Consider the following 288,358-nt stretch of genomic DNA (forward strand, 5'->3'; position numbering starts at 1 on the left):
GTGCTCTTGGCTGGAACCCTTGCAGAGAAACCTGAGGTAGTTTGCACATCTTGCCCCTGGAGCTGTTCAGAGACCACGTGGCCCATGCCCATGCCAAGATGTCAGGCTCCATAGAGCACAAGGTCTGTCCACTGTTGTCTGGTTCAGCTCTCCCCTTCATTAGAACCACACTACTTATGAATCTGTCACATTTCTGCCCTCTTTCATGGGAATCGCCTTACTGCTGACAAGTGGCATTCAACAGCTCAGTTGTTGGACACAGGTAGCAATCCTCCTACTCAGCCCCTTCCAATGCTTTCTGTTGGTATGAAGTTGCCCAGAATCAGACTGGGAGGCTGAATCAGGTGAAGGGTTCTTACAGGCTAGAAGCAGAAATGAATGGTAGGCAGGCTAGCCCTTCTGATGGTCTTCTGCCCTGAGTGGCCTCCTCAGGCAGCTGATGTTCACAGAACAAGAAGAAGGTATGAAGGGAAGGCTCACTGGTATTCCTCTTTGGAAGGACAGGGAAATTGGAAAGATCCACAGGACATGGAGGAGGTTGAACCCTTGGAGGCCAGGCTTCCCCTAGACCATGCAGCCTGCCCCCTGGCTTTTCTGGTGCCAGAGAATCAGGAACATAATCATGGCCATATTGAACTTCCTCTTAGCCAGAGATACCCAGGTCTTATGTGGATCATAACCCATATCAAACAGGATTGTCATTATTTTCAGGTCTGGGTGTTTGGGGAGCTCCTCAGTACAACAATGGGGTAAATACTGCTCACCCTGCATCAGCCATGGGTGCTGAAGGATTTGTTTGGCTGTGGGTCACTTCCTGGGGTCCAGGTCAGTATTTGGTGAATGAACCTTCATGCTTCTACAAGAACATGGTGAAGGACACTGTATATTGCAAGCACAATCTGTTTCATCAATTCCTGAATGGTGGATCCCATAAATGGGCACCTTCCTGTCAACATAAAATAGAGAATGACGCCCATGCTCCAGAAGTCCACTAGGGGGCCCTCTTGCACTTGCCTCGGGACTAATTCAGAGACAAGGTGTGAGAGTGCCCCAGAAGTCTTCGTGATTGTGCCCAGATGTAAACGCAATACTTGTGCCCTAGACTTCTTTCCCCTTCCTCTACTCTCTGAACTTCCTTAAGCTTGTTCTCTCACTTTTCCACTATAGGAGAGAGAACCCAGTGTTACTGAGCATTTCCTATGTGACAGGTGCTTCCACACATTCTTGCAGTTCTCACAGAAAACCTTAAAAAAAAAAAAGTCTTAGCATCATCACTTTTTTTGTTTGTTTGTCTGTTTTTTACAAGCCATGAAATACCCTAGGTCACATTACAGGGGACAAAAGTCGCTGAACTCACAATGGTCCCTGAAGACTGCCTTCTTTCAGGAGAAGGGCCCCTGCAACACTACACTAGTTGACTACTCTGGCTATACATCTTAAGAAGGAACACCAACTAAGGATGTTACCTGAAAAATACATAAATAAATAGCAGAACCAGACAACAAATCAAAAACAAGACAAAACAAAAAACCTAAATCAAAGAACCAATATCTGAAGACCACAGCCACCAATTACCAATCACCAAACATGCTATTTGGAAGTCCGAAAGGTCACCACCAAGAATTTTTTGTACTTGTGGACAAAAACCCAGCTGCAGCCACCCTCTCACATACTGCTCTTTCAAATTTTCTTCCAATGGCTCCTTGGGGCATCAGAGTAAGTAATGTCTGGCCGTAACCCCCAGTGGTCATCTCCCTTTTGGGCCTCCACAATTTTGTCTATTTTCAGAATAGAAACAAGGAAGGACTCAGATTTATTTATTTGTTTATTTTTAATTTTTTTTTTTACTTTTGTGGGTCATGGAGACTCATATTTACTTGTTTAAAAATTAAAATTTATATGGAACTTCAACATACTTCTCATTTTCAGTCTAAAATTCTATAATAACTTTTTGCTTTGAAAGACTACAACGTGTCTATAACCAAAGTGTTCAACTTCTTTTTATTCCAACTTTGAATAATTGGTGTCAAAAGGATGACAGCATTTCACTAACGTGCTGGTACTCTAAAAAAATCCCTCTAATCCCTAAGACACCATATAGCATGGTAATAATACCTGTGGGTATAGAGGCATTCTACCTCTTTTGTTAGATTAATTCCCAGGATTTCTATTTCTTTGGATGCTATTGTGAATTCAATAGTTTTTCTAATTTCCCTTTCAGCTGATTCATCATTGTTGTATAGGAATATAAATGAGTTATGGGTGCTAAATTTATATCCTGTTGCTTTGTTTAATTCATTTATAATTTTTTATTGGTTATTCAAAACGTTACAAAACTCTTGACATATCATATTTCATACATTCAATTCAAGTGGGTTATGAAGTCCCACTTTTTACCCCAAATACAGATTGCAGACTCACATCGATTACACATCCACATTTTTACATAATGCCCTATTAGTAACTGTTGTATTCTGCTACCTTTCCTATCCTCTACAATCCCACCTCCCCTCCCCTCCCATCTTCTCTCTCTACCCCATCTGTTGTAATTTAATTCTTTCCCTTGTTTTTTTTTTCCCCTTCCTCCTCACAACCTCTTATATGTAATTTTGTATAACAATGAGGGTCTCCTTCCATTTCCATGCAATTTGCCTTTTCTCTCCCTTTCCCTCCCACCTCATGTCTCTGTTTAAAGTTGATCTTTTCCTCCTGCTCTTCCTCCCTGCTCTGTTCTTAGTTGCTCTCATTATATCAAAGAAGACATTTGGCATTTGTTTTTTAGGGATTGGTTAGCTTCACTTAGCATAATCTGCTCTAATGCCATCCATTTCCCTGAAAATTCCATGATTTTGTCATTTTTTAGTGCATAGTAATACTCCATTGTGTATAAATGCCACATTTTTTTTATCCATTCATCTATTGAAGGGCATCTGGGTTGGTTCCACAGTCTAGCTATTGTGAATTGTGCTGCTATGAGCATCTGTGTGGCAGTATCCCTGTAGTACGCTCTTTTGAGGTCTTCAGGGAATAGTCCGAGAAGGACAATAGCTGGGTCAAATGGTGGTTCCATTCCCAGCTTTCCAAGGAATCTCCATACTGCTTTCCATATTGGCCACACCAATTTGCAGTCCCACCAGCAATGTACAAGAGTACCCTTTTCCCCACATCCTCGCCAGCACTTGTTGTTGTTTGCCTTCATAATGGCTGCTAATCTTACTGGAGTGAGATGGTATCTTAGCTTGGTTTTAATTTGCATTTCTCTGACTGCTAGAGATGGTGAGCATTTTTTCTTTTTTTTTTTTTTTATTTTTTCATCTTCCATACATTTGATTTAAATGAGTTATGCATTTCCATTTTTACCCCAAATACAGATTGCAGAATCATATCAGTTACACATTCACAATGTTTACATAATACCATATTAGTGACTGTTGTATTCTGCTAACTTTCCTATCCCCTACTATCCCCCCTCCCCTCCCCTCTCATCTTCCCTCTCTATCTCATCTGTTGTTGTTCCATTCTCTCCCTTCCCCCCCTTTCCCCTCACAATCTTGTATATGTGATTTCATATACAAATGAGGGTGTCCTTCCGTTTCCATGCACTTTCCCTTCTCTCTCCCTTTCCCTCCTATCACTCGTCTCAGTTTAATGTTAATATTTTCCTCATGCTCTTTTCCTCTGTTCAGTTCTTAGTTGCTCTCCTTAAATCAAAGAAGACATTTGGCATTTGTTTTTTAAGGATTGGCTAGCTTCACTTAGTATAATCTGCTCTAATGCCATCCACTTCCCTGAAAATTCAATGATTTTGTCATTTTTTATTGCTGCATAATACTCCATTGTGTATAGATGCCACATTTTTTTTATCCATTCATCTATTGAAGGGCATCTGGGTTGGTTCCACAGTCTGGCTATTGTGAATTGTGCTGCTATGAACATGGATGTGGCAGTATCCCTATAGCATGCTCTTTTAAGGTCCTCAGGGAATAGTCCGAGGAGGGCGATAGCTGGGTCAAATGGTGGTTCCATTCCCAGCTTTCCCAGGAATCTCCATACTGCTTTCCATATTGGCTGCACCCTTTTGCAGTCCCACCAGCAATGTACAAGTGTACCCTTTTCCCCACATCCTCGCCAGCACTTATTGTTGTTTGACTTCCTAATGGCTGCCAATCTTACTGGAGTGAGATGGTATCTTAGGGTGGTTTTGATTTGCATTTCTCTGACTGCTAGAGAAGGTGAGCATTTTTTCATGTACTTATTAATTGACTGTATGTCTTCTGAGAAGTGTCTGTTCAGGTCCTTGGCCCATTTGTTGATTGGGTTATTTGTTATCTTATTGTTTAATTTTTTGAGTTCTTTGTATATTCTGGAAATTAGGGCTCTATCTGAAGTGTGAGGAGTAAAGATTTGTTCCCAGGATGTAGGCTCCCTATTTACTTCTTTTATTGTTTCTCTTGCTGAGAAAAAACTTTTTAGTTTAAGTAAGTCCCATTTGTTTATTCTTGTTATTAACTCTTGGGCTATGGGCGTCCTATTAAGGAATTTGGATCCTGATCCCACAATATGTAGATCGGAGCCAACTTTTTCTTCTATCAGGTGCAGGGTCTCTGCTTTGATATCAAGCTCCTTGATCCATTTTGAGTTAACTTTTGTGCATGGCGAGAGAAAGGGATTCAGTTTCATTTTGTTGCATATGGATTTCCAATTTTCCCAGCACCATTTGTTGAAGATGCTATCCTTCCTCCATTGCATGTTTTTAGCCCCTTTATCAAATATAAGAAATTTGTAATTTTGTGGATTGGTTTCTGTGTCCTCTATTCTGTACCATTGATCCACCTGCCTGTTTTGGTACCAGTACCATGCTGTTTTTGTTACTATTGCTTTGTAGTACAGTTTGAACTCTGGTATCGCTATACCTCCAGATTCGCACTTCCTGCTTAGTATTGTTTTTGCTATTCTGGGTCTTTTGTTATTCCATATGAATTTCATGATTGCTTTATCTATTTCTACAAGAAATGCCATTGGGATTTTGATTGACATCGCATTAAACCTGTAGAGAAGTTTGGGTAATATCGCCATTTTGATAATGTTAGTTCTGCCTATCCATGAACAGGGTACATTTTTCCATCTTCTAAGATCTTCTTCTATCTCTCTCTTTAGGGTTCTGTAGTTTTCATTGTATAAATCTTTCACCTCTTTTGTTAGGTTGATTCCCAAGTATCTTATTTTCTTTGGGGATATTGTGAATGGGGTGGTTTTCCTCATTTCCATTTCAGAAGTTTTGATGCTGATATACAGGAATGCCTTTGATTTATGCGTATTGATTTTATATCCTGCCACTTTGCTGAATTCATTTATTAACTCTAGCAGTTTCTTTGTAGACCCTTTTGGGTCTGTTAAGTATATTATCATGTCATCCACAAATAGCGATAATTTAAGTTCTTCTTTTCCTATTTTTATGCCTTTAATTTCTTTTGTCTGTCTAATTGCTCTGGCTAGTATTTCAAGAACTAAGTTGAATAGAAGTGGTGAAAGAGGGCATCCCTGTCTAGTTCCAGATTTTAGAGGGAATGCCTTCAGTTTTTCTCCATTTAGAATGATGTTAGCCTGAGGCTTAGCATAGATAGCTTTTACAATGTTGAGGTAAGTTCCTGTTATCCCTAGTTTTTCTAGTGTTTTGAACATAAAGGGATGCTGTACTTTGTCAAATGCTTTTTCTGCATCTATCGAGATGATCATATGGTTCTTATCTTTAAGTCTATTGATGTGGTGAATAACATTTATTGATTTCCGTATATTGAACCAGCCTTGCATCCCAGGGATGAATCCTACTTGATCATGGTGCACAATTTTTTTGATATGCTTTTGCATTCGATTCACCAGGATTTTATTGAGAATTTTTGCATCTAAGTTCATTAGAGATATTGGTCTATAGTTTTCTTTCTTTGAAGTGTCTTTGTCTGGTTTTGGGATCAGGGTTATGTTGGCCTCGTAGAATGAATTTGGAAGAGCTCCTTCTTTTTCTATTTCTTGAAATAGCTTGAAAAGTATTGGTATTAATTCTTCTTTGAAGGTTTTGTAAAATTCTGCTGTATACCCATCCGGTCCTGGGCTTTTCTTAGTTGGTAGTCTTTTGATGGCCTCTTCAATTTCTTCTTTTGTTATTGGTCTGTTTAAATCGTGTGTGTCTTCCTGACTCAATCTGGGCAGATCATATGACTTAAGAAATTTATCGATATCTTCACTATCTTCTATTTTATTGGAATATAGAGTTTCAAAATACTTTTTAATTATCTTCTGTATTTCTGTAGTGTCTGTTGTGATATTGCCTTTTTCATCCCGTATGTTAGTAATTTGCGTTCTCTCTCTTCTTCTCTTCGTTAGCGTGGCTAAGGGTCTGTCGATCTTATTTATTTTTTCAAAGAACCAACTTTTAGTTTTATCAATTTTTTCAATGGTTTTTTTTGTTTCAATTTCGTTGATTTCCGCTCTGATTTTAATTATTTCTTGTCTTCTGCTATATTTGCTGTTGTTTTGCTCTTCCTTTTCTAAGGTTTTAAGATGTAGTGTGAGTTCATTTATTTGTTGGTTGTTTCTTTTTTTGAGGAATGAACTCCAGGAAATGAATTTCCCTCTTAAAACTGCTTTCATTGTGTCCCATAGATTCCGGTATGTTGTGTCTGTATTGTCGTTTATCTCTAGGAATTTTTTGATTTCCTCCTTTATATCTTCTGTAACCCATTGATCATTCAGTACCATATTGTTCATTTTCCAGGTGATGCAGGATTTTTCCTTCCTTCTTTTATCATTAATTTCCAGCTTCATTCCATTATGGTCAGATATGGTGCATGGTATTATCTCCACACCTTTATATTTACTGAGAGTCGCCCTATGGCATAATATATGGTCTATCTTTGAGTAGGATCCATGTGCTGCTGAGAAGAATGTGTATCCACTTGATGATGGTTGATATATTCTATATATGTCTATTAAGTCTAGGTTATTGATTACGTTATTAAGTTTTATAGTTTCTTTGTTCAGCTTTTGTCTAGAGGATCTGTCCAATGGCGAGAGTGGTGTGTTGAAGTCCCCCATAATTACTGTGTTGTGGTCTATTTGACTCTTGAACTTGAGGAGAGTTTGTTTTATGAATGTTGCAGCACCATTGTTTGGTGCATATAAATTGATAATTGTTATGTCTTGTTGGTGGATGGTTCCTTTTAACAGTATATAGTGTCCTTCTTTATCCCTTTTGATTACCTTAGGTTTGAAGTTGACTTTATTCGATATGAGAATGGCCACTCCTGCTTGTTTCTGATGGCCATATGAGTGGTATGATTTTTCCCAACCTTTCACCTTCAGTCTGTGAATGTCTTTTTCTATCATATGCGTCTCCTGAAGGCAGCATATTGTTGGATTTGTTTTTTTAATCCAGGTTACTAGCCTATGTCTCTTGATTGGTGAATTTAAGCCATTAACATTTAAGGTTACAATTGAAATATGGTTTGTACTTCCAGTCATGTTTATTTATTTATTTATTTTAGATTGGTTAGTTTTCCCTCTTTGGTTATTTTTCTTCCCCTTTACTGAGATACCTCCCACTGTTAGTTTTGGGCGCTATTTTTCAGTTCCTCTTCTTGTAATATTTTGGTCAAAATGTTTTGCAGTGCTGGTTTTCTGGCTGCAAATTCTTTTAGCTTTTGTTTATCGTGAAATATTTTAATTTCATTGTCAAATCTGAAGCTTAGTTTTGCTGGATACAGTATTCTTGGTTGGAATCCATTATTTTTCAGTGTTTGAAATACGTTGTTCCAGGATCTTCTCGCTTTCAAAGTCTGTGATGAAAAATCAGTCGTTAACCTAATTAGTTTACCCCTAAATGTAATCTGCTTCTTTTCTCTTGTAGCTTTTAGTATTCTCTCCTTGTCCTGTATGTTAGCTATCTTCATGATTATGTGTCTTGGGGTTGGTCTATTATGGTTTTGGATGTTTGGGGTCCTGTAAGCTTCCAGGATTTGGCAATCCATTCCATCTTTCATCTCTGGGAAGTTTTCTAGTATTATCTCCTTTAGTAAGCCATCCATTCCTTTGGACTGATTCTCTGTGCCTTCTTCTATCCCAATGACTCTCAAATTTGGTTTTTTGATAAGATCCCATATCTCTTGGATAGATTGCTCGTGAGATTTCAGCATCTTTTCTGTGTTAACTATATTCTTTTCAAGTTGATAAACTTTGTCTTCATTATCTGATGTTCTGACTTCTACTTGATCTAGTCTGTTTGTAATATTCTCATTAGCGCTTTTAATCTGATTTACGGATTCTTGCATTTCTATGATTACAACTTGATTTTTTTTTAACACCTCTATCTCCTGATAAAGCTCATTCTTTACTGATTGAATTTGTGTGGTTAGTTCCTCTTCAAAATATACTTTCAATGCTTGGATTTGCTGTCTCATGTCTTCTCTAATATTCCGTTCCATCTGAATTAGGTATGCCCTGATTTCTTTCCCTGTCCAAGTTTCTGTTTCTGCTATGTCCTCTTGTACATTTAGATTGTCCTGCATTGTTTGTAACCCTTTTTTCCCTTGTTTTTTCATATTGTTCACGTTGCTATCCAGCTCTGTTTGACTGCTTTGTAACTGCTTTCTCCTATACATTTGTTTTGGCTTTGTATATCTCTGTTGTCTCTCTTTTGTGTTGGGAGATTATGCCTAGAAATGTTGGGCTTTGTTGTGCTTTAAAGCAGATTCATTCAATTCATATAAGGCTTCTAGGTTCTGTATGCATATAATGTTTTGCTGTTTGTTCTTAGGTCTATACGTTTAGGTTAGGTGCTCTGGTGGTACGATGGTTAGTATGTCTTGGCTACTTTAGAAGATTGCTCCACTGAAGGTGGATACTACCAGGCAATTGGATCAGGGTGTTGTTAGTAGCTAGGTATTTGGGAGTCTTATAGACAGCCTCGAGATATTCACCTATTTGCATTTAGACAATTACACGCAATGGAAGATGTAATGCTTGGGATGAGAGTTGGGGGGTAAGGGGATGAAGGTGCTGTTAAAAAGATAAAAGGATGGAGGGAGAGATAGATTAGAGGGGAATGAAAAGAACAATAAAACTTGAAATGGGATAGAAAGAGAGAAAGAGTAGTGGGGAAAGGATCAGGGAGAGAATAAGGTGAGAGAAAAAAAAATATATCGGCAGCATCAACCACAACAACAACAACAACAAAAAAAAAAAAATTAAAAAAATAAAAATAAAAATAAAAATAAAAAATAAATTAAAGTCTTGGAGATCCTCCTTCTTCTCTTCCAGTAGGTGGAGCTGTGCCCTCCAAGCGGAGCGTCTGCTCTGTACCTGCCGAGAGCTATCTCTGTAGGGCGTCTCCTGGGAGTCTCTCAGACTTGTCAGTCCCGAGCCATTTCAATTCTCCAGCTCTTCACCCCCTTCCTCCTGTCAGCCTGCCAGCCAGGTCCTGTTCCCCAGAAGTGATTCTCCAGAGATCTAGTTACACTTGCAGCCCCACCGTGTGTCCCTTTTAAGCCCCAGTGCTGTGGTAAACTGGCGGCTAAGACCCTGGCGGTCACAGCTGGTGATATGGGGGCCTTGGGGTCTGGGATCCCCTCTGCTTCCCTACGGACACGACCCCTGAGAAGTCAATGATGTTTCCTGGCTGCCTGTATCAGTATGGGAAGTCACGCACCTGCTAAAGTGGATTCTGCTGGGAAGGAATTCCGCCGGCCGAACTCCGATGATGTCACCTCTCTGCTATGGCGGGCCCCAGGCTCCTTGCCGGAGTGTCCGAGGGGAGGGGTGGAACTGGTCCGGCCCGGTTCGCCTCAGCTCCTGCGTCGTGGGGGCTTGGCTAAAGACTTCTTCCTGCCAAGCTGTGTCTCGGCATCTAGCGGGACCCAGTCACTTTTGCTGCGGGCGGGTGGACTGATCTGCAGCTGTGCCCGTGGTTCGCGGACTGTGGAAGGTGAATCTGGTACTCCGCGTCTAGCGGCAGGGTCCCGCTCGTCCGGGTCACATAGACGTTTTTTTAAAAAATCCTAGTAGCTCCCGGGCGGTCTCTCTTCAATGGAATTTTGCTAGGAGAATCTCCGTTGGAAGGATCCAAGAGTTATCCTTGCAACTTTATGCCCCCATCACTGGGAGTACAGTGAAAGTGCAGCCTCTCTGCCCGCCGCCATGTTGGATCCCGTGATCAGCATTTTTTCATGTACTTGTTGATTGATTGATTGTCTTCCTCTGAGAAGTGTCTGTTCAGGTCTTTGGCCCATGTGTTGATTGGGTTATTTGTTATCTTACTGTTTAATTTTTTGAGTTCTTTGTATACTCTGGATATTAGGGCTCTACCTGAAGTGTGAGGAGTAAAAATTTGTTCCCAGGATGTAGGCTCCCTATTTACCTCTCTTATTGTTTCTCTTGCTGAGAAAAAACTTTTTAGTTTGAGTAAGTCCCATTTGTTGATTCTAGTTATTAACTCTTGTGCTATGGGCGTCCTATTAAGGAATTTGCAGCCCGACCCCACAATATGTAGATCGGAGCCAACTTTTTCTTCTATCAGACACAGAGTCTCTGATTTGATATCAAGTTCTTTGATCCATTTTGAGTTAACTTTTGTGCATGGCGAGAGAAAGGGATTCAGTTTCATTTTGTTGCATATGGATTTCCAGTTTTCCCAACACCATTTGTTGAAGATGCTATCCTTCCTCCATTGCATGCTTTTAGCCCCTTTATCAAATATAAGAAAGTTGTAATTTTGTGGATTGGTCTCTATGTCCTCTATTCTATACCATTGGTCCACCTGCCTGTTTTGGTACCAGTACCATGCTGTTTTTGTTACTATTGCTCTGTAGTGCAGTTTGAAATCTGGTATCACTATACCTCCTGATTCACACTTCCTGCTTAGAATTGCTTTTGCTATTCTGGGCCTTTTGTTTTTCCATATGAATTTCATGATTGCTTTATCTATTTCTACAAGAAATGCCGTTGTGATTTTGATTGGCATCGCATTAAACCTATAGAGAACTTTGGGTAAAATCGCCATTTTGATGATGTTAGTTCTGCCTATCCATGAACAGGGTATATTTTTCCATCTTCTAAGGTCTTCTTCTATTTCTTTCTTTAGGGTTCTGTAGTTTTCATTGTATAAATCTTTCACCTCTTTTGTTAGGTTGATTCCCAAGTATTTTTTTTTTTTTTTGAGGATATTGTGAATGGGGTGGTTGTCCTCATTTCCATTTCAGAAGATTTGTCGCTGATATACAGGAATGCCTTTCATTTATGTGTGTTGATTTTATATCCTGCCACTTTGCTAAATTCACTTATTAGCCCTAGTAGTTTCTTTGTAGACCCTTTTGGGTCTGTTAGATATAGTATCATATCATCCACAAATAGTGATAATTTAAGTTCTTCTTTTCCTATTTTTATGCCTTTAATTTTTTTAGTCTGTCTAATTTCTCTGGCTATTATTTCGAGGACTAAATTGAATAGTAGTGGTGAGAGAGGGCATCCCTGTCTTGTTCCAGATTTTAGAGGGAATGCCTTCAGTTTTTCTCCATTCAGAATGATGCTAGCCTGAGGCTTAGCATATATAACTTTTACAATGTTGAGTTACATTCCTGTTATCCCTAGTTTTTCTAGTGTTTTGAACATAAAGGGATGCTGAACTTTATCGAATGCTTTTTCTGCATCTATCGAGATGATAATGTGGTTCTTATGGTTAAGTCTATTGATGTAGTGAATAACATTTATTGATTTCCACATATTGAACCATCCTTGCATCCCAGGGATGAATCCTACTTGATCATGGTGCACAATATTTTGATATGCTTTTGTATTCAATTCGCCAGGATTTTATTGAGGATTTTTGCATCTAAGTTCATTAGAGATATTGGTCTGTGGTTTTCTTTCTTTGAAGTGTCTTTGTCTGGTTTTGGGATCAGGGTGATGTTGGCCTCATAGAATGAATTTGGAAGAGCTCCTTCTTTTTCTATTTCTTGAAATAACTTGAAAAGTATTGGTATTAATTCTTCTTTGAAGGTTTTGTAAAACTCTGCTGTATATCCATCCGGTCCAGGGCTTTTCTTGTTGGTGGGCTTTTCTTGGTTGGTAGTCTTTTTATGGCTTCTTCTATTTCCTCCTTTGTTATTGGTTTGTTTAAATTGTGTGTGTCTTCCTGACTCAGTCTGGGCAAATCATATGACTTAAGAAATTTATCGATATCTTCGCTATCTTCTATTTTATTGGAATATAGGGTTTCAAAATAATTTCTAATTATCTTCTGTATTTCTGTAGTGTCCGTTGTGATATTGCCTTTTTCATCCTGTGTGTTAGTAATTTGAGCTCTCTCTCTTCTCTTCATTAGCATGGTTAAGGGTCTGTCGATCTTATTTATTTTTTCAAAGAACCAACTTTTAGTTTTATCAATTTTTTCAATGTTTTTTGTTTGTTTGTTTGTTTCAATTTTGTTGATTTCCGCTCTGATTTTAATTATTTCTTGCCTTCTACTACATTTGCTGTTGTTTTGCTCTTCCTTTTCTAGGGTTTTGAGATGAAGTGTGAGTTCATTTACTTGTTGGTTTTTTTCTTTTTTTGAGGAATGACCTCCAGGCAATGAATTTCCCTCTTAAAACTGCTTTCATTGTGTCCCATAGATTCCGATATGTTGTGTCTGTATTTTCATTTATCTCCAAGAATTTTTTTATTTCCTCCTTTATGTCTTCTGTAACCCATTGATCATTCAGTAACATATTGTTCATTTTCCAGGTGATGTAGGATTTTTCCTTCCTTCTTTTATCATTGATTTCCAGTTTCATTCCATTATGATCAGATAAGATGCTTGATATTATCTCCACACCTTTATATTTACTAAGAGTTGCCCTATGGCATAATATATGGTCTATCTTTGAGAAGGATCCATGTGCTGCTGAGAATAACGTGTATCCACTTGATGATGGTTGATATATTCTATATATGTCAGTTAAGTCTACGTTATTGATTGTGTTATTGAGTTCTATAGTTTTCTTATTCAGCTTTTGTCTAGAGGATCTTTCTAATGGTGACAGCAGTGTGTTGAAGTCCCCCACAATTATTGTGTTGTGGTCTATTTGACTCTTGAACTTGAGGAGAGTTTGTTTTATGAACATTGCAGCACCATTGTTTAGTGCATACATATTGATAATTGTTATGTCTTGTTTGTGGATGGTTCCTTTTAACAGTATATAGTGTCCTTCTTTGTCCCTTTTGATTAACTTAGGTTTGAAGTTGATTTTATTAGATATTAGTATGGCCTCTTCTGCTTGCTTCCGAGGACCATGAGAGTGGTATGATTTTTCCTAACCTTTCACCTTCAGCCTGTGTATGTCTTTTCCTATCATATGAGTCTCCTGAAGGCAGCATATTGTTGGATTTGTTTTTTTAATCCAGGTTACTAGCCTATGTCTCTTGATTGGTGAATTTAAGCCATTAAGGTTTAAGGTTACTATTGATATATGGTTAGTACTTCCCATCATGCTTGTTTATTTATTTATTTTAATATGGCTAGTTTTTCCTTTTTCGTCATTTATTTTTTCTTCCCTTTACTGAGTTACCTCCCACTGTTAGTTTTGGGTGCTGTTTTTCAATTCCTCTTCTTGTAGTATTTTCCTCAAGATGCCTTGCAGTTCTGGTTTTCTGGCTGCAAATTCTTTTAACTTTTGTTTGTCATGAAATATTTTAATTTCATTGTCAAATCTGAAGCTTAACTTTGCTGGATACAGTATTCTTGGTTGGAATCCATTATTTTTTAGCGTTTGAAATACGTTGTTCCAGGATCTTCTTGCTTTCAACGTCTGTGATGAAAAATCAGCCGTTAACCTAATTGGTTTACTCCTGAATGTAATCTGTCTCCTTTCTCGTAGCTTTTAATATTCTCTCCTTGTTCTGTATGTTGGATATCTTCATAATTATGTGTCTTGGAGTTGGTCTATTACGGTTTTGAATGTTTGGGGGTCCTGTAGGCTTCCAGGATTTGGCAATCCATTCCATCTGTCATATCTGGGAGGTTTTCTAGGATTATTTCATTCAATAGATTGTTCATTCCTTTGGTTTGAACCTCTATGCCTTCTTCTATCCCAATGACTCTCAAGTTTGGTTTTTTTATGACATCCCATATCTCTTGGATAGATTGCTCATGAATTTTAAGCATCCTTTCTGTGTTGACTATATTCTTTTCAAGTTGATAAACTTTGTCTTCATTATCTGATGTTCTGGCTTCTACTTGATCTAGTCTATTTGTAATATTCTCCTTTGAGTTTTTAATTTGGTTTATGGTTTCCTGCATTTCTAGGATTACTGTTTGATTTTTTTCTAAATCTCTATTTCCTGGTAGAGCTCATTCTTTGCCATTTGAATTTGCTTATTTAATTCGTTTTCAAAATATATTTTCATTGTTTGAACTTGCTGTCTAATGTCTTTTCTAAGATTCCGTTCCAGGTCTGAGTTAGGTATGCCTTGAGTTCTTTCTCTGTCCATTTTTCTGATGCCTCTACGTTCTCCTGTGTATTTAAGTTGTCCTGCATTGTTTGTAATCCTTTTTTCCCTTGTTTTTTCATGGTGTTCAAGTTACTTTCCAACTCTGTTTGACTGCTGTGTTTCTGTTTTCTCCTTTAAATTTGTTTTGGTTTTTAGAGTTCCACTATCTCTCCTTTGTGTTAGGAAACAATGTTTAGAGATGTTGGATTTAATTGTGATTTAAGGTAAATTCATTAGTTTCATTAAAGGCCTTCAGATTTTGATGGCATATAGAGAATTGAGGTTTGGACTTAGGATTTTATGTTAAGGTCGGGCGATTTGATGGTATGGAGGTTAGTATATGTTAGCTTCTTTGGGGGGTTGCTCAAATGCAGGTGGATATTAACAAGAGAATAGACAGAAGTACTTGGGTGTAGTTAAGGGCTTAGGTGGACTATAGACCTATTTATAGTATTCATTTATTTGCATTTAGTAAGTTATATGTAATCTGGCTGTTCATGCTTAAGAGGAAATATGGAGAAAAGATAAGGACACAAACCAAGAAAGAGAGAGGGCGAGAAGAAAGAAAGAGAAAAGAAAAGAAATGATAAAGAATAATAATAATAATAATAATATGCAGTAAAATAAAAATTACAATTCAAAAAAATTACAATTGAAAGAAAAAATAATTAATAAAAAAATTTAAAATTAAAAAATTAAAGAATTTTTAAAAATGAGAAAAAAAAGAAAAAGAAAAAAAGGCACTGTTAGGCTTCTATTTTCTTTGCTTCCAGTAGGTGGTGCTGTGCCTTCTGGGCCAAGATTTTACCCTCTGGCTGTAGGATACAGTCCGTGTGAGGCCGCTTCTTTCTCCCCCCCCGCGCCCCCCCCCCCCCCCCCCCCGTGTCTCTCAAAAACCTGTTAGCTTAGGTTTATTCCTGGCCTCTCATCCCCTGGCTTCTCCTGCTAACCAGGCCTTCCCCAGTGTGATGCCTCTCGGCAGTTCAAACTATACTGTGGGCCTGTAGTTTGCTGGGTGTGGAGTGGCTATTGGGTACCAGCACCTTATTGTTTTGATTTCTTCCACTTGCCCCTCCCCCAGAGCTGGCAAGACAGGTTTCGTTTTCACCGCTGATGGGAGGGGGAATTAGATTTCAGGTGCCTTTACCTTTCCCCACATCTTTATTCAGGCTCGTTCTGATAATCCCTCCCCCGGAAAGCCAGAGAGAGATTTTATGCGAATTCCCCGCTGTATGGGAGATGGGCTGAATAACACACACCTGTTCTATTGCTGCAATCCGTGGGAAACTGGCAATGGTGATGTTAGCTCTCCAAGATGGTGGCCACTGGGTTCCTTGGTGGACTGTCCGGTGTGGGGATAGAACTGGACTGCTTCCTTCTCCATCTCAAACCCTGAACTCAGCTTGGAGCTCAGTGACGGCACAGCTGGCAGGACTCCACAGAATCTGCAGCGCCGTTTCTCTCTGCGTTGCTGGCCACTTCGGCACCCCGCCGTCTCTAGCCGTGGGGCGGGCTGCGGATCAATCAGCCTGGATCTCCGGTCGCACAGTTCACTCGCGTTTGAGACCCAGTAACCGGTCCTCAGTGATGGAAATCCTTCATCTAGGTTTCAGTGCACCCCAATTTTGCTGGAAATTCCTAACAAGATAGCTTTTAGTCGTTCTAACTCGTTATTCACCTGCGCAGTGACTCGGTACATGGGGGTGATGCACTCTGTTCACCTCCATCTTCCCAACTCCTCATTTATGATTTATAGAAGTTTTCTAGTAGAGTTTTTGGGTCTTCTAAATATAGAATCATGTCTTCAGCAAATAGGGATAGATTTTTTGTTTTACTATTCATATGCCTTTAATTTCTTGCTTTTGTTAATTGCTCTGGTTATAGTTCCAGGACTATCTTGAATAGAAACGGTGAAATAAGGCATCCCTGCTTTGTTCCAGTTTTTAGAGAGGAATATTTTCAATTTTTCTTCATTTAGAATGATGTTGACCTCGGATTTAACACATATAGCTTTTACAAGGTTGAGATGTTCCTACTATCCCTAGTTTTTCTAGTATTTTGAACATAAATGGATGCTATCATTTGTCAAGTGTTATTTCTACATCTATTAAGATAATCATGTGGGGCTGGGGATGTGGCTCAAGCCGTAACGCACTCGCCTGGCATGCGTGCAGCCCAGGTTCGATCCTCAGCACCACATACAAACAAAGATGTTGTATCCGCCAATAACTAAAAATAAATAAATAAATAAATAAATATTAAAAATTCTCTCTCTCTCTCTCTCTCTCCTCTCTCACTCTCTCTTTTAAAAAAAAGATAATCATGTGATTCTTTGAATTTATAGATGTAATTAATTATGTCCATTTGTTTCTGTATGTTGAACCAATCTTGCATCCCTGGAATGAAACCCACCTGAGCATGGTACACTATCTTTTAAATATGTTTTTGTTTGCAATTTGCCAGCATTTTATTTGGATTTTTTGCATCTATGTCCATTGAGTATATAGGTCTGAAATTTTCTTTCATTGATATGTCTGTGTCTGGTTTTGGTATCAGGGTTATACCAGCTTCATAGAATGAGTTTGGAATAGTTCCCCACTTAAAAATATCTATATCTATATCTATATAGAGAGAGTCATTTTTAATACTTTTATCTTATTTATGTATTTATTTTTATGTAGTCCTGGGGATCAAACCCAGTGCCTCATACGTGCTAGGCAAACATTCTACCACTGAGACACAACCCCAACCCCCCTAATTTTCTATTGCATGAAATAATTTGAGGAGGATTGGTGTTAGTTCTTCTTTGAGGGTCTGGTAGAACTTGCCTGAGAATTCATCTATTCTGGGATTTTCCTTGTTGTTTAGCTTTTTATGTTATCTCCAATTTCATTCCTTGAAATTTATCTGTTTATGTTTTCTATGTCCTCCTGATTCAATTTGTGTAGGTCATCTGTCTCTACAAATGTGTTGATGTCTTCAAGATTTTCTATTTTATAAGTATAAATTTTCAAAATAGTTTCTCATTATTGTATTTCAGCAGTGTGCCTCATGATATTTCCTTTTGCATCATGAATTTATTGAGTTTTCTCTTTCTCTTCATTAGTGCAGATAAGGGTTTATCGATTTTATTTATTTTTTCAAAGAAACAACTTTTTGTTTTGTTGATTATTTGAATTTTCAATTCAATTTCATTGATTTTGGATTTGATTTTGATTTTATCCTCTCTTCTACTGCTTTTGATGTTGATTTTTTTTCCTTCTTTTTCTAAGGTTTTAAGATGTAAGGTTATTTACTTGGTGATTTTCTATTCTTTTAATAAGTGAGCTCAATGGAACTGCTTTCCTATTATCCCAGAGATTTTGATGTTATATTGCTATTCTCATTTACCTCTAAGTATTTTTTTTTAATTTCACCCCTGATTTCTTCAGCTATCCATTTTCATTCAATAGTGGATTATTTAATCTCTATCCCATTAATTTTAGGAGAACACAAACATTTGGATCATAGCATTTTCCATATCTAAAACATTTTACTTTCTCTGGATTTCATTTTTTAAATACATTTTTATTTTTAACTGACACATAGTTATTGTACATATTTATAGGTTAAGTGTGAACTTTCATGTAATGGGTGTGATGATTAGATCAAGATTATTAGCATGTCTATCATCTTAGACATTTATTATTTCTTTGTATTGGGAACATCCAAAATCCTCCCTACTAGCTATTTTGAAATGTTCAGTTAACTATTGTCAATCACAGTTTTCATGCTGTGCTATAGAACATTACAATTTATTTTTCCTAACCAAGTGCACTACTTGTACCCATCCACCATCCTCTCTCCATTCCCCCCAACTCCCTTCCCAGGCATTGGGACCCACTATTCTACTCTCAACTTTTATGAGTTCATATTTTTAGTTTCCCATGTGAGAGAGAACATGTGGTATTTGTCTTTCTGTGTATGATTTATTTCACTTAACATAATGTCTTCCAATTCCATCCAAAGGACAGAATTCCATTCTATTCTATGGCTGGATAATATTCCATTGTGTATGCTTACTATATTTTCTTTACCAATTCATCAGTAGTTGGAAAGCAAGGTTGATTCCATCACTTGGCTATTGTGCTGCATAAATATGTGAGTGCATAGGTCTTTCTACATACTGATTTCAGTTTCTTTGGATACCCACCCAGTAGTGGAATTGTTAGATCATATGGTAGTTCAATTTCTAGGTTTTTGAGGAACACTCATACTGTTTTCCACTGTGACCATACTAAACTGCAATCCTTCTAACTGTATATGAGGGTTCTCCTTTCTCTGCATCCTCAACAGCAGTGGTGAGGCCAGAGTGATAAGAAAGGCATTTTAGCATACCAGTCCCATTTTTCCTAGTAAATTATTTACTTTCTCTAAATTTGTTACTACATGAAATTAAGACTTCTCATGTTGCAGATTTGTAAAGAGGCCTTTATCCACCTCTATAGCCTCAGGCCCCATCCTCTCCTGTAAAGCAAGCAAGGTACTAACCTCTGTGGACCTATTTCAGCTTCTACACCTCAGCTGCCCTATGACTCTTAGGTTTTTCATGTACCCATAAAGACAGTCCATGACAGTCTCTATGGCCCCAGGAATTGTCATCGTTTCTCTAGGTTCACACAGCATTCTGTAGTCTTCTCTGTTACTTGGCCAGGACTCAGAAGTAAGAATAAGCTGAAGGATTTGTCAATTTACAAGGAAACAGAAGCAGTGTGGGATCTCAGGAATGCAGGCCTCTCTGCCACAAGTGTCAAGGTCATTGTACTGTCATGTGTAACTAATTAAAACAAATTAAAAATTTTTAAAAATATGGGGGAGTTTTTAGCTGTCAAAATAATTAGTGTGGGTGAGAGATTTACCAGCAATTAGTGGGTGGAGCCCAGAGGTGCCAAACTCACACCAGACAGACCTACACAGGGAAGAATAGGTTTACCTGAAGCTGGGCACAGTGGTGCACACCTATAATCTCAGCAGCTCAGGAGGCTGAGGCAGGAAGATCACAAGTTCAAAGCCAGCCAGCCCCAGCAAAAGTGAGATGCTAAGCAACTCAGTGAGATCCTGACTCTAAATAAAATACAAAAGGGCTGGGGATGTTGCTCAGTGGTTGAGTGCCCTGAGTTCAATGCCCAGTACTGATAGATAAATAAATAAATAAATAAATAAATAAATAAAGTCAAAGGAAGAATTGACTTACCCCAAAGTTAAAATGCCAAGTTTCACTTCCCTAATCTGCTCCCATTCATAGGACACACATGGCAACTGGGGGTTGGGATTTATAGCTGTACATAAAATTTTTAAAGGAGAACTTTTATTGTCAACATTTTGATCTCTGAAATTGTAAAGTTCCCTCACTCACAATCTTTCTGACTGAAACAAAGGTAGTTGTTTAAACCTATTTTTTTCTTTTACATAACAGGAGTATTCTCAGAAAGAAAACTAACATTCTCTTTTAGTGGAGAAGACAGTAAAAGATAAGGTACTTCTCACTACCTGACCTGTTAAAGATTCCCCTAACATGAAGTGGGCTTTGCTGAACTCATTATTTTTCACCTCCATTTTAGGCAACATTTCTATTCAAAATAAAACCATGCTGTGCAAGAGGGAACTGTTGTCCAATTTATGCTTCTTTAAGATGTTATTAAAAAAAATCTGGAGGTATCTTTATCTGGAAGCAAAATATTCTTTAATTTAGAATAAATTTAGTTTAGAATACATAATGTCTCTTAGCACTTTGCTGAAGAAAAGTCATTGATTGTATATTTTGAAAGCAAAACTGTCTTTTCTCTGGATACTTCCAAGACTTTCTTGTGATTTTTGTATTTTCATTTTACAGTTTTATACTGGGAATTGAATGCAAGGGTGCTTTGCCACTGAGCCATATCCCCAACCTATTTCATTTTGAGACGGGGCCTCCTGAGTTACTGAGGTTGGCCTTGGAATTTTAATCTTCTGCCTCAGCCCCCTGAGCCACTGAGATTACAGGAATGGGCCACCATGCTCAGGTTTTCTCATAATTCTTAATTACTTTATCCTGCAATTTCACTATGTGTCTAAGAATAGCTTTGTTCTTATTTATCACAGTCAGAAAGATTCTTGTAAGTTCCTCTTCTCTAAGAGTTATCTTTCCTAAAGGTAATCACCTGGGATATGGAGGTTTCTGTTAGAAGTGGTTTCCCAAAGCCTTTATTAAGTTCTGAATTAACTATGTGTTCTTTTAGTTTGAGATTTCTGCATCCTGTGGATAGTGTAAACTAGGTGCTATCACCTCAGCACAAATTTTACCCTTCCATGTGGATCATTTCCTCCACATCTGCAGACAGATCATTGTCTCTGGTTTTATTTAAATGTATTGGCCTTGTGGTGGGAAATTCTTGGCTTTTCACTTTAGTTGGGGTGTTAGTTCTTGCTGTGTACAGGTTCCCTACAAAGTGTGAAAGTTCCAACTAGGGTACCCAGGGACCTGTGGGCACTAAAGCTTTAATTCATTTTTGCTCTTAGACTCACTGGGCTTAGCTCTATACTATTAAAATAATTTAAAATATTCTACCAAGGTTTCTATGCTTTTTGTTAGAGTTGTAAGGAGGTTTTCTTCTGCTCTCCCTACCATCTTAAACGGAAGTCATTCCAGGATTTTTATATCTTTACCACAAGTATTTGTTACTCTGGTTCATATTAGAAATGGCTGTAGAATTGTTGTATAGTTCAAGTATACATTATATTTTGGCAAAGTTGAACCTGGTGTAAGAAGCTTGAAAGAAACTTCATGAAATACATAGAGTGAGAATAAAGTTATTTTTGGTGGTATTTCTAAACATTACAGCTTTTTTAGATGGACACATATCTTTTTTTATTTATTTCTATATGGTACTGAGGATCAAATCCAGTACCTCAGGCAAGCACTTCCTTGGCAAGCACACTACCACTAAGCCACAACCCAAGCCCCCTGTTTATAGCTTTTATAGTGGATTTTTTTCCCTCTTTTTCATTATGTAGTTGCCTGATAGGGTTATATAAGAAATTGATTACGTATATTGTTGAAGAATGATGCAAAGAAAAGACAGCTGACTCCAATTTTAAATCAAATTAAAGCAAGCTTGTACTGTGTTCACAAGAGCTGGCCAGGACTGTCTCTCCCAAACCCAGGGTAGAGATCAGCACCCCAGCTCTCCAGGAAAAAGGTTTCATAGCACAAAAAGTTGCCAAGGGTGTTGTCTTGAGAACTTACAACCAGCAGGGTTCTGGCAAACATAATACAAGGCCAGATAGCAGATTAATGATCTACATGGCATGCTAGTTCAAAGTAGGGAGTAAATTCAGATCCCAATATCAGAATTTATGAGGCACAGCTGAGGTTTCAGAGTGTCCTTATGTGGTCAGGGGGAGCCAGGATTTATGAGGTGCCACTAAGGTTTTAGAGAGGGTTGTTATCTGGTCAAGGAGAGCCAGGCATGGGTGAGTTCTGAGAATGGGCAGGAATTCCAAACAAGTTTAGAAATCTCAGTAATTTATAGTAAAACAGAAATTAACTTTTCATGACTTTGTAACAAGAGGGCTCCCAATCTTAAGATGTAATTAGTCTGGGTTCATCATATATCTCTGTAATTAAGTAAAAGGGTCTTGGACTTCGATCTCAGCAGATTCTGGGTCTAAATTCCCACTCGGACACATTCAAATGTTCAAGTCACATAGTGGCCACTCGGTAATGTTGAATGAGTGAATGACCTTTCCAAATCACAGTTCCTCCCATGTAAAATGTGCATAATCACAGCCACCATCTCACAGGTCTTTGAGAATTAAATGAACTCATCATTTAAAGAGAGAATTGTTTTTTAGTTTTTAGTTTTTGGTGGACACAACATCTTTATTTTTTTTATTTTTATGTGGTGCTGAGGATCAAACCCAGCTCCCCGTGCATGCCAGGCAAACGCACTGAGCCACATCCCCAGCCCAAACTCATCCCTATTAAAAAAAAAAAAAAAAAAAAAAAAAAAAAAATCCATCATCATGTCTAGCATAGAGTAAAAGCTCAATAAATATTTACTGTTATTACTATTGTTACATAGAGTAACTTGAAATGCATATCTAATAGTCTTCAAATAATTATACATCCCTTCACTTTTTCTTTTATTTCCTTCATCAATTCCATTATTTTGATCTTCTTTTGAAATGTGTCTGCTCTTTATATAGTCTTGCTCATAGCTGGTACTAAGAACTCAATTTGAACTCATTACTGTGACTTACCTCCATAGTAAATTTCTGAGGAGGAAAAAAAGTTCTGATACTTTGTATTTATTAGTAACAATGAAATGGTTTTTCTCCATGTAAGTCTCGCATCTCTGAAACAGTGGAAATATCAAGTCATATTATTCTAAAGAAGAGAAGGTTTCCCTGATTTAGTACAGATCAAAAACAAGGAAAACATGAAAATGTAATTTTCCTGAGCTCATTCTGATTTTTCACTTATTACTTTTTTAAAGGAAGTCAAAAATTCTTTTAAAAATGAGATTATCATATATTTTTGTGTTAATATAATCCCTTTAATATTCAACTACAATTTACATGAGAACTATAAATTTTAGAATTCTACTGAATGTCCCTGCTTGATAATAAATTCAGAAACTTATAGTGCCATCTTGTGAATATACTGTCAAACTGCATGACATGTTGAATAAGTTGAAATATAGTGTAGAAAGGAATACAGAACTAAAAATTGTGCATAATGAAAATTAATCAGCATACTCCTGTTAACTTAGCTAGACTTAAAGTTAAAAGACAGATTCTAGATGTGCTTCTCACCCTCCCAGATATTTCTGTAGCATGGATGTGTAAGAATAGAAAGTCTGGTGGTTCATTTTCAGAATACAGTCTTCAGCCTTAATTGGACACAATTGCAGCCACTTTAATCCTGTCCCTTCCCTTTTGCCTACCCTAATTTTAGAATTAGTCAATTGCTACATTGTACCCCTAAGTCCTCCAATCAGGGCAAATGGCAGCACAGTGCTAGCTATTTAAGCAGTGGGTAGACTGCCCACCCAGGTGAGTCTGCTAAGCGGGTTCTGTAGCTTGCCCTTGTCAGAAGTAAATGCCTTGCCCACCTACTTTAGAGCATGCTTTTGACTTCTTGTGGCACCTCCTATTTCTAACAACCAGAAAGAAAAGATTAATATATTTTGTTGAAACTGCAAGGGAAATTATCAAATTTCAGGGCATTTTGATTCCAAAGACAAGAAGGAAAGGAGGAGAAAATTAGCCCTGATGTTCTGAATTGTATGGCTGTGTACATGATTGAAACACAATGTTGCTAAAATAATTAAGAGTGAACTTTTCCCAACACTGGGTAAACACCTGTACATAAACTCATCAGAGCCACAGGAGGCAGGGATACTCTCTAGTTGCCAAAGAAAGAGAATCTGGAGAGCTGGCTAATGTCATTGTAACTTACAGAAAAGATCTGTGCCTTATTAATAAAAGTAATTCCTATAGATATAGGAATTTGCTATAAGAAGATGTAAGAAACTTTTTTTTTAGGCTCAATGCAAAGCACATTATAGGTAAATTCAAGGCCCTTTGAATGATCTAATGAAATAGAAAAAAGAAAGAAAGAAAAAAAAAAACTTCTACTTTCCAACTGATCCAGAAGCCTTGAGCCTTGACTGCTTATCCTATTAGAATACCCATACACATGTTAGTTGAAAACAGCTGTACATACCCATCAGAATAGTACAGAGATCTAGCAAAGACACTAATGTAAGAAATGAATTTGTATTTAAGGTTTTATGGGGAGGGGAGGCAAACAGAAAACAAAAAAAAGATTGTTTTGACATACACACACACACACACACACACACACACACACACACACCAGGTCTCAATGGTCTATTTCTTCCTTCCCAGGATCCTTTCACTCCAATTCTTAATCACTGTTCTTTCCTCTTTCAGTGAGATACTTCTACCTGCAGGCCAAAGCAGATGATTTTTCTTAGTTATTGTAATCATTGGAAAAGTTTAACTGTACATGGAGGCCTTGGTTTTGGATTGATTTTTTTTTTTTCCATCTCCACTGGAGCTCCATTGGTGGCCTTCAGGAGCTCAACTTAATCCATTCAATAAACTTTAATTGAGCATTGACTAAGTGTCAGGCACCATGCTAAAAGCTTAAACCCTATGAAAGTGACACTTCTCAAACTGTGAAATGTATAGAAAACACCTGGCCATCTAGTTAAGAATACAGATGTGAATGCAGATGCAGACAGGGTGAGGTGTGAGATTCTGCATTTCTATAAGACTCCCGAGGGAGGCCCAAGCAACTAATCCTAGAACCACACTTTGAATAGCAATTGAGGAAGACGGGAATGTAGGAGATTGAGTTCAGTTAAATAGGAAGTTACAGAGGGCTGGGGATGTGGCTCAAGCAGCATGTGCGGAGCGCTGGGTTCGATCCTCAGCACCACATAAAATAAAGATGTTGTGTCCACCAAAAACTGAAAAATAAATATTAAAAAATTATCTTTCTCTCTTAAAAAAAAATAAAGGAAGTTACAGATGCTATGTGAAAATGGAATTGAAGATGGGAGTGTCTCCCAAATCTCAGGTCATCTCATTCCTCAGTAACCTCCTCTGGCTGCTCCCTCTTGCTTCATTTCAGTATCTCCAGCCCTATTGTAAACCTCATGGCAGTACAATACACCAAGTTCTTCCAGATTATTCCTCCATTCCACACTGAGGAAAACTGAGTGTGACAAGGGGAAAGGGTGGTGAGGGCAAGCAATCCCACCAGTTTCTGGGGGAGGTGGGTTAGTTATCAGGAAGGTCTGTTTAGAGAATTGCCTTAAGGAAGTGAAATAGAAAAGACCTCTATCCATTCCCCCTGGACCATATTTTAAGAAAAACATAAAAATTATCACTTAAAAAAGTAACAATCCTTACACCTGCCTTTGGAGTTTACCCTAACTCACTGGATATGCTAACTAACAATGACTTTGAAGTATCCATTAAAATATAAATTCAAAATATTCATTTTCTAGGCTTCTTTAAAAAAAAAAAATATATATATATATATATATATATATATATATATATATATATATATATATTATTATATAGTTTTTAAATGCATATATACCTGTGTTTTAATATAGCTTTGAAAAGATAGAATCACCTTTCATTTTTTCTCATTACATATAATCTACCTATAATTCTTATATAACTGTTGTGGTTTAGATGTGAGGTAGTTCCCCAAAAGCTCATGTGTGAGACAATGCAAGAAAATTTAGAGGTGAAACGATTGGCTTATGAGAGTTTAACCAGTTCATTAATCTTCTGATAGGGATTACCTGGGTGGTAATTGTATACAGGTGGGATGGGACTGGAGGTGGTGGGTCCCCGGGGCCTGTATATATTTTGACCCTGTTGAACAGAGCTTGGCTCTCTCCCTCTCCCACCCCGGCTCTGCTTCTTGTGGCCCTATCTTGACCTGCTTTCCTCCACCACTGTTATTCTGCAATGATGTTCTGCCTCCTCTTGAGCCCTGAGTAATGAAGCCATCTCTCTATGAACTGAGACCTCTTAAACCATGAACTTGAACCCCCAAATAAACTTTTCCTCTTTCAATTGTTCTTCTCAGGTCTTTGGTCATAGCAGAAGAAAAACCTGACTATAACAATAACCTTTCTTCACAATCTAATCTTACTTTTACAATTCTGAAGTGGCCACCTAATTCAGGGACTCATTACCTGGTGCCTGATACAGTCTTCTAACTAGGAATGCAGTATCATGATTGGAAAGTGGAGGCAGGTGGAACTGGTCTTGACTTTCTGTTCCCTCCCTGTAACCTAAATTACTAAGTTTTTCTGTTTCAGCTTCTTTATCATAAAATGGCCACTACCGGTGCATTTTTCTCATAGAATTATTACACAGAAGTAAGATAATGCTTGTGTGTAAATTAAACATATACCAAATGTTAGGAGCACAAGTTCTAAAGCCAGACTACTTGGTTAAATATTCTGTTATCTGCTAGCCCTGTGTTCTTGGGAAAATTTTATCACCTATCCATGACTGTTACCTGGCACTTAGTCAATGCTCAATAAAAGTTTATTGAATGAATTAAGTTGAGCTCCTGAAGGCCACCATTATATATATTTAAAAAAGAAGAAGAAGAAGCCTAGAAAATGAATATTGATAGTATTTACCTCATACAAGTTTTGTGAGGAATAAGATGAGCAACATTTTTCACACAAAGCGCTGTATATTAGTTTTAATCTAACAACTTGCATTCAATAATTTTTTTAAGTATCGCAAATTTACTATTTTAAAATAAATCTCAAATACCTATTTACAGTATAGTAAGAGGGACATGTGCAAACAACAGAAAGGGGAGAAGTCAGTCCTGCTGTGGGAGGTCCGCATTTCAAGGTGGTGGGGTGAAGTTCACAGGCACCACCGGTGCACTGAGCTATGGTGGCAACAAGAGGACCTTCAGCTAATATTGGACTTGGTTCACCTTTGACCCCTGCAGAGACAGAGGAGGGGAGGCGGGGTTTCTGGCTGGGGATCCCTGTGTTTGGAAACAAGAAGGCCAAAGGGATGAGCCCTCAGGAGAGGCCCAATGTGGAAGGAGGGCTCATTTCACAAGGCAGCAGGCCTCTAGCTCGCTGATTCAGGTGTGCATTTGGAGGTGACCTTTCCAGATCTCCTACAGAGGGGAGCGAAGGAACCAGGCTGGAGGGCCACTGGACTGCCCACAGCAGGCAGCCAACGCTGCTTCCCCGTCAGTCACCTAGCACCAACCAGGTCAGCCACCAGGAAGCACGAGGTCAGAGACAGCCAGGGGTGTGCTTGGGTTCCCGAGGCTAGCACCTTTCCTTACCTAAGCGCCCTGCACCCTGCACCGAGACAAAGGAGAGAGAGGACCGTTCTGGGGCGGAGATGCAGCCGCGTCTGGGACCTTTCACCCGCAGCGTCGAGGCCCCCACAGCTGCGCTGGCCTAGGCGCAACCTTCTGGGTGCGAGCCTCTGGAGCGCGCGGGGCAACCTAGGCGCTAGCCCGCCACCAGCGAGCGTGCGCCTCGGACCTGCGACATCCAGTAGGTCTGGGGCCAGAGGCGCGGCAGCTCCTCTCACTCCATCACGTCTCCCTCGGCGGGCTCTGATCAATTCAAGCTGGTGTTCCTGAAAGAGCGGAACGTTGGGAAAACATCCTTTATCACCAGAGTCATATATAGCAGTTTTGACAACACTTATCAGGCAACAATTGGCGTGGACTTTTTATCAAAAACAATGTTCTTTGAAGTATGTAACAATCAGGCTGCAGCTGTGGCACACTGCGACGTTTTCGTAGCCTCATTCCCAGTTACAGCTGTGACTGCTGCAACTGTAGTTTATGATAACACAAATGTTAACTCATTCTAGCAAACCACAAAATGGATTGATGTCAGAACCGGAGGAAATGATGTTATCATCATGTTAAAAAATAAAATAGATCTTGCTAACAAGAGCCAAGTATCCATTGAGGAGGAAGAGAGGAAGGCCAAAGAGCTGAAAGTTATATTTATTTCAACTAATGCAAAAGCAGGATACAATGTAAAGCAGCAGCTTTGCCTGGAATGGAAAGCACACAGGACAGAAGCAGAGAAGATATGATTGACATAAAACTGGCAAAGCCCCAAGGAAGGAGGCTGTTCCTGCTAATCTCTCATGGCATCTTCAACCCTCTTGTGGATATTGGCTTGAACCTGTTCCTTTCAGTAATAACATATTACGTTCAGCATTGCTGCTTGTCTAGTGGTGAGGATCATTTAGCCTCAGAAGCACAAAGAAAAGTCAGTGTCTTTATTATTTATATTTTACAAAAAGCCAAAAGATTGCAGCATGTCCAAATGTTAAATGATAGGAAAATATATTTAATGGTCAAAGATTTCTTTTTTTAGCGTTGTGATACTCTACTTTAAAATGATGGAAATCTCAACAGTGTGAGCATGGTTTGGTTAAGGAGCAGTATGTTCACAGCAGTGTTTGCCTACCTACTTGATCTCTCCCTGTTTTTCTCACCTCACTCTTACCTGAATTCCTTATTCCCCTCCCACAAAACAAACAAGAGATGGCAAAGCAGTCAAACCCATTGGAATGTCCTTCAGTTTTGCAGATAGTCACTTGCTCTAGATTGTGGACCAATGTGGTCCAAAATTATTCTTGAGCATTGATATAAATTACTCAAACCTTTGAGATCAGAACTCAACTTATCGTGGTGGCTGTGCTTGAATGAGGAAAGTGCTCTGCTGTATCATCAAAAGGAGTCCTAGTGAACATACTGAGTACTTCAATTAAAGGAACATAAATTTATTTCTGACTAAAACAAAATGATGCTTTCACGTGTGCTTTATTAGACTCCAGGAGAAATAAGTAACCAAGTGCTGCAGAATAGTTTTTTTTTTTTTTTCATCTGTTCTTTTCAGTTATACATGACAGTGTAATGTATTTTGACATATCATACATATTTGGAGTATAACTTCCCATTTTTATGGTTGTACATGATATGGAGTTTCACTGTTCGTGTGTTCATATATGAACACAGGAAAGTTATATATGATTCATTCTGGTTTTTGTCAGTTTGATGAAGGTAGCTGAGGAACAAAGCTCCAAGAGCCCCAGAGAGAGGGGGGGTGGGGCACCAATCAGGTGCTAACAGAACTGCCTGTCAATCAGCGGGGTCTTCTGGCCAATCCTGGATCTTAGACAGCTCCCACCACCACCAACCCCAGTAGGACAAGGGACTCTAGAACCCCCTTTTCTGGTCCCAAGTCCTCGCTTCCTGCCCTAAGCCCAATAAAAATTCACCATCTGGTCCAGCCCCTGAAGGCTTTTCTTCAGACCCACACTGTTGGTCTGAGGGTCTCCCTGGGAGTGAAATCTCAATAAAGCCTTGTTCAGCAGCCTTTATTAAATCTTCCTCCTTTTGGTCCCTGTTGCCTGACCATCATTTTTCCCATTCCCGTCCCACTCCTTTCCCTTTATTCCCCTTTAGAAGATATTTTTTTTTTAAGAGAGAGAGAGAGAGAGAGAGAGAATTTTTTAATATTTATTTTTCAGTTTTCAGTGGACACAACATCTTTATTTTATTTTATGTGTGCTGAGGATCGAACCCAGTGCCCTGTGCATGCCAGGGGAGCACCTTACCGCTTGAGCCACATCCCCAGCCCTAGAATAGACTTTTAATGTTAAGTTACTCATGGTAAAATCATACAGTACCAACTTACTCTTTCTACCAAGGTTTTTAAAGTTGTTTAAAAAAGTTATTGATTGTTTAAAAACTACACATCCTTTTAAGCAATAAATTTTGCTTGAGTTTTCTTTTTTTAAAATGCTATGCAAGCAAGGCATTGTAAAAGTCGGATTCCTTTAAGAAGAAACAGTGGAAGAATTTAAACTTGATGACATGGTAAAAACTATAATAGAAATAATGATATGTAAAGCTTACTTGTCAAGAGCTGCCATGGAAGCAGACATCTTTAAGTTTGATGCCCAGACACTGACCAATTATTTCCTTCAGTCTGGATAGTGCCAAGGAACCTCCCTTGGTGTGTGCCCTATATAAGAATAAAGAATTCCATTGGCTCTCTCTCTTTCCACAGACACTTAAGGTCACAGAGCCCTCTCCAGAATATTGAAAAGTTACTTATGTATGTTTTCATGTTTCTTTGTTGTTTTCTTAAGTTATTAGAATAATCAGATTTTATGAACCCAGCATTAGGTCGCCAGCTAGGATAGGTGGTGATACTTACCAACAAAAGAACCCTCTCAGAATAGCAAATACTTGACTCTGGACACTTGAGGTCACATTGAAAATGAAAGTAATTTTCTTATAAACTTCTAGAGGCAGATAAGAATATTGAAAATGGAAAGGATAGAATGGAAATATTATAAGAGCTGGGGATGTGGCTAAAGGTAGCATGCTCGCCTGGCATGCGCGGGGCAACTGGGTTCAATCCTCAACACCACATAAAAATAAAATAAAGATATTTTTTAAAAAGTCAATATTATGCATACATATGCCTTATTTGTTAGCATTTTTTTAAGTCTTGGGTCTTTCAAGCAGGTCTTGCTTTTTATTAAATCTATATTGTTTGGGTAATGAACTAGTGATTTAAGATACAGTTAATCTCTTTTTTGGTTATAATTATTTCTTTGCCTCTTTAAGGTTTTTAAATTTTTAGATGTTTTGGTGACTCTTTTTAGAGGTTCATCACAATGGCATTATATATTTTCCTTAAAATACTGAAAGCAAATATATTAGGAGTGCCCCTTTTACTCTTTACTATTTATTTATTGTGAGATTGCTGTGTGAGTTAATAAATATATTTGTAAATATATTATTCACAGGGAGAAAATATTTCTGAGTCACAGCTCAGAAATAGCTTGTTGAATTTGTGTTGTAAGTAAGCATTACTTTTGATACAGAATAAAAATGAAAAGACAGCAAAAATAACTTCATATTTCCTCATCTTCTTATTGCTACAAAATCCTTAACTGGAAAATCCTTTTTCCCCTCTAGTCCTCTTCCTCCTCCACTTCTCACTTGCCACCTTTTAATATTCATAGAGCATATGGATTATGGATCTGAATAGAGAACTACTTTCAGATGATCATTAGTCAACTTACCTGTAATTTATACTCAAGGATGGGATGAAATTATAAAATACTTTTGTAATACAACATTATTGTTAAAAGCAAGAATTGACTCTTGTTTTATTTTGACATGGCATGGTATATTTATCAATTCAATATGAATAGCAAAAAAAAAAAAAGAATCCCAATAGAAGTGCCATTCTCTCCCCTACTAGATGACAAATCAGCCATCAATTAAAACAAGCAAACTTAAGTGAACTCTCATGCGGGTACAGCCAACTAGATCCCCACCAACACAGTAAAGTGCAGTTTTCTGCTTCTGATCAATGCATCAATACTACTTCACCAGGAAACCAGGTGTAGCAGGAAGGTGCAAGGAGGAGTCCATTCCTGGGTGGCCTTGTAGTTCAACTCCTTGTTGGGCACAAATTTGTGCAGCTCACTTTTTGCAGCAGGAGTCATAATGGTAGGCACTGACACAGGCATCACAGGAAACTTTTGAACTCTGGGTGAAAATGTTCATAGCACGTGGGCAATTGCAGAAGTCACAGTGGGAGGTGGCAATAGGTGGAGGAGTTGGGCTTCAAGGTGGGCATCATTTCAATGAGGCATACATCCAGCTGCAGAGCATCCTGCCTGTAGGACTGGCTCTGGGTTCTGAATCATCTACAGATCCATGTCTTCCTGAGTGGAAAGTATGTGCTGGGCAGCAGGGGTGGAGCCATTGTTGGAGGAAGTTACTGCAAGGTCATCTGGGGAAGTGGACAAGGTTAGGGGTGAGGGGAAAGAGTGGATGATCTCATCCTTCAGGTCATTCCACCAAGTATGTGGCCACTGCCTCCTTTCATAAGCTCAATGAGGCCTTTTAGGATAGCTTCCTATTCTCTTAGTAGTCTTACAGCCATCCACTGACCTGGAGAGCTTGGCGACATGAAGCTAGTAGTAGTCCTTAGCTACCCAATCACTGGCAGAATTCTGGAGTACAACACAGGTCATTGACATGATCAGGAGCTTCCTGCCCTCAGCCACCACAGCCCATCTGAACAGTCCTGCATGTCCTCTGTGCTGCTCAAGTATATAACTCAACTTCCAGCTCCGAGGAGCCTTTGCTCTTGGTTTGAGAGTGGATTTGCAACTGCTGACTCTCAACCTTGACCAGAAAGAGCTCAAAGGAGACCACCTTCTCCTAGTGGGTCTCTCCACCAGCTCCTTGAGCTTATGCATAGTCCCCAACTCAGGTACTTAGCCCGGGTAATTCAGGATGGCTCCAATGTCTTCTTGCAGTAATCAACTTGATGTGGTAAACAAAAGGGGCTGTGTAGGTTTAGATGCTTCAGAATTCCTTCTTGTGAATGTAGAGGAAGAGATTGATGGCCACTCTCTCCAGCATGCTGTATGTGCAGTACAGAGCCCGCAGGATGGAGGAGCTGGATGATCTGGATCAGCTGGAATCAATAAAAAGGATCATCCTGTACTGGCATATCACTGCCAGGCTTCTTCTTATGTAGGGTGGCGTCTGCTTTGCTCGCATGCAAATAAGTTATCCTTGTATTTTGTATCCATTGAACTGTGCTTCCCCATCTGATTGAGGAGCTAACTTATCTCTTCCCTGTTTTCTGGGATGGAGGTAAGGACATCACTGAAAACACTGGCCTGTTGCCCGCTTGGACCAGGGAGTACTCCTTGAGTGCAGCTGAAGGATGCTGTGAAGGCTGCAGGGAACCCAATAATATTTTTAATTTATTTAATCCATTGCTATTGATGCCTTACAAACCTTCTTGAAACATCTTTCTCAGCATTAGTTAGAAGTTAGTATCCACAAGTAACAGAAAACATGACCAATTGAGACTTCGATTATAATGTATCTACCTTTTATTTAGCCATCCAGAGTAGGTGGACCCAGAATTGATTGAACAGTTCGATTATCAAAAATCCAGTCTTCCTGGGTTTTTGATAATTGAACTGTTTTTCTTAGCACAATGTTTGAAAACATGGGATTTGAATTTTAATTCAAAGGAAGTCATTAATCTACCCTTCCTGAATCTTCCTAGTTAGTCATTCTCTGTGCGTGAATGAGATAGATGTGTCCTTGTGGAGCCAAGATTTCTGGCAAGGCTCTCGTGTATCCCCATCTGTATACAACAGAATCCACAGATGAGTTCAGCAAGGCAAAACAGATGGAGAAGGAAGTAGAAAGATGATTTTCGACTTGTATCTTTCTCTTTTAAACACCTCCACTCAAGCACACAGTAGACTTCTCTTACAGCTCATTGCTAAGACTTGTGCTACATTGTCAGAATTGATGGTCATCATCTATTAAAGTTATGAAATCAGAGAAGGAATGACTGCCGGGGAGATAGTTAATAGTGCCTGCTCTACTTTCGTCATCTCACTATCTTGCTCTGCTTCAAAACCCTTTCACTGCACCTCATTGCCTGTCCCAAAGGCTATATAGCCTTCCTTATTGAGACCTTCCTTCGTGGGTTAGTCTTCCACTTTCCCTGTCTCATCTCCCTGGACCTCCTCAGTAAATCTATAGTGGTGCCAAACCATGCTATTAGTCATAATCTAAACATGATTTATACTCTCCTGTTGCTATGGTCTGAATATGTCACACAAAATTCATAGACTGAAACTTAATTGCCAGTGGAATATTAAGAGGTGAGGCCTTTGGAAAGTTATTAAATCATGAAGGCACAGTTCTCATAATTGGAATTTAAAAAAGAGATTGAAAGATTCACCTAATGCCCTTTTCAGCTTTATGTTCTTTCTGACACATAAGGAAACAGTGTTCCTCCCCTCTGTGGGAGGCAGCATTCAGAGCCATCTTGGAAGAGAGATTGAATGCTCAGCAGATCCTGAAATTGCCAGTACCTTGATCTTGGACTTCCAAGTCTTCAGAATGATGAGAAATAAATTTCTACTATTTGTAAATTACCCTGTGTTTGTTATTTTGTTATAGCAGCAGAAATTGACTAAGACACATGCCCTCCTTTCCCCATGTTTTGAAGCTTATGATCCAATTCTCTTCTCTCCCACTTGTAGACACCATGGCACCAATGCTTCCTGCTCATCTCTACATGTAGAATTCAACCTTTCCTCAAGGGTCTACAGAAAATGTCTTTTCTTCTGAAACACAGTCTGATCCTCTAAGCAGAAAGTCTTTCATTCCTTCATATTCCTAAGGTATTTGGTATTACTTAAATGTTCTTTAGTTACAGGAAAAGGCTATATATTTTTCACCTTTATGTTCCATTTCTTTCAACTATGTTTAATAATAATAGCAATAATAATAATTCTAAGACTATTGTTTAACATTGCTAGGCATAAATATGTTGAACATTTTATATGCATTACCTCATTTTTGTATCACAGTAACCAATAAAGTTGAAAATCCTTGCACTTTTACAAATGACTTAGTCAAGGGTAGATTAGACTTCCTTTAAATTAAAATTCAAATCTCATGTTTTCAAACATTATGCTGTTTCTTCTCAGGGGCAAGCAGTTTCACTTACCCCCAAGCTTCAGGCGTTCCCCATGCAGGCCACCAAATGCCGCAGTCTGGCTGGGCACAAATAACCGGGAGGTCAAGCCACTTGTAGATTCAAGCAGGAATGAACTTTATTTTCGAACTCACTGGAACGCCACCCACCCGACCCTCCAGGAACTCTGCGTGAGCTCAACCGGAACTCAACCAACCCACGTGAACTCTCCAGGAACTCTGCACGAGCTTAACTGGAACTCAAGGGGAACTCCACGAGAACTCAAAAATAGCGGGCACCTGAGGCAGCAGGAAACGCCCCTTCTGGCAAAATACCAGGCACCATCTTGACCTGGCCATGGCTCTCAACAAAACACTTTGTAAAGTAGTAAGTCTTCATTACTGTGTGTGTGTGTGTGTGTGTGTGTGTGTATGTGTGTGTGTGATACTGGATTTAAACCCAGGCCTGGCAAGAACACATGGTAGGGTAACTGTTCTGCACCTGAGCTATATCCCTATCCCTTTTTATTTTATTTTAAGACAAGTTCTTACTAAGCTCCCAAGGTTGGCCTCGAACTTGTGATCCTCCTGCCTTAAGTAGTTTGAGACTTCAGATATGTGCCACCACAATTAGTTCATTATCTGCTACAGTCTGGCTGGGCACAAATCACGAGCCACTTGAAGATTCAAGCAGGAATGAACTTTATTTTTAGAACCCATGCCGCAGGCCGCCCACAGGAACTCTCCAGGAACTCCCCGAGAGCTCCACCGGAACTTCGGGAACTTTGCGAGCACTCAACCGGAACTCAACCCGCCAACTCCACCCACATGAACTCTCTAGGAACTCCTCGAGAGCCCAACCAGAACTCAACCAACCCACATGAACTCTCTAGGAACTCCACGAGAGCTCAAAAATAGCGGGCACAGGAGGCAGCAGGAACCGCTCCTTCTGGCAAAATGCCAGGCACCATCTTGACCCTGCTGTGGCTCTCAACATCTCCCCCCTTTTGTTTAATTAAACAACAAGTATGTGGCTCAGGGACCGTGCCTGTCTTAGGTTGTCCAATACTACATATGGACCTTACCCATCATCGGATGAGCTGACCTCAAGGCGTCAGCCTCCTGTCTTAGGTTGGTACCATTGCAATTGGATCTTACCCGTCATTGACTACTGGCCCAGCATTTAGCCACACTTAAGGATAGTGGTTTTTACACAAACACCATGAACAACCTGCTACAAGTAGAAAGGGGAGGATACAAAATGCCATGACACCACGCCAATTGACGGCCCCTTTTGGAAAAATTGTACCACCGATGACATCATCAGCAAAGATACCCTGGAACTACTACAATTCACTGCACCAACAGATAGTTCACAATGCATACAAGTGATACATAGTCCAGGCAAATTTTGCAAGCATTTCAAAGCAAAGGAATCCATTAATATGTCCTTTTCCTCCCAAAGTAAATCAATTCCTTGATTGAGCATCACTTGTTGAGTTACATTATTCATTGATGCAGCAGTTTATACAGTTTGTTGCGATAGCTATCGCAGAAGCTGTAGTTTGGTTTAATCTCTTTCTTCACCAGCACTGGGATGAAAATAGGAATTCTGGCAGTTATGGTTAAAAAAAATTATGTAACATTCCAGCAGGCACTAAAAAAAAGCAATTTTCTAAACAATTTAGTATCCTGAATAGAATTAGGTATAATGAAAAGGAAAGGTGAAAGTAAACAAAGAGATCTATTAACCTCCTTTTTTGTTCACATTTTAAAACAATCCTCAACAGCTGTTTACCCATTTTAAATTAAACCATTTACAGACATGCAACACAAAACACAAGTGTGCACACATAACACAATACATACAACACATAACATAATAGTAAAGGACTTGTGGCTTTTTACAGGTGAAATCCCCATTGCAATGCTCAAAAACTCCACAGTCAAAAAATAAAACTGATCAGAAAAACATTAACCTAGGTCTGTATGAGCTCAAAAAATAAAACAAAACTTCATGATGTGGGAAAGGGCAATAATAAAATAGATATTAAAAAAAGCATCCTGGTTATCACCTGGGTTTGACTTCTCTTTTGATATCCCATCCTTTTTCCTGTAACTTGCATATAGTTCTGAAGGTATTCCCACAAGCAAGCCCCAAGGTTTCTTACATTTGAAATAGGCCTTAATGGTGTTCATTATTCATTAGCCTCCTGGTGTGGGAAAACCACTGTCGCAGATGTAAGGATAGCCAAACTGGAGTTCTGGATATCAGCTGTTATGGATTTGAGCCAAATTATCTTCTTGTTGGTCTGTAGAAATCGCTTTAGTTAGTCTCTCTGGAATCCAAATTGGCTGCTGTTTTCCCTGTGGAAACACACAAACAGACCCCCGACTCCAGACAATCACTGGGTCAGGACCGTTCTATTGTCCTGTTAGAATATCCTTCAAAGTACCTTGGGCTTATGTACATTTTTTGGACACATGTGCCTTTCCATAGCACTAAGCCCTGATGAATCCAAATTTTAAAAGTTTAGAGTAAAAAGGATTATTTTAAGTTTATCTTTGGGGGATATATACCCCTTCGCAATTCCTTCTTTTTGCTTTAATATGTACATTTTAATAGTTTGATGAGCTCTTTCAACTATGCCTTGTCCCTGTGGATTGTATGGGATTCATGTTATATGAGTAATGCCAAATGATGAGCAAAATTGTTTAAAAGAGTTAGAGGTATAGCCAGGGGCATTATCTGTTTTTAAATGTTTTGGAATGCCCACAGTGGCAAAATTTTGTAAGCAATGAGCTATAATATCTTTAGTTTTTTCTCCAGCATGAAGGGAGCCCATCAAAAATCCAGAAGAAGTATCAAGTGTAAATGCAGATATTTTAATTTTCCAAATTCTGGCAAGTGTGTGACATCCATCTGCCAAATGTGGTTAGGTATCAGTCCTCTAGGAGTGACTCCAAGATTAACTTGTGATAAAAAGGTCACACAATTTTGACATTGTTTTATTATTTGTCTAGCTTTTTTCTTAGTTATTTTTAAATGCTTTTTAAACGTATTTGCATTGACATGGAAGGATTTAGGAAAATTTGTAGCTTCTTCTAGTGTAGAAAATATATGTATGTCATGTGTAGTTTTATCTGCTAAATCATTGCCCAAACTAAGGGCTCCAGGCAATCCTGTATGTGCCCTGATATGTCCTATAAAGAATGGATTTTTTCTGTCTCAGATTAGATTTTTGTATAGTGGAAAACAAAGAGAAAACAGTAGAGGAAGGGGAAATCCTACCAGTATCTTCAAGGGATACTATAGCATTAACTATATACTGACTATCAGAATATAAATTAAATACAGAATCTTTAAACAACACAAAAGCTTACAATACTGCAATAAGCTCTACCTTTTCAACTGATTGTTTGGGTACTAAAAATGTAAAAGTTTGATCAGGGGTAAATATTGCTGCTGTACCATTATTTGACCCATCAGTGAATATATTTGGAGCATTCATGATAGGTGTTTTTCTTGTCATTTTTGGAAAAACTACAGGATGCAAAGACCAAAAAGATAACAAAGGATTAGATGGTAAGTGATTATCAAATGAAACATTAGATTTGCACATGATTATTGCCCAAGTATTTAACTCATTAGCTAACTCATCAATTTGATCCATAGTATATGGAGTAATAATTTTATTGGGAGAAATTCCAAAGACTCCCTTTGATGCTTTTATTCCTTTGAGTATTAATTGTCCTACAGCCTCAAGATACCTAGTAAAAATAGTGTTAGGAGAATAAGATAAATGTATCCACAATAATGGACCTTCTTGCCAAAATACTCCTGTAGGAATATTTTTTGTTGGTAATACAATAAATAATAAAGGCAAACTTATATCAATTCTATCCAAATGCATATTTTCCATATATGTTTCAATGAGTTTTAATGTCTTTCTTGATTCAGGCATTAATATGCTGGGTGAATTTGGATCTGATGGACCTTTTAGGATATCAAATAAAGGTCCCAACTATCCTGTTGGTATGCCTAGATAAGGCCTTATCCAATTTATGTCTCCTGATAACTTTTGAAAGTCCTTAAGTGATTTGAGCTGATCTACTCGTATTTGAATTTTTGGTGGACAGATCATTGTCGAGGATAATAGAACTCCTAAATAATTAATTGGAAAATTTAATTGTACTTTATCTATTGCTATCTCTAGATTATAATTTTTTAATAAATTTGTAAGTGTGTGGCATAACATTCTAGCAATGTGCTTTTATCTTTGTGTGCTAATAATACATTGTCCATATAGTGAAATATTGGTAGTTCAGGATTTTGATTTCTAAGTGGCTGGATTGCTTTGTTAACATAAATTTGACACATAGTTGGGCTGTTAGCCATCCCTTGAGGGAGTACTTTCCATTAATATCTCTGATCAGGACCTTCATGATTCAGCGCAGGGATAGTAAATGCAAAACGTGGACAACCTCAGGATGAATTGGAATTGAAAAAAAAAACAATCTTTAATATCTATAACTAAAACAAACCAGGTTTTTGGCAAAGCAGACAATTGGGGAATCCCCGATTGAGCAGGTCCCATAATAACCATCTCATTATTAATGGCTCTTAAATCTTGCAATAATCTCCATTTACCAGATTTCTTTTTGATGACAAAAATGGGAGTATTATGGGGAGATACAGAAGGTTGTATATGTCCCTCCGCTAATTGTTGTTTGACCAGGTCATGGGCTGTTTGTATCTTTTCTTTAGTCAGGGGCCACTGAGGAACCCATACTGGCCTTTCTGATTTCCAAGTAATTTTTATTGTCTCAATGACCTCTCCTGAAAACCCAATCCATGTCTATCTGGTTTTTGATCTATTTGTATTGGTGCCACTATACCTTGTCCTTGTTCTCCTACTAATCTTTTTTCTTTCTTAAACCTTGTCTAGCCATAATAGTGGGTGCATTTGAATTGATGTTATTTGTTAATGTTAGACCTAATTGATCTAAAAAAATCTCATCCCCATAAATTTATAGAAAGATAATCCAATACATATGGCTGTATAGTTCCTTCACATCCTTCAGGATCCTTTCAATCTAATACCATTGCACTTCTATGGGGATTAGTTGCCACTCCTAGGCCTCAAAGCATTTGAGTGGCTTGTTGTAATGGCCAATGTTTTGGCCATTCTTGACAAGAGATAATGTGTCCAGCAGCCCATTAAATTCATGTCCTTGAATATTTAGTTTTAGCATTGGGAGAGAATCTAAATTTAAAATTTAAAGAAAGTATAGCCCAATCTACACCTATGGAGCCTAATCCCCTGGAACCTCTTTCCATAGTACAACTGGAAAATTTATCATGTAGGCTGAGTATTATTAATAACTGTGCTATTCTATCTCCTGGTAAAATTACTGATATACCCCTTGGAGAACTGGCTATAATTTTTATTTCACCTTCATAATCGGGATCAATTACCTCAGGACTTATGATAAGTCCTTTTAGAGTAGAAGAGCTGCGTCCCAATAATAAGCCTACTGTTCCTTTGGGAAGAGGTCCTTTTACCCCTGTGGGAATGATTTGAACTCCCATCTCTGGAGTTAGTACTGCTCTGACCGAGGCGCAGTTGTCCAATCCTGCACTCCCTCTGGTTTGTCTAGTGAGGGATCTAATGGATAATGTGTCCTGGGCACTACCCTGATGGTTTTGCTGGGTTCCTCCAGTGCCCCGTATATTTGTGGTCATGGGCCCTGGAGCATGGGGCCCCCCTGTCCGTTTTTTGGCAATGGAGCCCAATGTTTTTCTCCACGATATCATGGGTAAACACCTGGTCCTTGTCCATTTTTTGATAACGGAGTACCCTCTATAGTGGTTTGAGAACAGCATTCATTAGCCCAATGTCTCCCTCTATGGCATCGTGGGCAAATACCTGGTATTCTACCCCTTTGATACCTAGTTTTGTTAAACCCTCCTCCTATGGGGCAACTCCTTTTAAAATGTCCTGTTTTTTCACAATTATAGCATGTTTTTGGCCTGGCACCTAAAGCCTGTTGTACTGTAGCTGCCAAGACTTGCCCTTGTTCATTAATGTCTCTACATAATTTAATATATGTGTTTAAATCTCCATGTTTCCATGGTCTAATGGCCTCCCTGCACCATCTATTTGCTTGTTTGTAGGCTAGTTGTTTTATTAATGGCATCGTTTGTTCTATATCCCCAAAGATTCTGGTAGCTGTTTGTATAAGCCTATCTACAAATTCAGCGTAAGTTTCATTAGCTCCTTGTATTACCTTAGACAATTGAATTTGTAAATCTCCATGTCCTTGTAAAGTCTTCCATCCCTAACCGCATCTGCAGCAATTTGTGAGTATATGGCAGGATCATATCCAATTTGTTGCTGCTGACCCCCATAAGGTCCCTTTCCTAACAACATATCTAGATTTCTCTGAGGATAATCGGCCGCTGCATTTTGCCTAGCCATCTCCATGCAAAATTCCTGATTGGCAACCTTCCATAACAGATATTGTCCTCCATTTAGCACAGCTTTGCACATACTAGCCCAATCTGCTGGTGTCATGTTCAGTTTGGTAATGGATTCAACCATACTTACAGTGAAGGGTGCTTGAGGACCATAGGTTGTTACAGCCTCTTTCAGCTGCTTTGCTGTTTTGAAATCTAAAGCATGGTGAATTCGCTGCCCTCCTGCTGTCTCAAATACAGGGCATGCTAATCTTTGAAGTCCTGTCTCAGGATCCCATCTATCAACTATGGGGGTTGAGGGCCACTCAGCATATGTTGTCTCCATAGGCGGAGCCGTTGGTTGGACACTCACGCCCCCCAGTGATAGAAAGGGGTTAGTAGCAACCTCCCATTGTTATTTCTCCCCTGATAGCCCTTCCTCCTCTAAACATTTTTCCTTTGTCTGACTAACTCGAGAGACTTCCTCTTTTACTTGATGTAAGATGTCTTCTCCTAGACTAAGCAAACAAGATTGTACCAACGTCCATAATGGTAAAGTGCCAACTGGCAGAGTTCCTGGGCTTTCCTTTTGTATCTTTTTTAAATCTTCACCATGATGGTTCCATTGTGATATATTTAACAACCCCTCTTTAATGAACCATGGGCTACACCTTTGTATTGTCTTAACGTATGCCCTGTTCTTGATTTTACTGAGATGCCTCCTTCCTCTAGCACTTTAATGCCCTTTCAGTTTGGTTCTTATTAATTTTTAATTCCATATTTCCGTGACGAAGATACCCCTCACTAAGATAATGCAAAAAAAAAAGAGAGACAAAATGAAACAAAAATGAAACAAAAATTTATTATATCAGCCTTTCTATCTTCCTGAAATGTCCATCCATCCTTTCTCCCTATCTTTTCCTCAGCGGCAAATAGTTTTTCCTCAGATGTGAGTGGTTTTTCTTCAGTCCCACCCATCTCCAGGGACAGGCAACTTAAAACAAAAGTGAAACAAAACGAAAGAAGAATCTTTAAATGGTTACTCATCCTCTCGCAGTGCCCTCAGGGGCAAGCAGTTTACCTTGTCACTTACCCTCAGACGTTCCCCCAGCGGGCCACCATATGCTGCAGTCTGGCTGGGCACAAATCATGAGCCACTTGAAGATTCAAGCAGGAACTCCAGGAAGAGAGCTCCACAGGAACTTCGGGAACTTTGCAAGCACTCAACTGGAACTCCACCCATTCAAACTCTCTAGGAAGTCCTCGAGAGCCCAACCGGAACTCAACCAACCCACGTGAACTCTCTAGGAACTCCGCAAGAGCTCAAAAATAGCGGGCACCGAGGCAGCAGGAACCACTCCTTCTGGCAAAATGCCAGGCACCATCTTGACCCGGCTGTGGCTCTCAACAATTATCTTTTTGTTTAAAAGAATGAAAGAGTATTTGTATAATTTGGCTAATAAAGATGGCCAGTCTGTATAATATATGCCCTGCACTCACTTTTTTCCTCCTGTTTCTTTCTTCCCCATCCCTTTGTAAATTTAACAAAAACAAAATTGTGTTGGTTAAAGTACCTGAATCGCTAACTCGACCTTTCCCATTTTATCTTAGCTATGCATTCTTCTGTCATTAAAAAATGAAAAATACCAGAATTAATTGATTACATACTGCCAGTATGTGTCAAGCTGTATGCTAAGTCACACGCTGGGCTGCATCTAACCAAGTCCACAGAAAGTTGTTTAATATATTTTTTAAATATATTTTTAGAAGTTGATAAACCTTTATTTTATTCATTTATTTATATGCAGTGTTGAAAATCAAAACCAGTACCTCACACATGCTAGGCAAGTACTCTACCACTGAGCCATGATCCCAGCCCTGAGAAAGTAGTTTAAATATCTAGTGTTTTTTTTTTTTGTTTGTTTTTTTTTTTTTTTTTTTGTTCCCTTGGCAATTGGTAGGCCATCAATAAGTGAGATAAGGTCTCAGAACTGGGTTCTCTGCAATTCTCTGGATCTTTCCCTCATGGCTGCAATGTGGCTGTTGCAACTCCACACAATTTACCCTCAGACAAACATGTTTTGAGGTGGAAAGCAGGGAAATGCAGGCCTAATTTTCTTCTCACCATGTCTTTATCACAGGGAATAAAAACTCTCCCAGAAGATTTTCCAGATTTTTGGATGTATCTCAATGTCCAGAATTGTATCACATGCCTGTTCCTGATTCACTAGCCCCATCTTCCTTCAGATTAATAATCTTCTGATATTGCAACTAAATTGGGATTCTGCTAGTAAGGAAAAAGGCAAGGGAAATGGGTTCAAGTCAACTACAAAAAGGTCTCCCACATGGTTTTATACATACTTGGGAAAAACAGGATGTGGTTCCTTCCCAGATGAAATTCCCTCCTAGCAAAGGAAACAGCTATTGAATCTTTTAAAGTTTATACATTGTGATGAGCAATAAAACAAGAAGCAAACAAGGATCTGTGAAGTAGACTGATGTCTGCTCGAGGTAGGGCGCTTCTGGAGTGGTATCTCTGTGAAGTTGACATTTTTAACTGATACCAAAGAACAAGAATGAATCGGCCATCAGCAGGGGGAAAAATGCACAGAACTAAGTGCGAGACACTTGGTGAATGCTGGAGAAAATAAGAGAAAGCAAGTGTGACTACTTAGTTGTTAGAACAGAATTGGAGAGGGATCAAAACTTCTTGCAGGCCACAAAATTCTATTCTCTTCTTTCATACCTCTAGAATGTGGCCAGGTCAATGGAGGCCAACTATGTTATATTTTCTGGGGACTCTTCCTGTCAGAGGAGCAAACAGAATGTTAGTGGCAGTGATTTTTATATTTTGGGGGCTGGTGTCTCAGACAATGGATGTAGCTTCCTTATGCTCTCTTGCCCTCCATTTCTACTCGCTGCTCTCCCTTTGTGGCTAAGACACAGCTTCAGCCATTCATTTGAAGACAGTGTTGCCACAGCACCAGTGAGCGTCACCCAGAAAGAAACATGTTAGAAATATAGACTCTGGAGCCCCTACCCAGACCTACTGAATCAGAAACTCTGAGGATGGGGTCTAGCACAAGCAACATGTGTTTTTACAAGCCCTTCAAGTGATTTTGATGCATGCTGAAGTTTGAGAATCACTGTATTAGAAGAAAGAAACCTAAGTGCCTGAATGTCCATGTGAAACAAAGCTGGATATATGATTGTGGAGCTTAGAAAAATGTTTTGGTGGGAAATGGTCAACTTGTTGTGATACTTAAAGTGATAGGAATGAGTAAGTTAGCCTAGAGGCTAGAGGGAGGGATAGAAAAAGAAAGGAAAAAGAGAACCTAAAATTGAGGCATGGGAAACTCCATTCTTTAGAGGGAGGGAAGAGGAGAAGCAAAGCAGCCTGCAAAGGACTATGAGAAGTGGTAGCTAGAGAAGTTCAAGGCAAAGAGTGCATTGTTTTAGAAGTTAAGAGCATTAATTTCAGGGAGGAAGTTAAGGCACCCTCTGTTGAATGCAGAAATTCTCCCCTTCTCATTGAGTAACACCAGTGCATTTTTGGAGAACTGACCCTAACTCAAGAGTGGGTCTCATGGACTAAAAAATAGTCCCTTCTTGCCAATATTTGGTTCCACAATGAATATGTGCCCAATTTCAGCCAATTAGATGTAAAGGGAAATATATTAAAGGCTTTTGTGACAATTATTTTTTTAAATAGAGACCAGTAAGAGGCCTGTTTCCATCTATCCCATTGGATGTAAATAATATAGCACTAAATATAGTAAGTCCCTCCTTATCAATGGGGATATAACCAAGATCCCCAGAAAATCTGTGAAATTACAGATAGTAAATTGAGCCCCCCCACCACACACACAGGCACATTATAATGTGTTTTTTTTTCTATATGTGCATACCTATGATAAACTTTAATTTATCAATTAGGCATAGTAAGAGTTTAACAGCAATAATAAAATGTAACAATTATAACAATAACTATAATAAATTTAGGTGAATGTAGTCTCTCAAAATATCTTTCTGTATTGTATTCACACTTCTTGTGAAAAAACGTGATAATGCAATGTTTATGTGATGAGATGAAATGAGGTGAATGACATATTGTGATATAACCTCAGGTCACCTCCATAAGGGTTATTTGAACTTACATACCACAATAGGACAATTGACCTCATAAACAAGATGGGGATTATGTGATCAATGGGTGGGTAGTATATACAGCATGGATTTAGGAGATAAAGGGATAATTTGTGTCCCTAATAGGACACTGAGAGACTATGTGAGATTTTATAACATTACTCATAATGGTCCCCGTTTAAAACTTGTGAATGGTTTATTTCTGGAATTTTTTATTTAATATTTTCAGACTACATTTGACTCTGGGTTACTGAAACTATGGAAAACAATTACAGATAAGAAAGGCTATTGTACTACTGGCAATCTTTTGTGAGCATGCGGGCACCATTTTAAGATCATAAATTTCCTCACTTGTAAAATGGAGATAATATAAGTATCTACCTCAAGAAAGATGGCAATGCCACTTTGGACACCAATGCAGAGAGATTGAAGGAACTAAAATCCTTGAGGACATGGTTGAGATGCCAAATCTATCAAACCAAACTTGCTGTTGTGTGTATCAATACATTTTCTTGTTGCTTAGTCATTTTGATTTAGGATTTCTGTTAACTTGTAGCTGGAAGCAGCTTATCTGATAACATATACTTTATATACTTTAGTTTTTAATCATGAGAGAGTCACCAACTTATTTCAAATTCTTAAGAAAAATTATTTGTATGAAAGTTTGTTCAACTAGTGTTGTAAAGTACTTTTCTAATAAAATGGAATCAGCAACCTAATCATTTTAGGAATAAGCATTTTACTTATCTGAGAATGAATATATATATTTCCCATTAATGTATTCTACAATTCAAATTATATTTTAATATTAAAATCTCACTAAAACTAATTGTTTGAATTCTCATTTGTCATAAAAGATGTGAATATTGAAAGTCTATGTTTTATTCTTTTCTTCAATATGAGTAATTGGAGGGATTGAAAATTAGGTCTATGGAAAGAACATCTTGAGTGTTAAATATGCAAAATACTATAAAAATAAAGCATAATCTCAAAGTTGTCAAAGGACAGTTCAAGACCCATAATTCAGTCACTACTCTGAACAAAATACTGTTAACGATTTCTCTGGAAATAAATGCAACATCTGCTGGCCCAAGAATTGTAAGGTTAGAATTCCATTTTGCTGCTAATAGCTTATTAATCAGAATTTCTTCTGCATCTTAGGGTTGAACAGTCAGTCACAGCTGGATGCAAGCTTTCTCTATAAAGTCAGTAAGATGTTTTGCAATAATCCCAGATTCTCATTACTAAATTACAACATTTTTTCACCTGTAACATACATTAGTTCTGTAGAAGGGCTTGTTGGCTGGGTTATGTTACATGCCCTCTTACTAGACCAATATTTGCATCCTGGAGGGTGTAGTACTACAGTTAGCCTGCCCTGAGACTCATGTCCTTTTATGTGGCTAAAACTGAGAGTCCCTGTTGTAGTAATTAGTGTTGCTCACCAAATATTTCCACTGTCCTTCCAGGCACATGGAAAAATTGTACTTCCCTGTCCCATTAGAGTAACATGTAGCCGTGTGACTTCAACCAATGAAAGTGAACAGAAATAATAGGTGTAATAATAGCCTTAAAAAAAAAAAAAGGCTGTATTGAGCTATAATTTACATGCCATAAAATCCACCTCTTAAATCATATGATTCAGTAAAGATTCAGTAAACAATCACACAGTTATGCAGCTATCATTGCTAGTTCCAGAACATTTTTATTTCCCCAAGGAAATCCCATACTCATGGCAGTCACTAGCCATATCTCCTTCTTATCATTCCCTGGCCATTACTAATCTATTTTCTGTATGAGTTTACCTGTTCTTGATGATTTTTATGACATGTGGAGTTTTTTTGCTACTGTTAGGTCGGTGGTGGCGACTTAAGAACAAAGCAGGGAGGGGGGGCGGGGAGGGTGGAGGAACATCAATCGCCTGTCAATCAGCAGGACCCCTGGCAAATCTTGGAGTTCAGCCAACTCCTCTGACAAACTCCAACGGGACAAGGGACCCTAAAAACACCTTTTCCTGTTCCAAGCCCTTCCCTTCCTGCTGTAAGCCCCATAAAAATCCAGTCCAATCAAGCTTCCACAGGGTTTCTCCTCAGACCCTTCTCCTTTCCATTCTGTGGATCTGATGGAGTTCTGCCTGGGAGTGATATCTCAAATAAAGCATCAATTGTCGGCCCTTTTTAAATCTGCCTCCTTTGGTCACTACCTGCCCCGCCTGATCTGACAGTTACTAGCTTCTTTCATGTTTCAAGATTCATCTATGTTTTATCATGTGTCAGTATTTCATGTCTTTCTATGATTAAACAACCTTCCAACATATGGATGCACTACATTGGGTTAATCTCCTCATCAATTCATTCATGGACATTTGGATTGTTTCTACTTAAGAGTTTGTTCTAATGAATACTGCTATAAACATTTATAAAGAGGTTTTTGTATGGTCACATATTTTTCAATTCTCTTCTTTATATCCCAGGGATATAATTGGTGGGTCATGTGAAATAGCAGTTTTTCTTAAGTAACTGGTAAGATTCTAGGCTCATTTGAGAAAACTGCCAATGAAGCATTTTCCAAAGCACTTATATCATTTTTTGTCTCCACCAGCAATATTTAAGGGATCCCTCTTCTCCATCAGCACTACTTGTTTTCTGTCTTTTAAATTTAGCTATATTTTTGTGTCTCATTGTGATGTTGATTTGCATTTCCCTAATGATGACTGATGTTGAACATCTTTTTACCTCCTTATTGGCCGTTTGTATATTTTATTATTGATTTGTAAGCATTCTTTATATATTCTGGATTTGACTTTTTTGTCAGATAATAAGATAATTTCTTTGGTTACCTTACATTTTTTTTTTTCTGGTGCTGGGGATTGAACCCAGTGCCTTCTGCATCCTAGGCCAGTGCTCTACCACTAAATGTCTTATTTTTTGATAGTGTCCTTTGACTCAAAGTATTTTTTTAATGACATCCAATTTACTTTTTATTTTGTTGTTCATATCACATGTAAAAAAACCTGAGGTCATAAAGATTTATTCCCCTGTTAAGAGTTTTATAATGTTAATTTTTACATTTAGCTTTTAAAAACTAGGCCTGTAATCCATTTTGAGTTAATATTTGCATATGATGTGAAGTAGTGGTTTAAATTCATTCTTTCTTTTTTTAAACATAACTATCTAGTTATCCCAACATCAATTGATGGAAAGATTTCTTTCCTTACTAAACTATCTTAGCCCCCTTTTCAAAAATCAATTGACCAGTGATATAAAAGTTTACTTCTAGGCTCACAATTGTATTTCATTGATGGTCTTTCTGCCAGTACATATGTGCCTCTTCCATGGGAAAGAGTTAAGAGCTAGGGCTGGAGATGTAACTCAGTGTTAGAGTGCTTGCCTAACATACATTAGGCCTTGGGTTCACAGAACCACAAAAGAAGAGAGAAAGAAAAAAAAGGGGGTGAGGGTGAGGGGAGAGTTTTAAGAGCTAATGAATGATTTTTCCACACCTTACTCCTTTGCCTCTTCACTAACAATTCTCTGAAAAAAAGCTACAATCTTAGTCTGGGCTCCAGAGTGGTGGTAAGATGGAGAAGAGCTCTGAGTGAAAACATGCTGGGTATACAGTTTGAGCCAGGTTAGATTTTTGTTGGAATTTTCTATTATCTGAAGGTTGCGTACTGGCCCATCTTGTCAAATATTGCACTATAATTGACAATTCCACAAAGAGTAGGTATGGATTCTACAAAAAAAAAAAAAAAAAAAAAAAAAAATCAGGAGAAGGGAGAAGAGAAAGCGTGTTGGACAAATGAAACCTTAGATATAATTCTAAATCCTCAGGGCTTTGAGCTAGCTATTATTTTGTATTCTATTTCTAGAGGACGCCTAGGAAAATTGGTTAACTTCCAATATTAACACATAGGACTACTATGTCCTGGATACTGGGGTGCTAATAATTCGGTGTATGAAATAGCATCTCTGCCTTCAAAATTTTGCACTTTAATTAGAAAGAATGTATACATGGAAAATAAAGAACAGTACAAGCTAACATGTAATAAGAGATGCTAAAAAGATTTAAGGGAGAAGAAATGAAAGCTAGTAGGATAGCTAAGGAGGACTTCATCGTACTGTGATTTAGGTTACATCTGAAGAGAAAATAAGGACTTAGATAATCCAAAGAGGCAAGGAAGATGCATTGGTACATGTGAACAGAGAGGTCCCATCTTGCTTAAGAGACAACAAATAAATAGACTAGTTGATCTGGACAAGAAGAAAATCTTTTGAGAAGTAATTTAAGAAGAATTTGGGGGCTAAGTTGAAGAAGTCTGTGAGTGATGAGTCTTAACTAATATTTTTCAAGGAGTACAAAAATATTGAAAATTTTATGCAAGGAAAATGATGCTTTTGTGAAATTAATTTTATGTCAGTAACATCAGAAGAAATAAAGGCAATAAGGCAGTTCTCATTCCTCACATATGAAATGACCACTAATGGTAGCTCTTTTGTGTATCAGATTTGCCTTAGCTCACCACTACAATCTTAGAGACCTGACAGTGCCAATTACAGAAGGCCCTCTCTATCTTCAGGTTCCACATTTGTGAATTCAACCAACTGAATCAAAAATATTTTAAAAATATTATCCATACTGAACATGTACAGATAATTTTCTTGTCATTTCCCCCTAAATGATATAATATAATAATTATTTACATAGCAAGTACAATATAAAAGATACTTTAAGTAAGGTTGAGATGATTTAAAGTAAATGGGAAAAGATGTCTAGGTTGTATACAAACAATACACCATTTTATAGAAGGGATTTAAGAATTCATAGATTTTGGAATCTGTGATGCAATCAGGAATCAATCCTTCACAGAACCATTGAACGACTCTATGTTACTACTGTCATTTTCTAAATTACAGGCAAACTACGTGAATATTGAAGTTTTCTGTGTTGGGTATTATAGTGGCAGTATGTTCAATAATGTAAGGTATTAAAATGGTCAAAAATATACAGAATGTGAGCTTTAAACTTTTGGATGCTTCAGTCTTACAAACAGATTACAGAGACAAATGGTAGAAATTAATAGTGAAGGCATTGAAGAATCAATCATCTGAATGTGGCTATTATAAACTGTTCTGAGGGAGAGTTAGCAAATATTTTCCCAACTGCCAATCCTAAGAAATATGCAAATAGAATCCATGTAAGTGAATGCAGCAGTGAACCTGTGTCTCTGTTAATCCACAGAGAAATGAAATAAGCTTATTTTAAATTTCTGAAGGAGTCTTAAACCACCTGCTAAGTTGTAGAATTTAATTTGTAAGATGAATACTTGGCAATGTGATACTTCTTTCATAGCTTCACTTGCTGTTTTAATAAATGTTCACAAAGCTTTGGTTCCATTTTTTGAAGTGGAAATAGCTAACTGTTACTCAAACAACAAAAAATACAACTTTCTAAAAAAACTATATCTAATGCCACCAAAATGTAAAAATGTATTTATAAATTTTAAACTTTTGCATTGTTTCTAAAAAAATGTTATAGTAATTACATCATGGTCTTAACATATAAATAATTTATGCAAAAATTGTAAATTTAAAGTATTCCTCTAGACTCCAAATGTGAACAAATGCTTTCAATGTTATCATGACCATGAATCTTATTGCAGCAGGCTACATATTTTCATTATAACAGTTTTCAAGCAAATATTTGGTTATTTTTATAAGCCACAAATCTGGCTGAAGGAGAAAATGATTATAATAAGAAAAACTGTGCAGGGGCTGGGGATGTGGCTCAAGCGGTGGCGCGCTCGCCTGCCATGCGTGCGGGTTTGATCCTCAGCACCACATACAAACAAAGATGTTGTGTCCGCCAATAACTAAAAAAAATAAATATTAAAAAAATTCTCTCTCTCTCTCCTCTCTCACTCTCTCTTTAAAAAAAAGAAAAAAGAAAAACTGTGCAAACCACAAAGTATATTTATTGCTACCTTTCCAGATTGGAGATAACAATAAACTATTGGATGAAACTTTCCCTAATTTGTTGATTGAATTTACATAGAATTTTTTTTCCTCTGAATAAGTCAATATTTTAAAATAACTTTCAATAAGCACTAATTAGTGTTAAGTACCTTATCAATATGTAATAGGCGAGATCTGTGTTTGAGTCAAGTGCAACCTCAGTAGATATTACTTCAAAGAAAGGCAATGAGGGATGAGACACAGAGATGAGAACAACATGTAGAAAAAAGAAAGAAGAACCTTTTCAGCTCCCGTCCCATAGGATAATCTCAGAAAATAGAATTTGCTGTCCTGCCTTGAGGTACTGGGAAAAACTGAACTGGAAGAGCTTGAAGGCTGACAGTGACACAGGAGGAGGTCTTAGAAGGCCCTGTTGTCTTTCCCATGTAGTCAAAACTCTACTTTTCCTGCAGAATGCTATCATCTCACCTTGTGATTCAATCTAGTTTTTGATTCCGGATGTCATGGCTTTATATCAGTTTAGTGAGTAATGCATGTTAAGTGTCTTTGAATATTTGAGTTTAAACCTAGGTCCCTTAAAGGTAAAGAAACTAGCCGGGCACTATGATACATGCTGTGATCCCAGCAACTCTGGAGACTTGAGACAGGACAATAACCAAATCAAAGTCACTCACACCAAATTAGCAAGACTCTGTCTCACCCACATCAGGCTCCCTGGGGTAAGTTCCCCACAATGTACAGATGCCACCTTCCTGCTTAAAGCCCTCCTGTGGTCTCCACCATACTCAGAGTAAAACCCCAATTCTAAGCCAGGCTGCGATGGCTGTCTGGGACCCCAGTTACTTGGGACGCTGAAGTCAGGGGATCACAAGTTTGAGAACAGCCTGGGATGAGGCCATGTCTCAAAAAAAAAAAAAAAAAAAAAAAGGGCTAGGGGGTGCAGTTCAGCGTTAGAGTACCTCTAGCATGCACAAGGCCCTGGGGGTAATCTACAGTGTCATCCCCCTCTCCCCAGCAGGGAAAAAATAAATAAACAGGAAAAAGAAAAGAAACTTGAGGGCATGGCAGGAAATTATAAGACTGTACCCATTACTGGCTCAAGGAAATTGAGGGTTTAGCTCAGCATCCCTCAGCATCCCTGGGTTCAATCCCCAGTACAAATAAATAAATAAATAAATATTTATTTATTTATTTATTTATAAATATTTAAAATATTTATTTATTTACACACATATATACATATTCATATATTCATATACACATTCACACACATATATGAAACCAAATAAATAATAAATAAATAAAATTTTTAAAAGCTAAAGAAAGTGAGACCTAGTACACTAAATACTAGCAAGTCAGCTGATTATGAATGGAACAGAAAATAGGCACAATATTTCCTTAAAAGCACTCCAAATTCTACCTAATTTAAAATTCAAATTAAAAGGAGATGAAATCTAAATAAATTTACTCTTTTCCTTAGTCATTGCCTGAGGAAAACAACAATAAAATTTGTTTCACTGCCAAATCACCTAAAGAAAAAATACTATGATAAGCACAAAGAGAAGAAATTATTTCTATATACTTAGTAATGAAGCCTATACTTGAATCAGGTTTTAATTACAAACTAGTCAGGAAAATGTTATAATCTGATTCTAAATCTCTTCATCTGAAAAATATGTAAAATAATTACCCTTTCTGGCTCATAAGATAGTGTTAGGACAAAAATAAAAGTAAAAGCAGGTATACTTCGTTAGTTAAAATATGTTTAAAGTAAGTGCAGCAGTGTGATTTCAGTGATTTTAGTAGCAATGCTCTGAACCTTTCCGTAGGAAAGGAATGCAAATAGCCAGATAGGAAAATCTCACTCACTAAACCCCACTGGCCAAAAAAAAAAAAAAAAAGTAAGAAAGAAAGAAAGAAACTGGCACAGCTTTGATAAAATGATACTCCAAAGAAAAGACAGACATGAGCATCCACATTCCAGAAAATGTTGCTAAGGAATAGTTGATATTTGTATAAAGCATGTATACCTTAGTCAGCTTGGTATGCTGTAACAAGTACTGGGTGGCTTAAACAACAAATTTGTATTTCTCACAAATCCAGAAGTTGGAAATCCAAGGTCAGAGTGACTACAGGGAACAATTCCTATCCCAGGCTTCTTACTAGTTTAGACACACCCCTTCTTTCCCTGGAAAGAGAGTTAGCTGGCCTATTTTATATTGGAATACTAATCTAATCTCATTCATTTCATGGCCTAATTACTCTTAAAAGGTCCCACCTCCAAATACCATCACATTGGGATTAGGGTTTCAATATTTGAATTTGGGCAGGGGGACACAAACATTCAGTCCATTGAAATGGACATCTTTTAAATGCTACCAAAACAATTATTTCTGTAAAACAAACAAACAAAAAAAAAGGACTACAAAACAGAATTATATATGAGTGTTGTAAATACAAAACACAATGAAAATACAAAATACTAACTGGCAGACCCAATTGAAAGAAGTAAAAAATGGCTGAGTGAAGAGCAGTGAAGAGCACTTGCCTGACAGGTGTCAGGTCTTGGGTTTGAACCCTAGTACTGTGGGGAGGAGGAGGAGGAAGAGAAGGAGGCAAAGAGGGGGAGAGGAGGGGAAGGAGAGGGAGAGAGGAGGAGGAGGACAACCAGGACTATGATGAAGAGGAGAAGAAGGATAAAGAAGAGGAGGAGAAAGGGGAGGGAGTCGGGCTGGGATTGTGGCTCAATGGTAGAGTGCTTGCCTAGCAAGGCCTGGGTTGGATCCTGGCACCACATACAAAATAAAATAAAGGTTAAAAAAAAGGTGAGGGGAAGGGAGAAAGGGAGGAAACTAGCATAAAAGGTAAAGTCATTACTGAAAAAGATGAACTGATAAGAGAATAAAGAAAAAACAGACACTGTGGAAATTCATGGAAATATTGGAATAGAAGAAATAGAAATTGTGAAAAAGAAAAAAAATAAGGAGTTGAAAATATGTTTTGAGGGAAAGGCCTTGAAGGACATTTAAGAAACATTTCAGCACAAAAAAACTGAAGAAATAGGATGTTCTTAGGACCTTATTGAGAAGGTTATTGAAGGATAAACTTCATTAGCAAGAATAACTAGGGAAACAATAGCAAAAGAATTTGCAATAAGAATTAAGTACATTAACAGTAGAACAAAGACAACCACCAAATAAAGAGATTAAGGGTGACATAAAGTCAACCTTGTGTGTGCTCCCAGTTTAGAAATTAATTATTTGCTTCTTAGTCTTTGTCTATGGTCAAGTATAAAATTACCTAATGCATTGGGAGAGTTGAGAGAGAAAGAGGAGGATTATCTATAATATCTAAAAGTCACAAGGTATTATTTAAAGCTGATAATGCTGGAAATAAAATAAAATTTAACAAACCCTAAGTAATATGATTTTATTGACTTATAACAAAAAGAGACAAAGTGACAAAGGAAAACAAGACTTGAGGAAACATTCCAATATTATCATTGGTCTTCTTGTGGACTAATAGTATCTAAATAAGTAAAGGTAAATAGAAAAATAAAAGTACAGGTCTCCTTAAATATTAAAAAAATCACATACATAAAACAGTAACTGTGGAAAGACTTAAAAATAGCTGTCATTAGGAACATGACCTAGATTGCTACTACAAACCTAAGGCCAGACATATGTATTATATCAATAAATGCAAATAAGTTTGCCTCACGTATAAAAAGAAAAATCATTTTCAGATTCAAGACCAAATGAAAATGAAACTTGATTCTTCATGTGGGAGACACATTTTAAAACTTTCAGAAGAGTTGAAATTATAGTAGTTCTTGAGATATCAATATCAGATAAATGTTCTCTATAAAACCAAAGGGGACAACTGACAACAAAGATATAAAACTCATGAAAATCCATGCACCAAACAATAATCCAGGATACTCTTTCATCTCTAAATTCTTAATTTAATCACATCTGCAAAATCCCTTTTGCCATGTATGGTAACGTATTTACAGGTTCTGAAATTAGCACATAGACATTTTGGGGGGGCACCAAAATTCAGATTCCCACAGCATTTATTATTGTTATATCAGATAAGCAAGGAAATATAAATATTATTTAAATATAAATGCAAAATTGAGACCAGACTTTAAAATTTTAATACCAAAAGACTAAAGTTGCATCAAAAGAAAAGGTATCAAAATACTTGGTATTAAGATTATGTGCAGTCAAAAATTATTAATTTATGCCATTCAATTAAAGAGAAATTATAAATGCCACTTTGGTTTAAAGCCAAGGTTTAATCTAATCCATTTACCACCTAGGATAGTTTGCTTGAGATTTTAACTTCCTATAGTATTAGACTAGATACTCACACACTCTTCAAGTCTCAATCATTTAATTTTTAATTATTTCTTCTTATAAATACATACATGGTTTAAAATGTTAGAACAGTTGAAAGAGTATATGGTGACAAGTAAGTCTCTCACTTCCTCTATCTTCAAGTTATGCCAGTTCTCCCAGATGCCACAAGTCACTAGTTTTCAGTGGTTTTTGTTTAATCTTCTGGAATTACTTTGATCATTTTGAAGCTCCCCCCCCACCAATCCCCAAGGCAATAGAAAGTTAACACCTGTATTCTTTCTTATTTATAACTCTATCTATACCAATTAGATGGCCTGTAGAAATAATTTCTCTTGATACATGAGATCATTTATTCACACTCTTTTTGGTGTTTACTATCTAATAAAGTATTTGTGGCAAGATAATTTATATATAGCTTTTGGTATTTAGGTCCTTTATCATACTTTAATTTTATCTTTATCACCCAAAGGAAGCAACTGTCATTTGGATGTCAAAGTATGGGATCTCAAGGCAGCACCTTCACTTAAAATTTGACTTTTTCAACTTTACATTGGTTGACTTCGGGTAGGTTAATTAGTTATTTTTTTTTTCCTTCTTCATGAGCAAAATGGGTATAAAGTGCCTACCTGGAGTTAAGTGTTCCACGAAAACTGTGATACTTGCAAAGTAATTAATAAACAATTATATTTATGAAGAACTCCAGTACATGTGTGAGGATTATCCTCTTGTTTTATTTATCTTAGTTGCTAGTGATTACTATTTTTCTACATTTAACAAGTTTTCTCAATATGGGAAAAAGAATACTGGCTTGTAATTCTCAAAATAATCACTGGGTTATGTTATAATATTTATTGTGTGTTATGGCTTGTGACAGCTAGTGTTCCCTTGAGCATTTATTGCCTACTGAGCTCTGTGCTAATGTGTTCTTGTCTCAATAAGACTTTTGAGGTTCATAAAAACCTTTGAAGCAGATGGTGTTATTGTCATCATCCTCATTTTAAGGATGGAAAGCTAAGGAGGAGAGAGGTTGAATCACTTCCCCAGCCAGTTAGGGACAAAGCCAAGATTTGAATCTAGGCAATTTAAGACCATTGTCCATACACTGAGTTACCAGGTAACATTACCTCCTGAGGACAGTCCTTGTTGTACCATTTCACTGATCTTAGGGTTTCCCTCTCTCATTCTTATATTTTTTAAATAAAAAAGTAAACTTGAGATGTACCAGGTAGGTTCATAGGCAGTAAGTGTACAAAGATACTGATAAGGCAGTGTGACTACCCAGAGGCTGACCCTGCCAGCCTCATCAAGATACAAATTCTAAAGAATAGCACTATTAACTTAAGGACCACTAACTTGATGTTAGGGCATGAGTTTCTAATATTTGAAATAATATCACTTTCTTTCTCTTTCAAAAGGAAATATGGAGGTGGGAAATTCCCTCACATCTTTCTCTGACTGAAGAAAACAACTGGGTTTCTAACAACACCAATTATAAAAATCAGAGAATTGAGTAATTTATTCTAATATAAATGTGTCTTTAAAATTTATCCACATTACGTATTGTCATCATAAGTGTTTTATAACACTATCCTCTTCCTGAGTTCACTATAGTTTGCCTTGACCTATATCTATCCCATTGGATATAATTCCCAACATCTGACATAGAGATTGGAACTCCAGATCTCTTAAATCCTCAATCTTGCTTTGGTCAAAACTCCTATCTGGTTACTTGTGAGGTGCTGTAGATGGACCTGAGATTTCAGAGAATTCCTTGGGGTTCTAGTCCTTGGTCTTCTTTAATATGCTAAAACCACTCAGACTACCTGCTGGCACTTCACCTAAAAATCAGATAGAGAAAAAGAAATCCTTATTTTTAAGAACTGGAGAGGGGCTTGCTTATCTTCTTTCTTTTTCCCTAGCCTATCATCTGCTAAACCTTCCAAAGTTAAGGTATCCCCTAAAAAAATTCTGCTGGTAGATAGCCCTCTGTTAGCTCTTAGATATCCCAGTACTCCAAAGGACTACACTGTTTAACTTGGGGTAGGCGAGGCTCCTATCGGGAAATACTTTCAGGTTCTGCCTTGATACCCTAGTCACAATGAAGGGAACAGAGTGAATAAAACCAGCCTCTACCTTAGGAAAAGAGGCAGATAGTATCATTAGAATTCTATTGGTTGTGGCTTTGTAGTGTCCACTAAAATGTCTTCCCCTAATACCAAGAGCTAGGTTTGGCATACTTAGGACTTCATTCTGTCCTTGACACTTTTCACTAGTTGGAGCAGATAGGGCTAGGACAGAGCTCTGATTCTCACAGAAGTTAGTATGCCACTGACCCTTCAGTGTATTAAAATTTTCGAAAGTCAATTGCTATTCTTCACATCATTTTACTAGTGTATGCATGGTTTTAAAATCTTAGGCTCTTGGCCCATTAAATACTGTAAGCTTTGATTTTTGAACTGCACTCAGGGTTTTGAGAACCATTTGTTCGTCGCACTATTTTGATACCCACCAGAAAAAATAATCTGGTCCTTTATGGAACAGTATCATTAACAGAAGTAGCCATTGTAATAGAAGTACAAACTGTTATAAATGAAGTCACTGCCATTAAATAATACGATGTATTCTTTTTCAGTGAATTCTGGGCACTCAGTCAAGCTGAGACTTCTTGATTATATACAGGGAATGCTTTCAGAGAACCACCAGCTGGGTTTTTTCCATGTTTTAAAAGCTGCTGTGCCATGGCATTCCAAAATAATAAAGGTTAATATCACCTACCAACCAAATTTTTGACACAATATTCCTTTCCTTCAAAGCTTGAAATGAAATTGATTTTCACTGCTGCTTCATTTTAACTTGTAAGCCTCATGAATAACTTACTCTAAAATAATTTCAACTCAGAAATATTCAGGAACTGGTGAGAAATTGATAGTGAATGTTTTTGGCTTAGCTAAAAGATATTGAATAAAAATGTAAAGGAACAACTTGTTGTGTTTAGATGAGAAGAAACATGACAAGGAAGCAAGGAGCCAGAAATGATTCTCCATCATAACCAGAGTAGTTTAAAACTTTCTTTAATTCAGTGGGCTGAAACTTCAAACAAATGTTTCACTACCTGGGTAATCTGCAGAAATTATAAATCTGATCCTTATGTGTTTATTCTTAGAATGCCAGTCATTGATTAGGGCAATATGATGCTAAACATTTTAAGGAAATATTTTTAAAAATTCAGCAAATCACATAGGTATTTGGAAACCTCTGAATTATAGATATGATTTTATACTTTGCATTCTGGTAGAATTATATTGATATTTATTTTGAAGACATGTGTGAATCTTGATTTTGTGTATCCTGCAGTTTATACAATTTGGGGGTTGTAGGGAGGAAGTATTTTATCTCTCTTTTTTTTTTCCTTTGAATAAAGTGACATAATTTCTTTCTTTTGTTAAACAGAGAAGAAGAGCAGCTCCCAGAAGAGAGGGGTCCCAAGTGGGTTGTCCAGGAGGAAGCTTCTCTAAGAAAAGAAATACAAAATTATGCATGTAATATTTGGTCAGAAAGATAATGGAAGTCACAACAATTACAAATCTCAAGAGGCTGAAAAATATCACAAAGATCTTAAAATCTTGAAAATTAACAAAATGCTTTTAATCAATGAACATCCTAATAAGTCTCTATCTAATAATTTTTTCCTTATACTTTTTAGCTGCATAATTATGGATTATCTTTTCCTATGACAATAATTTCAGAATAAAATTTTTATTCTAGGGAATAGGAAGATAATTTAGCATTTCCTCTAGCATAGTTGATTTAAACTTGTTTATTCTTATTACAAGTTTAGGAATGTTTCAGCTTTACAATAAGTTTCATGTATAATTTTAATATTGTTGCTAAGTTTGGGAAACCATTATCAAGTTTCTTTCATAGATGAACTGTAGAATTTCAGGACATTTCAAGATGTCTTGATCTGATAGCACTCATTAACCAATTTGTCAGTGGTGTATTTGGGTTAAGTTTTGGGGTGGGTATGTACAATGGGGTGTAGGAAGATTCTTGAAAGTCATTCCTACAGTGGGATGGCTAGCAAAAATTCTTTAGGGAAATATTTATGGATGACATTAATATATGCCACCAAAGCCAAAATGTTTTGCAACAGTTTCCCTTAGGCAAATCCCCAAAATGACTGCAACAATTCCAGGGCAGAGTAGAAGAGCCACAGTGGTTTTAACTGATAGTGATTAAAGTATTATTGATTTGCAAATTTTATAAAATAGGCCTAGTAAATTTACTTGTATCTGAAGGAAAAAAAAAAACTTGAGGTGTTTTGCTTAATTTTATCTATTCTCTGGGAAGGATTCTCTCAGCTCTGAATGAGTACTGAACTAGTTCTAACACAGGAGAATAAAATTTAATGTCCACTGTATTTCTATATACCATTAAGTGCCTAAATACTTTCCCTTTTTTATTTTTAAGTATATATTTTTTAGTTGCTGATGGACATTTATTTATTTATTTATATGCGGTGCTGAGACTCTAACCCAGTACCTCACACATGTTAGGCAAGTGTGCTTCCACTGAGCCACAACCCCAGTCCCTCCCTTTGCCTTTTGCATACTGGGAATTGAATCCAGGGCTTTATGCATTTTAGGCAAATGCTCTTCCACTGGGCTATACCAGTCTAATATTTTTCTTAAGTTATAAGTTTAATTCCTCATTTCTGTCCTTTTTGTTTTCCAAGTTCTCTGCTTCCTTCTGTTTAACTCTCATCTTTCTTACATTGCCAGCTGAATTTGGGGTACTTTAGGACTAACCCTTGGAATTTATCTGACTTTCATAAAGTAGGGGGAACAAATCATTCCTTATAAATATAAGAATGGGAAGATGAAATGTTAAATATATTTGTTTTAGTCAGCTTTTTTTGCCACTGTGACCAAAGGATCTAACAAGAACAATTTTAGAGAAAGAAAGGTTTATTTGACTCATGGTTTCAGAGATCTCAGTCCATAAATGACTGACTCCATTGCTTTGTGTGGAGGTGAGGCAGAACATCATGGCTGAAGGGTGTGGAGGAGAAAACTAAACTCAGGACATGAACATCAGAAAGCAGAAAGAGCTCCACTTGCCCAGCCCAAAATATAAACCCCAAAGGCATGCTCCCAATGACTACTTTCTCCAGACATACCCTACCTGCCTACAGTCACCACCCAGTTAATCCTTATCAGTGGATTAATGAACTGATTAGGTTAAACAAACTCTCATCATCTGATCAATTTACCTCTAAACTTTCTTGCATCTTCTTACACATAAACTTTTGGAAGACATCTCATATTTAAACCATAAGAATATTTTTTAAGAGAAAGAAAGTGTGGGGCTGGGGATGTGGCTCAAGCGGTAGCGCGCTCGCCTGGCATGCCTTACCAGTTTGTAAGCTTGGTGCAGAATTTTATCTTTATTATTTTGCAATCTTCAGATTATTGGACCCTGGGAATCTTTGGTATTAGCAAAGAATACCTTCCTGAGAATGAATGAATGAAGTTGTTCTTTCTTGTACAAGAAAAATCATGAGAACAGACAGGTGTCCTGCAAGCCAAGTGAAGAATGTTTATCAGGAAGGAAAAGGGGCTTGACTGTGCTCATTGCTAAGACTGACAGGTCAAAACCAGGAAATAGTAAGTACTAGATTTGGCAATGTGAAAGTCTTAGAGACCATGGTAAGAGAAATTCCAGTGAAGAAATGGGGTGGGAGTGGGAAAGTGGATTACAGTGAGGATTGGAAGAGAACTGGAGAAAGTACATGTTTGATGGAGTTTTGCTGTGAAAGAGTTCCCAATATTTCTGCCCTCTGAGGCTTTGAACTTCATGTCACTGAGTATATTTCCTGTAGTGAGAAAGGTGTTTCTCTACTATGTCATGTTCCTGTAACTACTTTAATGAGCCCTAATTTAATACCACCTGATAGTGCCCATAGATATTACATTTAAACCTTTTGTAGATAGTATTAACTTTTGCACTTCTATCTTTTGTAGTTAGCCAATAGTATATCAAGTGTCACACCTAGGGCCACTGGGTGAGAATATATGATGGCTAGTATATTTAGTAGCTTGAATTGCTCAGGATCTCTAAGTTGTCCTTTTAACTCATTCAAAATTACCAAGAGATAATTAATTAACTACACAATTTTGATTTTTTGAAGATTAAATGATCACCTATACAATCTTATAATAAGAACAAAAATACACTTACTAAGTAGTTAGAGGTCTGTGGAACAAAAAAATGACATAAAGTCAAAGCATTGTTAATCTAATTACATTTTTATTTATTACATTTAATTCCACTTATTAATACTTATGGGAAATCTCATTTTACTTAGTTAAGTCAGAATAATCAACTTTTAAGCTATAATTTTTTGGAAAAATGAGTGAACTTACTTAGGATTTCCTAAGATCCTCAAATTTTAAAAGCCTTACAATTTATATTGAAACTCCCGCCTCCCAGTTCCTGATACTAAGCACTTGACACCTCAGAAATGAAGGTATAAATGCATAAATTATATCATTGTAGCATAGTGAAAACTGTAGAAAATATTTGTACAAAATAACATGTGAACTAGAGGCAGGAGGCAGAAGTTGTGTCTGGGTAAATCAGATGAGGTTTGCATCAGTGGCATTTGACACAAAAAGGAAAAGAGGAGAGCATTCAAAGCACAGTAAGTAAGAGGTCACCAAAGAGAAGATATCAGCTAGTTCTGAAAATAAGCAAAGTTTGGGGTTGGGGTAGAGGTGCTTGTGGCAGGAGCACTGGAATTAAATTTGGCAATGCTGGGGATTTAGTTTATTGAATAATAATATTAAAATATTCTGTAAGGATCAGGGATCATAAATTAGAGATTGACTAAGACAGGCTTTATAACTTGCTAACTATGTCTATTTCTCTAGTTATTTTAATTACTTTGTCAGTATCCTTCAGAACATATTCTGTGAATTTTTTGTTTTAGGTCAACAACTCCATATGCACTGAAGCTAATAATATATCATTATTATTCTAACTGTATTTTCTTTGTTGAAGCTCTCTATATTATAGTGTGTTACTAAATATGGCAGGATATGAGTTGGCCTTGCTGAACTTTGGGCCATTATAGTGGCTTCAGATTGAATTGGGTTATTTTAAAGTCATAAACTGATACAACAAAGGATTGGATTATTTATGACTTTAATATTCACCAGTGTTTCCAGCTCAAGATCCAATATACCACTGAATATTATCTGTCAAGAAAGTACATCATCTGTTCCATTTATTGGTGACCAATAAAAAAGGAGTTTAAATTGCTGCCTTGAACTCAAAAAATTTCCACCAAGCCTCAGCTGCATTTCTGTAACAAGTTAGAGTCTGGCATAAAAATATATATATATAATTTTTTTTTAATGAAAAGAGTGGCTACCTTTATCTCATTTGGCCACATTTTCCTTATACTTGTTAACTTCAGCAAATGTTTAAGAAAAATGGATATTATTTATTATGAGAGAAGAAGTGAAAGAAATATTTCAGAATAATGACAAAGTTACTTCCTTTAAAAGAAACCTGAAAAAGAATTATATTGATTTTATAGAATTAAACCTTGGAGATAAAAGGCAGTTTAGATTTTAATCATTTAAAAACAGATTGGAAAAAAAAAGTAGTCATTATCAAAATCTTTCTCTCTGAGCATCAACCCTAAAATAGGTTCTCATTAGCTCATGGTAGCTTTTCTTTGTACTAATCAGACAGTAGGACATTTCTGGGAATAGCACTAGGAGATAGAACATTCTAAAGTAATAATTATTTTTCCCAAAGGGACAATGATATCTCTGGGAATTGCATTACCAATCAAAAATTTGGCATAAAATAAATCACACATACATCTAATGATACAGTATAAAAGCAAATATTGAGACATAGTGCAGAGTAAGGGAAACAATACAAATAAGAGCCTAGCAAGAGTTTCTGGCATAGAGTAGATAACCCATACATTTTAGTTTCAGATTACTTTGGATACCTAACAAATTGCCCCCAAATTTAGTAGCTTAAAACAATAATGACCACTTATTCTGTTACACGTTTCATGTGGGCTAATAAATCAGGCTCAGCTTTTCTCTGCTCCACAGCATCTAAAGCCTCAGTTGGAGGATTCAAAGGTTGAAGGCTGACTCATCTGAAGACTCATTCAATCACATATCTGGCAGTAGAGGATGACTTACCTAGGCTTGCTTACTGTAACACAGACACCTGGCCTCTCTGCCTCCTGAGCTTCCTCACAATATAGCAATTGGGTGGGTGGATAAGTAGAGAGAAAGCTAGGCAGATGATAAATAGACCAATAGTTGAGAAAGAGAGTGAGATTACACAGAAGCTGTTTTGCCTGTTGTGATCTAGGCTCAGAATAAGCAATCTTATTTCTGTTATATTCTAATGGTTAAAAAAATCACAAAAATCCAAGAGGAGGAAATGTAAACATATAAACTTCACTTCTCATGAGAGGCATGTGGCACTTACACTGTAAGAAGATCACAAGATGAAGTATATATCTGTGCTGCCATTTTGGGAAAATACAATTTGCTAACCTACCCATAATTTGAAATAATAATATTACATTTGAAACTGTAGAAAGTAAGAGTCTAGAGAATTTTATAACCCAAAGTATTTAAGAAATTACAGCCTCTTAATAAAAGTGCCATTGAAGTTAATTATCAAACTGGGGCCATTCAATTGATTATTTCGGTGTTAAGAATTGAACACAGGTTTTCTGAATCTCAATTCTATAACAATTCACCTTATAAGTATCCTTTAAAATATACTCATTTGTTCATTGATTAGAAGAGTCTTATTACAAATGAAAAATTTGAATTTTTAAAACTAATATTGGAATCTGGGATTCCTATAATCCCAGCAACTAGGGAGGCCGATAAAGAGGATTACAAATTTTAGGCCAGCTGGGCAATTTATCAAGACCCTGCCTGTCTCAAAATGAAAATTAAAAAGTTCTGAGGATGTAGCTCAGTGGTAGACCAGCTCTGGATTTAACGCCCAGAACTGGAAACAAACAAACAAAAAACCCAGAAAGCAATATTGGAGAAGAATAGTTCCTAGCTGAGATTTTAAAAATGTAGGTATGTCTGAAAAACAGACTGGCTTTGTGATCTCTTTAACATCTACTTTTATATGAGCTGGGAGTATGAGGCAGTTTTCAGAAAGACAATGTGCTTGTTCCTTAACCCTATTTCTTATCTGAGCTGTAGGAAACCAGAGAACTGAAGCACATCTATTTCAAAAGGAATCTATGGATTACAGAGTGAGTAGAGCTCTTGGTTCCCAGGTGACCCAAGCACAACTGTAATTTGGAGAGGGGTTTCACATGATGCACAAAAACAGTGGAGGAAACACATTACTGTTTGACATCTTGAGGCCATGAAAGTTTGGGGGCAGTAATAGATAATCCCTTAAAAATAGAAACAGCAAAGAAATAGAAACAGTCAAAGAAATGACTGTAGCAATTATGATATTTGATACTTTCCTCCAGTAGGTTGTGAGTAATGAATAGAAACAAGAGGCCAGAATAGGAGAGTGAATTGTTGCTGCCTATATGTTACACATCTCCCGAGGAATTTTTGCAAAACTGTAATGAATTATTGCCTGGGAGAGGATAGGTGTTAGAAACATGATGCTTAAATGCTGTAGTGATGCTGTGAACAGTGACAATAAATTTTGGGTATACATGTTAATGAATAAGTCAGAGAAGGCTTATGCAAATTATCTACAGTTAACATTTAATTAGCAATGATTTCATTTAATGGTTTAGGGTTTTTATTTAACAGTTTAGAATTAAAGGGTATCTAGATGAATTATTTGAATAACTTCTATTAAAAACTAAACTGTTACCTTTTCTTCCCTTCATTCTGAGTCAAGCAAAAGCATAAAACTGTTCCAATTTTCATCCTTTACAAAAACATTTACCAAAGCATCTATTTGAAAACATCTTTATAGGGTTTTGTTATTGTTAAAATTCAGAGATCCTTAGAGTTTTCAATGTGGATGCCCTGTATAATGTCATTTCTTTGCTATTCCCAGAATCTTAACCTCTCATTACTTCCAAGTCTTTTCATGCCACTAAAAATCCATGGCAGCTTTGAAAGTTTACAAAAGTCATAAAAGCACAGATGGAAAGGTGCATGCAAGTCTAGTGGAGCTGAGTAAACTGGTGGAGGGTGGATAATGGATATCAGAAGTTTGAAGTACAAATTTCAGCTCTGCTATTGACCAGATATACAAAAGTAAACCTTACTTTCCTCATTTGTAAAATGGGGATTTTAGATCCACATACACAGACACACACACACACACACACACACAAATAGCTTTGTTAAGATTTACTGAGATAATTGAACATAGAAACTAGAAAAGGATGCCATTAAACTACAAGGGAGGCCATAGGGAAGAGGAAGGGTCAAGGGGAGGGAGGAGGGGGGATTAAGGAGAGATATCAGGTTTCTCTCAAAAGATTTAATTCCTCTTTTTTGTTTTCTTGTACCTAAAAAATTCTTTTACTCTCCTTAGGAGTTCCAACTTCAGCTCATTGCAGACTTTATACTTTCTGTAAATGAATGATTTATCTAATTAAAGATGAGAATCCTTATTCTCATCTAGTTTGTTATTACCATTTTCCATGGCATTAATTTATCTATATAGAATATTTAAACGTAAAAATTTTGATGTGAAAAAATTAGCATAACTCATATTTTTCCTTTTTATTTTGAAATGTTTCAAACCCCATTGAAAAGTCAAAAAAAACTTAACAAGCTGATGGGCATAGTGGTGCACACCTTTAATTCCAATGGCTTAGAAAGCTTAGTTACAAGGATAGCAAGTTCAGAGAAAGCCTCAGCAACTTAGCAAGTTAACTAAGTAACTTGGTGAGATCCTGTCTCAAAATAAAATATAAAAAGGGCTGGGGGTGTGGCCCAGTGGTCAAGTGCTCCAGGTTCAATCCCCAATACAAAAGGAAAAAAAAAAAGACAAAAATTTAATATATTAACAAGCCCTAGGACCCTCCAATTGATTAATTCACTTTTAGTATTTTATCACATATTTCTTTCCCTCATTCCTATCTATACATATCTGTATGTACATATTTATATAGATTTACTTTGGTATAAAATTCCCAAGATCAAGAATAATACTATTTTTATATTGAATAGTCATACCATCATCACACCATAATTCCATTATACTATCCAGTTTTCAGACCATATTCAAGTGTCTATAATGGGTCACAAATAGTTGCTTTCATTTGTCTGTTTTTATATATGTAGGATTGTTTTCATTTCTCCTGCATCTTTTTAATCTCAAGGAAATTTCTAAGACATTTTAGTAGTCTTGGTTACATTTCCTGTAGAATATGCCACAGTCTGGATGTATCTGCCTGTGTCTTCAAGTCTAATTTGTTCTGATAATCGACTTTTATTTTTTTTTATTTGAATCAAATGGGGTATAATTTCTCATTTTTCTGATACCCTATAACTTTTAAATGTGTTTCCATCTAGACCTGGGTTTTTCCACCTTAGCACTACTGACATTTTGTGCTAGATAATTACATATTGGGGATGCAGAATTGTCCTATTTATTGCAGCTTGATTAGCAGTATTCCCCAGCCTCTACCCATCAGATGCAGTTAACAACATCCATGCCCTTCAGGTTGCCCTGATGAAAACCACAGTCATGAAGCTTGCTTGAAATTAGCTTAAATAATTTCGGCAAGAAAATTTCTTAAATGATGAGTGTCTAATTGCACTATATCAAAAAGCACATGATATCATATTGCCTCATTATTTGTGATCTAACTTTGATCATTTGTTCAAGGCAATGATTTTTTTTAAAGGTAAAGAAATATTTTCCATTTTGTAACATATCATGTCTTGGTACGTTTGAGACCATATTGGATTTCTGTGGTGTAGAATCTTTACCCAGCGGCTTTTAATATTCTTTGATGAAATTTGCCTGAACAAACTGTAATTCATTTAGAAAATTATTATTTTTCTATCATTTGTTCTACATTTATAATCTGATATTGCTTTCAGAGAAAATGTTTCATCCTCCCCCTCCTTTATTTTTAGTGCTCAGAACTTAGGCATTTAAAAAAAATTCTATGCATGTTATCAATATTGTCTTACCCTTTTTGATGCACGTTGTCCCAAATTTTTCCAATAGAATTCCATTCTTAAGGGAATTCAGTGTTTTGTGGCATATTTTACGTAGTTATAAGCATCATGCAATAGCAAATTCTCATTGTTTTACGCTGCCTGTGATAACAAATGTATAAAAGATACTCAATTTACCCCTTAAGGAATTCTGGTGATTGGGACAACATATAATTTCCACAGCTAAGAATTTACACTAATAGCAAAATGTAAATAACAGGGAAAAGAATATCTATTTAAAAAACAATACAGATATGCGTGATTGTGCAGGCCTATAATCTGGAAGCTAAAGCAGGCGGGTTCCAAGTTCAAGGCCAGCCTCTAGATCTGTCTCAAAAATAAAATGAAAAAGAACTTGGAAGGTAACTCATGGTAAAGTGCCCCTAGGTTCAAACCTCAATACCAAACCTAACACAAAATAAATAAACGAACAAAAAAGTAAACAAAACAAAAAATTTGGGAAATTAATTTTGAGTCATCCCATTTACTTTTAAAATGCTATCTTTACCCTGTCCTCCTGGATACAATGACCAGTGCCTTCACCCTAAAATATACTTGCAGCATATGTATGACCTAAACACTGTACACTATTGGAAACAGTAGGAAATAAAATACAGTTACTTCTGATTCTAAAAGTGCTTTAAAACTTATTCCATTATCAAAAACAACTACTTGGAAACAAATTTCATACCATTTGATTTAAAAAAAGAATCGTAATTTTAGAACTATGACTTTTGGAAAAGTCAAACGGACAACTCAGTTAAAACGAGAAAAATTTGTAGTGAAAAATTTTAACTCTACTTAAAAGTAGTTATCTCCCTTCCTTCGGTAACTAACAATTGTCTCTGCAAGAGCAGTTCTGCCTAGTGCCAAAGTCTCTGCTCCAAGTCTTGAGCCACGGCGAGCGGTGGTTTTGGAGTTTAAGTTCTCTGTTCTCCGGACTTGGAGGCTGGGAACAAGGCCACTCAACAACCGACATCTTCCCGCAGAAAGCTGAAGGGACGAAAAGACCTGGAAGCTAGGGCAAACTTCTATGAAGCGTCTGCGTATCCTGCGTTTCCTTCCGCCTGCTCTTTCCTGATTGGCCCTGGAAAGAACCCACCGCCCAATTTCACTGGCACGTCTTACGCGCCGCTCGGCGTCGCCGCGCATGCCCACTCCGGGATCCCATCTGGGCTTCAGCTCGCCGGATCTCTGGTGAAGGACACAGATAAATCAGCTGTGGGATGGGCCTAGTGATATTAGTTGTCAAGGTTGCAGCCCCGCCCCACGTAAACGAGCCTAGAGGGAGGAGGACAGGAAAACCAAGGATTGACATACAACTGCCTGATTTTCCTGTTTCCTAAGTGCAGGTTTTCTTAGGTAGACTATTTACTTTCAATATGGCATTAGACCTGAGTAATCCTGTAGGGACTCAGAAACACCAAGGCTGCATTTTTGTTTGAGTTCCTGCAGAAAGGAAGGCAAGGTGGGATGATGCTGGTGTGTGTGTGTGTGTGTGTGTGTGTGTGTGTGTGCGCGCGTGTGCTGGGGACCCCTTGAGTTTTACTGCACAAAATGTGGCATTAGCGTTGTTCTGAAAGCTCTGCCCTGCAACTGACCCTCTAAAGCTCTCTTGCCCAGAGTTGCCGGACTATCAGCGCTGGAAAAGCGAACCTTACTTTCTGCTCTACAAAGAACCTTTTCACCCAAGAACCTAGCATTAAGGTGTTCAACTCAGAAAAGTGATAAAACAAAGCCTTCCGAGGAGAAGAAAAGCCTTCCGTCCTTTTGAGTCAAGTGTCTTCCGATTCCCAATACCCCAGACCGTGTTTGACTCGTCACCACCCAGGCACCCGCAGCCTACCAGTCCACAACAGGCCTGCCCCTACGGCCGCTTGGAAAACGCGGCGAGCGGAACCCGCACGCGGAAGTGCGGGCCGCACTGAGCATGCTCAGTTGTAGAGCCGACCAGAGGAGTTTTTTTTTTTTTCTTTTTTTTTCTTTCTTTCTTTCTTTTTTTCTTTTTTTTTTTTTGGTCTCAAGTAAGAGGCCTCCCCCACCCCCACCTCCGCCCCCCACCGCCCCCGGCCTAAGCAGCTACCATGGCCGAGGTCCCCAGCGCGGCGTTGTCCCAGGCTGGTTGGTAAGTAGTGATCCCGCCGGGCCACGGGCGCGGGCCGGGGCCCCAACGAGGGTTGGGGTTAGGGGCGGCGGGGTGCGTGTCGGGGTAGGCGGAGGCCGCTGCCCGCCCCCGGCCTCTCCCCGGGTCCTCCGGGCCGGCTCCGCCCCCGGCGCCACGCGGAGCCGAGGGAGTCCCTGCTCCCCTCGGGCGGCGGCTTGGCCCCGGGCGGCGGGCCCGTGGAGAGGCCGGGGACTACGGGCTGAACGGGCCGGGCGGACGGCGGCCCAGGCCCGAGCCTCGTCGCCCAGAAGGACCTGCAGCACCGTCCGCACCGCCACCCGTGGGTGTCGCGGCGGGACGCGGGGAGGCGAGGGCTGCGGAGCCGAGCGCGGCGGAGTGGGCGAGAGCGGCCGGAGCGGCTAGAGCCCGCGGGGCCGCGGGAAGTTGTGGGGTACCGGCGCACAGCCCGCGCTGCTGCCCGCCACCTCTTCTTTGCCCTTATTTCAAAGCAGAGCCCGGGCCATTGTGAAGCTGCCTTCCACGGCATACACACAACTTCTGAAGCTAAGGATGACCGCATTATCAACTCGCGGGGGGATGCTCCGCAGAACTTTTCTTGAAGGAATGGCGTTGTTCTGATTTTCAGACACGTTTCCTGTCAAGATTTTAGGATCCGAAGGCAATTAAAAAATATGCGAAATTAAGTATTTTCTGAGTCTGCGTCCATTATCGTTGTAAACATCCACTTTACCTTCAGTAACGCTTTCCCCAGCTTTGCATAGGCGCAACCTGGACTGACGGTAGCGAAGGGGATGAAAAGGATTTGCCTAGGCTCTCAGAAATAACTACCTTAATGGAAAGGGAGACGAAGGCATTAAAAGATCAAACACAAATAGTGTGGTAAACTATAGAGAAGAGACAAAGTGTGCTGTGGAATTGAAGGAAGTTAATTTTCTAGAGAAGTGGACTTTGAAGCATGATAAAAGACTTTCTAGACATAGAAAATGCTTATTGTTTTGTAAAATGGATATGGATCATGGTTCTTGTTAGTAGGAGGGTTTTCAATTAGGATCTAAGACCCCAAAGGAAGAAGGTAGCCCACAGAGACTGCCAGTTCTTAAAAGATGTCTGGTTTTGAAAATTTTTGATTAGTAGAGTGATAATCACACCTGTGTTTTGGAGATACTGCCTGTGGCTTTACAGACACTGTTGTTCAGCCCCTTTCACTGGTGCAGTGACTGAGGCAAAGAGTCCTTGAGGAACTCCCTAATGACACGTGTAGAAAATGGTAAGATTCAAAAGTGCACTATAGAGTCTGATTCCAAAACTGGTGCTTTAACCCTTTTGCATTATTATTTTTTTTTACTACAGCTTTCTTCCTTTTTTTTTCCCCCCCTTTTCTGCAGAACACCATTGGCACACCAAAGTGTAAAGTCAAACTCATTTATTTTTATTTTTGTTCTTTTATCTGGAATCTTTCCCAGTTTCTTTACCTCATAAAGTAGTATTGAATAATCTGGGATCACTATTTGAGTTTTTCCCCATTCCTGATTAGACTAAGCCTTAGTTTTTCAAACTAGCAATAGAATTTTATTTACAAACTCAAGTCCTTTGCTGCTTTGGAAAATAACCCCATCTCCTCTAGAAAGGTTAGTCTCTTTATTAGATCCCAAAGATTTCTTTTCTTTGGACTGCTAAGCTCCTTTAGGGCAGAGAATCATGTCTTATTTTTCTGTGTAGCTGCAATGACAAGGAGTTCTCAATAAAGTCTGATAGAGTTGACCTTGGAATACCCCTGGCTTTCAGAATTCCCAGGTTGGACCTCTGTCCACTCTTCAGAGTCTTTTCTTGTTTTATTATATCTTATAAATCTCCAGCAGTGTTATACTGTAGCATTTGCCACACAGTATTGCAAGTTAACTTTATATATATATTTTTCCACCAGTTTGGGCTACTTCTGTATGGCAGTGACTGATAAAGGTAGTAGTAATCTGGAGGGCTAAGATTATCTAGGAGTTTGTGAGTTTTGTGTAATTCTTGGTGGATATTAAACATTAGTCAAGGCATGTGTGGAAAAAGAGATGAAGTTCTCTTAGGCTTTAAGATGGCTTATACTAGGCCTTTATTTAGAGACTTACTGTGTTAAAATACAAAATCTCAAAGGTTTAGGCAGAGAATACTGGAAGGGAAATTTTGGACAGAGAACAGCTTTGACCAGCTCATTCCAGTTCTGACATGCTGAGTTTCTTCTTGAGGTTCTCTGTTATTGTTATAAACAAAAAAGAAAGCCAACATTTTTTTAAAAAGTATGTGTTTATTGTAGGACCTAAAAAATGCTAAAATATCTTCACTATTAGTAAATCTATCTAATCAGTGTCACTTAAGATAATAGACTAGGGAAATATTTAGTGTTTAAAAGCTTATGCTTCTCAAAATGTGAGATTTAGGGGGAGGTAAAAGTCTAACCTATTATTCAAGTATACTGTTATTTTTAGTTTTAAGTAATTATTTTCCTTTTAGGTCTCTAATATTCAGTATAATCTCTACACAAATTTTTATTTAAAAATATAACTTAAAAATTAGGTACCCTGGCATACTTTGCAGTAATTTTTTATTTGCTTTGTTTTTCCATTAATGGCTGGTAGCACACAAGTATTAGATTTTGCTGAATTGAACTTAAATTTCCAGGACTTTTGCAGTGTGGTGCTTATGTTTAAATAATTCATTAAATGGTAGCTTGGTACTTTATAATGCTTAATTACATGCATAGAATAACTTTACAGAGGGGAAATGTTTTACTTAGTATTTGTCTAGGTAGTAGTACTACTTTTGCCTTTAGTTTTCTTCATTCCTCTTTAGGGGCTATTGTGTATTTCTACTAACAGCAATTAGGGATATAAACATTTTGAAAACATTTTTTCTTCCATTCTAGAAATGTGTCAGGGATCTAATCAGGGCTTTCGTGTTTTTGAAAAGCTGTTGTATAACTTAACTCTCTCATCAGTGTAAAGATGAGGAAACTGAAGTGTAGAGAATATCAGTAATTTGCTCAGTTGAAATTGGCAGTACTAAGGGCCCAAATATCTAGAATAAATATTCAGTACTAATTTCCACTGAGCTGTGATGACCACTTCTAATTTAAATTGACTAAAAATAACACATTTTAAAAGGGAAAATTGGATTAAAGCATTTTGTGAAATGTAAATTAACTTTTCTGTTTGTTTGTTTGAATTAGAATCAAGAAAACCTTTGCCTGGCAGTGGATCACCTAATTGCTGTTTAGGTTTACTTTTTTAAGTCTAAAAATATCTGAAAAAGTAAGGCCTAATATTGTATATTTTTGCTTTATTTAGCAGTCTTAAGTTGAAGACTATAAGGTAGCATTAGAAATAGTGCTTTCATTTTATTCTGAACAATTTTTTTTTTTAAAGAAACCTCAGTTTACTAATATTCGAGGTTTAATCACAAAGTGCTCCAGGTTTTTGACTTTGGTTTTTTCTTTTTGTGAGGAAGGTAAAGTTGGAAGGGATCAAGAAGATAGAGGTCTTTGAGTGTTCTCCCTTTAATTACTGGTGTACTGCTATGCTGATATCTTCTGCCCCAAATTCATATCTATCTTCGTTTTCATCTATGAAAATCAACAAAGATTATAGCTTATAAAAGTCTTCATAAAAATGCAGCACTGGGCTGGGGGTGTGGCTCTGTGGTAGAGCACTTGCTAGCATGTGTGAGGCACTAGATTGGATCCTCAGCACTGCATAAAAATAAAATAAAATAAAGGTATTGTGTCTGTCTACAACTAGAAAAAAATAAAATAAAGTAAATATTATTCTGAAGGAGATCAATCATGGGATACAAGAAATAAGGAACACAGTGGCAGTATGGATTATGAAGGAATTACTGCTCTCTTGTCTTAAAGGACTTTCCCTTTCCCAAATTACAAATATAAGTTTTATTTTTAACAAGGTTATATATTAAATGCAGTTTTTTTTATTAATCAGGAATTATGAAATAGCATTTCATTACCACTTTGATATATATTCTCTTAGTATACTTACTTGGAAAGGATCAGAACCATTATAACAACTTTTAGATGCTGAAGAACACTAGAAGAAACCAGTTGCTTTTTATTTTGTTTTCAGGAAAGATTATTGGAAACATACTTCTATTTTGAAATATTTTCTTTCTTTAATGAATCTTTGCAATTATCTCTTTTGTTTGTAAGTTTACAAAATTAAAATGCGCAAAGATTATCTGCCTAGTTGACATTCTGTCTCAAGATGTCTCACATATTGCCTTGCTGCTTGTATTGATATTGTAAACTGCCAAAAATATTTTATTAAGTTGTTCAGGTTTTAAGGTCCTATTTGCAGTGATTTTTTGGTGACTAACTTATAAATCTGGTTTTAACTGCTTGTAGACTTGAGTGCTTCAAGCATAAAGAAGGTTTTTAAAAAACCTTCCTACCTCAGTAGATTGAAAATAATTATCACACAGCAATATTTGCTTACTCAACTAAAAATGGCCACATTTCAAGAACCATAAAAATATGACTATGTAAATTTATTTTAGCTTATGTTTTTTTGATAAAAGAATGTTGGCATTTTGACTTACGTTATAGTTAAGACATATCAGTCTAAAAATTCTTTTTTTTGAAAGGTATATGATCTGGAAGTAGCTGAAGAATACTTCACTTCCACATAATTTTTATTTGCGGGGTTGCGGGGGAGGGTGTGTATGGGGATTGAGCTCAGGGACACTCAACCCACTCAACCACTGAGCCACATCCCCAGCCCTATTTTGTAATTTATTTAGAGATAGAGTCTTAGCGCCTCACTTTTGCTGAGATTGGCTTTGAACTTGCCATCCTCCTGCTTCAGTCTCTGGAGTTGCTGGGATTACAGGCATGTGCCACTGCACCCAGCCAGATAATTTTTTGAAGGAGTAGACTGTGCTCCTCACAATGCAAAGTTTTTAATGTAAAAATTTGGGACACTCTTGTGAAGCCATAGAACAACAAAGAAAAGCAAAGAAGCAGTGGCAGGAAATGTTTAGTAATGATGTAAAGTATTAATAAGAGTGTCAAATCAATGATACTGATAGCCGAAAAGAAACACTTTGGTGGTGGAGAGAAGAAAGAAATGTATAATGCTCCTGGGCTAGACATAGAGCCTTACATGTATCTCAGTACTGTAGCTCCTATCAGGTTCACATTTGTACTTAATGGGTGTGAGTCTGTGTGTGTGCATATGGTTTTCTCACATGCATTGCAGTTTTATAGCCTTTGAAGTAGAGACAAAATAGGTACCCTCATCTCAATATAGTTATACTGAAGATATAATATCTTCACAAAAGTAAGTCAATATGAAGTATGTAACCAAATACAATAATGGTACATTGAAATACATTTAGTAATTTTTTTATGCCTCCTCTATACAAGGCACACTGTGTTTGTTGCTAGAATGTAGTGATGCATGGCAGGCAGAATTTAAACATGTTAGACGCTGGTATTTTACTTGTTGGGTGTTGTGGTAACACATCTGAGAGCAGAAAATCCAGATTTGGGAAGTCTTGAAAGCTTTCTAGTACAAATGATGTGTGAGCAAGGTTTGTTGTATATGTCTTCTCAATATTGTGTCTTTGGGGAAAAAGCAGAGCAGATACCTCATTGCACCTATTCAGGAAATAATTATTGGACATTGTGTTGTGGCAGGCAATTATTTAGTATAATCAGGTAGGTTATGGGTTGATATAGGATATTAGAGTGTGAGGTGCCTTTGAGTCATCTAAAATAAGATGTCAGCTAGGCATTAGGAAATACTAATTTTGTATGAATAAAGACCATGTAGTCTATGGAGGGAGTCATTAATTATATATTCAAAAATATTGCATCTGTTACAAAATATAAAGAGAAGAAACATTGTTCCATATATCCTTAGGAAAAGGGAATTTGACCTCTTCATGGTGGTCTAAGAATGCTTCCCCGAGAAAGATTAAATAAGGGGAGAGCAGCATCTGCAAAGGTCACAAAGTGGTAGGGAGCATGGTGAGTACAAAAGTCTGAAGGACCAGGGGGCTATAGGGCAAGAAAGAGATGGACAACTACTTAGGGGCTAGATCATGTAGCTTGGACCTTGTAGGCCATATTCAGTTTTTGTGTTTAATTCTGAAGTTAATAAAAGTCAGCAGGGAAACATCATAGTTAAGTTTTGATGTGTCCTTGCACTGAAGAAAATGGAACTGAGAGTAGATGTTGATGGTTGCTAGAGAATAGTGATTGATTTGAGAGACATTTATGAGGTAAATGGACAGAATTTTTTTGATGGATTGTGTATGGGAGTGACAAAGGTGGTATCAGGAGTTGACTTGTAGGTGTGTGTTTGTATATTGGGAATCCATTACAATTCAGTTAGATGGGGACTTTTAGAAGATGACTACGTTTTTGGTGGGTGGGTTATGAGTTGATATAGGATATTAGAGTGCGAGGTGCCTTTGAGTCATCTAAAATAAGATGTCAGCTAGGCATAGGAAATACTAATTTTGTATGAATAAAGACCAAGCTATAAATACATGTTTGAAGTAATTTGCCTGTAACTAGTGATTGAAAGAACATAAGGATGAGATAAACTAAGGCTATACTGTCCAATATGGTAGATGTTAGCTATATTTGACTGTTGAACACATAAAATGTATCTAGTCCTAGTTCACATGTGCTGCAAGTATAAAATATACCCTGAGTTTGGAAGACTTGGAAAAAAAAGTGAAGGAAAGATCTCAAGTTTTATATTGAGTGTGTGTGTGTGTATGTGTGTGTGTGTGTGTGTGTGTGTGTATATATACACACACACACATACATATATATAGTGCTGAGGATTGAACCCAGTGCCTCATACATGCTAAGCGGGCACTCTGCCTCTAAGGCATAACCCCAGCCCAGTATCTGAAGGTTTTTAAAAAATTTTCCCCATATTCCCAATAATTCCTCTAAATATAAAAATTCAAATTTAAAAAATCAGATGCAGCCTTTGAAAATGCAGTCTGTCATAAATAGTGAAGATCTTAATTAAAAAGCATTTTTACTTTACTAAGTTCTTAAATGGGACCATGCAGAGTTTGAAAGTTAATAAAGATGGATTTTGTAAAGTATTTAATGTGAAACATTAAATATGAAACATTAAATATAAGTATTGATAGAAAAATTTGCCAAACAAATTAAGTCAACATTTTATAATGAGTTTGTAATTGATTTGTTTTAACAGAGATATAGGGACTAATATAAGTTAAAGTATGCAGAAAGTTGATAGATTTTGTGATAAAATTAATGAGGTGATTCTTCTTTTTGCTGTAAATATATTCATTCCACTTTTAGATCCAGAGAAGTAAAAAATATATATATATATATATTGTCTTTTCTAATTGGTTAAAAACTTTGATGCCTTATAATTCTGTAAGCCTGTGTAAGGAAAGAATTAAGTCTTTTCATATCAACCTTGTTGATAGAATTCAATTATTAAGAGAGATAGCTAATGATAGTATGAATAATGATCACTATTAAAAGTGTGTATTTGTATTTAATTAGAAGTAAATTTTGAAATATGTTGATAAAATTTCTTTGCTTGACACAACCAACTGTTGTTTTTGAAATATTCTCTTTCAAAGCAATGTTAATGGAAACTATTTTCAGAAGTTTAAGTTAGTGTAGTTTGTCCTACATCCTGATTATTTCCTTAACACATTTCATGTTTTATAAGATATACCACAAAGTCTTAAATTTTTTTCCTTATTTAAAAAAATTTTATATTTCAGAATTGCTTATAGCTGTAGGTCCCTGATTAGAAAGGAGTTATGATGATGAGATCATAATTCATGCTAGGACCTTTGATGAGGCACAAAAGTAGGCAGCTAGGAACTTTGCTGTCTGGTAAGCTCATGTAGGGTTCCATTCCACAGGATTTTACCTTAGAACACTGCTAAGCATAGGTCGTTGTTTCCTTAGCTGTAAGTTATGAAGACCAGAAAGAACTGTGTATTTGTTTCTGTTTAGGACACAGAACACATGAAATAGGCTTGTTCTCAGTATTCCAGCTCAGTTCACCATATGCGGAATGGCAAATGCTGGTAACCCTTTAGCCTGTGCTAAGAGCCCAAGTTGATATGCAGAGCTTCTACTTCTAGGGATTTGCCATGAATTTTTCTCCATTTATCTGTTGATTTCTATAGAAGGGTTCACTTTAAATGGATAACAGTGATGTATTAGTCCATTTTCTGTTGCTAATACCACAATATCACAGACTGTGTAAGTTTTAAATTAAAGATTTATTTTGACTCATGGTTCTGAATGTCTGCATCTGAAGTGATGGCCATCTTACTGGCAGAATCCCATGGTGGTGGTGAGCATCGTATGGCAAGAGACAAGGAGCACATGCGTGTATGTATATGCATGACTTCTGGTATATCTCTTCAAATAAAAAGCTACCAATATTCAAACATATATTAGAACCTTGCCTAATCAGTCTCTTCCCAAAGGCCCCATCCCTGAACACCACAGTAGGATTAAGGTTTCGCCCTCTTTAATAATGAGGATTAAACTCCAGTGTGAGTTTCAGAGGAGATGAACTCTATTCAAACCACAGCACATGAGATTTCTTCAGGACTATGTTGATTGATTTCTTTTCTCAGTTTTGCTTCTTGGAGATGGATGGGTTAGGGTTAGTTCCTAGGTTCCATATGAATCTTCTTTGGTTGCTACATTTTGGAATTGAGCAAGATTAGGATGTGCCTTTCCCTTAGTTTGGTTGCTGCTAATAATTTTTTTGACTATTTCATCTGGATGTGCTTATTTCCTTTGTTTACTATCATTTTCCTTCTTCGTTTAATTAAATTAGTCATACATTCATCAGGAGTTTTTTAAGCATATATGTATGAGTTAAGTGTTTCTTTTATAGTTAAAAATTGATAATGAACTTTTCATTTACACATATAAAAAACATGATGGCTGTTCCAGTACTGTGAAATTTCAGTGCTCCTTTTCATGTCTGTGTTTATATTTTTGTTGGTGCAAAGTAGCCACCCAAAATAACATTTAACTTCCTTGATAAGCATATCTTTGGCTGTTCTTTGCTGCACAAAACACCTGCTTTTGTGCTCATTAATTTTTCTGGCAGTTATTGACTTCTTTTACATTGATATTTCACAATTGAAAGATTTGTTTATAACAAAATGGGAGTTTGTATGGTTGATTTGACATCATGAAAAAGAGAACAATGTTACATATATTTCATTTAACAAGTATAGGATAATGAGATTGAATTTAATACTTTGTTAAACTATGAAGCCTGTGGCCATGTCAGATTGCTCTAAAAGTTTCTACATGCTTTCTTCTGTGTTTGCACTTATCCCATCATGATTCAGTAACACAGCTGTGAGTTGGTATTGATCTGTGCTTCACACTTGAAATAGTTCTGGTTTTACTGGACATATTTTGAATTTTTTACTCAGTGATACTATTAGAATTATGATGAATTTGAGTAAATTGAGGCTCTTTTATTGGCTATTTGTACTTTTTGATTTATTTAATATTCTTTAAAAATATTATTTTCAGTGATAATCTTATGTTTATAAAGGACTTTCACCTTGTAAATCTCATTCTCCTACATTATATGGCATTCCATAATTAGTAATAGTATGTATTTGCTTATACAAGGGGATTGCAAGTCTTATGGGTTTAATCATATTGGTCACACCTACTGTGACACATTGAAGAAACAGTCATGTTTGTTATGAGATAATGTACAGTATTTTACATTAACTACACTAATTACAGTACAAGGGGATTGCAAGTCTTATTTATTTATTTATTTATTGCAGTTTCTTATTGGTTTAATCATATTGCTGATATCTGCTGTGACACATTGAAGAATAGTCATGTTATGAGATAATGTACAGTATTTTATGTACTGTATTTAATAACTTTCTTATATTTTGTTATAAATTAATATTAGTTTAAAATTGGTATTATTAAATTTATTAGTGCCATTATATTGGTTAACTTGTTCACATGATTTGGGTTATTGTCTCACTGTGTTCTCATGGAAAATAAAATTCAGTTAGACTGTTGGTGGGTCTTTAAAGTATTTTACTTTATCATAGTAGTTTCATGTATGTATATTAATCTATTTCTAGTTCTTGGTATTGCTTTAATTCTTTAAACAAAAGTAATGGAAACATGTATGATTATAGATATCTATGTATCTAAGACAAGCACTGTGAAAAAATAGGCTAGTATTTGTGTTTTTGTTATATTCAACTTGCTTGTTGCTATTATGGCCTGCTTAGCAAGTACCTTCCTCCTCCAGTTTTTTTTTTTTTTTTTTTTTCTCTTTGCCTGAGTTCCCAATATATATGGACCAGTGGGCAATAAGAAGTTGGTATTGTGGACTGGGGGTAAAGCTCAGAGGAAGAGCACTTTTCTAGCATGTGTGAGGCCTGCATCCCATCCCCAGAACCAAAAAAAAAAAAAAAAATCAGCATTGTGAGAGGAATGGGCTTAAGAGTTTTAATCAGTCTGTTTGTGATTAAGATCAAAAATTAGGTTATTTTGAATAGGTAAACATTGATATTAGAATTAATTAATTAGAATTCTATTACAAAACTGAATTAATTAGAATTTTATTACAAAACTGTATCATGAAGGATTACTTAGAAACTAAGGGAATAGTTACAAAAGCACCTCTCTATTGCTGATCTTCAGTTAGGTTTACATCTACATCTTGAGGAACAGAATGGCTGGTGGTTGAGAGCACTGGACTCTGAAGTCCAGTTCTCCTGAGCTGAGGTCAGTCCTGGGTCTGCCACTAATCAGCTGTAACCTTTGACATGTTTCTTAATGCTCCCTGCCTAAGTTGGCTTATTTATAAAATGGTGTCAATTGTAGTACACCTCATAGTACAGTTATGAGGCTCAATGGCAAAATACAGAGTTTTTAGAGTGCTGCTTTTTATTTGTTAAACACTCAGTAGATACTTACTGTTTTTGCTATTTAAATTCAAGTCTGGTTATTATTGCCAGTTAACGGAGGTAATAGATTTCTGATCATGTGTCACTTTTGGAAAAAGTTGATACTGTTTATTTTAGAAAACCCTCTATAAGCCAGGTGCTGTGGTTCACACCTGTAATCTCAATAGGTTGGGAGGTTGAGGCAGAAGGATCTCAAGTTCCAAGGCTAGCCTCAGCAACTTAGCAATTCCATAAGCAATTTGGTAAGACACTGTCTCAAGGCAAAAAAGAAAAAAACCCCTCTGTTGAGAGGGTTATCTTATGGCTTTTGAATCTCCTATTAAATCATATTTTTTCATTAGTCTTTTGTAATCTCTTTTTTTTTCTTTTTTTTTGGTGCTGGGGATTGAATTCAGGGGTACTTGACCACTGAGCTACCTCCCCAGCCCATTTTGTATTTTATTTAAAGGGGAGGGTCTCACAGAGTTGCTCAGTGTCTCACTTTTGCTGAGGCTGGCTTTGAACTCGCAATCCTCCTGCCTCAGCCTCCCAAGCCACTGGGTTTACAGGCATGCACCCACCATGCTGGCTTTTTGTAATCCTTAAGTTAAACATGAAATAATGGCACAGGAAGAAAGAATATTTAATATTCATTATTTCACTTGTATAGGAAGAATAGAAAGAAAATTGGTAGAAGAAAACTGTCAATATTCAGTCTCATATACTATGGACATGAGTTTAATAAGTCTCAGAAGCTGAAGGCCGGTAATATATTGTTTAAATGTGACATTGTTATTATGTATTTGTCTTTCATTTTTGTTAATAAGGATTTCAACTTAAGGTGTAATGGGATGCCTTCCTCAAAAATTAAATGTGTGCAATATTTTATTGAGACTAAATTCATTGTTCAAGAGGAAGGACTTATCTTTTGAGTCTGGGTTTTGTGAACAAATAGCTTATATAGCATAGCTTTATCTTAAGTAAAGTTGGCAGAATATGACCAGTGAGCCAAATATGGCATGCTGTCTGTTTTTGTAAATGAAGTTTTATTGGAACACAGCAAGAACTATTCATACACTTACTGTCTTGTGGCTCCTTTTGTGCTTTAGGGGTAGAGTTGATTAGTTCTGACAAAACTAATCAACTGTAAAGCCTATAATTTTAACCCATGTCTCTTTAGAGAAAAAGGTTGCTGATTTCTACCTTAAGTAATTAGTGATATCTATATATTACTCAGAAAAAATAAAGATTGAAACAAGTAAATGCTGGTTATTCTAGTATTTGCCAATAATATTGTCAAAAATATTTGACAAAAAATATTGTTAAAAATAACTTGCCAAAACAACCAGTCTTTGTTCTTATCATTATTTGAAGTAGCTGGTATGAAATGGGTTGCCTCACAGATCAGTAAATCCTTACTATTTAGTAGGAATGTGCCAGTACTTGGCAACAGGGGTTTTCTTTCACATACAGAGTGGTCAGTTGTTTTTGAAATGGTCTATTGATTTTAATAGAACTTTTCCATTATGCCTGTGGACATATAGAAATCCTTTATTGGCTTCAATTAAGCATTTCTATCATATCCAGACAACTTTTGAATTCTATAGATAACAAGCAATTTTGTTTTGTTTTGTCTTTTTAAAAATCAAACCAGTACTTCTTAAGGAGAGGAAAAAAATGAATACATGGTTGAAAAGTCTGCTAAAACATATCAATCCTGAGTAAAAATATAGGAGTTTGTTTTAAATAAGTAAATATATTTGATAGTCATATTTAAATTAATAGTATAAGGCTGATTATTTTTATTAGAAATTGAACTTATGAGGGGCTGGGGTTGTGGCTCAGTGGTTGTGGTTCACTGCTGGGTTCGCTGGACACTCAGCACCACATAAAAATAAATAAATAAAATAAAGGTATTGTGTCCAACTACAATTAAAAAAATTACGTTTACACACATGTATATATGTAAAAAGAAATTGAATTTATGAAAATAAATTTAGGTCTTGATTTAATAGTTTTATAACAGTGTTCAGGGGACTACCACAAAGGTCACTTTGCTGTATTGGGTCTAGAATTAACATAGTAATAACAAGCAAACATGTTTACATTTAACAAATGTAACCAATAATAGGCAATAATAAATAATAAATGCCATTATTGGGAAAACTAGGCCCTAAATTTTTGCTAACTTAATGTGACAAGTACAATGAATTTGAGAAGTTTGAAGAACACATTAGGTTTCCCTAACAAAAATACCATAGGTTGTTTAAACAACAGAAATTTATTTCTCATGGTGCTGCAAGCCAGGACATAAAAGAACAAGGTGATTGCAGATTTAGTTCCTGGTGATGTCTCTCTTCCCTGAGTGTAAATAGACACCTTGCTGTATCCTCAAGTGACAGAGAACAGATAGGAAAAAAAAAAAAAAAAAAAAACAAAAGAAGCAAGTTCTGTGTGTCTACTGGCTCTGATCCTTTCGTGAGGGCTCTACCATCATGACCTAATTACCTCCCACAGGCCCCATCTACAAATGCCATCACATTGGGGATTAGAGTTTCAACATATGAATTTTGGGAAAACACAAACTTCCTGTTCATAACACTATTCTAAAGGGAAAGTTGGCCCTGCTGCTTCTCTCTAGTCTGCTTTGAAGGCCTGGAATTTTTCCAGTTCTTTTCAGAGAACCTTAAGCCTTTGGTAACTGGCTCGAGTATCTCAGAAGACTTCTCTCAATTCTTTTTGCCCACTTTTTATTTTTTGTAGTTGAAAGCCTAGAATGTTTAATTCATTATCAAATATGATTATTGATATGACTGGTTTTAGTGTCCAATTTCATTATTTTTTTATTTATCCTATTACTCTTGCCTCCTTTTCTGTTGAAGCATGTGTGTTTTAGTATTCCATTTTATGTACTCTGTTGACTTTTAGGTGTACCTCTTCATTTTTTTTTTTTAATGCTTCTTCTAGAGAGTTTATGCTTTAGATTTCTACTTCATACTTTGTAGTATTTTTTTTCAGACTTTAATTTGAATTTTAAAATATTTAGAAAGATATTTCTCCGTGCTGCTCATTTGTAGTTTTTCTTTTGTAAAGTAGGTTGCATTACAGGTGTCAACAGATTAATGTGTTACATTAACTAAAACTTTATAATATTGCAAGTGTAGTGGTTTATTAAAATGTAGATTAATAATTATGAATAATGTTTCTGTTTAAATTATTTTATGTAGTAGAATATATTTTTTTCATAAATTTTGTGCTTTTTAAATTTTATTTATTTATTATTTTTGGTACTAGGGATTGAACCCAGGAACAGTTCACCGCTGAGCCAGTTTTTATTTTTTATTTTGATACAGTATATTGTTAAGTTGCTTAGGCTTGCTTTGAACTTGCAGTCTGAACTGCTGGGACTATAGGTGTACACCACCATGCCTGGCAAATTTTGTGTTTTGATATTAATTTTTGAAGTATGGAATTCCAATGAAGATAATTTTAATTTCTTTTAATCATAAAATTTTCCAAGAAGCTAACCCTTCTTTCAGATATGTAACAAGAAGTTAGAAATTAATGGCCATTTGTTTAGTTGGAAGAAACATAAAAAATATAAAGTATAGTCTCCTAGGAATAGGTGAAAGCATGTTTTGTTTGATTAGAAGGTATAGGAGGACAGAAAAAATTTTTAAGTTGTCAGGAGATATCAGTCTTTTCTAACTGGCAAAATGCTAAATTCAGAAGATTAAAGTCTAAGAGGATATTTCTTTTGGCACATTTTTACAATTAAATGCTACATTTTATTAAATGAAACATAGACTAAGCTTGCCTTATTTATTTATTCATTCATTCTTTTATACTAAAGAAAATACAGATCCAATAATTTTTTTTTTTTTTCCTCTCTACTATTTTATAAGAAATGGTGATCTGGCTCATAGTAACCTTAGGTAGCTGGGGTTTCCTATGTCTTTTACAGGGAACTTTGCAGTACTGCATGATTTTTTTTCTTTATATTTATCTGTCATAAATATAATTATGGGATTTAAAATTTCCTTCTAGTTTTCTTTTACCTTCAGTGAACTCTGCTTTATTTACTTCTGCCTCAATTCCTTAATGATATGGGAAGGGATATGATTACTGGGTCAATATATGGGGCTCTATATTATTCTGAGCTAGGTTAATATACTAACATTCAGTATTACCTCTATCCACTCGTTTTTGCCATTTCTCTCAGGTATCATTTTACTTTTTACTAACTTTGGGCAGGTTAATAATCTAAATTTTCTCATGTATAAAATGAAGATAAAGTGCTACTTTCTTCATAGTGTTATTATAAGGAATAAATGAAATAATACTATCAAATGCCTAGAATGATATTTTAAGGCACAGTAAACATTTGTTTATATCATTGTTCCAAACTAATTATCATCATCTCCACCCTGATATCATCCTCTTCTGTTCATTCTGAAATCACCATCACAGTCTGCTTATACACTGCTTATTATTTTGCTCTTAAACTTGAGCAGTAGTCTCCTAACTGATGGTTGTACCTATATTTCTAGTTTATTTACACTTTCCAAACTAATTTACCAAAAATAGAACAGGACACTGCTCAGTTCAAAAGAATATTTCTCCATTGCTGATTGGGTCAAACTTTGCTTTGATGTTTGCAGATGTTTTGCCTATTCAATATTTGTGGTGTTTTTTTTTTTTTCCTAAATATTTTTTGAATAGGTTGAATCCATGTCTCTTTAATAGCACTTACAAAATTAGATTATAGAAAATTTCAGTATGTTGATTGGCAATACTGTTCTATTTTAACTTATTTAATTAATGATTTCTTATAAAGGGTAGTTGCTGATTTTCTTAAAAAATTACTTAAAATTTCTATCAAAGGGGCTGGGGATGTGGCTCAAGTGGTAGCGTGCTCACCTGGCATGCGCAGGGCGCTGGGTTCGATCCTCAGCACCACACAAAAATAAAATAAAGATGTTGTGTCCACCAAAAACTAAAAAATAAATATTAAAAAATTCTCTCTCTCTCTCTCTCTCTCTCTCTCTCTCTGTCTCTCTGTCTCTCCTTAAAAAAAAAAATTTCTATCAAAGTAATATTTGTTGGGCTGGGGATGTGGCTCAAGCGGTAGTGTCCTCGCCTGGCATGCGTGGGGCCTGGGTTCGATCCTCAGCACCACCTAGAAACAAAGATGTTGTGTCCACCGAGAACTAAGAAAAAAATAAACAAATAAAATAAAAATTCTCTCTCTCTTTAAAAAAAAAAGTAATATTTGCGTATAGTTAAAAATCAATTGATGTGGAAGGGTTTATAATGAAGGACCATAGTCCTTGCTGTACCCATCTCTCTCCCTCTACTTCCTATATTGAACGCTTAAGTATTTTTAAACTCTTAAATATTTATGGTTGTTTTCATCTTTTTTCAAAATAATATATGTTTTTATCAGGTTGCCTTGATTTTATAATTTTTAATATAGTCATATTCTATTACCTGCTCTTCCTAATAAGTTATATTATTTTTAGTATCCCATTATTTGCATTGCCTATTTATTTGTACTTTTACTGTGTCCAGGTGGATGATTTGTTCAGTCTGTCATGCAACTGTAATTAAATAGTCCATATGTTTAAAATTGGTTGACATGTAGTCACAACTTATGGTATTTCTGTTATTATAACTGGGAATTTTCTTTATAGGAAATAATGTAAATAAGCTCTGATTTCCTTTATTTATTTATTTATTTTTCTGTACTGGAGATTGAACCTAGGGTTGTTCTACCACTGAGCTACATTCACAATCCTTTCTATTTTTATTTTTTTTTAAATTTTGAGACAGGCTGTTGCTAGCCTTGAACTTGGCATCCTTGTGCTATTCTTCCTATCTCTGGGATTACAGGCAGGTACCACCATGCCTGGCTTACTTTCATTTTCTTATACAGCTTTTTCGTTGTTTTTTTTCATGAGTTTCCAAATGCCTTTTTAATTTGTTCTTGCATTGCTTGTTTTATCGTATCCTTCAATTTTTGTAAGAGATACATTCTCAATTGGTGGCATATACCCCTTGAAGAAATTGGTTGTCTTAGTTTGGAAAGTGCTACTGACATATAGTGTCGACAGCACCTAAATGACGCTAGATATCATAGGATGCGTAACACAGTGCCCTACAACAAAAAATTTTCTAACCCAAAGTGCTAGTGTAGCAAGGTTGAGAAAAAACGAAAACAAGTCAAATGTATGGAATTCCACCTTCCCCTTTGCCTTTTCCCTCTTGGATACTTCTTTGAAGTGCTCCCTTCTTTTTTCATCCTAATGATTGTTTTTGAATCCTGCTGTGTGCTTCTCTCTTGGAATTTCAATTTATTACTCTTTGCAGTTAGATCCCTTTTCTAGTTGCATTTTCTTTCTTATTTCATTTCCTTGTTATATCCTCATGTAATTTAATTTACTGTGAATGAATGGATAAAAGTAAATGTCTTAGCTTTTCCACAGCTGAAACTGGTTATTTTGCCTTTACATCTGAGTGATATTTTGGATAACTCTGGAAATCAATACAAGAGGAAATAATTTTCTTTCATAATCTTGTGGGCATTAATCATAAAAAAATCTGGTGCCAACCCCTCATTTTCCTTCTTATTTAGGAGTTGTTTTTCTGTATGTAAAATCTTCTCTCCATATAATTGGTATTCTGAACATCCATCTTCTGTCCATGTTATTATAGGTAGATCCATTTGTAAAGCAAGTACCTAGAATAGTATTTGGTATATATTAGCCGCTCTATGTGTAATTCTTATGTGAATTAATGTAGTTTATTGTTAGCATGACTGTAATAGTCAAGTACAGTCATGTACCACATAACATTTTGGTTAATAAGAGACCACATGTTGGGTGGTGGTTTCATAAAAATATAATCAAGCTAAAGAATTTCTGTCAATTAGTGATGTCATAGCCATTGTAAACATAGGAGAGTATGTTCCTCATCTGTTTGTGGTGATGTTAGTGTAAACAAGCCTATTTGTACTGTTGTACTGTTAGATACCATGTATTTTAGTTTATGAAAGTGTAAGGCATACAGTTATGTCTAATACCTGATATTTGATGACAATAAATGATTATGTTGCTAGTTTATGTATTTACTATATATTTGTCTTTAAGAATGCACTCCTTTTATTCATTAAAAAAACTTGACTGTAAAACAGCATGCTGTGTCACACAGGCAGCAGCCTCATGCATCCTGTGTCTACTATGTTTTTTGACTGCATCCTTTGCTCTTATGCTTGAATTAATCTTGTATTGTTTTGTTTATCGTGGCCATAGGATTTTTTAATATTGGTATCTCACAAGGATCTGTGTCAGGGAAGGCCTTAGCATTTTATAATTCAGTGTGTAGCACTAGACTTATATATATATATATATATATATATATATATATATATATATATATATATATATATATGTATATATTCAGACACATGCATGCACATACTCACATCCACATGCCACATATAGCCTAGCTCTGTAGTAGGCTATATCTAGACCTATGTAAATACACTTTATGATGTTTGTAGAGTGACAAAATTGCCTAACAAATACATATCTTTCTCAAGAAATGTCTCTGTTATTCTGTGACACATGACTGTATGTGAATTTATACCTATAACATTTTATTTATTTACTTTCTTACAGATTAAAAATTAAGGTTATTTATTATTTTTGTGTTTATTTGAAATAATATTGTGTAGTATAGTATCTTTACACATGTCTTCTTGTAATGTTCCTGTGTTTGAAATTTTATTTAGTGCTTGCTTACCTGGCGTTTGAATTGCTATGTTAGAGGAAATTAACTTCAATAAAATTTAAAATTAACTTCAATAAAATTAACTTCAATAAATTTAAAATTTATCTAGATATGGCCAAATTACTCTTCAAATTTTTCTGGTTTTAAAACATGTTCAGGAATTTATCTCATAATTTTTTTTCTTTCTTTGAGTGTTCTATATCTTTGAAGCAATTTTATTCTTCCAGATTCTCAAGTTTTTACAATTTTATAATCTGTATCTCCAGGATTCATTCAGGCCTAATCTATGAGAGAGCCAATCTTTGATTTTTAAGTTATATTAGCTGATTATAACCATTTAGATAATTTGTTGAGGTAAAATTTATATAACATAAATAATTTTAAAGTGAATAATTAATTGATTGTCTCATTTTATTCTCATATTATTTCTTTTAAGTTCCTAAAAGCTTTCCTTGACTTTTTCCAATTTTTTTGATTTCTGGGAACCCTCTTCATTGATATTTTTGATGATACTGTTTTTCTTTTATCTTCTTGAATCTCTGAGAAAAGTAATTGTAGATCTTCTCCCCTTCTAAATTATTTTTCTTCTTTAGTGAATTCCCCCTCCCTTTTGTTATTCTTGATCTCTGTCCTATCTTATAGACTTTGTTCAATTACCCATAGTATTTGGATATTAGTTTACATTTTAGAATGTGGCAGGAAAAGAGCTCTGTATCCTTGGGAGGAACTTTTAGACTGGACGGTTCTGCTTTGGAAAGACCAAGTAGGCTACTGAGTAACTCATGTTTGGAGTTTAAAATGCTAGCATGAAAGGTCTTTTTGTTTGGGGGTTCCTAGTACCTGTACTTGCTACCTTGGCCATTTCCCCCTCCCTTTTGTTCCTCTTACTGCTTCTTTTATATTATCCCACCCTCTCTTACCCTCACTCCACTAAAATGACACATTTAAAAAATCTGAAAAAGTTTCACTCCAATGATTTGCCTAAGTCCCAAACTGAAATGTGGTAAGACTGGGAGACTGCCAAGTGAATGGAATACAACAAAGTGTCAAGGACATGTGGGGTTGACTCTGAACAAAGAAATTATTTTTGGTATACATAACAGATATCTGACCAGGACAGACCTTAACATTTGGGGATTTATCTGGGTAAATTTTGGAAATTCAACTGCAGGAAGGATCCTTAGGTCTTTTATAATTTGGTCCCAAATTTTCTTGTAGGCTTGATTTTACTTAATTATATTTAAACTTTCTAACATAATTTATCAAGTTAACTTAAATACTGTTTATTACATTTAATTTATTAAGTACTTCTGTGTGCCAGACACAACACTTCCAGTATATTATGCCATTTACTCTTCAACATATTGAAGAAGGGGCTAGTTATTTTAACATAAAAAACTAGAGGCTCAGAGAAAGCAGCTGTTAATTTCTTATGATTTCTTCCATTTATTCACAAAATTTGTTCAGTGTATCAAGGATTTAATGGCTGCCTCTGCTGAGGCAGTCATAATGCTCAGGATGCCTTCCTCTGAAGAACCTTGATGTAGAAAAGACTAGTCTCAGGGCAATGCAATGCATTGTGATGGTGATTGAGAAAAAAGTTCCTTTGAAGCCAGATCTTAATTGAATAAAGACTATAGCAAATATTTTGAGCTGGGTCTTTAGGGTTGAATAGGGATTTGTTGGAGACAATGTAGAAAGCATTTCAGCTAAAGGGAAGGGGGGAAAAGCTAAATAAAATATAAAGGTGAATAACATGATTTTGCGTATTTGGTGACTTTGAGTTATGACAGTAACTTGTTTGTGAGGGCATGGTGGTCACATTTCTGGGAATGAGACTGGATTGTGTGTCTAAGGCCAAGTTATATGCAGTCTCTTTGCTGTGTGCCTTAAAGGTACCTTTGCTTGCTCCTTTAGTCAGTCTTCATTCTCATTAAGACTTGAGAGCATTCCAGAAGTTTCTGTTCTATAGGTGATACCAGTCTTTGGAGATTAAGAAAGAGTTTTTGTTCCTCTGGGTTAGAAGAAAACACTGAGGCAATCAAGTTTTATTTAAGAAGGGGATAGAGACAGACTTCTGCAGAAGAGCTGGGGCCTCAGATCTGGGTGTTTGTGGGAGGGCATGGTCTTGCTTTTCTTGTAGTCCCCAGAACCTCCTCCACTCCCTTTTAGTCATTGTCTTTTCTTTCTTCCCAGTATAGGTGACTAAGAGCAGGATCTTGGAGGTTTACTTGTTAGCAGTCTAGAATGTCTGAGGAGCACAATTGAGGAGGTTAACTGTTGGCAACCTGTTGTTCTGTCTTTGATAACTATCCTCACCCTCTGGACCCCACCTCATTATGTACACTGACGTTTGCCTCCTGCCTCAGAGACTCTTCTCTTTCACTTCCTGTGCTTACTCTGGGTCACATAATCTCTCACTGCCTCAATTTCTGGCTGCATGTTGATGCTCTCTGTGGTTTGTCTCACACAGCTCTCCTGAATGTTAGCTGCTTTTAGGACATTTCCATGTGGTTGTCTTGCAGGTATATCAAATCAGACATGCCTCAAACTAAACTTACCATCTTTCCCCCTCAAATTCTTCCCCTTAATAGCTCTCACCATCTGTCCTCACTATCACCATTTGTCCTCACTATATCTCACCTCCTCTTGAAGCCTCAGGTACTTTGGATTTTTATCTCTGAATAAGTTTTTAGACTTAAATGTTTCTTGCCTCTTTCTGCTTATGTTTACTCTCAATGTTACTGCACTCATGTTGGCCATCTTTATATTTGATTTGGATTGTTGTAATAGCTTCCTAATTTATATCTGAGCCTCCAGGATTGCTTTCTTTCTATCTGAATTTCTGTCATTATGTAGTCAGTCATTCTTAGATCATCCATGTGGATTGCTATTCAGTTTTTAGCTACTTTAGTAAAAGGTTTATAATTTTTTTTCATATAAATTTTGATACCATCCATTTATTGATTCTTTGAATTATTTACTGAGCTATGGGAATCTTATTAAAGAAGTCTCTGCCTATTTCTATATGTTGGAGTATTTTCCTTATGTTTAGCAATTTCTAAGTTTCTGTGTCTTTGATCCATTTTGAGTTGACTTTTGTGTGGGATGAAGGATGGGTATCTAGTTTCAGTCTTTTACATATGAATATCCATTGTTTCCAGCACTATTTGTTAAAAGAGTCTGTTTTTTCTACAATATAAGGTTTTGGCACCTTTGTAGAGAATCAGAAAACTGTAGCTGTATGAATTTGTCTTTGTGTCTTCTGTTTTATTCCACTGGTCTACATGTTTGTTTGTTTATTTTAATTTAATTTAATTTTGTTAGTACCAAACTATTTTTGTTCCTATGACTCTGTATTCTGGTTTGAAGTCAGGTATTGTAGTGCCTCCAACTTTACTCTTTTTGCTCAGGATTGCTTTGACTCTTTTGAGTCTTTTGTTCTTCCATATACACTTTAGGAATGTTTTTTCTAATTCTGAGAGGAATATCATTGGTATTTTGATGTATTGCATTGAACCTGTAGATGACTTTTCTTAGTATAGCCATTTAAACAGTGCTTTATTCTGCCTATCCATGAACATAAGAGGTCTTTTGGTCTTTAGTTTCTTTTCTTTTTTTTTTTTTTTTCCTGGTTTCTTTTTTCAATGTTGTGTAATTTTTGTTGTAGAGGTCTTTTGCCCCTTTGATTAGACTTATTCCTAAGGTTTTTTTTTTGGGGGGGGTGAGGAGTGGGGGAACTATCATGAATGGCTGTTTTCCAGCAGATTATTTTTCTCAGTATTCATTTTTGGTGTATAGAAAAGCTATTGATTTTTATATGTTGATTTTGTGTCCTGTTCCTTTGCAGAATTTGTTTATCAGCTCTTGAAGTGTACTGGTGGAGTTTTTATGTTCTTCTAAATATAGGATTATATCATTGGCAATCAGGGACAATTTGACTTCTTCCTTTATTATTTATGTTCCTTTTGTTTCCGTCTCTGACCTATTTGCTATGGCTAATATTTCAAGTACTATTGGTAGTCTTCTTTTTATCCCTATGATCAAAATATAAGAAAAGCTTAGAGAAGGAAAAGGTTAATTTTGGCTCCTGCTTTCAGAGATTTAATTTGTGGTTGGCTGACTCCATTGCTCTGAGCCCCCATAGTAGGGCTTCTGGTGGAAGGGATCATGGTGGAAGTACACAGCAGTAGAGTGTTGCTCTGTTATTGTAGCACTGAGAATAGGGGAAAGAAGCTGCAGGGAAGATGAACTCTTCCAGGGCATGCTCCCAGTGACCTACCTTCTTTATCTAGGCCTCACATGCTTACAGTTATCACACAGTCCATCCAAACAAGAATATACTTCTTTAGGTTACAGCTCTCATAATCTAACTATTTCATCTCTGAATACTCCCACATTAACACAGGAGTTTTTGGGGGACACCTCATATCCAAACTATAATATTCAACCCCTCGTCCCCCATAGCCCAAAAGATTGTCTTATCTTACAATTCAAAATGTGTGTAGTCCACTTCCAAGAGTTCCCATAGTCTTAACAATTTCAGCATTGTCCCAAAGCCCAAGTCCAAAGTCTCTTTGAGACTTAAGGTAAACTCTGAGCTGTGAGTCCCAGTAAAAATCAAAAGCAAGTTACATATATCCAAATGTAATGGTACAAAACAAACATTTCCATTCCAAAAGGAAAAAATAGGGACAGAGAAAGAAGGAATGGGGTCAAAGCAAGATGGAAACCAGCCAGGTAAACATTTCCTCCACACCTGCTGTCAGGGAATATGTTGGCAAGATTTGAACTCCAAAGAGTTTTGGCAGCCTTGCCAATATGGACTTGCTAGGTGCAGCCTCCATGCCCTCTCCTTTAAGTTGGATAAGTCCACAGCCATAAGCATACCTTGGCAGACAATCCATATTACTGGAATCTCTAATGCTGGAGGTCACCATTCCAATTTTGACTTCACCTTTATAACTTTATGCGTCACCCTCTCAGGAGCTTCTAACAGGGATTCTGACTTTGCTATACTTTGCCTGGACTCCCAGGCCTTCCTTTGAAATCTTGGTGAAAGTTTCTATGACCCTGTAATTTGAGAATCCTGCATTTCTATAGAACCAGTACCACATGGATGGCACAAGGTTTCTAGCTTGAGCTGTAGCTAGGCCTCCTGGGACGATAGCTGTGAGTTTCTGAGTATTTGAGCAGCTGAGCATGGTGAAACAAGTTCCTGGGCACTCCTGTGTGAGCAGGGCCCTACTTTTCTTGAACAAGTTTTCACTTCTACACCCTTGAGCCTTCAATGGGTTTTCTTTTTGATTACTTAGATGCCCTCAGGGATCTTTCCTGTTGTCTCTGTGCTAAGTATCTAGCATCTCTTTAATGGTTTTAATTTCCTTAACAACCACACCTTTCTTGGCTCCAGTTTTAGACACCTTAGGCAAATTACAAGTTTTTAAAATCTTCCTTCTTTGCTTTGTGCTCCCAGTTCTTACAATAAATCCATGTAAAAGCTGCCAGACATATCCATGCCACTGCTTGAATACTGTGCTCTGCCAGATTAAATAGTACATCACTTTAAAATTTGCAAAATTTTAGACTTCATGCAAAATCTTAGAACATGTGCAAATATGGACATATTCTTTGCTAGAATATAACATGAATGACCTCTAAGCCTAATTCTCAATAGAATCCTTGTTCTCCTCTGAAACCTCATGAGCAAACTTTACTGTATACATTCCTGTTGACATTCTTGCCTTCTGAATTCCATCAGAATCATCCATGAATCTCTGCTTCCAACATTCTCAGGCCTCTCTGCCCTGCATCTCCAAACTTTTCCAAACTGTTCCCACAAATCACTTCCAAAGGCTTCTGAATCACATTGACATGTTAAGTCACAGTCACAGCCCTGCTTCTTAGTACCAAATTCTGTGTTAGCTTTTTGTCACTGTGGCCAAAATACCTCACGAGAACAACTTAGAGGAGGGAAAGATTATTTTGGCTGAAGGTTTTAAAGGTTCAGCTCATGGTCAGCCAATTCCATTTCTCTGGGCCCAACATGAGGCAGAACATCATGATAGAAGTAGATGGCAGAGGAGCAGTAATATCCACGTGGTGACCAAGAAGCAGAGAGAATAAAGGTAAGAGACCACAGGGAAGATGAACCCTTCCAGAACATGTCCCCAGTGACCTAACCTCCCCCCTCCTACTGATAATCACCCAGTTAATTTATTAAAACTAGGATGGACTAGCATAGGTTATAGTTTATAATCTAACCATTTCATGTCTGACTATTCCTGCATCAACACAAAAACTTCTGAAGGCCACCTCATATCTGAACCATACCAACTGTTATTAAATAGGATTGGTCTTGTTCTTGATTTTAGGGGAAAGGCTTTCAGTTTTTCTTCACGTGGTTTGATGTTGACTTTGTCACTTTATGATGTTGAGGCAAGTTCCTTCTATCCCTATTTCGTTTATTTTTTTTTTAATCATGAGTGGGTATTGAAGTGTGTTGTTAGAGGCTTTTTCTGCATCTGTTGATGATCGTGTGATTTTTTTCTCCTTGAATTTATGTATATGATGCCTTATAGTGATTGATTAGTGTATTTGACCCATTCTTGCATCTCTAGATTGAAATCAACTTAATCATGAAGTACAGTCTTCTTAATGGGTCAGTGAATTTTATTTGGTAATATTTTATTAAGGACTTTATGTCTATTTTCACTAAGGATATTGGTCTGAGTTTTCTTTCCTTGACGTGTACTTATCTGGTTTAGGTTTCAGGGATTTATAAGCTTTGTAGAATGAGTTTGGAAACATCCCTTTCATTTTCATAGAATATGAAATGTGAGTGACATTGACAATAATTTTTCTTTAATGATCATTAGAATTCAGCTGTGAATTCATATGGGCATTTGGATTTTCTGGGCATTTCTTTGTTGGTATCCTTTTCATTATCTCTTAAATGTCATTGTTATTGGTCTGTTAAGGTTTTTCTATATTCTCTTGGTTCAATTTTGGTAGCACATATGATTTTAAAAATTTATCTATTTCTTCTAGAGTGTCAAATTCATTAGAATATAAAATTTCAAAATAGTTCCTAATGACTCACTCTCTGGATTTCAGTAATGTCTGTTGAAATATTTCCATTTTTTTTCTCTGATTTTTGAATCTTCTCTTTCAGTTCATTTGGATAAGGATTTATCTTCTCAAAGAAGAAGTTTTTTGTTTCATTGATCTTTTTATTGTTATTTTGTTCTCTATTTGTTTATTCTTTTTTTATTTCTTTCCTTCTTCTGGTTTTGGAGGTGATTTGTTCTTGTTTTTCTAAAACCTTAAGATGTTCCGTTAGGTTATTTGTTTGGAATCTTTCTGATTTCTTTTTATTATTGTAATGTAGGCACCTATAACTTTATAAATGTTCCTCTTAAAACTGTGTTCACTTTTTCCTAGAGATTTTAGTATGTTGCAATTCTGTTCTTGGTTAATTTTAAGAATTTTTAATTTTTCCTTTGATTTTTTTGATGATGAACTTATTCAAAAGTATCTTATTCATTTACTGTATAGTTTATGTTGTTTTTCTTGTTGTTGATTTCTAATTTCATTCCATTATGATCTGATAGGAAGCACAGTATTATTTTAACTTTTTTGTATTTGCTAAGACTTACTTTGTAGTATAAAATTTAGTTTGTTTGGAGACATTTTGTGGACATTTCCATGAGCAGTTGAAAAAAAAAGTATATTCAGCTGTTGTTGAATGAAATATATTATAGATATCTGTTAAATTCATTTGCTTTATAGTATGTTTAATTCTGTGGTATCTTGTTGATTTTATGTCAGAAAGACCTATTAGTGGGGCTGGGGTTGTGGCTTAGTGGGAGAGTGCTTGCCTAGTACATGTGAGGCTCTGGGTTCAATCCTCAGTACCACGTAACAATAGATAAAATAAAGGCATTGTGTCCAACTACAACTAAAAAAAATATTTAAAAAACCTATTAGTGAAAGAGAAGTATTGAAATTATATAGTATTGTACTGGGGACTGTCTGAGCCTTTATGTCTAGTAATGTTTGCATTGTGCTTGTTTTAGTCATACTGATGTTTGGGGCATAAATATTTATTGTCATTATATTTTCTTGTTAGATTGTTCCCTTTATCAATACTTAGTGACCTTTTCTATCTCTTCTAATTTTGACTTGAAGTTTGCTTTGTCAGATATGAGAGTAGCTACTCCTGGTTGCTCTTTGTTCCAGTTGCATGAAATGTAATTTTTCAGCCTTGGGATATCTTCACCTATGAGGTGTGTTTCTTGAAGGCAGCAAATAATTGTCTTGTTTTTTAAACCAATCTGCTATTCAGTGTCTTATTTGAGGATTGAGACCATATATATATATTCAGTGATATTATAAAGAGGTATGTGTTACTTCCTGTTATTTTGATTATTTCCAGGGTTTGCTTTTATCCTAATTCTCATTTGCTGATTTACTCTTCTCATGACACTAATTCTTACCTGAGCTCTTTTTTGGTTTTTTCTTTTTCTTTTGTGTGTGAGGTTTCCTTAAGAATCTTCTGCAATACTGACTTAGTAGTCATGAATTCCTTTAATTTGTGCTTATCTTTAAAGGGTTTTATTTCCCATTTGGTTCTCAAGAATACGCAGAAGACGGAAGGAGACCCTTATGGGTTCGATGGTGTGAGGTCTGAGATTTCTGTTTGTCTCCTTTTCTGTGTCTCTACCTCTTTATTGAACTTCTTATTCATATCCTATACTGACTTTCTTAATTGTTTCAGGTGTTTTTTTTTTTTTTTTTTTTTTTTTTGTGTGTGTGTGTGTGTGTTCTCTTGGAATTGATTGATCTTTTAAATAAGCATTCTTTTGTATTTTTCCTTTTTTTTTGTTTTTTTTTTAAATCAGAGCATATTGGTTGTACATAGCAGTTGGGTTTATCCTGACAAAATCATACATTCACGGAATTCACCACTGGTTTGGTGCCTTTTCTTTGAAACAGCAGAATTTCTGGGTATCTCTGACTGAGTCTTTGACTGTTCATTATTAGGTTTCAGTGAATTCCCTGTAACTTATCGTGCTGCCATACAGTTTTCCTGCTGCTTCAATTCTGAATCATGGAGAACTGGGAAAGTGCAGACTTCTTCTATTTCACCATCTTTGTTCCCACCTTATTGTTTTAAATCTTGACAAAATGGCAGGTAAAATTGATGGCAATTTATTTTTCATTGGACATTTTGTTCAGGGCAAAAGCAGTTTCACAGTATAAGGGAATGATTTATTATTATTTTTAATTAAAAAACTATTAATATCTGTCCACATATGTACCGATAAAAAATTTGAATAAATTAAATAATATAATTCTTTCCATCTAGCTCGTGGTTTTCTTGAGTTCACAGTGAACTTGACATGAGTAGCCCATTAGAAATATATATTTCAGGGCTGGGGTTGTGGTTCACTGGTAGAGCACTTGCCTAGCATATGTGAGGCACTAGGTTGGATTCTCAGCACTGCATATAAATAAATGAAATAAAGGTCCATTGACAACTAAAAAATATTTTAAAAAATATATTTTTCTGGCCTACTCATAAGGAAGCATATACACTTTGACTATTTTTTGTAGCATTTGAAGAAATTGTCTAAACTTGTTAGGCAAACTTTATTTTCCTTTCTCCTCAGAATGCAGGATTTTAAATATTTTCTAGAATAAAAAGAATATTTAGAAGAAAGAAAACTAATGTTTATTTAACATCTGCTCTACCAAATATCTGCTAGTTATTTCATACTGTTTTATTTATTTTTAGAGCAACTCTGTAGATCAGTATTTTCAGTGTCATTTTCATTTTCTTATAGGGGGAAACTGAGGTGCAGAAAGATGTAATAAATTGACTAAGGTACTGCTTGTGTTAAAGGGTATTGCTGAGATTTTCATCTTTCTCTCACTAAAAAATACAGATCAGATGAAAGATACTTGAAACTATTTATAAAAATTCTTTCCAATTTTATATTTCTAAGTAGCATTTCTTATATAGTTTTAGTTCATTGTGCAGTCTCCTTGGAGTTAATCCTAGAAGGCCTTACCTTGGGGGGTTCTGGGCATGAACTCTGTAGTTACTAACGTAAGTAGTCAGTGTGACATGTGCTGTTTACCTTTTGCAGTGTGCTCTATACATTCAAAACTATAATAATCTGTTTCTTCATTATCTGTACTTCCCAACTACCACCACAATGTAACAAATGTCAGAAACCTTTGAACTAGTTTGGTATATCTTTGAAGTCTTAACTTTCATTGTGCACTGTGCCAGGTGGTGTGCATAAGGCTTCAAGTGAGCCTTTTGACCTGAACTGTAGTTTTATAGCTATTATTTATTTGCTGAGAAAAAGGGGCAGAAATGTCAAGTTATCTTACATCTTAATATCTGATTTATTAAAAAATAACCAGCTCTGCTTCTGAATTAAAGTATGAAAATAATGAATTTGAAGAAGAGCATAAGTATTAACCCCAATGAAAGTAAAAACATCCACACTTTCATTTATACTTTTAAATTCACACTGAAGTTTGGTTTACAAAAACGAATAAGTTATGTTACTACTGCTATTATATTTTATAAAAGACAAATTATGGAATTTCAAAGAAATGATTTACAAGTTATTTGTTTATCTGTTAGAATTTTTAAAATACAAAATAAGCATTTCAGGTTTATATCTTTGTGAGTAATTTACATTGGGGGAAAATACTTTCATATTCTGAATATATGTTAGAAAAAGTAAAAGTTTGTGATTTATTGTTATATCATCTTTTTATATTTTTTATCTTGAAACTGTCATGCTTATTAGGTGTCAAGAAAAGTAATGATTAAATAATATTAAATAATCTTAATAACTTATTTCCCAGCAAAAAATAATTAGTCTCTAATTATTTGTGTCCCTTGTTTGTATTATCCCTGTGTTTCCAAAGGATGAATGCAGGTAAGAATAGGAGATAAAATTGTATTTGATTTTCTTCCTTTTTCCCTTACCCTTTTGGGGAGGTATCTGTCCAATGTTACTAAAACTCTGAATTTTATTTTCTGTCAGACACAAATCCAATGGTCTATTTTCTTCATTATTCCTGTGCCCAACCACCACTACAACAAAACAAATGTCTGAAACCTCTGAACTATAGTTTGTTATATCTTTTGAGGTCTTAGCTTTCAACAGTAGAGTATGATAATATTTTACTTGTCATACAAGGTTGTCATCTAGTGGTATTTTCAAATAGACATAATTTGGAATTATCTACCTAATAAACTTTAGCCTTTTAAAGCAAGTACTTAACAAAGCGAATTTAGGTTTTAATATTTTCAGAGTGTAAACACCTTTGAATGTTACTGAATTAGATACAGTTTTATAAAGGTTTTTCCCTAGAACTTTTTTTATAATTTCTGTCTCTTAATCTTTAAAAATATATTTTTTGGGTCTGGCCACTGAAATATTGAAGTTTGACTAGTATGAATGTTAATTGATATGTATATCAAGGCATTTTGTATTGTTTTACATCTCCAGAAATTCTGTCTTATTAAGTAATTTCTTGAAGAACTCTTTGTGTATTCATCCTTTCCATTTGGTTCAGATTAGTTTCATGAAATGTTTTATGAAACATTTACATATGTAAAGAAATTCATGGTATTTTTTCTTGTTTTTGCTTTTGTTGTTTCTGGTTTTATAATATAACAATCTGAAGAGTTAGTGGAGAAAAAATTAAAATAAATTTTGTGATGAATGTTTATACATGTACAGGAAAAATAGTATCATAGGTCAGTTAAATGGTGAAAATAATATACATTTGTGCATAAAATAAATCATAAACTAAACACTGAGAATACATTTTAAAGATTGTTTATTATTGAATAAAATAAATCTCAAATTACATAGTTTACTAGATTAAGATCAACACCAAGTACTAATAGAGGTACTTCAAATAATACATAATTGTATTTGTCTTATCCATTTATGTGTAAGCCATAGAGAAAATAAAATTTTAAGCTAGCATTGATTCAGATCCTTTTTGTAAGAATGAAGATTGTAGGGATAGACTGTAGCATTCATTTTGCTCTAGTAGGCATCTACTGTATGTTAACAGTCTGGACAAGAAAATGGTAGTGATGAAAGACATACTTGGTTATTAAGGAAAATGAAATAAAAGATTTTTTTTCATTTTCCACTATTTCTTATAGTGACTCCACCTCTGAATTACCTTTAGTGGAATTCTGATCCTCCTAGTTGCTGGATTTAATAAAGATTGGGCATGGAATCTCATGGATTCATTCAATTTACTGCTGAAATTCCAATTAATATTCTTGTCTGTGATCTCTCCCCAATACATCTGTAAGCTATATTGAATATATTGATTTGATCTATATTAGGTTATGTGAAGCATATTTTGTGCCCAAATTCTCATTAGTCTTATTTCCTTTCTAATCCTGTTACCTTTCTAATCTTGTTACTCAAGATGGCTAAATATTGTATTTTCCCAAGTTATATTCAAAATAGTTACTTGGAGGCATTTTCTTTTGCCCTAGAGAAGGGAATCACATTATTTTGATGTCCCTAAGTTGGAACAGCAATAACTTATGAGAAGGATAGGATAACCAAAATTTGGGCAGGTGTATTACAATCTACTTAAATAGTAGAGATAGAAACAATCTAGATAGAGTGAATATTATGTAGATAATTTTTAAAATTTTGTTTTATTTAATGTTTTGTCAGTTTGCAGATCAGAGCTTCCATATTTGCTAAAATCAAAAATACTTCTTAACGTAAGTGGGTTTTGATTATGTTGTATTTTATTCTGTCCTGTCTCCATATTAACTTGGGTAATTGGGAGTTCATTATCTTTATTTTCTTTATGGCTAAGCAGGAATTTATATATTAAATTCTCATTTTGGTATTTTGATATTACAAAGGGCTAGTATTTGCCAATGTGATAACCCATTGGGACCCTTCCCCCTCCCCCCCAAAAAATAAATGTAGCCATTTTATTTAAGGTTTTATTCATAGATGGTTAAAATGAGTGTTCAGATATCTGCTTTATCTTAGTTGACACTAAGTCCAATCCATTTAGGAAGAATGTTTTGATGATTTTTCTTCCTGGTATATACAAGTTTTCTTGTGTAATTAGCCTACTATATATTAGTGTGTACTAATAGAATCTGTCTTTATTCTAGAAATCCAGGTCTGAGTTCAGATTTAAATGAGTATTCATTATTTAAATGGGTAGAGGTGGTCAGAGAAAAAAAAAAAAAAACAAACCAAAACTGTATTGTTTGCTTTTATGGCTCAGTTTCTGTCTTTTTTCTACTTTAAAATTTTTCGTAATCTGAAGCCAGGCATGGTGGTACATACCTGTAATCAAGCATTGTAATTTCAGCAACTCTGGAGGCTGAGGCAGGAAGGAGTATCTCAAATCAAGGCCAGCTTCAAAACCCAGCAATAATTTAGCAGAACCCTGTCATCCATACACACACACACACACACACACACACACACACACATCTGTGTAAGTGCCCTATTCAATTCCCAGTGACCCCTGTCCTTCACCCCTTTTTTGATACTTTGGAAGTCTGAAGTAAAGGTGGGTTTTCTATATGTGTTCAGTTTGTAAAATATTTTGGTCAAAGATTGACGTAAATGATTTTTACACCTTTTAGTCTGGTGTACACAACTCTGCTAAGAAATTTGTTAGACGTATAATTGTGTTCTTTGCTTTCGTAGTGCCATACAAAATGATATAAAAGATATCTTATTCCTGTTTGCCTCAAAAGGAAGTTGACTATGAGTGACATTATTGAGATACTTGAGAACACTGTATGTCAGAAGCAATTTGGAAGTGAATAAGAGCAAATAAGCAGAGAAACAGATTTAGTAAGTGCAGTGTGTGTGTGCCACATGCAGGCTGAAACATGTTTTGTTTGGCTTGTATATTGCCTTTACAAAAACCTAAAAGCTAAAAATCAGATCTAACAACAGCTGCTTTACCTGTCCTTATGAAGACAGTCAACTAAAGCTATACTATGGCTGCCTATTTCAGCTGGGGCATGTATTTGTAATTTTCCTTGGCATCTTAGTTTTGTTTTGTTTTTAATATGAAAGTTTTCTTTTTGGTGAAGTGCCTTCATTTTTTTTTTTTTTTTTTTAATTGAGGTAGGGTCTCACCAAGTTACTAAAAGCCTCCTTAAGTTGCTGAGGCTGGCCTCAAACTTGTGAACCTCAGTCACCCAAATCACTAGAATTACAGGTATGCGCCTCTGCAACCAGCTTGGTCTTTTCATTTTGTATACAACAGCAAAGCCAGTGAATAAGACTCAAGAATTTTTACTTACCTTCAGAAGAATGAATCAAAGGAAAATTGCCTTTTTGTTGTTGTTGTTGTTGTGGTAAAGGGTTGTAATGGAGATCCACTATATGGAATTAAGAAATTAGCATTGGGCTGGGGATGTGGTTCAAGTGGTAGTGTGCTCTCCTGGCATGAGTGGGGCGCTGGGTTCCATCCTCAGCACCACATAAAAATAAAATAAAGATGTTGTGTCCACCAAAAACTAAAAAATAAATATTAAAAAATTCTCCCTCTTTCTCTCTCTCAAAAAAAAAAAAAAAGAAATTAGCATAAAGTGGTAGTATTTGTTTTATGCTGATTGAGATTCTTAAACTGTGATTTGCACAAGTCTGTTTTGTATGTCTGGTGACTTTTGAGGATGAAGTAAAGTCAGTTGTAGTTAGTGGTACTTGGGCTCTCTAATTCTTCTTATTGAATTAATTATCTGCCATAGGAAAAAGATCCACTTATTCTTTTTTCTGAAGTTAAAGAATTTGTTTATGGTTGCCAATTACGTGACTTTAAGACAGAATTTTAACATCTGCTATTTATGAAAAAGGGAAGTATTTTCTAAAAGTACCTTTATAAATTTTTTTTTCAGGACAAAAACATTGGCAATTTAAAATTGCATTATTTCAAGTTAAAATTAGTATAAAAATTTAACTCTTTAGTGCCATGCTTGTCAATATAATACATTCAAATGTATTTTTATAGTTCAAAATTGTAATGAGGGGTTTTATAATGTTACTGTTCCACAAAATATCTGCCAAAGGGGGGAAATGTGTGTTTTTGCAGGATGTTTTAGTAAGCAAGAGCTCCCTGGGTCCATTTTTTCTTTAGGGTTCATACCCTTGGGTTTTACTTCTCAAAGCTGGTTCATGGGAACTGATTATAATTCTCTTCCCTTGAGTTCCATTGGGTTTGTAGCGGGACCAACTCTATTGCTTTCTTTCCTGATGACCACAATTAAAGGTCACAGTGGAACCTTGTCTTTTGTTCTTTCATTTACTACATTCCTGGTACATGTTGAAGCAAATTTTGACATTTATTTTTATTAATTTTTAAATTCATTGTTCATATTGAAGTTTTAAATGTTTATAAAATAAAAATATTAATATGTAAATCCCAAGTTCTAGTCAATTTAGGTTCTTTCCTTTTGTGAAAATAGTTCAGTATTTACTGATGGATCACTAACATGTTAGGATAATCTGTAGAGTGGATATCCTGTTTTTTGATAATTGTACAATAAATCTATAAGGTTTCAAAACATAAAGATTTTAAAATATGAAGTGTGAACAAGGGGAATTTTGGAAGTTTGAAATTGAGCTGTATTTTATAATTTGTTATATTCAGAAATCCTTACATAGTCATAACTTGAAAGAAATCATGATATTTTGCTTAAAGTCAAATTTCCATCCCTGTACAACTTCTGCCTTTAGAATTATTGTTAGCTAGACTTTCCTTTTTTATAATTTGTAGGGGTAGGTATTTTTAATAACATAATATCCTTTTAAGGACACAAAGAAAAATATGAATATAAATTTTCCACTCTGTTCTGTCAGTAATAGTAAACTAGAAATCTGTAAGCAGGACTCTTTTAGTTTTTGTAGTAAAAGCACTTTATAGTAGAGAACAAGGTTACATGTAATCTTAAGAAAAGAATTTTGGTTAATTTTGATTTTAGATAATATTAAGCTATTTATTTTATCTTTACAGGTATCTTTCAGATGAAGGCATTGAAGCTTGCACAAGTTCTCCTGACAAAGTCAATGTAAATGACATCATCCTGATTGCTCTCAATGTAGGTTACGTTTATTAACTTATAAACATTTTGAAAAACAGACTAAACTGGATTTTATTATAAATAATAGGAAGAATATCTTTCATTGTCTTATACATTTTAAGTTGTGATGTTTGTTGAATTTGGTAATCACATAATAGCCAATTATTAATGCCTATTATACAGAATCCAATAAAAAGAAAAAAATGTCTAATCCAGGCTTCTCCTCTTTTTTTTTCTCTTTTAATTTTTAGTTGTAAATGGACACAATACCTTTATTTTATTTATTTATGTGGTGCTGAAGATTAAACCTGGTGCTCCATTCATGTGAGGCAAGCACTCTACCATTGAGCCACAACTCCAGCCCATTTGTTTTTAACATAGTGATTATTTGTAGAATTTTTATAACATTTTCAGTAGCAATATAAAATTTTTTCACTCATTAAAATACATTTTCATTTTGGTTTACATGGGAAACTAGTTTATAGCCTTTTGACAGTTGTATTTAAAATACAACTTTTCCTGATTTAAAATACTTGTGGAACATTATAGAAATTACAGAAAATCAAAATAAGAAAAGTAAACTTATTATAATTATCATTAATGTTTTAGTTTGTTGGTATTTTTCTTTCTAGCTCTCTTCCCCCACTTCACTGTATAGGTATACCTTTTCCATAATTACATTGGCTTTTTTTGAGAATTTTAAATATTTTTTGATGTAAAGAGTAAATAAATGTTCTTTTTCAATTCTGCAGTTACCCTTCTGGTAGTTCTTTTAATAAACACTCTATTAATGATCAAACAATTATAGTTTTTTTTACAATAAACAATCTATTAATAATCAAATTTTTATTTTGTTATGTATAATCAATGAAATTCACATAGTTCTGTGGGTTTCATAGCACAGATAATGAAAGCAGAAATAGTGGATACTAAGGACATTTGAAATATAAATAAATGTATAATTAATGTTTTCTTTTGAAAGCACTTAAATTTATAGAATTAAACTTGAGCTTAAACATAAATTTTATGTTCTGAACTTTTGACATTTTTTGCAGGTTTGAATTTTATTTAGGTTAAGTTGTTTTGTTTGTTTTGGAACTGAGTATTTTGATTTTAAATAAACAAATGACGGAGTTTTTTAATAGTAACCATTAGTTAGGAATTGTGCATGTTGTCTGTGATTATAATGGCAATATTTCCTAGATGCTTTAACTTTCTTTACCTTGCACCCAAACTAGTGAATTCTACTTTTAAAATGTTGTAAAGAGCTTTATTTCTTGTTTATTTAAAAATAGCTTTCTAAAAATGATGGGAAATAGATTTTTATGACAGTCTGCCATTCTTTGTCTTATTTATATACTTGGGTAAATAGTAATGAATTGTCCATAGTTGGTGTGAACTTAAAAAAATCAAGATCAAGTATTTGTTATACACATAGAAGTGACTAATGATCACTACTGAATGAATTAATTTGTCTTTATCATTTTCTTTGAAGTATATAGTAAAATATTTGAGTAAATAGCTATTATACAGTATAATAATAGAAACAATAAAAATCTTTTAGGATGAAGCCTATACCAGACAAATCTACTTTTTGAAGATTTTTCACCTTTTAATAAATTTCAAGCACTTATAATATCCAATTTAATTTAATTTATTTTTTAACTTTTCAAAAGATTATTGAATATTAGCCATTAGTTAAGAAAGACTTGTATTACTGATTCTTATTTTATATATATTTCATGTATGTAGTCTCTTTCCTGTTGTCTCTTGTCCTGTGGGGGGACACAGTAAATTTGTTGCTTTATCTAGCAGTGAACAATAGAATAATATGTATACAATGTTTCTGCCCAGGGAGGTCCCTTAAAGGTTGGTGCCCAAAGCTTTTATTGGGTGCTTGCAAAGGTGCCCTCTACCCAGCATGCACCCAAATTCTACACTCTGGTTTTCACTTCCCCAACCCCCCCAAAAACAGGTGTTCACATTGTTTATACCAATAGGCTGGGCTGTGCACCCTATCCCTTAACTTTGTTAAGTAGGCCTTTCTAAAAATAGCTCCCTCAAATCTGTTGTATGACTCTTCTAGGTTCAGATTTGAAAGGAAGGTATTGAAAAGGAGTGTTCTTAGTTTTTTTTTTTTTTTTTTTTTAACCTCTGTAAACTAGGGAATAAGAATATTAACAAGTGACATTGAAGTCCTGCATATGGTTTTGACTCAAATTTGTGAGTTATTCAGAAAAATAAGTGATAGCAGTCTTAAATTACTAAGCACTATTAATAAAATTTGAAGTCAGTTGTATTTCTTTTTCTTTCTTGAGATTTTTAAAAATTGTTTTACATATACAAACAGTTGAGTGTATTTTGACATATGTGGAGTATACCTTATTCTAATTAGGATCCTATTCTTATGGTTGTACATGGTGTGGTGTTTCATTGTGGTGTATTCATTATATGTGCATAGAAGAGTTATGTTATTTCCAGATATCTTAAACTTATTTGAATAGTCAGCAACATGTGTATAAGTGGGTAGATACTTTGAAATATCAATAAAATTTTTACTTAATTTTTGTTTTTCTTTTTAATTAAGTTTTCAACAAAGTTTTTTTTTTTCCAGGTAAGTATTTCTTTTATGTTTGATAATAAAAGTATTTTGGGACACAACCATTGTTCTGGCAATCCTGATATAATGAAGTGTTGAATTAAAAAATTGCTTTTGTTGTACTCCTAAACTGACTTTGAATTTAGAGTCTTTAAAGATTTAGAATATCACTAAGCAAGGTGGTGCATGCCTGTAATCCCAGGGACTTGGGCGGCTTTGAGTCAGGAGGATTGCCAGTTCAAAGCCAGCTTCAGCATAAAGTGAGTCCCTAAGCAACTCAATGAGACCCTGTCTCTAAATAAAATACAAAATAGGGCTATGGATATGGCTCAGTGGTTGAGTGCCTCCCTGAGTTCAATTCCCAGTACCCCAAAAAGAAAAAGATTTAGAATGTCATTTTCATCTTGCTAAAAGCACACTGAAATAACATGCCCTATGTATATTTGTAGTACTTTAAGAGTTATATAAACTTTGAGTGTATTGTTTTGTTTTAGCTTTGTGAAATAGAGTTGGTATTTTTTCCATTTTATGAATAAATTAACTGGGTTAGGGACATGTGATTAATTATAGTTGTGATGAATCAAAGTTTAGGATTTTTGTCTAGTGCTCATTAACTTTTACTCGATTCTTCATTTTATTTTGAATTAAATTTCTTAATTAGTAAAAGCCAGAAATGAGGGACTATAGTGTATCATAAGATTTTTATATTTCTGTTCATAAAATTTGTTTTTCATTTTTTAATATTTCTATCTTTAAATTCAAAATAATGCCAATGATTTTATGGACTATTTTTTGACTTTTAATGGTTATATATGTTTAGGTGCTTACTCTGTGCACGTCATTGTTCGTGTTTGTTAACATTTGATCTTCAAAATTGTCCTAATGGAGGGAGCGCTAGAATAAGAAAGTATTTTTACAAAGTACATTGAAAATGAAAAGGCATACAATTTGAGGTCATATGTTCTTTTCACACTGTTGCTGGATTGAGGCTGCAAAACTAATTATAAACCTAAAACATTTTGCACAAGTGTTTGTATTTGGGACTTGATTTTCCTGGCAGTTTCATTTGGTGAGTTTTAGTGTAGGGGTGATCCTTGCATTATATTATAAAATAAATTATGAGTCCTTTTGGTAAAAGACCAGAAAGGATCTGTGGGAATTGTATAGCATGTAAATGCTTGTTTCTTAAGCTGACTGAGTACATGGAAACATTTTAAAAAGGGTGATATTATTGTGGGTGTTCAAAGAAGACTCCTGCCTCTTTATATATATTCATTTCATATCAAAGTAATTTTCAAAAATAACAATGTGTTTTTTTTTCTTAAGTGTAATACAAATTTTCCCTTATACTGTATGTGATTAAATGTATTTAAGTTTTTTATTTTGTTCGTAAGGTAATGAAAAGCTACTATTTACTATATTTAAGGAATAACAAAGATGATACAACTTTAGATTTACGCTAATTGCACTATCTCAAGCATCAAGATAGTTTCTCAGCCTAAATATTTTGGACCTTTTCCTAAGTCCAATTCATAAACTTTTCATAAGTACTGATAGTTTTGCTCTGAACAATTTTTTTGCCTGTCCTTTGGTTTTCACTTCAAGAGGATACAGTCCTAAAAAGTTCTGCTTTTTATATAGACTATATAATTTTTTTTTTGTAGCTATAGATGGATACGCTTGTTTGTTTATTTATTTATTTGTGGTGCTGAAGATGGAACCCAGTGCCTCACACATGTCAGGCAGGCAGCTCTACCACTGAGCCACTACCCCAGCCCTAATTTTTCTTTTGTGTTTCAAATACTGTAAGTCATGCTGTGTTAGTCCTTATGTATTCCTTTTTTTTGTTCTGCTGTGATTTATGGAGTTATATGTCTGTATTTTCATATAGTCAGTTTGTTTTTCAACTTCTATTTTTGTAATTTGTGTAAGGAAATGAAATAATTTCTTTCTTTAGTGAGATCTTACTTCTTTGCTATTCCAGTGGTATTGTTCCCTGGTATATTTGAGTGTTATGTTCTTTGTTAGGATATGGATATTTTAGCCATGTTTTCATGTCTTGCATATCAGAGTTATGTGGATGGGATTCATTTGTTTGAAATATAATATGTTCATGTATTTGAAAGCTATCTTCTGATTTTGGATTGAGGCATTATGTTTTTAGTAAGACTGTAATTTACATAAACTCAAATTTGATATTTTAATAGAGGAGAGTAAGTTAAAAGGTTACCTAAGGAAATATGAAGCCTTATATTTTACTATTCACTTTCCTGGCACACATTAAACAACTTGAACATGAGACTATATTATCTGAAAAGACTGATTAACTTATTATGAGATTCATACATTTAAGCAGTCTTTTCAGATAACAAAGTCCCATACATAAGTTGTTTAACATATGTCAGTTCAGTAAATAGTAACATACAAGGTCTCATATTTCATGCATATAAAGACATGTAAAAAACTTTTTGTTCTATAAACCTTAAGTAATTTCATCTTTTGTATATGAAATTAGATTTAGATTTACTTTTTATAGAATTCTGTTTTAATAATAATATTTTTATTTTAGACAGATCTGAGAACAATTGGCAAGAAATTTCTTCCCAGTGACATCAATGGTGGAAAGGTAGAAAAGGTAAAGCAAATTGCTAACTTCCTGAATTTTGCTAAGTACAATAAATAAGAACATCTACTAAATTAATGGAATATTTTTTCAAAATAAAATTCTTCTTTTCCTATTTGTATCCCTTTAATTTCTTTCTTCTGTCTAATTGCTCTGGCTAGAGTTTCTATAACTATGTTGAATATAAGTGGTGAAAAAGGGAATCCATCCCTTTTAGAGGGAATGCTTTCAATTTTTCTCCATTTAGAATGATGTTGGCCTTGAGTTTAGCATAGATAGCTCTTACAGTGTTGAGGTATGTTTCTACTATCCCTTATTTTTCTTGTGTTTTGAACATAAATGGATGCTATATTTTGTCAAATGCTTTTTCTGCATCTTCAGTCCTTAAATTATTTCCCTTTATTTTTTGTTTCTTGATTAATAATGTGAGGCATCAATTTTGTTAGTCTGAATAAAGAATAATGCTAGACTTTTATTAACCCTCTATTGTATTTTGTGTTTATATCATTTATTTGTCTTTTTTGTAGCTAGTTGGAATTCATTTTTTCCCCTTTCCAACCTATTGTTCAACTCATTTTTTTTTTTCCTAATATAAATCTTCTAAGGCTATTAATTTTTCTCATAGCACTAGTTTGTGTCCCAAAGTTTTTATACAGGTAATTTTATCATCTTTCAGTTGTAAATATTTTTGGTTCATCTCATAGTTTCTTCTTTGCCTGTTTTAATTATAGTATAATTGGTATATATATATATATTCTTTTTTGTTATAGATTTTTGATTGACTTACATTGTGATGAAAGAATTTGGATGGATTGGTAGCTGCTTTTTGAAATTTTCAAAGGCTTATTTTATAGTTGTTACATATTTTTACATGTCACTTGTTTTTTTGAGAGGAATATTTGTTCCTAATTACTGGATTCTGAATTCTATATAAATTCTCTAGATGTAGATGATTTTTCTATAGTCTCTGTTTGATAATTCCACATTCTCAAGACCTTACAGGCCTAAAATTTTATTCGATAATTTTTTTAGGTTTCTCTGTCTTTGTGGCTTGCTGTCTTTTAAGTCTCATGATTTCATGTTTCTTGAACTTTCTGTGTGGGAATCCTTGGTACCTGAATAGAAATGTTTTTTCCTAAAAGGGATGTGGTATTTTCTTCTACCTGGAACCAGTGCTGGTGCTGCAAAAGAGTCTTGTTTCTATCTTGTGTTGCATCATTTGTGTTATCTTCAGTTTATATTTCTTTGGCAAAATCTTTTACAGCATCTTATCCATGTTGTGAGCATTAGTGTTAAAGCTAGGCAATACAGTAAATATATCCATTTAACTATGCATAAATAAAAGGCAGTTTATCTTAACACAAACAAACCAGTATGAAAATGCCATGTCAACAACCAGGGGATATAGATCTCCCAAAATTCTGTGAAGGTGCCTCTGACTTCATATCTGTCATATGTGCTTAGTGAGGATGACTTTGTCACTCTGGATATTAAATTAGTAAGCTTAATTTCTTTCCTATTAAACATTAAATAGAAAGAAATGTTTCCCTCCCAAGACACTAGTGAAAGTTCTGTCCCTAGGATGCCTGAGTCTTTCTTTGAAACACCTAAGACTAGATCATCACTGATTGTCTAGAGCACATTTTGCATTGATGTCAATGGTATATCTCTGTGCTGTGCAGGTATAAAACACTTGAAATATGGTAAGTGCAACTGAAGAAATGAATTTTTAACTTCATTATTTTTAATTGACTTAAATGTAGGTGAAAATGGCCATATGTGACTGGTGGACCGTATTAAACATCTAAGGCAAGATATTTTTCATGTATAGGCTAAAAATATTGGTAATGATAAAGTAAACAGTGATGAACACTATAATAACCATAACTTCTCTATTATATAATTTAAATGTCCTATTGTAATGACATTAGTAAAGCCAAAGGAAAATTTCAACCTGAATTAGCAGCTCATCTATATTTGTTAAAGATGTTGGGCATCTTTTTTTCTTATTCTAATTAGTTGTACATGACAGCAGAATGTATTTTGATTCATTGTACACAAATGCAGCACAACTTTTTATTTCTCTGATTGTACATGATGTAGAGTCTCACCATACGTGCAGTCATACATACATCTCATTCTACCATCTTTCCTGCCCTCATGCCCTCTCCCCTTTCTTTTTTCCCTTTTGCCCAAATTTGGACAACTTTCAACTTGGAATTCTTTTATAGTTATAACAAAATAATTAGATGAAAATTTAGACTCTTTTTTTTAAGTTATATTCTCTAGTTCTAATTTTAAAAGAAAATTATTCTTTTGCAGGCAAAATACTGGTAAATGTGGAGTAAAAAAAATTCAATGTGGAGACATATTTGCTCAAGAAATTTAGTATAAATATCTGCCAATCATTTTAAATTTCTCTTGCTCAAAATATAAATTAATATACCCGGATTTTATTTACAAGTGTGATACTATTTAAAGATATATTTTATTATGTGAAAATGATAATTTTTGTTGAAATTATTTTTCAGACATCTAAGCAGATTTTTCTGTCGTTTTCTAGCTTTGCCTCAAGCATTTTATTATATAAAACTTTATAGCTAGTTAGTCCATTGATTTATTTTTTATTTTTGATTGAAGTTCTTCAAGAGAGAACATTACTTCTCCACACTGTCTACTATATAATATAACATTTGATTTAATACCATTTGAAAAAGAAAATGTGGAAATAAGTCAAGTGTAACTCACCCCCTTTTTTTGTTACTGGGGATTGAACCTAGGGGTGCTTAACCACCAAGCCACACCCCCAGCCTTCCTCCCTGCCTTTTTGTTCTTTTAGAGACAAGGGTTCTACCAAGTTGCTTGGGACCTTGCTAAGTTGCTGAGGTTGGCTTTGAACTCATATTCCTCCTGCCTCAACACTATTGTGTCCAGCTAACTCACACTTCTTGAACTTAATATATTGGTTAAACTTTGGGGTATTGTATTGTTCATTTACACCAAGAGAGGGGAGTATTTTAAACTTGATGTCTTTGAACAGAAATCATTCCTTCAAACTGCTGCCATAAAGTTTTATGTCCCTTAAAGAACGTTCAAGTTCTTTATCTCTATAATGTCCCCTAATGTACATGGCGGGGAGAAGCAGGATGCTTATGAACCATTTAGAGCTCTTAAGAATAAAAGCATCAATTAGTACACCTTTTATCCAGAAATAACAGCTTTATTTTCTAAGGGTTTTCTTTTCACGTTACTAGCTGAATAATAAGTGAATTCAGAATTTTTAAAATTGTTCTTCACATACATACACACACACACACAAATGATTTGTATATAATTTCAGTTTTTACCTTAATTGAAGTTACTTTATAAATCATAATTTGTAACCATTAAAGAAAAGAGAAACATTATAGATGAAAACACAGCCATAATTAGAAATGATTTTTATTGGGTTTTTTTGTTGTTGTTGTTTTGACAGCTTGAAGGTCCATGTGTTTTGCAAATTCAAAAAATTCGCAATGTTGCTGCACCAAAGGATAATGAGGAATCTCAGGCTGCACCAAGGATGCTGCGTTTGCAGATGACTGATGGTCATACAAGTTGCATAGCAGTAGAATTTAGTTATATGCCAAAAATAAGGTGATTGGCACTTTATGTACTTGTTAAAGAGTGTTTGAAGGTACTATTCAAAAATAAATTTTAAGAACTTGGAAAAAAACGCAGTAACTCTCTAAGTGTATAATTTTTCAGAAGAAATTATGGAGCTTTGCATTTTAGCTTTTTCTATAGAGAAAATTGTTAAGAATAAAGTTAGTTACTCCTTGATTCAGTGTAAATTATAAAAATAGATTCAAAATGTTCTTGCATGAAGGTTAATTTTAAAATTTTTTTAGAGGCTTTTAGGTTATTCATTGATCAGAACCATTTTATTAAATGTGTCATAGTTTCTTTCTGATAGCCCAGTACCTGTGTACATAATAGTTGGGAGTTATTACTAAGAGTGATTAAGATACTCAGAATTAATTTTTAATGACTTTATTGAAAGATCATTGATAGCTAAAATACATAAATATAACATGTACAGAATAATTTTATTACATATTCTGACTTTTTCTGTATGGATTTTTTGAAGCTTTAAAAACAGGTATACTCTATTTATTCTTATTAGTAACTATCTTATAAACCCTCTGTCTTTAAAAAACAATGATATTAACACTTTTCGATTAACTTGGTATCGTACCTATCAGCATGCAGTGAATTTCATGTGCTTTTATATAGTGAATGATGTGAAACTGTTTCTGAATACTTTTCTAATTCAGCCTAAATCTTTTAGGGCACACTACTTTATGTATATTATTTGGACTGTTTTATCCCTTGTTATTTATATGTGGGAGGAGATGGAGTAGGGCTCTGTATGTATGCTTTTTTTATGTTTGTTTTATTTTAGAGAAAACTTATGTGATGGTATGGATTTCTTTCCTTATTTCCTTTACCAAAAGATTGATAGAAGGGTAAACATTTTGTCTCTGGATTTTGCAAAAGGAGTCATGGTATAATATTTGTTCCAAATCTAATAATACTGACCTGTTATAAAAAAGTCTTCTTAAAATTAGTGTACAGAAGGCTTAAAATTACTGTAAATAGATTAGTGTGTTAAAAGGCCTTTTTAAAACAATTGTTGCTTATTTTTATTTTCTATAATCAAAACAACGTTAGTTTAGAAGTACAAAATATATAAAGCATAATTTTGCATATTATAAAAAATTTGAAAGGTTTTCAGATTTTAGACAGAATTAGACATGGCCTAGGTTAAGAAATTGTTAACCTGTAAACTCTGAAGAATGTAGCATTTCTTACTTTTGCCAGGTTGACAGAGAAAGCAGTTTTACATAGAACATGTCATCAACTTTATAGTAGTAATACTAACTACCATTGTTGAGCATGGTGAGTAGCAGAGCCAGTGTTCAAACCAGGTACTTTCCAAATATTGGCTCACGTAATCCTCACAACCATGAGGACAATAATCATTATTGACATTTTAAAGATTAGGAAAACAAGGTGCCAAGAAATTAGGTGATTTAAGTAGCAGATTTGGGATTCCGAGTAAGATCTGTATGTCTCTAAAACCTTTTTATTTTCTTTTTACCATACCACACCACCCCTCTGCTTAGAAGAGACACATAATTTAAAGATAAACATTTTTCCCTTGTTTCCTGCCACTAGGCTGCTCTCTCTTTTTAGTAGTTATTAATTCATTCTCTCTCTCTTTTTTTTTTTTTTAAAAGGCCTTTTAATGTTCCCGTGTAAATAATTATCATTTGATCTTTAACATGGGTTTTTTTTTTAAAAGACCATTATTTTTCATGGATTACTATAATTCATACAGATGTTAAATTATACTGGTCAGAATATTTTTGTATTAAAATTTAATTTTGTAATATAAAGCATTTTGCAATGTATAGCAAAAGTTCAGTGGGGAAAAAAAGACATATATTTATGTAGCATGGAAGTGTTGAAAAAGTAATCTTTTTTTTTTGTTTGTCTTTGCCATAACTTTGTGGATGTGATTACTGTTGTTTATGTTGTTGTAACACATGGAAACCTAAGCACATTTTTTTATCATTAAGTTAGAAAATGAGAGTCTTGTATCTGGTCTTCTGACTTTCTCCCTATTGATCTATTTATACTTGATAGCTAATCTGAAAAATATTTTTGATGTTGATGCAATTTGAATAACTTGACTGAGTCATAATTTATTCCACTTTAGGGGAGGAACTTCAGTGTGTTTTGTGTTGTTTTGTTTAACTGTTTTTTCCTTTGCTTTAGCTTGAACACACCACCTGGAACTAAGGTTAAGCTGTCAGGCATTGTTGATGTAAAGAACGGATTCCTGCTCTTGAATGACTCTAATACCACAATTCTTGGTGGTGAAGTGGAACACCTTATTGAGAAATGGGAGTTACAGAGAGTGAGTATAAACTAAGAATGATTTGAACGTTTAAAACACTATATTCTCTTATTTTAGGGAGTTCTTCCCATAATAAGTAGTAAAATTAGTTCTTTGTGTAACAGTGAGTAGAATAAAATATGATGATCTTTAGAGCAACTGTCTACCTTTGTCTAAGCATGGTCTTCCTATAGAGAAAATGTAATTTTTTAGTGTTCATTATATTTTATTACGTTCATTATATTTTATATTTAAAAAATCCTTTATTGACAAATTTAAAAATTTCTAAGATTTATGTTATTATCTATGTATACTGTGTCTGGGAATAATTCTTAAAAAATATGCGTATACTGGTGTATGGGTATATGTATATTTGTTTTATATACATACATACAAGCAGGCAAATGAAAGCTAGTTAGGATTCCACTATAATGAAGTCCTTGTTGTACTTGACTTTCTAGTTGCATTAGTTGAAACTTTTCCCCATTTGTGTCTGCACATCTTCATCCTGCTACTCATGTTGATTGTCTTGTAATTGTTTCTCTACTTAGCTTCCTGCAACTAATTCTGTTGGTCTACTATAGCTGAATCCCTTATTAATTTCTTGCTTTCCCACTCCATTGCTGTTGTTACAGTTTAGATCTTTAGTGTCTCTTGCTTTGACTGCTTCAGTAGCCATTTAACTTGTCTCAGTACATATCATTTCTCCATTTTCCTAATTTATTTCGTGCACTTTTGACAGATTATTTTCCTCTAGCATAGGTCAGAACAAGTCACACTCTGCTTCTGTTTCAAATGTCTGAATTTGAATGAAATAGGAACTAGTCATAGTTCCATTTTACCTGTTAAACTTTCTAAATTATTTTGCATAGATTTTCTTCCAGTCACATGAAACCATTTACTCCTTCTTTGATTCTCTTTGCTTTTTTCAGTTGTCCTTTGGGCAAAAATTATTTCCCCACTTTTGTGCCATTTATCTTGATTTTTCTCTTCTAATCCCTGCATGTCCAAATGATCTCTTTGGTTTTAGACCTAGAACAAATGCTTGTTCCTTCACAAAGTGAAGTAGTTGGCCCTTTATTAAATATTTGAAACATGTTATCTGTATTAATAGTATATTACTTTTGACCTTGCACTCAAATTATTTTATTTTTTTATATCCTTTAATAAATAATATCCTTCTTGAGGTCAGATTATCAGACCATGAGGTCAGGTAGTGGGGGAACCTTGATTACAACAAGGTTGTTGTATCATCTTTGTTCAATTCTACAAATATATGTTGACCAGTGTATACATATGGTGCTGTGCTCTTATTATATTTCTTATGGTCCTCCTGTTAGTCTTGTAAGGTGGCATTATATCTACATATATAAAAGTATTTACTTTTAAGAACTATTAAATAACTTTCTTTATGATCACACAGGTTAGTGGTAAATCTGAGTAGAATCCATGGCCCCTTTCCCCCCATTATGTTGGAGCTGCCATCTTCTATCTTTAAAGTGGTAGTCCTGAAACTTACATGTAATAAATATAGAAAATATTTGTGGGATGAATTAATTGGAAAGCATGTAAACTAATTACTTTAAACTAAAATTGATGTTCTTATGCCACCTTCAAGTGTTGCCTATTGTCTAAAGCCAGGCAAGAGCCTAGTGAGAGCAAGAGCCAGAAATAGACCAGAAGTATGGTAGCAGGGGAACCTTGATTACAACATTCTGTGTACAAAGTATCTGATGGGCCAGACCACACAGTGATCAAGCAAGTGAATAACACATAATCAAGATCCTGATTAGACAGAGAGTATATGGTCACTGAGTGTTTTTCTCTGATTGGATATTAAAACTCCCTTCCCTAAAAGTCATTAGCCAGTAATGTTAAAGGTCAACTCCAGAAACACCCTATAAATCCTTAGATAGTAGTAACATACTCAGGACTCCTCCTTTATGGGTGCTGTGCTTCTGCTGTTTCAAAAATAAACTCTGCTACTTTATTCTGTCTTCTGTTGTCCCTGGGTCTCATTCTTTGGATCTTCAGGTCTATGAAACAAAGATTCTATACCTCAGATTTGGGGGCTTGTCTTTTGGAGGGTGAGTAAAATGGACCAATGGCACTATTACTTTTTTTCCTGAAGTTCTGTACTCCTTTTAGAAAAATCTCTGCCCCAATAAAGGAAATACTGGATTCTGTTGGCTAGTTAAAAGTGATTTAGCATAGCTGCTATCTAAAGATTCAGGTGACCGGCTTACTGGAAGAGGCTTGATCAATGCCCTTTGTCCCTGACAGAAGAATGCTAGTCAAGCTCTGCTTTAGCTTCCTCTTGCAATGTGAACCAGGTCAACCTGGCTGGCTCAGGTGTCTCCAAGGTCTTTGGGAAAGAGATAACCCACCAATCCCCAAACTGTAAGCCAAGTGGTCTCTTTCTCTACTGCTCTGCTAAAAATGCCTTTTTCTAGGTGTACCACAGAACCCATGTAGGCCCAGTTTTCTTGATATGTCCCTCTGAACCCCAATCGTTTCACTAATATCCATAGATAATGTTTTTGGGAATCTTTAGTCCTTGAGTGCCTCTTAGGATGCAGATCCCACCAATATCCCTGGTGACCACCTCTAAGACAAGAACCAATTTCACACATTTCTAGCCACAGTTCTCTAACAGCTTTCAGGCTAGACCTATTCAGTTGTACTTTTGGGCAAAAATTATTTCCCCACTTTTATGCCATTCATTTTGATTTTTCTCTTCCATTGTACCTATTCAAGGTACAATTCAAGATAATCATAGTCTATTGCATATCATAGTCTATTGCTCCCCTTAATTGGGAACATCACTCAGAGGTCTGTATCCTTGTCCAGCTACAAAAAGGGCAGGGAGTGGGTGGAGTTTTGGCTATGTTTTGTTTTGATTGAAGTGCTTTGTCTCATGGAAGGAGTGGTGTTCTGGAATTTCTTAGGGGTTATTTCAGGATTGGACTTGAGAAAGGATCAGCAACTAGGAAAGAGACATAAGAAAGTTATAGGTATGACAACATACTTTGGTAGGAACAGTTGAAAGGAAGAGAAAATATTTTGTGAAGTAAGAGGACCAAACTTAGAATGTAAATAGGCTATAGAGCACAGAAGGTAAGTTTGTGTATGCGCTTAAATTGGCTATAAATAGCACAGTCTGTTAAGGTGGCCTGAGGTTTTGTTTTTTCTGGATTGAATTTTAATGTGCTGGTGCAGGTCTGAGCCTGTTCTTAATTCTTGGAATGATATCTTATTATTTATTGGGATTTTTTTGCTTAGGAGGCTGGGTCTTGGTGGGTTTTGTTTCATATTGTTTTAGGGTCTTTTGAATGGTTGCTTTGTGGCTGGTTGAATGGATGGCTGTTGTTTTGGGTTGTTTAATATGGTTGGCACCCTGGGTATGTTTGGATAGAGGTATGTATATATGTCTGGGAGTTGGGCGTGTTTGTCCAGCAGCTTTCTCTGCATGTTGTTGTGGCGGTTTGCTTGTATGGGTTTGGTATAGGCAGGATGGTTTCCTTGTCTGGGTTAAGCCTGCATGGGCTTTCATTTTGCAGAATTTTGTGTTGGTTCTTTACAGGGCTCTTGAGTGGGTATGTTTGATTCTTAGATGTGTTCATTTCTCTGGTCACATATATTTTAGGGACCAGCTGTATTGTGTTGGCTTAGAATGACAGTTGTTTGACCAGTTTATGCATTTGGGGGACTTTGGAGCAGGTGTTGGAAAGATCTGATTGTTTGGGATTTGGTTTGCCCAAGTGATGGAAGCCTGGTGCACACAGGAGGTTATATTAATAGGAGCAGATTGGTGTTTGGGGAGGACCTTATTGATTTGACACATGAAGGGTTGGATTGTGGTTTATGTCAGTGAGCTGAAGTTTGACCTTAGAGAAACCCTTGAATACATTCCTCCATAGAGAGTGAGGCCCAATTCTCCCTCCAAAAGATTTTTAGCTGGTGGTAGGCTTAACAGACAGGCCATGGTTTATCATACCAGTCAGGGAATCATACAATGTAAGGCCACTAGTCACTATGGAGGAAAGGGGAAGGGATCTAAGGGAATCACAGAATGCAAGGCCATTTGTAAGAATAACTACTCTGATAAGCAACCTTGTAAAGAGTTGAAGCCTATGAGAAATGGAAAGGATACCAGGGAATGCCCTGGCAGGAGGCAAAGGGAAGAAGAGGGAATGTCTTATTCTTTTTTTTGTCTTATAGCTGGGAAATACTCCCTTGGCTGTTTATACACCCTTACAATGTATCTTAGGTAGTTGGGATCAGTTTGACTCACAAACTCTAATAAAAGGAAAAATGGTCAGAAGTGCCCTGTATACAAGATTTTTGCATGTCATGTTCAAAACAGCAGCTTTCTTTATACCTTAGCTGCCTGCCTGATATCCATCTGGAATGTAGGCTGCATGAGCAAGGGCTCAAACCATTTTGAGACCAGAGAAAAAAGTGTCACTTTTAAATCTAAGTTACTATGAGACATAAATAATTATGTTCATTTTTTTCCCCCTCTTGTATTCTACTATTCTGTTCTTTCAGTAACTCCCTCTCTAAATGCTAGAAAAAGGGAGAGACAGGAGGAGCTAAGGGTATCCTTCTCCTGGAAAGGCCAGACCTTTTGGGAATATTAAAAGGTGGACATTGTGCTTTGGGGACAATGTAACAGGTGTTACCCCAAATTGCAGGAACTCAGCTTGCAGGAAGCAGACTTGACAGGCTTGGAAATGTCAGAGGATACGCTAGTTCCCATGAGATTTTAATTTCTCTCCAGACAGGTACATGGAAGGAAAATTTAAAAATCCGATATCTGGGCTGACTCTAATTTTGATTTAAAAGTTCACTCTAGTCTTATAATTAGTCCATGTCATTCCCCCTGCTCCCCAAACCTGTCTTTTTTGAGCTCATCGTTTTTCTGATGTACCTTTGGTCCTACATGCCTAAATTAATGTATCTTTTGTTCCAATTTAATTTTGTTTTGTCTAACTGAAGTCTTTTTAGGCCTCTGTTTTCTCTTACTGTCTTCATTTGGAGGCCAATTATTCAAAGGTTAACTCGCAAATACATTGGAAAAATAAAGAGTTTTCCTTTAGAAAATCCTAAGGAGGAAGATAAACAGTGGACATAATGGCACCCGAAATATTTGTGTAAAATGAAGAAAGGGAGCTTTGAGCAGTAAACTATATATAGGTGTGGTAACTATGCTGAGTTATAGAAAGATGAAGAAAAGAAAACAATAAAACCCCCTCAAAGCCTAGGTGTTTTGTACATTTGTATGGTCTAGGAGTTCTGTACCAGATGTATTGCAAAGTAATGTAGTTCTATAACATTTTAATGTCCCGAGTTATGGGGATTTTTTTCTTTTTTCTTTTTTTATTATGGTAACATAAAATTAAACAGTTTACCCATTTTAAGTGTAGAATTCTCTGACTACCATTCTAATTTCTGTCTCATCTTTAACCAGAACTCATCTATTGTTTCTCTCTCTTTCAGTGATAATAGTCTTACACTACCTGTTGTCTTATGTCTTAAAGTACTTTTTTTTTTTTTTTTTACACACATTGTCCAGATTGCTAGATGTTTATAAAGGGAGATTAAGTTTGGCTCTTGTACCTTCATCAGGCAAGGAAATAGAAATCCTATAAGATGTTTTAAATTATATAATGTCATTGAGAGATGATATATTACTAGTAACTTATGAGTTTTTAAAGTTATATATGTTGCAATGACTTAAAGCTGTTTGCATTATTGTTTTCTTAGATCTAAATTAAAATTGAGTAAGTGTCCCCTAGATAATTTTATGAATTTGTTGTATGTTTCTTTTTAAATCAGGTTAATATCTTAAATGTAGTTTGTAAAAAAAATTTGGCTTTTATGTACAGTTTAAATATTTCTTTGTTTAGTAAACTCAATGTTGTGGTGATCATTATTCTTAGTATTCTATATAATTTACCGAAAACATATAGTATTGCTTAATTTAGGAACTCTAGAATATGTTTGAAAGTACACATGGCTTTTTTTTTTTAACTTTGACACTCTTTTATAATGTATTTTTATCAGCAATTTCTTTAATAACATTTTAAAATACACAAAAAATGTTTACAGTTGAGATGTGTCAAATAACGACTAGTGCTTAAGATACATGATAATGTCTCAAAAACAAACTGAATAGGAGGAATAGATAGGAAAGATTTCACAATCTGAGAAATTGCTTTGCTAGGAGAATATTTTTTTTTCCATTTTCATTATGCATTGTTACTTCTCTAATTCTATGAGAGTTTGCAAAAAAGCAAACTGAAATTAGTAGTTTTGAAGCTAATTTTTACTAGAGTATAATCAATGATTATTTCTTCAAAGTGTAAATTATTTTAAGACATTATTAAGAAAATCTTACATTAATTGAAAAAACATTCATATTATAAACTGTAGTGATCTGATCTCTTTAAATAATTCAAAATCACTTTTGTCAGTATGTTTGCTAATAAATTTTGTCTAAAAACTTCTTTTTGAAGATAATTTGAAATTAATATTTGTTGCCAGTTTATTCTCTTTGGCTTTGCCATTTCTTGAAGAGAGCTTGTTTTCTCCCTAGGATAACGTTTTGATGAAATATTTCTGAAAATTTTACATGAATATGTATTTTGGTCAGGGGAAATAAAGAAAGAACCTTTGCCTAGTAACTGAAGTGAGAAATATAATATTTTATTCACTATGGTTTAAAATAATTTAGAGAAGGTTTTTTTTTCCTTTTTCTTATAAGAATCTACTCAAAGCAGTGGATCCTTGTACAATTTTAAATATCTTTTATGTGCATTCTGTTTTATGACTTTTTTTTCCCCCACAGAGCTTATCAAAACACAATAGAAGCAATATTGGAACTGAAGGTGGACCACCACCTTTTGTACCTTTTGGACAGGTAATAACTTTCATGTCGGCAAATGAATTTAAGTCAGGAAAAAGTGTTTTACACTTATGTAATTTGTGCTGAGTTTTTTTTGTGTGTGAACTATTTATTCAGAGGTTATGGAATTATGTGCAAATACAAATTTTGAAAATTTAAGGAATTTAGTAATTTGCTGTTAATCCAAAGATTGAAACAATGTAAGAGTCATAGCTGAAGAGCAGCTAAGAACTAATTAGGATAAGGAGAAACATTTTTTTTTTGTTGTTGTTATTTTTCAATGGGATATTCAAAAGTAGAAAGACTAAAATATGCCATAATTTTTCAGAAGTCTGCTCTTCTTCCTCACTCTAAATACCCATTTCAGTTAGATTTAATTTTATTGCCAGTTGGCATTCACCCACAGCAGCCCTCATTCTTCTACACAACTGAAAATTTTTCTGTCTACTTTCTATTTTTCAGTCTCCTTTGCTACAAAAACTACCTTGAGGTAGCTCCTCTGCTAGCCAGTATCTTTTATCTTCCTCATTGTGCTTAGAATCAAATTGCATTCACATCAGTGTCCTCCAGCCTTTCCTGTTTTATCCCTGGCAAATCCAAGAGCAATCCCTGTGACAGCTAGCTCTTCTCATGATATCACCAAAATTTAACTCTTGGTAAATCTGCCTTGGATTTGTTCTTTACAAGTGCTGGCTCAGAGTAAATGTGAGCTGAGGACATAAAGTTAGAAAACAGAGACCTACATTTCTATAACATGGTTTATTTTGTGTGTGTGCGTGTGTGTTTAATTTGCTATAAAAATGATCTAGTTTATCAGATGAGTAAGGTCAGTTGACTGTCATCCTCTTCAAAAACCTCTTCATATAGTGTACTTAGAGTTATTCTTGCATTGTGACTATTTTGAAAATATTTTAAAAATATGTTGATCTTATTCTGTGTTTTGGAACAATGGATAGTCAAGATAAAAGGAAGCATGAAGTCCTAATATATAGTCCATGTTTATGATATTCTCACAGTGTAATAAAAATCCCCAGAAAGAAAACAAAGTAGAAAGTTTCTAGTAACTTATATTTGAAGATGATAGATGACATATTTGTAAGAATTTACCTATGAGGAATTTGGTGATAATATGTCTCTTTCATAAATTACAAATAATGAATGTTTGCAGCCTGATTGAGGCAGAGGGTATTTTTTTTGTTTTTGATTTAAAAGTTCAGAAACATGTTAAAATAACTATAACATAATTCTTATATGGATATTGTGGCATAATATGGAAATTAAGCTCTTACTTGCAGAATCAAATTTAACTTTCCTTTTGATTACTATAGACCATGTGAAATCTCAAATTGTTTTAAGCGATTATCCGAAAGTGAAACTTAGATTCCTTGCTTCAATATATGCATTCCCCTGATTCAGAGGACCACATTTTTGTGTATCTTTAATTTCATTTTCTAATTAAATTACTGAAAAGTTACTTTAATTAATTTACTACTGTTTTCTTAATTTTTTGTAGATTTGTGGGGTGGAATCTTATTTTTGTAGATTCTCAGCTATTGAAATGTATACAAACATTTCTTTTCAAGAGGTATTGCTTTCTAATGAAAACCTTTTAATCTCTTTTGAAATTACTGGATTTCTTTTTACTATTTTACCAGAAGTGTGTATCTCATGTCCAAGTGGATACCAGAGAGCTTGATAGAAGAAAGACATTGCAAGTTACAATGCCTGTTAAACCTACAAATGATAATGATGAATTTGAAAAGCAAAGGACTGCCGCTATTGCAGAAGTTGCAAAGAGTAAAGAAGTAAGAAATTAAATAGTCACAAATCTCTCTTATTTCTTATCATTATTTTCTATTTAGATTACTCATGATTGTTATTATCTTTTCACATAAGATATTCAGCAAACCTATGATAATATTCTTGCATATTTCATAAGTAAAAAATGCTTTGTCACCTCATGGGGTCTTAAGCTTACACATATTATTCTTATGTTCTTTTTCCAAATCTCCTTGGCAATTGTAATAAATTCTTCTTCCTAGCAAATTACCTTTCTTTTTTTCTTAATTTATATATGACAGAAGAATGCATTACAATTCTTATTACACATATAGAGCACAATTTTTCATATCTCTGGTTGTATACAAAGTATATTCACGCCAATTTGTGTCTTCATACATGTACTTTGGATAATAATGTCCAGCACATTACACCATCATTTGTAACCCCTCCCTTCCCCTCCAACCCCTCTGTCCTATCTAGAGTTCCTCTCATGTTCCCTCTCCCTATCCCACTATGAATCAACCTCCTTATCAGAGAACACATTTGGTATCTGTTTTTTTGGGATTGGCTAACTTCACTTAGCATTATCTTCTCTAACTCCAGCCATTTACCTGCAAATGCCATGATTTTATTCTCTTTTATTGCTGAGTAATATTCCATTGTGTGTATATGCCACATTTTTTTTTTATCCACTCATCTATTGAAGGGCATCTAGGTTGGTCCCACAGTTTAGTTATTGTGAATTGTGCTGCTATAAACATTAATGTGGCTGTGTTCCTGTAGTATGCTGTTTTTAAATCCTTTGGGTATAGACTGAGGAGTGGGATAGCTGGGTCAAATTCCATTCCCAATTTTCCAAGGAATCTCTATCCTGCTTTCCATATTGGCTGCACCAATTTTCAGTCTCACCAGCAATGAGTGTATCTTTTCCCGCACATCCTTGCCAACACTTATTGTTGTTTGTCTTCATAATAACTGCCATTCTGACTGGAGTGAGATGAAATCTTAGAGTGGTTTTGATTTACATTTCTCTAATTGCTAGTGATAATGAACAAGTTTTCATATATTTACTGATTGACTGTATATCATCTTCTAAGAAGTGTCTCTTCAGGTCCTTGGTCCATTTATTGATTGGGTTACTTGTTTTTTGGGGTTATTTGTTTTGTTTTTGAGTTCTTTATATACCCTAGAGATTAGTACTCTATCTGATGTGTGAGGGGTAAAGATTTGCTCCTAAGATGTAAGCTCTTTATTCACCTCACAGATTGTTTCTTTTGCTGAGAAGAAACTTTTTAGTTGGAGTCCATCCCATTTACAAAATGAAATTAAACCCCTATCTCTCACCATGCACAAAACTCAAAATGGATCAAGGACTTAGGAATAAAACCAGAGACCCTGTGTCTAATAGAAGAAAAAGTAGGCCCTAATCTCCATCATGTGGGATTAGGCCCCAACTTCCTTAATAAGACTCCTTTGGTGCAAGAATTAAAAGCAAATCATCTTTTTATTTTCCCTTTTGTTTTTTTTCTTAACAGTGTAACAACTGAACCCAACACTTTTTATGTAGCAGAGAGTTTCCTGTTATTGTTTGGGTTAGTTACCATTTTCCCACATAATAGGAGCTTCTGAGGAATAGTAACTTCTGAGGATATGTCAATGGATGAGCATCAACATTTTTGTTATTTTCTTTCTTAATTTTATTCAATTTGTAGTAAAAGTAATTTTTATCTTTGGGTTATATGTGTTTTTACACACACACACACACACACACACACACATATTCACACTCCATTTTACACTATTGTTAGCCAAAGGTTCTATTTTAATTATTTTGAATTTATTGCTTATTTGGAATGGGTATTTGATTAGTCTTTGATAAGAAATTTAAGTTCTTGAGTTAGTTGCTTAGACTTTTCTTACCAATGAGTTAGAATAGTTTCCTTTATTCCAAAACCCTAATAAAGCTTAGCTAACGATTGCTTTCATCTATTTAATTCCACATTTTAAGTAGAAGACTTGTTGAAATATAGTTTTTTTCCTGCAGTGTCTTTCTAATCATCAGTCTAGAGTAGGAGCCAAAACATAAGCTCTGGAATCAGACATCTTGGAAGTATATATTGCTCATGATCTTTTTTTTTTTGGGGGGGGGGTTGTATAGTAATTCTTTATTTAATTTTCCAAGAAACCACCATAATGCTTTCTACAATAATGTACCATTTCATATTGCCACCAATAGCACACAGAATTTCCATATTCTCCACACTTTTGATGACACTTATTTTCTGTTCTTTTTATTTTTTTATTTTTTATTTTTTATTTATTTTTTTATTGGTTGTTCAAAACATTACAAAGCTCTTGACATATTGCTCATAATCTTAAATGGAGCTTTTTGTACCCCAACTCTCATCATCTGTGAAAATCAGGAACAGTAGTATTACCTACTTCATATAGTTACTGTGGGAGTTAAAATTAACAATTTCTAAGACATTTAGAACAGTTGCTACTACTTGGACCAGATCCTGACATTTTGTTGTTCAAAGCTCTAAATAAACATGGCTGTTGCTATTCTTTTTTATGCACTGTTTTCTGAAGTACCTTTTTTAAAAAAATTAACATTTCTTAAATTAATATTTCACTTAATTTATATGAAATATATTTATTTTTTCCAGAAGATATTAAAATTATGGAGTTTCACAAAAAGATACTAGAAACTAAATAGATGTTCCTTAATGATTATGAGCAACTTTTTTTATAGCTGGCTTTTTATTGGAGCATAGTTTTTTTTGTTGTTGTTTGTTTGTTTGTGTATTTACTTTTTTTTTTTTTTGAGAGAGAGAGAGAATTTTAATATTTATTTTTTATTTTTCTGCGGACACAACATCTTTGATTGTATGTGGTGCTGAGGATCAAACCCGGCCCACACGCATGCTAGGCAAGCGCGCTACTGCTTGAGCCACATCCCCAGCCCAGTTCACATGTTTTAATTGCTTCATTTTTTAGGCCTAATTGATAACATATTTTCTCCACAAATTCTTGGTAATTGATCATATTTTTTAAGAACTAAAACAGACTTCAGAACTTCTTAATTTACATATGAGAGAGTTAGTGGAGGCTTAAAACTAACCAATTAGCAAGTTGCCCAAGGTTACCCAGTAACAGTTCTAGGATTAATATATGCAAAACATAAAATCTGTATCATCAATAATATAAATATATCAAATATGTAAATTACATGCTGCAATTTTAAATATAGTAGAAGATTTGTAGGATGTAGGAGAATTAGCTGTGTAGTTGCTGAGGAAGAGTAATCCAGATAGAGGAGGGGCCACTGCAAAGACTATAAAGCAGGGACATGTGTTCAAGGAAAGCAAAGGAGATCATGGAAACAGTGAAGAGATGAGAAGTAAAAGAGACAAGAGAAAAAAAGGAGGTCAGCTTATGTGGCATGTTACAAACCATTGTAAAAACATTAGCCTTCATTCAGAGAGAAATGGGAGCTCTTTGAGGGGTTTGAGCACAATAATAGCATCTACTGACCTACATTTTAAAAGATTAATTCTGGCTGCTGTGTTTAGACTAGGTTGTAGAAGAGGAGGATTAGAATTAAGTAAGTCACATATTGAAGTAACCCAAGGAAAAAAAATGACAGTTTAGATGAAGAACATGTGTATATTGTGGTGCCTTTTAGACATGCATGTAGTAATGTTTAATAGACAGTGAGACAGAAGGCTATAGTTGAAAACAGCTTTGGAATAGATACATGCATTTCAGAGTTACTTTAGGCATGCAAATGATATTTAAAGTCATCAAGCCAAATGAGATCACCAAAGGAATGAGTGTTTATAGAGAATAGAAGAAGGTAAGAGCTCAGTAGCATTTCAGTCTTAGAATTTGGATGGAAGAAGCTGAACCAGCCAAGCTGTGATCAGTAATGGATATACAAAATTACATATAAGAGGTTGTGAGGGGAAGGGGAAAATAAACAAGGAGGGAAATGAATTACAGTGGATGGGGTAGAGAGAGAAGATGGGAGGGGAGGGGAGGGGAGGGAGGATAGTAGAGGATAGGAAAGGTAGCAGAATACAACAGTTACTAATAGGGCATTATGTAAAAATGTGGATGTGTAACCGATGTGATTCTGCAATCTGTATTTGGGGTAAAAATGGGAGTTCATAATCCACTTGAATCTAATATATGTAATATGAGATGTCAAGAGCTTTGTAATATTTTGAACAACCAATAAAAAAAAATAAATAAAAAAGAAAAAAAAAAAGAAGAGAATGCAGAAAATGTATCATGGAGAAAGGAGTGAGGAACCTGTCAAGGACAAGTGAAAAGTCTTGTGACTAGTGGTGGAGATTTATTCATCCCCTCTAGTTCCTCTTGTTGTAATGAAAACGTGTGGGTTCTTCAATGATTATTTCAGTTTTTTAAGTATAAAATGAAGCAAGACAACAGTAACAATGAGGGGAAAAGGTGTTGGAGGATTGAGAAGTGAGGAAAACATTTAAGAGAGTGGTTTAAAATGTGAGAACAGATGGGTTAGGGAAATATACAGTAAAATTGCTAGGTATTTTTAATAGCCCCCTTGAACTTCACAGTTATGATGATTCCACGTATACTTCACTCACATATTGTGAACAGATGATGTGGTTCATAAAAGGCAATACCAGTTACATGATAGGTAATGTTTAAGTTGTGACAGTTCTAGATACTTTTATGTGTTTTGATTAAGAGCCATTTTAAAGCAGCAAAAATATCCGATTCTGAAAGTGCTGTTTATCCTATTCCTTAATTCATAAAATGGAAATAAAATAATAAGGAAATGTGTCTAGAAATTGGGGCTATTTCATTGTCAAAAAGAAAAAGCACTTTTGGAGTTACAGAACATAAATTCCAGAAGTGTATTTAATTTGGAAGAGGTCAGCCTCCAGACTTTTCAGGTAACTATGTTCTAGATATGATCCAAAATAGTAATTACTATCTGTTATTGAGTGTTTTCCCTGTGCCTGTTACAGAGATATCACTTCCTATTGATGGTGTTATTTAATCCTCTCAAGGTAGTTTTTCTCATTGCTCTTTTAAGAATGGAAAACCTGAGGCTCAGTGGAAAGTGATTTGCCTGAGGACAGTAGATAATAGGTGACTGAGCGAAGATTAGCATAAGCCTTGTCTAGCTAGTCCAAAGCCTGTGTACTTAAGTGTATTAAATCGTCTCCTATCTCTAACCTTTGTATCCCATTAATATAACCCCGTATTATTCTTTGCATTCAAACAAGTAATGGCTATCAAGGTATTTCAATTTTTTTTTTTGGAATGCTGTCTCTCCATGTTGCCCAGGCTGGTCTTAAAAAAACTCATGGGTTTAAGTAATTCTTTTGCCTCAGTAGCTGGGATTATAGGTGTGTGCTACCATACCTGCCTTCAGTTTTGTTGGAATTTCACAACCCAAAAATTGAATAAATCAGTTAATGTTTTTGGTCTTTGAATATATAATTTTAATTTTGATTTGAATTCAACTTAAATATTGTGGGGTAGCAACTACTCAATGGAGATATTTATTAGTCTTTTAATGTTCATTTAACATGATATTTTTGTTTTTCTGGTTCTACTTTTTTATGATTCAAGGTAATTTCCTAGTGTTGCATATACTTATATCTGAAATATTTTATTATTATAATCATTTTAAGTTTAAAATGATCATTAAATTGATCATTATCTCTAATAAAATATCTAGTAAAATGTTTTAACTTACTCAATTTATGCTAAAGCTGTCAGAGCTTTAAAATATTATGTAACCATATATTTAATTTGCTGTTACATAAGTGTGAATGCTATGCATGAATTTGTATCTTTCCAAAACAAAGTTCTTTACGGTTATCTCTTTATATGTTTTGAAAAGAAAAAAATTGGATTAAAGTTTCAAATTTAATTATAAGTTTTTCAAGTAAGTGAGAGAAAATAAGGAATATAGATCTAAAAGTTTTTTAAATGTACTTGGTAAGAAATAACATAGGATTAATGTAGATAATAAATTAGTAGTTTTAATACAGTGTTCAAATTTATTTTTGTTTACTTTCTGCCACTATAGAATCATATTCCTAGACCATGGACATAATGTGACTGATTCTTACACAGGTTTAAAATCTTGCTAAGTATAGCTTTGCCTTGTAGGTGGATTTAGAAACCAGTTCCAATTTTATCAGTCATAAATTTTATCCTAGAATCATTTGACATCTAATCTTTATAATGCTTATTTTATTTTCTTTTATATTGTTGTATAGTTAAGTTTATTTCCTTGGAGAGACTGAAAGATTTTAAAACTGTAAATGTTGTGTTGCCTGACTTGTGAGATGAAAAGATGGCTAATACTTGTCTGTGACTTGTGCTGTTTGAAAAGAACAAGCTGTTTCACTTTTCCATGTAAAACGTAATTAAGAAACTTTTAATTACTTAATTTCACCAGACTTTTTTTTAGTAGTGACTTAGGTTTTAAGGCTATTTTTAAATGCTGTTTACTTACACCTCTTTTATGTTTCTCTTATCCTAAAGACCAAGACATTTGGAGGAGGTGGTGGTAGTGCCAGAAGTAATCTCAATATGAGTGCTGTTGGTAACCGAAACAGGGAAGTTTTACAAAAAGAAAAGTCAGCCAAATCAGAGGGGAAACATGAGGGTGTCTACAGAGAACTGGTAAGACTAAAGAATCAACCACAAAATTAATATTTGTTAAAAAATACCCGTGATCTGTCTTTGAGTTTTTAGAAAGGTGCTATATAAATTATATTTCTTTTTTTGATGGAGAACTATCAAAAATTTTTCATTTTTTTACCATAAAAAATATTCACTGAGTAGTTTTCTCTTCATTATATTATTTTCAAACATCTTATTTTAATATAAAAATTTTTTTTCTTAGTTTTGCATTTGCAATGGAACTTGCTAAGTTAGAGAGTACTCAAGGCATAATACATTTTATACAGATTCTTCTTGACTATTAGCATGAATAAATAGCAAGTGAATGTTACATTAGTATATTATTTTCCATAAATATGAGATGTAATTTTGAGTTAAACAACAGTAAATAATTAAAAATATATACCTCACTTTATTTACTGACTGTCAGCACAGCTTTCTCTTTACTCTTTATAGGTTGATGAAAAGGCACTGAAGCACATAACAGAAATGGGCTTCAGTAAGGAAGCATCGAGGCAAGCTCTTATGGATAATGGCAACAACTTAGAGGCAGCATTGAATGTACTTCTTAACGGCAATAAACAGAAACCTATTACGGGTCCACCTCTAAGAGGTATAACTTAACAGGCAATGTGCCAGATATTATTGCTGGCTTTTAGAGTAATATATTTTATCAAAAGAGGCTGAGTTTTATCACTGTGAGGACTGTAACTTTATGTAGCATGGTGAATTGCGAATTGTGAGCTTGGAACCATAGATATGTTTGCAGGTTATTTTGAGTCTCTCTGTCCTTATATAAAGTATGTCTAATGGTACCTTATTTAATAGGGTTAGTATGAGCAGCAGAGAAAATATGACATTGAGTGACTAATTCTATTAATTATTTCTAGAACTGTGCCACTTATATAAATGACAACAGTTTGTACACGGTTTAAAATTAAGAAGAAAATAAATTTTATTTGGTGGTGTTCTTTAATTATTGCATGGTCAAAGGTATTAGGTAATTTTTCAAGTCTCATTCCTTTATTTTAAAAACAAGGAATTTTACTCAGGTATAAAGAAGAATGAAATTGTCATTTGCTGGTAGATGGATGGAACTGGAGAACATTATGCTAAATAAAATAAGCCATTCTCAGAAAGCCAAGGGTTGAATGTTTTATATGAGGAAGCCAGAGAGAAAAATAATTTTTAAAAGTGGGGAAGTTGGGGTATCTTAGGAAAATAGGAAACCGTAGAGTAGAGGAAGGAAGGGAATCTGGAATTAATAGGGAATGAAATCTACCAAATTTTACTGTGTCCATGTCCAAATTTACCAAAGTTAATCCCATATATTTATAATTATATAATGTAGGTAACTATACAAAAATTAAAATATTAATAACAGAAGAGAGACTAGTATAGCAGAGCAAGAGGGAAAGAGAAGGTACTGGGAAATGAGATTGATCAAATTATATGCATGTTTGAATATAATGATGAATTCTATTATAATTTTTTCTTTTAAAGATAATATATAAGCAAATTTAAATTTGTGGATAACTCATTTAGGGGATTAACCCATTAAATTAAAAGTTCTCAATTCTGTTAACATAATAATTATTTAAAAGTTGCCATAAGTGTTATATTTGTTGTGAGTAATTTTTATAGATGTTCTGTATCTGGGACAATGGGACAAAATTGGTTGAATGTACTATTTAATATAATCATTTAAAAGTTTTCTTATTATTAAAAGAATATACGGAAAAATAATGAAAAGAAATATATGTAACATCCTGCTTGAAATGATTGCTGATTGTATTTTAATGCTTTTTCCTCCTTCCATTTTTCCATATAGAATATATATAAATACACACACACACACACACACACATACACACACACATATATATATATATATATATATATATATATATGTATGTGTGTATGTCTGTCTGTCTTACTTTTAAATCTTAAGGTCGAGGAAAAGGAAGGGGTCGAATAAGATCTGAAGATGAAGAAGACCTAGGAAATGCAAGGCCATCAGCACCAAGCACGTTATTTGATTTCCTGGAATCTAAAATGGGGACTTTGAATGTGGAAGGTAGGCTAACTTGAAGTAGATTCCTTTTTTAAAAATAGATTTCTTTTTAAAGATAATACTTTATTTAGAATTATACAAAAATATTTAATAAAGCAGCTGATGATAAGAACATCTATTCTGAGTGTTTAGAAATTTATTTAGTGCATTTCCTGGTTGACAAAAGCACAGAAGAAAATTTTGTTACATTGTGAAAAAAATACATGGCACCTTATTTGGCCCTCTAATTGTATGATAAATAATTGTACCAACAACTTCTCTCAACTTTACTCCTATTAGATAGCAGATTTAGCCGTGTAGACAAATTGTTATTTTGGAAAACTATTATTACATATTCTTATGTATTTTATTTTGATTGTGAGATTAGTCTGTCTTCTTTTTCTGCATGATACATGTTCTGTAAAAATGTTGAGACTGAGAGAATATGCTTTCACAATATTGAATTCTAATTATGATATAGTTCAGTGAATAACATAAATACTCAAGAAAGTAAGTATGTTAAATGTGTATCATTTTTTCCTAAGAGTGGAATATGATAAATATTTTCCAAAGAGTAAGTTTTAAAAATATGATTCCAAAATAATAGGGAGATATCCTTTTAAATATAGTTTCTCTTTTTGAATTATATTTTAAATCTAACCAAATAAACTTTGAGGTAATGTGGATTGTTTGTTTGTTTGTTTGTTGTTTTTGTTTTACAGATTTGGAGTATTCAGGTTTCATGAAACTGGAAGCTGTTTTGCTAGATTATATAGAAAAATCCACATTGTTTGAAAAGCAAATGTTTAGTATAGAGGAAAACTATAAGCAGTAATGGAAAAAAAAGTATTTTCTTGGTTTTAAAGCATGAAATAGTTTCTGTTGCTGTATAATGAATTACCCCAAAGTCAGCTTTTTAAAAAAATGCAAATTTATTATCATAGTTTATGTGTGTCAAGGTTATGATCTAGCCTTAGGCCCAAGGTCCTCTTACAGGCTCACTAATTGTTAGCAGAATTCAAAAACTGAATTCTCTTTTGGCTTTCAGAAGACAGCTTTCAGCTCCTACAAGCTGCCCCTCAAGTTGTTGCCACATGGATCATAACACAGGCAATAGTCATGGTATTTACTTCTCAAAAGCCAGTAGGAGAATTTCTGCTGCTTTTTCACATCTCTCTCACTTCTGACTGTGATTTCTTGATATTCTTGTCCCAACCTCTTTTTGTACAATTCTATTCAGATCTTCTTTCCTTTCATCTTCCTGTCCCCCTACACTTCCTTTTGACTGTTACAGTATCTACTAAATCATAGTGAGTTTAAGATTGATAGTTGTAACTCATCTATGACTTATAATAGTTGTTTTTGACTGGCTGGGTTACAAACATGTCAAACCACAATTGATTCTTATATTTAAAACAACTTCCACTAAGCCCTTATATTTTTTCATTTTCTTTTTCTTTTGTTTTTTCATTTACACTAAAGATAAAATCCTTTTAAATAAATATCTCTTTGTGCCTTTAGTTTGTGAGTTGTCATCTCGCAAACTAGACAGTACGTTTTCTGGCATATTTATAACCTATATTAATCTTTAATCTTTTATTTCAGAAGTTTATTTTACAAAATAAGATCTAGTAGTTTTTTGTTTTTATTTTTAATACTTTATAATCAAGCACTATGGAATACTGCTTGGTTTGCTATTTCATTATTTTTAAATATTTGTCTGACCTGAAACTAATTCTGTCAGTAGCTGCTTTTCTGACCCTTTTATTTTTTAAGATGACATCACATGGAAAAGATTCGTGACAACTCACAGAAGTACAAACAGCTGTGCAATAAATTTATAAGTTTATAGATGGAAGGTGGTCATACTTGTAGATGATTTTTTTTTTTAGAGAGAGAGAATTTTTTTTTTTAATATTTATTTTTTAGATTTTGGCGGACACAACATCTTTGTTTTGTATGTGGTGCTGAGGATTGAACCCGGGCTGCACGCATGCCAAGTGAGCGTGCTACCGCTTGAGCCACATCCCCAGCCCCTGTAGATGATTTTTTTATTCTCTTGGTCTTGTCTTCATGGTTACGATAAAGGTGACAAGATTGATGGGAAAACTTTGCACGTCATCACCCTTAAAGTATCTTTGCCAAGTTTTATTCTGTTACTCTTTTTTTTTTTTTTTGCTAACCTACTCATACTACTAATTCACCACATTCTTAGGTAAATTTTGGTTATAGTAAAAAAAAAAAAATAGTTGACACAAGGTACTCAATTGAATTTTCAACACATTTTAAGATCTCATGGAATTGAAGCCTGAAATATACTGCTAGTTTTATAAAAATTGAATCTCCACTTTTTTTTTTTTTCTCAGAATTTGGTCATTGTTCCGTAAATCTTATATTCTAAAATTAACTCTTCATTGATAGTATGAAATGTTGGAGATTTTCTCAGGAAAATTTAGGAAGCTTTTCAGGGCAATTGTCATAATTTTAAATGGTTAAATGCCTTATAAACAGTTAATGAAGAGAATTATGATCTTGTAATTGATATATGTTCATATCATCAACATCATCATTTGCATCTATTATAGAAATTGACATTATAAAGAAGTAGTTGTGATTCAGTGATACATATATGTGAGGATTCAAAATTATTTTTCTAATAAAATTGAAAATTGAACTTTTCTTCTTTGTGTCATATCAGTCCAAACTTTCAGATGATTGTTTAATTTGGGATCCCTAGAAGACACAATTTTGCTTAGTAAGCTTTTACCTAGATGATTGTGTCATATAGCTTGAACATATTTAATTCAAAAGTATAAAATCTGAAATGCTGAAAAATCTGAATCTTTTGAGTGCCAACATAATGCCACAAGTGGAAAATTCTGTATCTGACCTCATGTGACAGGTCACAGTTAAAATGTAGGTGTGATAAAAGTATTGTATAAAATCACTACTGTGTAATCCCAGTTCTTTCAGAAGCTGAAGCAGGAAGCGTCCAATTTCAAGGCCAGCCTTGACAACTCAAGAAAGACCTTGTCTCAATATAAAAAGGGTTGGAGATGTAGCTCAGTGATTAAATGCCCTAGGTTCAATTTTCAGTATTTCAATACATGAATAAATAACTGTAACCTGAATATATAAGGTGTATATGAAACGTAAGATTTTTTAAATTGAGTAAGGTTTTGAGTAGCATGATAAAATATCACACCATACCTTTCCATCCTATGTAGGAAACACATTATTCCCTTGTCCAATGTGTACATGGTACCTGTGCTAGTCCCTTAGAAGCCATCTCAGTCATCAGATCTGCTGTTGCAGGATCACAGGGCTTGTGTTCAAGTACCACTTATTTTACTTAATAATGGCCCCAAAGTACAAGAGTAGTGACACTGGCAATTTTAATATAGCTTATTTCCAAAAGTGTTTTATTATTATTAGTGACTACTCTTAATCTCTTACTGTGACTAATTTATAAATTTAACTTGTATAGGAAAGAACATGGTGTAAATATAGTATTTTCTATGGTTTCAGGCATCCACTGAGGATATTGAAACATATCCCCTGTGGATCAGGAGGACTGTAGTAGAAAAGAACACTTCTGAGTTATTTCTTTTCCTTCTGTGGTTTCAAACTTGCCATCTGGTTTATTTTTTGTAATTGAAGTCTGTAAGAAATAACCAACACTTTCCATTGTCCTGACATTTTCATAATTTTTATACCAGGTTTTCTAAAGCATTAACTACCTTAGTTAGGTGATTTAAGTTCCAAGACAGTAGACTAACAGGATGCCAGCTTCCTGTTAGGACATGCCACTAAGTTTGATTGACATTATATTAAGTGATGGTAGTATTGAGAATAATCCCTGAAAATTGACCTCGTCTAAAATTGTCTTTAAAAAAAACATACGAATGAAAAGACTGTGTCCTGCTATTGGTATTTTGCTTTAAAATTTATCATAGTGTATTTCAACATTGTAAATACATATAAAAATGTATTTAATAATTTAAGTACCATACTTAATTGCCTAGGAATTTGTGATTTATAAGATACTGATTTTAGGAATCTTAATTATTCTGAATGTATTGTAAATGTTGATATTTTCTTAGACTAGTAATGTATCTAGCACTAATCTATAAATATCTTTAACGTTTACTAGAGGCTACTCCAAAGGCTTTAGTTTTACAAAATTAATCTCTATCAGGTGTCGTGAAAAGAGGCTGTATAGTTTTTTGTTTTTTGTTTTTTTTTTTTTTTTTTTTTTGCAGTACTTGGGTTTGAACTAAATCTTTGAGTTACATCTCCACATCTCCAGCCCCACCTGCCTTTTTTTTTTTTGGAGACAGGATCTTGCTAAACTGCACAGGCTGACTTTGAATTTAACAATCCTCCTGTCTCAGCCTCCCAAGTTGTTGGAATTACAGGTGTGCACCACCCTGCCTAGCTTATGTAGATTCTTTGTGTTCCTTTCAGCTCACAGTCTTATTAGCATACTATTAGAGACACTCTTAAATTCAAAATGGTCCAGATATACTTTGTTTTGAAGTTTTGAAATTTTCTGGGTAGATGCCATAGCTAATACAATTGAACACTAGTGACCTAAAGAAGCTTACTATTATAGGGATTGCATATTAAATCCAAATTTTAAATTGTTTTATTTTATGGCACGTGATATGTAATTAATTTTCTTTGGTATTTAGTTCAGTGAGAGATGGCATATTGCTTGTCTCAGAATATTAGAGTACATGAGCCTATTTTTCATTTTGCCATTCTTCTATTTTCCTCAATTTATTGTTCATTCCTTTAAACATTTACTAAACATAAATTAAAATATTAGTTACAATTTATTGAGCTTCTACTCTGGCAGGAACTATGGTAGATGCTTTGCATATTATTAATTCATTTAATCATATGAAATGCAAAATACATATTGTTATTTCCATTTGATAAACAAGCAGGCTTGAAGAAAGAAAATGTAATAAGAGCTCAAGAACTGGGATTTGGATCCTGTCTTGTCTTTTTCCCAATTCAAAACTCTTTCTACCATGCTGCATATCTTTTAAGATGTTCAAGCTGTGTATAGCACACCACTGATTGTAGACTTAAAAAAATAGTATGGTTAGAGGATAAGCTGGAGAATACCAGTAGATGAAATGCAGTATAAACATTGAGATGTTTGTTTTGAAAGACTAGTAAAGAATAACATTTAATATAGCACAACAGGACTGTGATTGTAGCTCAGTGGTAGAGCACTTGCCTTGCACATGTGAGCCACTAGATTCAATCCTCAGCACCACATAAAAATAAATAAATAAAATAAAGGTATTATGTCCATCTACCAAAAACTAAAAACATTTAAAAATATATGTATAGCAAGACAGTTTGATTGTATGGGTTTGGGGAGATGGGTTATTGCTCTTCTTGCCTCCCCCACAATATTTTTTAAAAGATTTTATTCTATTTTTATAATACATGGATTATAATAATGTTTTCTAAAACATTATCATAATAATAAACTAAACACATATTTTACATGTATTTGTTAAAAATGAGAAATAGTCCATGGTTTCTATGAAATAGAAAACATTATCATAATAATAAACTAAACACATATTTTACATGTATTTGTTAAAAATGAGAAATAGTCCATAGCATTTCTATTCTTTCTAATCTCAGAATCATATAGAATATATTTATAGAGGAAATGATTTTTATAGAGAAACAAACTATATAAATTTTGAACAGATAAAACAAATTTTTAGAGCCAAGCATTCTGTGTAATCATAGTATATGTATTAACTAAAGATATTTTATATAAAAGTCCTGATTTGTATAACTGAAAAAAATTAGTTGGGAATTTTTGGAAAAAAGTATAAACTGGTTTAAATATAGACATTACAATATTAGTGTTCTGTTTCTGCTTTAATTTATATACTAATCAGTTCATATCATCTTTTTGTAATAAATATCTAATGATTTGTTTTTGTTTGATTCTTAGAGGATTTTAGTTATTCTCCTTAGAACAGCTTAGAAGTCAGTAGATAAGCAGGTATAGGGGTACTATGACTTCTTAATAAATAGTATTCTGGCCCATAAATGAACATTCCTTTGGTATTTCTTTTTAAGAATCTCCTTTATTTTCATTTTTTTGCCTCTTGAAAATGACTTAAAATTTTCACTAGCATAGTTTGGCTTCGTAATTGTAAGAGATTTTTGTCTAGCTATAGTTTAGTGTGACATTTACAAGAACATGTATGTACAGAATAATACTGAATTTAAGTCATCATACTCATCACCATAGAAAATGTTAATCAACTTGGAGGAAAAGATCTCAAAAGTTACATTTAGTTTTTTGTAAGTGGCTGATGCTTATTATGGCAGTTTCAGTTGTTCTAATACTTCATCCCTTCAGTTTTTACAAATGTGATAAATAAATGATGATGCTTTAGGTTTACTTATAATTTTAATGCCCTATTTATCAACAGGGAACCTTGCCTCGCTTGCCTAAATCCACCATTGTACCATTGAACAGTTGGTATGAAGGAGAGAAGGCATTAATGATAGTAGCATGGGGATGATAGTAAATTAACAGTGATACATTTAATTTAATAATCCTTATGTTATTTTATACCCAAGGTATGCTAGAAAGTTGAAAATACCCAATTTCAGAAGAGTTATATAAGAAAGAAATGTGACTGATGTGCTGAAGTATAGTATTAGATAGAAGGAAGAAAATAAGGATTTTAGAGCAACAAGAATTAAAATGGGCTCCACAAAGCCATGTCTTCATCTTCTGCATTAAATCTTCTCTCTAGGGAAAAAAAATCATTAGGGGTTGCACACATACTGCTTTTCTCTTGAAGTTGTTAAGAAAACACAGGGAATAATAATAAAAAAATTTTCCCACAGTATGACAGTAATTATAAAAATCTTTATTTTGCAAAATTGCTTTTTTCTTCATAAAAGCCATGTTTATTCACTCTAGAAAATACTGAAAAGTACTCATTTATCCCTTCCACAATATTATTTGGGGACTTACCAGGAGCCAGTTACTGTGTTGGAAGAGAGATACTGATAAACAAAATAGGTCAGAGATTTTTAAAATGTAGCATAACAAAGGCTAGAACAGTTCTAAATTGTATGCTGCCCTGCTGATAGTATAGTAGCACAGAAGAAGGGTTTCTGACTCAGTGGTAGGGGTTGGGGAATATGGTTCTGTTAGAAAAGGTAATATCTAACCTGAGACCTGAGGAGAAACTGGAGAGAAGAGGCTTGGGACATGTCCAGGTGCTGTGTGGGCATGGATATGTGTATGTATGCTTGCGCACAGTGTGCACAACTAATAAATTGAAAATACTCAGAATAAGACTCATAACTTGCACCAGAAAACAAAACTCTGTTGTAGCGTAACTGTTGTTAACTGATGGAGAAAGGCAAAACTGTGGCTAGAAAAACCCTTTCTTTGAAAAGGACATTACAAATATTAAATTTTTTCTAATTGTAATAGCATGTTTATGGTATGAAATTTAATATGTTTACAGAAAAGGAAAAGGAGAAGAGTCACCTAAGTTACCCAACCAGATGTAGTCCTAGAGCTTTGTCCAACTAGTGCTTCTTTTTTCCCTTGGCAAAAATAATATTTTTATGGTAATCCTAACCTGAGTTCCAGAATAGTGAAGATAACTCATAGTTATTAATGATTTAATGTTAGTAGAATAATGGTGGTTTTGCTTGAAGATAGGTATGTGAGAGGGTAATAGCTGGGCTTGGAACCTGAATGGATGGTCAGTCCCTGCTCTACCTTGTGCTAGTGGTCTTATGGGGCAGACCTCTCAGAAAACATACCAAGTCCATTTGTCCTAATGGGAGAGTCTTTATTTAGCCTGCCGGCTGGTGACTGCTCCCCACAGAACCCATAACTCATAACTGTCTTTGCAAGGAACAGCCTTGAGCCTGAACATTTCAGGATCTTTAAAGGCAAAAACCACATCCAGGTTGACATAGCTGCAAACAAGCAGGGGTACAGAAACTGAATTGAGCAGTTAGCAAAACAATGCAGTGGGTACATTGGTATTTCCCACAGGACTTTCCAGGTTGACATAGCATCAAGCAAGCAGAAGGGAAGTGTCACCTAAGTTACCCAACCAGATATAGTCCTAGAGGACTAGTTGTACTAGTTGAGTACAAGTTAGAGAATGGTTACTAACGTCTAGACAATCAATCTCTGACAGAGTCATTGCCCAAGAAAAATGGGAACCAAAGAGAGAACAATTTTACATTGTATAAGAATTGCCATTTTGTGTTGCCAAACATGCTATACTAAGCAACTATTGATAGGTACAGAGGCAGAGTGTTCCCATGGGAGAAGCATTTCTTATATGACATGGAGTCTCAGGGTAAAATGGAGCCTGTATGGTCATTGCCCATGTAGCCTGGCCCATAACAGTTTGTGACCTTGGCCAAAGCCTCCTCAATGTCCTTATCTGTAAAATGGGGGTATTATTGTGTCCTAAAGTAAGCTCGCCCTTCCTTCCTTCCTTCCTTCCTTCCTTCCTTCCTTCCTTCCTTCCTTCCTCCCTCCCTCCCTCTCTCTTTTTTTTTTTTTTTTGTATTATGGGAACGCACCTTGGATTTACATGCATTTTGAGCATGGTGGGAGGGGGCATCTTTGCACTTGTTTTGTTGCTGAATGTTGCACTATGTCTTAGAGTTCTCATGATTTGTTTATTTATAGTTGGAATTATCTGCTTTATGACCCCTAGTTTTTAAATTTACTTTTCTCTCTCATGGTGGTTTTAAATACTAAAAAACTTAATTTTTTTGACCATAAAGTATAAGAAATATGTTTATTTTAAACTTAGTCTTCTGTTTAATGTGTGCCATAGTTGTGAAAGAATTTGAGAACAAAAAACAACAGTATATCTTTGATTAATTGATCAAAGAAAATTGTCATGTGAGATTAAAAATAAACTAGTGTTAGTTTATGTGTGATCATTGTTTCTTGGATTTGGTATTTTTATTAGAGTAAGTGAATATCAATTTGGGGATATTAGAATACATGGTATTTTCCCTTTGAAATTAATTGTTAATGATGATTATATTTTCATTTAGAATTCATGAAGCAGGTTACTAGCCTAGGACCTTTGTATGTATTATTCCCTCCTCTTGGGCTACTTAAGTTTCCCTTCTTTCATAGCATTCTCATTTTTTAAAAAAATTTTCTTTTAGTTGTTAACAGACTTTATCTATCTATCTACTTATTTATTTATTTCCTGTGTGCTGAGGATCAAACCCAGGGCCTCACACATGCCAGACAAGCACTCTACCACTGAGCCACAACTCCAGCCCTTTCTTCTCATTATTTAGGGCTCAACTGGAAACATCACTGCTTCAGAGAGATTTTTTTTCTACTACATTGGTATAACCTGTCAATTTTATCTTAGTAGCCTGTGTAGTTCCTTCATATATTTTGTCAGTTTTAAGCTATGATGTTCTGTTTATATATTTGCTATCTGCCTCTTCCCAATATAACTGAAGTACCACAGAATAGGGGGTATAGTTCCTTAGCCTATTGCTTCATAAATAGTGACTTAGGAGAGTGTTGACCCATCTTTAGTCAGTGTCCACTAACTAAAAGGAGTAACTGAGAGAAGGAAAGAGAGAAATAATCTTTCTTATTGTACAGGGCCACACAGCTGCTCAGAGGGAGCACTAGGATTTAATTCTAGTGGTCGTTTTACTTCCAACTACCCTCATGCACCCTTCAGAAAGTAATTTTACATATTTTTTTCAAATTGAGTCTTCACCATAATCCTGTGGTATAGGTATCATTATCTACACATTATAGATGAGGAAACTAGAGTTTTTGTGCTGTTGTCAAAGACTCATTATTAGGAAGTAGGAGGGCAGTTTATTTGGTTTTAAGCTCAGTGTTCTCTAGAGTAAGTCAGAGATGGTTTTTTATAAGCTTACTTTTCTTTTACATAGTACCAGGCTTTCCCTGCAATCATTTGAACTCTGTCTAAATGTACCCCAATGTGTTTTAATGCAGACCTCTTCTACAGAAGGCAGAAGACTACATTTTCTGTTTAATGTTGCACTCTTAGCTAAGCAGAAGTGATAGGGTTAAACAGGTAGTAATTGTGAACATAAAGGCTTTTTCTATTCTCAGTGTTTTTAGTAACTCTTTTACCAAATATTTACTGAGTGCCATGTGTTTGTCTGACTTGTGGCAAGTAAACACTGAAGCAAACAATACTGAATATACCTTCAGCTTGGCTGTCATGTAACAGTGTTTAAAAAATGTACTACTAAAAGAAATCAATGAGATACCCCTATGCATTCACTTGGAAAGATGCTGGGTTAGTAAGCCTCTCTGTGACAAATACTTTAGAAGAACAACTTAGAGGAGAAAAGATTTAATTTGGCTCATAGTTACAGAGATTTCAGTGCATTGTTGGCTGACTCCATTGCTTTGGGCTTGAAGCAAGATAGAATTTTATGGTGGAAGAGCACGATGAGGAAAAGTGTTCTCTTCATGGAGCCAGGAAACAGAAAGAGAGAAAGGGAGAGGCAGTTTGAGATAATAAGGCATTAAGGGCAAGACATATTCCCCAGGGGCACTCCCCCAGTGACCTACTTCCTCCAAGTATGTCCCACGTGCCTACAGTTTACACTACCTTCTGTGGTTCATTCAGTTATCAGTGGATTGATATTAATCCACTGAAGAGGTCCGAGCCCTTAAGATTCTATCCCCAAATGAGTCACCTCTGAATCCTGCTGTACTAGAAACCAATGCTTTAATGTGTGAGCTTTTGGGAGACATTCCATATCTGAACCATAACAGATACCCATGCTGTTATGGTTGATTTAAAAAGTACATTGCAGCCTATAAGATATAACATATTTACTTTTTTTTGTTTTTTAAAAAACTAAATATGCAGGATATATCTGTATGAACTGCATTTAAGAAAATAACTTCTGATACCATTAATAATGACTATATCTACAAGTGGGATTAGAAAGACATATTTCTTATGATAGGACTACAAGTAATTTTTAAATTTCTAAAAATTTCTTAGCATTTTTTATGCAGAAAAATTTTAAAGGTTGTATATATATACATATATATGTATATATATATTTAATCTGGAGAATGTTTCTAATATATTTAAGTGAATAACAATATTTGATTTTCTTTTTTGTTTGTCTCACCTCTGTCTTTTTTTTTCCCCCCAACTCTTCTTGATTTTCTGATGTATCTAAATTTTCTCTATACTATGACTTTTATAACATGGCAATGAAGGGGTTTTATTAAAGCATTCTTCCTGCTCTGCTTTCAACAAGAAAAAATAAACAAAAACTAAAGTTTAGGATTCTAAGTAAAGGAGGGAATTGTGGTAGTGCAAATTTGTAAATAAGGAAGTATCTTATAATCTAAATACCATTTTTTTATGGTTGCCATTAAGTTTATTTGCTTAATTGTGGTGCTAATGATCATAATTACCATAAAAACAATAGTTCATATTTATTGAAAGTTACTTTTATTGAAGCCAGATACAATTCTAAGAACTTTGTATGGAGAATACATATATATATATATATATATATATATATATATATATATGCATACACACACAAACACACACAGTTATTCTTCTAAAATATATACTTTGTTCTTATCCCCATCTTAAAGATGAGGTTCAGAAAAGTTAGTTATCTTGCCTAAGGTTTTAGAGCCTAGTAAATGACAGACCTATGGTAGATGCTATGCTATTTTTAAATGCCATTTTGTGAGCTTCTAAATACTAGCCCAACTGTAATGGGTTTTAATTTTTTTGCAGTTATTGAAAAGAAATTATTATTTTTAGGTCAGAATTCTGGTAGTTCTAGTATCCAAATTCATTTTTCAGCCTATCAAGGATTGTTAAAGAACATTGTAATTTCTGTATTTCCCCAAAATGAACAGATACAGGAGAAAAAATTGTAGCTAATATGTTGTTGGTTACATTCTGTTTTTTTTTTTGTCTGTTTATTTATTGGTTTGTTTCTTTTTCTTTTTCTGAGTAGGCAGCTTGACATATAGGAAAAATCTTGGCCTTTAGCTCCATTTAGATTTTACTTTAATTCTTGTTCAGCATTTTCTAATGCAAGTCTTTTATTGAGACACATTACTTTGTTTCTTCTCTTGTAAAATAATCCTAATAATAATGCCCTTTCAGGGTGGTTGTAAGGGGTACATGACATAAATTAGGCAAAAGATCTTTAATGTAGAAAAGTTTTACAAAATAGAAAAAACTGTGAAAATTCTCAGATCAATGTGATAAATATTTCTTAATGAGACCCTGTCTCAAAAATAAAAATAAAAAGGACTGGGTATGTAGCTCAGTGGTAAAGCACTCCTGGGTTTAATATGCAGTGCCAAAACAAAAGAAAAAGAATTGTTATCTGCATTGTTTATGGTGTAGGACAAAAGAAACATTGTTCACCAAAGACAAATCAATGTATTTGATAATAATGTTATAAGCATGCTATGTGAAAAATAGAGGAAGATAGAAATAGAATTCAAAGTACTACATGAAATACAGCCATTAATATATTATCTACTATTATGTATTTACCATGTTACTACTTTTAGTTTCAAGTTGGATATTACCTGTATTATTATGCTTAATAAGATTTTTGATGCTCTTTTCTGTATTTTTAAGTAGTATATGCTCTTAATTACTTTGATAGGTCAAGAAATTATTTTTCTATAATAGCATATCTGTTTGAAAATAAACAGCCATTCAGATCCAGAAATATTTAAGAAGGAACATATTTGCAAATGCTCTAATATGAATGATAATGATAGCTGTACATATTTAAATTAGAGCAGGATTCAGAAAGGGGAACAAGTGTTATACAGTTTCATAGTCGTTTCTGAGTTAGCAATTTGAAGTTTTATTTTATTAATATTTTGGGACATGAATTACCAGAATAGCTTATATAGATAATTATATTATAAAAATGGAAACATTCAGCAACAAAGACAAATGACTTTTCTACCATTTTTTCTTAGTTCACATCATTGCTTTACTCATCCAATGGTGCTAACCTAAGACAATCCTATGTTAGAAATACAGGATTCTAAAGGGCTGGGGATGTGGCTCAAGCGGTAACACGCTCACCTGGCATGCACAGGGTGCTGGGTTCGATCCTCAGCACCACATAAAATAAAATAAAATAAAAATGTTGTGTCCGCTGAGAACTGAAAAATAAATATTTTAAAAAAAAAACAAGTAAAGAATTAAAATTATGAGGTAGGAAAGTGGAGGAAGGTATTAAAGTAGTAATTCCATAATTTTGCATTAATATGATAATTTTTGGTGTATTACCTTTCAGAACCTAAGTCACAGCTGCAACAATTTCATCAGGGACAGCACAGAATGTCGAGTACTGAACAAAATGAAGTAAAAGATAATAATCAACCAAGACATCTTCCTCGAAGTGATACCAGGCAGCCACGAAATGAAAAACCTCCTCGTTTTCAAAGAGACACCCAAAATCCAAAGTCACTTTTAGAAAGCAGTGGATTACCTAGAAATAGAGCTTCTGAAAGACCAAGTACTTCTTCAGGATCTGAAGTATGGGCTGAAGAAAGAATCAAGTGTGATCGACTATATTCTAGATATGACAGAACTAAAGATGCTTCATATCCTCTAAGCTCTCAGCACAATGATGGTGCTTTTAAAAAAAGAGAGAACTCTATGCAAAGCAGGTCAGGAAAAGGCCCATCTTATTCAGAGGCAAAAGAAAATCCACTTCCTCAAGAATCCATAGATTATAATAACCAAAAACGAGGGAAAAGAGAAAACCAAACAGGTCATCCTGATCATTTTTATGACAGGAAATCACGAACAATAAACAATGAAACTTTCAGTGGTGTGAAAATTGAAAAACATTTTAATGTAAATACTGATTACCAAAATTCTGTCCGAGCTAATAGTTTCATTGGTGTTCCAAATGGAGAGACAGAAATGCCACTGAAAGGAAGACGAGTAGGACCAATTAAGCCTGGAGGACCTGTCACAGCTACACCTTATGATGAGAAAGTATTTTACAATAGTGGGCCCAAAAGAAGATCAGGCCCAATTAAGCCAGAAAAAGTGCTAGAATCATCTATCCCTGTGGAGTATGCAAAAATGTGGAAACCTGGAGATGAATGTTTTGCACTTTATTGGGAAGACAACAAGGTATGAATGCTATAAACATGTTAAGTACTAATATTCCCAAATGTAACATTCTGGTGGGAATTTATAGAAAGCCATTACTTGGAACTGTGTATTTGGTTCTGCGCTTATACTTGTTTAAAGTCTTTAAACGGTTTTATAGTTTATAAAAGAGAAACACTTAATTTTTTATGGATGCTTAGACATCTTTCCCTTAAGATTTGATTAAGTTAGGTTTAATTTTAGCTTTCATATCATAAAATTATAGCAGTGATTAAGTATAGTTCAACTTTATTTCACTTGTCATTTGCTGACTTATAAATGTTTTTCATTTTAGTAAAATTTTACTGATTCATAAGGCACAAATTTGTTTGTGGTACAGAATAAAATTCTGCAGATTTTCAATTTAAGAGAACATACATTCAGGCTACTTTAAAAAAAAATAAGAGCATGTGATTAATTATTTACTTTATAATAAATGATTTAATGTTTATTAGATTGATAATTTAGAGGTTTTAATTTTTACATTATATGGTAGCTGAAAGGGAAAGAAGGAAGTTGGGAGAAAAGGAAAAGATAAAATCAGAACAAGCAGGAATCTAGCAGATCAAGTAAGAGCCAGAGAAGACCAACATGCAAGAACAGGAAAGGCATGGACAGAAGGCCCCTTGGAGAGAAGTATTTTGTACATTCTCCTTTTACCCAACATGTTTTCAACCAACTGCTCTTCTTATCATTGAAGGCTTGACCTGAACATCAGCTCCTAGAAGAAGCATCTATGATTTCCCTCAAAAGTGATTTTCCTTCTCAATGCTTTGTTCACTTTAATTTTAAACTTACCATAATTTGTAAATATTTTTGGTTTTGGTTCCTCAATTGGTATCTTTCTCCTCTGCCTTACTATTAAATTCTTTAAAGGTAGGATTATGCCTGGTTTACTCCTCCCTACAGCATAGGGTTGTTTTTTGTTTTTTTGTTTTGGTTTTTTTTTTAATTGTTGACTATTGATTAGTTAACCTAGGTGGGGATACTTAACAGAAAAAAATAGAGTGGTGAGGGGTCTGAAATAAGTATTTCATAATTAGAATTTTATTAATTGATAAAGTAAGGGTGTGTCCATGCAAGTGGGTGTGTTCATGAAAGTGTGTGGCTAACGGGCGTGGAGGTAAATGTAACTGAAGTTGTTAAGGAACTGAAATTCAGACAAGGGAATTTGGATGGATCCTTTACAAGGATGCCTTAAGACTTGGGATCTGGAACCAAGCCCTGTTATATTCAATGATTATAAGGTATAAGCATGGTGTTAATCATTACCTGATAATGGCAACAAGGGGGGTGGACAGGGTGGGAAATCTAGATGGCATTACCTTTTAAAGCTTTTATATGAATATGGGATAGTATTTGCTTACAAGTGGCTCTCTGTATGTCCAGTCTTTATTCAAGGAGAGATAGAAGGAAGAAAACAAAACTGTCCGTGTGTCGTTTTTTTCTAGAAAAGCAAAAGCTTTCCCAGGAATACTAGCAAGACTTTAATTAAATCTCATTATTTGAACTATTCCAAGTGGCCATGTTCTGGCTGTCAGAGAAGCTTGGAAAGCAGATGCAGTTTCTGCACTATCTAGACTCTGGTTCTACCAATTCAGACCACTTAACTTTCTAAAATTAAGGAATTATTTGATTTGGGTAGTAGGGGGTATTCCTTACATTTAGCTATTTCTCTCTCATTATAGAGGCAAGAGAAAGTGGTTAATCTTTATCAAACCAACATTGATTTCTTGAAAGGGAATGCCCACTGTGTCAGATGCTTTTGTGAATGACTAAGGTGAAGTTCATGGAAGCATGTTTTCTCTAGGGACAATGTGAAGTTGTTGATGACCTGGTTTGTAAATATTCAGGCTTTCCACTGAAATCTCACAAAGATTGTGGAAGTAAAGGCAAAGCTTAAAACCAGCCCTCCACAGGAATATGGACATCTCCTATACTATGTAGGCCTGCTGAAAAGAAAGAGAAAAAATTAGCATTGGTGATTGACTACCCACAAATGAAACAACAGAGAGGAATAACAGGTCTGCATCTATTCAGATAATTGAACTTAGCAAACAAATTCCTTCAACAAATATTAATTGAGTATTGAAGAAAACATTATGAGTAGCTGCTAAGTGCCAGGTGCTTGGAATGTATAAGATAATTCAGACTATGTGCTGCCACCCAAATGCTTCCAAATACCTGATAGGATAAAGTTTTAATCTTAATTATAATTATCTATAAAAATCGGTAATAATTAATTTATCTATTACCTTAGTTGAATACGTTTAAAAAAAACCCTAGCCTGGTTATGGTGGTTCACAGCTATAATCCCAGCAGCTCAGGAGTCTGAGACAGGAGGATCACAAGTTCAAAGCCAGCTCTCTCTTAAAATAAAAAAGGGCTGAGTATGTGGTTCAGTGGTTAAGTACCCTGGGTTCAATTCCTAGTACCATAAATATAAACTAAAAAAATTAAAAATAAACTTCTAGAACATAGTACCTAATACCCAAAATGTTTTAAGCTATGAGAGTGTTCTTAGAGTAACTGGATAATATTTTAAGGTGACTACTTTTTAAAAATTGTATACTTTCAGTTTAGGATAAGGACTATAGACTCTTAACTATATTATACTCTTAAGTATTGAAAATAAGATAAGCAACATTCTCCTGTGAAAGACAGAATTAGTTATCCTCTGAAACCATACAACTTAAGAGGTAGTTTTTAAATGTGTTGTCAAGAATAGAAAACTTTCCAATTTCCAACCAGAGACAAGGATGGAAATTTAAGAAAAGGAATTGACTATAACTGTCAGTAAGAAACCATAATCTTTGTAATTGCATTGTAATGATATTTTGGAGATAATCAGTGTAATCTGTTGTTTTAAAAAATTCTTCATAATACCTTTCCTTCTTTCTAGCATTGTTTCCAAAGAAGGATCTGAGAATTGGCGGGCAATTCTCCTTCTTCATTGAGACTGCCAGACTAGTTCAGCTCTTTCTCCCCTCTGACCTGGAATATTTTAACAGCTTTCAAATTGGTTTCCTTGCCTTAAACCTCATTATTCTTAAATTTGTCATTAATAATGCCACCATTGTGATTCTTCTCTTAGAACATGCTATTGTTTTTCCTTGAAATCTTTTACCTGCTGATGAAATACAGACTTGAGCATGCATACAAGACCTTCCATTATCTGATCCTTACATACTTATCCTACATTTCTTGTTGGTTTAACCACCTTCTCACATCATAATTAATTTAAAACTGTTTTTAGTTTTTTACACTCAGCTTCATGTTTTATGTCTTTGTAACTTCCCCTGGAATACCTGTCATGCTCTTTATTTGACTAAATGCTCTTCACCCTTGAACCCATTCCATCTACCTCAGGTAGTTTTTCCTGAGCTCCTCAGTTTAAGTGCCACATCTCTACACCTGTATTATAATACTTATATAGAAGTGGGTTTTTTGTATGAATCATTTTTCTTAAACTGTAAGGTATTTTTGTATTAAAGATTTGACTTTATTTGGGGTAGAGTTTCTTAAATGAGGCCTTTTAAAAACTCACCTCTATGTCATGAGCTGAAAATACAAACCAGATAAGTGGTATACACGTCCTAAGTTCATAAGAGTATCAACTTATTTGTCTTCCTATGTCTGTTGAACTTCTTTGAACTGACACGTAACTTCAGAAGTTCATAGTTGAAGCATGTATGCAGCACAATTCACAGAACACAAGAATGTGAGGCTAAAAAATAAAGGAGGAAGTGAGAAAGTGTTATGTATACCCCAGACTAAGACAGAGTCCCAACATGGTGACTAAACCTGCAACAACCAGACCTGGGAAGGAAAACCATGGATTCACTGAATACTTTTGTAGTACAAAATACACTAGTTAAATATAGCTAAAAACCAATTATTTCCTTATATTATTGGGGTAATAAGATTTTTTTTGAAGGATGTAGAGAATGTGAATTTTTATTGCCTTTATTCTGGTGAACTTTTGAAGAGATACTGTTAGTAGATATATTGTTACAGTCAAGCATCCAGCTATCCTACCTTGAAGAAAATGTTCTCTAAGAGCAAATTATTTTTTATATTTATTTCACATTCACTAACAACTTTCAGACCTATAATTTGGGTCTTGAATGTATTGGTCTATATTGAAGAAGTACTCTATCATATGACCTACTCTCAATTATCATAACAATTTTTTAATTATAATTATTATGTAAATCAGTTCCTTACAAGTCTGTAATATGCATGAGGTTCTCAGAGGCAAATTACACTGGGATAGATTGTTTCAAACTCTACAAATCTCAGATTTGACTGAAGTGCTTACTCCTTACTCAGTATCCTTACCTTACTCCAGCCATTTGTGATAAAGAAGTAATGACCTTTTTTCTTTGTAATTTATTTTTGTAATATATTTCTCTTTTTAAAATAAATTGCTTGTTAATATATTCTGATTTGTATCTATGTATTACCTTATCAGTATTAGAGGGTGAACTAATGGTAGGGTTTCTTTCTTAAAAATATTATATTCATTGTCTAGTTAAACAGACCATCTCTAGAAGGCATAAAAATAGGGCCACATACATTTTTATATTAAACTTTTTGTTAAATAAACTTAAATAGCAAAAAAACTACATTATGCATTGTTATAGTGATACACCTTGAAAATTTGTATTTCCATTAACCTTGCCTTGGAGGACAGCATTGATTGTCATACTAAAATTCCTTTTTTCCTTCTCAGTTTTACCGAGCAGAAGTTGAAGCCCTCCATTCTTCTGGTATGACAGCAGTTGTTAAATTCGTTGATTATGGAAACTACGAAGAGGTGCTACTAAGCAATATCAAGCCCATTCAGACAGAGGCATGGGTACGTGATCCAAATTCTGTACAAAGGCATAATCTATTTTGAAGAAAACATATAGCTCTAAAACATTAGTTATAGTCATACAAAATTTGCAAATGGAAAAATGTTTTGAATTTGTTTAAAACTGGCTACCCCAAAATAAGATTTTAATTTAATAATTTTTCTGAACTAAAATAAAAATGATTGCATTGGAATTACTTTTCTTGTATAATGTGCTGTTTTATTACTTTGGAAATAGGTACTCTTATTTACATGTTTGCCAAAAATTTATATTTGTAAAATGGGTTTTTATGCATATTTTGTTCTTTCCCATATTGTTATTTTAAATCTGACTAAACTATGTCCAGCAGTTGTAATAGTTAAATCTCTGTTGGATGCATGTATATTGCTTATTCTTCTAGTTACATGTAAAATTTTAAAAAATACTTTAAATTATATATGAATTCACACTGCATTTGCCCCCCCATACACATACACACAAATATATGTACAGATTAACAATAAATATCTGTTTAATAATTATTTGATTAGTTTTATTGCCAAATGTTTGTCAAATCTGTGTGATAACTTTGATGATATAATTTAGAGCTTACTAGCCTCATTTAGAGTCCATTTTATATAGAACTCATGATTTTGTATAGTTTCTCAGCCACACTTGGGCAAAAACCTGGGCATAAGAAATCTTAGAATTAGTTTAATAAAATTTTTCTTATTTTTCTCACATCTCCCTGTGGGTAGTTGTAAATAAATTTATTATTGTAAGCCTAATTTGTTCCTATTTCCCTAAAATACCAAAATATGCCAGAAAATTATATTTAGAAAGTAGCCTTTATCCTTGAAGCATACATTGTTCTCTCATGAGCTGATTTTAGTTTTGGTTTTTTAAAGTTTTCTTTTGTATCTTTACTGGTTCCTCTACCCTCAAATATAAATAAAACAACAACATGGAACCTAATAGCAATAATCCATGTTAGGAGCCATGGATCTTTATTTTCTGCCTTTTTTTTTTCCTAAAAAAAATCATTTTCTAGATGATTTATCATCTTATATTTTACAATTTGACATTACTATTGGTTAACAGGTTTACTTGAGAGATACTTTTTCTTGCTCTCATTTTTTAAAGTTTAACTGCTTTTCTTCTAAAAGACTGAAATACCATCAATATATAATTTATGCTTTTCTTTTCTTGGAGATATTTGATTTAACCATATATTTACTCTTGTTCTCATTATAAATATTTTCATTCTATTTTTCCCATTAATATACTTAATCTAGTTTTGATGATGAAAGTAATTATTTATTGATCTATATTTCTAGACTTTAAGTTCTGGTTTGCTATTCTATATATACTCCTAATAGGTTTTAACCTTAATAAAGAATCAGAAATAGAATTCTTATGTGATTTAGCTTTTTAAAAAAATTTTATACACTTAGTCAGAATTTAATTCTTTTCTCCTTAAAGAAAATTTAGTTTTCTTACCTTGCTTCTTCTCACCTTTCTTTAAAAGTTCCAAGGTGATAAGGATCACATTTGTTATTCCTTACTGTACCTCTTCTGTTCAGAGCTTTTTATAGTCAGAGACATTTTCTTTTCCCACCTTAATAGTTTTCATTGCCTTATCCTTGATTTTAAATCTATGCAAACTTAGCTGGAGAATATATTTATCAGATGTCATAGCCCATGTAATGATTCTGTGCTGAACAACTATACTTCATTTTTTTTTGCTTACCCATTTGTGAATACTCATCTATGATTTAGTTTGCTATTTTTAAACTCATTTTCTTTTCCTGTTTTTTATTTAAAAGTCTTTTATAAGGTACTTAAAATATTTTTCAAAAAGAATCAGGATAAATCATTAAATATTTTGGAAGTGTTAGTATTTCTTTAATTCTATTTGTACATAATCAAATGATTCTTAATGGTTTATAATTTTGCAAAAATGAATATTTTTTTATTTTCGTGAATAATTGCCTTGGTTGAGAGAAACCTCTCCTTCTTGAAATATAGAGGCCACTAATTTAATATTTCTTCATTATTCACCATTAAAATATATATGTGTGTGTGTGTGTGTGTGTGTGTGTGTGTGTGTACACGTATACATAAAAAGCCCCTGCAGAAATATAACCTATGTGAATGTTAGTACATGTAATGTAAAGTTAGTGTGTGATTCTCTTAGCTGCCAACAGTGTTAATGTTGTGGACTGTGAGCACTTTTTCTTTTTGTGACTAGAGACTATAACATGGTTTAAATTAATCAAATATGTATATAATTATCAAAAAGAATGGCATTCACTGTATCAATAAGAAGATAACACTAATTGATAAGTCATACTAGTAAAACTAAAGGGCTGCAAAGGTGCAAGGAAGTTGTTCAAGTCCTTAGCACAGTTATTCATTTACACTGTGGATTGTGGAATTTTTAATTTTTTAACTCTTGCACTACAAATGTGCATTAGTATTTTTATTGTGAAATGATACTGTATCTTTTATTAAGATTTATGTTTGTTATTGGCACACGATTTTAGATAACCTCTTAAGTTTTCAGTTTTCCCCAGTGTAAGTGAAGACCTTTTAAGTAGTTTGCAAAAAAAAAAAAAGAGAGAGAGAGAGAAAAGGAAAAAAAAACCCTGCATTTAAGCCAAAAGCCTTTACAGAAGTCAGTTGCTTGTATTGTTTCTTAGAGGTTTAAGGATCAAGCATTAAATAAAAAGCATGAAATATTAAGAGACTCAATGACTAAGTTAACAGTCTATTGTATGAAAAATTAAAATAAAAATCAAGTAAATACTTTAAATCTAAGTGTTAATGTTTTTCTCATGAGATTTAGGAATTTTTTCGCCTTACATATGTCTATAGACCAATTATTTATTTCCCTTTTTTCTCTGGAGATACCTTTTTAGTTCCAGAACATATTCAGGGATGATATTTTAAATGGCCAAATATATGTTTTAAATATTATTAAAGACTTTATTTCTTCCAAAATGATTGACTGAACTTTTTGGTAAGTCATGCTCAATTTTGGCTTTCTTGTTATTCCTCTAGCTAGATTTCACCTGGTTCTTTTGGCTACCGTAAAACATTCTGTCTTCTTTCCTTTATTGTAGTGAACTTTCTAATTATCACATGTAATGTGAAATTTATAGCTCATTGTGAATTGGGTAAATGCTTTAACTTTTTTTCTGGCTTTTGTTTTGTAAAGATTGAGTCTTTGCACCATTGTAGGGTTTTCCATATGTTAGCAAAGCAAATGAAACATAATGGAGTCTCATGTATTTCTTATGAAATACATGGAGAAACAGTATTATTTTATATTTTTAACTACCGCATGAGAAAATATTATGGCCCTTTCCCAACTGGCTCCTTGTAATTCTAAAACTATTAATAGAAAACCAGTAAACAGATGCCCCGGGCAATTTGGAAGCACTGTAAAATACCTTGGCACTACTGCTCAGACTGCTGCTCTGACAATCCTTTTGTGTGTTTTGGGTGCTGTTGCTACTGAATTGTTCTTCTAAACCTGGGAGGAGGCTGTTGAGTTCTGATTTTCCACATACATTCAGGACCTGGATTCTACTGAAACTTTTATGTCCTAAGCAGTGTTTTAGAACATGATGGTATCTAAACTTTTCAAAGTTTACAGTATCTGCTTCTTGCTATCAGGAAATGATCACTGTTCACCTGCTGTTTTAACCAGAAAAATTATGATTGTGTAGGTAATGTTTGATAGGTAGATGGTTATTGTCTTTCAGGTGATTATCCTAAGTGTTTTTCTGTAAAATATGTATCTATTCAACATATTCTGTGCACATCTGTTAGATGCCAGGCATCACTTAAGTGAGAGATATATATAAAAACCACAAAATACACCAAAGTATCTGGTCTCTGCACAAAAGTAAGAAAGTTATAATTTTTACTATATGAAACACTTCAATGTCCCATCAGGATCTTCTTGTGTTTTGAAACTTTAAAACAAAATAATAGTAGAGAAAATGCTCTTTTATTTACTGAAGTTTTAGTTTAAGTAATATATAGATCTTTATTCTACCTTAGTTTGAAGATGAAATTTTTATGGAAGAAGGTACAGCAATAAATCTTGTTTATGTTCTTTTACTTTTTTATTATTATTTTTAAAGACAGGTGTGGCTTGTTGCTAGGCTGGCCTTGAACTCCTGGGCTCAGGTGATCTTCCTGCTTAAGCCTCACAAGTAGCTAGAACTACAGGCACATGGCATTGTGCCCAGCTTTATTTCACATATTTAAAAAGTAAAATTTGTTTTTAGAAGAATTCAGCTCTGTTTTTTATAGTAATTGCAATGTGTATACTTTCCAACTTAGCATATTTAAGAACTATCAATCTTAAGTTTTAGTTTTGAAGTAACTGCACATAGTTTTTGTTGTTCTTTATTGCTTTCTTTATTTTTAATAATGGCATCTTGGAAAGCACATTTGAAAGTCACCTTTTTAAATTCAAATAACATTCACAAAAACTCATAGATTATTCTTATACTAATAAAAATGTTAAAATGACACAGAACAAAAAAAACTAACCTATTTAAATGAGAAGAAAAATGAAGAATTGGGATTTGTATATTAAAGAATTTAAAATAAAGCTTAAGTATTATTAGAACATATCCTGTTAACAATTTCAGTGACTTAATGATAAATTAGGTTATAAGTAGTTTGATTTTGATATTGAAAATTATAGTGGATATTAAAAAGAAGACAGTTGTTATACAAAACATTAATTTCAAAGGATTATCAGAATTACGTAACAGTGATTTTCTGCCAATTAGTATTTAATAAAAAGTGCAAATACTTAGTTGATCCAGTCTATAAAGTTTTTTATTCTTGCTGATAAATTCTTAAAGTAGTACAAATAATCTAGCATAATTACATTTTTTCACTAAACACATAGTTTGGTTAAAGTCACTAAAATATTACAATATGTTGGCTTCCACTATACATATTTTGGGAAATAATCAATACCCATTTTCTTTTGCAAAGTAAACAGTAAATCAAGGCAAGGTACATGGTTAGTTTAACCCATTTAAGAACATAATTTTCAAATTATAGGCTGTAGAACTTGATAACTTTATGTCAGTATCTTTCTTTCTTTCTTTCTTTCTTTCTTTCTTATGCTGGGGATTTAATCCACAGCCTTGTGCATGCTAATAAGCACATGCTCTACCACTGACCTGTGCCTCAATTCACCGTGTAGTATCTTTAGGCTTCATTTTAATAATCTTTGCTTGTATTAGACAAACTTTATTTCTTCTTTATCTATTACTCAACCTTTTGAAATTCCTACAGTAGATTGTTGATTATATAAAACCAATTTACTGGAGATACAAAATCTGTTGGCATAGAGAGGAGATGATTTATTCTTAAGTATACTCCATTTGCTTAAGTATGTCACTTTAAAAATTGTTCATTTCTGACCCTTAAAAGTCAAATTCAGATCGTAACAGCTAAACCTAATGGAATATTATGAAAATCTTGAGATTTAGTTTTGATCTAGCTATACTATTCAATAGAGATAATTTATTTCATCTTTTAAATTAATGTTAAAAATAATATACTACTTTAAGAATGTGTACAAAAGTATGTTTAAATTTTAATATAATATATTGTAATCTTTTCAAACTATGTAAAAACTTTTAAATGGTTTCTGGGTAAACCGATTTTCCTTTATTGATCAATAAAAGTACATATTTTATATATATACATACATATATTTTTAAATATATACATACATATATACACATACATGTATATATATAAATATATACACACACACATATATATATGTATATGTATATGTATATGTATATATATAATTTTTTTTTTCTCTTTCTGAAGGCAAAGTAACTCCCACAGTAAAGTAACATATCAGGGTATTACCTAAGACATTTTTCTTTTTAGTTAATGATATTCTTGAGGTTTCTAACTTTAAAGTTTTTAAAGCAAGTTAATCCTCAAATTACTTAAATATTAGTCATTTTTTCTGTCAGGTTAGCATAATTATTTGAAAAATATATAGCATTCTTTTGTTATACACATGAATTATTATAGTATGAGATGATACATTAATCTTTTATCATCTGAGTCTCCCTTTTATTAATGGCATGGACTTGTGAATATATTGTGTTGGTTAATTAAGAAGTAAATTCATGATGCTTTACCTTTATACTGACTATTATATAATTTTAATTTTTTTCCTTTGAAGTAATCTGAATGGGGCCTTTCATGGGTGAGAGCCACCGCTGACGGGGGTTGGAATTGTCAGGTGCAATTATTTTCTCCTCATACTTTTTTGATTCAGTAGACCCAGGGTTGTTCACTTCTAAATACAAATTTTGTCTTTTCATTTATTTAACTTAAAGGGAATTTTAAAACTATATTTTCCAACTCCTTTGAATTTTACCATTTCTAGATGGAGGACTTGCTAATATGCTCATTGCATGGGGAAAAAGTAATGAAATCAATGCATTATGAGGATATTTTGTTTTATTTCTATGTTCCCAAAGATGTCAGCCTTACATTTGTAAATCTTAAAAGGCATCCTTCTTGAATTAAAGAAAAAATGAAATTCTGTTTTAGTTTCTGGTAAATTTCTGAGCCTTTTTCATCTGCATCTAGAATACCAGTAAAACAATGTTGATTATTGAACTATAGATCATTTCCTTTCAGTGGGATCTCCCTCAGTGTGGTTCTGTGTCTTCTAAAGTCAGCGATGGTGTACCTCAACGATTTCGACTAAAAGTTGACTTATGATGCATATTTGATTGCATACCATAATGAGTTATCAGTTACCCATTCTCTTTTAAATCTTACACAGTCATCTGTGTATCTCTATTTAATGCTCTTTCTCTGTATACTTAACTTTTTTCTTTATATACTTAACTTTTATCATCTTGTTTATTAGTCATTTCCCTTAGTTTTCATTCTGTTTCTTAAACATTGTGTCCTTTTTTTAAATTTTTTTTTTTTAACTTCTGGTATCTTTTTGTACAAATAAAAGTAGTCTTCTACTGATCCTAATTTTCTGAACTTTACTGGATCTATGCTGTTTATTCTAGAATCATATCCAATAGGTTTTACTGTTAAACTTCTAGTAAAAATAGCAGAATTTATCTATCTCCTTGTGAGAAATACTTTGGTATTATAGAGCTTCCAGTTCCATTAAGCTTAGGAACTACTGGCAGGAGTTTTACACCTTGGCTTGAAATAAGTCCCTTAGTGGCCTGTCATTGGCTGAGAGCTCCATTCAGAAGGGAAAGGAAATACTGCAACAGTGAGTACATTTTATTTGCTTTTTAAAAAAACTCATAATTTATTAAGAGTAAACATAATGAAGAAGTTTTTAATTTGGCAGTTAGAGCATCATAAAAATACTGAAGTCATTTTTTGAGGGATATATTTTTCTTCTCACCTCATCCATTTAGTTTTCTAAAGTATGTTCTAAGAACATGAGTTCTATTTTATACTTAAACAGATTTGGAAAATGCTGTGTTAAGTAAGTTCTTTTTGATTACAGGACTTATTTGAGTCACTAACAAGTTAATACATATCTTAAATCTCCATAGGACAGATAATATAGAGTGCTTCAAAGCCTTATTTGCTCATGCAACCCCACCCTACCCTTCATATTAGAACTTGTTATAGAAAGTCTGTGTGAAGTACCTGGAATACATGTTAACTATTTTCTTAACTTGATGGTTTTTAAATCTCCCATCTAAAAAATGAGAAAGATTTATCCTTAAAATTTATTGTTATACATTTTCCAAACCTCTTATAATGTATATTTTTGTAGTTGTAGATGAACAGAATGCCTATATTTTATTTGTTAATTTTTATGTGGTGCTAAGGATTGAATCCAGTGCTTTATGCATGCTAGGCAAGTGCTTTGCCACTGAGCTACAGCCCCTATAATGTATTTTTGTTTTAAATGAAGACTAAATGTATACAGAACAACTTCTCCTCAAATGAAGACTAAATGTATACAGAACAACTTCTCCTCAAACAACAAACATTTCAAGATTTTCTATGACTAGGGGGCAAAATATTTTTCTGAAATTTTATGCCCTTTTAAATCTTTCTGCTGTTACAGTAGGATTTAATTTCATAAAATATTTTATTGTACATGTAATTATACACAATTCACTATCTTTTGTATAACATTCAGAAATTGCCATTTGTGAAAACGCCTTTTGTAGTTTTCATAATATTATTGTCTTTTCTTATAATTCTCACCTAATAACACACATGATGTTTATATTTTCTATCAGTACGGTATTTCATCATTTTTTTTGGATTTTTTTTCTTTGGAGTTTTTCACCTAGTCTAAGGTGAAATATAAAACCCTCTCCCCCAATCTCCTATTTTTCATTAAACTGGCATTGACTACTATTAAGTAAAAAAAAAAGTATCCAAGTAAATTAATTCCACTGGGTGTGTGGATATTCTTAAATGGTGAAGAGGACTTATAAAGACCAATGTATTTGCTTTGTACTAACATTTGTATTATTCTTTTAATAATGTACCAGTGAATTGTCTTAGGCCTTTATATATTATTGTTTTATGTATTTAAAAGCTTGTTATTCAAAGCCTCCTGGGAAACTAATTCTTCTAACTGCTCTAGGTCTCCTGTTTTTATTTTCTTGATTTCATTTGTTAAATCAGATGAACTGATAATCTTGGATCTGATGCCAGAGCTCACTTGAGAGATCTGGAAGAAAAAATATCCTTATTCAAGTTATATCCTCTTTTAGGCACTTATTTATAAGAGAAGGAAGAATTTACTGTTGCATATTAACTGTAGGAATGCTAAGGAATTATATGAATAATAAGTAGATGTATACTATAAGTTGATGGCATTGAAATTTTAAGTTAGTCCATGAACTACTGTTGTTAGCTGAAACAGTGGAAGGAGGGCAGCAATTATTTAATTATTTATTGAATAATTGGTGTAGTCCTGGTGATCACCTTGATTATATTAAAAAATGACAAGCCTGGTTAATTTTTCTTTTCTTTTTTTTTTTAAACCAAATATTCCTTAATTTCTTTTTGTACCAAAAAGTCTTTGGAAAACAGATCGCCCTGTGTATGTGCAAAAGACTAAAAAGATATAAGAGAAGTATAAGATGCATTTCCTTTCCTCCAGATACCACTTAGTAAATATTGATAAGGCTGACATCAGAATGAAATGGTGCCATCTTTGAATCATTGCTGTCTTTGTTCCTGGTTACAGTTTTGTTATGTATGTTAAGTGACTGGAATACCATGAAGAAATTAATTTTGGAAGCCTAACACTGGCTTCCAAAACTCTATTAACTTTAACACACCTTTATTGGCATTTTTTGTCATGTTAAATAAATATGCTTGCTTCTCTCAGATTGTGTAATTAGGAAATTAGGGTCGACTCTCTTGATCAAGATTAACAAACAGCTTATTATACAAAGCAAGATATTAGAAATCACTTTTAATTCTGGTTCAAATTCTAAAATGTATGTACCTGTAATTTTTTAAGTGTTGGTAATTATTTTTTGATAACATTAAGTGGATAATTTAGTATAACACAATGAGCATTTTGAATAAGGTTTACAATAACATGGACAAAGTATACTAATGTACTTTTTTTTCATAAGGTAACCAGATGGTGTGAATCTTCATATATCAAGAAATCCTGAAATTGGTTGTCTGTACCCAAAAGAATATTAGACTTGATCAGATTTTTTTTAATATGAAACTGAAATCTTAAAGGGAAGAGAGAGAGAGAGAGAGAGAGAGAGAGAGAGAGAGAGAGAGAGAATATTAATTCTTACTTTAAATTTCTTAGGTCTTTTAGGTTACCCTTTATTTCCTTTTCTTTACTCCACATCTCTACCTCTCAGTCCTTATCCAGACTCTTCCTCCTCATCTTCTTCATTTATTTTATTTTGGTTTGTGAATGTTTGCCACCTTATTTATCTTAAAGGTGTCAGATTACTTTTAAATATTGGATATATTACAATCTAGATAGGACTGATGCTTAAGTGAAGAACAGTTGGAGTATCTTTCAAAGTTCACAAATACCTTGATATTTCTGGTTGATTTGTATTCCCTAACTTGTATAACTGCTAACTTTGCACTTGACCCTACTGATAGTTTTTCTCAGAAATGGAAAAATAGAGGCTGAAGTACATTGGGGCTTCTTATAAAAACATCTACAATTGATTAATTGGTCATAGTTCATTTGAGTTGTATTCTTAGAAAATTAGTAAAGGAAATAAATTTCTTCATTGTCTGTATTTAAAACTCATTAAAGTTTAAATAGGATGAGAAATTAAAACATAATTCCTTTAAGAAATCTGTAGACTAAAAACTAGAGAGTCTAAATTTTGTTATAGAAAATTAAGAAAGTCTACATTAAAAGTATTCTAGTCATAATTTTGAAAAGAATATAAGATTTATATCTCTAGAAGATGATGCATATACATTGCTACTTGTTGAAAATACTCAAAGTTGGTTATAAAAAGACAACTGTGAATTTTTTTCCATTTGAATGATTATAAATGCCTTACTGACAATAATCCTTGAGGGAAGATGATTAAGATAGATAAAAATGTAGCCACAGAGTAGATTAAAAGTTGATGGATGTCTGGTTCTTCAGCACTTTTCAAAATAATTTTTATAATATTGCAGTTAAAAAGTTTAACTGAAAATGTCAAACAAAAATCATAAGTAAACTTCTTTAAAGAATAATTATTAAATATTTTTACTTTTTGAAAAGAGGATTACTATACTTTTATATTCTAATCAATTGCACATAAATGGCAAAGTATAGCCAAAAATGATTTCTAGTGTCATTTACATTTATTGCCATACATGAACCCAAGGTTGAGAAATATTTTCAGATTCTTGTGTGCTTTATCCTGAAAGAATTTGGTGAAAAGGGTCACTGAGAGAATTAAATGTTTTTTGCTCTTCCTTGGGGAGAGGGCAAGGCTGGTTTGGGGCAAATTACTTCCACCTCCCTTTTTGCCCTGCTTCAGCTCCAGGGGAGCTGGAGATGCACAGGAGGAATCAGAAGACCTGGGTTCGAGTCCCGGCTCTGCTACTTACTACCTATGTGACTTTGGGTAAGTTCCTTAACATCTCTGGGTCTCAGTAGCAGTACAGGTTCTTGTGAGGATTAAGTAATACAATCGAGGTAAATGTGATTTGTAACCTCTCAACATCTACAAAAACATAAATTTTTATTATAGGCTTGGCCTCCCCTTTTCTTTTGTAGTCTAGTGTTCTCAGCTTTGCATTTGTATAGCACCCCAGGCTGATTGTACTCCTTTTGCTTCTCCTTATATTCTCTACATATGAGAACTGTTATTTCTATCCTCTGCATGCTTCAGAGTTCTGTACTCTTAAGAATTTAAAACCAGATTGATTAATCTTCACTATAGTGTGTAGACTACTATTATCCCTTCTCACCCTTCCTACTCTATTACCCTTCTTTAATCTTCCCAGAATTCTGTGCTTAGAAACATCAAAGAATGCATTTCTAATTTATGAAAATTCAGTCAGTGTTGGGAAAAAAGATTTTGGCACAGGGAGCCCCTTAAAGTCCTGTTTCCTAGCTTGCTCCTGTTGTTTGTTAGTAAGGTTAACTGGGAAACTAGAATATAAATGTGCCTCTAGTTCTTTCATCTTCTCTGTGGGAAAGGAGATGGAAATAGTTCCAAATTTAAAGTTCTTCTGAGGTCTCACTGGAAATCTAGATTCTTAACTTGAGGAATAATTGTAGAAGAAATAAGGGGCTTGATGGCTATTTCTTTGGTCAGTTGAGTAACATCTGATATGCCTGTTCTCAGTAAAATAAATGCTGGCCCACCTTCAGCCAAACTTAATTAACAGTGCTGTCTTTAGAAAGCACTCAGTTTATGGAGGGTGCATGTTGCTGAGGTAAAAGTAGAATTTGCCTTCTGGATTACATCTGACTTCAAATCAGGGAATCCTTATGAGGACTAAGAGCTTGGTCAATCCTCTCCCCACCCCCATCTAAGAATGCTTAGTTTGGCTATCTGTAAATAATAGTGATAACAGCCACTTACAGGAACTGCTTGCCATATTAATGCCTAATTACTGTGTGGCACAATAACAGTTACTCATGTCATGATTAACTTTATTAAGGCTTTTATTTTTTTTAGCCTCAAACCATTGACTTATGCTCAATATGGTTTCTTGCTGAAGTAGCAGTGTCATCTTTTTTGATTAAAAATTAAAGAGAAATACTGACTTCTGGAAGTAATAAACTACAAATTGAAACAATTAGCATAGTTTTAAGATTATTAATTAATGGGGGAAAGTAAATGATAACACTCATGCTGGCAGGGATGCAGTAATATGGGTACTCTTATACATTGCTAATAGCAGTGCGAATTGATATGATTCTTTTGATTTTTTTTCTTTTCTCCCAAGACTTAAAAGTGTTCATAAATTTGAATCCAGTATTTCTACTGTTGTTAATGTCTCCCCCTGAAGTATAGAAAAAGAAAAAGAGCTAATTGCTGGGAGATTATTATTAAAACATTTTTATAATAGCAAAAAAAAAAAAAAACTAGAATCGACCTAAATATTCATCAGTAAGAGAATGGTAAAATATCATCTATCTGAAATATTATACAGTTATCATAAAATATCATTATAAAGACTGTAATATATGGGAAGCCTTTATAGTAAGTGAATAAAAATAATTCAGTCTTAAATGAGAATATATTCAACATTGTAGTTGATTTTAAGTGATAAAGTTATGTAGCCCCTGTATGTATAAATTCAGTTTTATAAACTTTTTATTATACTTTCAATTAAAAAATTCAAAAGCAAGTAAAATGAACAAGAATTATTTTGTGACAGTTCATTCTCAGTTTCTAGTCTTTTAGTAACATAAGGAAAGTATTTGATCCACAAGTGATATAACCCTTCTGGGTTTATTAAGCCCAAGCTAACAGGTAACCACTCAACCAATTTTCAGTAGAGGGGTCTCATGAGGAAGTTGATGTTTGAGAGTCTATCTAGTAATAATATTGTGACCCTTGGAAATCAGCAAAATTCAGTATTGGAAAATGTCCTGTGAAGCAGGTTTTAGGCTCTTGGTTATATGGCAATATAATCCCAGGAATGTTAACAAAGTTTCAGGTCATCTTGAGCTCATCTTTATGGCAGGTATGAATATATTCAATAAATAAAAACGTTATTCGGGTATCTGAGCAAAGCAAGACACAATGTGTGTATACATGTGCATGCATTTATACACACACATGTGAAACACACTAGTGTTTGAAAAATTGTGGTATTTGCTAAATTATTCCTTTGGGGGATTTACTCAGTAAAGAGAGCAAGAAAATAAGGTAGGAAATTATTTTTTTAAGACACTGTTTAATTTCATAAGGTTTAACCTAATCTACTGACCTATTCATCTATTATCAACACTCATGGAGAGAGATTTTCCTATCACTTTCAAATGAGAAAAATTTTTTAGTGCTCATCATAATTTTTGTATGACAGCTATAAAGTGTTGTCCATCACTAGCAATGAAATTTAAAATAGGAAACTACATAATCCTATTAAGAATGGATGTTCTTATGATCAAAAAGAAGTCTGTAAACTACCATAGAGTAATCTGTGTCATTGGAGGGCACAATTCTGTCATCATAGATGCTTAATCTCTAATTGCTACCATCCCAAAATATTGGTAAAATTTCTAAAAAAAGAACCCAAAACAACTTAGGATCTCTAAAACTACAGAGAGTTTAGAAAAATAACCTGTCTCACAGTTCATGCTATGAATGTTATAACTCTTGAAACAGAGAAATATTACTAGGGGATTTATGAAATTGATGAACACCCCTTATTTTTAAAGTATTTTAGTGACAAATTCTCAAGTAAATGTACAAACTTGCTAAGTGTACAAAACAATAATTTGTATTTATCTAAACTTCTGTAGATAAATGTATTCAAATGAATAATGTTAATGTCAAGAATTTGAAAATATTTAGTGAATTTTACTGCTTTATTATACTTTCCTTCTCAAGTAGTCATGTTCTTGGAAAAGATAATAATCTATATCTGTAGATACAAAGGGAGGGGGAAAATTTTAACTTGGATGAGTTTTATAAATATGATTTCTGTATTTGATAAGCCGGTTGGATTTCTCTCAGTTAAAAAAAAAAAATGCCTCCTTTCTTCACTGAAAGAAAAATGAGCATGAATACCAACACATTGCAAAATCATTTTGTAAGTTTAAGGTGCCACATAAGAGCTAGTTTGGCATTGTGTGCTAGGTTCTTTGCTTCTATAATTCACTAGGATAAAATGTTTAAATAGCTTGACTCACACCAATAAAAGAAAACTATTTTATGTTGCATCTGGCATTATAAAGAATAGAAATTTACATTTGGGAACTGATATCTCACTTTATCGTATTCTTTAGTTTTTGTACCAGAAATTAGTTCTAAGCTCTGTATTTACCTTAATGCATTACTTTCATTATATATTTAAAGTGTTAAATGGAAAGCACTTGATATTTATTCGTATTAACTTCATAAAAGTTTTATTATATAATTAGCCTAATTTTATCCTTTAGCCTCTGCATCTACTGTAATATGTTGAGAGAGCATGAACTTTAGAGTCCAGCATAACCTAGGCATATATAATCTTTTTTAACCTCGGTTATATTTTCTCCTCTGAAAAATAACAGTAGAAATGTAACCTCATAGGGTGGTTGTGAGGAACACAGTAACTGCTCAATAAATATTTTGTTAGGTCGCAGGATGATTAAAATGTCAGGCATGTGGGTTCTGAATCAGTGATAGTTTCATTTCTTTAGTTTTCCTTTAAGGCTTTAGAAAGAGCATCCTCATTTATTGGTAATATCTGAAAAGTGATGATTTTTGACCCTGAATTGCAGAAGCAGCTACAAATTGAAATTAGAACTTGTATATCCATCCTAAATTACTTACCTTGGAAGGAAACCCTCACTGCTTCTTCATACCCTCCTTTTCTTCAAGCTAATTTCTTTTCTTTCATTTTTTTTGTTAAAATTTTATTTTCTGCTCAAAAATTACTAATAAAATGAAATTTTATATTTACTCTTAAAATATAGCTCTAATATAAAATCCACATTTTTTAAAGTAAACTAATTTTTTTCAGAAAACGATTGAATCATGGTCCCTTAAGCTAATGGTATTTACTGCAAAGTTATAATGAGTTCTATTTTTTTTTTCTTTATGGAAACTATTTTATTCCATGCTTTTAAAATTTTATGGTTTGTAACAGCCTTCATAAATCAGCAACTTCATTTTAGCTCTGATACAAGGCTTTTCTGCCAGTCCTACAAAAAGTGCACCTGCTATTTGACATTGACAGGAGTCCTGTCAAAACCTGGATTTTGCATAAATTAGTGTTTAACCCTAGACAATCTTTTCCTCCTACTTAAGTGCAGTTTTTAAAAGACTGTCATGCCTTTCTTCAAAAGCAATGAAAGTGAAATTTAACTATAGTATACATTTTATACTCTGAACAAAGAAGTTTATAAACTGTTTGAAAACTATGAATTTCTGTCTTTTTGACTTCTCATTGAGCCTTAATAAGCTTCACTCTAAAAATAACGATATAGACTTCATCTCTCAGAACTCACCATCCAAATGATTTGTTTTTGTGTATTTTTAAAATATAGAATTTACATTTGATGGAAATAAGTTCATATCCCTTATTATTCCTGGAGAAAATCTTTGTGATATCTTTTCATCTAAAATGATTGTGAAAGATTCCTAAGCTTGGGAATAATATTTTTTTAAAAAGGAAATGTTATATACTGTCTAACTTCTCAAATATTGAACACTATGGAAAAGAGAGGGAAAATTCATAAATTTAAACATAACTGAGTGAAATCTATATATTTGATAGTAACGAGATGATATTACTTCTCTGTGAACTTATTGAGGTAAAATAGTATAAACAGTTGAGAATGTGAGGACTAAAGTTCCTTCTGTTCAACATAGTTACCATTTGAAATACTTCTTCTGTGCCAGCCACCAGATATATTACTTGTTACACATTAACCGGTTTAATATCTATAGGATCTCTATGGAATCTTCATTTTATACACCAGAAAAACTATGAATTCAGGTATAGAGATATTAAGTAACTTGTCTAAAATCTTTGGGCTGGGTTTCAGAACTGATGTTTAGGTTTAGTACTAGCTGACACCATAGAGCATGATCCTATACTTTACCTATAAATGGAAGCAAATGAAATTACCTACTGGAGAATTTTTGTGTGAGTTTAATGAAATGATATACCTAAGAATGTTCAGCATAACAGTAACTTCTAACTTGATATGTGATAGGTTGTTCTGATAAGGTGTCTTTCAGTCATTTATTTTAATCAATCTTAGTTCTCACAATTGAAGATGTATTTGAGTAGAATTATCAGCTGATATTTTTCAAGGGACTAGAAACTATTTTACAAATGGTAGAAAATAAACCTACCTAGGCCTTTTAATCTATTATTTCTTGCTACTATAGTTTAATCTTATACTAAGACTCTCTTATCACTGTCTAAATTTCACTAGAAAATAGTTCCAAGATTAAGGTACTTTTAACTACCTATCTAGATGGTACCCTTTTAGATGACAGTCCTCTATTTACTATGCAAAAACAAAGGCTAATAAATTATCAAAATAGCTTTTGATAAATATCTGATATGATGTTACAGTTATTCACTATGCCAATGATGATACTGTGCCAAAGTAATATCTTTTATTAGTGCACAAACATCAACAACACTTAAATTTAGAACTTTGTATGTAGGTCAAAAAAAAAAAACTGTTCTCTACAAATACATAATGAAATAGACCTGGGAGGTTATAGAAATTTCAGTTAATGGCAAGCACAGTATGAATGAATACTGATCAAGCAACTGATAAAAACATTAACATTAAACCAGTTGCCTGATAGACATATAAATTGCCTAGAACAGTACCTTCCTCCTGAGAAATACATATTAGTGTTATGTTCTAGGCAGGCCGTACTTAAAGTATTATTGTGATTTCTAGGTTATGTGGAATAGTAAATACTAAACTGTATAAAAGATGATCAAAATGATGTATATTCTAAAAATAATGGTATTTGACAAATGATTCTTATTAATAGAGTAAGGGAAGTTATTATATTTGCCTTTAAATAACTTAAAATCTTTTCTATGGTAGAGGAAACAGACTGATCTGGAAAACATAAATAGAAGTTCCAGAAATGCAGGTTTATACTTTATAGTGAAGAATACAAAGCAGTAGAATTGGCTGTCCAAGAAAGCTTCAGCTAACTTCACCAGTTATTTCAAGGGGGCAAAGCCAGCATTTGTGTGATACAGCAAAGGAATCTTGTACTGCAGAGGAGATCACATCAGTGATTCCTAGATGTACGTAAAATGAAAACTTAGCTGGCTTAATAACTGATAAAATGAGTTAAAACATATCTTTTCTATATGCTTCACTAAAGAGAAGTAATTATAGTTTATTATGCAAGCATTGTTAGTATGGGTAGTTAGACATGAATTAGAAATTAAATGTGATAATGTTATTATTATGTTGGGTCTCTATTTGCTTTAAGGTTAGAATTTTTCATTCTTTTTTTTATTTTATTTTTTATTTTTTTATTCCTTTATTTTTTAGTCTGTTCCATTTTATGACATTTACTAAAATTTCAAGTGTACAGACTGAGGGTGAGATATTAAAGAGATTAATCATGTTAATTTATTTTAATTCTATCTTTAAATATTCATATTTGATGTAGTGTCTATAACTTTTTATTTATCATTTTCTTTTTTTTAATCTTTTTTTTATTGGTTGTTCAAAACATTACAAAGCTCTTGACATATCATATTTCATATTATTGATCATTTTCAATCTTGATCCTCTGCTAATTTCCTCCCTCCTTATGTTCTGTTTGATGGTTTTGCTCTAATTCAAAAGAAAAAAAAGATTAACTTTCTCGAGAAACAAAAACAATGGAAGCAACAAACTGAACTATAATGTAAAATTATTAGTTTTTGTGTGTAGTTTTTGAACCTCTGAAGAAATAAAAGAAAGGCAGGGTGAGAACCTTTTTTCCTTGAATTGGCCCTTTGATTTTCTCCAAAGACCTCTTCACTTTCTTTATCTTCACAAAGTAATTTGGGGATACTGTTAACAGGGAGCTAAGTTCCTGATTTTCAGGAAAATCCGTGAATCTGCATAGTTTAAGTGAAGGAAGGATGTATATTTTATTAACCTGAAGTTATTTAATTTAGGATAGTAACCAATATAAAGTTGTTAAACTCTTTATTATCTCATATAATTCTCCTAGTAAATCTTTGAAGTCCTGATTATTTTGTATGTGAAAAAAATTGAGACATAGGGAAAGCATAGTTAAATGCTTAGGTTGTAGTAGACTCTAAGCCCAGACTCGGATCTGATTTAAAGGAAAGAGCTCTTAAATGCCAGTGCCATAACATAATATTTCTCCAGGAAATCTCCCAACACATTAACATCTGTTAGAGCATGAATATTCTGCCTACTCTGACTTTTGGAGTGTTGGTAATCTGTTTAACCTTTAGCTAAAACAGGCAGTGTGTTTTAGAGAGAGGTACATGTCTTTACAAGTGATACATTCATTCTTTGGACTGCACTGTAGGATCTCAACAAAGATGATGACCATTAAATGGTATTTACACTACCTGCAGGGCTTATGCAATCCTTTTATTCAGAATTGACCATAGAATCTTAAGGACATTATTCTAAGTAAAATAAAACAAATACTGCATGATCTCACTTAACACATGGAATCTAAAAAAGTCAAATCCACAGAAACAGAATAGGATGGTGGTAACCAGGAAAAAGAGTTAAGGAAAACGGGGAGATGTTGTGTTCAAAGGTTACAAAGTTTCATATGCAAGATGAATGAGCTCAAGATCTTGGTGACTGGGCTCTATTTACTTGATGACAGTCCTCTATTTACTATGCAAAAATAAAGGCTAATAAATTATCAAAATAGCTTTTGATAAATATCTGTATGATGTTACAGTGGGCTGGGATTGTGGCTCAGCGGTAGAGCACTCACCTCGTACAGGCGGGACCCGGGTTCAATCCTTAGCACCACATAAAAATAAAAGCATTGTATTGTGTCCATCTACACCTAAAAAATAAATGAATATTTTTAAAAATTTTAAAAAAAGATCTCGGTGACCACAACTGACGATATACAGTACTGTATACTTGAAATTTGCTTAAAGGATAGAACTTCAATATTCTCACCACAAAAAGAGAGAGAGAGAGAGAGAATAAATATGGTAATGTTTTTTTCGAAACATGATTAGGAAAAAATAGTAACCATGTGAGATAGTAGATTTGTTAATTAGTTTTTGATCATTTCACAGTATCAAAACATCAAGTTGTACCCCTTAAATTCATGACTGCTATTTGCCCATTATGTTTGTCAATTATACTTCAATAATGATGAAAAAAATTTAAAAGAATCAACCCTAGAAAATTAGGCTATTAAATTAAGAAAAACTCTCTGAAGCAAGAAATGTAAATATACACTGTGTAATGCAATGCAAAGAACTTTAGGTGGTACAGCCTAGGGATCTTCTGAAGCATAGTCACTTAACATAACTCTGAAATGGGAGATTAAATAACTCAGAGCATTCTTGCAAAGAGTAAAGGAGACAAGATGCAAAATGCAAGCACATGGTAGAATAAACATTCGTTCCCTTTTTTCTATTGTTAAGTTGTAAATAAACTTAGATGTGCTTTTGAATGAAAGAGGATCCATAACATTTATCATTTTGGAAGTCGTAAGGCCGAAATTAGTCTCTTTTATATACTTTATTCTCCTACTTAAAATATGGATGCAACCTTTTGATACTTATCTGAATTTTCATAAGTACCTAAACCCCTAAAAGTAGCTTTTTTGCTTTGTATCAAAGGGTTAAAAAAAATCATGTTTAGGAAAAACATTACTATATTTGTTCATTTAAAAATCCCACATTTTCTTTTATGTTAAAGTTTTAAGTCTATTCAGATTGTGCTTTAGTTAGCATAGAATGAAACACTTGAGCTAGTAGGAATTTGTATGATTTTTATCATACCTGGTAAAATCAAGAATTTTTATTTCCTTTGAAAATATGAATTTTAAAAAGAAAAGATCAGAAACTTGGTGAAATATTCCTCAGTCCTCTTATATAGGAATAAATCATTATATCAGCCATGCATATTGGAAGAGTTGTTTGCTAATTAGATTTTGAATCTGATTTTTTCTTTTGTCTTAAATTAGTGCTTTCTTTTTTTCTCATTTCTGCCATAAAATGCTTTGGTTTATATAAAATATTGCCAGATATATGTAATGTTAAAAAAAAAAAAGTGGGGCTGGGGTTCAGTGGTACTGCAATTGCCTGGCACTGGGTTCAATTCTTAGCATTGCATATAAATAAATAAAGATCTATTAACAACTAAAAAAAAATATTATTAAAAAAAAGTGGTCTTAGAGCTGCTCTAGGGAAAAGGGAGAGAGACTATAATTCCCTATTATGTTTTCTTCTAAAGTGGAATTTTGTTTTACTCAAAGCTTCAAAAACTAAGAAAATTTAGTCTTATAAATTTTAGTATATTTGCTTATATAATAGCTTTTTCGTATGTTAATGAAGTATGTTAATGGGTTTTTTTCCTCCATTTAGTTGAGCTTTTATTATTAGACAATTTATGGAATTAAGAGTAGGGTATAGATTTTCTCTGTAATCACAGGCAAAAGAGAAAGGGCTCTGAACTCAGAGTTGGAGTCCTGCATTCCAATTCCTATTTTTTCACTAGCTCACTTTCTTTTATCAATCAAGTACTCCACTCAGTAGGTTCCCAGTGTATAGCAGAGGTTTGATTAGGTTGAGTTTTTAATATTTGTGCCTTGAGTGTTACAAAACTTGGGACACTGAGGAAGAGAAAGCCAAAGAACAGTGCTCATACATGTAAAGATGTCTACTTTAATCTGAGCCCATCTCCTTACATCAGTTTTCTACATAAAATTTAATTTGAAAAACATGCTGCATTTACCTCAAAATTAATAACAACAATAATAATGATGTAAATCTGCTCCATTTGATTATTCCCAATTTCCCTTCTAGTTCTGAAATTAATATCTGTGTTCCTCACTTTGACTATTCAGGAGCACAGTGACAGGCAGCCAGGGCTGTGAATCAGATCTGCATTCTAGTTCAGGTTGTGGCTCTAATGACTTGAATGAAGAACTTCTTCACAAAAACTTTTGTCTTATAATCTGTGGTTCTAGGCTACCACATAAGCTTGGGTTGTTTTGGGGGAGAACAATAAATATGAAGTGAAATATACTTCTTAAACAAAGGTAATTGGTAAATTAAGGTTCAGTGTTGATAATACACAGCTTTCACAGGTACATAGGTTATGCTTGATCTTCATAGAAAGTAGGAGCAGATCCAGGTTTGACTTTCAATTTCAGTGACTCTGATATGATCAAATATTGGTACAATTTAAAAATAAGTCATTTAAAAATATTTAAGTCCTACTTTTGGAGTATATTGAGTAATGTTTGGAGAAAGATTTGTCTTTACAGTGATTGTTTGCTTAGGTTTTTATATTGCAGGTATTTAAAGTTCCATAAACTCAAGGTAACCAGGCAAAATGTGGCCTGGAAATTCAGAGTAGGTGATCCATAGGTGAATTACTGAAAGAGACATGTACTAATTAATATTTAATTGTTTAAAACATCCTAAAACTCAAGGATGATTATTGAGAGAACATTAAATTTCATCCACTGGTTTATGTTTTATCATTACTACACAATTTGTTAAAAAGAATAAACTAGAAGATATTTTATTAAGCTATACACAAAATAACTATTAAAGGACAGGTATTCCCAGGAACATGCCTATAATCTCAGCAACTGGGGAAGTGGAGACAGAGGGTCACAAATTCAGGGCCAGCCATGGCAATTTGGCAAAACCCTGTCTCAAGATAAAAAGTAAAATGGCTGGGATAAAGCTCAGTGTTAACAGTGCTTGCCCAGCATGTATGAGGCTCTGGATTCAATCCCCAAAAGTGCAAAAGAAATAAATAAATTTACATTAATTTACTAGATTTATTTTAATTAAGAGAATTACCACCCCCATTCCCTGCTCCTGCTAAATAATCTATCATTGTCTCCTCACAGTTGTTACTGTGAGAAAATGGTGAAGAAATGGTAATCTGAGATAAATTGATTTATTAGATTAAGTAAATAAAAACAGTAGCTTATTTACATTATTAGCAAATACGATAAGTCTTTGTGATATAGGCCATTCTGTGCATTCTAGAATGTTTTACAGCATCCCTGTCCTCTATTAGATGCAGTAACAACTTTTTTTGTGCCTAATATCTCCTGAGTGACAAAGTATCTATGAAATGAGAACCACTGCTCCAAGAAGAATACTTGTTTGGTTTTGTTGTTGTTTCTTTTCTGGTGGTGCTGTGTATCAAGCCCAGGGGCATGTGTGTTCGGAGGCTCTCCTGTTGAGCTACACCCCCAGCCTAGAGTATAATACTTATTTATATGCTTAGCTGCACTTCACTTGAATATTTGTGATACAGAGAACCTGACTATTATGTGTGTTTCAAACCTACTGAAATACATTCCAGGTTCCAAGTAACTGACTTACAATGACCTTCAATAACTCATTCATAAATGGGAAACATGTAGTTTGTCTGTCTCCCCATTCTAGACACTATGTGCACCAATGAGAGACTGAAGATGTTGTCCAGGAAAGATGCAGTTGTTACAAATCATATACTTTATTGATAGAGTTGTGTGCCTCATTTTCGCACTGGTTTCTATTTTGTTTCAAAATACCACATCATTATGCTTGATGTCACAGGGATATTTGTATTATTTTAATTTTTCATTAAAAAGGATCAGTAGACTAGTGAATATTGGCATGGAAAGAGGGCTTGTTTTGGAATATTAGTTTGTTTTTAAAAACCAGCTTTTATCTGATAACATGTCTAAGGTGAGCCAAAATTGGACTCTTGATGAAATGGCTCTAAGTCTCAAAAACTTAGGTGAAGATAACATTGCAAAGTCCCATTTTATGGCTTTATCACAAGCCTATAAAGACCTTTTTGCCCAGGAGTCAAAAACAAAATGGTTCTAGTGTGGGCTTTCCCTCTAATAAGTTCTGCAACTTGAGTAAATTACTTCATCTCTTTGAATTTATAGATTGGTCTGTCCAATCTAGAGGGATGCTTCCAGGATTATGCCAGCTGTCATGTAGTGTCAGATTTTTTAAAAATATGCTCATGAACTATGAAATGAATTTTCTTTGTATTTTCAGTATGTAATGTATTAGTGAAAACTAAAGGAAGAAGATGGGCTAGAAGCAGAAAAAACATGAATTTCATTCAAACACAGCTCAAAATAAACTGATTTATTAAATTGAGCTGTGTGCTATAGAAAGTGGAAGAAGATACCCATTGAGTACATAAAATTAATAGCTGTAGATTATAAAAGTGGTTGTTGTGCATAACCAGATTTGCCCTTGCCTGCCCTGCAGGAGGGATTTTAAAGACTTAAAAAAAAAAAAAAAAAAAGTTATGCCTTTGACAGTAATTGAAAACAAAACTGTCAGAATCATTTTTATTTGTATTTTGGCTTCTATTTTGTAGAAAATGGGAAATAAATTTCATGGTCAGTTATCTCTATAAAATTATTTCAATGGTTTTGGTTAGTACTGTCTGATTCTTAAACACAGAAAACACAATTTTTTAAAATAGTAATGTCATTTTTATTATATAAACCCAGCTCACTCAGCAAATGCAGTATCCTGCCTCTTAACAGTGTATTTTATTGGTAAAGTACAGATTTTTAGATGTTTTCAGCTGGTACTGCAGCTAGGTGTGGAGAAAAATAACATTCCATTCTAATCCCTAAAATAATTACTTCATTTCCTGCAATACCAAACACATTGTTATCCTTTTTAGTTAATATTCAACCTAGACATGTTATCAGCTGGTTTTAAAAAACAAACTAATATTAAATGTTGTCATTTGTAATAAAATTAAAATAGCTCCTTTTCAAATTTAACTAATATTTGGCAATCATTCAGAACATAATAATAACAACAACAACAACTCTGTTCTTTCTCTGGCTACCTTCACATTTTTCTTCCTGCATTTTAATTGCTTTGCTAAATTACAGATAAAATATCTGACACTTCTAATCATTTTCAGTTTGTTAATGAAAGGGATTTAGAAAAAGGAGAACTCATCTGAAATTTTGTCTCTATAAGGAGGCTGTTGAGTTAGATATATTGTCAGAGTATCTTATTTCTTGGATGATAGGTCTCAAGGATAATCATTAATTTTGGGCTATTGACTTGTTTCTTTTATATCCAAACCGAGACTTAAAGAAATAAATAACAGAGTTCAAATTCAAAACCAAAATTTGTCTTAGAAGTTTTAGAAGCAAAGTTAGAAAGCATTCTTGGACTTCAATATTCTTTATATAAAATGGACATAATGTTTCTGTCTTAAGAATCCTATGGAGGATGCCTAACAATAAGAGTCATGCTGAATACTAAATATTATTGCTAAATAATAACATTTGATCAAATTATTTTATCATCTTTCTGTTTCCGTTAGGTACAGTTACAACAGTTGGATCTGTAAAAGTTAAAAGAATAGAACTCAGTCTTCCCGATAATTTCTCATATCATTAAGAAAGCAAAGGAAAAACAGTCTTTTGGAAAAGAAGATGCAGAGATACAGTGAGGAGGTGGAAAAAAGAATAAATTTCCAAAATCATACAAATTGTTGTGCTCTCACAGTGCAGTTGGAATTTAAACTTTCTACTTAATAAATGTTTTTTCATAAACAAAATTGAGAGCCAATTTTTTCAATTTCTAAGAGGCTACATATGTCATAGCTGAATTAATTCAGAAACACTAAGATTACAGGGTGGCAGCACTCAGTAAGAAACCAATGTGTTTTGGCTACATTTTGTTGCTTTTAAGTCTTTTTCAAATATTATAATTAACTATACTCTCTTCTGCTGTCTAATCTGCTTATCCTAATTTCCCCATGCTGTTCCTTTAATAAGTCTACCTCTTCAGTAAGAACGAAAATGAGAACAGTTTGAATTTTACTATAGTAATCTATCTTGCATGAAACTTTCTTTATATATACATTGTATACCTCCCCATGTTCCAATTCATTATCTCTATCTCTAGACGTAAGGTTCTTAACAATGTTAGAGATTTCATCCAATGAGGACAGACAGTTGGTGAACATTCTGTACCTCTTCAACCCTTTTTCCATGTCTTATCAAGATTCTTTTCCATGACAAATATGTGAAAATATTTAGAAGTCTAAATACTCAAGAAAATTGTTTTTATGATATTAGATCTTCTGTTTTTATCACATTGTATTAATTCATCTGATGAGACAATCACACAATTACTTGGAAATAGTTACCTTTTCTGAAATTAAATTTGATTCTATTCTTACCAATTACATTCTTTTTTTAACTAAGCACCAAACAAGTTTTAACAGTTTCCCCGCCTTTGTTTTTCTTCCCCTTGCTTCCCTCTGTTGTCAAAGCTGATTGATCCAAATCCCAGGGTAGTTTAAGAGGGTACATTAAAATGGGGGGACCATAAAATGTATTTAACTTAGGAAAGTTGGAGCTGTTTTGAACATGTTAAATCATTACTCTTTGAAAACAGGAAGAAGAAGGCATCTATGACCAAACTCTTGAGTTCCGTAGAGGAGGTGATGGCCAGCCAAGACGATCTACTCGGCCAACCCAGCAGTTTTACCAACCTCCCCGGGCACGGAACTAATCAGAGAAAGGTAAAAAAAAGTTGACCTTGTAAAGTGGTTTCCCTATAAAGAAAGATGTTAATTGATGTTGAATATGTAAGTCTAATTACTGATATTTCATAATAATATGAATAGAAAAAAATAGCTCCTTCAAACAATTGGTATAAAGTATTTGAGATTATACCATGGTTACATACTCCCTTTTCCACCAAACTTTTTTCCACAAGTACTATTTCTAATTTCCTTTTTTCTCTGTACCTCCTCTCTTCTTTTGAAAGTGATAATGATCTGTGAAATGATTATTAATTTTGAAAGCACAAAAGTTTACATATAATAAACACCAATAATTGAGTTTACTTTTTAATTGCTTAATCTCTTTTCAATTTTTTGAGAAAGAGAAATATTTCTTGGTATATATTCAGGAATTTGATGAAGAAAACATGATTGGTTACTTAATGAAATGTAATTTTGGGGTCATATACTGTTGATCTAGAAGCTATTATACTAGTGTATTCTATAACATTGCATGAAACACTCAGCATCTTTACAGTGTACTTCTTCAGATAGGGTCTTTAACCACAGCTCCCAGGAAATCTCGTCCTGCACCTTTGAACAGCATATTCCCAGGGCAAAGCTAGCCACAGCTCTAGGCAGTCAAACACCATGATCCAAGTGACCACTGCCCACATCTCCCCACTTTTTATTTTTAAAACACAACTGATGCATGTCTACTCCGAAGTGCAGAAACTGGGATTAGACGAGCTTGTAGCTGACTCTAAGAAAACAACACAGAATAAACAACAAAGATACGAGTCCTAAGAGATGTCATATAGTATGTTTTAGCACATTCCAAGGATTGAAACCATTCAGATAATCCAACAGCTTTTTTGTAAAACTGGCAGGAAATAACATGGGAATCTATCTTTCCTGTGTAACTTGAATATAAATGGTGTACTTGCAAGAGATTTAAACTAACATTGTTATGATTACAAATTCCTAATAGATGCATCTTTATCTTTTCACAATCCCATTGGGAGGTATTATATGGAACAGGTGTTACACAAGTAAAGTAATAAGCAATATGGCATCATAATTGTTGCCTGATGTAAAGACTTTGTATCTGATCATCCAAGCCCACTACAGTAGCTTATAAGGCATTCAACTCTAATTTAAGTTTATTGTCGATAGCTTTCAGATCTTGGAGGACTCTTGAAGTATTTTGTGCCAAAGCATTGGTGATGAGAGTGCTATCTACCCATTTCTTTTTTTTCCCTTTCTTTGTCCTTTGTCCTGATCTCATCCCTCCACCCCCTTCTAATTAAAAGAGCAGTTACTGTTGTAAGGGGAAATGAATGATGACCACTTTGGCTCCTTCAGGCTTAGAGGGAGTGAAGTGGGGCAAGCAGTTTGGGTTTCTCATTTAGGAATGCTTTGAGTCAGTTGAGGGGTCCATGGTAAAAGTCTAGTTTAGAAAGAACAGGTTGTAAAGTTATCTGAGAAGTGAATGCTTCTATGAGATAAACAGAAGATATAAGTATTAGAATGAGATTAATACAAAATAAATGAATATGATTATAGAGACCAGCAATTTTTCACCAGGAGGTGCAAGAGCTAAGAAGTTTTTTTTCCATGACAAGGCCACTGAGTACATGGCTTCCATTTGGGAATGTAACTCTTAAAGGATATTTGTTACATTGTCAGAGTTACCAGGAATATAAACACAACACTTCGTTTTTATAATGTCACAAATACCCCCGTAAGATATAGTTAAGATATCTAATGTCATTGATTTTTGTAAAATACTTTTTTTTAGGTATATCCTCTATATTTAGTAGAGTTCCCTTTATTTTTGTCACTTAGAGGTTCATAATCATACTAGCAAACAAAGATCAAGGCTGCCTGCCTGTGTAGGAAGTTAGGCCTTAGATTGACTCAAAAATGCTTTTGACTCTGATAGACTTTTTTGATAGTTATTGGGCACCCCTAAGAATCCTTCTTTTATAGCCTCTACCTTTATTTACTCTTGGTGAAGCTGACACAAGTGTACATCTTAAGTTGTATTTGAACAACTATTATCTTTTAAATGCCCAGGTATGGCTCTATTTGGGTTGTAACTTATTTTGCTACGTGTTCAAGACCAAGCTAATCAAATTTACCTTGTTCCTGTCAATTAAGAGTTGAATTCCCTCAGGGAAACAGTCTTGGAAACTTGAGAGCAACCTCTTTGCTCCCTTAGTGCCATCTGTCAGGATGGATCAGGGTCTTGTTAACCATGTGACTTCCCTTTGAAGCATCAAAGATGTCTTCCCTCTCCAATGGCCCTCCTCTTTATAGCATGTGCATCGATCATCTATCTGTTCTCCGAGGTCTCAGTGATTCCCCTGATCAGGAGGTTATATGATCTAGAGTTGCAAAACCCTTAGAGAAGTCCTTTTGTTCCTTGGGGTCAAACTGACTCAGAGGACAAGAGCCAAATATTGGCTATTTTTCTTTTTGGCCCTTTTACTTCCTTAACTTTAGTCTACGAAGTTTTGGTTTAAACATCCAGCAAGCCAGTTTTACCAGTCTTAAAGTAGGATTACTAGGATTTTAACTTTAATGTCTATAACTTTACAGTTATTTACCCCTTCCATTTAATTGTGGTCAGTATTAGTACTTACATCCTGTCTGTCCTATAAGTGTCCTATAAGTAATTATTTCAAATTAACTCATGTTGTTATATTAGAAGTTGAACTTTTACAAGGCACTAACAGACAATAGTTCTGAAGTTTAGAAGGAAAATACATAATGAAATTAACAAGAGTAAAAACATATTTAGTTTGTATAATAGCTATGAATCAAGAAACGTAATTTTTATAATCCCAAATCTTTACTTTAAACTTTAGTTTGAAGAATACCAGCTTGGTAAAATGTTCTTTTAAACCTTATATTTTAAAATATATATGTACTTGGAAGATACGAATATATCTAGTATACAAGGAAGCCAGTAACAGTGCCACAGTTATGCTGATGGACTTATATTAACTAGGTTTAACTTTTAAAGAAAAATTTGGAATCTGGAATATAGTGTAACATTCTGAAATAATAGTTGTTGTTTAACTAGAGATATACCAACCCTAATTTCTTTAAGACTGGTTACTCTAAATAATAAAACTTAACAGACATAAGAAATTACCTTAATAGATAAGGGCAGATTAATGCTTTAAGAAATCCTTATTTCTTTAAAATAGAGAGGATTAAACTTTGATTTATACATGTGTTAATATTTGACCTTAGGAAAAATCTTGAATAACTTTAACTGATTGTGTTAATTATATATAATCAATTTAGTTACATAAACTTTTTGAAATTTACCCTCCACAAACCTTGTGTAACTTACTTAGATGTTCTACAACTTGTTTGCATCCTTAGTTTTCTCCTCTCTTACATCTTGGACTTGGCACAAGAATATTACTTTACCAGACAAAATACTCTCATCAAGAACATTTCCTTTAGCTTTTAATTTTCAATTCCTAAATATATATATATATATATATATATATATATATATATATATATATATATATATATAATTTCTACACCTATAACTTTATCTTTTCTAGTTTCACACCCTTTCTAAAACTTATATTTTAAAACAATCCTTATAAATGTTATCTATGCATTTAATTTACACAACACATTTCATCCCAGAAAAGGGATCATATGAGATAGTATATATAAAAGCTGTGCCTTAATCTTTCTTCCAGGTTGCAGTCAAAGGATTAGACCACAGGATATTTTTGAGCCTGACCTGTTTCCCTTATTTTTATCATAATGTCATCAACTTTAAGCAAGTTCCTCACTGTCAATTATGCCCAGATTCTCCTTTGGGTTTTTTTCCTTAAACTGGGCATATTGATATTCAGTGAAGGGAGACCCAGAGAGGTGATCTGCAGCTGCCTTGGGCCAGGCTGAGAAACAGTGCTGGGACTGCCAGCACTGGGTTGAAAGGATTTAACTCTTGTAACCCTTTCTTTGGTGTCCTGCTATCCTTGCATATCAGAGGCAGTGCGTTTTGATGCCTTCAACATAGTTCCTGACTGTCCAGACTCCTTATCTTGTAACTGCCTATACATATCTGTACATACAGAATCTTCTATATACTTTATGCCGATGAACAAAATCTTATGATTGTATAACTATCTAGAAAACCATTTAAAGGACAGGTAGTATTACAGTGAAACATCTTTCTCTTAAAAGTGCCCTTACTGAGGGCTGCCCACAGCCCTCAGTATGCACTTGCTAGCACATTGAGGCCCTGGGTTCACTCCTTAGCACCACATAAAAATAAATAAATAAAATAAAGGTATTATGCCCAACTACAACTACAAAATAAAATATTTAAAAACAAACAAAACAACAACCAAAAAAAAAAAAAAATGCCCATACCTTTAGGTGGCACATTCAGCCAAAATCTCAATTTTTTTTAAGAGACTACCAGTAAGATCAGTATAATATGGCCCACATTTTACCTGGCCAGTAACAGAAAGAACAGATAGACAAGAGAGGATCACCAAAACCAGGACTGACAGGTAGGAACCTTTAAACATACAAACTTATATGATAGTACAAATTTTCCTTACTTTGGATAGTGAAGGATACAGGGTGGTAGAGGAGGGGGAACCACTGCAGCTGGCTCAGACTCCCTGAAACCCCCCAACATTGCTGGCATCATTCTCAGAAGTTCAGGGAGATAACTGAAGGCTTCTTGGGTCCAAGTAAAACAACAGTATTTTATTATACATTGAGGATTTTTTTTCCTTCTTTTAATTGTTGTTGGTAGAACAATACATGAAAGTAGAATTTTAACCCTTAATCATTTGCTTTTAGTGAAGACCCCAAAACAAAGCAATCTCAAACTTTTTTCATTTACCAATTTACAAAAACACATCTAATGGTTAAATATCTTACCTTATGAAATTTAAGAAGTCAAGCAGTTGATGTTTTAGCACTTTAATTTTGCAAATTAATCAGATGTCTCCTTTAACAAACACATTTATGAAGATTGATCCCATTTGTGTTAAATCTAATTTACTCATTTTTAACTGTAGAAACAAGAATATCAGACAATTATAGTTAACAGAATTAGCCATCTCTTCCATGTTGAAGAAAAATCCTAGAAGCAATGGATATTACATTTTAGACATTTTATAGAAACTAACACTTTATTGACTGACCACCTAGAAAAGCTTATGTTAGTAATTTTAAACACATCTTTAATTTGTTTGCCTAACGTAAACTGAACTTCGTTTTCAAGGTACGTGAACTAAAAGGTATTTGGATCCATTTCTTATATAAATTTGATTTGTGAGCACTCATTTATCTGTGTCAATTTTGATATCATGTATATGATATATGGACACAGGCTCATATGTAGAAACAACACAATACATAGGTGTGAACACATAAAACAGGAATCAAAGATCTTGTAGCTTCTTGTAGGTAGATCTCCACAGGTAGGAGACAATGCTATAGATGTTTATTAAAGCTGCTATTAGATTTAAACCTTTTAAAAGTTAAAATAGAGCCTATCAGACTTTTATATTATGAGTTAAATATAGGGCAGGCCTGTATGGTTGGAAATGCTAGGTATAAAGTCTGATAGCCATGGTGGCCGCTGTAATTAAAGATTCAGATATATACTTGTTCTCAGTGGCTGTCAGACTTATTCCCAATGCCACTATATCTATATCTTTCTTAGGATTTTATAAAAGGAGGTTTTCCAATGGATTTGAGAATCAACCCTTGAAAAATTGGCCTGTGAACAAAGGGTGTAAAACCTTCTATAGTTAGATAAAATAAGACTGACAGAAAAATACATTAATTTAGGTGCACAGGATCAAATGTGAATTCACCATAAAACCATGAGCTCAAAAGTATAAAATTTTTAAAAAGAGGAGTTATAAATAAAAAGTCATGGCTGTAATTACATCTTTATCAGATCAGAGTGCACTTTGGGGTCAGATTATAGTCAATTCAGATCATTAAAGAATGTGAGAATCCTAAATTTCTCAGGTAAAGAAGACTTGTATATATGAGATCATTCCATTTTTCTCCCTGTGCTACAGTGTTTGAGGAGGAACGTGTTAAGAAAGCAGGGTGGTGGAGTGTGAGAGCAGATAAAATAGGTAGGTGTTTATGTCTCACAACGGCTTGAATTTAAAAGTGACACTCTTTTTTCTTAATCTCAAACTGGTTTTAAATAATTGTCTCTGTCCAAGTCACAACTCTCCACAGCTAATCCTTATTCTGTTTTCATCTCGGTGGCTTCCTGTTTTGCAAACCATTGGTGGTTCTTAGCCCTTTAGATGCAGCTAGTCTGAATTCAGATGTTTTCGCATAAATATAGAAGGAGTGTATGTACTGGATTATGTAGCTATTTGTGTGGGTGTGTGGGTTTTTGTTTTTTTTTTTTACACAAGTGGACTATTATATACACAGTACAAACCTTCTTGCTTTTTTTTTTTTCTCCTTTTTTATTAGTACATCATGGTCTTCCTTATTCCTTTTAAAAGATGCCCAGTGTTGCAATTTATTTCATCAAGTCCCCTGTGGACTGGTCAGATTATGGACTTGTGTATTGTTCAGTGCTTTTTACCCACAATGCTGTGATAATTATTATTGTATATATGAAATACATTCATCCTCAGTATCCAAGACGGTTTGGTTCCAGGACCTCCATATGGATACGAAAATCTGAGCCTACCAAAAAACTAAAGATGCTCAAGTCAAAGGTCCAGTTTTCAATACCATTTTAACTAGTAATAGATGTGATTTAAAAACGTTTATTTATTTGATGATCTGGTCCATCTTCCCTTTGCCAAATTTTTCAAATCAAGTCAGGGAAATGATTACTTCAAAGACAGTTGTTACAGAACCCTTCCATATCAATCAAAGTGACATCATGTGAGGAAAATAATGCTCAAAGCTATGTTTTTTAGTCTGGGGACTGTTTATTTCAGAAGGCTTTAGAGCTGTTTGTGTGTAGCTGTTACAGTCCCAGCTCAAGCACCTTCATGCATGAGGTTGAACAGATAAGACTGCAGCAAATGAGTCTCTCATCATGTGTTTTCTGTTGTCTACATCTATTTTTATAGTTTCAAATACAGTAGTACCTAACAAAGGTGTGGAGCAGGCAGTGGGAGGTGACACAGGAAAACCAGTTCAAAGGTGTTTAAAGGGAAAGCAAAGATAGGTGGAATGGAGTAGCTCCTCATTGGCAGGCTGCAATTTTCAAGTCTTCCTTTGTTAAAAACTATTCAGTTAGTGCACATTCCTGAAAACAACATAATAGCAATAAACAATCTAACAGTGTAAGGATGTACAGTTTCTAAAAGAAAAACTTAGTTTTAAAACTTTTGCTCAGCCAGGCGCAATGGCGCATGCCTGTAATCCCAGCAGTTTAGGGGGCTGAGGCAGGAGGATCACAAGTTCAAAGCCAGCCTCAGGGAAAGTGAAGAGGTGTTAAGCAACTCAGTGAGACCCTGTCTCTAAATAAAATACAAAAATAGGGCTGGGGATGTGGCTCAATGGTTAAGTGTCCCTGAGTTCAATCTCTGGTACCAAATAAATAAAAAAATAAACAAACAAACAAAACTTAGTTCTTTTCTCTGTGTATTACTTTATAGAGATGAAGTTTAATTAATTAATTAGTAGTGCTCATCTTATTCTACTTGAGCTCTATTGATATTTATGCAAACACTTCACATATACAAATGAGTTTCAGCAAAAGTGTGTCTTGAAAAATATGAAAAAGTTAATTTAAGAATCCAATTTCTTTTTTTTGTTGTTTTGTTTTGTTTCTTTTTAAAATAGAGTCTTCATGAAGAAAGGAGCCATTGACTGAAACATCCTGGTCAAAACCTGTTGATAAACCGTCTACTTTCCCTTCAGATTAAGATGCAGCCATGGTGGATATTTTTAGAAGAAGCAGATTTTTAGGGGGAGAAACTTCAACATATAAAGAAGGGTAAAAATACTGAGTTAAATGAAGCAAATAACTTTTACAAGTGAAAGGAAGAATTTTTTTTCTTCTGCCATCAATAAAACCATTGTGCTATTATATTTATTGTTTTATTTGCTTGATGTTTTCTTTCTTATTCATCTGGTATTAACTTCATACTAATTTCCTTTTATAGAACAGCAGTAACAAAATACAGAGGCTTTTTCTGTAATTATAGGATAATGACTGACTTATATCATTTGTCATATTTCTTACAAAAACAACTGAAGGATAGTAGCAGCTCTTAGTATGGTAATAGTACTAAATATGACAAAAAGAAGTATTGAAAATTGAATGTTTATTTATAACATTCCAATAGCTTTTTCAGATATAATTCAATTTAAAATATGGTTATTCCTTCCCTTATAAAATGTTCCATGGATCTCTAGGATGCATCTGGTTGCTAGTAATAGAAAACCTCTTTCAAACTTGTTAGTTAATCATTAAGGGAATTTACTGATGCACTTCATTTCCAGAAATGCAAAGTTTCCGGATTGACTTAATTGTGTGACCCATCTTTCAGGGATGTCATGAACGATTGGTTCTTTGCATCTTTTCTCATTCTCTGGGATCGATCATTCCTTCTGTAGCAGTCTGCTTCATGTGGCCAGGGATGCTTCCTGCAACTCCCAGAGCTATCCTCAGGATGGAGCAAGAACTGCTTCCAGAAGGATCCTCAGAAATGGGCTCAAGGAGAAAAGGCCACATTTACCTATACTGGGCTACTTGTCTTCCTGTGAATCAGTAACTCCATCAGGATCTGTGGATTATTTTAGGTCTGAGCCAAGTGCTCCAGCCTTAAACATGGAGGCAGTCAGTGGGGCTAGACTGGAGGTGGAAGGTATGCATCTGAAAGTCAGGATACTTGCTAGGAGGAGAGAGAAGAAGTATTGGTGGAGCAACTTGGCATTCTCTCTAGGCCTACAAACTCTTAGTTTTGTTATTTAGCTCACAGTTGATAGTAGAAGGTACTAGCGGTATTTTTGTTTTAACCCAACATAATAAACCAGGAATGGGGTAGGACTGGGCATCCTTTTTTAAAAAGATTTCTAATTGATGTTAATGTGCGTACAAGGTTGTCCATGGCTGTTTTCATGAATTTGACAGCTAAGTCAATAAGGGAAGAGGCAGAAGAACTTAATGTGAGGGCTAAAGGTAATTTAAAATACTGGTTCTCTGTACTTATTAGATGGTGACAATATCTTTAGTAGCCTCTCATTTGATGGCACCAGTGGTGGCTAATAGTTACTATTATTCTTCATTAGTCCCAAATATAATAGAGTAATAAGTGGTTTATGATTTAACCTAAAGAAATCAAGAAAAGTTTAAATTGGACAGCAAGTGAGGACATACAATCTTACTGATTGCTGGTGGCTGCCTGGGGCTCTGAAGGGTGGAATTCATTTCTGACACAGCAAGATATATCTGGCTAAATATATAAAAAAATTTCCAATACAACTTTATGTTATGAATGTCAGCTGCAGGCCTGGATGTGTGGATGGGGTGTCTAATAATAATCACTAGTATTTGCCAAGATTTCCCCACATGACCAGCACTGTGTAAACATTTTTCATTTGTTATTTCTTCTGATTTTCACCACAGCTCTGTGAGGTATACATTATCATCTCTGTTCTTTAGCTAAAGTAGCTGATGTCTTTTGGAAACGTGAAGTCACTTACCCTAGGTCACAGAGTGAAAGATTTAAAGCCAGGATCCAAAGCAGACATGCAACAGGAAGTACCCTTAAAGAAGACAACCCCATGTGTCTGGAGAGCCAAGTGGGACATCTTTCCTTTTCCTCTTTGTCTCCTACTTTTTTAGCTTTGATTTGGTTAGGAATATATTCTGTCATTTTTACTAGCACTTTATTTGTTTTAGATTTTCTCTGAGGTGTGATGCTCATCTTTGTGTTATCCTCCTAGCTCCACAGCAGATGCATCTCTTCTCCTGGCCTCTTCCTCCCACTCAAGCTTCCTTTCTTTCATCTCTCCTTTTTTATATCTTTATTGGAAACTTTAATATAGTTTCACTGACTTTTATTTTTGCTGAACTATTAAAATTACTTTAGTTGTATTATTTTTTGTTCTGTCCTCAATTTTTGAATAGGTTTTTAATCTTAATGTTCTTCAGCTATGGACCCTGTGTATTTGTATGGGGAAGCCCCTAAGGTTGAATCTCCAAATTTTTCTCACTTTCCCAGAATAGAACCCAATTTGAAGGATGGTTAGGATTACTGTTTATTTACCATTTATTGAAATGCTATAGAAACAACTAAGAGTTAATAGGTTAATAGGCCCTGAGAGATGTCTGAAGCCCTTTTCTTCCATTCAAAGTACCAAATTTTGTATATCATTTTGGCCAGAGGTTTCTCATTTATTCATTTATTGAGAATAATAACTATAATATAATAACTATAATAATAACTCCTCTATATAATAATAACTATAATAATAACTCCTCTCTCCACTTCTCTCCCTTGCCCTTTACCCCTCCTCTATCTCCTCCCCCTAACCTCCCCACCCCACCCCATCTTCGTTCCTTTTTTTCCTCTCTCCCTACCTGTTTTTTTTTTAAATTGTTCATTCTACCTCTATAGGATTAAGACTATGGGAAGGTGCGTGTGTCCTATTAAATGAAGAATTTGTAGTTTACTTGACCCCCAGGCTTAGGCAAATATGATAACACCCAGCCTCATGCAAGTCTCTAGGTCCTATATAGTTACATGGGCCTTTCTTAGTAACAGTTAACATAAGACATCGTGGCTTACCCTATGCCTAGTTTGACTGACTGCAAGACATAAACATGGAAGGAACAAGAAAGAAAACAAGACTGACAGTGGTAAGACATGTTTATGCTCTAGGGTGACTTTCACATACAGGAACCTGACATTTAGTCCTCTGTATGTGTAACATCTAATTAGGATGTCAGTACAGAGTTGGAGAACATTTCTATCCTGTCCATTGTCCCTTCTAGGGAGGATAGACACTATAAATGTATTTTTGGTTTATTTACTGTTCATTAAGAATTAGAAATGTGCTGGGATATTTACCGTTCTTCCTCATCTCCCATTCTGGTAATGTCTTGAGGTAAAATACTGAAGATAATAAATAATATCCTTTAAGATGATGACTGCACATATGGTGTGATGCTACATCGTGTCCAACCAGAGAAATGAAAAGTTGTGCTGCAATTGTGTACAATGAATCAGAATGCATTCTGCTATCATATATAGCTAATTAAAATTAATTAATTCATTAATAAAAAAAGTTATAAGGCACATCTCTTAACCTGGAAAAATCTCTTAGTCTAGAGAAGAGTATAGGATGACCTAACAGTTTTATGACAAAATCATTTACATTTAAATAAAGTCCTGTTCTTCATGGTCTTGGATTATAGTAACAACATGTATGAATATAGCATGTAATTGAAATTGTGGTTATAGTAATAAAACAAGTTATTCTGATTTTTAAGAAAAAATAATGTTTGTATAAATAAAATAAGGTCACAGATATCAAATATGGTTTTATATAAGTAGAAAAGAGAATTTTCGCTAAATGCAGAAATAAACCTTAGTTTTGTGTCACACAATGAGAAGGAGAAAGTGCAGCAAGAGAAATAGGTATTCATCCAGAGGCAGAAAGTCAACATGCCCCAGGAGAGGTGGCCTCAGTATTCTCTGTTCTCAGTGCCAGTGACTGACAGCTCCACCTAGGCTCTGGCTCTCAGAGAGAACACAGGCAGCCCGCTGCCCAGGCGGAGTCCAACACAAAAAATACAAGCTTGCCTGGAGCCAAGGCAGCTTCACTTTAAGATGGACACAGCTTCAACCTTTGATTCCTTTTTCTTTGCTTCCAGTGTGTAGAGAGGGCCTGGCATGTCACTTAAAAGAAAATAGGGTCACAATCAACTGCTTTGGTCAAAGAAGTCTGTATAAGGTATGTTTGAGTCCTCCTTTGGGAAGCAAAGCTAATTCATGCTTACACTTCCAAAATCTGAGGAATGACAAGGTTGATAAAAGATGCATTTGACAGATACTTATTTTCCTCTCATCCTTGGAGAACACATGGGTGAAACATGCTGGTGGCACAGTGCCTGCTACAAAAGACTCAGAATCCTCTGGGGCTAGAGAAGTGGGGTTGGTAGGTGGAGAATATGGAGCTTTAAAAGGTGTTTTAATAAATACTAGGCTTCTCTCACTGGAGGGTAAAATTCTTTCTCTTGACAGAGCCTAGTGGGTGTCAGGAACCCACAGCCAAAAAAAAAAAAAAATGGAAAGTTAAAATAAGGATCATCAAATGAGGCAAGAGCTCTCAAGGAATATCCCAAAACAAAGAGATGCTGCATCTGATCCTCTTAAGAATCTGTAATCACCAGATATGGTCTTTAGACATTACCATAGATTTTTTGGCACCATGGTGGCTGTCCTTTTTTTTTTTTTTTTCATCTGCCCTCTTTCCAAATAAAATGGTTTCTTTTATTACCATGGTTAGACCAACAACATAAATGAAATTTTGACTTATGTTGGTATTGCTGATATTGTCAAGTGCACATTATATAATTTAAGGTAGAGAACACTAGAACTTAAGAAAGTTATGATGACATCATATTTCATTTCATGTTGGAATGGCCCTAATTTAAGTAATATGCTAAGTTAAATTCAGATACTGCAAGGCCTCAACCTCCATGAGAAACTTACAAAAGGCAGTGTGAGGCTCCCTACCCACTTCACAGGGTCTAAGTCATATGTGTGTGTTTTAAATCATTGACTTAGAAGAGCTGTGGCACAGAAAAATACCCTCATGAAAAAGCAATCAGAATTTGTTTTTCCCTTTGTGTTACTGGGGATCAAACCCAGTGATTTGCACATTTCAGGCAAATACTCTACCATTGAGCAACACTCCTATCCCAGAAATATTTTTTTAAATTCCTGTTTTGTGTCAGGTGGTTTCAACAGTTGAAATACCCATAATTATCTCAGGTTGTTAAATGCACTGAGGTCTATAAGAAAGAATATTTAGAGCAATGAATGACAATCTAACTATGGATGACAACTCCTGCAGCTTTATTAATAAAGATAGGCAATTTTACTTAAGTCCAAGAGTTTACCAGATTTTTGCTTATGGTTAGGATAGAACCATAGTACATTTACCTTCCTGTTTGAAACAGTTGAAGAACTAGACAAAATATATGAGATGTTGGAACTCCTTATAGCAAACACCAGGTAATTAAGTACAGTGACTTCAGAGATAGCAAACTAAGTAGATGAAGATAAGCCCTATAATGGGTCCACATTTATTGGAAAAATTGGTAGGGCTGAAGAAAAGGAAAGAGGAATACAGACAGTGCCTGTCAATCTTGGAATGGTCAATCTTGGAGATGGGAATTTTGGCAAAACAACATAAATGAATTTGCAAGGCAGATTACCAGAGGAATGGCTCATAGACTTAAACTGATATTAGGAACAAGAATCCTAACATAGAGGATTATTAGGTATAATGCCAAACACATGATCCATAAGAGAACAAATTGACAAGTTAATCAAAATTGAGAACTTCTTGTTAAGAGAATGAAAATATAATGGGGGAAAAATTGCAAATATTTGCATATCTGATAAAGGACTTGAACGGGAATATATAAATAATTCTAAAAACTCAATGAGGAAAAAAAACAATAAAAAATGAGCAAAAAAATTCAAATAGCTAACCATCCTATATAAGGATGGCAGATAAGCTCATGACATGATCTAAATATCATCAGTTACTAAAGAAATGCCAACCAGCACTATAAAGAGGTTACTAGTACCTAACTATTAATATGATCATAATTGAAAAGATCTATGTATCAAGATTTGACAAGGAACAGGAACTCATACACTCCAATGGGATGTAAGATGGTTCCTAAAAAGTTAAACATATGATTATCTTATGACTCAGTCATCTCAAGCCTAACTCTTTCCCTATGATAAATGAAAGGAGATGTTCTTATATTTCTACATGAATGAATATCACAGTATTTTTATTTGTAATAGTCCCAAACTCCTAACAATTCAATGTCCATCACATGAATGCATAAATACATTGTGGTATTCCCTAAATGAAATGCTACTTAGCAAGGAAAAGGAATGAACTACTGATAAAACAACATGGATCGGAACTTTATGGAGCATGGGTATGTTTATTGCCTTGATTGTGGTGATGGTTTCATGAGTATAAATAAGCCCAAATCTATCAAATTATACCTTTTAAATGTGCACTTTTCTATATGCCAATTATACCTCAATAACACTGCTTTTACAAAAATTAACTGTGAATCCCATGTAGGCATTTTCTTGTTCTTCACCTAACTTCTTGAAATAATGTCAGACATTACTACTTCATTCAGTGAAAAAGTCACGTTACAACTTTCCCCTCTTCTCTAGGTTGTGGTACAATATAATGATGATTACAGTTGTCTTTGATAGGCTGTATTTAACATGAGAAACATTATGGTTACTCTAGAGGTATGGAGCCTTTAAATTCTTATGGTTATTTGTAAAACTCTTGATTCTTGGAGGACAGATAAATTATTAAATCAGTTGAATCTTGATTATGTTATTAAAACTTAGACTTTTTAATACCCCTTCTTGTGATTTGGGGTTTTATATGTGTATAGATATGTGTGCACCTAAATTTTCTATTGTTAGATTTAAATCTATCAATAGTCCCAAGCATTTACTAAAAAGGACTAGGGCTTTTGATAGGAAAGAGTTGCCCATCTGAATCTGTTCCATTTATTTCTTTGTGTTTACTGTTCAGTTTTTAGTACTTACAGAAATAAATCTAGTACCTAATTTGCTATTTAATAGAAACTTTTTAAAAATTTCATGAATATTTTTGATCTCTTGAGATAATATAGCTCATAGATTAATAGCTTTGGCATTTTTACTATATGCTGAATTTCTTTAAATTTTCCCTAGCATTTTTTCAAACATGGAGTAATTTCTTCCTCACCTATTTCACATTAGAACTATATAACATAAAAATGCTCAAGTAAATATGATATATAAATATTTACATACTATAGGAACTTTTCTGTGTACTCAGATTTATGTACACTGCACAAATATTAATTTTGTCTTGTTTCTTTGAGTTTAACCTGCTAAAACTTACAGAAATCCAAATACATGTAATAAACACAAAGATTTCTATTTTATATGAAACACTTCATTTTGACATGAAGTTAAGTAATTTTTCCACATTCTCATGGTATTAGCAAAGTAATTGTGTGCATACAATTGCTTCCATCTGAGTTCTTTGTATCCTTTCAAAAATTTAAAAAGCAGAGAAAGCTGAAAGAGGGGAAGGGCCTGTTTGGAAGATGAATCCTTCCTGGGAATGTCCTAAGTGACCCACCCTCTCCAGCCATGCTCCACCTGCCTACAGTTCCCATCTAGTCAGTCCATTCAAATTGGGATAAATTGATTATGTCTCAGCTTTCATAACCTAATTCCTCCTCTGAATATTCCTGCATTAACACAGGAGCTTTGGGGAGACACCTTATATTCAAACTATAACAGGTAGAAATAGATCTTGGGCTAGCTAGATGGCAGTTTATTCATCTAAAATAATTCCATGAATTAATCAATTCAGTTAAAAAGATTGTGCCATGTGTTACAAATAAGTTGCCCTTATGAAAGCATTTTATTCCAACAGGAATTGTTTCTTTCAAGTACCATTTATAACCTTCTTGGAACCTAATTCTTGCCCTCCTGGCAAATAGTTCCTACTTAAGTTATCAAGGTCATGACCAGTTACTCAGATGGGGTTTCCTGAGTTCAGCATTTCTACTTTATCCATGGAATTTGATTCTTAGACTTTAGACACCAAAAAAGGAAAACTATGTATTACCAGAACAACACTCCAAACAATGCACCAGTGGAATTACTTTGTAAATCGATTGAACACACTTTTAGTGTAGTGAAAATCTCTGCAATTGCTTCCATAGCCTCTCTCCCTTTTCTAAACATTGCTTTTCCCCTTCTTCAAACCTATGGTTTCCTAGAATGAACCACCACAGTCTCACAGTGTTCTCAGGAGGAGCAAAGTAGAACCAAGACATTAGGGCTTCTTGACTATGACCTTGGTCATATACTTTAGTCTTTCTAAACCTGTTTCCACACTTAATAAACAGGATGTTAGTAGCACCTACCTTGTAGAATTATTCAGAAAGAGAAGCAATCTCTAATGTCCGGAGTCTGGCATGGCACTCAACTCTCATGCTACCCATAAACAAATTCACAGACACCAACATCAGACAAGGTCACCATGACCATGATGAAGGAGGAAAAAGCGAAGCCAATCATAATCATATCTAAGGACCAAACAACAAAAAAATAAAAAGAAAAATTCAAAACCAAAACAAGAATATTATCCAAACCACAACAGTGACCAAATCTCTCCCTTTTCTAATTATTTTTTATTATATTTCTTTGTTTTCCTTGCTAATTTGAATGACTTTATCCTTTACATTTTGTCTGACTAGAAGGTAAAATTATATGGTACCCAATCATAAAATCATCCTTTTTCCTGACAACATCCAGTGCAGGGCAAAGCCTGCTTTCATTAAACCATCTACAAAGTTCTCTAACAAAGGTAAAATTCTAATGCATGAACCACATCTAGTTTTTGTATCTGATATTTTGACACCCGATGCCTTGCTGACTAGGAAAATCTGATCCTTTCTGGGGTTAGTAAGGGACACTCTAGAGTTTGCCTTTCCCCAAACCAGCCAATGTGGGACTCACTTAGCCCTTGTGAGACACTAACCTTCTGCCCTAATTAACCCAGAACCAGGCATCACACAACTGTAGGCAGCCTCTATTCCCCAGAGCTTCCTCAAGTGATGTAAAGTGGCCAATCCTAACTTGGTCAGCCTGCTTACCCTGCCTTGCCCATTCCTTCCTGGGGGAACCACAATAAAGACTTTTTCCAGGTCCCTTGCTCTATCTCTACCTGGAAGGATTCGTCTCCAACCTGATTGTTCTCTCCCCATGGCATGGCAGGCCCTCCTTCTCTTTGATGCTGTAATGAACTGTTTCCCGTGGCAATATTCTGATCTGTCATGTGCACACAACTTGAATGAAACCAAAATCTCAAGTACATTTTAAAACACCTATAAGTCTTTTCCATCCTCTTACAAACAGTAAGAGGATGCCCTACAGTTATCTACAAGAAGTCAGTAAACCCAAGTTTATCCAACAACAGGGCATTTCTAGTGGTATATCTGGATGGCATTGATACAAGATTTAAGGAGGAGATGAATGTGAAGTCTAGTAACTGAAACTATTGAAAACTCAATGATATTATTTAAAATCAGATCCATGGTACATTGCCTCGGGAGAGGAAATGTGTGGGTCAATCCATGTTTGTCTTCAGAAAAATAGACCTATTAATAGGTAAAATTCACAAGGTACTAAAAATATTTTGCCATATGACCTTGGAAACAGGTAACTCATCTAAGATAATAGAGAAGAAAGAACTTAATGCTGGCAAAAACGCAGAGAGGAGACAAAGAGAATTTCCTGGGTTCCTCAACAGTACCTGGTGTCAACTGAGGTCACAATACCTCTAGTCTAGAACTCTCCTCTCCTTTGGATCCTATGAGGTACCTCAGTGTTCTTATAAATCCCAATACATTTTATGGGAGCCTAAGGTTATTATGTTCAGCCAAGAGAAATCCTAATAGACGTACATAATTAATAAACAAAATATTAAATGGGTCAGGTCTTTAAAACATTCTAGTAAATTTTTCTATTCATGGGTAAGTTTTCTTTGACATTTGTTTTCTTATTTCTGTCTTGATCTACTGCTGTCCCTTTATGCATTTCTATTTAAGATCACGTGGAATTTCTAGCACCCATTTTGTCATGGTTTCATGAGGACCCTTGAAGAACTTTTATTACCTTTGCTACAGATACAAAGCTGCTGTTGCTATGGTGCTGTGGATCAGGTTCTTTGGGTCTCTACTCATTTTTAATCTGAGTTGCTCTTTTGGGGGCTATTTTTTTTTTAAGGTTTAAAGCCTCTAAGTCCTTTGTGGCTATGCTTTTAAAACATTTTTGTAATTCCAGGTATGGTGGTGCACACCTGTAATCTCAGCAACTTGGGAAGCTGAACAACTTAGCAAGGCCCTTAGAAACTTAGCAAGTTCCTGTCTCAGAATTACAAAGCATAAAACGGGCTGGGAATGTAGCTCAGTGGGTTCAATCACCTATACCTAAATAAATAAACACAATAAAACATATTCTCTAAATATTAAAATAAAACAACTCCTAGTATTTGTTTCATTTGGCATAGAATTATTTTATCATAAGTTTATAAATTGCAAAGAATATAGTCCCTGTCATGCTGGACTTGTGCTTCTAATTATGTATTTTTTTCAAAGCCTAAGAGCTCATATTTAACTTATTTTTTAGCAATGTTTTTCATTTTCTGTAGATCAGAAAGCCAGTCCTCTTTGTCAAACCAGTCACAAAAAAAAAAAAAAAAAAAAAAAAAAAGTATGGTTGTTTATATCAGGAAACATCTAAATTTACTTCTCCCTCTCCAAATCAAACAAACACTGTAAATTTGTCTCTTGAACAATTATTTCACTCAGACTCAGATATAGATGGGAACTTGTCCTGTGTTTGTTGACATGGTAAAAGAAGATATCTTCTGAACTCCTTGGCCATGTTCTCTTTGCTAGCTGCTCCAGGACTCTTGCTTCACAGTTATTTCTTCTTGAATTGTCTGTACTGCACACATTGTCCCCACAACAGCCTGGAAGAAAGCATTGTTTTAAGATTTTAATAGACCTATTAATAGGTAAATATTCAGGATAGTGAAGAGATATGCCTTTCTCTTTCTTTTTAAAAATGTCCATATTCTTTAATGAGCTTATTGGATTGGAGTGAGGATGTGGGCCATCAGTAAAAAGACAGCTCTCCTTTTTATGCCTTTCCTTTTTATCAAGAGGAGGGAAGAGAAAAAAGTGGCAGAGAGAACACTAGTAGTGCTCTCTGGCAGATCTGTTCTTGGAAGAGTAGAAATAAAATTTGAGGATCTAAGAAATGATTCCTTTAAACTAATTTTATTGTGTGGCCTTTAGAAAATCTTCATGTCTCCCCAGTTATGCAGCTGTTTTCTTGTAAAAATCGATGCTTTAGCTTGGGCAGTGGTTCCTCCCCCTCAGAGAGAAGCAGAACCCTCCCAAGGGCTTCTCAGCGCAACTGCCAGTTCCGCCCCAGAAATTCTGATTCTGTATGGAGTTCATTTAGGTCCTAGGAACAAGCATTTTAGTCTCCTCAAGTGACTGTGATGCTCATGCTGATTGCAGAATCAGTGCTCTGAACTAGTAGAATCTCAGGCAAGAGTTTTAAAAATACAGATCAAGGATCTGAGTACCTACCTAGTGGTGAGATGTGGAAGGTCAAATGAAAATTAAAAATAAGAGGCTTAATTCTCCTGTCAAAAATAAGAGATTCCCCTCCTTTTTCCCTAGAACTCTAAAATTTTAAGTATTCTCTCTTCTCTTAAAAATGGCTGTATAACCTTTTTAAAACCAGATAGGCCTTTGTTGGCTTGATGTCAGGAATGTCTTTCTCAAGAGCCTGAACTCTCTTTATTGGAAATGTAACGATCAAGGGAGATAGTTCCTGGTTTCAGTCTGGAAGTTTCTATGAGACAAGGAGAGACAACATCTACAGGCCCCTGTTCCAAATTGCAGAACCAACTCCTTCCACACAGATAGAAGGATTTTTCTTTTCTCTCCAAATGGTACTGTCTTATTGGAGAACTACTTTTTGTTGAACTTGAGAACATGCATGCGTAATAGGATGTACCTGGTTCTCTGAAATGATATGTCTTCCCATCACTCTATCAGCAGATTGCCTACGATATGCAAATATAAACCATATTCTAGTTTAATGTCTATTCAATAGTAAAGATTTTTTCTGTCTCTACTGTATTTGTGGAGAGGTTTTGTGGGTTGAGGGAATGTTTTATTTCCTTAACAGATGTCAGGATTTTTTGTTTTTGTTTTTTGCAGTTCTGGGGATTGAACCCAGGAAGTTGCACATACTAGGCAAGCACTCTACCACTGAGCTACATCCCCAGTGCCCAAGAAGTGTCAATATTCTTACCATTGGTTCCCCAGAAGAAGCAGTGAGCCTGCAGTTGGTGTAGAAACCACAGTGGAGAAGCTTTATCCCATTGCTTCCAAAGTCATGTGGTCAGCCTTCAAGGGTTCCCATAGGACCAGGTCACATCTGACCTGTGCTGATGCCTTTGGAAGCACTGTAGAGGGGCCAGGTCATGAGTGAGTGAATATGTGGTCAGAAAGTACTTGTGCAGGTAGTGTGTCCTCACAGCCTGCCTATAAGACTTACCTCTGGCAGCCTCCTCTCTTTAGCCTCTCAGTGCAATGCCTCAGTGGGATTGTCCTCTTATCATTGAGGGTGCTGCTTTGTGCTTGCTCTAGGATTGGGACTGTGGAGAATTGGGACTGTGCATCTCAGAAGAGCACTGCAAAGGTCACCACCCTTCAGGAAGGACCACTATTTCCTCTGATATTTCTGTTTTCATGCTTAGATCTTGTCTTTGCCTTGTTAGCTGCCATGGTTTCAAGTCTTATCTCAATGAGTTTTGTATTAGTGAGCTTTTCATCACTGTGACAAAATACTAGAGAAAAGAAAAAGGATGAAAGCTTTATTTTGGCTCATGGTTTTAGGGGTTTCAGTCCCTAGTATCTGGTCCTATCTCTGGGCTTGTGGTGAGGCATAAGGTCATGGCAGGCAAGGAGTAGTGGAGCAAAGCTGCTCACTCATGGCAGTCAGAAGAAGGGAAAGAGAAAGAAGGGGTCGGGGGAGAAAGTGGCCAGCAACCAGATGTGGTGGTCCCCAAGATTATGCCCCCAAGGACCAGTTCCATTCAACTAGGTCCCACCTGTCTGCAGTTTCCACCACATGCCAATAGTTCTTTTTATTTATGAATCCATCAATGGATTAGTCCACCGATGGGGTAAGGGTCCTCATGTTCTAATCATTTCTCCAAAGCTCCACCTCTTGACATTGCTGCACTGTGGACAAAATCTTTAAAACAAGAACCTTTTGGGGGCATTCCAGATCCAAAGCATAAGAAGGCAGTAATGCTAGAAAAAAACTCCCTGCATTGTAAACTCCTTTTTCTCTTTTGTGTCCCTGCCTACCTCCTTACCTGTGGACTATACTTCCGTTCGGGGATATTTTCCTGTTAAGCAGGGTGAAATCTGGGTGTTAGCAGGTGGGGGTGTCCAAGAGTGTGATTTGAGGTATGCTAAAAGATATCTTCCCCACCATCATGCCTACTCTCAGTATGGCACACTAAACCATTTGCCTTTTAACAAGAAGGGTCTTGGATGGAAAGTAGATTAGAGGCTGTGTGAGGAAAGGAGAGAGAGAAGTGGTGCTCAGATCTGGGCCAATCAGTTACAACAAGTTTCGTTTTGTTTTTAAATTATTTCCTTCATTTCCTTTTTCTTAGCACAAAATGTATATACATTTCTTTATATCAATATTTGATATATTAAAAAAGTGCCAACATATTTTAGACAATACACTAGAAATAATAAATAAGGCTTTTTTAAAAATCATATATATCCTTTAAATGCTGGGTCCTTTCAATTTTTCTAAAGAGACTAACTTTTTCCATGGCAACAATAGATGTACATTTTGTAATGAAAATTTATGATGATAAGTACACAGGCATCTATATATTTCCACGGTATCTTTCTTTTTCACAGTTACCAAAAATTTACACAATCCAAGTGAGTGATGTTTTTTCCCATTTTTTCACCTTCAGTATGTGGATGTCTTTGTCTATGAGGTAAATCTCTTGGAGACAGCATATTGTTGGGTCTTTTTTTTAATCCATCTGCCACTCTGAGTCTTTTGATTAATGAGGTTAGGCCATTCATATTCAAGGTTATTATTGAGGTATTGATTTGTATTCCAGTGACCTGGGTTTACTTCTAGTTTTTAATTTGATTTAGTTTCTTTTTTGATTGACTATTCCTTTAGTGTAGTTCCACCCTTTGCTGGTTTCACTTTTTTTTTTTCCATTTCATCTTTATGGTATATCTTGTTGAGAATGTTTTGTTGTGCAGCCTTTCTATTTGCAAAATCTTTTAACTTTCGTTTATCATGGAAGGTTTTTATTTCATCTTCAAATCTGAAGCTTAATTTTGCTGGATGTAGGATTTCTTCTTTGGTATATGTTATTCCAGAAGCTCTTAGCTTTGAGGGTCTGGGTTGAGAAATCAGCTGAAATGTGAATTGGTTTCCCCCTTTATGTAAACTGCTATTTTTCTCCTGCAGCCTTTAAAATTCTAACCTTATTCTGAATGCTAGGCATTTTCATTATAATGTGCTTTGATGTGGGTCTGTTGTAATTTTGTACATTTGGGGTTCTGTAAGCCTCTTGAATTTGATTTTCCATTTCATTATTTAGGTATGGGAAAACTTCTGATATTATTTCATTGAAAAGACTGTGTATTCCTTTGCTTTGTATCTCTACTCCACATCTTCATGTATCTTGATAAATCTTAAATTTGGTCTTTTCATGTTATCCTGTACTTCTTGAAAGTTCTGTTCATGGTTTCTTAATGTCTTCTCTCCATAGTCAATTCTATTTTCAAGATTATGTATTTTATCTTCATTGCCTGAGTTCTGTCTTTTTAGTCCAGTGGTCTAGTCTGTTGGTGATGCTTTCTATTGAACTTAATTTGGTTTATTGTTTCCTCCATTTTGAGATTTTTTGCTTTTTTTTTTTCTTCAGAATCTCTGCTTCTCTATGGAAGTGATCTTCCACTTCTCTCTGATTTCATTTCTTATACCACCCTTTAATTTGCATATCAGTTTAACTATGTATATTCTAAACTCCTTTTCTTACATTTCTTCCATTGTGGTATCAATGGATTCTGTTATTGAATTACCTCGGTATGTTTGGTGTGATTTGTTCCCTTGTTTTTTCGTGTTGTTTGTGTGTCCACCTATTTAACAGTATGAATCTGAGACTGTAGAGTTTCTACCCTATGGATTTATAATCCTATAAATCTTTATAGTCCCTAAAGTTTTCCAGTACCTCACTGCTTAGGGGGAGACAAATAATAATAACAACCAATACAAACAATACATAACATTAAACCAAGTAGTTCCTAATATGTAGCCTACAATGTTAATTATCACAATAAAAATAAATTATATGATGTTATTGCCTACAATAAAAACAGCAAGATTGCAAAAGGGTTTATAATTTCAAATGGTAGACAGGGAGAGAACAGAAGTGATAAGGATGTGATGATTATGAGGGAGAAGGAGAGAAGTAAAAAATTAAAGGAAGAGTGAAAGAGAATTTAAAGATTGGCTGTTAGCAGAATAAAAGAGAATCAAGAGAAACAGGAGAAAATTTATATATGTGAAGTAAAAATTTAAAAAAAATACAAATACAAAACAAAAGTATACTAATCAAGCATCCTACTTCACACAAAAAAACTAATCCATGAAAAATAACTGGATTTAAAAATGCTAGAAATGAGGGAAAAAAATCTAAATATATATATAAGTGTCCATGTATCATGAAGGTCACAATTAAACAGAGAAAAAGAATAATTTTAAAAAAAGATCTTGATGAAAATTTGAAGAATTTTTTTCCATTGGAGTTCAAAAGAGTCTCAGCTTCTCTTCTCAGCAGTTTTAAGTGGGATCTTCTGGAGCATGATGCTCCACTGTCTGGATTGCAGGAATGAGATAATCACATTGGTGGAATTCCTGGAGGCAGGATTTAGGCTTAGGTGAACTCCAAGCTCTTTGTTTAATGCCAGTTGGTTTACAGATTTTAAATCAGGGCACCTTCAGCACCCCATACTTGCTGGTCCTCGATGGAAGATTGCACTCCAGGGATCTCCCCTGGGTTTCACTCATGTGGAGGGGGACCCAGATTTTAGTCTCCCCTATGTCACCTTTGAATCCCATGTTTCTAGTCATGGGTTCAGTCTCGAAGCAATCTCGCCTGTCCCTGCCCTTCTGATTTTCCCAACAGATGCATCTCTCCCAGTAGGTCCTGTAAGCAGACAGATTGGAGGGGGAGTAGTAGAGCTGGGTGAGTTTCCACAATCAGTTTTCTCCTATGTAAACCTCTCTCCATGTTTAATTTTGTCCTGGTCACTTAAGCATACTCTATGTCATGCAGTGTGTGTTTCCTTGGCCTATATTTCAGGCCAAACTCCAGTTTGCCAAGAATTGGCCTCCTCAGTTGCTGGCCCCCATGCAGCAGCTACAAAATGATTCCTTCCTTTGTCCTCTGCAAGCTACTTGGAGAGATGGTGGCTTTTTTCCCTGCACATGGATATTGTGCAGTGCATCTTTCAGGTTTTCCGGGCAATGTTCTTGATCTCTACACTCTCCCAAAAATGTAGGTTTCTTTAATTCCCTATCTCTCCACTGTGCTCATGGAGGGACTGCTGTGGCTGGTGCTTCCAGCCCAGTCGCAGTAGTAGCTGTGCCACTGGGGATTTCTTTCTTATTTTATTATATCCAACTTCTTGAGTCCCTGATCTGCTTTGAATGTCCAGTTTTAAGTTCCAGTAAAGTCCTCCATCTTTTTTTTTTTTCACCCACTTTGCTGAGAGCTTCTTGTCTGCTTTCTTGGTTCCATTCCATAGAGCAGCCAGGAACAAAAACTCCTTTTATTTCACCATCTTGAAAAAGCCCTAGCTCCTTCATTTATAAAATGGAGAAAAGTTACCCATCTTTCTTGTTAAGATCCTATTTGGTGCTTTTGGGGTACTTAGGCTATGCGAAGGCTCAGATCAGATGACATGAATTAGCCTCTTTTTAGGCAAAGAGCATACCCCTGATGGTGCTGAGTAAAATGATGGGGGCTAGTGGGCTCTCTGAGAGCTAAGACATTACCAACAGCGGAGTCTGGGCTCAGCATGAAGGGGAAATATATCTGCAATGGAGGAGAGAGAGAAATACTTATGGAAGCACAACTTGCCCAGCCTTATAATTTTGCCAGCTGCAAATCACAAATATTGTTATCAAGAGGTCTAAGTGGGAAAGGCACCATAAACATACCTTGGAGAAATTATAGTCTCTTCAACAAATGGTGTTTGGATAATTGGAAATCCATACATAATAAAATGAAATTAGACCCTTATCTCTCACTCTGCACAAAACTCAACTCAAAGTAAATCAACGACATAGGCATTAGACAGAGACCCTGTGATTACTAGAAGAAAAAGAAGGTACAAATCTCCATCATGTCAGCTTAGGAACTGAATTCTTCAACAAGACTCCTAAATTTCAAGAAGTAAAACCAATAAATTGGATGGTATCATACTAAAGGAACAATCAAGAACATGAAGAGAGAATCTACAGAATGGAAGAAAAATCTTTACCACATGCACCTCAGATAGACCATTAACCTCCAGGGTATATAAAGAACTCAAGAAACTTAACAGCAAAAAACAAAACAACAACAACAACAGCAAAAAAAAAAACAAACACAAAAAAACAAACAAACAAACAAACAAAAAACCAACAAATAACCCAATCAATAAATGGACAAAGAAACTGAGCAGATATTTCATAGAAGAAATACAGTCAACAAATATATGAAAAAAATGTTTAACATCACTAGCAATTAGAGAAACAAAGTTTAAAACTACACTGAGATTTTAACTCACTCTAATCAGAATGGCAATTTTCAAGAATAAAAGTAACAAGAAATGTTGGTGAAAATATAGTCTCATGTGGGGGAAAATGTACATTCATGCATTGATGGTGGGACTGAAAATTGGTGCAACCACTCTGGAAAGCAGTATGGAGATTCCTCAGAAAACTTGGAATGGAAATGCCATTTGACCCAGCTATCCCAATCCTCAGTTTATGCCCAAAGGATTTAAAATCATTATACTACAGTGATGCAGCCACATCAGTGTTTATAGAAGCTCAATTCACAATAGCTGAACTATGGAACTAACCTAGGTGCCCTTCAACAGATGAATGGATAAAGAAAATGTAGTATATATACACAGTGCAATATTACTCAGCATTAAAGAAGAATGAAATGATGTTATTTACTGGTAAATGGATGGAGGTGGAGAATATCATACTAAGCAAAATAAGCCAATCCCAAATAATCAAAGGTTGAAGGTTTTCTCTGATATGTGGATGCTGACTTACAATGGGGGGTGGAGGTTCATGGGATTATACAGAGGGAGTGGGGCAAAGGGAGAGCATATGGAAATGGTAAAACGGTAGAATGAATCAGACATACATTTCCTACATTCATATATGAATATATGACTAGGGTAACTCTACATTGTGTACAACCATGGAAGAATGGGAAGTTATACTCCATCTATGTATGATATGTAAAAATACATTCTACTGTTATGTATAACTAAAAAGAACAAATAAAGCATGTTTAAAAAGGAGGTCTAATGGCTTATTTTCTGTAGATTATCACATTTATTGAATTAAGAACAAATGAATGGAAGAAGGAAGAGATTAATGTTACTTGTTTTAAGATGCAGTTTGAGATGTAGACATATTTTTGGCGAAGTCTTGTTTTAATGACACATGTGAAATAGAGGATTTCAAGAAAATGCCAGTCCAAAAGTTTTATTTGCAATTCTGAAATTAAAAATAATCTCTGAAATGCAAAGTTTATGGACAAATTTATGGCAAATTCATTTAGCAGCAAAACCTCAACTGATGTAAAACTTGATGACCATTCTGAAATGGTGAACACAATAATATCTCAGGATTCCCTATAATATTAGCAGTTTGGTCTTAAATTTATTTACTTTTTATCCACCCCACTACCACCACCACCACCACTGGGCACAGTGACTGATACAATGCTCCCAAATGATGGTTAACTCTAAACCTAAACTTACATGAGTCAAATGCAACCTACATAAAAGCCATGTTCATGAATAATTTGCTTTTTGAGTTGAAGCATTTAAATGCAAACGACTTGGTCTCTGGAAAGTGTTTAGATTCATGGCTTCATCTTCACATTTTCTGTGACCCAGACACCAGTGCAGACACATCACTTGCTCTGCTATTGGAACAGCACCTAGTGCTCAAGGTTGAGGTTTGGCTTTAGTTTTCTGTGGTACAGAGTCCTCTTCTGAGTTTCAGAATGACTCTGAGCTCAGAGGCAACAGGGAGAGATGCTAAAAGCTAATTTCCCATGTGATTGTCTGCCTCCTCCTCAGGAGCACAAATACATCACAGATTTAGAAAGGCCACCACAATTGTGGCTGTGCTATTTTTTAGGCTATAATTTATGTTCGGAGGCAGGAGATTCCAAATGTAAAGGCCAAAGTACAAGAAAGCCTTCTTGACATCTCACAGAATAAGTCTGTGTCCTAGGACATCTACCAAGCCCTCCAGGGGAGGCTGAGCAAGCGGGATAAAATTTCTCATTGGCTTCCTTATATTCGAGTGAATAGTATTATGTGTTCTTACATCAAATGCAGTTGGGGCTGGACTCCACTTTCAGAGAAGAGGAGGGGTTTTGAGTCAGTATAATTATTGAATCTCACAGACATGGCCACCCACCCAACTGGAGCCCTCTGGGCTCTGCACCCAGTTCACTTCCTGACTGCACAGGTTTTCTTTGGCAGGGACAACAAATGCCTCAGGTGCCTTCCATTTGTCCCTTGCCAAAAGCTGCCACTGATGTGTGAAGTGCCTGGTTTGAAAGTGCTCCAACGCAGCATTCTTTGGGTTTGAGGCTAGTTCTCACTGGCGCTCACGGGTGTGGGAAGTTCCCTGGGGGCTGAGGCAGTGGCTCATTTGCTGGGCTGAGCAGTGATCTTCTACTGTGTGTCGGAGATTTCTCAGCAATGAAAAGCATCCAGGTTTTGAGGAGGTTTTGGATTTGCCAATTATTTTCAAATGCATGGTGGTTGGTGTTACTTTCCTCCAATTCTCAAGTCAGAAGACAGAAGTTTTTTTCTTGTCATCTTTGTTTGTTTTAGGCCACAGAATTTTAAGACCAAATTTGCATTTCCTGGTTAGATTCCCATTGTAAGTGTTGCAACACAACATTTCAGACCTGGCAACACAATCTGTTAGAAATCTCCTAAGGAGTAAATACTTGTTAACTGTCTCTATGCCCCATTCCCCTCCCTTTCCAAGATTTTTATTCTGCTTAGCACCTAACCTATAATGTCTTTTATTAAGATCACAAATTTAATTATGTACAAATCTGAAACCTGAACCCATTAAGTCTATAGATCCCTTGGAAATGCCATTTGCCAGGTGTGCAATCACTGTAAATGTGCAAAAATGTTGCACAACAATTAAAATTCAAAGCTTAACTTAAAATAAGCTGAGGGACTAGCATTTTAAATAGAGAAAAACTGCTCTGTGGACATGAAAAGGAATAAGAAAACTATGTGAGATAAATGAGAAGGAAAATTACAAAGATTCTATCCACACAGAAGTTATTAGAGGAGAGACACTGGAGGAAAGAAGGACATGAAGTTGGTAAACTGCAAACCCCTGCAAATCCTCTTGCCTGCTCAGCTCTCCTCCCCACTGTCTTCCTGGGTCCCCCTCAACCCAGACAGCTGCTGTCCACTCCTATTCTTGCCCCTTGCAGCCATAGGTGTTGCTCCCTATGAGTGCTCAGTAGCCAAGTCCCAGCTCAGATTCTATTTCCAGGGGAACTCTTGTAACACCTTTTAGCAGAGGTTAAACAATAGTAATAGCCTGGAGATAGAGAACTGAAGCAGAAATATTTTAATATCTTAAACAGTTTGGGGTTTTACAGGAGAATAAGCAAATACAAAACTGAGAAAGCAAAGTAGTCTGGTGGAGAGGAGGAGTAGCTTAGGAGCCCCAGAGCAGGTGATCTTGCTGGCTCTGCTGTGAGAGCAGGAAGTGCATGAGCTGGGACAGTCATACTGTTGCCCTGGGGCCTCCCATCTGTACTACAAAGAAAAGGAGTTAGAAAAAAAATCTCCACATTCCTCTAACTCTAGGAATGTACAGTGAGAATTCAGCTATGAACAGGTTTCTAAATATGATCTCAAAACTATAAATCCAAGGAAAAGAAAATGTACCATTCGGGGCTGCAGGCAGTGATATAACATCCCTCAGAGAATTCATTCTGGCAGCTCTTTGGGATGTGTGAGAGATTCTTTGATGGCTGCTTTTTAAAGAGAACTGTCACTTTTCAGGGAAAATAAGGCAAAAGTTCAGCAAAGGCTTGGGCTCTGTGGGTAGGGGACATTAGGATAGAAACATGGTAAGAGATGAAAAAATTATCATTGACATTAAAATGAAGAGAACAGCAGAAAGGAATATTTTGTAGTCTCAGAAGTAAAACTTAGGTAATTCAAGAAATTGGGCCAAAAATTAAAGCCGGAATCTTATTTATTTATTTCATTTTGGTTTCAGGACCCTCTGGTTTATATTTTGTCTAATTAAAACAAGTCATTCAACATATAATTATCAAATACTTATTTTTATCAGTTAGGTTTTCTTGGCACAGTCAACATGGAGCAAAAGAATAAAAAAGAACTAACAATCATAGTACGTTAACAGAATAAAAAGAAAAGTGGAAGCAGGCAGGCTCCCAAGAGGGGAATCATTGATGCTGCAAGGATCTAGCAGCTGGAGGAAGAGCTCTTCCTGGCACCACACATGCTTTATCCTGCCATCTGCTTCTTAAGGTTCAGTTTCCCGGGAAACAAGAGGATGAACTCACTGGAGTTATTTCCCAAGCTGTGACAGGAAACAGGGGAAATTTTACTGACAGTCCTACCACGATTTCATGCACTGGGGCAGGGGCCAGACACCAAAGAAAGATCAAGGATCTCTTACCAACAGAAGGGAGAAGCATGGATGTTGGGCCATCAAAACTTTCAGACGCCTCCCATCCCTTCTTCGTACCAGGCAGATGGGTATGTATTGGTGACAGGCACAGACATGCCCCTGCTCTCAGGGAGCACATAGTCTGGTGAGAAAGCATAGCAGGATATGGCAGGGGTACTATGCGGGTGGGCTGGAGGAATGAAGAGTAACTTCCAGTGGTATGAGATTCCTTTTGGGGGTGATGAAAATATTATGGAATTAATGGTAATCAACAAATAACTTTGTGAATGTATTAAAATCACTAAGTTATACATTTTAGAAGGGTAAACTTTATAGGAATGTGATGGTATCTTAATAAAGTGGTTAATTAAAAAAATGAAAAAACAAAATATAACAACCACCACAACAGAAAACAGGGTATGGCAGATATGTCAGTTGGCTACTAACACCCATTTTTCAATCTAATTTTTCCTTGACCACTTCCATTCCACAGTTTGGAAAACTAAAGGATTTATTTTCCACATTCCCTTTCAGCTAGGAATGGCCAAGCAACACATTTTTGGCCAATATGTACAAGCAGAAGTTTGCTAGAGGATTCAGAGGTACCTGGCACTATTCTTTCCCCTTTCTTCTGCTTGAGGCATGAAGTCTGTGGTACAGCAATCATGCTGTGACTATGAGGATGAAACAGCAAGTAAAAATACTGGAGGAGAAGGCATGAGCCAGCCTAGGGCCTTCATATTATCATTAAAGAACATCTTTTTTATTTGTAAACTATTGTTAGTGAGGTTTTTTAGCTACTTGCTGCTGAATGAATTTCTAACTGATAATCTGGGGAAACTTACTTAAACTATGGAGTCTGGGAAGGACTCTGAGGAAGTAAATGAAGTATAAATAGAAATATCTAAATGGCTTGTGGGCTTTAAGGACAATCATTCTAGAATATTTGTGCCTATTTCCTTCATAATGCATGTGAACTGGGCTGGGCTAAAATTTCTGAGCATTCACATCCTTTAAACTCAGGGAAAAGATATTTATTTTTATTATTATTTCTAGTATTAATTCAAAGAAAATCCCTCCAGCATGGTCTGATAGAATTTAATTCCTTCCCAGCTATTTGAGGAACAATGGATTATTATTCTTGTTTTTAAATCTCTCTGCATCTACCTACAACTTACTTTCAATCTCAAATTTCTCTCTCATTGAAAAGAAAAATCCTCCTCCAGCAGCTGCATTGTTTTTTGTTCTTCCTTGAAAACTTGACTCTGTTTTTTGGTATTTACTTTTTCTCCCTTACTTGGTAAGTCTATAAATTCTGGCTATTGGACAGTTACTCTATCATGCACTAAATCTAGTCTAAAAAAGTCCCTGGAACAATAGAAGGTGGCTTCTATTGTTATGATTAAAGCTTCATCCCAGGGTTTCATAAACTGACTTCCAGTCCACTCATGTCGAAGCAAGCCTTTATTGAAGCACACCGGTGGCAGCTGACCAGAACATAAAGCTATTCCCCTGATCAGCCCTGAACAATTGCCTGAAAACTGCAAAAGGGATGTTCGGGGTCTAGCCAATGCAAGCAAGCCAGGTTACAGAAGAGGGAGAGTGCAGTCAAGCAGCAGGAAGCCTAACCAATCACAGTTAGCGCAATCACCCCAGTTACAGAAACAGAGCCCCATTTCCCTAGTTACAGAAACAATGCCCAATTAGGTGGTTCTGTGTTCTTAAAGGTTTCTATAGCAAAAGGAAAAGAACATTTTGCCCCAATCATGACTCTTGTACTTGGCATGGTTGTTTTACAGAATGGAGTCACAAAACAAAATGGAGTCACATTTGCTTTTACTATCACACTATTAGGGCAGGAATTTTGACCATTTTGTTCACCACTGTGTGCCCCAGTCATCACAGTGGTGCTAGCATATAGTTTCTGCTCAAGAACTATATCAATGCCTTCTTAAAAACCAAAACAATGAACTTTTTATTCTTATCTTACTTTTAAGTGCTGTTGCCTTTGTAATTTTTGATGACTTTCTTCTTGAAACTCACTCATCTTTTTATTTTTGTAACAGAATTATGTTTTATTCTCTTTTAAACATTTTGTTATTTTTATCATACACACACATGAAAATAGGAAAACATGATGATAATGGTACAGGCTCAATTTTCAATGAAACTCATGACCAAATTTATTTCCTCTGAATCGTCACTCAGTCCCTGCCTATAGGGCTGATTTGAAGCTATCACAGGCATCATGTCATTTCATCCACGTTTATTCTAGCTTGTGTCGCCAAAAAGAAAATGAATATTTTTTAAAGAAGAAACGTAATATCATCATTATATATAAAAATGAATAATAATCCTGGAATATCACTAAATTGATTCTTGTTTTTATTTTTGACCCCTTTGTTTAATGGAAAGTGGGACAGATAATTCCCTAGATGGTAATCTAAATTCTTAGGAAACCGAAACCCCTCTACTTTGGCCAATAATTAAACTGAGACTTTGATCTTTAGTTGTCTAACACCCATGCCTGCCTCCCAATCAGTTCTGAACTTGAGAGGAAGAGTGATGCTCAGCACTCAATAGACTATAAATGTCATTTAGGAAAATGCCAGATCAAAGAGCTGAAGAGTTGAGAGTGATCACTTCTGGGGAGGGGACAGGTCTTAGTGGGTGGGGGAGAGAAGCAATAGTTCTCTCTTTGATTTAATTTTATTAACAATATGTGACTTTAAGATCTATACATAATATGTTGGAAAAAAATTTTAAGAAAATAATGAGATACATGTCGTATCAAAACACACTAACACTTAACCCAAAAGTCACCTCTGCAACCTATTGCACCCTGCTCATGGGTGCCCCATTCCACCAGATACCTGAGGTTACTGCTCTCCTCTTTTTGCCCTTCCCGCACAGATCCAGTGATGCAGAGGTCCTTTCCTTGTCATGGGCATCACCACCCTGTGTTCCCATTGCTCCTTGACTGCTTCCTGTCTTCCAGCATCTCTCACCTGGATCGTGACCCGTTGTGATGGGCTATATTGTGTCCCTAAATTCCTATGTTGAATTCCTAATCTCCTCTACTTTGAGTGTGACAGTGTTTGGAAATAGGGCTTTAAAGAAGGAATTAAGGTAAAATGAGATCATAGGTTGAACCCTGATCCAATGACAGGTATCTTTCACAGAAGAGGCAATGATACAGACATGCACACAGAGGGAAGATGATATGAAGGCAGGGGAGATGGTCACCTGCAAGCCAAGGAGAGAGGCCTCAGAAGAAATACTCCTGCCGACCTCTTGACCTCAGACTTCCATGAGAAAATAAATTTCTATAGTTTGAGCCACTCAGTTTATGATACTTCATTATGGAGGCCTTAACAAGCTAATATACCATCTCCCTGCCTTCATCTATTGCTAAAAGGCAGAAATAATATTGTGTTTGCATGCTCAGGGGCTAACACGATATCTGGCATATAATAGTTGCTGAAAAACATGATGATCAATCAGCTGATCAAATGAATGAAATCTGAAATTAGCACAATTCTGTTTTGTAGCATAACAAAACAGTGAATTGACAGATAATATATGTGGGAATTTTAAATTATCCATAAATCTATATCTATATAATTGTTTTAGAACTTGTAAAGGTGAACTGAAATGGCAATTTATTACTTGATCTTGAGTTTGTACACTCAGAATGAGTCATGTCCAGTCCTTTAAATTGGGTGGTTTCTTCTTAAAACATGAAATCATGTGCTTGCTTCAGTAGCACATATACTAAAATTGGAATGATCCAGAGAAGATTAGCATGGCCCCTGCACAAGGATGACACGCAAATTAGTGAAGTCTTACATATTTTTTAATTAAAATGAATAAATTAATTAAAAAAGAATATCATAAACCATATGGAAAAGTACTATAGCTACCCAGTGATTATGCTTATAAATTTGACACTTTATTAAAGTTCCCATTTTAAAAAAGTGGTTTCCACTTCACACCTAATAAACTCATTACATATTTTTTAAGCATAATAAAATTTCTGCTTAGAAGTGCTTTACCCTGGTTTCATGCTTCAAATGAGCATCTTCAGTTAAAAAAAATCCAGGAAAAGGTATTAAAGGTGACCTATCCAATCACTTTCTTTTTTTTATAGTTCGATATATGTAAATGTTTTAAATTATCACACTAATTGTAGATTTTCATGGAGTACAGTGTGATATTTAAATAGATGCATATGATTGTGTTATGATCAGAGTGGGGCAGTTGGCTTATCTGTCACCTCATGCATTGGTCATTTCTTTGCCAACCACTTTCTTATACAGATAAGAAGCAATGGCACCCACTATCATGCAGCTTCCTGCTACCAGAACCAGTCTGATGCACTTATTATGCCTCTCATGAAAACAGAAGTTCTGCAGTCAGAGTAGTTTGAAGAAAATGGAATTTAAATGTAATTCAACAAAGGAAAAACCAGCAAACATGCATATATAAAAATAATAGAAAAAGTATGGCTCTTAACATTATTTCTGAATAAAATATTGTAAACGAGCTTCATCCAATCTTGATATATCCTTTGGCTTTGGGCCATTTTAAAATACTTATTTGTTTTTGCAAAAAAAAAAAAATAATCGCATTTGAATAATGTATATGCAAATTGCCTTTGAATAAATGTAACCATAAAGATTTTCTTTATTTATTGTCTTTCTTTTAAGGAACTACAAATGTTTCCACTTAAGTTAGCTGTAACTAGTTGCACCTGTGCTTTTTCACTTAACCTTAACATTTTGGATACTAAACACTGATTAGAGCCCATGAGAATAGCACTTAATAACTAGGGAATTATCTTGACAACATAACAAATTTACATTGTCTACCCATACATTGACACAACTTGGAAGCACTACATGAAAAATGAAAAATGGTGAACTTGCTGTGTGTGGGGGGGTGGTGGGGAATTCAGGGAATTCAGACATTTTCAGGGAATTCAGACTTTACAGGTTTCAGAGGAGTGTGTAGGGCTCAGAGTGCAAGAGCTTCTGTGCTTTATGGTGTCCTCATGACAGGCACAGTCACAGATTGTAAGGGTGAATTCTTGCTCTTCTGCTTCCAGAATATAATGCTTCACTTGGTGAGGGATGCAAGAGACATAGCATGGCTTTTCTGTGTTTGGGCTTCAGGAGGCTTTGTTCTTTACATATGAAGGGAGTGGTTATAGTGGCCTAGGTCTGATAGTGTAGTTGGGTAGGAGTTGTCTTCAAGAATCATCAAGAAAAGAAGACCCCCATAAAGCAAAGATATGAGTAGGCTATTCATGAACATATGGCAGAGACTCCAAGAGATTCCCACAAATTACTAGGTGTGATGGTTAATCTGGATTTTCAACTTGATTGGATTGAGAGATGACTAAGATTAAGAGACTTCTAGTGTGTCAATGAAGGTCTTTCCAGAGATGATTGGCATATGGGATATTAAACTTAATGGGGAGAATTACCTGAATGTGGGTTGCACTGTTCAATAGGTGGGGGACAAAAGACAAAAGAAGAAGAAAGTTCTGAGAATGCAAGCTGGATTCTTCTGGGGTGGATGCACCTTTTGCTGATGTCATTGTCTGAGGACATTGGACTCCACCTCCTTTACTCTTCCAACATGGACTCTGACTAGCAATTCTCTAAGGCTTTCCCAAGTCTTTAGTCTTGGATTGGGGATGCATTGGTCCTTCTTGTTTTGTGGCTCCAGTTTCTCGGACTGAGCCACTACTGTTCCTCCTGCTCTCTGTGATGCAGATAGACATTGTGAGACTATCCAGCTCCTGATCATATAAACCTATCTATAAAATTCTTTTTTTATCACATATATACATATCCTGTTAGTTCAGTTCCTCTAGAGAACCCTGACTAATACTGGGTAAGACTTTGAGGGGTACAGAAATTTGTAATCAGGCAATGGGATAGGGTTCATTCAATTATTAACATACCTGTGCCAGATGCTGCTCTTGGGACTGAGATACAGAATTAAAGAAATATCCTTCCCTTTGTGGAGCATATGAAAAGTATATGTGAAGATGAAAAAAAAGTTATATAAGTGAATTATTTAAATATGATATTGATTAACTGCATGTTAACTCCAGTTAGGTAGTGTGTGACTGGAGGAAAGGTCACTGGAGTGTGACTTGTGGGTTCATATTTTGTCCTTTGTGAGAAGAGCTTTCCTTCTGCCTTCTGCTTTCTGGCTATCATGTCCTGAGATGCTTTCCTCTGCCATGCCCTTCTACCATGATGTTCTTGCTTACCTTGGGCCCAGAGCTATGGAGTCATTTGATCATGGACTGAAGTTCCGAAACCACGAGTCAAAATAAACTCTTCCTCCTCTATGTTATTGTTGCCAGGCATGTTGGTTACAGAGACACAAAAACTGACTACAACACATGCTGTATACATGTACCAAATTATCATACCGTACCAGTACATCTGTAGAAATATTATGTCAATTAAAAATTTGAAACAACAACAGGACTTAGGAAGATGGCAGAAGTGAGCTGGGCAGCAAGTCTGGGTCTCCTCACAACATGGAAAGTAGACAGTAAATAAAAACAGAATTGAGAGATGGGTAACATAATAAATGCATTAAGACTTATTATTACAAAGTCTAACATTTGAAAAGACTGGAAGACAGATTACCAGCGTAGAAATCAAAATTCTGAGTGCCTTAACTCAAACCTGTGGATGGAGGAAGAGGGCATCAGAAAGAGAGAGAAAGAGAAAGAGATGGGGAGCAGACATTCTCTTAAGCTCACCCATTTGAAAACTATTGGAAAGACAGCCAAAATCTAAAACATAGAAGGCTTAAAATAGCACAAACCACTTAAAACCAAATGGTGAAAAGAAAGCTGAACAGCCCCCGCAGCCATCTTGTGGAGTCTGTAGCCCAACGAGTCACCTTCTTAAAATCAGCAGAATATATATCCATGTCCAAACAGCTGCAAATTAAATCAAAAGGAAGAGGTCTTCTTAAGAATCTCGCCAGAAAGAACTTCTAGAAGGACCACTACTAGCTGTAAATCTCTGAAATGTCCTCTCCATCTCCCCTCACTCGGAAAAGGGGGAATGGAGTGGGCTGGTGGGGACCTGTGCTTGGAAAGTGCATGTCTATTCCTGCTCAGCCTCTATGAACCAGGCAAGGGCAAAAAACTGCACACAATCTTGCGCAACTCAGACAAAAGTAACAACTGAGCAGCTTTGGCCCTGAATAAAGGTAGGCATTGTGGCACCACACTACAGGGAAGATGACTGACTCTCCAGTGACATAGAGACCCAGCGGGAAATTGCCAGAGGCTAGGCAGCAGAAAGAGGTGGATATCAGCCTCAATAGGTGCATAGCCTGAACTGTGATGGCAACTGGCAAGTGACAGGGCATTGTTTGGATACTTGTGGAACCTGCTACCAGATTTATTAAGCAGAGGGAGCCAACACCCATCATTCACAACCTGGGGCAGGGGAAACTACAGTCCAGGTGAACCATCGGAGACCCTTCACTACAATACCTCAGAGAGTGGAGGCAGCAAGTGGAATACTCCTGCAACACAGAAAACATGTGGAAAACCCACAACTAGTGTTCCTGCACACATGGACAGCTATCAGGATCTTCACTACCATGAAAAGAATCTAGCAGATAGGAACAGGTACAAGGGCACTTCAGAGCCTGCATCCTGAACTTCTGTGACATTAGAGTCAGCCAACTCACAACACTGCACTCTCTGAGACTGTAAACAACTCTAATGTCAACTTTGATGGTATGAATAACTACTTAACTTGAATGATAATTGTTAACCCAGTTGCCAACATTGTACCTCCAATCCATTTGAATGTATTTCATCTAATGGTTTTGAGCATTCATTGGAATCAATCTCCCTATCTAGCTCTAGTTTATACCTGTGTGTCTTACCCCCTGCTCATCCTCTTACCCTATCTGCTACTACCTCAAATAACACTCATTCATCTATTTCTCCTTTGCCTTGGTATAAATGACCTTTTATAGCCTCTCTCTCTCCCTCAATCTCTCTTTATTTAATTCTGTCCTTTTTCACTCTTCTGTTTGCCCAAACTTTCTTACCTCCTCCTTTTAGCACTCACTTAAGGTACTAGTAAGTTTACTAAATTTAACTGCAAATTTTTGGATCTGTTCCATAACCTTATTATAGATTTATACCTGAATTGGTGGAACTGCAGAGAACAATTGTAACAAGTTTTTGTTCTTAAGGTTGACTAGTACAAGGCTTGGCTCAGAAGTGATTACAGTAAATAGGGCTCAGTGGTATCTTTGAAAGTGGAGCTAATATCGGGATCAGCAGAAGTCACACATTGAATTAAAGTATCATTATCTAGATATCTACCCAACCCAGGGTTCTTAAGAAAAAGAAGCTCACAGAGTTGTCCTTCACTTAAAAGAAGAAGTCAGAACTATACCGATAGATGGGTATACATATAAACAATATGAAAAAGCAAGGAAAAAAATCCATTCCAAACAACCAGTAATGCTTCAACAAGAGCTTCATTGACACCACAGTGGAGGAAATACCAGAGAAGGAATTTAGAAAAGTCATAGTTAATTTGTTCTATGAGCTAAAAGATGATGTAAGGAGTGAAATCAGAGAGAAAATACAGGGAGTGACAAATCAATTAAAAGAGATTCTGAAGAAGAATTAAATGGAAACCCTCAAAATGAAAGAATCAACAAATCAAATTAAAAATTCAAGGGAAAGGAGCACCCATAGAGTAGACCACTCTGAGGACAGATTTCTAGGCCTTAAAGATAAAGTATATAATATTGAAAAAATAGTTGACCATAGAGAAAAGATGTTAAGAACATAACAAGAAATCTGGGATAACATTAAAGGCCAAATGTAAGATTGACTGGGCTGAGCACAGTGTTACACTCCTATAATCTCAGTGGATTGGGAGGCTGAGGTGGGAGGATTACAAATTTAGAGCCAGTCTCAGCAATTTAGCAAGGCCCTCAGCAACTTAGAGAGACTCTGTCTCAATATAAAATAGAAAAAGGGTTGGGGATGTGGCTCAGTGGTTAAGCACCCCTTGGTTTAGTCGCTGGCAAACCCCTCTCCCCCACCAAAGAAAAAGAAAAAAAGATTAATTGGGATAGAATAAGCCTCTGAAATACAAAATGAAGGAATGCACAATCTTTTCAATGAAATAATATTAAAAATTTTTCCAAACCTTAAGAAATGAAATGGAAATTCAAATACAGGAGGCATATAGGATTCCAAATATACAAAATCACAACAGATCTACTCCAAAACACATTATTATGAAAATGCCCAATATAAAGAATAAGAATAAAATGTTAAAAGCTGCAAGAAGAAAAACAATTGGTCAGGTATAAAGGTAACCAAGCCAGATTTTGACTGATTTCTCAACCTAGACCCTGAAAGTGAGACTGGCTTGGAATAATATATATCAATCTCTAAAAGATAATGGATATCAACAAGAATACTACCCAGAAAAATTAAGCTTCAAAGCTGAAAATGAAATAAAAACCTTTCATGATAAATGAAAGCTAAAAAATTTATAACTAGAAAACCTGTACTACAAAACATACTCAATAAAATATTTCATGAAGAAAAAATGGAGCATACAAATGAAAACCAGCATAGGGTGGAATTACACTGGAATAATAGTAAATCAAAGGAGAGTCAAATCCAATTTAAACACTAGAAATAAATCAAAATGGCAGGGAATAAAAATAATCTCTCAATAATAATATTGAATGTAAATGGTCTAAACAATTCAAACAAGAGTCATGGGTTGGTAGGTTGGATTAAAAAAATGAGACTCAACAATATGCTGTCTGCAAGAGACTTAGCTCACAGGAAAAGACATGCACAGACTAAAGGTTAAAGGATGGTAAAAAAACATATCACTTACACAGATCTCATAAACAAGCAGGGGTTACTATTCTCGTATCAGATACAGTGGACTTCAAGGCAATGTAAATCAGAAGAGATAAAGAAGGTCACTCCATATACTTCTTAAGGGAATCATAAATCAACAATTTATAACAATCATAAATATTTATTCCACAAACAACAGAGCATCTATGTACATAAAACAAACTTAATATTAAGTTTGCGTTCTTATATTGTTTGCCTTCTTAATATTAAGAATCAAATAGACCACAACAAAATAATAATGGGTGACTTTAACATGCTTTTCTCACCACTGAAAAGATCATTCAAACATATATTAAGTAAAGGTTCCACAAAACTAAAAATACAATTAGTAATATGAGTCTAACAGACATCTGTTGAATTTTTCATCCATCAACCACTGAATTCACTTTTTTCTCAGCAATATATACAGCGTTTTCTAAAATAGACCACATTTTACGTCACAAAGCAAATCTTAGCAAATACAAAAAATAAAGATAATACCTTGCATTCTATAATAAAATGGAATTAGAAATCAATGATAAGGTAAAAAATAGAAACCACTCTAACACCTGGAGATTAAATAATATACTCTTGAATGATGAATAGATAGAAGAAATGAGAAATTTTAAAAAATGCTTTGCTGCATTTTCAGGTAAAATATGCTCTTTCTTCTTGTTGACAATACAGTAACTCCACGGTTTAGAAACTTGATTCAGATATGCTTTTTTTACTTTGATTTGTGAACATTCTCAGGGTAGTCCTGGGGCGTTGGCATGTGCCAGAAGGCCACCTGTGGCTGTGCACAGTAGAACTCTGGAGCAAACCTGCCTGGCCTTGTCAACTAACTTCTCTTAGCTGAGGCCCACCACATTCACCCCTGCAGATCTCTTAGAATCAGTTGCCATTATGTTCCTTGGATGAATTACTTATTTGTTCTGAGTTTGAAACAACATTCCCATCATTGATGTCTGGAATGATCTTCTTGGCTCATATCCTTCTGTTTGGATTTCAACTCCACCTGGTTTACCTGGAATTTGCTTCCCACCTAGCTCTTCAGAACTCTTCACTCTGGGCTTAGTTTGTCCTTGTGATTTGTGCTGCACAGAGAACCCAATTTCCTCATGGGATTGTGACTTGACATTCTACAAAGTCCACAGTTCCATACCCATTTGAGCTAACTGGTAATGAATTATTCATAACTTGCTGACTGATGTTATCAGGAATAGAATGGCTTCTGTAGTCTGTTCTGTCACCATTAATTGTGAAAAAAAAAAAAAAAAGTCTGCACTCAGAGAAATGAAGAACTTGAGTAAGGAGTTTGTCAGTCATCCTTCAGCTCTGTTGATCAGAAGACCTCTACAGTGGAACAGGAGGATCTCATTCTAAAAGGGTTAGGAAGTGCATTAGTGCCCTAAGGCTGACTAACAGAGGGCCACAATCTAAGTGACTTTAAACAACAGAAATGTACTTCTTCACAGTTCTGGAGGGTAGGAGTCTGATATCTAGGTGTTGGCAGGGTTTCTCTGAAGCCTGTATGGAGAATCTTTCTGGTGTTTTCGGGGCAGTCAGTGGCTGGTGTTGGTAAATATCCAATCCTTACCTCCCTAGTCACATACTCAGGTAATCTCTCTCTTTTTTAAAAGGACCTCAGACATATTGGACTAAGAACTCACCTACTTCATTATGATCTCATCTCAACTGACTCCATCTGCAAGGACCCTAAGATCAAATTTTGAGATTGGGGATTAGGTTTAATTTCAGAACAACCTGGTACCTGTGTATGAGAACTAGCCCAAGGCACTCTGACCTAAGCAAGCATCAGAGAGATTCAGGATTGCACAGAGTGCAATTCTTGAGACTTACTGTCAGCAGTGTGACTCTGGGTTGCAGCAAGATCAATGGATCCTTGTGATTTCAACTAGAGAAAGGGAGCCTTATAAAGTGGACAGAAAAAAGTGACTTTACCAAGTTGAGCTAATATAAAAGATGTCAGGCACATTCTTGGTTCTAATGGTTGTAAAGCTCCACATACCACTCAACCAGTTTTGATTACTTATAGTATGCTGAGAAACTATGCAGGGCAAGTGAAATTGTGTACCTGACCACGGTTATCCAGGGGCAATCATGGTGGTTACAAGTCATGAGAGCTGTGGTCAGGTCAATGTGAATCCATAAAGACTTCAACACATTTGGTGGGAATGCAATTCAGAACCTAAAATGAAGGTAAAGCAAACGAGTGTGCAAGAAAATTTGTTTTGTTTGCAGACTAAATGCATAGGAGTATTGATCACTTCTACGATGATAACATATTTATTTCATTTTTTTAAACACTCATTTCTTATTCTATTTTTCTTTTTCTTCCATGGGTAAGGAAGAAATGGATATAGAAGAAAAATATCTCATTTTATTTATGTTTTATTAAGCCTAAAATACTATACTATAAAAATTTCAAGTGCAATTATGAATGACAGCTAACACAAGGCATTAGGGAGATGTTAGCAGGTAGAGACTGTAGCTAATTGAAGTATGCATATGTATTTAAAGGAATAATTGCTACTCAGTTTCCTGCACAGTTCTGCTAAAAATAAATGTGGGCCCAGTAAATGTTCTATCCCAAAAATGAAGTACATAATCCTACTCTGTTAAATTCAGGCATGTGATACATGTTACTTCTTGGCAGAAGATTTAGGAAACATTGTATAATTCTGCATTTTCTTTTTTCCTTCCTCTCAAATCATGAGAACATATTTTAGGCTAGAGCTTCTGACAGATTTTCTTATCATTTCTCACCTGTTGCCTATCTTTATATATTTCTGCTTTTTTTCCTGGCAGATTTCCTGGCTTTATTTTCCATCTCTTTTATAGATTCAAAACAAATTTCATATCTTATATTTTTAAGATTTCTGTTATCTTTCTTGGTTTTTGAATTTTTTGCTTTTTATAGCAATATCTCAAATTTCTCCATTTTCTTTTGCTCCTTCCATTAATTTGTTTTTTAGTGTTATTTATTTCTTAAAGTTTGAGCATCCCTAATCTGAAAATCCAAAATATGTAATTCTCCAAAATCTGTATTTTTTTTTTGGATGCCCATATGACACTACAAGCAGAAAAATCCATACCTGACCTCATGTGATGGGTCACAGTTAAAATGCATATGCATTAAAATGTTGTATAAAAGTGTCTTCAGGTTATGTGTGCAAGTATATGTAAAACATAAATTAACTTCATATTTAGGCTTGGGTCCCATCCCTCAGACATCTCATTATGCATTTGAAAATATAATGAAGTCCAACAAATTCTGAAAGTTGAAATACTTCTGATTCCTAACGTGTGTGTACATTTTGTTTTGCCTCTTGCATGTTGGAAAATTTCCCAAATTCCCTGTGTTCCCCTGGCTTTCTATTAATACACAGGAAGGAATTAGAGTGTTTGTAAGCTCTATGTTCAAGGATGGGACTGACTGGTTTTTGCCATGGGATTATTAGGCAGCAAATGTGTTTTCTATGGAGTTACAAATGTCAATATCATTAGGCGTTTGCTTTGGGGTGCTTTAGTTTTTCAGAAAAAACTTAGCTAAAAAGGTCTGGCAGCTGCTTTTTTAGGGTCTAGAGAGAAGGGGGCTTAGGCTTCTCAGTGGTCCTGTATGTATACTTTCAGTTAATCACCCTGCCTCAGCCCTCTGCTGTGTGAGATTCAATTCAAGAGAGTAAGCATCTGATCTGCTTGGGGAGTGAACACAAGGGAAGGATTGCCTAACCACACCCACTGCCAAAGGGGACATGGGGGCCCAATTGCTCCTTAAAGAGACTTTCTGTCCACACTAAAGAGCTCAATTCCAAAGGATGGATTACACAGTTCTCGTTACTACTGCCTTGAAGTCCTTTAATTTTACCTTTTCTTTTGCTATGTTAGTTACCACTTCTTAATTCACTTTCTGTCTTCCAGAATTTATCTCTTGTATTCTGCCACTTCTCTTCATTGAAAATGCATACAGTAGTTCTCCCTTATCTGTGGGGAATATGTTCCAAGACCCCAACTGGACACCTAAAACCACAGATAGTACCAAACCCTATTTATATTATTGTTTTTTCCCTATATGCCCTGCAGCAACACATAGAGGCAGAGTTAATCTGACCTTCCATGTATTAAGCCCTGCTGCCTCCTTTGCATTACTACTTTGAGCTTTGGGACCACAATTAAGTAAAATAGGAGTGATTTGAACACAAGCATCACAAAAATGTAATTGTTGATCTGATAACTGATATGGCTCTCAAGCAAACAACTGGTGAGTAGAGTATACAGTGTAGATATACTGGACAGATGGATGATTAATGTCCATGGTGAGACAGACCCCAATGGCACAAGATTTCATTACATTACACAGAATATTATGTACTTCTAAACTTACTATTTATGTATTTGTTCAATTTTCCTTTTAATATTTTTGGAATATGATTTTCTGAGGGTACCCAAGACCTCAGAAAGTGAAATTGAAGACAAGATAGGACTATTGTATTATTTTTATTACTTTACTATTAGTTTAGGGACATTACATGAGAGAGCGAAGATAAACTCGTGTTCAACCTGCCATATGTAACCCTAATTGTAATAAAAACCAAAAAGAGACAAACAATCACCACCACAACCACCATCAAACACTACCTGGGATTTTTCATCTTATGAGCTGCCAGTTTTTGTTATCAGATTAAATTAAGCTTTTTTTTTCAAGGTCAGAGTAGAAATTAGAAGTTGATTAAAGGACAGCAGAAAAGACTTCTCCCGAAGGAAGAAGGGGACCCAAGGGGTGGAATCTGTGGAAGTGTGGTTGTCTCCCCTTTTTATAGTTTTGGTGATGGAACTTAAGGGGGAAGGGCAGGAAGGACTTCATTAACACTTCTTTGGGATGGGCTATCTTCAAATCTGCTGGGGCTGTTCCCTGGGTTCCATTAACATTCTAAATTAAGCTTTTTTACCATTGAATTTTAGCACTGATAAGCATCATCTCAGGCAAGCAATACAAAAAGATATCCAGAGAATATAATATTCTTGGAATATTTATTTGTATATTTATATGTGTTGTTTGCCTGTTCTCCCTCCCAATTTTATTTTAAAGTCTTGCACAAATACATCTATCAGGTAAAGAATCTTCGATCATGACATCAATGTTTTTGGCATTCATTAACAAATCAACAATACACCAGCATCACTTGCCTGCTGGTGTTATTGGGGCCAACAGATCCTATAGCAATGGGTGCTTTCATGTTGAAAATCTCCAAACACCCAAATGATTAAAAGAACTAGCTAAAATGCCCATCTTGTTCTTCTTCCAGAAGAAGTTCACAGTAATGGAATCTGACTGGTTGGAAGCTAATAAATTCCTCTCTGTGACTAGGTGACTGCCTTTAGTCTTAAACACTAAAGTCAGACTGAGATCTATGTTTGCTGCTAGGCAGATGCTTTGCCTCACCACTCGTCTTTCAGTTGCACAAGATATCTGTTTCATTGCAAAATTAAATTGGTATGGTTGTCTAATTAACTATAAGTATTGGGACAAAGTCTTTCCCCATCTTCTCCTTTTATTCCATAAAGCAATTCAAAACCAAATCCCAGGAGAAAAAACAGCATGTCCTTGCCAGCTCAGCAAAACTCTGATGAGGCAATGCTGCCTCCATCCCAGGCTCTGCTGCATGAACAAAGAGGCAAGAATTTGTAAGGTGACTTTTTAGTGGCTAAAAGAGTCTAATCTGCTCTCATGCCCCACTGTTGAGGCCATATGCATCCCAATTCATCAAGATTCTGTTTAAGGAGAGATCCTTGAACACTCTACGTTGTGTAGTATGAACAACCATCACTGTTTTCCTGGGACTGAAGGATTTCCCAGCATGAAGGAGCTTTAGCACTAAAACTTGGAACATTTTAGGCAAATGGGAAATTAGTTACCATAGCTGTGTGAGGTCAGAGATCATGTGAAACCTCATAGGCTGAAGATTTATCTGAGTTTCCTCCAAATGAGATAGAGAGATTCTGATCACCAGCTGAGAGACTGGCATACTGAAACTGAGGACCAAGCTGGCCACTACTCTTCATTTGCTCTGGGTATCACGTGAACCATAGATAATACTGGATAATTCCAGCCTTTCTTCATGCTGAGAGAGCCCTGCACCCAGACAGCTCTCTCTCTCTCTCTCTCTCACTTTGTTTTCCCACAATTAATTTCCCATTTGTGTACAGGATGTGCTGGATGGCTGCAGTTATCTTTCATACAAAGAGCCATAGCACCAAAATTAGTAAGAAGAACAAAGAATTTGACAGCTTATTATGAATTCTCATCCATATTTTTTGACATATTTGAGTCTGGGAACAATGAACTAATTGAGAAAGAAAAAAAAAAAAAAAAAGAAAAAAATAGCATGGATCAAATTACCGGTGTTCCCTAATTAACCACTGTAGGCTCTATATTTCCAGGAGCTTATTCTGGGTTAGGAGAAGTCAGAGGCATCAAATGAGGTCTCAAAGCATTTTCTAGCATTTCCTACTTGGGGCTGAGTCTATGAACCATGTGAACTTCACTTCTGTCCAGTAGAGCAGGGTGTCACTTATGATACTGTGGGTTTGCTCTTATTCAATCAATTTCTCCTAAGACTTACTCAAAGATAGGGAATTAATTATTATTGGTTCAATTACTCCATCTTACTTGGAGGAAACACCTAGGAATTAAAAATTCTTATGACCAGCTCATGTTAACTAGTTGAAAATGCTTCCTTGTTTATTGTAATAATCCAAATCACAATAACCAGAATACAATGAACATGAGTCTCATTATTTATTATCCCAAAGTGTGATAGTATCAAACAGAATGTCAATAAATCACCTATGTATAGATAAATCCTGGACTCTGCCTGTATTGCTGTAATTAATTCATTTTCCATTATTTGATCTGTTTTATGGGCTAAAGGGGGAAACTGAAAAAAATGTTTATTAGCACTTATAACATACCAAGCACTATGCTAAATAATTCATACTAAACAACAGAACTTCCCAATAATACTGGAATTTACATGTCAATCTTATCTGAATAGTTGAGTGATCCCCCTAAGACCACACAGCTAGTAATAGAAGCATAATGCTTCCACCTCCCATGGGCTGGACCCAAAGCTCAGTCTTTCAGCTATGACATGCTGAGAGATGCCAGTCTTCCTCCCATTTGTCCTTTTGCACAGCCCTAGTACATGGCATGTGAGGAGGAAATGTTCCTTCTGAAACAGAAGTATGAGAGAAAGCAGGAGGGGGGCATAAGAAGATGGGATCTATCCTTTCTGCTCTTGTTCATTTCTTAAATCACTATCCACCTCCCCTTCTGGTGTCTGATTCTTTTTCTGTATTATTCAAAGTCAAGCTTTCCAGCTTGATGTGAATCTTGGCCAGATCATGAATATTCATTTTTTTTAATTTTTCTATATTTTTCTAACCCCTTCTCTTGTTTATGTTCTGTTTTGTGGGGTGGCACACTTTCCTCCAAGTACCAATTGGTACTGGGAGTCTTGACTTTCCCTAGAAGCCCTAAGAACCGCTGGTCCTTTTGTTCATACTTGCTTTCTTCCTTCTTGTCTACAAATCCACTTACATTTTGATTTTTTTTTATCTCCTTTAACAGTAAGTTCTGTTTGTCAGCTCCAGGAGGGTGGGGCTGAGTTCTTATTTTCTGATAATTAAATTCCAGGCATTCAACACAGTGTCTGTCCATAGTAGATTCATAAAAGATATAATTTTGGTGAATGAATCTAATTGTTTGCTATTTTCCAAGCACAATGATAGTGAGCTCTGAGAATACAAGGGTTAGTAAAAAGTCCCTGTATTATATATGTGAACGCTAAAAAAGTTGATAGAATAGAATAAGGGAGTAGAATGGTAGTCACTGGAGGCTAGAAAGTATAGGGGGGGAGTGAGGAGAGAGAAGGTTGGGTAACAGGTAGCAAAATACTGTTAGAGGAAATAAAGTCTTATACTCTACAGCACAATAGTGTGATGATAGTTTATGATTTATTATATTTCTAGAAGAGAGGAATTTGTAGGCTCCAAACATAGAGGATAAATTTCTAAGGTGATAAATATTAATAATCCTAATTTGATCACTACCCTTTAAACATGTATTAAATAATTATACTTTAACCCATAAATATGTGCAATTATTGTGCGTCAGTTCAAAAAGAAGTTTATGCCTTCTTATAGGCTATAGTTTTGCAGGGAACATAAACTATTAATACACTATTAGAATAAAATATAATAAGTGATATGCCAGGTGGGTGTGATGGAGAGTAGAAAGGTCTATGAACTAGGAGTAAAATTGAATAAAAGGACTGGGAAATTGATATTGTGGTTAGACAGTGGGGTACTTGGCTATTTGTTTATAGGCACAGATGTTTCAGGCAAAATCTAATCTAAGCAAAGGATGACCTGGAGGAGAAAGTCACTATTCTGATATAGTTCCAAGAACTGAGATGCCAGCAGTTGGATGACTCATCCACATGGTATCATCAGTACTTAGAATAATTAGAGAGTTTACTGGAAAACTTTCAATCAAATATCTCAGATACTTCCTTTGAGTTCGGTCACTGTTGCAGGAGCATCCATGCAGCTTTGCATGCCCTGTGACAAAACTTATTGCACTGAATGGTCTTTGCTTCTTTACGTGGTAGTGAAGGCTTTGAGGGTAAGGACTCCCGTGTGCCTCTGACTCTAGCAGAGAGGATGGTTCATAGAACTGCTTAATTAACAAATGAATGAATTCAGATACTGCATGTAATCTTAGTTTCAGGTGTGGCTTGATGAAGGAAGCTTTTTTTATTTTTATTTTTTTAAATTTTCCTATCCATTTCTGGACTCTACTTTTTTGGTTTGACCCTGTTAGTCATTTTTCTTTTTGAACTGTACAAATGGAACCAGAACATATATTGCTCAGTCCATTATCTTCATAATTGAGTGTGCGCATCCAAAGGGTGCAAATATGCTTAAAAGCATATGAACTGAGAGTGGGAAAAGCATGGTTACCTGGAGGGAAATCAAGTGCACTTATTAATGGACACTAGGTGACAGTCGCAACGGATATCCACCACAGAAAGCAGTGACAGTTATTTCTCTTGTGAATCCAAAATGTATGAACAACAGCTACAAAAGGAGCAGGGATTGGATCTTTTTTGCTCTTTGGGGCTTGGAGTCCTCACTTGCATGTTTGATTTTGAGAAGAGATAACCTGCTCCTAGTGAGTAGCTCATTTTGACTTCCTGGATTCTTGGGGTGTCTGAACTTCAGGGCTTGTAATTGCTGGCTGTGGGTCACACTTCTCACCCCATCAGGAGCCTTTGAGTTGGGAAGTCAGCATGGTGACTGCCAGAGGCAGTCTTTTCATTGGGAACCCACTGGAATGCATTGACAGGGACTTGACAGTGATTCCATAGAAGCTAGACTTGCAAAACTTCTAGTAGGTAGGCTCACTGCAGAAAGCAACTGTTGTCTTGGAAAGAGAAGGAAGAGTTAAAGGCATAGGAAGCTAGCAGTGGTGGTGATGTGTATAGAGTGCAACTGAGAATCATTGAAAACTGTAGATGGAGAGGAAGGTCCATAGGTTGAAAAGTCCATAGGTTGACTTCAGGTTGAAAGAAAACAGAAAGGCTTTATTGATCAGTGATACATCTTGGAAGCCAGAGGCCAAATATGCTTGTGGAATTTAGCCTTGGATAGTGAGCAAATCATTAGAATTCTTTACAAAATATGAAAAGTCTAAGTAGTAGAAAAATAATAAAATCCATTTTAGAAGAATTTAAATATTGGGAATGGAAAAAATAAAATAAGAGGCAAGTTATTATAAGGAACAGACATAAACATGTTATTTTAATCTCTTGTATAGTACTGTCCCAAGCTTTGGGCTATTTTAATTATCTTCTAACTTACAAATTACTTTAACACAAATGTGTCTTAAATTGATAAGTAGAGTGTCAAGGATCACTTCTAGTAACAGGAAAAGAATCTACAATCTTTAATTTTTACATCTAATTGACTTCAGTTGAGGTGTAGTCAAATGTATATTATTTTTAAATTTGACACTTTCCATTTAAGAGGTCTTGTTTTATATGTGTCAGAGTTGCAGATGTGAAATTAGCCACTGGAAAAGCTAACTGCTCCAGGTTCTTTTGACTCTATGGCTGGAAAGAATTTGATTGCAATCTCATAAAGAGAAAGGAATGCTGTCCACTAGGGAAAAAGATTACATGGTCAATGACAATGTGAACTTGAATAGCTACATTAGTTCTTTAATTATAATGAATTCAGAAGAAACGTTCAAGGTTGGAAAGGAGACACTTGGTAGGGGATAATGACAGATACTTATGCAAATGCTGTCAACACTGACAGAAAGAAGAGGCTAGAGCTTCCTTGGGAAGTTGGAAACATCATCCAGAAGGGAAAAGTTTTAAGATCCACCAAAAAGTTCAGTACCTATCATTCAAACTACCCTGTAAAGTGACACATTTCTAGTCACTAAATCTCAAGCTAGCATTTTTCTCTGTTGGGAAAATAAAACTGTGGTCTTTTACTTTTCAAATATTTTTATGCTAATTTGGTGCTAAATTTTCTAAATGTGAATAGAGGGGAAAGAAAAATACAATAGCTGAGACTAATATATCAAAAATTCCTGGTAACCAATTTTTTTCTTAATGTAAGTTCTCACTATTAAAAAAAAATTGTTTTCTTTTTTTTTTTTTTTTTTTTTTTATTCTCAGCTTTGGCTTCAACTTCTGTCATCTCAAAACACCTAAGGCTGTTCTTAATGCATAGAACATGGTTATTAAGACAAGATGACTGAATTAATGGTTGAAAGAACTGGATGATTATGGAGACATGAATGCTGTTCTGGAGATATAAAAGCAACTAAAAACTGCATTAAGGGAAACAGCTTCAATATTAAAACTCAATTTACATACCTTTGAAACATTGAAAATAGATGTATTTCTTGGAATTCTTTAAGGGAAATCTGTTGAGAACACTTGTGAGATAGTCATTTTTAGTCAGAGATTTCTTAATCAAAGTTAGGATATATAAACAGCTTTAACCACCCACAGGCAAAGTGTGTTGTTTGTCAGAGGAATGAAATGGGTTTCTGTTTATAGAAATCTAGAGATTCCTCATTGGAGTCCTTTTCTCAGTAATGAAGTGTAAAAAATATGTTTGTTTAAGATGCAGTCTTCATTTTGAAGAGCAGGTTTAGAGGAAAGAATAGTTATTCCTCACTCTTAATGCTTTCTTCTATGTGGGCAGAACTTCTGCCTCCTCCTTTTACTTCTCTCCAGGAGAAGAGACTTCATTTGCTATGTCAATTTGTGAGAGGTCACAGAGTCCACCCTCTTTTCCAGTGCCATCCTGCCCACCAGAAGCCCACATTACTTGTCTGTTCATTTCAGTCATTGTCTAAGTGTGTTCTTGGACCACCTGTACCCACAGCACCTGGAGACTTTGTTATATAAATGAGACAATGATGGCTGATGTGTATTGGTCTTATATTGTTATTTCCTCACAAGAGGCTGGGACCAATGAGCTCAGAAGTCCAGAAGTGCCAAACTCAATTTTTACACATCCAGTTGTTTTCAACATAGTCCAAATAAATAGATTCTTAGTCATTTAGAGGCTATTTGCTTTGCATACACTGTGAAATTGCACCCAACATCTGTTAGTAATAGAAAAGAGAAATCCTGTCACAATAAATTAGACTCTAAGCTGCTGCTGCTCTGGGGAGCTCATTGACCTGGAGATTTCCTGTTAAACTGCTGAGAAATATAATCCTCCTCTCTGACTCCCCCTTTCCCTCAGGAGATCTCTTGTCCTCCTCCCCTTTCAGATGGTGGCCTCTGGATAGTCTCATGTTGAGAGACAGCCCCATGTGCAAACCTGTCTATATGTAGACCCAGTAAAGCCTGCTAGGTGTTACTGCCATCTTCTTTTGTAAGCACCCAAACCCTTGGAAGTCACTAGAGAACTGCAATTATTTTTTAAGTTCCCCTGCAGACCTAATGAATCAGAAACTCCTGTGTGAGGTCCATAATCTATATTTTCAGATGATTCTGTTGCATGCAGAAGTTTGAGAACTACCACCTTAAGTTGTATAGGAGCAGGATGCCACTGGGGAGGCCTACAGTTCTCTAGCATATGTGTTATGGCCTGGTAGATAGATTTCTATACTATTCATCTATTGCTATGTAACAAATTGTACCCCTCAAATTTAGTGGCTTCAAATAGTACACATTTACTAACCCTCAGTTTCTGTGGGCTGAGAATTTAGAAGCAGCGTGACTGAATAGTTCTGCTCAGGGTTTCTCATGTGGTTACTGTCGAGATATTGGTTGGAACTTCAGTTGTTTGGGGGTCTGATTGGGGCTGGAGTAGCTGCTTTCAAGATGATTTACTTGCATGCTGTTGGCAAGATGCCCCAGTTTCTGACCATATGAGATCTCCGGAGAGCTCCTTGGGTGACGTCACAACACGGTAGTCAGCTTCCATCAGAGGAAGAGATCCATGAGAGGAAAGAACAGAAGTTGTATGTCTTTTCTAAAGTAGTCTTAGAAATCACATTTTTCATTTTTGCTGTAATTTCATTGGTCATTGTGATGGTCAATCTGGGTTGTCAACTTGATTGGATTAAGAAATGCCTAGGATTAAGACATCTCTGAGTGTGCTTACAAGGGTCTTCCCAGAGTAATTGGCACATAGTAGAGCAAACTGAGGGAGAGATGTCTTTAACTGTGGGTGGCATTGTCTGGTAGGCTAGGGGCCTGGATAGAACCAATGGCAAATTCGGAGGAAGTAGTGTTTTAGTTAACCTTTTTGCTACTATGTCTAAAAGATCTGACAAGAACAACTTTATATGAGGAAAAGTTTATTTGAGGGCTCACAGTTTCAGAGGTTTGAGTCCATAGAAGGTCAGCTCCATTCCTCAAGAATGGAGGCCAGCTTCCGGGCTCAAGGTGAGGCAGAATATCATGGTGGAAGAGTGTGGCAGAGGGAAGCGGTTCACGTGATGATCAGAAAGCAGAGAGAGATTCCACTTGTCACAGACAAAACATATACCCCAAAGGCATGTCCCTAGGAACCCACCTCCTCCAACCACAGCCCATCAACCTTCAGCCACCACTCAGTTAATCTCATCAGGGGATCAATTCACTGATTGGGTTGAGGCTTTCAAAACTCAATCATTTGTCCTCTAAACCTTCTTGCATTCTCTCAACATGAGCTTTTGGAGGACACCTCACATCCAAATCATAACAAGTAGTGTGGATGCCAGTTCAATTTTTCTTGAGTGGGTGCTATAATTTCTGCTGCCATCACCTGAGGACATTGAACTCTTCACTCTTCCAATGTGGTCTCTCACCAGCAATACTACAGGAAGTTCCCTGGCCTTAAGTTTTGGACTGGGACTCAATCATTTGTTCTTCTTGTTCTGAGGCTCCAGCTTCTTAGACTGAACAGCTACTGATTCCTCTGGCTTTCCAGTATGCACAGGATCATTGTGGAACCATTCAGCTTCTGATTATGTAAGTCAATCCATTAAATTGCCTTTTATAATCATATGTAATATATATCTTGTTGGTTTCTGTTCCTCTGGAGAATACTAATACAGTCATAAGTCAACCTATCCAATGTAGAGAAAGGCTATACAAGGACATGAATATCAAGTTGCAGGGATCATTAGGGACCATTTTGGAGACTATCATATTCTCCTAAATCAGTAATAACTGGCAATCTATGTTTCCCAAACATGACATAAAGTGGTAATCAAAGTAATATTTTAATTCTATCTTCTTATGCTCATGTCTCATTTGATTGTTAGTGGATGAAGAAAAGCAATGTTACTTGTTGGCCCTCTTGAAGACCTAACATGTAAAAAGTTGTAAATCATGGTAATCTTTCATTTTTTTCTAATGAATTGCTGACTATACAGCTCTTTCTGGATATCCTATAGCACCTTGAGCTCAAAATTAAACTCCTGACTTATCCCACAAATGCTGTTTTCTCATAATTAAATAGCACCACCATCCACTTAATAATTGCCCAAGCCAGGAATCTCAGACCTTTTAATTCCTGCCTCCTTCACACTACTATTCCTGCTTATTTTATCTCCCAATAGCTCTCAAATTGGTCCATCTCTCTTCTTCACCATGACCATCTCTCAACAATATCGTTGCCATGACCTCTAGCCAGTCTCCCTGTGTTCTCTGTGGTAAATAGTTTAGGGATGAAACATTGTGGAGGCCACAAGGCCAGCTGGAGGTTATGATGTTAATCCCATGGAGAGGGAAAGTTTTTGGTGGTGGAGAAGAGAGATGGACCAGCTTGAGAGCTATTCAGGAGGTAAAATGAACACAATGTGGTGATTTTCCTCAAGAAATGTCTTCTTTAAACTCCTAGATGAATCCCCTTTGTCTTCAAAGTCCCATTTCCAAGAATGCTGTGCAGGGCCTGCATGACTTTACTTGACATATATCTGCAGCTTCCTGTCTTAGACATTACTGAGCTGGTCTGAGCTTCTTTCAACCCATGATTGTTTATTTCCACTTACCACTATGCCCTTCTTATCCATTATCACCCACCATCTGAAATACTCTTTGCCTCACCTTATTCACTTGAGCAGCTTTTGTTTGTTCTTCTGCTCTTGATTTCTTTGTACATGTTGCCATTGGGACTATAAAGCTTGGGGCAGAAGTTTTTCTATAGTCTCCCTCAACACTTGGTGGTTAACTAATCATAGCATTTACCAATATTCTCTCCTCCATTCAATTGCATGATGCTTGAGGGAGGGATCATGCCTTATTAACTGTTTTATACCCACCCTCTGCAATATATTTAGCACTTGGTACAATTTGTTGAATGAACAAATGCTTTTTATTTGGTATTCAATCTGTCTTTTGTTTATTACCCACTGGAGGGTTGTCTGCTTTGGCTGATATCTCATTATTTGTTTTTATATTTTCTGTCTTCCCTCCCTCTTGTCCCTATACCCCCTCCTGTCTTTCTTACTTCTTTTCTTTATTATTTCTCAAGCATTTGAGATCCTACTAGCAATTGCTTTCTAGCATTTCTTTATACCTGATGTTAGATTTCTCCACCTGCTGTTGGCTTATTTTTAAAAATTTTGCCATGAATGTGGATAATTTTCAAGATCCTTCTAAACTTATATGTAGTTTTATACTTAATATAGAGAACAGATGCCTTGTTGTGGAATCAGAGATACTATGGTGCACTTGATCAGAAGTAAAAGACATTTTTCTTAAAAATATAAACAAACAATAACTATTGTTAGTTTACTCAGCATCTTGATCTCCTTTCCTGAAATTTACCCTACCTACTGCATAGTTGTCAACTGGATTATCCTGATAGGGTAGCAGACCCTTGAGTCAAACTGCACCAAGCAAGGTACTTGGAAAACTTGAATTTGTAATTCATTTGAATGGTTTCATGAACAGAGAAGATATAAACAGGAGTTGTTGGTATGGTGGTCATTTTCTTCACATGGAATTAGGAATGTTTTTCTGGAACCTTTGAAATATACCATGCAGATGATTAACTCTTCTAGGATCAAGAGATTCTTTCTGAGGTCAAAGGTCTCCTTTCTTAGGAATTGAGTTCAGATAGACAGATATCCTTCAATTTTTGCTTTCAATTCACACTAACCAAGTACCTGCATGACAAATAGTAATATTTTCTTTTCTTTTGTTTTTTAAATAGCAAATATGAATGAATGTGCTGAGCTGTGGTTATGTTTCTGATTGCCTTTAAAAAAAAAAAAATTCCTTAATGATGCTTAGCCAGTGTTTACTTGGTTCAAGATTTAAGAAAGTTTTCCATCAGAACTCAAAGATTTCCAGAGGGAAGTGGCATGTCAAAGTCACAACTCTAGGGAGCTAATCAATGGAAAAATCGGCCCGTGAATTGGGGGGAAAAACTCAAAAACAAAATTGCCTTGTCATTCACATACATTTGTGAAGTCCTCTTCCTCAATGTGGAGGGCAAAGCAAGCTGTACAGAGCACACTAGCTGAGGAGTTTGCATAGGCCTTAGGCTACATTGTTATACAACACATTCCTCAGAAGACATCTGAACAGAAGCGTGGGCATTTCCCATGTATGTATAGAATGTGGAAATTACCTTGATTCCCCTGGGCTTTTTTACTGGCCTTAGTGATGCAATCACATGCAATTGACTTTCGTAATGAGCAACTTCATTTTGAATATTTTCACCATTACTCATAGGTTTTATTGTTTGTAACCTAACTAAAGGAATATTGAATAGATTTTCAGTGAGTAAAATTAGGGGTAATTGCTAGTTGAATTCCTAAATTTTAGGGAAAATAGAAAAAGTGATTCCATTGTTAAGCAAGCATTTAATATATAAAGTTTCTTCCACCTTTTTGTTTCTTGTTCCGTCTTTTGTTTTTAGTTTGCCACAGAATCAATTAGCACTGATATCTTCCTGTGGATTTTGTCTGCTGGTAATTACTCTCACTCAGTAGGACTGTTTGTATGTGAATTTCACTTTTAGTAAAAATTTCCTTATGATAAAGTTTTTTTCTTTGCTTATTTAAAATTTAAATTTATAACCTACAACTTGCTCAATTAAAAATAATTGTTTTCTCCTCCTCCTCCTCCTCTTCTTCTTCTTCTTTTCATTTTTCCTTGGGTAAGGTTTTATTTCAGGTTCCTTTTGTAGCTTTTTTCCCATCACTGATTTACCAGTCTATTATTTGGTGGTGTGACTTGATCTTTTTTTTTTTTTGTTTGTTTGTTTCTTTCCCAGTGATGGGGCTTTCTATTATGGTTTTGTTCCTATTCTTTTTCCTCTGCTGGGGAATGCAATTTCATTGTATATAGTTCAATAATGTTTTAGAATTTGATGCCTCTTCTCCTAAGATTTTGGAGGACTATGAGAGCTAAGTTTACCTAATATATAAAATGTTTGCTGTGGTAAGGTTTTCTTTCTTCATAAAGTCAAGGAACATGTGAACTAAGCACTTGGCATTTTTCCCCCTGTGCTTCATGGATAGAAATGACTACTTGGATGAACTGAATGAGATGTTTATTGAATATATATGAAGTATTAACTTCTCAAATAACATATGGCATTTCCTTTACTCTTTATAAAAAAACCCAATGTGAGGTAGTAACATGAATACACTTAGCGGGGGTCTGAAGTGTGTTTCAAGTAGATCACATATGCTAAGGGGCAGGGCACTTTCTTGTGTGTTTTTATATACATTTTAGAAAACTATCATGGAGAGAAGTGAGCTTTGGGCAGACTCAAACAGTATTTTTAAGTTCTGGTTGCTGCACCATTTCTCAAATGTCATCTAAATGTTGGTGGAAACTTGATTTTTTTTCCTCTTTGTGAAGGAGGTTTAGTGAAAAAAAAATCCAGTTAATAGGATTTGTTAATATTTCCCTATCTAATTTTGCCTGTTGCAGAGAACTAAATATTGTAGATCCACTGGATTTGACTTGTTGACAGAAGGACCAACTGTTTATTCATGTCACAAATATTTATAGAAAACTGGGTGTGTGTAAACTTACTTGTTTGTTATTTATAACTCTGCTCTCATTGAAAGAGGACAGATTCTGGTTAGAAAAACCAAGAGATAAGTAAAGTTCTCTAGAAAGGGAAGAGATATATGAGGATGAGGTTTTAAACCAGAGTGGGTAAGATAGAGTTTGGAGGGTGAACAGAGGGAAACAGTCTATAGAAAGGACTGGGTGGCTAGGGGCTGCAAGGATTGTTTAATCTTCATGAAGACAACCAGAAAAGGTATCTTCCATCCCTTTTGATAATTGAGAAAGCTGAGTCCATTAGCAGGATAAAGTTACATCTGTATCAAGCCCAATGACAGGTTGTGTGTGTGTGCCAAATGTGGGGAGACCCAAAGGTAAACACTGGACAGAGATATCTTCTTCCAAACACAATGTATTTAAGTAGTATTTGCGAAGTTTTAGTGTGATGAGTATTGTTTTGTGTTTCAACATGAAATCAATAGTAAAATATCTCTTTGTTGTGAATGAGAAAAGCTACTATATGGTGTGTGAATAATCTAGTTAATGTATTGCAGTTTGAAGTATTTTTGGATTGTTTCGAAGTTCCATGTCCTGCTTTAGGGTTTTACTAGACAAGAAATGAAGCTTTGAGAAGTAAAAATGTCAGCAGGGGCTTAAACTCGTGTCTGCTGCCCCTGAGGCTAATGTTCCTAATGATTGTGCTTGGTTGAGAAAACATCAATAGAGTGATCCACAGGTTTCTTACTGGAAGCATCCAGCTGGCAGCCCCAAGGACATAGTGGGCGCAGGTGAGGGGGAGCTCAGTACTAACAGGAGTAGTGGTGGGAGGAATAGATAGCTAACCTTAATTTTAAAAAATCCATGGAGCAACCTGTTATTGTTCTTTTGTGTTATTAAATAAGAAATCCAACTGTGTTTTTAGGTGCTTTATTTTCATGTTAAGATGTCCTAGCAACTGAACAATCTACAAAGATTCATTGAGCAGGAAAGGAATGACTAGACAGTCTTATTAACTTGGTTGTTTGTAACATGGAGACACTTTGTTTTAACTTTTAGAAATGAAATCTATGGCAAAAATGTGATTTCTCAAGCCATATTCACAGCTGCTTGTTCTTCAAGTACATTTTAACAAGCCATTTTGTAGAGTAATGAGCTCCTTGCAATTCACTGTCTGACCCTCTCTCCAGCAGCAGTGGCATCCTCTCCTTGCTTGTTAGAAAGTGCAGGGTATCAGGTTCCACCCGGATCAATCCTCTGAATTAGACTCTGCATTTTGACAGGGTCTACAGGTGATTCTACTGCTCTAGGGCAATTTTGGACTCTGCGGTGAATTAAAAAATATTGGGAATATCTTAGCCCTGCCTGAGCTTGCTTGTAATGGCAATTAGCTAAAAGCACACGAACTGGCAATTTACAAAAGTCAGAAAGATTTCTGCGCCAAGCCTGTGGTATCCACAAAAAAGTTATAAGTGTTGGAAGGAAGGAGTAATCATAGGCAATTAGGTCCACCAGGGAAGATTTCAAGCCTGTTGCCTTCTAGTGATTTCATTCTCTTAACCTCCAAACTTGCCATAGGCTCCTGTAGCTCTAGGGGGCAGTGTGTCACAGTAAAAGGCAGATTGCATCAATACCCCAGTGTTCCTCTTAATAGCCCCGTGACCTTGGAAAATCAAGTAATAAACCCCTGAACCTGAGTTTTTTGACAAATAGAAAACTCACAGGATTGTTGTAAGGATTAAAAGGTAAAATAAGAGTAATGCTTAATATATTAGGTACTCAGTTTTTGCAGGTGCTGCATTCCCCTTGTCTAATTCACAATTACAAAGAAGAGCGCTGTATTGTTTTTGAATCTCAAGGAGTTTGCATTCTCTTGTAAGTGTGACTTATAAGCATAGTTTCTTCATTTGGGAGGTAAAAATGTGAGATGGTTCTTGAATAATAACTATATTATCGCAAGTGTAATCAACAATGATGATAATTGAAGTTGATATTCCAGATGTGATATTGTTACAAATGAAAATCACCATAGTCCCTGGAATCCCATATGTAGCTCTCAACTTCCCATAGATTTTTTTGAAAATCAATATTATTAGGGAAATCAGAACACGTTGGCATTCTCCAAACGGGGAGAACAGCCTCCCTTACTATGTGCACACACACACATACAGACTTAAAACAAACAAACAAACAAAACACAAGAAATACTAGCAAATGCAATAACATGGAAGACATTAAGTGAAATAAGACAGTCATGGAAGTACAAATACAGAATGACTCCACTTATATGTAGAATCTAACATAGTCAAGCACAGAATCAGAAAGCATAATAAATGCTGGCTGCCAGAAGCTAGAAGTGGGGGTGGGAAGAAAATGGGAAATTGCTGTTAAATAGATAAAAATAATGTTAATTATTTAGGAGGAATAAGTTCTAGACATCTGCTGTACAACATTGTGATTACAGTTAGCAATATATTATATTGTACACTTAAAATTTGGTTAAGAGGGTACATCTCTTACCAAAAGATTAATAATTAATTAATTAAAAATAAAAGGAGAAAAAAAAAACTTTGAGTGAGATTTTTTTTTTAAATAGAAATTTTCTTAGCATGCTCAAACTTTAATACTTCTAGAATTTGCACTAATGAGGCAGAATCCTTAAATTTTGAAGTGTTTTCCTATTCTAATTCTCTTTAAGAAGACATCTTACATACTTGTTATTTCCTGCCCATCAGATCCAGCAATCACAATATCTTATGAAAAAGTGTGTTGTTTTATGGGTTATCGAGGTGACCAAGACCCTTGCAAATCACACGAAAAGAAGGAAAGTTGTCATTCCTCTAGGGTAAGATATCGGGGCAATGCGAACACATTCTGACTTTCTTAAAATGTTGATTTTTAAAAAAATGTAATGGAAAGTTGATAACTGTGTATTGAATTCCAGGGACTGTGTTGATTTTCTTCTGTAAAAATAATCTGGAATATCAACTTCAATTATCTCATTGCCTGATTACATTGATAATAATGTAGTTATCATTGGGGGCAGTGGCACACACCTATAGTCCCAGTGGTTTGGGAGGCTGAGGCAGGAGGATCTCAAGTTCAAAGCCAGCCTCAGCAAAAGCGAGGTGCTAAACAACTCAGTGAGACCCTATCTCTAAATAAAATATAAAATAGGGCTGGGAATGTGGCTCAGTGGTCAAATGCCCCTGAGTTCAATCCCCAGTACCAAAAAAAATAAAAATAAAAATAAAAAATCCACCTGGTGGTGACAGATGTCTCTTATTCCAGCTTTTTAGGAAGCTGAAGCAGAGGATCACAAGTTCAAAGCCAAACTGAGCTATTTAGTGAGGCCCTAAGCAACTCAGTGAGACCCTGTTTCAAAATAAAAATTAAAGAGGGCTGGCGATGTGACTCAGTGGTTAAGCCCCTCTGAGTTCAATCCCTAGTACCAAGAAAAAAAAAATCAATCTGGCAGTTTTATTACCAAATGAATAAATGAATTTGATATAACTGAATCTCTGATTTTTCATATTTTAAGTTTATAATGTAGCATTGATATCTGAAATTTTTCATGAATGCTGTATTTGGTTTTGGGTTTTCTACTGGAATCCATTGCTCCAATGACAACACCAGGATATGGTTTGGGCCAGTATGCAATTTATTACCTGGTTTTTGAAAGTTTTTTTCCATCTGGTGCATATGGCGGTATTTTAGGGTGATGAAGTACTTGCTTCAGTTCATCCTAGTGTTTAGTAACTCCTGGAATATTTTGGAACTCTCCATCATTTTCTAACATCAAATATCTGGGGAAAACATGGATAAATATTCCCAGTACAGAATTGTAGCCATTTTACAGAATTCTTCCTTAAAAGAACCCAGAATCAATGAAGTAGCTCTGAATTTCTAATAAATAAGGAAACGTGGGGAGACAGCATAATAAAACATGGTAACTAAACTCTTATTTCTACACAAATGTCTAAACATTTTCAAGTCAATAGACCAAATAATGACTTAAGAGGACTGTCTATCTCTTACATACTGGTCACTCATAATCAACTTATTACCTCCGATGGTATATATCCACTGATTGCCACTCCATTCTTTTTTGTGTGTATGCAGTGTGATAGTAGCTAATTTAAGTTTTGGGGAAAATATGGTCTCTGTCATGTTATTGTGGCAAGGAAGCAGAAATAGACAATATATAATGAAATGGGTATGAATGTGATCTAATAAGCTTCTATACTCGCTGATGAGGTATAGTGTGGCAATTTGGTACATGTATACAATGTGTATTAATAAAAAAGCATTATAATTTTATTTACACAAAATTGTGGTAGTATTGATTATTTACAGTGACACAAGTCTCCATATTGTCTTTGGTACAATATTGCCATTGACATCAAATAACTCAATTCAATTAAGTCATCAGAGTCTAAGTTTACTGATCATAGATATTTCAAAGAATACTACTGGTCTCTTTGTCAGTGAATTCCTTAATGGTGAAAGAAGCCTTCTCTAGGCCACCTAATAATTATGGTCAAACAGATTGGCCACAATAGATTAATTATTCCATTCCATAGACACTAGTATTTTTGTTTCTTGCTCTAAAGTATGCCCAGAAATGTTGCCATTGCAGATGCTAGGACTCCTTATATTAACCCACAAAAGATGACAGAGCCACGCCTCTTGGTGCTGGAGCCACAGCAATTCATTTCACCCAGTTCACCTTAATCTGACACCCTATGAATCTTTTTCTACAGATGCTCCCTGGTAGGTACCTGTTTATACAAATTAGCACCATATCATGCAATTGGTTTTATGTGTGGTATGTATTCCCAGCACATTTTACAGATAATGCTTTTTTTTTTCCTTCATACTATGAGTGTTGTAAGCCTGTGGGGAGGGCAAGGATAAAGCGTTGTGGGCAGGTCCTAAGGAAAAATGGCATTATGTTGCAAAGCATCTATTCTTGGTCAAACCCTGGTGAAAGGTTTGAAGAAATTTGATGCAAGAGTAGGTTAATTTCCTCTGAAGAGGATATGCTGCTGCCCTGCAATAAAGGGGGTCAAAGAGAAAGGGTTCAAGTTTCTTGCTTTTACCTTATGTGCCCACAGTTGTCCCCAGGTCCCATAGAGCCACCCCTACCCAACCAGGGATCATTCAGATCATAACTGATTCAATAAGCTTGTACATTAAACTGGCATTATGATTTATATCACAATTAGATTTGGGGTCTGTTCCTTCCATATGTTTGTCCTGTTTTCATTAGGAATAAAGGATTCTTTTAGCCCCAGGGAAGCATTTTTGTTCTTCTGTGCTTTGAGTTTGGAATCCTGGGCTCTAAAATTTTCATTCATTATTCCTTTGTAAGTTCTCAAGTCCAACTCATGGTCCTTATGAATTCTATTGTTGCTGAAACAATATATTTTAACCACCCGAATCCTTGTCTTCCACTAGCTCCTTCTGTCATGTCCTTACTCTGGTTATTTTGAATAAAAATGATGTCTAAACACTGAAATTCTAGTGTTATCTTTCCAACCTGCCAATATCATCTGTGTATTTTTCAAATATATGAGGCTCTCAAATTCCTAGAGCCATTGCTCTAATCAGAAATGTCCCTGTATAGCAAAATTCATACTGTTTCAAATGAAGAAACTTAATGATACCATTTACCCAGGTATTGATGATATTAGAGGAACGAGATAATGATAAGACAACTAGAAAACTGGGAAGCCTTTACCACCTCGAAGCTGAAAGGACAAGAGGAAGAAATGATACGTCTAGAGCTCAGAGTCAACTGGCAACTACAATGTCTTTGTGGGATGGACTGACTCTTGGAGGAATGTGTGTAAATCAAGTACCACATTGGAAGAGAACCGGAAAATAGTAAGTTGCCCTCTTTTTCATTCTTCACTCTCATCAACCTCTATCTTTCACTGACCACGTGAAAAATGAATCCAGTTAGTAATGAAGGATGGAAATGTTGCAGGGGATGGTATGCTCAGAGATCCAGTTCCTTCCCTGGAACACAGCGGGTTATATAAGGCAGTAAATAAGTGTGATCTAAAGGACTATGTTGGGAGGTGGCAACAAATAAAACTTTGAAGCATGCGAAGTAAGTTTTCTTCTTCAAAAACCTATTGTATATCAGTGGTATAAATTAATTCAATGTAAGACTGAATACACACAGGAAAATTAGCAGATGCAATTGCTACTGAAACTGAATTGGTCTACCCATAATAGTTTAATTTTATCTGGAATGATTTACTAATTAATATAGTTAGAAAAATAAAATTCAGTCAAGTTACTAACATTCTAAGAACAGTACACTTTTTTTTTTTTTGCTTTTCCTCTGCAGCATATTTACATAAGGAAAATACAAAAAAAAGAAAAAAAAGAAATTGCTCTTTTATATTAAATACATGTCTGTCCATAATAATTTATTTAGATAAAGAATTAATTTGACATCTTACTTTGAGAATTGTGTTGTAATGTCTAGAGAGATATAAAGGAAGAACTTGAGTGTAAGAACAGGGCAATCCAAATTTTATCCTTGCTCCAGGATTCCACAAGTAATCTTTAGCCAGTGTTTTTACCTTTAGAAGTAATCAATAGAAATAAGAAAGGCTGGAAGGATTTATGAAGAAGGTAAAATTTCAGTTACAGTTGGAAGTATTGGACAGATGTAAAAAAACCTGTGTTTTTGTATTTTCTGGGATTGCTGCCATTGTTTTTCTTGTTACTGATGATGTATGTTAAAGGGGGAGAAAGAAAATGGTGGTTTTCAATTCTTATTATTGTATCATATGTTTAAGAAATTGCTTTTTTCAGCAAGACTTTTTAATGAAAAAATTGTATAGCTCACATTGCAAATAAAACATTTTATTGTACTTCATTTATTGTAAGCAGCAGTTTTTTTCTGTGTCTAAAAAGTACCTTTTCATAGTAACTCTTTAGTTCACTATTTTGAGAATTTTAGACTAAAGATACCTATAACTATGTATGGATATCTGTACAACATTTTATTGTACCTATTTGTACCTGTCTATTTCTATCTGTATCTTTAATTAAGTCATTTATGTAACTTTCAAACACAGGCAAAGAACATCCTTGGTGTTAACATGAAGGACTGTAGTCATTAGGTAGAACAATGGAGGAGGGAAGATACTTTTAGTAAGCTTTCTTTCTTTTTTCCCCTCTACCTCCTCCTTCTTTCTCCCTCTCCCTCTCTTTTTTCCCCTTTTCTTAGACCTGGATTATGGTTATGTGGATGCTTTTTGGGGGGGTTACTGGGGATTCAGGGGCATTCCAACCACTGAGCCACATCCCCAGCTCTGTATTTTTGTATTTTATTTAGAGACAGGGTCTCACTGAGTTGCTTGGCAATGTGGATGCTTTTATTTTGTGATAATTCATCAACGAAACAAAAATCGATGTTTGTTGAATAGCTGAAAATGTAAAGAAAAATTATTTTCCTGAATGTATTTCAAAATTTCTCAAGTTTTGAAGTTTTACCTAGTTCATCTTACCAAAGCAATTGCTATGAGAAAATATTTTTTATTATCATATATGACAAAACAAATAAAGTAATATTTACTTTTCTAAGTGTTTCTGTTTTCCAGAGTTAATTGCCATTTTACTCCTAATTAGTTCATTAGAAGAAGGAAAGTGAGACTCTGGGTTTTTTGATAGGTACTTTTCTTGTGGCCAGAGATACCTTGTGAATAATGAATGAACTAGAATAGGTCAAACATATGATTTCTAGTAAGAATTAAGGAATCTGAAAGAGAATGTGGTATTTTAGAATGATACACAATAAACATTTTCTAAACATTTAAAAGAGTTTACAGTATATGTACATGCACATATTTTTTCTTTTATTTGTCATCTAAAGAGTAAAGTTCATTCCTCTTGAACTTTTATTTGATATAAAGCCTCTACTATAAAGTCCTCGTTTCTGTTATGAAAATATTACTCTAACAATAATCAAATTAAGATTTTTTAAAAATTCAGATTTTATTATTAAATCTTAATTTTCACAAATAATAACTGTGAAAAAGTTTAGGTTATTGAACCTATCTTAATTATCTTGAGATAACTTTGGTTTTCTTGGATTCTCTATTTCCCCCAAATTAAATTATTTCTAAGAATTTGGAAGTTTGGAAACAGATTTTTGGGGGGACAATTTGCTTCTGAATGTACATGTTTAGATAATTTTCACAATTACCACAATAAAAATCTTTTTTTTCATAATTATGTTTCATAATATTATTTTTCAGCAACATTCCATGATGATAAAACTAACTGAAGATAATTAGTGTAGCCTTCTAAATTAATGGCGAGTATATGTTCAAGTAAGATTAATCTAGTATTAGTTTTAAAGGTAGAGTGCTTTGATTTTAAAATATTAGGTTCACTGATGGAAAAGGATTTAGTAATTATAGGCTGCAATATATCAAAAACACATTCATAATTTTATCACATTTTGCATTGTGAAAAGTTCCTCTGGGAGTCATCTATAATTCTTCTCTTTCTCTTTTTTGAGAGTGTTCCAGCATCTAAACGTAGTTTGTCAATCAGTCTAACCACTGTCAACAATTTTGAGTTTTAAGTTCCTGAAAATATTTGTTATGTAACTTTTGTAACTTAAAAATATTTTTAGTTCAAAATAGGGATATCTACAAATTATAAATTTTAAACTTCAGAAGCAGGCCTGGCAGCCCATAAGGCCAGGGTGTGGTCTCCACAGAGGCGGAGCAGCTGGCTCTCCTGAGTGTCCTACATGCTGTTGCAGGGGCGTGCACTGCGCAGGTGTGAGGCAACCAGGCCCAGGACTGTGGGGCTAGCCTTCTCCGTGGAGGCCAAAGTGCTGCTGGCTCTCAAGGCCATGGAGAGCCACGTGAATAACCAAGTGCTGGTTATTCCAAGTGTGGAAGCTGCTCCACAGGTGTCCACGCTGTGCAGCTAACAGCTCAGAGCGCGAAGCAGGAGCTTCTGCAGTTCCTTTCCCTAGTCCTGCTGGACCACCCGACTCGCAGTGACCTGGATCTCTAACCAGAGACTGACCTGGCCTTGGATGGAGTTGCTGGAGTGGACGCTGCCCTCATCCTCACCGAGGGCGGTGAAGGCTGCCTGACACAGGTGATTGCTGGCTGTCCAGTTGCTTCCTCGTGAAACTTCCTTAAGGGAAGTTTCAAAGAACCGTGGGAAAGAGAATTCCTACAGGGAATTCCTATCTAGGCAAACCCAAAGGCCTGCATCCCGTGAACAGAGCTGTGACCCAGAAGTTTGGGGATGAGGTCGACCTTTGGATCACTGTCCACAGACAGATCCTTCAGTGACAGGTGGTGGGAATTTTATTTGGTACTGGAAGTTTGACCTGTACACAAATGAAGTGAACACAGCCATCAGAATGAACCCAGATGTGGTGTGGACAGTCCTGTTCATCAACATGGCTGAGAGGGTCTACTTGGGAATGCAGCACGGCCTGTTGAGCACCAGGGAGAAGCTTTTGTCCTGCTGCTGCGGGAGCAGTGAGCTCACCTGTCTCCTGGTGCGCCAGGGCAGCCGGCCTCTCCTGGAGCCTTTGCCTTAACCTATCTGTACCAGGGTGGTCTGCTGTCCGCGTGGGAGGCAGGTAGGGGCAGTTAAGTCCAGTCTTCTTAAGTGTTGTTATTGTGTCATTTAATTTTTTTTTCCCACTTTTTAGGTTGGTGCATTATAGTTGTACATAATGATGGGATTTGTTGTTACATATTTGCATATGCACACAATATGACAATAAGATTTGACTAATATCACTTCCCAGCACTAACCCTCTCCCTTTTATCTACTGATTTCCCTTTGATTTTCATGAGATTTTCCCTTACTACACACACCACATACACCTTTCTTTTCCTTTTTTTTTCTCTCTAGCTTCTGCATGTGAGAGAAAACATATGACTCTGACCTTCTGAGTTTGACTTTTCTTCTGCTACTCTGTTTTGTTTGTAGGTAGTTTTTATTGCAATGCCCCACAATGTCTAGTGACGTTTTAATCCTGTTTATAGAAGTGAGTGGAGCAGTGTGGCGTGTGGTGACCAGGATTGTAAATTGTCAGAAGAACATGATGCTTCCCTAAGGGGTTTATTCAGACCCTGTTGTTAAATTACTTAGCCAGAATCCCTTGCTGGTACTGCGTGTGGACAGTTGTGAAATGTCAAGTCCTTGTTTTTTTTTAAGTGATATTCTTTTTGTTAAAATTTTTAATGTTCTTTATAATTACTTGCATGGTTTGGTGTCAGAAGCTGTCACCTGTTATGTTGTTTGAAGGTTGAAATAAAACAGTGTGGTGTCCCCCTCACCCCCCCACAAATTAAAAACAGAAACAAATGCACGATTTGTTTTGTAGGATTTTTCTTATACGTATAATTTTTTCAAGGAACATGTTGCACAATATTGACATGTATATAATACATATAATTACATTTCATACCCAGCATTTCTTTGAAAATAAACTTAAAACTTATATTAAAGTGTATTAAAATATATACCTACTTATTTACATGAACATCATATTAGGAGTTTTTTAAAAATGATACATACAGACACATGGAGATCTAGAACCCACTGATATATTGAGAATATATAAACTTCTTCTTTGGTTTGTAAATCAAATCTCTTTATTTATTTTTCTATTCCACCGTTTTGTATGTGTGTATGTACACGAGTTTCAAAACTCTGATAAAAAGCCTTATTTAAATTCCAATTATAAAATAAAATTGTATCCAGAAGGAACATTAACGACTATATTTATTTTTCCTTATTCTAAGTAACAGTACTGCTGCTTGAATTTTATGTATTATAATATTTCCTGTATCTAACCTCTCTTGTGGAACTTATTAAAAGATTTAAAAATTAGTGTGTTTAACATAACTAAGCATCTATTTTGAATACTGGTTTGTGGTTTGATATTGATATGTAAAGATGATGTTTTTGTTACTTAATGTTACACTGCAAAGTGGCCTATTATTTATTTAAATTTCTTTTTAATCTTTATTTTAGGTCTCATATTTTTGTAATAATGACTTTATGGGTTTCAATTAAAATATGAGCCTCACATAAAATATTTAAGTATTTTATTTTAAAATTTTTTTTAGTTGTAGATGGACACAATATCTTTATTTTATTTTTATTGTGGTGCTAAGGATCGAACTCAGTGCCTTCCGCATGTGAAGTGAGCACCCTACCACTGAGCTACAAAATATTAAGCATTTTAAACCAAATATTCGGAAGCAATACATTATCTGAAATGCTTACTATATCACTAGGCTAAAACAGTCAACCCACCTTTCACTATATTCAGGTTGCTGCCCAAGATGATATAAATATGGGTTATTACTTTGATATTCGAGAAATGATCTTTCAAATAATATATTTTTTGAAAACAAGATATAACATCACTTAGGGAAACAAAAAACTGCTTGTAAATTTATTTTGTAATTTTATTTTAATGCTAATAGGAAATATTGTTAATGAAATAATTTTTACTTACTACAAATAGGAAATATTGTTAAAGACTTTATATTTTCAACAACTTTTAAGGTCTTATTTGTCTAATTAATAAGACTTGATATTTGATAGAGGGAAGTCAAATATTAAAGATTAGCTTAAAAATCATGAGTGTTAGGATGTGGAAACTCATTTTTAAATCCCATCTTGAAACAAAGGTCAAAGAGAATAAAGCCTATCCACATTTGAGATCAGGAAATGATTTATGAGGAACTGTATGAGAGAAAATCAAGTTAAACCAATATAACCATTTATCAGACAGATTGGATGACCTTGAAGAAAACTGACTTAGTCTCAGATATAATATGGACAGGCTCAAAGCATGAGAACTTTTAGAAAAAAAAATCTAGGAGAAAACTTGAATTTAGGGGAAAAAAGATTTGGAGTCTAGTTTCTAGCTCTCCGATCTTTTATTCTTTTAAATTACTTTCAAAATTTTTAGAAAAGACTCAAATGTATTTAGATTACATAAAACAAGATTCTATCTTGACAGTGGTTAACCTTTTGGCTCTGAATAAATTTTATTAAATAGTATATACTCTTATTCTAGGTTCTCACTAAGCTCTAAAATTATAAGATTCTGTTTTTTCACTATTTGTTTTAATATTGCATCTACCATGTCTTGGATGATTTAAAGATAAAGGATAGTAGATTATTTTCTTGATAACATTTCCCAGATTATGAAATTTTTAGTGAAGTGTGTAAATTTCTGCCTTAGGTATTTCATTATTTTATGGGTAACAAACATAAGCATCTGGATGCAGCCTTTGTCTCAAACCTCCTATAAAAATTAATTTGGAGTCATTCTGCCAGGCTGTACTTTCTTGAATTTTAGATCCTGTTCATGTGTTTTGGGGTACTATACAGAAATATATGGGACTCTTTTGGGGCATTTTTTGTCTCTTATTAACCTACAATCCTGACTCCATTCTCTGTAGGGATGTGAGAACAAATGATGTATTGTTTCTAGTTTTAAAAATGTACCTTGCAGACATTCTGTGACTTTCTGATTAATGTGTATATGAATTCTGCTGTTCTTGCTACATATGCCTGAACCTGACTCTCAAAGTAAATGCTGAGAAATGACCATATACTGGGGTTGGAATATGTTTTCTTTCTTTCTTCTTCTTTTTTTTTTTTTTTAAAGAGAGAGTGAGAGAGAATTTTTTAATATTTATTTTTTAGTTATCGGCGGACACAACATCTTTGTTTGTATGTGGTGCTGAGGATTGAACCCGGGCCGCATGCATGCCAGACGAGCGCACTACCGCTTGAGCCACATCCCCAGCCCATATTTTCTTATCTAACAATTATAGGTTCACTTTTTATTCACATCATACTGACAAGAACTTCCAAAAACACGTGCCTTTTAAATTCATCACAATTAGTTGTGATTCATTATCATTTTTTATTGTATATTTTTGGTTTTGGTTCCTAATATTGTACTTAGGATTTTTAGAATATGTTTAGGGAAGAGAGAATAGCCTGCACTTTTGCTTATACTGGGTATTTTCACTAAACATAATGTCCATCAAGTTCATCCATGCTGCCTCGAATGACAAGATTTCATATTTTTATGGCTGAAGAGTATTTCATTGTTTACATATAACACATTTCCTTTAACACATTGTAACATTTCCTTCTTAATTGATTTTAGAATAAATGTTAATAACTTTTTGTGACTTTTCAGATTGACTAATTTAATATGCTAAAAAATTACAAAAATCCTATCTTAACATCTTTTTTTTACAAAACAAAAATTTATGATTTTCAATTCATTTATTTCTTCTCCCATCAAATCATTTGACCTGAATTAGATTGTTTGGAATTGTTTCATTAGTTTTGTATAAAAAAATCTTAAAAATAAATTCAGCTGAATTTTTTTCCTAAAATTTTCTAAAAAATCTACATATTATACTTGATGATTAGTAGTACTTTGTATAAATACAGTCTTGTGTGTCTGTGATTTACAGGCCCTCATTAACCAGCCTTTGACTAACACCTCAAAGTGATTTGGACTCCAGTAGCTCTGAAGAATTCTATCAAGCTGTTCATCAGGCTGAGCAAACCTTCAGAAAGACGGTAAGTTACTTGAAGCAGAAGCAACTAACTCTGTAATGTTATCCTGATTCCTGGGAACTGAAAGATACCTGCGCACAAGTATGTTAGTCTCTCTTTATTGGGAATATGCATTCATATGTTTAAATGTGATAAACTGATTTGAAGATTGCAGAATATTTTATCATTACAGGAATAAGGATGGACATTTCTAAGATATCTTGTAATTTTTGTTGTTTTTATTTATTTTTTGGGAAAAGTTACAATGTCTTTTTTTAATACTGAGCCATCTTTTTTAGGAAATAAAACAAACATAAAGATTTAATGATATATAATTGATGATAACTTTAGAGGAAAATGTTTCTTTTTGTAACTGACAATCATACTAAATGAAAATATCATTTAAGATATATGCCTAAAATGAGGTATGCTATTCTGTCAAAAAATTTTAAGTCAGGTTAGTGTGTGTGTGTGTGTGTGTGTGTGTGTGTGTGTGTGTGTATGTGTGTGGTTTTAACTAGATAATTGAAGGTTGATGTCAAAATTCATATTGACAACTTTATTTTGCATTTATTAAAATTAGCTTCTAGGATACCCATGTTATTAAAGCCTAATGTGTTTGAAGGATACTACTTCTCAATATTCTTAAAAAAATTTCTGTTGATAATTTCTGCTACTACTTCTCAATATTCTAAAAAAATTCTGTTGATAATTCAATTAAATATCAGATTATTTTGTACTCTATGAATTTATCAGTTTACTTTAGAAAATCCATTAAATTTGAAGGTGATTTTGTATATAACTTTTATAATTCTTTTTAGTTTTAAGTGAAAAACGAAATTCTGGCTACTTTAAAGAACAATTCAGTCAAATCTTCATATCTGTTTTTGCCAAGCAACCATGGATCATAAATTTTATTTTAAATTGCATCTCTATTGAACATTTACAGAATGTTTTCCTTGTCATTATTCCATAAACAATACATAGTGTTTACATTGTATTAGGAATTATAAATAATCTATTAATATATTAAATACCTGGAAGGATATGCATAGGTTATAAGCAAATACTGCAAAATTTTATATAAAGTAATTGAGCACTCTTGGAGATTCATGTCCTTAAAGTTCCTGGAACTAATCCCCTGTAGATATTGAGGCATGACTATACATGTGCAAAAAGTTTTAGATTATCTATATGTATGTCACATTTTATAATAATAAATCAACAGAAAATATAAATTATCCAAGTAGGAAAATGTTTTCAATATTCTCCTCCCTATATTTTAAAAATTAAATGGTTTTATTTGAATTTTATATAAACATCTGTATTTATTTATATCTATAGCTATATATGTCTCTCTGTAACTAAAGCAATATATAACTAGATACACAAACACACACATACCTATGTATGGACTATTAAAAAGATTTTGAAAAATATGGCTATATTTCTACCATGGCTATATTTCTAACATCTAGAAACATCTGGAAAAGATCATAACATTGAATAAATAATCTAGGTCATGTAGGGTCCAATATTATTCTATATTATTCATATTTATTTAAAAATATTATTGTAAAGTTGAATTAATTATTAGTAATTACTGTTGAAAGAACTATTCAATGATGTAATATGTGTCAAGATGTACATCATCCTGGGCTAGGGTTGTAGTTCAGTAGTAGAGTGCTTGCCTGGCACTTGTGAGGCAGCTGGGTTTGATCCTCAGTACCACATAGAAATAAATAAATAAAATTTTAAAATACATTATTCTGAACTAGCATCAAGATAAAATTCTATTACATACTTCAGAGTAAAATTTTTTCCTTATATAACTAAATTTACTTCTTTTAACTCATAAATTTATTAAATATTTATATATTACATATGTATGTTTAAGTAGACAAGTGACATATAATCAGCTCAAAAGTATAACACATACATGCTTATTTTAAAAGAAAAAAGCAGTGGAATATAATTTATATTATCTAGTCATCTTTTATTAGTCATAAGTTAACATTTTGTTTCTCATTTGAAACATTTTTAAGGAATATATTATGCAGTTCTCCTATATTCATAATTTTCTACATTGTTTTCAAGATAGACTTAGGCACACTAAAATTTTAAAGTTTATTTGGACAGATATCAATAATCAGATATCAATTAATCAGAGCCTCACCAAAAGAGCTAGAAGGAAAACTTTCATAAGGTGTTCCTGGAAACAAGAAAGTATTAGATTGGTTAGGGAGGACTAGTGGTCTAGTTAGAGATTAGTTGGAAAATTCTAAGTTATTCCAACTTGGGCTTTGCATGTGTAGAAATCTGGAATGCCGGAGCTATCTCAACCTAATGGTTTAATGACTTCCCAACTAATATTTTAGAAGACATTATGGTTTAAAATTTATAGCAATATATTATAAATAATTTGCATCCTTATAATTCTAGGTTAAATTAATACTAATAAATATGTGAAAAGTTTCTGTGGGAAACCTAAAAAATGGCACGCCCTGCTTTGAAAAATTGTAGGTATATTGTACTGCTTTGTTTATATACTTGCACAATGAAAAATTGTAATTGATGTAAAATTAACTATTGGCTTAAAGCAAATAATTATCACATATTTAGGAAACAAACAAATGGATTTAAAAGTTTCTCCTTCATTTTGATTAATATAGCTAAGTGTTGTCTTAGGGCAAATTACATATAGTATGTAATCATTAGCACTGGGAAATGTGTTTTTGAAATATAATAATTTTAAATAATGTAAAAATAAGTAATTTGTCTTTAAAATTTTACTTATTTTAAAATTTTAATTTGATATATATGATAGCAGAATGCATTACAATTCATATTACACATATAGAGCACAATTTTTCATATCTCTGGTTGTACACAACGTAGAGTCACGCCATTTGTGTCTTCATACATGTACTTAGGGTAATGATGTCCATCTCATTCCACCATCTTTCCTACCCCCATGTTCCCTCCCTTTCCTCCCTCCCCTTAGCCCTATCTAGAGTTCATCTAATCCTCCTATGCTACCCCCAACCCCATTATGAATCAGCATCCTTAAATCAGAAAAAAATATTCAGCATTTGTTTTTTGGGGATTGGCTAACTTCACTTAGTATTATATTCTCCAACTCCATCCGTTTATCTGCATGTACCATATTTTATTCTCTTTTAATTATGAATAACATTCCACTGTGTTTCTATACCACATTTTCTTTATCCATTCATCTATTGAAGGGCACCTAGGTTGCATCCATAGTTAGCTATTATGAATTGAGCTGCTATGACCATTGATGTGACTGGGTCACTGTAGTATGCTGATTTTAATTCCTTTGGGTATAGACTGAAGAGTGGGATAGCTGGGTCAAATGGTGTTTCCATTCCAAGTTTTCTAAGGAGTCTCCATACTGCTTTCCATATTGGTTGCACCAATTTGTAGTCCCACCAGCAATATATGAGTGTGCCTTTTCCCCCACATCCTTGCCAACATTTATTGTTGTTTGTATTCTTGATATTCTTGATAGCTGCCATTCTGACTGGAGTGATATGAAATCCCTAGTTTTGATTTCCATTGAACATTTTTTCATATATTTGTTGATTGTGTACCTTCTTTTGAGAAATGTCTGTTCAGTTCGTTGGCTAGGATTTTTGAGTTCTTTATATATTCTAGAGATTAGTGCTCTATCTGTAGTGCTCTCATTCTGTAGGCTCTCTATTCACCTCACTGTTTCTTTTGCTGAGAAGAAACTTTTTAGTTTGAATTCATCTCATTTATTGATTTTTGATTTTAATTGTTGTGCTATAGGAGACTTATTAAGGAAGTCAAGGCCTAATCTGAGTAATTTGTCTTGTGGTCCACTGTTCTTTCAGGAAAGATATCAAAAGCTAATATAAGCAGTCACTAAATATTCATTTGTAAAAATCATATTTAATTTATATTATCACATCGTTCAAAATTTACAAATAAATCTTTTTCAAGTTAAAAAATTATCCCTATTTAGGATTCCCCATTATAAAATACTTTATTTGAATGCTGGCTATGTTATATATGAGTTTCTAAATTTATGTATGTCACAATTATCAATCCATTTATAAAATGTCATGTCTGTATTGATATATTAATTTACTGCTACTATTGTTTTTAAATAGAATAATAATCAGGTTAGGTAAAAGAAAGTAAATTAGAAAATAAATGTGTTGCTTAACCTCTTATCTTTCAGAATAATAATTAGGTTAGGTAATACATTAATACAATAATAATTAGGTTAGGTAATACATTAATACATTTTTTGAAGTAAAACACCCAAAGTTCTGAATTAACTTTTGTTCTCAGCCCTCACAAAAATCTTAAGATAAATATAGATTTCTCACAAATTGCCCAGCATAATTGATTATCAACAAGTGAACCAAAATATTTGCATGTAAACATCTGAACACCAAACATAGTGGATTTTTTTAATAGATAGGCTACCTGTAATGAGGCATGACAGATGAAAATTAGAAAGATAAAATCAACATTAACTTTGACATACTTGAATTTTTAATAGTAGGACAATTATGGGATTTTCAGTGCCTTTTCTGATATAATACATAGGTAAGTATTGAAATATGTAGGTTCAGCTTGTTAAATTTTTATCCCACTTTAATCATTATTAAAAGTAATTGTGTTGAGTAGATATAAGTGGAAAAATATTTTAGCTAACATATTCTGAGTTGGAAATAATGTTATTTACAATGTTTATAGAAAATTTGGAAGGATGTACCCGTTAATTCTGGAGAATAGGGCCCATATAGCAGGATAAAGGATGGGTTTGCCCTTTGTTTTAAGAAGTTGAAAAAGATATGTATAAATATATATTAGTTGAACTCTTTCAAATAATCATGAACTAAATTTATGATCAAATATAATGATTATGATCAAATATAATCATTAATAAAATACTATTATGATCAATTATGATCAAATTATATTTGCTAATTTTATGGTCAAATTATATTTGATGATGACAAGAAGAATACTATTCTACAGACAAAAATATTGGATCTTTCAAGATGTGTTGTATTCTATTTTCATCCTTTTACATATTTGATAATCATATAATTTCAAAAATATATTTATTATTTTAGTATGCTTAAGTTCATAAGAAAACTTTCCATATACAATAGAAAAGAAATTGTGCCTTAGATTAAATAATTTGACCTTTTTTTCATAGAGAATAGAATCATACTCAGAATTTGAATCAAATTTACATGGGCTCCAAAACGCAGTCTTTAATTTTTCTGCTATACTATGAAAAGAAGTATGAAAAAAGATACTTTTGCTTCAAAAACAGGACTTCTCAGGTATCTGAGTCAAAAAAAAAAAAAAAAAAAAGAAAGAAAAGAAAAAAACAGAAAAAGACTTTTTCTCCATGGTGCTTTGGGCTTCCTTACAAGTCTTAGTGTTAATGGTACTTAGTAATTTATTTTCAGAAGGCTAAAATGGGAGAATTTTAATTCTTTTATTTTTTGAGAGGTAAAACTCATTTTTTAATTAAAGAATAAGAAAAACCTTATTGTTCAAAAATATTAAAATCATTTGGAAAAAACAATGAATTCTACTTCATGTGTACACTACCACAGTCCATTCTATTTCCTTTGCCAAGAAATAGTTATCTGATCTGTTATATAAAAGTTTGTTTATGTTTTCAATGAAAAAAATTTTAAGTAGAATCTTAATGCTATTTTTACCGGGTGAAAAGATGAAAAAAATGCCATTTGATTTTGCTTAAAAAACAAAACAAAACAAAACAAGAACTCATTAGTATAAAAGATACTTGGGAGAGCCTGAAGGACAATTTTAAATCAGGAATATATGCAAAATCAGAAAATAAGAACACACAATATAGTCAATATAGTATTTGAAAAAATTTCCTTTAAAAATAACCATAGTATAATAACAAGTCCGTAGTACAATAACCAGTATAGCATTGTTGTAGGGACAAATGAGGCAAGGCACCGAAGATAGCAGGAAACAGTTTTATTTGGCTGCAGCCAGGTTCAGAGGGCACAGCTTTTGCTGTAATCAATCAATCTCCTGAACCCCAAGTTCAGGGACTTTCAGAATTTTAAACCCAGCATGTAAGGGGAGGGGATCAGAAGTTCACAGTTTGCAAAAGTTCACATAAAAGCAGCTTTTTCTCTCACTGTTCTGGGCAAGTTAACTCTTCAAGGACAACACTGAGAAGGGGAGAGCTTCTTCTCCTCTTTTTTTTCTCCCCCTGCCAGCTATTACCATGGAGCCCATTTGTAATTTATCTTAAAAATGTAGACATCTCTGTGAAGCCCAGCTCAAGGCCAGAGGCCTTGTTTGCACATTTCTTTAAAGTACTATACTGGATATGTTTGTGAAAAACTAGTGAGGGGGTGTCCAGCACCTGGAGTGCTGGTATCTTCTTGGCCAGTGGCCAAGTAAAACAGGGCAACATGAAAATAGGAAGTTTATCTACATTGAACTCTTTTGCAGAGACTCTTTTTCTGACAGTCCTAAAATCAGCCATGGTGAAGAGGGCTTTTCTGTGGAGAAAGGGGGTGACACTTCAGCATGATATGCTGAAAATATGACATTTTACTGGTCATCAAATTAATGACCTGTCATAATATTAATGGAGAGGAAAAGTGACAAGTTCATGTTTTGTTTTAAGCACAATAAACCCTAGACCTCAACAGATATTGTAAGAAAATTAGAGATTTATTTCTAAAAAGCCATAAATAATTTTAGATATATTTGTTAAGCTTCTCTATATTTTATCTACCTACTTATTTTTAAAATTAAATTATTTTAATCTTTTAAGTGAGACAGTAAACATAAAAATTATACAATTATTGGGGTACCATGTGATTGATGTTTTAATATATGTATGACTGTGTAATATTTAAGTTAAACATATCTCCTTTCTCTGTTGTGAAAACATTTAAAATATTTCACTTTACCTTTTTGAGATTTCTCTGTACAGTCATCCTGTGGTGCAATAGCATATCAGAACTTCTTATTCCTGTCTAAATATAACTTAGTACCCATTGATTAATATTTCTTCACCTTATATATTAGTGTTCCTTAAATGCACTAATATAATATAGACTAATATAACTGAGATGATGCATTTAGTAGTTCTTAAGCCATATTAAATGCAGTTAAAAGAAATTACTTTCATAAGTAATTTAGATATTAATACCCAGGAACAGACAAATAGTATTGCTTCTCTGTGCTGATGGAATGTTTCTGATAAAAAAATAAATAACTAATTTCTTCCATTTTATTAACTCTAACAACCAAGTAAATCTCTCATTAGCTTTATACTTGTAATAGCTTTGTACCTGAGGAAAATAAATGGATTAGCATTTTAGTCATCTTTGTGTCATTGTGACCCAAAGACCCAATAAGAACTATTTAAAGGAGTAAAAATTTATTTTGGCTTACAGTTTCAGAGGTTTCCGTCCGTGGTCAAACACTCCATAGCTCTGGGCCCAGGATGAGGCAGAACATCATAGTGGAAGAATGTGGCAGTGGAAATTAGCTCAGGACATAGCAATCAGGAAGAGAGAAAAAGAAAGAGAGAGAGGGGGGGGAGGGAGAGATACCAACCAATCTCAAGAGTGAATGAGCTCCCCCGACTTACCAGTAACCAAATATAACCCCCAAAATCATGTCCTCAGTAAACTATTTCCTCTAGCCTTACCTTACCTGTTTCCTTCCTCTAGCCTTACCTTACCTGCTTCCAGTCACTGCTCAAGTAGTCTATACCAATGGATTAATTCACTGGATAGATTACAACACTCATAATTATTTTACTTTGGAACATTCTTGCACTGTCTCACACATGAGCCTTTTGGGGCACTTTGTATCTAAATCATAAGAATTAGAGTAGTGGAATGAATTTGACATAACTTTCCTATGTACATATATGAATATAACTATGGTGAATCTCACCATTATGTATACCCACAAGAAATTAATTTAAAAAAAACCTATGGGTAAATGGCAGAAAGATTAATAGAGGGAAGGGAGCAGTGGGTGGAATGAAGGGTACTAGGGAAATTAGAACAAGATATATTCCATGCTTTCATAATTATGTCAAAATAGATTCTACTATCATGTATAACTAAAAAGAATAAAAAACGAATTAGAGAAGCTGAACTTTAATTTTTTTTGTTTTCCCTATGACTTGGATATCGTTTTAATGTCATGTTTATGCCTACTGTTGATATTCAGTAAAATGTGAAATTAGTTCTTTGTACTAATCAAGGAAAACATTTTGCTAACATATACTAACACTGGTCAATGCTAGTTTGACCAGTGTTTGTGATGTATAATAATTATAAAACATGATGTTTTTCCTCATGGAATTTCCAATATGTGTCTCTTAAGAAAAGCAATAGCAAACCCTACAATAGGAAATTAGTTAGTTAAGAGAAATTCATTAGTTAAGAGAAGCCTATCAAATAATTAAGGAAATTATTTTCTTTGCAGATAACCGAAATGAAAATATGGTTCTACTGTCAAATGTGAAACACAGTCAAATAATTGACAGCATGGTAATGTGTTTTGAAAGATTCTCAGAAAAATTGCATTTGAGGTCAACCTTGTGAGAAGAAATGGTGTGTTGTATCTAGATAGATGAGATTACTATGGAAAAAATAGAGAACTAAAGAATTTGTGTTTATGAAAATTATTATGATAATAATGGTTTGGTGAAAGTAGAAGAGTTAATATTGGAAATAGTGAGAACTTAAGCCATAAAAGTGGGACGGAGATGATTAATATAGACCTTGAAAACCAGTAGGGAAGTTTTGAATTTGAAACACTATGCACAATTAGGAGCAAATGTAGATTCTTGAGAAGGGGAGTAACATAAGTAAGTTAATAATAATAATAAAATTAATAATAATAAATAAAATGATAATGCTTGTTAATATGCACAGTGTTAATCACATGCCAAGCTCTGTTTGAAGTACTTTGCATGTGTCTTGAAGGAAAAGGAAATCCTTATTTTCTCCATATTTTTCTTAGAGACTAGAATACTGAGTAGTGGAAAATTTTCCTAAATTAGGAATTTCATTCAAATTTTGCAGTCAATAACAGTAAAAGTAGAATCCAAACCCAGGCAATCTTGGTACAGAGATGCTTTCAGCAACTACAATAGACTGACTATCATAATTTAGAAAGCTCTCTTTGAATATGGTGCAACTTTAACAAATATATGAATGATTCCCAGCAGAAACTAGTTACTGATCTGTGAAGCTGTTGTAGTTGATCCAGGCATTAAATTAGGGCTCTATGAACATAGAGAGATTAACTGAGAAATACTTTGAAGAATGGTGTCATAGTCAGGTTTCCTATTAATACAGCCTGAGCCTGTAATTCAGGTGTGCATTATTTCTTTATAGAGTGCTCTTAGAAGAAAGTGAGGAAGGGTAAAGGAAGGAATAAATTAAGGAAGGAGACTTACTTCATGTTTATCTCCCAGGCTCTGAAGCAAGACTGATTGCTATTAGTCACACCCTGAAGCCTGGTGGCAGCCCTTAATACTCTGGTTCTAGCAATCATTGCCTTTGAATCCACCCAGAGGTTGAAAGTTGGGAAAGATGAAGTGAGAGGAACAGAATCATATCAACCCCCATGGCTGCTCCTGTTGAGCCTAAAGCAGTTTTTCAAAAAGCATGTATCTTGTTGTTATTAGGTACTACCCTCACTGCCCCTGGAGATACTGCTCTGTCTCCTAAGGAAAGCAACAGCAAACCCTACAAGGAAAGGGATTTTATGTCACATTTGATATAGGCAATGAAGTAAAAGGAAACATAATGATAATTTCTATTCTGGATGTTTCATATTTTGCCAGTGTACCAATTAGAAACAAAGTATTAAAAAAAAAACTTTTGAGTTTAGTTACTACTGGAATATCTGATGCTTTTCTACAGGAATTGAGATACAAAGATTTAAAACTACCATAGCACTAATTATTGTGATTGCTCAAGAAGGATTCTGTAACATGATTGTTAAGGCGAAGTACAAAGGCCTGAAAAAATGCTTATGGCAATGAAAGGGTCAATTAGTAGGAACAGAGAGAAGTCATTGAATCAGAGGTATGCTGATAAAAAGTCTATATACTGCTTTAGCTGAAAAATGGATTTAAAGAAGTGGGAGGTCAATAATGTCAAACATTATAATAAATTGAGGTGAAATTTAGAGAAGTTTAATAGATTTGTAAAGAAATAAATTTGTAGTGACTTTAATAAGAGATTTTCCAGGATGGTTGCATTCATACACTCATGCAGTTTTTGTTTCTACTTCTCTTGCACTGATGGAAGCCAAATATGTACATATGAAGATATTAATTTCTATTATGCATTAAATTCCTGTTCTAAAAATCTAATTTAGAGCTTATGTGTTACTAAATCTAAATGTATCCTAAATTATTCTATATTTCTATTACTGGATTAGCAGTATTTTATATGTTGTAGTTGATGGAGAATATTTATTTATGATTTAAAATTGACTAATAAAGGTCGCAATATATTATGCGCTATAGGATGTGTCCCTCTTACAGATACAGATTTTATGTGTTAAGACTGAACTGGTTAACTTTATGTCAATATACTTCACATACCTAGGAAAAATATTTATCCCATTTCATGGTAGTTTATGTTTGTATTATTTAATGTTATATATAGCATTTTAGACAAAACTCATTACTTGGCAGTGATCTATTTAATTGGTATATGATAAATATTTGTGCTTTAATCATTCTGTCAAACTTTGAGAAAATAAAGAATTGGCATGTGTTATGATTTGGATGTGAGGTGTCCCCCAAAGGCTCATGTGTGAGACAATGCAAGAAGATTCAGAGAAGAAATGATTGGGTTGTGAGAGTCTTAACTCAATCATTAAATTGGATTAACTGAGTGGTAACTGAAGTAGTAGGCTATGTCTGGAAGAGGTGGGAGTTGGGGGTGTGGCTTTGGAGTATATATTTGTATCTGGCAAGTGGAGACCTCTTTCTCTGCTTTCTGATCACCACATGAGCTGTTTTCCTCCACTATACTGTTCCACCACAATGTTCAGCCTCACTTTGAGCCCTGAGGAATGGATGTGGCTATTGATGGATTGAGACCTCTGAATCTGTGAGCCCCTAATTAAACCGTTCCTCCTCTACAGTTGTTCTGGTAGGGTCCTTTTATCACAGCAATGAAAAAGCTGACTATTACAGAAATTGGTACAGAGAAGCAGGGGTGTTGCTGTGACTAACCTGACCATGTGTTTCAGAAAATTTTGGAGCTTTTTGGAATTGGTGGGAGGAATTTTGAGATGTATAGCAGTGAAAGCTGGAAATGCTTTAGTTGTTGTAAGTAAAGCTTAATGGCCAATCTTGTGGGAGCTAAGAAGATCAGAATGCCAATATGACCATAGACAGTGATGAGAAGGCTCAAGAGGGTTTAAAGGAAAAGGAGGTCACCATTGATAACTGGACTAGAGGCCATTCATATTATGTTCTGGTTGAGAAGTTGTCTGGATTTTGCCCATGTCCTGAGACTTTCAGTGAGGCTGATTTTAAAAACATTGGATTTCTTAACCTGCTGACTTTTAGCCACATTTTATTGTGATAATCAGGAGCAGAAAGCAGAGCAGAAAGATTTGAAAAACTTGGACTTGGAAGGTGGGAAAGCCTTTATTACAATCAAAATAATAAATTTAAAAATTCCTTCACTAGGGTCAGAAAGAGAAGCAAGAAGACGATTTAGAAGATCAGTAGTTTTGAGCTACTGGAACCCAGAATTTATTGTTTTTTAAATGGGAAATTGAAAGCTCATTAACTTAAAAAGACATCATCTTTGCCTATTTAATGTTTTTTTTTTTCTTTTCTTTTTTTTTTTTTTTTTTTGCTTAAAAACACTAATTATCAAACCTATCCCTCTCAGCATCATACTTTTTCCAGTTGTAATATAGTTGTTATTGCTTTCCCAGACTACCCCTGCCTTCTGCAAGAGATTTATAATACAATAATAGTCTCAAAGGTGGAATGACTTCTAAATCACAGTTTTGCATAAAGTACAGTGGCATTGCTCCTTGAAATAGAATTTCTCTGCCAAATAATAAAAAACTATATACTTTATTATTTGTTTTTTTAATTGTTATTTCTAGTTATACATGAGAGTAGAATGTATTTTGATATATCATACATACATGGAGTAAAACTTCCCATTCTTGTGGTTGTAAATGTTGTGAAATTACACTGGTTGTGTATTCATATATGAACATAGAAAAGTTATGTACAATTTATTCCACTCTCTTTTCCATTCCTATCCCCACTCTCTTTCCTCTTGCCCAATTCAGTGAACCTTTACTGCCTCCAAGATTCCACCTATTAAGAATCAGCATCTACATATCAGAGAGAACATTTAGCTTTTGGTTTTGTGGGATTGGCTTTTTTTTTACTTAGCATGATAGCCTCCAGTTCCATCCATTTACTGGAAGATGCCATAATTTCATTCTTTATGATTGAGTAATATTCTATTGTGTGTAGGTACCAACACAGAAAAAAATTTTAAAATTTGACAAAAATCAATTTGACAAAAATCTCATAAAGAAGAATGAAATCATGGCATTTTTCCAGTAAATGGATGGAACTGGAGGCTATCATGCTAAGTGAAAGGGGAAGCTCAGAAAAATCAAAAGCAGAAATAGTAAGTAGTTTCCACCTAGGATATTATGATCAAACTAGTAAAATCTTAAAAGAAAGAGAAAAAATAATTAAAAATATGTAGAAATGAAGGACAGCTGGGCATGGTGGCACATGCCTGTAATCCAAGAATCCCAGCCACTTGGAAGTTTCAGGCAAGTTCAAGGTCTGCCTCAGTAAATTAGTAAATCCTAAGCAGCTTGATCTGTCTCAAAATAAAAATTTGAGACAACCTGTCTCAAAATGAAAAAATAAAAATGGATGAATGTGGCTTAGTGGTAAAGTGCCTATGGGGTCAATTCTTGATACTGTGGTGAGGGGGTTGTGGTTAAGGGATATTATATCATGGAAACAATGATAAGAATGAAGACTAACTTACTACTGGAACCAAACTAGTATGAATACTAGCAACAATTTCCATACAATAGCTTATAGTGTTTATGTCTGAGAATAAAACATTGGCTAAGATTTCATTTATCTGAAAATATTTGTTTTCAGCTTTGTTTACAATCTCAAAAAAGTTATCTTTACTTGATAAAAATTTAGATTGATATTTTTCTTTTACGACTTGAAAATCTCTTGGGAATTACAGAATAATTTTATTATCATCCAGACTAAACAACAAAAGTAGAATCTGAAAAATATATTATGCACAATGCCAGCAGAACTGAAAAGTGTATGGGAATTAAGTAAGACTATATAATGCAATATTAAAGAAAACTTTTATACTTGACAGTAAAGCAGACAAGACATCATGAATACATGGGTAGATATGCTATGTTTTTGGATGGGTTGGTTTATATAAAAATATTTCAATCTTCCTCCAATAAAATTGGAAAAATCAGTGTATTTTTAATAAAATTTCATAGGTATTGTTATGGTGAGCTTAAAAAACTTACTTTAGAAAGTTTGAAATTTCACTTGTGAAAAAATCAAACTCCACTAATATTTAAATAAAATGAAAAATAGAAAGGATTGCCTCATTGATTATAAAGACATAGAATCTTTTTTTTATTGGTTGTTCAGAACATTACAAAGCTCTTGACATATCATATTTCATACATTAGATTCAAGTGGGTTATGAACTCCCATTTTTACCCCAAATACAGATTGCAGAATCACATCGGTTACACATCCACATTTTTACATGATGCCATATTAGTGACTGTTGTATTCTGCTATTGCAAAAGATTTTTACATTGGTACAACAGGCAAATGACCAAAAATATAATAGATACCTCAAAGATATTAAATATATATTCAGAACTTGAATTTGTGATAGAGATGGCACCTTAATTCAATGGGGCAAACAGTGTGGAGAAAGGTGGGTCAGTATATAGACAGAAGTAAAACTAAAAGTTTACACAAAATTATTAAAGTCCTAAATGTGAAAAAAAAATATATTTCGAATGATGGAAGAAAATGTAGAATTCAGAATGCTTTGTGACCAGTGGTAGGACAGGATTTCATGAATCAATTTTTAAAATAACACTCCTGAGGCAATAAATAAATAAGTGCATAGATTGATTGATTGGTTGGTGCTTGAGTATGTGCTGTGCCGCGCATTCTAGTTGGCACAATGTTTTCATGCTTTACACTCATGGCTTAAATTAGATCCTGTGACTCAGGCTTGTTCTGAGTTCAGTCTCTTAACTATTTTGCCACCATTTTTACAAGTAATGTTTGTGAAGCCAGATAAGAGAAGATCAATATGGAAGGAATAGAGTCCAATGCCCTCTGAGACCTTATCCAATTTGTATATATAGGTATGGGGAAAAAGTTGTAGCTTCATGTTGATGTTTTATTCATTTTAGCTCATTTCCTTTGAGTAAAGTTTTTAAATTGAAAGAGAAAATCTTTGCCTGTATCTTTGATTTTACAGTTGAAGGTTATCTAATGGGGAAAATTCAGACTAACTTTTCATTTGTTTTGGAAATCACACATGTATATATGTGTAGGTATATATTCCTCTCTTCCACAAAGAATTTAAACAGGCTCATATAAATAAATAAATATGTTGATGGAATGAACTTTTAATAGGAGCAGGGAGCATACCAATTGTTAAGTAAGAATTTATGTTCATACTTGCTCAGAGAATTAGAGTGGGAAAGAGATTCTAAATGTCTTTCCCTTTGGAAATGATGGTTTCAAATAACTTTTACCCTTGTAATATGTTATTTTAATGTTAAAACATTCGCAAACATTTAATAAGGACTTAACAAACTTAGTTGAAAGAGACAATAATAATATTTAGATTTGTGAAATTGAGTTTTTTGAAACATTTTTCCCTGATCTACTAGGTCAACATATTCTATTGGTCTTTGCACCTTATTCTATTCAATGCATTTAAACAATTTTGCCAATTTAGTAAACATTTGTTGGATGATATTTAATGTACAAGTACTAGCTATACAAACTAATAAATAAATCATATCTGTGCTCTCTAGAATCTCACAGTCTAAGAGAAGAGATGATTTAGATTAGGGGAAATATGATACAAAGCCAAATGTTGAGGGAGTTAGAAGGTATGAAATATGCTGTTTGGAACATTATCAAGATTTGCATTAGTTTAAAAATGTCTTAATAACTCTTCCAAGTTTAATAGAGATGAGGAGACATAATCAAATATTGTGAAAGAAACAAAGGAAGTTAATGTGGCTTAATGATTTGTTTAATATAATATAGTATTCTAAATATATTTAGAAACGTCATGTAGCTCATTTTGCCTGAATTCTTGGTCATCATGTGAGATTAGAAGAGAAAGGCAGGATAGAGCCTGAGTATCAATGCAACAGGGCCCCTCTTTAAGGAAATATATTTTCTTAACATTTCTGGTAACAGAAAGATAATTAGTGTCATTATGAAGATAAGACACCAGAGCCAAAAGGCCATGGAACTAGAAGGAATCTGTTCTCATTGAGGATTTGGTTTATCATGGAGAGGACTTCCTAACATTAATATAATTCTCAGTAAATGAAGTCTCATTGAACAGAAAAAAATTCATAATGCTCTGAGTGCAGACTATCAAAACACCAATGTCATGGAAAGAGTTAATTGGTTTTTGGCCTCCATAATTTTTAAATAACATTTTACAAAGTAAAAAATTGAATGAGATGAAGTTAAACAACTAAGCGAGATTTTCTTCAAGGCTGCAAGGGAGATCAGAACTTAATCTGTACTTAATTCTGATGAAACAAAAGGAGAGATGTTTTAAGTTCTAGATTCAAAGTAAGAACTCTGACCATTCATGTTTGCTATAATTGATTTACAAAAGGAAAAATAAGCTTTCTAATTTCTTGTGATAGGGTTAATTTCAAAACTTTGAGCAATATCTTCCTAAGTTAGGCTTTTTTCTCTTCCACAGAAATGGAGAGATAGAAGAGCTAATCTTCCCTGAGGTTTACATTTTAAAGATATGGCTTTCAGGTTCTTGAGAAAACATTATTGAGTCATAAAACTTACAAAAGCCTCTGAAAAACACATCTCAAAGGAGTAGAAACAAATTTACAATTCTAGTTTTCTTAAGTAAATGCTCTTAAGAAAGGTCAAGGCCAAAAGTCAGGAAAAAAACCTATATAAGTTTAGGGGAACTGAAGGGACTGCTAAATCCTTCTCAATTCAATTTCAATTTGTTTACAACTGCAAAAAGTAATATGATGGAGCGTTTGCTTCTGTACTGAGCTGGTAGCAAACATTATTGTGTCCTAGATCTGGAACACTCATGAAGCTAACTAACCTTTTATGTATCTTTCTAGCAACGATGAGGCACTAGTCTCCATGCCCCGGCAATCTTGCATTTTTTTGGTGTGCAAAACTAGGTCAAAAAGCACTCAGCATCCTGCTACACAGAGTTGGAAGGTGTTTTTCAAAGCTTCCTACTGAATGAAATGACCCAGATTTGGCTCTGTTTGCAGAGGGTAGAAAAGCTGCCTCTCAGCTGCTGCTGCCACTTTGGCCTTTGCTCCTGTACACGTTTGTCCCTACTATTTAATAAATTTTCCAATTGTGAGTTTGCAGAAATGTGCTAGATGAGCAAATAAATTGTGTGGTATTACTGGGGAAATTGTAGTTATAGGATAGAATATATACCTTTTTTTTTCTACATGTATATAAAAATCGTAACAATAGAAGAGATGAAGTGAGCAATTGTACAGAAAGGGAAGAATAGAGGGTACCTGCATATGTGACTAGTTAGCAAAGTAGCTAATTGATCTGGGAGACTTTACTTTGAAGAGTGCTAAAAATAAATGTATCCCAGAAAGGAGAAAAGATCGAATGAGCCAGAAGGCTACTAAAGAATCAACCATTTGAGAATGTAGTCTTTTTTTTTTTTAACTCATCATTAATTTTATTTTTTTTAAATTATATACAACAGTAGGATACACCCTGACATTATCACAAAAGCAAGGAACATAAAACCTGCTCCTGTTCATTCCCCAGCACTCGCCATACTCCCTCCTCCTCTCCTTCCACTCCACCAATCACTCTTCAATCCATTTGCATTTTATTTATTTATTTTTTAAATTAATGTCTTGTGGATACACCAGATGCTGGGACCCACTGTGCCATATCCATGCATGCCCATAGAAAAGTTTTATCAGATTAATTCTATTGTTTTTCCCTTTTCTTGTTCCCTTCATCTATTCTACTGATCTTTCCTCTGTTTTTGATGAAATCCCCTCTCCCTTTTTTCTTTCTCTCTCTCTGTTTTTGTTTTAAACTCTCCCTCCTTATTTTGGATTAGCTTCCGCATATCAAAGAAAACATTCAACCTTTGTGGGACTGGCTTATTTCACTTAGCATGATAGTCTCTAGTTACATCCATTTACCAGCAAATGCCATAAAGTTGTGCTTCTTTATCCATTCATCTGTTGAAGGGCACCTAGGTTTGTCCTATAGCTTGGCTAATGTGAATTGTGCTGTTTTAAACCTCGATGTGGTTGCATCAGTGTAGTGTGATGATTTTAAATGTTTTGGATATATACTGAGGAGTGGGAAGATGGGTCACATGGTGGTTCCATTCCTAGTTTTTTGAAAAATCTCCATACTTCTTTCCAGAGTGCTTGCACTAATTTGTAGTCCCACCAATAATGTATGAGTGAATCTTTTCCCCCACTTCCTCACCATTTATTGTTATTTGTATTCTTGATCACTGCCATTCTGAATGCAATCTCAATGTAGTTTTGATTTGCATTTCCCTAATTGCTAGAGATGTTAAACATTTTTTTTTTCCATGTATTTGTAGATCATTACTTCCTCTTTCCTTCTTCTTCTTCCTTTTTATTTATTTATTTTTTTTGGTAGTAGGGATTGAACCCAGGGTCACTTAACCACTAAGTTACATCAGCAGCCCTTTATAGTTTTTTTTTTTTTTTTTTTTTTTTTTAGACAGGGTTTTGCTAAGTTGCTTAGGGCCTTACTAAATTGCTGAAGCTGGCTTTGAATTTGGAATCCTCCTGCTTCAGCCTCTCAAGCTGCTGGGATTATAGGTTTCCACCACTGTGCCTGGCTGTGTTTCTTCATTTGAGAAGTGTTTGTTTGATTCTTTTCTCCATTCATTCTCCTTGAGTTATTTGGTTTTTTGTTAAGTTTTTGGAATTCTCTGTGTTTTCTGAATGTTAATGTCCTGAGGAGTAGGTGGAAAAAGATCTCTTATTCTATAGGCTCTGTCTTCAGACTCTTGTTTCCTTTGTTTTATATAAGCTTTTTAAATTGGATGACATTCTACTTACTGATTTTTAAATTCTATTTCTTATGTTTTAGGAGTCTTGTTAAGTAAGTTGTTCTTGTGCTGACATGTTAGAGAATTAGGGCTATATTTTTTTTTCTAGCAATTGCAGGGTTTCTGGTCTAATTCTTAGGTCTTTGGTCTATTTTGAGTGGACTCTTGTACAGGGTGAGAGAGAGGGATTAAATTTCATTTTTCTATATATGAATTTCCAGTTTTCCCAGAACCATTTATTAAAAAGTCTATTTTTTTCTCTGATGTATGTTTTTGGCACCTTTTTCTATAGTATCAGATAACTGTATTTGTATTGATTTATCTCTGTGTATTTTATTCTGTTCCATTGGTGTTCATTCCTATTTTGGTGCCAGCACAGGGATGTTTTTGTTACTATAGTTCTGTAATATAATTAGAGGTCCAGTACTGTGATGTCTCCTGCTTTGCTTTTCTTGGTAAGGATTGCTTTGGCTATTCTGGGTCACTTATTTTTCAAAGTGAATTTTAGAACTGATTTTTCGGGTTCTGAGAAGAATGTTATTGGATTGTTGATGGGAATTGCATTGAATCTGTATAGGGCTTTTGGTAGTATGGCCATTTGGACAATATCATTCTGCCTATCCAAGGACATGGGAGGTCTTTCTTTCTTCTAATATCTTCTTTATTATATTATATAGTTTTATAGTTTTCTTTAGTGTTCTGTATTTTTCATTGTAGAGGTCACTCACCTTTTTTTGAGGCTATTGTGAATGGGACAGTTTTCCTAATATCTTTTTTAGCAGATGTATTATTGCAGGACAGGAACACAATTGAATTATGGGTGTTGATTTTATATCCTGTTATTTTGCTGAATTCATTTATGAGCTCTAGAAGCTTCTGGTGGAAATTTGGGGCCTTCTAAATATAGGATCATGTCCTTAGCAAACAGAAATAATTTGAGCTCTTTTATTATTAGTATTCTATTGATTTCCTTCTCTTGACTGATTGCTCTGGCTAGAGTTTCAAAGACTGTGTTGAATAGGAGTGGTGAAAGGACATCCTTGTCTTGCTTCTGTTTTAGAGGAGATGCTTTCAGTTTTTCGCCCGTTAAGTATGATGTCTGCCTTGTGTTTGTCATACTAGCCTTTACAATGCTGAGGTGAGTTCCCTCTGTTGCTAGTTTTTCTATTGTTTTAAACATGAATGGGTATTGTCCTTTCTCAAATGCTTTATCTGCATCTATTGAGACTATGATGTGATTAAGTCTATTTATGTGGTGCATTACATTTATTGATTTCTGTATGTTGAACCAGCCTCACATCCCTGAGATGAATCCCAGTTGATCATGATCCACTATCTTTTTAATGTGTTTTAGTTTGCTGTTTGCCAGTATTTGATTAAGAATTTTTACACCTATGCTCTTTAAGGATATTGGTCTGAAGTTTTCTTTCCTTGATCTCTTTGTTTGGTTTTGGTATCAGGTGATACTGGCTTCGTAGAATGGTAGTGTTCCCTCCTTTTCTATTTCATGGAATAATTTGAGGAGGATTGGTATTAGTTCTACTTTAAAGGTCTGGGAGAACTCGCCTGAGAATCCATCTGGTCCTGGGCTTTTATTTGTTGGAAGGCTTTTGATAGCTGCTTCATTACTTGGTATTGATCTGTTTACATTTTCTATATCCTCATGGTTTAATTAGGGTAGGTCATGTATCTCTAGGAATTTGTCCATATCTTCAAGACTTTCTACCTTATTGGAGTATAGATTTTCAAAATAGTTTCTGATGATCCTCTGGATTTCATAAGTGTCTATAGTGATATTTTATTTTTCATCTTGAATTTTGTTAATTTGAATTTTTTCTCTTTTTCTTTTGGTTAGTTTGGCTAAGATTTATTGATTTTGTTTGTCCTTTCATAAAACCAACTCTTTGTTTCATTGATGTTTTGTATTTTTTATTCTCATTTTTATATTGATTTTGGCTCTGTTTTTAATTATTTCCTGTCTTCTACTGATTTGGGTATTTGTATGTTCTTTTTCTATGGCCTGTGATCAGTGTAATGTTAAATTATTTATTTTCTTTCTATTCCCTTAATGTATGAGCTCAATGCTATGAACTTACCTCTTAGAACTGCCTTCATACTGTTCCAGAGATTTTGATATATTGTATCATTATTCTCATTTACTTCTAAGAATTTTATTATTATTTCTCTCCTGATTTTTTCTGTTGTCCATTCGTCTTTAAAAAGTGTATTATTTAATCTCTAGATGTTAGAGTGATTTCTGTTTTTTAATCTTATCGTTGATTCTAATTCCATCTGACAGAAAGGAAGGCAATGTCTCTATTTTTTTTGTATTTGCTAAGATTTGCTTTGTGACCTAAAATATGGTTTATTTTAGAAAATGTTCCATGTACTAAGAAAATAAAATAAATTCAGTCGTTGATGTATAAAATATTTAACAGGTGTCTTTTAGGTCCATATTATTAATTATATGTTTTAGTCCTATAGAATCTTAATTTATGTTTGGATGAGATGAGATTTACCTGAATGGTTTAGAAACTTTCTTACAATAAATCCTTTTGATATTTATACCTGTTATGGTTTAAATGTGAGGTGTTCCCCAAAAGCTCACATGTGAGATAATACAAGAAGGTTTGGAGTAGAAATGATTGGGTTATGGCCTTAACTCAATCAGGGAGTAGATCATTGACGGGATTAACTGAGCGTTGTCTGGAGACAGGTAGGATGTGGCTGAAGGGTGTGGTTCATTAGGGGCATAGCTATCAGGTATATATTTGTGTCTGGCTAGTGGAGTCTCTTTCTGCTTTCTGATCATGATGTGAGCTGCTTTCCTCTGCCACACTCTTCATGCTATGATATTCAGCCTCACCTTGGCAAGGTTGTGTATGGATGGAGACCCCTGAAACCACAGCCCTTATATAAACTTTTCCTCCTCTACAATTGTGCCGGTTGGGTCTTTTAGTCACAGCAGCAAAAAAAACTGACTAAAAGAAAACCTATATATTAAATGTGCTGAGCTTGTTGTCACTACCTCCCTACCAAGGAGTGGTCAACCCCCGAGACCCACGTTTTCTCTATTTGTGGGTCTGTTTGTCTTTTCTTCATTCTCTAAGTGCCTGATCTGAAAACCTGAATTAATGGCCATGCAGGTCATAGGCAGTTTATCTATAAATGTAACCAGTTATTTGTCTCTTACAGCATTTCATATTTTATCCTTATTCTGTATGTTAGGCATTTTAATTTAATGTGTCTTGGGATGGATCTAGTATGATTTTGTATATTTGGAGTTGTGTATACTTCTTGTATTTGAAATTCCATCTTGTTCTTAAGGTTTGGAGAATTTTCTGAGATTATTTCATTGAAAAGTCTGTGCATCCCTTTATCTTGTATTTCACAGCCTATTTCAGTGAATCTCAAATTTGACCTCTTAATGTTATCCCAGATTTTTTGAATATTTTGTTTGTGGTCTCTTAGCTTCTTTACTTTATGGTCAACTTTATATTCAAGATTATGTAGTTTGTCTTCAAGGCCTGAAAATCTGTCTTCAAAGTGTTCTGATGTATTGGTGATGCTTTCCATTGAATTTTTAATTTGGTTTATTGAATATTTTATTTCTCAGATTTCTGTTTGATTCTTTTTCAGAATCTCTATTTATTGAAGTTATCTTTCACTTCCTGTATTTTCTCTCTGATTTTATTCCTTATGTCTTATTACATATTTTTATTTGTTTAGCTCATAGAGCATTTTAACTATGAACTTCCTACATTCATTCTCTGACATTTCCTTCACTGTGTTATTGATGGAGTCAGTTGTTAAAGCATTGTGGCCTGTTGGGGATGGTTTGTTTCCTTGAATTTTCATATTGTTTATATGTCTACCCATCTATTGGTGTAATTCTCACTACTTCTTTTATGTGGGGGACTACTTTTAGTTTCTTTCTGTTAAGAGCTCTGGGTTGGACGAATATACAGATAATGATATTTTAAGTCAATGTGTGACCTCTGCTAATCTCAATATCAGCTCCATTATAATCACCTCAGAGTCAAGCCTCGTTCTATTTAACTTTATAAGAAATAAAAAATTTTGCTGTTATTCTCCAAAGTTCATCAAATACAGTTATAAACATATAATAAAATTGTGGAATAGGTAAAAAACAGTTATTAAATTTAATAAGCATATTATAATCTTAAATAAGGGCTAGAAGAGAGGAGGAATAAAGATTGAGCAAAAAAGAGAAGGAAAAAGAGAGAAAAAAGTGAAAGGAAGAAAAAGATAAAGAAAAATAATTCATACCAAGATAGAAAGGAGAAATACATGAATGGTGGGTAGTTGAGGTAGTAGCAGGCAATGCAAGAGGATGAGTAAGAGTTAAGCAAATATAAACTAGAGCTAGGGAAACAATGACAGGAAGGTTGATTCCAATTAATACTTGAAACTATTAAATACATTCAAATGGGTTGAAGGTGCAACAATGACTATTGGAATAAAAACTGTTATTAAATTTTAAGAGTTATTTATATGATTAAAGTTGACATTACAGTTGTTTATAGTAAATCATGTCAAGGGGAAGCAAATTCTTATCGAATCTTGGTTTGGATTTCATTGGGGTTTAGATATTAGCAGATGTCCATCATTCTTTGGTCTGGATCTCTCCAGAGATGTAGGGGCACAGGAGCCAGTTTCCTAGTTGCCATGCACCTTCCACCAGTAACTTCTGGTTTATCAGCCCAGGGGCCTTGTACCTGACTGCTTGGGGTGTGCAATGTTGTGGATTGGGAGTTTTTATTGTGTACAGGAGTTCAGGATGCAGGCTCTTGAGTGTCCCTGTGATTGCTGTGGGTCACTGAGTACCTGCTTCCCTCTGTAGGATCCTTTTCATGGTGGTAAAGATCCTGGTGGCTGTCTGTAAGCACAGGTACTCTGGTTGTGGGTTTTACGTGAGTGTTCTTTGGTGCAGAAATATTTCCCCTGCCACTCTCTGGGTTACTGTGTTGAAGGGATTCATGTGGTTTACCTGGCCCTAGTTTCCACTAGCCCGATTGTGAATGGTGCATGTTGATTTTCTCTGTTGACTATGTCTGGTGCAAAGTCCTGCCAATGTCCAAACAGATTCCTTTCACTTACCAATTGTGATCACAGGTAAGTCTGGGTGCCAGTGAAGGCTGAGAGCAGCCACTTCCTGTTGACTTGACTCTGCTAATTTTCTGCTTTACATCATCTCTCTCTGGCTGTGTTTGTGGGAGGTTTCCACTTAAATTTCCTAGTATATTCAGGGAACTTGTTGTGGCAGCCTTCTGTCTCTATCTATCGCCATCTGGAACTGGGGCTTTATATCACTGGCTATTCAGGTATGGCTCCATGATCTCAGAGACAGTCTGTAGGCTTTCCATGGTGTCTACCCTCCATATCAGTGGATGGGGCCAATGTGGTCCTGGTGAATCCACTTTCCTCTGTTCAGGGTCTGAGCTGTTGGTTTGCTCTGTTTCAGAATGGAGGCGACTCTGCACAGAGCTTTCCACCATATCCTGAGTCATGGAGGCTGAGTATAGCTCTGGGTTAGGCACATTTCCCAGGACAGGACCACAGCACCCCACTGCCCTTGTTTGTGGTGAAGGAGAGGGAAAGAGGTGTTAGCAATTTTTGACTGGTAGTGGAATCTCTAGAAGTTCTTTCTGACAGATTCTTAAGAGATCCCACTGAAGGGGACTTCTCTCTGGCTTAATTTGCAGTCTGAGTGTGGGAAGATGCCATGTTGATTTAAGGGGGTGACTGGTAGGCTGAGATTTCCATAAGATATAAGCTGTGGACCCCCAGCTCAGCTTTCTTTTCATGTTTGGGTTTTAAACTGTTTGCTTTGTTTTAAAGATCCTGCTGTTCCTGTCACCCTTTAAATTTTGTCTGCCTTTCCAATAAATGATATAAATAATTTTTAGTTTTGCAAATGAGGAAAAAAATCTAATTTTTTGTATATGAACGTCTCATTCTACTAATAATTTTACATCATAAAATAGTTTTGTAGATTACTTGCATTTTTCTAATGAGTCATATTTTATGGAACTAATTTTATGTTTCTCTTTTAGATCTTTCCTTTAATGCTTTTTCTCTGTTGAGGATTATACTTATGCTGAAGATCTTTAACAGTAATTTTTAAAATGAAAAGAAAAAGGTAGAAGGATTGATTATAGTTCAAGTTAGCCCTTTGTGCACAGGTCAGGATAGAAGTAGGCCATCTCTACTCTTAAAATATCTTAGGCTGGGTTGTAGCTCAGTGGTAGAGTGCTTGCCTAGCATGCGTGAGGCACTGGGTTTGATTCCCAACACCACATAAAAATAAAAATAAAAATAAAAATAAAGGTATTGTGTCCATCTACAGTTAAAAAAAATCTTTTCAGGAACTTATTGTACTGCCAGATAAAACTCAAGGAACAATAACTTCTAATAAATATCAGATGTTCTCCCAGATCCCAACTTTTTCTAAATATATTAAAGCTATGCATAGAGCCATCTTTTTACATTATATGTGGCATCAAAATACATGCTTCTGTTCTTAGAGTTTAGTGTATCACATTTCTCATTAGGTATATAATAAAGGATGTTTGAAAGAATAGATGGATACTTTCACATATAAATAATTAGAAATGTTGCTGGGTGTGGTGGTGCATGCCTGTAATCCCAGAGGCTTGGTAGGCTGATTCAGGAGAATCACCAGTTCAAAGCCAGCCTCAGCAAAAGCAAGGTGCTAAGCAGCTCAGTGAGACCCTGTCTCTAAATAAAATACAAAATAGGGCTAGGGATGTGGCTCAGTAGACCAGTGCCCTTGAGTTCAATCCCCCTCCCAAATGGAATTGTTATAAATTTAATAACCCTAAATTAAGTGAAAGCTTATGAATAATTTGAAGGAAAATATTTTATTCATAACGTAGAATAATTTGAAATATTCATTGTATTTAACTTTCTTTTTCCTATCTTCTTATTAGACCTAAGTATAAATAAATAAAAACAAGATGCAACCATGTTCTTTAGAAATCACTAATATTTTATCAGTTATTTGAAAACTGTTTAACAGGTAATGTAATACATTTTATACAATGTGAATATATAATTTTGAAGTTAAAATAAAATTTCAATGGTTATTTCATATTCAAGTTCTATATTTAATTTTTTAAATATTTTAAATAAGAATTATTTGAACAACGTGAAAGAGATATTAAATTTTATTAAAGTTATATAATTTATAATTGGTGAAAGGTCTGGTTTCCTGAAAACAATGAGTTAGCATTTTTAATTAAAATTGACTGTTTCATCGACATTACAGTTTATTTAAGACTGAATAAAGGTTCAAGCTAGTTATTATAATATTTTAAATAATTCTTAAAAATAATTTGTAGGATTTTTTTGGATCCAAAATTTAATAGAACATGAAGAGACTTCCTAACATGGATGTAAAATTTAGTTTCATCACTTTGAAAGGAGATTAAGCTAATTATTGATTATATTATAAAGGGGTTTTATTTTTACTTATGACATAAAGGGGTTTTATTTTTACTTCTGGCATATGAATAAGAATAAAAGATAAAAGTCAAAGCCAGGTGATTATAGATTACATAAAATTTAGAAGAGGCTTTTTCAAATAAATAAATCATGGTTGAATTGGAAAAAATTAGTGAAGTTGATATTTGTTATATGTAGACACTAAAAGTTTTTGTTTTTGATTTTTGGTATCAGGGATTGAACCCAGGGCACTTAATCACGGAGCCACATTCCCAGCCCTATATATATATAAATGTGGCTGTATAATATATATATTATACAGCCACATTTATTTATTTATTTATTTTTTTATTGGTTGTTCAAAACATTACAAAGCTCATGACATATCATCTTTCATACATTTGATTCAAGTGGGTTATGAACTCCAATTTTTACCCCAAATACAAATTGTAGAATCACATTGGTTACACATTCACATTTTTACATAATGCCATATTAGTGACTGTTGTATTCTGCTACCTTTCCTATCCCCTACTATCCCCCCTCCCCTCCCCTCCCATCTTCCCTCTCTACCTCATCTGCTGTTGTTCAGTTCTCTCCCCCCCCCCCCCGGCCCCCACCTTTCCCCTCACAACATCTTATATTTTATTAGAGACAGAGTCTCACTGCATTGCTTAGGACCTTAATAAGTTGCTGAGGCTGGTTGAACTCACCATCCTTCTGCCTCAGCTTCCTGAGTTGCTGGGATTACAGGCACATGCCACCCATGCCCGGCGATACTTAAGTTTTTATAGATAATTTTGTTTTGTTTTGTTTTTTGGCTCATGGCATTATCTCATTAAAACATATATGTATAAATTTACATACCCAAGTAGATTTATGTATCAACATTTACTGGCATTTATTAATCAGAAAAGGCTGTGTTTTTAAGTAGTGAACTCTGTAATAACCTTAGTTTGTAACATTTTTACTTTATATTTTTAAATGATACACAAAAACATAAAAATTCTATATAATAATGGGGTACCATGTGATGTTTTAAAAATTCATAGTCTTCACAGATCATATATGATACCCTTTTAGTATTATCATCATTATCCTATTAACTTCTACATTTTAAACTTGTATAAATTGAATACGTAAATAGAAACAAAAAGAACAATAATATATTACCTTAATTAGTTAAGTTTGTTACTGCATATGTGCTGACAGATGTCACTTGGGATGCAATGTTGTACTTTCTTCCTCTTTTGAAGGAGACTGAAGCAAATTCCATTTTTTTTAATTACTTAGAGTTATTATAGGAAAGTATGTCATTAAATATTAAAAGCTAGCTTGGAAATTTTAACTGTTGTCAAAGACTCTAAACTTGATTTTTTAAGTGGCCAATGACATGGTGTGCACAGCCTGCTTCAATAGGTAAGAAGCCTTAAGTGATTTAGTTGGCACAGAAAAGCATGTTATTTTACTACAGCATTTAGAATCAAGATTGGAAGTTTAATGAACCCACTTGAAATCCATCATAGTAAATTTACTTTAAGTCATAAAATGGTCTGAGAATTACTACAGTGTTTTGTTTCAAGAAGGCAGAAATATGAGATAAATATTCCAGTTTAATACAAATAAAGCTTGCGAATAATTTTGACAATTGCAACAGCACCACCCCAACCCCCCAATTTGTCAATAAACTACTTAGAGTAAATATATTCTTTGACAGCATATGCAATAGAGATGTGGTCAATGAAGCTTCAGGTTCTAGGTTAATTTTTTTTTTAAGACATCTAATTGGGGCTGGGGTTGTAGCTCAGTGGTAGAGCGTTCACTATATATAATTTTGAAGTTAAAATAAAATTTCAATGGTTCACTGCGAGTGAGGCACTGGGTTTGAACCTCAGCACCACATAAAAATAAATAAATAAAATAAAGATATTGTGTCTAACTATAACTAAAAAATATTTTTAAAAATTTGATAAATCAACAGATGAAAAACTTACCAACTTCAAGCTTCTGCTTGGGTTAAAAGGATAATACAGGCTATCAACTCTTATTTAGCAATGGTCCTCAATATTGAACATTAGTAAAATTGATACATCTAATTGACCAAAGAACAAAAACTTAAGTATATATAATAATCAATAGTTACTGTTGTTTTGAGAGAAACCAATATAACATATCTCAGAGTTAAGTTATATAAAATGCAAATATTTTACTTTATTAGTAGGATACTAATATCCTACAAATATTAGTTTTGTTATTATTGTTTTAGCCTTAAGTCAAACTAACAGTGAGATTTTGTATAAATAATTTTTTAGTATTAAATATTAAATGTTTAATTTTTAATTAATTAATTAAATTTAATTAATATTAAATGTTTAATTTTTAATTAATTAATTTAATTTAATTAATATTAAATATTTAATTTAAAGTATTAAATATTGTGATCTAAAATTTTATTAATAACACCTAAGAATGTATGAATTTGTTGATGTTCATTTTTAAAAGAACTTATGAGACTATAGAACACCACTAAAATTAAAGAAAAAAATGGTCAGAAGCTTGGCATGGATATTGTGTGAGTAATATAATATACAATATAGCATTTTTAATTCCATTTTAAAATCTAGGGGCCAAAAACCTAGGTCATACTTACTTATTAAATAATTTTGTCCATAATGCTTCCCAGCCTATGCTTTTTGAATGTTGGCCAACAATCACATTTTTTGACTTACTTTTATTTTTAAATGTTTCATTATATTCAATGAAATATAATTATATGAAAGCATTTGATATTTCAGTACTAACATTGAGTATAAAAGGGGGTAACATATAAAGAAAAAATCGCAAAGAAAACTAATAAACTTGGCTATTTAATGATGCTTAATGCAACTATGTGTCTTTTAGCAATTCACTTGAGATTTCTCTCATCACTGAAACAAATAAAATTTGTGAAATTATCAGTATGGCCTCCTGTAGTTCTTTACAGTCTTATGAGTTCAAAATATCTTGTTAAATTTTAAATTACATAAAATTCAAATGCTTTCCAAGATAATGTTAAGTGCCATTTTGTCACCAACTACTAAAACTATGAATGTCCTTATTGGTAGAACACTGATAACAATAAGTGAACAAGAAATGGTTATTGAAGAATTATTTTTCTACTTCAAAATATATTCTTTTAAAACAACAAGAAGATATAATTAGCAACTGTAAATTAGCCAATGGATATAGTACAATTTAATGATTTTTAGTATATTCATAGTTATGCAAACATCACAATATATTTTAGAAATTTTCTTCAGAAAGACACTTCTTTTTGTTAACTTTCTATTTGTCCCCAAGTTCACCAGCATTTGGCAACCAATAATCTACTTTCTGTCTATACAGATTTTTTGATTTACAGAAATTTGTCATACAAATGGGATCATATAATACATGGTAATTTGTGACTGACTTCTTTCACTTAACATATTTTCAAGACTCATTCATTCACGTTACAGTATGTATCAGTGCTTTATTGCTAAATAATATTGCATTGTATTTATATACCCTATATTATTCATCCACTTATCAGATGATAAATGTTTGAATTCTTTACACTTTTGGTCATAATGAATAATGCAGTTATGAACATTCATATACTAGTTCTTGTGAAGATAATATTTTCATTTCTGTTGAGTATGTATCTAGGAATGAAATGATCGTGTGTTCATTCTACATTTAACATTTCTGGTTGACTGTAATCATCCTAGTGAATACGAAATGGCCTGTTATGATTTTGATTTGTATTTTCCTGGTGCCTGATGAAATGGTGCCTCTTTTCTTGTATTCATTGGACATTTGGGTATCTTTGGAGAAAAGATTTTCAGATCTTTGACTTTTCTTTCTTTCTTTCTTTCTTTCTTTTCTTTTCCTTTCTTTCTTTCTTTCTTTCTTTCTTTCTTTCTTTCTTTCTTTCTTTCTTTCTTTCTTTCTTTCTTTCCTTCGCGCTCTCTCTCTTTCTTTCTCTGTTTCTTTCTCTCTCTCTCTCTCTCTCTCTCTCTCTCTCTCTCTCTCTCTCTCTCTCTTCTTTCTTTCTTTCTTTCTTTTTTACCAGGGATTGAACCCAGGGGTTCTCTACCACTGAGTCACATCCCCAACCTTTTTTTCTTTTGAGGTACTGTCTTGTTAAGTTGCTGAGGCTGGCTTTGAACTTGCAATCCTCCTGCCTCAGCCTCCTGAGTCACACCACACCCAGCTTCATTGACCTATTTTTAAATTGGGTTGGTTGAAACTCCTACAGCTCAAGAAATAAATCAAGAAACAATAAGTGGGATTCTATCAAATTAAAAAAAAAAAACTTCTGCACAAAAACGTAAATGATTAAGAAAATGAAGAGAAAAACCTATAGAATGGGAGAAAATCTTTGCCAGCTGCTTCTCTGACAGGGTATTAATATCCAGAATATAAAAAGAACTCAACATCCAAAGCAAAGGTAGCCAAAGTAAAAAAAAAAAAAATGTAAGTATGACGCATCAAACTAAAGAAGTCTGCCCAGCGATGTAAATAATCAGTGGAGTGAAGAGACAACCTATTCACCAGGAGAAAATATTTGCAAACTGCATATCTGATATCCAAATTTTTAAGAAACTCAAACCAAAGCAAGCAAACAAACCAAAAAAAAAAAAAAAGTTAAAAAAATGTGCGAAGGATCTGCACAGACGTTTCTGAAAAGAAGACATACAATGGCCAATAAGTATATTGGTCAGTATCACTAACCATTAGAGAGATGCAAATGAAAGCCACAATTAAATATTGTCTCACATCTGTTAGAGATGATGATACTTTTTTGTTAGTTTAGTTTCTGAAAGAATGAATATTTAAATGAACCATATATAAAATAATTTTGTATCCAAGATAAAGGATTATAAAATATAACACTAATATTATTATGTATTCTCATAATTGAAAACATTAATTCAATAAAAATTAAAAATATAAAGCCAATCAAGCAAAATTAAAACTTCCCAAATGTCATTATTAAATAAGAACTTTAATTTGGCTGTGGTGTTACAACCCATTTTTCCTGGTTTACAGATGTAACCCAAACATTAATCAAGTGTGTTTTAAAGTGGGTAATAAAGACTCAGAGATTATTCTCATAATTACCCCATGATCCTATTTTAAATGATGACTCCTTTCTTTGCCCCACTATATAAGATGAAAGATAGAATTGGGAATTTTAGGTAAATTTTAGCTAATGAAACTCTCCTCAGGAACCTTGAGTCACAGAAATGCCTTACTTTGGTAACTAAAATGTCCAGTGTTGTCTAACATGTGTCAGGTGAATCTAGTGGAACTTCAGTGACTCCTTAATAAGGGCGTAGTTCTCATGGGATACTGAGAAAGGAAGACAGTACATAGTATATTTACCTACTAAAAATTCACTGTGTGAATCCACTTTTCTAATCAACATTTTTATGCCAGTAATTACATTCCCTGGGAGATTTGGCACACTGGATTATTCTGGGGTATCAATTGATAGTGTGACCATCATGTTACATGATCTCCTAGTTTCTTTGATAGTTCACAAAGAGTCTCTTATGTATAAATTTGTAAAACTTTGACATATTTACTCAAGAGTTCTACTCCCAGCTATTTAGTAGAAATTATTTCAGGCAAGGAGACCGTACAGTTCTCTTGAGCATGGATTTTGGAGGCAGATTGCCTGGTGTGTTAGAGAGCATTTTTTCTGTCAGCTTTTTTTTTTTTTTTTTTTTGTAACTGTGAACAAAATATGTGACAGAAACAACTTAAAGGAAGAAAAGTCTATTTTGGACTCATGATTTCAGAGCTTCAGTTCCTGGTTGACTGACTTCATTGCTCTGAACAGTGAAAGTGAGGAAGAACATAATGGCAGAAGGGTGTGGCACAGAGAAGCTACTCAGCTTATGGCATCCAGGAAGCATAGATAAAGTGGGAGGAGCTAGGAACAAAATATATAATCCCCAAGGCACACCCTCTGTGACCCACTTCCTCCAGCCACACCCAATGTACTTAGAGTTACTACCCAGTAATCCATTCAAACTATTAATTAGTTTAATTGATTAATACACAGATTAGGTTATAGTTCTCATGATCTAATCATTTGTCACTTGCATTAGCACAGTAGATTTAGGGAGACACCTCATGCCCAAACCATAACACCTGTATTATTAATATGAAAACTTGGGAAATTGTTGAAGGTAAGAAACCTATTGTATCTCATTTTTCTCATTTTTGACAGGGACGAATCAGACTACCCGCATCACTAAGAGAATTAAATATTGTATTTAATAGCATAAAACCTAAAGCATGAAATTATGAACTAATCATAGTTGCAGTCATCTCAAATATTATGAGTTGGTAGGAATTCAAGACTTTTGTAATTGGTTAGGCCAACTGATGTCAGTCTTACTTCCTTAATTATTAATATTCAGAATCTAATTTGGATACCTGTCACAAAGTAGATTTTCAATAATCACTTAATGAATGAATGGGGAAAATCACCAAATTATATTTTAGTAATTATCTTCAAAAGATATCTAACTTGTCCCAATATTTGAAAAATTGAGAATATAAAAGAAAGACTACCTCCAATTTACAGTGCATGATACAATAATCCACATATGATTTTTAAAATGAAATACAACATTAAAGTGTAGTGGTTTTAAAATTATGAAAGGTAAACAACCCTGCCACATTATCAGCATTGTTACTGTAAGGTAAGTACTTGCTCCTAAATGCTATGCTTTAAAAACTAACACTTACTTACTCTTTTTCCTCTTCTTTTTCAGTAATGGAGATTTAATCCAGTGACATTCTACCACAGACATTGTAATTTTTTATATTGAGACTGGGTCTTCCTAAGCTGCTTTGAAACTTGTGATGCTCCTGTCTTATCCTCCCTAGTACCTGGGATAGTATGGACCACTATATCTGGCTAAAAACAAAAATTTAGAACTCTAATGCATTAGGAAAAACCATTGATTAGATGAACATAATTTCCTTCCACCTTGAAATTGAATTATTCTAGATAATTGTTTTTATGTGATCTACATGTTTAGAGGTAAAAAATATGTCAGATTTACTCAGAATTGAAAAAAATATGAAAAAAAAACAGCTTTAATTTTCTTTTAACTTCCTTTTTTTAGGGTAATCATGTTGTAATCAGTTTTGATTTGTCTATTTATTTTGTAAAGACATGTTTTTCATGCAGAAATTGCAACTATGGTAATCATCAAAGAGAACAAATTCATTAATATTGTCAAAATGACCACACTACCATAAACATTATACAAATTTAATGCAATCACAATAAAAACCCCAAAGACATTCCTCATAGAAATAGAAATAGAAAAAGCAATCATGAAATCCACGTGGGAAAATAAGAGACCCCAAATAGCCAAAGCAATCCTTAGCAAAAAGAGTGAAGCCCATGACATCACAATACAAGAACTTAAACTATGCTACAGAATAATAGTAACAAAAATGGCATGGTATTGACACCAAAATAGACTTGTAGACCAGTGGTACAGAACAGAGGACACAGAGACAAACCCACATAAATACAGTAATCTCATACTAGACAAAGACACCACAAACATACATTGAGGAAAAGATAGCCTCTTCAACAAATGGTGCTGGGAAAACTGGAAATCCATATGCAGCAAAATGAAATTAAGCCCCTATTTCTCACCATGCATAAAACTCAACCTAAAGTGGATCAAGGACCTAGGAATTTGACCAGAGACCCTGTGCTTATTAAAAGAAAAAATAGGCCCAAATTTTCATCATGTTGGATTAGGCTCTGACTTCCTTACAAGACTCCTAAAGTGCAAGAAATGAAGTCAAGAATCAATAAATGGGATGAATTAAAATTAAAAAGTTTCTTCTCAGCCAAAGAAACAACAATGTGGAGAGAGACCCCACAGAGTGGGAGAAAATTTTTACCACACGCATATCAGATAGAGCATTAACCTACAGGCTATATAAAGAACTCAAAAAACTTAACATCAAAAAAACAAATAACCCAATCAATGTATGGGCTAAGGAACTGAACAGATACTTTTCAGAAGACGATATACAATTGATCAACAAATATATGAAAATGTGTTCAACATCTCTAGTAATTAGAGAAATCAAAATGACTCTAAGATTTTATCTTACTCCAGTCAGAATGGCAGTGATTAAGAATACAAGCAACAATACATGTTGGTGAGGATGTGGGGGAAAAGGGACACTTTTACATTGCTGGTGGGACTGCAAATTGGTGCAGCCAATATGGAAAGCAGTATGGAGATTCCTTAGAAAACTTGGAATGGATCCACTGTTTGAACCAGCTATCCCACTGTTTGGTCTATACCCAAGGGACTTAAAATCAGCATACTACAGTGTCACAGTCACCTCAATGGTCATAGCAGCTCAATTCACAATAGATAACTATGGAACTAACCTAGGTGACCTTCAATAGATGAATGGATTAAAAAATGTGATATATATATATATATATATATATATATCACATTTTTTATATATATATATAAAATATATAAAATCATGGTGGCATTTGCAGGTAAATGGACGGAGAATTGTATAATATAATGCTAAGTGAAGTAAGCCAATTCCCCCAAACCAAAGGCCAAATGTTTTCTCTGATAAGTGGATACTGATCCATAATGGAAGTGGGTGGCATGGGAGGAAGGAGAAACTTTGGATAGGGCAAAGGGGAGGGAGGAGAAGGGAAGGGGGCATGGGGTTAGGAAAGATGGTGGAATGAGACAACATCATTACCCTAGGTACATATATGATGATACAAATGGTGTGACTGTACTTTGTGTATAACCAGAGAAATGAAAAATTGTGCTCCATTTGTGTACTATGAATCAAACTGCATTCTGCTGTCATGTATAACTAATAAGAACAAATAAATAAATAAATAAATTTTAAAAATGAACAAATTCATTACAAATCATTGATAGGAAAACTTCAAAGAAAATTAAAGAAGTCATATCACGATCATGGGATATATATACCCAATATTTTTCAGCAGCATTTTATTTAAGGCATACTGATACACAACATAATTTATGATTAATTGTGAATTTTGGAGTCATAGAGCCTACTTTTGAAGCCTTTCTCAACCATATTTATGAAAACTTAGAATGTTTACTGAAACTAGGCTTGAGTTTTCAAGATGGCAAATATGAGTGGCCATATGGGCTTCTACCTTTTATAGCAAATGTGAAAATAATGTGTATAAAATATGAGTTGTCAGTTATTTTATGGAGCTCTGTCTTCATGAGGTACCAGGGATAATGGGAATAATATGTAAGAGGAATTATTTTATTTCAGTGAAAAAAATATATATATATATTTTAAAGAGAGAGTCAGAGAGAGAGAGAGAGAGAGAGAGAGAGAGAGAGAGAGGGAGAGAGAGAAAGAGAATTTTTTTAATATTTATTTTTTAGTCTTGGCGTACACACAACATCTTTGTTTGTATGTGGTGCTGAGGATCGAACCCAGGCCGCACTCATGCCAGGCGAGCGCGCTACTGCTTGAGCCACACCCCCAGCCCGAAAATATATTTTTATTAGTTATCTTCAGCTCCCTCAGTTGGTAGAAACTTTCCACTGATTAGAGGAATGAAGAATTTGCACAACAGAAATCTAACCAGAGTACATACACATTTTTTATAATAGTTGTATTCTAGTCTCAAGGTAAGAATTTCATAATGATAATTGCTGTATTAATACCATGGTTGATATTTAAAATCTAAACAAAGTAACTATCAAAATTCTTCTACTTGCATATTTCTTGACTTCTTCAAACTCTAATATGAATTTTCTGCCAATAAATATTGTGTTTTGTTTCTCAAAGATCAAAGTCTATCCTACTGCACATTCTTTTTTTATAGTTGTAGGTGGACAGCATGCCTTTATTTTTTTAGTTTTTTATGAGGTGCTAAGGATTGAACCCAGTGCCTCATCCATGCTAGGCAAGCGCTCTGCCACTGAACTACAGCCCCAGCCATAATAAACCTTATTTTTAATGCTCTTTTATCATTAAATAATGAGTATCAAATTATTTTTGTAAATCTGTTCTAAGATCTTTGTAATGTGCTAGGAGCCATTAGCCAAGTAGGTATGACAGTTTCCTTGCCAGCGTACCCCATGTTGCTTAGTGGAAGTACTCGTGGAAATAGGACATTTTGCAGTAACATTGCATGTAAGGTGACCTTGCTCAAGGACCAGGGTGGATCCGGGTTTAGGGCGGTTCCAGGTTTAAGATTATTCCTGCTGGGAATAGGGCGTATCCTGCTGCCTGAGTTCCCCTTGAGTCTCTTCGGGGATTCAGAGAGTTTTTTGGGAGGCAGAGGAGGTGGATTTGGGCAGAGAACGCGGATTTCCCCAGAACGTGATTGTAGAGTGTCGGTGTGAGATCGGGAATAAAGAATTGCTGTTTGAATCTACAAGGCTGTGAGTGGCTCGTGATTTTGTGCCCAGCCAGACTGCGGCAGTAATGTTCAAGAAAAAAAATAAAAATAAAAATTCTCTGATTTACATATTAATATAATTCATATATTGGTCTGATTTCATTTATTAAAACTAAACCAAAATTAAATTAATGATCAATTTCAGGACATCTCTTTAAATATTTATATAGGGCATATGATAAACATTAAGTGAACATGAAAAATTAAAGAACTAATGTCATGATCATTGATTCAAGTCTACTGTTTCAGGCAGATATTTTATTTATAGTCTGTATTCTCTATTCTCTAAATCCTGTATTCCTTTGGATTATAGCTATTCTGTCCTTTCTGTTTTTGTTTGGGTTGATATGCTCTCATATTTCTTTATCTTCAATATTTTAAAATTTGATACATATTCATAATTCAAAATTAGTGCTGAAAATTTTCAGGGATCTATTTTAAAACATGAACAATTTTGTTTTTTGAAATATTGGATAAATTTTTTATCACTTTCTTCACAAGGAAACATTTTTAAATAATTTCTCATTTGTTCTACCTTCCCCATATACTCATTTAATTTTTTTCTTCTCATAATTATATAGTTGTTCTTTTCCTTGTTTCAATAAGCCTAGAACTTGCATTTATTCAAAAAACATTTTGAGGACCTTCACTCTTGCACATTTTGAGATGATTATTAAGGATATTGTCATCTTTAAGGATATATAAATCTTTAGAAAAATTAATACCACGGTAAAGCTATGGTATTGAATTCTCTTTTGTTAGCACAATAGCACTCCAAAGGGTATTCTATTTCTGCTTTTCCTACAGTCACTATTTACCTTTTACATTATTACAGTCAGACTTGTGTATTTATCACTGGCTAAAAGTGCTTCTTGGGGTACTAATGGAAAATCCATAATCTTTTTCTCAGTTATTATTCTCTACTTATCTTCCTGCTTTTTATATTTTGTTAAGTAACTTGTCCTTAAAATTTTCATGTTTTTGCCTGTTTCATGTATATTTCTTTTTCTTCTTATTTCTTGGATTAGACCACATGGGCTAAAACATGAAAGGATATCATCACTCCATCAATTAAAAAGACTTCTATCTAACATTTACCTTCTCTAAAACTTACATTTCTAGCTTCCCACTAAAAATTTATAATTATTGTGATTTATTATTTCAAATGCAATATGTTTTGTAAAACTTATTTTGATTTACCACATCAGTTCTTTCTTGAACTTCTCATTTTTGCTAAATCTGTCATTAACATATTTTGTAACCAGACTCCAAATTGTTATCAGAATTTAGATTAGCGATCATATTCACTTGAATCTGATCTCATTTATTTATTCTCCTTTGATTTCTTTTGCTCTACCAAAATAAGCCTACTCCTGACCTTATCCTTGTCTTCCATGCATATCATATGCATTTCTATTTTTCAAATTTACTATTACATATAGTTTATCACACAACTCTTTCTTGGAAATTTATCTGTGCTACCCCTTGGTAATATTTACCCACCCCCAAAACACATCTGAGTATAAAGAGGACATTGTTTAAAGTCTTTATTGCAGTAAAATAAATATTAGTTTTATTGATATTACTTTGGATATTTTTCTTATGAGGATTATTTTTCTATTTTGCTTGTCTTCATAATTATGCATTAAATATGTGATCAAAACACTATAATATAATCAATGAAGTCTCCTCTCCACATCTAATATTTTCTGATTGATATTTCAGTTCTATTCTATTTACATGGACAAGGTCTTAAAATTGTAAACATTCCATGAGTTTCTTTTTTGTTTATGGTCAATAATTGGATTTCTACTTAACTAGTTCATTTCCAAAAGAGAAAGGTGTGTTTTCCCTAGGAAACAGAAATCAAGGCAACTTAATGAACCAGAGCTTTATTGGTATATACAGCCCCAGCGTTGAAAAATTGAGATGAAAAGGGAAAGTAGGCCAGGAAGGAAGAAAGGGAGCAAGGTAGTGTATTTATAAGCTGTTCACAATTTAATAAGAAAATACAGCTGGTAGTTTAACAAGGGTAATGCATCTAAAATGAAATGAATTTTCTGCCAATAAATATTGTCTTTTGCTTCTCAGAGATCAAAGTCTATCCCACTGTACATTCTTTTTTTCTCTCTTCCTAATGGTGTTAATCAGCTGTTGCTGGCCAGTTTATATCCCAGACTCTAGTTCAGTAGAACTCTGTCTACTGTCAGCCGTGGATCCTTCCCTAGTACCCAGAATCTCTTGCTCAACAAAACCTGTACTTGTAGGAGAGCCAATGTTTATAAGTTGTTATTGGGCCTAAATAGTGAAACAGGTGAATTTCAAATCCAAATTTTGTTTCTTCAGCACCACATAAAAATAAATAAAATAAAGATATTGTGTCCAACTACAATTAAAAAAATA

The 288,358-nt window shown here is 34.7% G+C and overlaps 1 protein-coding gene, 1 long non-coding RNA gene, 1 other non-coding gene and 2 pseudogenes across 5 annotated transcripts; 3 read left to right on the forward strand and 2 right to left on the reverse strand.

The window, feature by feature from the left end:
* The first annotated feature begins 966 nt into the window (after nucleotides 1–966).
* LOC143411387 (ras-related protein Rab-6A pseudogene) lies at nucleotides 967–28,242 on the forward strand (annotated as a pseudogene).
* A 3,600-nt stretch (nucleotides 28,243–31,842) lies between these two features.
* On the reverse strand, nucleotides 31,843–34,003 carry LOC143411388 (spermatogenesis-associated protein 2 pseudogene; annotated as a pseudogene).
* A 24,654-nt stretch (nucleotides 34,004–58,657) lies between these two features.
* On the reverse strand, nucleotides 58,658–68,904 carry LOC143411341 (uncharacterized). Its single transcript, XR_013092859.1, has 3 exons — nucleotides 68,448–68,904; nucleotides 67,800–67,928; nucleotides 58,658–59,113 (listed from the first exon to the last, which is right to left on the reverse strand). It is a non-coding gene; the product is annotated as an uncharacterized LOC143411341 (long non-coding RNA).
* Nucleotides 68,905–69,775: 871 nt separating this feature from the next.
* On the forward strand, nucleotides 69,776–186,546 carry Tdrd3 (tudor domain containing 3). Of its 3 annotated transcripts, XR_013092858.2 has the most exons (15): nucleotides 69,776–69,951; nucleotides 104,782–104,866; nucleotides 110,017–110,082; nucleotides 113,546–113,706; nucleotides 115,894–116,035; nucleotides 122,868–122,939; nucleotides 124,580–124,729; nucleotides 131,259–131,399; nucleotides 131,856–132,012; nucleotides 133,351–133,476; nucleotides 146,830–147,680; nucleotides 152,434–152,559; nucleotides 178,349–178,475; nucleotides 184,553–184,612; nucleotides 186,300–186,546. XR_013092858.2 is itself a non-coding variant. In XM_076872088.2 (14 exons), the coding sequence occupies exons 1-13, from the start codon at nucleotides 69,911–69,913 to the stop codon at nucleotides 178,463–178,465; spliced, it is 2,235 nt and encodes a 744-aa protein (XP_076728203.1). In that variant the 5' UTR covers nucleotides 69,777–69,910; the 3' UTR covers nucleotides 178,466–178,475; nucleotides 186,300–186,546. The 3 variants fall into 3 exon arrangements, 2 of the variants coding, with proteins under 2 accessions (XP_076728203.1, XP_076728204.1); XM_076872088.2 differs by lacking the exon at nucleotides 184,553–184,612 and having other exon boundaries at nucleotides 69,777–69,951; XM_076872089.1 differs by lacking the exons at nucleotides 69,776–69,951; nucleotides 184,553–184,612 and adding an exon at nucleotides 70,200–70,270.
* Nucleotides 186,547–212,131: 25,585 nt separating this feature from the next.
* On the forward strand, nucleotides 212,132–212,238 carry LOC143411884 (U6 spliceosomal RNA). Its single transcript, XR_013092898.2, has one exon. It is a non-coding gene; the product is annotated as a U6 spliceosomal RNA (small nuclear RNA).
* Nucleotides 212,239–288,358: the final 76,120 nt, after the last annotated feature.

Source organism: Callospermophilus lateralis, chromosome 12 (assembly GCF_048772815.1).
Source record: "Callospermophilus lateralis isolate mCalLat2 chromosome 12, mCalLat2.hap1, whole genome shotgun sequence".
Lineage (NCBI taxonomy): Eukaryota > Metazoa > Chordata > Mammalia > Rodentia > Sciuridae > Callospermophilus > Callospermophilus lateralis.

Coding starts and splice junctions, on each gene's coding strand:
- Tdrd3 (XM_076872088.2), top strand. CDS start 69,911: ATGGCCGAGGTCCCCAGCGCGGCGTTGTCCCAGGCTGGTTG. Junction 110,083..113,545: donor ATGGTGGAAAGGTAGAAAAG/GTAAAGCAAATT, acceptor TTGTTTTGACAG/CTTGAAGGTCCATGTGTTTT. Junction 131,400..131,855: donor AGGGTGTCTACAGAGAACTG/GTAAGACTAAAG, acceptor TACTCTTTATAG/GTTGATGAAAAGGCACTGAA.